The sequence below is a fragment of the Sylvia atricapilla genome, chromosome Z (genome assembly GCF_009819655.1).
Source record: "Sylvia atricapilla isolate bSylAtr1 chromosome Z, bSylAtr1.pri, whole genome shotgun sequence".
Lineage (NCBI taxonomy): Eukaryota > Metazoa > Chordata > Aves > Passeriformes > Sylviidae > Sylvia > Sylvia atricapilla.
The window spans coordinates 28,580,534-28,824,326 of NC_089174.1; the positions used below are offsets into that span (position 1 = coordinate 28,580,534).

The following is a 243,793-nucleotide window of genomic DNA, read 5'->3' on the forward strand; positions in this document are numbered from 1 at the left end:
TTTTCTATTGAAGATATAAGTATATCTGCTCCTGACAAACTGTGTCTTGATATGTTTCTATTCTCAGTCATTTCCCCACACTTCCCTGGTGTGTACATTATCAGCATGGGAATTTGGGAATCTGAATCATTTATTTCAAATATTCTGCCCTCTGTGTGAGAGATTCTTGGTACAAGTAACTGAAATCATGCAGGAGTTCAAGGAGAACTAACAGTATTAAAAAATTGTCATGACCTTTCTTAGTATCCAGTTTTTAATGGTTATCTGTGATGTTCCTCCCAATCACACACACAAAAAAACCCATCTTTTATGAAATGAAATCTATCTGGGAAATATTCAAGTGCTATGGAGAACTGCAGCAATGTTGTTTTTGACTAAAAAACCATGCATTTTATGCAAAAAACATGGGGTACTCTATCAAGTGTGTTCTTGCCTACATCATATTCATTAAATTCCCTATGCAGCTGACATCAATCAACCATGATGAGACCGATATATGTTAAAGCTTAGTGTAGGTTGATGGCTTCTGATTACAAGCAGCCTCTCTGAAATTTGACTTCTAAGGGTCCTCTACAGCAGTAATGTGAAAAAGGAAAAGAGTTCACTTTGTCCAGCTAGAGGCCACTGAGTGAAACACACTTCATGTCTCAGAGTGAGAAGAATTTCACTGCTGTGAAAATTTGTTACAGCATGCTTTTAGAGAACATCTGTCCTAACTAATCCATCTTTGCTGGCAGACTGAGAAAATCTGATGAAATGCTTTGTGTGCATGATGGCCCTCTTCAATGATATGTAGCAAAAGGAAAGGGAATTCAGTGGACTTGTCAAAAAAGAGCCAAAATAGCTGTTGTGCTTTACAGTGCAGTAGGGATAGCTGCAAGTGTTTCTCATTTACATATATCATGAAGAAACTATGGCATGGTGGACAGGTCTTGAAACATAAGAGAAGGAGCTACTGGCATTAATGTGGTTTCAGGGCTTGAGTAACCTGTGCCTTTGCAACAGCTCCATTGTGTCAGCTGTGCTATTCTCACATTCCTTTTCTAAGGCAGGGGGTTTGTATTCCTCGGTCTAATCCCCTCTATTATTTGAAACCTAGCTAACTTGTTGTCATACTGGTGATTCAGGCAGGTTGACAATGTCACCCATTGCAGCTGGAACAGGTCTTATTTTAACTTATGTTCTGACAATATTCTTGCTAACGTATTAGAACTGTCAACAGAATTCCCACCCTCTCTGCAACTCAGCAATAGTGGGTGACAGAGCACAGACATAGATTCTTTGCATATTTTGACTAGATAGACAAGTAAATATGTTCTTGACACACAACATTGTCACCATTATAGTTCAAATAGGGAACTTAGAAGAAGAGCTCTTTTTTAATAATTCCTGAATGACAACACTTAGAGAATGAGGACATGAAGCTATATATTTAAACTTCCTGTCTATAAGTGCACTGAAAAAAAAAAAAAGTATTGAGTTGCTTTTGGAAGCAAATATTCCCCAGTCCTTGGACAGTAAAAGCGGGCCAGTGCATAGTTAGACCATTTATAGTTACTATCTCCATTTTCTCCTATTCGTCTTCTTGTGTATCTCTGCCTCTCACTGAAATGTTTTTCACAAAAGTGAGGGAGCTTACAGCTTTCAGATAAAGAAAAAATTACCAAGGGAGAAAAATGATGTGACTTTTTCCTCCTGAAAAAGTGTACTAAGTCTTAGTGTATGAGCCACCTATAAACATATAACTTTTAAGGGAGAAGAGGAAAGGGAAATGGAAATGGAAAGAGAAAGGAAAATTGAAAGATGGAAGAGGAAAGAGAGAAAAGGCACAAGACCTCAGACAACAATTAGAATTACCTTAGTGTGACTTGCATGACTTGCTCTAAGGTGCTGTAAGAGCTTTTCAAGTAATGTTTCTCCAATAACCAGCAATGTACTGCAGAATCCTGGTAACATTTGGTAAAAATCAGAGAGAAAACATCTCAGTAAATGCACTTTTTAATGATGATCGCAAAGACTCCCTAAACATTGTGTTATGTTTCCTCATAATTTTTAATACAGACAAAATATGTGAGAAAAGAATTTGAGCAAGAATGAAAATAAAGGAGAAGCAGAGTGCAGAAGCCTCCTGATTAGCTGTAATCCCGAGATAAATTACAGATGTTTATGCAGGAGGTCAGTCACTACTGTACCAGAGAAGATATAAATATCTGGTTAGTCAAGCATAGCAATTGTCCTCTGAACACTTTGCGGTAGATGAAATTCACCGTTTGATAAAACTGTTTACTTAAATTCACTCAGTAGGAATAGACAAAATTTAAGTGAGGCTATATCTCACAAGGGCATAATCTATGGAAATGTATGTCACGTCCCATGAATACTAAGCAAATTCATTACAAACAGCAGTATTTCCTAAGAATCCGAAGTGATGGAACCTTTAAATTAAATTGTATCTCTTGATTTGACATTGTACTCATGTTCATCATCTCATTCTTTTTTTTTTTTTTTTTCCTTTTTTTAAGTCACCAAACCCAAGAGCTTGTCAAGATATGAAAGCACATTTGAACAGCTTGGCCCAAGAGCTAAACAGGGGGAAAGAGACAAAGGAGTCATTCTTCACATCTTGGAGCATCAAATTCTTTTTTGTAAAAAACACAGTGAAAAAGACCCTGGGATTAAGAAATACAGAACTAGATACCCATGCTAGGGCAATAGAAAGGACTAAAGGACAAAAAAAAGCAACCCAATAAAGTATTTCCCTCATCCGACAAAAAAGTGGTTTTTCCTTCAGATAAATTAGCAGCCAGAAAACAGAAAACTTAGGCAACTGACACATGACTTGTTTCATTTCTTCAGTATTATCATCGAGTCATCAGAGAAACTACAAATGATTGTTTTTACTACTGTCTCAGTATTATACAAAACCTTACCCACCTTCATCTATTAGGGTACCAGTTTGGGAAGACAGGCATCTGCCAGGGCAAGCTGGAGTTTCCTTTGGAATGGAGACCACCCCCACCCCCACCCTCCCTCTTTTTCCAATTATAAATGTGCAGTTAGACGCTTTCAGGCAAAGATTTGAGGATAGAATTAGCAAGTCTTTACTAGTATGTATAACAAAGCAAACAACAACAGCTACAGCATTAATAACAAAAGTACCAAGTTTGGTCTCCATGCCCCTGCAGGATTGTCAGAGCACCAAGCTGGAAACAGTGGAAAAGTCCTGGGCTGGTAGCTGAATGGCAGGATATTCCTGGCTAGCAGGGGCAGGGTGTCCTGGCAGGCAGGAGGTGCAGGGTCACACTGTGGCCATAAAAGAACAGTGCTGAAGAAGTCAGGACGGCATGGCAGGGCTGGCCCTGCTCCAGCAGGGCAGGCAGAGGAGTTCAGAGTTCCAGGGCAGGTGAGCAGATGATGGCAGACCTCCCAGGACTGGATCCCTCCGGTGAAAGTGAACTCCTCCTGCAGCAAGCAGCAGCCCAGTCATCCTCTCTCCCGCGAAAAACAATGCTGAATCTGCCTCAAACTCCTTCTTTTACCTGGCCATAAACTCGAGTTATCTTCCTCTCCAAGGTTTGGCCACCTCTTTGTTTTGGTCAAGTACTCTAAAGTACCAACACTTAATGTCCTCAGTAATTTACAGGGAAAATAATTCTTTTGAATTAAAAAAAGGAACAAACGTAACCCCCAACAATTAGTGACTGTCTCTTTGTGATATTGTCTTTCAAACAGTGCATTTCACTACGTGCATGACTTGCTTTTACAGTGCTCAAAATCTATAAACAGTCACCAAAAGGTAAAGGGTCCTCATTCTGCATGGCTGACAGTTCTGAGTTTACATTCTCATATTTCCAGCAGACTAATAAGAAAAGTCAATATCAACACTTTTATCTTAATAGGAAACATGCATATGGACATCTCGAGTGTCTTACACCTTTTTGAATATTACAGCCATCTGAAATACGTACTTTCAAGGAAAAAGTTCTTCTGCATCCAGCAGAATTATTGAAAAAAACTTTCACTGACAGTAAATGGCAGCCTTTATCACTATAATTGTATTTAATTATATCAGTAAATCTTTATATAGATTTCAATATTTACCCCAGTGAATACCTTCTTATCTTCATTTCTCTGTCAAAAATTAGTTTGATTGCTGCATTAAAAGTGTGGGTTTATTATCTCAATCAGTGCATAAGCACATTTTAAAGCAGAGCATCTCAATTCAGTATATGTAAATTAGAATTACTAAGGGAATCAGAGAAATTTTGTTGCCATTGTTGATGACAAGAGATATTGATGATTTTTAGCTGGTCAAAAATTAATCACAGCATTCTTATTAACCAGCAGGTCAAAGTGCATACACTTTGCATTTTTAGCATTTGAAACAGTTCTGTAAGTATTCTTCTTCTATCCAATTTTTCATATATGAAAAGCCTGAGATAATACTTGACTTTCTTTTAGTAAATGTACTTACATTTCTCACAAATGTTTCAGTATGTGTGTAACACACACAAAATTATTAACATGGTTGAGTTAAATTTCTTTGGAAATGAAAAGGAGTCATTAAAGAACAATTTTTTAATTTTGGTTTTCATTTAGCCCTCTTACAGACATGGTATCTTCCTTTTTTCACCTAACTCCCTGTGCAGTGCAGATACACAAAAGAGCACTATTTGTCATATCAAATCAGCCCCAAGGTCCACCTAAACAGCGTATGTATCCTGTTGGTGATGACTAATATTAGATGCAATAGAGAAAGTTAAGGACAAAGCTGAATAAACTATCCCTTAATCTCTCTTAATAGAGACTGACTAAAATCTTGATGATCTCTTTCAAAGTTTTGTCACCACTTTGAGGTCACTCTATGGTTCAAATAATTCATTGTCTCTTCAGAGTAAAAAAATACAAAATCATGAAAAATGTCAGTATATTTCATACTATGGGGAGATGTCAATTGAACAAACACAAGGTTTCCAATGTGTTCGGTGCAGCCAACACCTGCATTCTCCTGAGTTTGCCTTGTACCCTTCAAACACTCATGCTCATGTACTTTTGATGTGTTTTACTCTGCTACATCTTCACAGAAGAACTAATGGAATAAAAGGTGTTCAGTGCCTCATGTGACCTTTCCCTTTTGCTGTAGAAGGACTGCAGTAAACACATATTTACAGGAAGTAGGTAATGCAGTAGCAGAGCTGGGATATGTCACTGCAAGTAGAACTCTCTTCATAAAATTACTTCTCACTTTCCATTGCCCTGTGAAATGCTGCTTCAACACAGACTCTTTCTCATCAGGACTTCTCTTCTGTGGATGTGTTCTGTTCAACATGCTTTCTCAGTTTGGGCAGATGTGTGTTTTTGGCAACACTATTCATCTGTTGAAGTCCCTACATGTGGCACTGTCTGGGCTGCCTGTGCCTAACTCTGCACATAAGCTTGGATCTCTGTTGCTGGCAGAGGAAAATCTCCTTTTGGTCATATAAAGAAAGCAAAGCAAATCTTAATAGACTTAGCTGCTATTCATTTTGCATTGGCTTTTTTTTAAAGGTCTCATCCAATACCTATGTAAATCAAAAGCAATTTTTCTTCTTTGGTTATCAATAAGCATCTGGGTAAGTGCCCAATATATCTGTTCATCTTTTCTCAAAACTGTTAATTACTGTATCACAGAGAATTGAAAGCACTTAGAAACATTTTTTATAGTGCTTTATCGTTACTATCTACAGGAACGCTGCAGTGTACTTGACATGGCTTGAATAGAATGGATGGTAGAGAAGATGTTCAGCAAACCTTAGATTACTCACACCATTTCAGACAGCAAATATTCATATTCATTAAAAGAAAAATAAAGTAAAGGCACATCAATCTGATATAAGGTTTTTTAGCATTTAACATCTGGAGACATTCCAACAGTTGCATTGGCATGATTGTTGCCCATTCAAAGAAGCTGAACCTTTGAAATAGATTTTGGTCTACAATTCAGTCACAATAAGAAAAATATTTGGAAAGTTTTGATTGACAGAAGATGGCAAAGATTACTGTTTGACCAGTGACAACTATATCAACACCTTTAAAAAGTAAGCATTAAGTATCGATCAAGACTGTGATGGCAGAAAAATGTAGTATGAACAGAAGTATTAAAATTTAACTGAAAACCAGTTATATCCTCTCTTTAAAATATTTTGTGCATGCTACTCCTGAAAAGGTGCTGAAGAAGAAAATTTTCTTCTGTAGAAGAGAATTCCACAGGCACTTTTTTCAGAATAGAAGTAGCTTTTTTTTTTTCAATTAAAATCCAGGAGGATTTTAATTGAAAAAAAAGACCCAGAAGACCTGAGGAAGAAATAGGTGAAAAATGAGATTAGTTGAAATATTTCTCAAATTAGTTCATTATTTTCATTATATTATTAATTAACACATGATAGTACCTTGAAGGGATGCAGGAGAGCTAGACAGTAAGGCAAGTATCCCTATGTAAGGTGTCCCATAATGAGAGAAAAAGACCTCTGAATCTTACTTTTATCCTTCCTTCTGAAATAGGAGCTCCCCCATTTTCAAAGAAACTCAACAAATATCAGGTATTTATGGAGCCACAACTATCTCCCAAAAGTTCTTATTGATTTTTCCATATTTCTGTAGGCAAAATAATTGACTGTTCTTGTGGATCTTATGACTGTTATCTTCCTTCTCTTCCTCGACTGTCATGTCATCTTGAAATTTAACCAGAATTTGACCTTAAGTTTGTCAGCTCACTAGCCTCTGATATTTTTCTTCTCATTTAATAAACTCAATTTCAGAAGGTAAGGAAAGAACATACCTATTTCAAATCTCAGGCATTTACCAGCAGCCTTCTTTGTTTGTTAGGTAAGAGGAAATATCTCTGACACGTGTAGGACTCTTGACAATTTTTGAACTGAAAGCAACTTGACACTTGATTATATAAAAAGCAAAATAAAAGAACATTGTTACAGCCCAATGTCACTGGCTGTAATGTTTCCCTGAAATGAGTAAGAACAATGGCTGGGTGCAAAATCTATTTACACAAAATGACAACTATCTCACCAGTGCACGAACTAAGTTAGTGCCACAGCAGATTAGCCAGGGAGAGTGGATTGATGTTTGAAATGAACTCCAAGTTTCTTCTCCAGTTCACCTAAAAACAGCAAGAAAATAAGTAGTATGATGCGGTGTTTACTGCCAGAATAATCCTGAAGCTTCTTCTCATTATTATATCCTTACACTAATGGTTGTATTGGGCTTTAGCAGTAATGGAGTTGAAATTTCAAAATAAACTAAAGGGAGCACAAGTGTTGCTACTGAAACAGTGAAATGGCCATCATTTGCTCACTTTGTACCACAAACCTGTTTCTGCTGAGTGAAATCCTTGAACCAAATTGTGATTATACATAATGTTGTCTGAAGGCTTTTGGCACATAGTGCTTTTTAACTGTTTTTATTGTCAGTGTGCTAAAAAGTCCTACACAGCAACTCATGTACACAAAATTTCAAGAGGGTCTTAAATGTCTCTTATATTGAAAATATTAGCTATTACTCATAGATCACAACAGTTCCTCTTAGGTTAATCATTTCCTAGTCAACAATATCCTGTTGGTTTATACAGGAAGCCATAAAAATTTCCACTGAAGAGGTTTTCCCTTAAGAAACACGAGTACCAGAACAGCAGATGAAAGGCAAGAATTGGATTCAGTAATACTGAATTTGAAAGAATTTTCAATCTAACAAGCACTTCAACTAAATACTTGAACAAACATTTGAACAAGATCCATACCCTACCTGACAGGGGCTTCCAAATATTTCACGGAAACAGCAGAACTGCAAGTAAAATCTAACGTATCTTTGAAGCTGGTTCTACTTGGAGGACAGACTGGACTTGCAGAGCCCCCTCCCAACCCTGGCTGGCCTGTGATATCACATATCTGTTGCTTTGATCAATGAATGTCAGCTGAGAAACCAGACATCTAATTTCTAAACCCCTGAAGAATCCTTGTTTGCAAAGAGGCCTACTGCCACAGGGGAAAGGCTTACTGGTCAGAGGAAGAGGATTTACTTTTTCCTTCCAGGGCACCAATGGCACCAGACAGTCCAGGCAGAAACACATAAGAGAGGAGCAAAGTGATATCTGAGCCATTTGTTTTTCTTCCAGGACATCCAAGTATAACTTCTACCAACACTACTGAGATCTTAACAAGTACTTCTTCTCCTATATGCTAACACAGGTATTCTCTACACAGGTTTATGTTTTACCTGAGAGCAGTAGCTCCAGAAAAAATTTTCAGGAGATATTTGCTTTTACAATTCTTAATATTTTCTCAAAACACTCTGATCACTATCTCTGAGTTCCATCACACCCTCAAAGGGAAGTGAGTGCCCAAGATTCAGAGATGCTCATTGTTAAAAGGAGCAACAAATGTCAGTGGATCTGCAAAAGCTTACAGAGTTTATTAGTAAGTAACACACTTATCATAGAAATTGGTATAACTTAGACCCTGGCCTCTTATATTAGCATATGGCAATGGGTTTTGGATAAAGAGGTAGGGCAAAATGGAAGAGGGAAAGAGAAAAATAATTCAAAGAAGAGGAAGAGAAAGAAAGGAAGAAATATCAATTCAGCTGAGGGGGTATCCAGAGTACTGAGCTGTACACATGCCTGGGCTTTTTGTGGGTGCCTTTTTATACACAAGATTTTACCATCCTAGAGATATTTTCTTGCTTTGCATGCAAATAATTTACCATAAGCAGTTCATTATTCTAGACCTGTATGGAAATAGTTCATAAGGCTTTGGGAGACTTTAGAGGCTTTGATCCTCCTTAAGTGTGTCAGCCTGTGCTCAACAGCCTATTGACCTTCTTGACCTCATTCCTTCACTTGCACTGTATGTGTTCTGCTTTTGACCAGGATCCAGAACAAGGATATTGGTCCCACAAAAATGCTGCCCTACATCCATATTAGCCCTTTCTCCAGCCACATCCTGTTCTTTCTCACAAAGAGTTATTACCAACAATTCTTGCGTGGCTCCACCTCTGTCTGGCTATTGATGTTTGAGACAGACACTTTACCCCCCCCATTAACTTCAGTCTTCTACACAAGAACAGTTACCAGCTATATTAAAAAAATGTTTTCTAACAAACAGAAAATTTTTACTTAACCGCCTCTTGTGAGGATGGGTCTTGGTAGCTCAGGCCAACATTTGGTTGAAGTATATCCTTCTGCACTGGGAGTAGGTGAAGAACAACTACCTAAAGTCTGAATGACTACAATCATGATTACTGTTCATTCTCTAAGGACAGCAAGCTGACAAATATATCATGTTACACAAAACTGTAGCAAGAGCTTTATTAGACAGTTCTGCACAGGAGACAGGATGTATGAACTCTTAAATTAATGCTTAAGTTGTGAAAATGCTGCTAAAATAGATGACATCAAACTACATTAGAAAACAGCTTAAATATTTCTCTTTTTTCAATTGCCATGTTTGTGTGATATCAAGAGGATTGGTGTTGGTCTGGAAAAAAAAGTAGAAGGGAGTGGAACAAAAGAGTATTAGAGAGATCAGAAGTTTTGTGGAAGACCAAAGAAGTTGTAACAGGTAGATGTTGACTTTGTGAGGTAATGTCCTTTTGGAAGGCTTGTATTTCTTCAGCTTTTCCTGGTTTCATGACTAAGTGTAAAATTTTGTCTCTCTTTCATGAGTAAAGCAGCATATTAGAATTCATAACACTTCATATATTTTTCAGATTATTTCAGTCAATAAAATGAGATTTCTTTCACCCAGAAAAAAATGCATAGCATCCTACATATGGCAATGCTGAAAAGATTTTAAATTCTGACTCTTTAGGGACAATTTAAAGTCTATTTTCTTTCTACTGACTGTTCAGTGGGTTGGGGTTTCTTTCATTATTACTCTGTCTACATGTTTATTACACACTCCCCCTCTTTTTCTGAAAACTCTGATTGCCTTCAGCTGCTTTTTTGGTTCTCTGTATCACTTTAGTATCTCTTTAGGATTTCTGCCCATTCTTCTCTCTTTTTTCTTTGAGATAGACTTGATTCTCCTCTCTGCATTTTCCTTTTTTAAATCCTCTGTTTTTCCCTCTGTTTTCTTTCATTATATATTCTTTCCCTGTCATATGCTTACTTTACTAACACAGAAGAAAGTAATGACTCATTTATGGCTGCTGTGTCTTATAGAGTTGGGATGAGAGGTTCTGTGGTGGATTCAGGAGTTGCTACTCTCATAGAAACTACTCCCCCAGGTACAAGATCCTTTCTATGTACCCTGGGATTACCACAGGAGTCTCTTCAGGAAGTCCTTGCACAGAGGAAAAATGCCAGAGGTATAGAGCATTTTGTCTGTATATCTCTAACAACCACCATTTGAGTCAATGGTATTTGGAGTAATAAGCAATAAAAATTTCACATCGTCTATTCCCAACATGAAAAATGCCCGTGCTATCTGAAAGTATAAAGAGATAGCACAGAAAACAGCAACAGCTCAAATGCCAAAAGCCCTGTCTTCAAACAGCTCTTTCCTGCTGCTTCTCTAAAGTATGTTCCAGAGCAGAGTTGAGGGAAAGATTTGGTCACTGTTTCTCCAGCCACCAGGAGCTTTGTTGTTAACAACTATGAGCTTTAGCAAAACAAGTATTTCTGCTATTGATTTCCTTGTTCCTATCAGCAAATAACACATATGACAACAATTTGGATCCAGTCCTCTATTTGCCCCATCATCTTTATGCATTTCATTCTATCATTTTTGCTAATCATTGGTAGAATGAAGATACAGTAGAAGTCAGTGCTTCCAGAGATCAAATTTTCCATTGTTCTTTGAATAAGAGATTGCATTTGAGTACTGAGGTTTGCATAAGAATCAGTCCCTTTCTTTGTATCAAGTCAGCTATTTTCAGCTCAGAGTATCAATCTTTGATTTCTTGGTTGTAACTATGGCAATAAGATTAGATGGTATTCAGTAAAATTCATTTTGCAAATTAGCATGGGGGAGTGCACATGACTGTGATAAGAGAAAAAACGTTGTGGAATGAGATTGAAATTAAATCGGAACTCAGAATACTCCTCAAAATAATGATTCTCAAACTCATCCAGCACCATCTGGTAGTTTGTGAATGATTTACAGTTAGCCACAATAAACATGATGGGATCAATGGGCCTGATGGGGGTTGTATTTCTTACTCAAAGCCATTTTAAAAAGGCATTTTAACCCCATTTTGGGTGGATGCTGAATTCTTTGATCTGGGACTTTTGTAACAGTAGCAGTCAAATCAATTTCAAACACTTTCATTACAGCACAAATCTACAAAGCTCGTTATGGTCTGAGAATAAAAAAATAGAAGAAATACAGAAGTTGTCCTCTAGGCCTCAGGCCATGTTATAATGAGAGTAAGAATGAGCAGTAGTAGACACTATTTTGAGTTCTGCCTCTGTATTTCTGCTGCATGGTACAGTCTTGTCAGTTCACCAGAACAGCAGACCTTAATTTGCACACACTAAAGATAGCTTCCTGAAGTTTTGAATCATTTTCAACAAATCTTGGGTTTAATCATATTTCTTTTCTAATGAGTCTCCTGTCAATACCTAGCCTTTGCTGTTCTTAATTATATATGGCATCAAAGTCAGAAGGAAGGCAGCTTTAGATATGTTTTTTTTCCAGAAGTTTATCCAACATCTTTTTTATTATTATTGGTCTTTTTCGCAAGGAAACTGCTACCTTAATAAGAAAAGCATTGGAAAAAAACCATATTTTCAGGGAGCATTTTACTAACTTGTTTTTTCATTGGTTTGCTGAAAGATCATATGATCTTTATACATCTGATATTGAATTGATATTGATAGGTTTCTTTCAATCTATATTAAGAAAATACCAAATTTCCAAAAGGAAGTGGCATTTTATTTTACTGTTCCTTCTTCTTCTTCTTCAGAATACAGTTGTTTACAGCTTTTCTTGAATGTAAGCTGACATCTTAAAAGGCTGGCAGCAATCAACCCTGCAGCCCTGCACAGCAAGAGAGTAACATTGCATGAAATTTCATCTCCCAACAGAAGTTAAACTCAAACAATGTCCTTCCATGTTGCATAAGGCCTGTACTAGCTCTCCATGAAGTGAGTCGTCCTCATAGAAAATAACACATGTTCAAACTGCATAATTACAACGGGCAAAATAGAATTTTGCCTTTATGAATAATAAATATGCAGCAGCTCAAGATTCACAGTCTGTCCTGGTCACGCTACCAAATTGCATGGCCAGCATCCAGGATCGTGGGTAACAAAACCTTCTCTGGAAGAGGAGGGAAAACAACTTTCCTAGATTATAGATTATGTAGACCAATGCAGGACTATTACCTCTGTCATCTTCAGGAAAGGTCATCTTCAAGTATTTTCTCAGTGCTCACTCCCGAAGTAGCAAAGGTCTTGGAAAGACCAGTCAGCGCCTTTCAGGATAAAGCCATTACTTCCCAGTTGACCATTCTGGGCATTTCCAAAGTAAATGAGTGCTCAGCTATGTTTGCTACTGTTTCTTTTCTAATACCCTCCTCCAAAGTTATTTAATTGCAAGACCTCATTTAAAGCCAGAAACAGGGACATTAATTCAGTAAACATCATCCATTATCAAAATTCCTTTTTTTTTTCTTCTCAAGTGAAAACAAAAGCTATTTGGGTGGAAATTTACTTGCTCTCACTATCGGTTATCTGAATAATGGTTTACTATTCCAAATGAAAATAAATGGATGTTTGCATAAAAAAAGATCATAATCCATTTCCTTGCTAGCAATATGTATTCCAGTTGGTGGTATATAAAGCACCACTTGCTCTGTGGCTCAGAAATTATTGTGTTTTTTAAAAATTGTCCTTTCTGCAGGATAAAAGAGCTTCTAGAAGCACAGACAAGAACTTTCTGTCGCAGTGTTAAACCATCCATGCTTTTACATCACAGGATTCAGCAGTATGCTCAGTTTGCTGTGAATTTCTGAAACGCATCACACCATGGCACAAATCATCTTATAGAGGGTATACATTCAGACCAGTGAGCAAAGTGCAATAGGAAAAAAGAATGATAGTGCACATACGAGATTCCTAAAATCCATCTAATATGCGGTTCTCAGTAAAGAGTTTAAATGAAGCAAAACAGTCGGAAAACTGAAATCAAATACTGTAACTGAGGAGGCAGCATGACATCCATGCTAATTTCAAGAGCAAAAGGTGAAAAGATCAGTCAGGTAGGCCTGTGAGGGCTGTTCTCTTCCCATATAGGAAGAATATCAGTTGAGGACACAGCTTGTCAGGCAGAGGGCTGGGTGAGAAGGTGTGGAACCAGACGGTTTAACACATGCCAAAGTGTTGTTCAACTCTTAGCATTTATTATAAAAAAACAGATAGTCCTCCAAGGTTTAGCTTATGCCAGTTAGAAGGAGCACTCATAGGACAGGTGGGAACCAGTTAAGGACCAGTTAAGCTTTTTAAGAATAACCAGAAGGAGTATCTACTGCTACATTCATATGCAATGGAGAGGTTTTCCTTGGATTTTAGCCCTAAATCTAATTCCATATTCAGGTGCAGGAAGTGTGGCATAAAGGCATTTTATGGGTAGCACAACTCCCTGAGTAACTTATAGCAGCTGCCCAATAAATTTATTTTATTTACTTTTCCAAGCACCTGCACTTTTCCATGCAGGCCCTCCAGTTCTCCCTGTTCCAAGACAAAGAGGACAGCCTGATTTGTTTCTTTATCTGGGTTGAATAAGATGATCTGGGTTGCATGTATGCCATGAGCACTGGGAAATTGCTGACAGTCCAGTCAGAGGAGGTGAGACAACAAAAGTTTGCTCAAAAACCTATCCTGCCTGTCGTGGGAAAAGTTGCAAATCATGTGTATAAATAAAGGGAAAAGAAGACCACCTTAAAAGAAGAACTAGTTTTCAGGCATTAAACCGACCTGCAAACCTGCCTATAACATCTCTTTCCTGTCTTAGCCAATCAAGGCAATCCAGTCTTGAAATGCTATGGGACAATGAAATATATCAACAGCCTTTGTAATTGCTGACTGTGTTTCTGCTTTTAATTTGTGAATGCACTAACTGTGTTTCATAATGCCTGCCTCTGATAGCAGGAAATGCCTGAGTGTAACCAGAACCTGTGGATAAAGTTTGCTGTCCTCTTGTCCTTCACATACTGAGGACAATGCAGAAAATGAGTCATTATTTAGCTGACGATGTAGATCAGAAGTAGCTGATATTTATCTCTGATTAGAAAAGCATCACTATAATTCTTGTTACCTGAGCAACTTAAAACCTTTTCTTTAATCTGAGAGAAAGTGAGTTCTACTGTTGTACTGAGTGGAGGATATTTTTAGAGTTACTGAGTACTGTAGGGTCAGAATTTCCACCTGAAACATGCAGAATCTTTCCTGTTCTTGTGGACTAGATTGTTTTGTTTCTCTGTAGACTGTCCATCCTACTCTTTATACAATTCTTATACAATGAAAGAAATATGTGGGGGCACAGATATTGCCCCATTCTCTGTGCAGGAAGCTAACCTGCACACTTTCAACTCCTTTAAGTGGTTATTTCCAGGGTTTTAAGGCGCTATATGTTTGCGCCTTTAGTGCAGTTATGAACATCACCTGCTGAAAAAGATTTATGTAACATTACATTTTGAATTTGTTGGGAACTGAGTGGAAAGGTACAAAGGACAGTAAAAATGTCTAGATTAAAAGGAAAAAAATGCAGTAATTCTGATAAATTTTTGGTGTGGGTGAGATATTGAATTATTTTTAGCCCTTTGAATCAAGCCACAAGGAAAATTATGCAATATATTCTTTTTTGTAGGGTTTATATATTTGCTATTTATCATCAGTAGCGGTTTATTTGTCAGCAATAGAATATTCAACTAAAACAGTGAGATCCATCATCTTTTTTGATATAGCTGATACAAGGAAAATTGGTTATCTTTATCACAAAGAAACACAGGTTAATCATATGTATAATTCTTTTCTGCAGAGTCATATGGTTGTTCACCAGACTCATGAGGAAAAGAGAGATTAGATCAGCTTAATTATGCTCCACTTGTGCTTTGTAATACTAAGGGAACAGTGTTTGATTCACAGGCATGGAGAGTACACCTTCACAGACAAATCCATACCTGGAGCAGGAGGCTTTGCTTGGAGTCTACATGGCTTCTTCTTGATAAATAAGAACAACTTCTCCATTGAGGATGGAAAAAAATGTATTGAAAGGGAAATGATCTTCTAAACAAGGACTTTGAAGAGTGAAAATCCACAAGCAAGCATTGTGGAGAATTCATTGCTTATTCTTTACAGTTAAGAATGTAGAGCAAAAACTGCACTTTAACCACAATGCCCTAAACTCTTTACTAATGCAATGCTTCTACTGCTGTGACTCATTCTCAGCTTCTCACACTCTAATGATTATTAAATATATGGGTACAGTGGCTGGAACTGGAAATCTTTGCAATTTGGGAGCCATCCATGGGTCATCATGCTCAGAGAGCAACAAAAAGTAGGACCCATCCTGAGGCCAATGCCATAACTCTGCTGTCAGAGATCACATCTGTTATTACAGCAGATCTGGTACAAGTGCTCCAAATCCCCACACAATAACAAAAATCTCCTTTCTGAATACATATTACGGTGCAATCAATTCCTGTAGGAGATGCAGCACTTTAGTGTGAAGATTTCCTCATTCAATCTTTGCTTGTTTTTTCTGAGCCAGTGGAGCTGCTCTTCACTGCAGAGTGTTCCTACTGTGCCCTTTCCTGATGTAAATCACATTACACTCAGCTCCCCTCCCTGCTTGCTTGCCAAACCAACAGGAAGGCTCACACTTAATTTACAGGTATCTGCATTTGTTGACTTGTGCTATTAAGCATGTTGTCTGGCTGTTTTACTAATTGAGAGTGCAAGAAAATGAGATTGAGGAAGAAAGAAGAATGAGCTACCAAGCACAAACTGAGAAATCTCTGTCACCGACTTTCTGGAAACTTGTGGTAATTCACATGTTGTAACTCAAATGCCTGACTGCTTGATAGAAATTGGCTAATGTGTTCAGAGCTGCCAGTAAGTAGTGAGAGAATGCCAGGAGAGTAAAAAGGCAATAGGCCCTGTTTCCCTAGTGAAAGCAGCAGGGAACAAAATAGCATTAAAATAAAAACTACAACAACAACAACAACTAGAACAAAAAAGTTGTCATGGAGACTTTTCCTCAGAAAACTTTTCGCTTCTTTAGCATTGCAGTCCATCACTGGTCACAAGGCCCATGTGCCACCTAAATCCCACATAATTTTAGCGGAGGATTAAGTGCAGCTCGAGAGGGATGGATTTTTATTGCTCATGCTCTCTGCTCAGGCAAGCATTTCATTCTGGTTGAGCGACACTTGGTAACAGGTTGAACACACAGGACATCGTTCAGTTGTCACTAGAAGGAAAAACAAATTGCAGATACAGAAATTAGTTTTCATAGAGCTTGTTGATGCTGGGATTCCTGCTGCTAGTTTGTCCTACCTCTAATTGTCACAGACAGGGTAAGGTTGTATGAGCAATGTGCCTTACCAGGAAGTGCTAGATACATGTAGAAACAGTCATTAGACAGCTGCCCAGAAAAGAAGATAATTTTCTCAAAACAGAATAAGTTCAAAAGAAAACAACAGAGGAAAAAAAAATTTAAGCTACATTACATTAGCATGTATGTAATGCTGAAGAAGATCAGTAATATGTTTTATTATGGGAGTTCTCATAAGGAGCATTGTGCTGTTTTTCTATATTGCAGCTTAGACATTGTCCAAATGTAATGAATATTGGTTTTGATGAATAAAATATAGTGTCAACTGAAGGGAAAGACTAGAGTTTAAGCTTCTTAATCTAAGCTAAAGCAAAGCTATATCTGAATCCAAAAAGTTCCTATTTGAAACATTTTTTAATTCTGATTTATTGACTGACTTCTCCTCAAAAACCTTAAAATTTCACTAATTTATTCACAAATCATCTGAATTTTGCAGAAAAACAAATCACCTTTCTTTTGTTTGGAAGCCATTCTGTCTGCATTTCCCTAGGCAGTTTCTAGGGAGACAAGACTGAAATTCTGCACAATGCACCCCATTTTACTAGTGCAAGTTATGACCAGGGGTTGTGCTCCTCTGTCTCTTATAAAAACTACATACTTGAAGGAGATATTCCAGACATTAATTCCTTTTTTCTCCCTCTTCTTGAAATGCTTAGCTAAAGAACTGGCCCAAACACAGCAAAAAGGAAAAAAACTAGTTGATTATGGAAGATGTAGACACACGGAGGTAAATAGTATTGGTTTAGACAATTAGTGCACACAGAGTAGCAGACTGCACACAAAAATGTTTTTATTTACAGATAAAAAACATTATCTGTGGAAATTATCAAAGTGCATACTAACACAGATACACTGTTCATCTGACTATGAACCAAAAAAAAAAAACAAAAAAAAAACTAATTCTTTTTTTCTTACCTGTAAATATTGCTGATTTTTTTTTTTGTTTCACCCAACGCACCATATAAAGAGATTCAGAACACTAGAAAAGGCTTTGAACAGCCTTATTTAAGTTTACCATGATATTAGAGGACAGTTAGACCTCCAAAAGTCCCCTCTCATCCATATTACCCTACAATAAAAATAATTTTAATTTATTAAAAAATTACAAGCATGAGAAACACTCCCTCCCAAACACTGGCAGCAGCTGGTGGAAGGCATCACAAGTAGGCCAGCATGATACATAATATTTTTGCAACACTTCATTCTGCACAGCTGAAATTAAATATGTCTGCAAGACTTTTCAGCATTTGAAGTTTTCATGACAAGAACATGGTTATGCCTTGCCTTGCTTTTTTTGGGACTTTCAAAAGCACGTATAAAAGTTTCCCATTAACAAGTGCAGAGATCTTGAATTTCTTTTGTTTTGTGCACAAACCTGGACACAATTTATCAATGTAAAAATGATTATTCAATATAGAGGAGAAGCTAACTCCCTATGTAGTTATTCACAGAAGAGACTGTATTTCCTAGCTATGTCTCTTGGGAAAATGAATGATGCATGAAATCATAAGAAATAGTCCCTGAGATATCCCCTTTGCTATCCCCTTCATCACTCTAAGGGATTTCTGATTCAGTTCAACACAAATTCAGAGTTTTAGGTTTTCGTGATAGGAACTGAGCCTTCCATTTCTTACAATTTGCAGCATCATCATCTCCATCAGACTGTTCCCTCTTTCCATCTGAAATTACAGGCTAGTTTTAATCCAAGTTTTCATTTTTTTTAATGTAAAATATGTGGTTTTGCCAAAGGCAATGTAGCAGAAAGTGTATTTTCAATGACATTGCATTAAATAATAGTGCAATGTTTAGCCACTGCATTCATTTGTTAATTTTAACACAGTCATTGCAGGTAGCCTACTGTGACATCATCTGTAGTAACAATACTTCTTGTTTGGTTTGAAGGTTTTTAATTTTAGCAATTTCATGCCGAATTCTTGTGCATCTATTTCTTATCAGGTCCAGCTAGTTTAACTTATTGCATACAGACAAAAAACAATTAATGAATTTCCTTTGCCATTGGTTAAAAAGAGCATCCAATAACGATCCTTAATGTCCCCTCTCAGATTTGCTTCTTCTTCCATGACATGAAAAATTTCTTTAGAGGTGCCTTTGCCTTGTCTCAGACTTGTAGCAATTTATCATCAAGAACCATGGCTTCTTTAATCAGACAACTCTAATAGCTATTGGCTCTGTTACAAGCATTAGGTATATGCCTTCCATCTTAAAGTTCTTGTCCTAACATTTGCTAATTAAGAAAAAAGAAAATACAATTTCTGGAATTAAAGGGAGACTGTGTGAGAGATCTTGAGCTCACATTGAAAAAAATTTCATTTATCCAGCAAAAGGAAAGTGCATTTCTGTCCATGAATTCCTTTGGAAGTTGCTTTCATAGCGTTTATCTGAATAGCCATGAGGGAGCATCTTTACAAATCTAATATTTTTCCTTATGTTAAGATAGCTCTGGCCCAGATCAGGGACTCTTTGTACTAGTTTCTCTAAATATATGTGTAACAGACCACTTGGCAGAAATTACTATCAGGATAGGTAGTGAGAGGAAAGTGTAGGGAGAAGGACACTTCATGACTATTGCTCATGTTTTGCAAACCAAGGACTGGAAACCAGGTAGGACTGTGCTGACATTCTGCAGTGTAATACACTAGGAACAGAGTAAGATATCAGGCAAGTGGCCTGGTTCTCTGCTTCTTTGACCAGTGCCTGTTCCTCTGAAGGATAAGGTCAAGAATCTGAACATTCAGCATGCGAACAAGGATACTGGTTCTTTAGAAAATGCAGACCTTGACTGAAAAAAAAAGAGAGAGAGAGAGATGGTGAAAAGGTGAGGAAATAGTTTCACCCTTTAACTGATGATGTGTGCCCATTCACATCAGCCTGTTCTCTTTCAGCCCTTCTCTGAAGAATTATCTATGATGGGAAGGGAGCACAAATCCTATATGGAAGTCCTGCTTGATAGGTTGTATGTGAAGTACATTTCCTGCCTTTAGTCTTTCTTCAGTCAGTCCATTTTTAGTTCAACCAAATAAATAATCATCTTTCAATGGAGAGAGAGTTGGTGAAGTACAGCCTCATTATTGTTCTTACAAAGATAAGACTCAATGGACTAAAATATAAATAAGTTTTTGTTCTCTTTCACTCTGCAGTGTTCCTATTTTTGTTGAGCAGCATTTTATTTATGCAATGAACTTTCTTCTATGCTACTGACTGCTTTTGTGTTCTTTTAAAAAATTTTCCATGTTCATTTTCTCAAGATTTTCTAGCTTATTAAGGAAAGTTAGGGTACCTGATTCTTGCTCACCAGCATCACCCATTACTGCAAGAATTACAAGTCAACAAATTTTCCTGTAAATTGGGGTCTGGTGTACATAGTTTGTTATCTTTATGTATATGTGTGTTTATACAATGAAGATATAAGAAAATAAAATCAGTTGCAGACTCTGTCCACACAAAACACTTTCATATGTAATCACATATTGTCATTACACTATATTATTATTTCTGAGGCATACACAGATATGACCTTTATTATTCAAATTTCTGCTTAACATTGTTGTGCTTTTGATTCATATAAAAAGGGTATGTTTTTTCTAAAATTTGACTACTTAATAACAATAATGAATGTGAGCTTTAATCTGCATGCAGCCCTGTCCTCTCACTCCCATAATGTACTAAATTGGGATCTTTTCATGCATTGTAATTTGGGAAGTTGCTCCTGAGCAATTGCACACAGAGCTAAGCTAATCTTTCTTCCTCAGGATGGGAGATTCCTTCCTGAGGTAAAGTAGGGACTATGATTTCCTTTTCCAGGACTTTGACTGATAACAACTAACCTATTCATTAAAATGCTCTCTGAAGCTGATGCTGCCAAGGCCGGGGCTGTGTGACCTGCACTGCTCAGGCAGAGCATCCTGTGCGTAAAACTATTGTGTCCCAGGGTGTGTGTGGAGTGGCAATCTCTGTGGGTGCGTATGAGGGTGCACACAGAGAGCAAACCTCTTTCATCGAGGTTGCTGCAGACTTCCAGATGAAATAGCAAGAGGAATACAAACACTGAATTAAAGTCAGGGCATGAAAGCAGAAAATGAAGTGTTTGGGAAGAATATTGATATATAAAAATGCACTTCTTTTAACTGACACTAGTGACAAAAACACATTGACATAATTTACTGAAACAGGAAATTACGTATTCTTCTAATCTATTTATGACATTCCTGAGTAAGTTCCTTGCTGTTGTTAGATGGTCATTTATACCTGCCTGTGTTGAGTAAAAGTTTAACAAAAACTTTCTTCATTTTACCCTCTATGTTGATGCTTTCCCTTTTGCTTCTCTCATTCTGCAACAGCAGCCACGCACAATCATCTTTCCCAGAGCTGCATACTAGTTTATTTAAGTATCACACCTTCCATTCTCACTTTGATAGAGGGTAACAAATTTGTATTAATGTCATCTGAGCTGCTTTAAGAAGTGGTAAGATCATCTCCCACATCAGGCCATTGCCCGTCATCCTCCCACGCTCCCAGCCCCTAACCAGCCAGTCCCTCTCTCTGTTCAGAGAGTTGTAATTTTTCTCCCTCCTGCCACTCCTTCTTCTGCCAGGTCTGACTGGTATTGCTTCTCCAGTATTAGGCACTCTGTAATTTCAGTGCTCTGCTGTTTTACAGCCCCTTTATTTCTGACTCTCAATCCACTCTCCAGCTAATTCCAATCTCTGTGTTAAGAAAGCCTGATTCAGACTGCTCCAGTGTCCTGCCAGCTGATGTGGCATTTATATCCATGATGCAGCATTGCAGGGCATATCTGGGCATTTGCAGGGATAGCATGGGCAACATGTTTCTCTAACTCCAGAACACAGCCGCTGCCACCACCTTGGGTCCTCAGGGACAGGCTCAGAAATGGTGCAGAAAATTCAGCTGTTGTGTCAGGCTGTAGCCATGGGCTGTGGCATGCACAGCACAGGGCTGCGGCTCCCAGAAATGGCTATCATGCCCTAATGAGTCTCTCTGGAGCATGCATTGCCTCCCAAGGGCTTCTAGCGTACATTAACCATGTGATTTAAGTGACCAGCTACTCCAGTCAGCTTCTGAATTGGAAGTAAATGCTTATCATGCAGCAAGGCTAGGCCAGCCCAGGAGTTACTCTCAGGATGAATATTTTTGAGTACAGAATAAATCAAAGAACATAACAAGCTGTCTTCTGAGTTGAAACAAGCATGGAATGAAGGGCGGAGGGAGAAGAAATTTTAAAAATACCTTGTGGTAGCTTAGTCCTAACAAAGGCAGAGGGAAAAATCCTCAGGTAATCTAAGTCATTCTAATCTTACTTAGCTTAAGTCATATATTTTAAAACCAAGTGGGACTTCTACATAATATAATTTGACCTCTACTGGGACATAGGACAGGAAATTTCACTAATTCATCTCTCTTCGAAATATAGTAGTAAATATTTGTCAGAACAGACATTAATGGGTTGTTGGGTTTGATATGTTTTTTCACCTTTTCAGAAATACTTTGTAACACTGTCATGATGGAACATATATATATACACTTTTATATATAAAATGTATATGTATATATGTGTATATATACACATACACTTGTGTGTGTTTACATTCACTGTAGACATGTGGTGAGTTCTTTAATGTTATGCTTATTTAATTAGGGTCAGGAAGGGACTTTTCATCTTATTTTCAGCTGAGGTATACAAGTGTGACTGAGTGAAATTCACATATCCAATCCTTTTTTAACAGAGCCTTATTATTTCCCAATAATTCTGGCTAAACTCTCTCAGACCTCAGTGACACATGGGGTTTTCTCCAGACTGCTCTCCTTGGCAGTACCACAGAAACATGCTCTAAGTGGCTGGTGTGAACAGAATTTTAAAAATTCAGTGGTGTATCTATGAGTGCAATTGGAGAATCTGGTAAGGTACCACGGAGCAATGCTGTGTGAAAATAAGCAACACAAAGAGGGTGCCCCACATCACCAAGTCAGCACGTGATCCAAAATATAGGTGTTATTAGGTGATGTTCAATGTTGAATATTTGTTCTCTGGGTCAGTGTCGCAGTAGCCACAAGAAGTGGATATAGGCATTGGTCTGCTGCATTGCTTCTGTCAGAGAAACAGTATCTGGGGCAAACAGATGAGCTAAGGCAAAAGGGGTACAAAACTGCCTATCTTGCAGAAGGAATGTTTGATATCCAAGAGAAAATTTGGGTCTGGGATGGAGATAACTTTTCCCACAAGCAGTTTTCATGGAGTTTTGCACTGTGCACTGGTGTCTAGGAAGGTGTTGATAACACATCAGTGTGCTGGTACTGTTCAGCAGTGCTCCCACAGCACCACCCTGTCCCTTCAACATTCTGCCCTGCCACATGTAGGCTGGGAATAGGCAAAACCTTGGGAGGCGGCACAACTAGGACAGCTAACCCAAATTCATTAACAAACTATTCCATACCATATGACATCTGCCCAGATATAAAAGGTAAGAGAAAGGAGGGGGTAGGAGGGCAATTTTAATTAATATCATTTGGTGAGAGTATATTTTACTGTGCTCAGAAGATGTCACAGTCACACTTGAACCAAAAACATAAACCTAGTATTTTCATATGCATGAATGACATACTGTGAAATATCTTGTATTTTTTTATGCTAAGTGCTTGTGTACATTTATGTGGTTGCTAATTGGTATATATGACAGAACAAAGTATAATTAAAGGATTTTGTACTAACTCTTGCCATTAAAAATTGCTACAGCTGATAACCTGTTTTCTGAGTTTAGATTAATGGTGACATCTAATAGAGCTGTAACTGAGCTACAGCTAGTTATCCATGCATCATTACAGGAGTGCCCCTAGTCACACAGAAGACTGATAGAGATCAGCTTGCCATTCCTGTCCTTAGTGCCTTCTGTAACTTGGGAGGATAAAATCAATCATATGCAATTAGGCATTAATTTCCTTATTGAAAATACACTGTAAAGAAAAATATGTCCCCTGTGCACGTTAAGTACAAATAGGACAGATCATGTTCACTAGGCAAATGTTTTCATCATGTGAAAATCCTGCTAAATGTCTTAACAATTTTTAAAGGATAATTGCTTTTAAAACATTCCCTAGTAAGTGGATTCTGATTCTTCATTCATGGTCCAGTGCAAGTGAAAAATGTTATTTATCAATTTGACTAAATATTCTCCCACTGATTCTTTTTCTGTGTTCAAAATGTCTTTTAAATTGCTGCTTGTTTGTTGTAATGTTTATAAGATGCCTTTTTGCCAGCGCCCTTTTTGTTGCGTGACACTAGTCTCTCCTTAGTGACCAAGTAATCTGTTTTTTTGTTTTCATTCATGCTCTGCTGCTCCTAGACTTCTTCCTGCTATGTCTGTATGGAGGAGACAAGGGAGGAGAAAAGGATTTTTGTTCTTTTATTTTACCCTCTGTTGCATCTGGCAGGGTTCAAATTAGTCCCAATCCTGCAATCTCAGTCCAAATGCCTGATACCTGCCCTCCACCCTCAGTGATCATATTACCTGATACTTTTTGGGTTTTAGATTGCATTCCATTGAGAGAGAATTCATGTCTTTGTTCTGTACCTGGTATATATGAAAAGAATCAGCAATCATAATAATAAAAGTCCACCAAGAAATATTTGCAGAACTATAACCTTTTGAGCTACTCGGAGCGCTTTTTCACATTAATTTTACAAATATGTTTTTCTATAATTCAAGCAAGTCTTTTGTTTTCTAACCTATCCTCCAAGCCTATATATAGGATAAAAGTAAGAGCTGTGGACAAGGTCTATCAGAACAGTCATCTCTTTTTAGTGTATAAATCAGGCTTTTTAACCCACAGTGCTCAAGCAGTTTCATGAGAGTGTCACTCATGTAGTTCTTGACTTCCTCAAAACAACATGCGTTATAGAAATTTGGATTTTGATCAAGGAATTTTAGTGACAATATAAGCCACAAGAAAAAAGCTGGTATAGTTTTAACTCAAATATACAGCTAAATGAAAAAAGACACACAAGCATTCTAATGATGCACTCTAGGTGTAAGTCTACTTATATGGCTCAGAGAAGACAAGAAGAAGAAGAAACAAAATTGGCTGACACAAACATTTACTTTTGCAAATACATTATGCAAGTTATATCACATGCCTCCTTCATTTTTGGTATCATGTTGTTGAAACTCCCCAAGCAATGCTTTGAACATGTGAGGATAATTGCAAATTTGAGTAGCTTTTCTGAACATTTTAGTTAAAACTTGATAGTTCCTATAAGAATCACACTGAGTGGATATTTATAGCATTTTCACTCCTGCTGCATGCTTCCTTTCATACTTGAAAGCTTCACATCATCTTATTCAGCAGTCACAGAATAAATAGCTTAGAAAATCATAGCATTTGATTTTGCCAAAAGAGCTTGTATTTAAAAAATTGTATTACTTTTTGCTATCTTTTATATGTGATATTAATAGAATTGCAACACTTCAATTTACAATTACTAGTCAGCAGTAGCAAGATCACTTTTGTAATCTCTTTCATTTCAGTCATTTTGATTGTTTATTTGATTATCTGTCAGAAAATCAGAGATTTCAAGGGAAATAATATTCCCAGTGACACAGATGTAGTTTCCTTCAAATAACAGATCAAATTGTGTTTGCATTGACTCATGACATATGGGTTAGCTAAGAGCTAAAATGGAAAGACTGCTTTGAAGTTATGTTCTCCTTCTCAGTAATATTCTCCACAGTTTCCATGATTTCTACTCTAGACCCCCTTCGGATTCTCATTTTGGGTCAAAAGATTGGAGAAGGGGATGTATGTTACTTAGCTTCATGATTTTTTCTGAGTTTCAGTTCCCAGTGGTAAATGGGAACATTTCATTCCTCTGAGAAGTTTAGTATTTACTAGAATAGCAAACACAGCTACCTCATGGAGTTGTGAGAGCAAATGGGAGAGAGATAATGAGGCAGTGCCTCAAAATTGCCGGTGCTTTGTGCAGCCAAACTGAGGTCCAGCTTTACAGGATACTGCTCACATGAATCTCAGTACATATCACCAGTAATAAGTGCTGGATTAATGGCTCATATTCTGGAAGGAATTATCACTCAGCTACAGGGGAGTAACTGACTCTGAAACCATGATTCCCTTGCCACAGAAAACCAAGCAAAAAGTCATCAGTTCTTTATACTGAGATCACACAGTAGCACAATGGGTCTCTGGTCATCCCAGAAGCTGAAGTCATAGTCTGTTATAATCAGGGGAAGGTGTAAAATGGTACAGAGGGGCTGAGCTATAGGGGCCTGTGATTATCAGTCTAAAACAGGAGAGAATGTTTCAGCAGGGTGGGCAAAATTTTGAGGCTGTTCAGATTGTCTTGAGGGTGAGGCATAATGAAGGCTTTGAGAGGAATTCTGCCACCTCTTTCTGAAAAACACGATGAAACCATACATAGTCTTACTTCCAAATTTGTTTGTGATTATTTTGATACTAGGGAATAGTTCTCCAAGCCGCAGCACCCTGAGAGCTTTTTTCTGTTATATTTCCATGTGCTCAATATTCTTTTTTTGCTTCTGTTCCTCACACAAGAGCAGTCAATGCCAGCATTCCCAAGGACATTTTGCTACAATTCAGCAGTAGAAATTGCTGTCTATCTGTTTGTGATCCGGGCATCAGTGGATAGACACTGTATGTTCTTTTTTTTACTGCAAGCTCTCTTTACACCACGTGGAGATTTTCCCTTTTAAATGACATGAGGTACTCCACATTTCTCTTGCAACATTTCACATTCAGTAACAATATTTTTACAGGATATTACAAGGTAGAAAGCAAAGATAAATGCTTGAGACTTTGTCAGCTGACTGTGAAATGAACTTCCCTTCCCCCTCTCCAGCTGATGTACAGCATCCTGAGTGGTGGTCTGACAGCATAAACAGGAGCAAAAATTTCTCATTCACTGTCTCAGAGTTAGAGAGTAATTTCTCCTCTGCCTGCACTGCAGTGTGCTATGGAAATGCAGAGCTACAACAATGGATGATGGACAGTCCTGCTGTGCGTAACTAACAGGTGGCACACAGATTTCATTGGCCAACTGGATGTGTCTCTTCACAGGCTCTCCCCTCAGAAGCTGTCATGCACTTTCTGCTCCTCCCATCGGGGCTTTGTAAATCCACATGTAAATTGCAGGAGGAAAAGAAAGGTGACATCAAAAGATCTTCTATATAAATCGCTTCTCTCAAGTAGATTCACACAACACAGTTTCTGGAGTCACTTACAGGGGTGAAAACCGGAGTCACACTATCGATCTCTCTAAAATTGTAACTGAATTTCCACTGGTGTGACCAAAAGTCATGTTTGTTTTCTACAGAAGTCTGAGTATTTATCTTTCTTGATAAAGTGCTGAAAACCGTGGGCACAAAACTGGCAGTGTATCTTAGTTCCTAACAAAAAAGAAAGACAGGAAACGATTATGACAAATTTAGAAATTATTTTTTCCCCATGTTTGAGCGTCAAATGGGTTCTTACATCTTGAACTGTAGTGCCACAAAAGAACCAAAACCATCATAGGATTTCCTAGGTTTATAGCACACAGAGATGAGGGAGGGAAAAAGGAAACAGTTTTATTTCTTTTCTGTTTTACAGTCAGCCTGAATCCTCTCTGTGTAAAATGTTAAACTTTTTCTGACCTTTCCCACCATGAATTTAAAAAATGTCTCCTCTCTTCTCAGTCTCAGATTTATAGCAGAATACCTAATGTCTGGTTTGTGCAAACACAATTGAAAAAATAAGAATTGCTGTTAGTAATCCGTGTAATACCATGTGGGTGAATTTGGGTGAGCATGAAAGCTCCAGTGAACTGTTCACCTCTACAGTAAATGTAGCAAACAATTCCCTCTAAGTTCACAAACTGAATGCTGTTTTCCCATGAAGAAAAACTCTTTATCATTCAGCCTGAATGTGCCCATTAGGATGGCAAAGGAGTGTGGGTCTAAAAAAAACTTTCTGGCATCTGTGGGAGAGGGATTCTGCAGTTCCATGGCAGCACAGTGTCCTCTGGGCCTTGGTCTCTGGATCCTCAGTGCTCCCAAGAACTGTATCCTTTCAGCCAGAGTCATGTCTCTGCTACCTTGCTCCAAAGCCAAATAGTTTTAAATTATAAAACCTGGTGAATTGTTTCAATTTGCATCAGTGAGCCTGAGATCTGAAACTAGTCTATTGTGGACAGTCTCTCTGAAAGACTCATTTTTTTCCCTCTAAGTTTCGAGGCAGCATCTGGGCTATTGATAGCAATCTTGGAGCCAGAAGCTGTGAAACGCATCATGAAAACCAAGCTGAGAGTGCCTGAGTGAAACAATCATTGGGGACGGTTTTTAAAACTAGTGACTCAAACATCCTACCTGTTTGTTTGCATAAACACATGCCATCAGATGGATCGAGGCTAGAAGACCTTGAAGCATGAAGAGTTATCCCTAATTACAATCTTGACCTATCTAATGTAGCTGTGGATTGCCTAATTATCTACATAAATGCTTAATTACTCTCTGAATCCTACTAAGCCACTAGACTCAGTGAGACTGGTGGCAATGATTCACAGAGGTTATAACTTGCAATTAGATAGCAGTAGGGCACACTCCAGAGGAGAGGGACTGACAGCCAGCACCACATAACTCTGTTAACAAGCCAGCAGGAAATTTCTGTTTTTACTGCCAGAGAGGATAAAGGTCTGGCTTCATAATCCTTCTGGGTATTTTAACCATAGATCCTTATCTAACACAATTTCTGTATATAGCAGTCACTGTCAAGTTGCTTTGTTTTTGAAAGGTCTGCCAGTGTCAAGGTTTCATGGTCAAGAAAGGACATGCTCTTGGTTTTCCCTTCTAAATGAGTAGGAGTAAAGGGCAGAAATCTAGATTTCTTGATCAAAGGCACCTTGAACACCTTGTGTTGGGAAAGGTGCAATGATAAAGCAGAAAGGTGCAGAGATAAAGCACAGATGAGTGGATGTTTGTAAAATTAAAAAGGTACTTACTCTAAAAAAAAACAAAATATGGCTGCAATCTTTGCTTGGCTGATGCCACATTGGACAGGTGTTGCTACAAAAATGGCATAGCAGTTACTCTGATGGACAACAGGATTCCTGCAGAGGCAGCACTGGGGAATTCACAGGCAGCTAAAGCCTGGCATTGCTGCCCTTAGGAAGTCCTTGTTGCCACATCCATTTGAGGTGGTTCAGGTTTTCCTGGAGCAGAAGGTGCAGAGCTGGATCAGAATACTTTGTGTACTTGGAGGAGGTGAAGCAACACACAGCAGGCTGCTACAACTACTGTCCATTTCACCAGCCACCCAGCTCAGAGGGAGAGGGAATAAAGCCACAGTGCTTTTAGAAACGCTGTCATCATCTGGTTGATGACTGTCCACCAAAGCCTATATTCAAAGAATGATGGAATACACTCAGTTCACCTGGGAATCAGGCTTGTCACAGCTGTCTGCCTTTTAGCTTAGAGATGCTGGAACTCGCCAGGTGGATACAAACTCACTGAGGAGGAGGCAGCAACACAGCTTCCCTCCCTGGACCAATTCTCGTTACACTTCACTCTACCAGCAGCCTGATGATTGAAACCACATGCACAGCATAGCAAGGCACATCACAGTTTCATATAGAAAGGAAGCAAATCATGCTTGAATGCCTGTATTTGAACTGCCTCGTAGCTTCCTTGCTGTGCTCTCCCGTGAGCTCAGAATTGTAAAAAACTGCTACAAAAAAATTGAGCAACAGCTTTTCCCTCATTATATGAGTAAAAAAATTAAAAATAGTAGTTAAGGAAAAGCTTGTGAGAGGTAAGCATCAACACTGTGAACAGATATTTCTATGGAATAACTTTACCTTCTCCTAAATACCCTTTCTGAGCACTTGGACAGACATTGCTCTGAATGCTGTTGCAAAACAGCTTGGCTCTTGGAGCAGTTTGGTTTAGCTACTGCTTGCCATTGTCTCTAAGCCTCCTGCTGTTTTTCTAGGCCTCAGTGTAGGCCAACAGTACATTTGTTTAATTTCTAATTCTTGCACAATAAATATACAAAACAGAAATCCAGTTGTTGTACTCAAGGAAGTGAAGGGCTAGGTGTAAAAGGGTATTTCTCTGTAGGTTAATGTTCGGGTGCACTTTGCACTTCTCCTGTTCATTATTACTTCTAAAGAAATAAACCACCCACTTTTGGGGCTCGCTGCTTGAACCACTGAATAGTTCTCTCGGCAAAGTCGAGGGCTGCACTCCCCAGACCTGCCTGGCCACTCTGTGTGCAGGTTGCAGTGAGCTGCAGCATACACAACCCTGCAGGAGACAGATGGCACAACACTTAGCCACCCTCCCTCCTCAGGAACAGTCAGACAGCAGGTACTGTAACTCGGCAAAGACTCTAGGAGAGGAACAGGGAGTAAACAGGCAATTTATTTGTGCTGAGGGCCCCTGGAGGAACTGGGAACAGTAGAGCAAGCTGTTACTCTGTGTGCAGTGGCTGCTGAAGGCTTGCCACTGAACTTTCAGCTTTCAGGTTTCTCCTGGCCTTCAGTGAGGACACTGAGCTGCAGCTGTGGGCCATATACAAAGTCTGACTGCAGGGTAGGAAGATCCCTTCTCCTGCTTCCCTCTCTGATATGTATTTTTTCCCCTGGCCTTCCAAATATGAAAAACATCAGAGATACAGAGGGGCCAAACAGGGTCCCCAAGGGTGAGTGGAACACTGAACGTGAAGACAGAAGACTGGTCTCCAGAATACCTCATTAATCCATCTTTAATTGTTTCAGTTTAAAAGCTGACACAGTAGGCACCATGACTGTTCCCATGACGTTTCATCATTAGAATAAGTGCAGCTTCGGACAAGATGTGTGGAAAATTACTAAAAGAGTCAGTGATGAACTAACATATTCAAAATCTTCTCTTGTTCAAGACTCAGAATTGTTCTCCCTTGCAAATCTGTTTGAAGATCTAGCTCAAGAGCAAAGACTCTGGTGATAACGAGACATCTGACTCTAGTGGTGGGTCAAAGAACAGACTTGTTGTATCAATCTTGAATGCAGTTTTACTAGCCCATTATTTTGCTCTGGTGTTTTATCATATTGCCTGAAGGTTTGTGCCAGTTGTTCCTTGTCACTTATCAGTTTCGTGGCCTGCTGAAATGAAATGGAGAACACATGTAAAAAAATTAACAAGTGTAAAAAATGAAATGTTGAATCATTAGGCATTGCTGGAAATTTAAGGAAAAACTTTCCTAAAATGTCACTCAACACATCCAAAACTATATCAAACACTTTCTGTACTAGACAGTCAGTATCCCTCATGAAATATCGGCCTCTTCTTCCTTCATCCAAAATAGACAGAATTGTATAGATTATGAACACTTGTATAGATTAAGAAACACTTTAGACACTTGGGTTTTTTCCCAGCTGATAAAATGAAAAATTTATTCATGTGTAACAAGGAAAGAGGAACCAGGAAGACTGTATTACCTGAAGGCTATTTTAAGTTCACCTTTGTGCTACTCCTAACTGGTTAGTTAAGTTTTAGAACTCCAAAGGTTTCTAACAGTATTTGTCCTCTCAGCACCTGGATGTCTCGCAACTGTTAGTCTGGGGCATACAAACTTAGAGATGAGATTTTCAAAGCCTCAAGAAGAATTTGAATGCCCTAATTTGGTTACTTTAAGACCTACTGGTATTAAAAGATTTAGGATAAGTGTTTAAAGCCAGACACTCACAATATGTTAAATTCCATTATAATGGTAACAGCAGTGCTAAGCTTATTGAGTTGTATTTTTCTTTTCATAATCAAGATGTTTATTTAAAAACTTAATGATGGATTTGTAACTGAGATTCTCAACATGAATGCTTTTCCCTTACAGCCAGCACATCATACTTAGACACACACACATGCTCTTTGGTGTCATGGCAGCTGCTACATAAAAGGCAGTTTGCAGAGATCGCTCTCACTCCTCGAGCACGCCAAATGTGGGAGCTGCAAACATGCCAGGGAGTGGAGTGATCACTCAGAGCTTAGTGCTTACTGGCAGCACTCAAAAAACAAAAATGATATCATTATGACGGACAGTAAAAAGAGACTTCTTTACAGATCTTTTGGGCTTCATAGATTTAAGGGGTTTGGTAGGTAAATACTGAGCAGTATATAAGTGCTGAAGCACTTATCCACATTGCGGATGACTGCAAGCTTGATTACCTGAAGCTTCAGGTAACAAGTGATACCTGTATGTCTGTGATATGTATCAACTGTAATTTACTAATGAGGGATGATCTTTTACAAAACTTAACCCTTAACCTGGTTTCTCAGCTTTGCTTCTTTATCATATGGAATTAGATTCCTCTTCCTTTTATCCACACTTCAGGCTTCTTTTTGTATCTAGGAAATCAAAATCGCAGTATCACTTAAACATCTGGGAGACCATCTTATCTGAGCTCAAAGAAACTGAACATTATGAAATGCATTTTCTGCTTGGTATCTTCAATTGTGTAAGGTTTTGTACAAGTTGTATGAAATGCATTTTTCTGCTTGGTATCTTCAATTGTGTAAGGTTTTGTACAAGTTGTTATGTAAGTATGCAATGTCAATGTTCTATGACTTCAAGAAATTGGAAGGATAAATCATTTTAACCAGCATGCTCAAATTTTTTCAGGGAAACCCTTAAGGAATGGAGATGGTGAATTTGTCTTAGTGTGACATTATGATTCCATATGGATCAACCAGCAAGAATTACAGGTTCTTTTAATTCCAACACTGGTATTATCTTTGAAGAAGAACATCTTGTGGTGACGTGTTGCACTTTGTGCTGCCTGATATAAATAAATATATTAGGTTAATATGATTAAGGCTAATAAGACTCTGAATCTCATCCAGAAAATCTGTCATTAAAGCACATTTTCTACTGATGAATTAATTAGTGAAATACAAATCACCTTTTATGCGGGATGCCTGCCAAGGTTATTCCAAAAATGCCAACATCCAAGCATTTTGTCTGTGGTTGCTTCAGCTTATATATCCAAGAAGTGCGTCGAGGAACAAATATGCTGCTGATGCATGCTCTGACACTGAACTTCAGAACCCAGAGTGCATAATTTAGCACAGGGAAAGAAAAGGATAGGGTGGGTATTTACAAGCATTTTTAGCTCAGGTGCTGCTAATGCTAATGCTGTTTGCCATTCTTCCTCCCTGTATATACCTCTTTTTGGTTATATTTAGGAGTAAAAAGGGGAGGAATATTCGGCATGATTTTGTAAATAGCAAAATATAGTTATGGAAGTATTTGGGGAGCTCTAGATCATTCCGAGTTTTCTCATGAGACATTTGTGGGCAGTTCACAAACAGGTTACAAGAAAATCATAATAATCACAATTGGATTAACTTTGATTGAAATTGAGAGGCAAATCAAATTCACGCTGATGTTAACCAAAATTATTACCTGTCAGGCTTCTCCTGACATTACTCTGTCCGTGAAATAAACTGTCCAGTCATTTTTCAACAAATCTGTAGCTCTTTTTGCAGCTCAGGCAACCAGTCATGACTCCACTAAAGTCAAATTGTTGTTAAAACTGATAATACTGTTTTACTGCAATTTCTAAGTACCCTGAGATTTTCTCAGGGGGTCAGAGAGCAGGGCTAATAACAACCAGGTTGTGAGTTTGACCCCTGTGTGGGCCATTCACCTAAGAGTTGTACTTCATGTTTCTTGTGGATCTCTTCCAATCCAGAATATTCTGTGATCTGTGATTCCAATTATTTGTTTTCTGTTGATTCAGCCCAAACCTTGTACAATTTGTGTCTCTGCAAGAATGCTGAGCTCAGTTCAGCCGGGAGAGAGACTAAGCCTGACCTTACAAACTCCCATACGGCAAAAACCTGAGCTGTTAATCTACAACCACTTTCATAATACAGTTGTATGATGACCACCCTTAATTATTTTGTGGCCTCTTTTAGAACTCCCCTCTACATGGCTGGCCTGAGAAGCAAGTTTATCGTGGGATGTGAATTTACTAAGGATTACTATCCTGATTTTGTGTGGCATCATAAGAAGCTATGGAGTTTGCTCAGAGACTGATAAAATATAGTTCAGTCGACTATGGACTAGCTTAAGAAAATCTCCACAAGTCAACTTTAAAGGTTTCCTGGTAAATATGTATCAGTTTCTGTTTAATCATTTAGTCAGCTTGTTGTATGGACATGTAAAACCTTTAATCTGTTGGTATCAACCAAGTTCCATCTACATTTTTTGTCTGCTGGATATTTGCTTTTGTTTAACCTATCAAGTATGTTTAGTGGTATGGTAGAAGGGCTAAAAGAACTACAAGGGGCTTGCCATTATATACTGCAGGTCTTTTCACTTTAGTGCATTATGCAGCAGAGACTTCACTCTCTTGTTGCTTTATCTGGCATGAAAGAGCAGACACATGGCCCAGACACACCTCGAGCAGAGGTGAGATTGTGTGGGAGTGTGGCATGGACAGGAGGGTAGGCCTGCGTGTGCAAATGCTGTGCTGTGTGTGTGCCACGCATATACCATGCAGCAGTGCCAGGGAATTGTGTGCCCAGTCTGCACAGCCTCATTGCATCTCTACCACACCAGGCTGCAAAAACTGCCTTTGTTGAGGAAACAGCCACTGGCCAGCACTGTGGTCCCGTCACTAGTCCATTTGGATAGGTTTGTTCATCACTACCAGAATAGCTGCAACAGCCAAATGGTCGGGATCATAGAGTGTGCACCTGATTTGCTGTGTGTAGCTGATCCACAGGGTTGTGGAGGCACATCATCGTCAGTCAGAATGCTCTTATGGAGACAGTATGTCTTTGCAATGCCGTGTATGTAATTAATTTACACTGTAAAGCAGAGTGTGGACCAATTACTGTCACCAGATGAATGCAGTTCCTAAAATGAACCCTCTGGTTTGGTGGGGACTTTGGTCAGGGATTCACAATCTCCTTTGCATCATGTGCAACAATGTCTTTTTTGCTGTTATCTTATGGATTGCAAAGGCCAGAACTGTCTGTATACTTGAAATCCAGCATTATATTTAGCTAGGAGTTACAGAATCAGGAGCCGCTTTAAAATACATATTCAATGACAAAACATAGTTTTGCATATAATTACATATGTACTTAGTAATATATAAATGTAAATTCAGTAATTACATATGCAAATACACAGAGCTGTGATCAGCCCCGAAAGATGTCTGGAATGCGTCTGACACTAAATTGCTGGGCCAGGAAATTTTGAATTGGACTGATGTTATTATTCTTTCAATTACGTGTATAATCATTACCTGACAAATCTCATGTACAGGGTGTGTTTAACTGTGATCTCTAGCTCTTATTTACTTCCTGCTGGAAGGTTATAGCTCTCCAAAGCATTAGAAAAGTATTTATTTCAAATTCAACAATCTTTTTTAACCTTTCTCCTTTATATTTGCTAGATTTTTTGTGTAATCCTTTGTTGTTGTTGTTGTTGTTTGCATTTCTGTTTTACTTTTATAAAGCAATTACTTAGAACAAAACAAAGTCCAGAGTTTGAGGACCTGAAGACCTGTATTTAAACTTCTGTAATCAGATTTGTGGTACCTAAACAAATACCTCATCATCAAAGTTGTTGAGCACCCATAATTATCATCAACTTCACCATATATCTTGTTTCCATAAATCAAGAGCAACACAGGCTGATTTTGAAAACATGCAGACCAGTGATGGTCTGTTTATAAAAAAATGGTCTTTTGTGGCTTGTCTGTGAAATTGCTGGCAAGTTTAGAATAGAGGAATTCCTTGCTTCCAGGCCTATTGATGGTCCTTTCACTGCTATAGATGGTTACCAAAGCACGGGTAATCCTTTCATTGAAATTCAGTCTTGTTTTAACAGGAAATTCATTAGACTGCTAAGGCTTAACATAGCTCTACAGCTAGCCCATGGACCAAACTTCTTAATAATAATACAAGAATCTACAAACCCACAATCAGTCTGAGATTGATTCCTTACTAAATGACTCAGCAAATTCTTAAATATATAATTTATCATCACTGAACTGTTCTAGCAATCTGCACTATTTGCTAGTTTTCAGGAAAGACTCTTTGTATGTCAGTACTAAACAAAAGTGTAAAAAGAAAATTACTAATGAGGACTGTTACAAAACACCTACCCACTGTGTAAACTTGCAAGGAAATGCAACTGTTTTTTTAATATTTTCTCACAATTATTGAAATTGTTTTAGCTGTGGAAAGAGTTTCTGAATGGTCACAGTAGATCACCCTGAAGGTGTTACCTTCGGGTAGGTGTGCAGCTTATTATTGAGTTTTCCTCGTTCATTGTGCTAGCCTGTTCCACCACAAGCTCTCTAGACCCATCTGCATGCTGCTGTTCATTAAAGCTGTGGTCAATCAGTTCTCTGTAAGGAGAGGGTTCAAGCTTTCTTTTAGCCAAAGCTTTGCAGAAGGAGGCATGGGAGCAGAGTCAGAAAAGTTAAGATTTTCTAGCTTCCATAGCTGCTAGACATGGCAAGATGAAAGCCCGCAGAAAATACTGCCTGAGACAATTATAGAAGCTTGAGAAAGAAAAAGTATTAATTTAACACCAGGAATTCCTTTAAAAAGAGTCTTTTCCTGATAGTGTAAATTGAGGAGATAGAATCCATTAATAGATCTCTTGCTTGTGAAAAAGACATTGTATCAAGATCTTAAGCTTTATTGTGTCACTGCTTTGACAGTCTGTGATGTCTATAAGTGCTTTTCTGATATTCTCATGTATGGAATGAAGCTGACATTCATTAGCTAGCTTTTGGCTTTTGAGTTTGCTTCTAGCTTAATTAATGTATTTAGGCAGTTAGGAGCTACATTTACATGAAAATGGAAGTAGAACCAGCAGAACAACTACTGATCTTTTCTTATGTATATATAGAGATATCATTGGGAATGAACATGGTAGGTGAAAAAATCCAAGCAAAAGTGTCTATATTTAGGGTAAAATAAACAGAGCAAATACATTAAAAATGCAAGTCATTGAACTTCATTCACTTGAAGAAGAAATGTGACAATGATAGATGTTATGAGAAAGAGTTTGCTTTGTTTTGTTTTTATGCCATTTGGACTAGACATTTCAGTACTGTAATGCTTTTTTGGCTTGTAGTTAATTAGCTATGGCTGGTCTATAGATACCAAAAAACACTCTGTACAGTGTCACCATGTCATTAAAGGTAGCATAGGACCAAATCTTGCCAAAAGTCCTGGAATCAGCCTGCAAAGGCTGATACACTTTCTCAGAAAGGGATTATGTGTCAGATACAGCACAGAATTACAAAATGAAATTGCTGTGCAGGGTGCACTGTGCAGCAATATGGGAAAGGACTTGGAGCCTATGCATGATGGCGACACACTGGTTTATGTGGGTGTTTATCACTAAAAGGATTGTCAGAGCCTCTCACCAACAGGAGAAAAGAAATAGATCAGAGAGACCACACACAAACCAAGCTGGCAAAAGGAGTAGTGTCCATTTTCAAGCTTTTCTCCACATCTACTTTAGATTATTCACACACCCATTTAATTTTTTTTTTCAGCCATATATTAATGAATAATTTACTTTAATGAAGAGCTATTCGATATCTAAAAATAAGCCAAGCTTGACAACCCTAAACTAAGGGACAATACTTGGGAAGTTTTTCCAGAAAATGGGGTGTTGTATAGAATAAGGGATTTTTAATTAATTAATCTTACAACTAGGATCTGCAGACTCAAGCAATTTCACATCACAGGCTTAACCTGCTAGTCAAACAATTTTTATATTGAAATATGTATCTTGAAAGGCATAAGACATTTCTGGTTGTGTACAGATGAAATGCATCTTATCATATAAACAATTTGGAGAAGATATTCTACAAATAAAAATGAGCAAGGAGACATTTCTGGTTTGCTGATTTGTAATAAAATGATCATGAAAATTTATTCTGATTCATAAAAATGTTTGGCCCAAACTGATCCTATTCAGCCAGGTGAAGGGGAAAGTCTTTTTTGTCCTCAGAATAGAAGGGATTATTCACTTGCTGATTTATTTCATTCCTTTCTGTTTCCCCCCTTCACCTGTATTTTCTGAGGCTGAACAACACCATGCTGACTAGTGAAAGCATAAGGTTTTGCTGTGATGGTTTTGCTGCCTTGGCTGATCCCATGGATTTTTGCAGCACTGCACAGGTGAGTGTGAAGTTTCCCCTGCAGCCACCCAGCCCTTAAGGTGCTCAACGCAGCAGAGGCAGCATGAAGGTGCAGTGTCCTAGCTGCTCCTGCTCTCAAAGTTGGCTGCTTTGTGAGGACTCTCATGCCTTCACCTGCTGAGGCAGCTGTAGAAGTTCAGAAGGGACTAAACAGTCTGAGGGCAGCAGGGACTTCGGCAACTACCTCTCCTAACTGTGCAGCATAACACTTCTATTGCAAAGAGGTCTCATTTCCAGAGTATGTCTTACAACAGCCAAGATTTTGGAGTCTATCTCTTTTCCAACAAGAATAATCACTCATGATACCATATTCATATCACAAGTTTTATGACCCCTCCAGGTCATGAAACTTCAGCTGTGGTGTAAAGCTGTGAAAGTCATCTGTACAAATTGAGTTAGGAACCACTCAGGGAGACTTTGCATGATCTTCTCTCAATGTGACTCATGTCTGTGCTGCGAGGGGACCCTCAGTGAAAGAGAAAACAGCTTTGGTTTTTAGTTTCTGTGTTGAGAGTCTTGGGTGTTAAAAATACAACACAGTGGTTCCTCTACTCTGCCATCACATGACCAGAAGGTTTCAGTAAAATCTGTAAAAGGAAAAATTTAGAGACTTGTAAAAAATACTTGAAAAAATACATGAGATTGGAGAAAATGTTTGGGCTTTTTTATACAGCGGCACAGAAAATAAGATTGGGCTCATATCTCCTACCTATTTTTCAACAGCACTTGACACTTAAATATAGGTGTTTATCAGAGTTTCATAACTGATGGTAGCAGGTGAGGTGGTTTAATAATCCTAGGTGAGAAGAAAGTACTATGGCATAATGAGGATTTTTTAATACATAAATAACTGCCAGATTTATTTTCCTGCCATTTATTTAAGTGTTTCGCTAAAGTCAGGCAAATATTTTGATAACCATTAAAAATTTTGCAAATTAAACTACTGAATTCTCCTGATCTCACATAAAGTCTTCCAAAACTCAGACTAAACAAGTACAATTTCATGATTACACACATATAGATGCCACTGATGAAGTACAATGGCAGATCCCAGGAAGTGCAGATCAGTCATTCAGGTTCTTCATTTGGCAAGGCTAATGCCTTGGTCTAAAGTACAGAGAACTTTAATGCCAGCCGTTCCCCCTAGGAAAAGGCCACAAGGTCTGGTATTTGGACAGCATTTCAGCTAGGACAGTGAACTAGAACACTTTTAAAACTTGTGAAATTTTGTGTAGGTGCACAGAAAACACAGATAGATACACATTTACTGTGTTCCATGTAAATAATTACAGCAAAACCCTATCTGCTAGCTGGACAATAAAATGTAGTTTTCTTGCTTTCCCCTGAGTAAAAATGTAAAGCAATTTTTCTAAAAATTTTAATGTTCCATTAAAATCTAATGGTTTTATGGTTGAGAAAACTGGGAAAGGGTTACAGTTTCCTTAAGTCTTCAGTGGTTAATTTGTCCTGTGGGCCCCTGAAGACATCCTACCCCTTAAATTCCTGATGAGCTTATGACATCTTTATTCTGTTAGTAAAGTTTAGACCAGCACATTAGGGAACACAGCACGAACTTACTTAGGCTAATCAGGTCCTGAAATGCCCATGAACTTCCCAAAGGTACAATGAGCAGAGACTACTGTTAGTCCTTAGGATATTGCGCACAGCCTGCCAGCCATATTTTCATAAAGGTTAGGAAACAGCACTACTTGGTTGCTGTTGACTGATCTGTGCTGATGCTACCCTGTGGGCTCTCCTGGCAGCCACAGTGCTTCTGCCCATCTGCTCCCCTTCCCAGCCAGGTCTCCCCACCTGCCACTGATGGGCAGGAGGCTGGGGAAAATGCCAACCCTGGCTGGTGTGCAAAAATACAGAGAGCTACTTTAATCACCAAGCAACAACTTGTATCATGAGCTGCAGCACAGAGAGAAGGAGTGCTATCTCTGGCCCTTCTTTCTTGCAGTGGATGGCAAAAACACTAAGCCATTCATGCTCAGTGACTTGGGTAACTCGTAGGCCAGGATAACTTGTCTTAACTGAATATATTCCTGTTAGCTGTCTCCAGCTTTCTAGAAATACTCAGTAGAAAGTGCAGGTATGGTAACACGGGTGAAGGGTGAGATTGTACTTGCACAGCTCCTGTACTGCATGGCCCGTGCTGTTTCCTGCTCTTTAAGACCAAGGGAAAGACAGAGAGAAGAGGGTGGCCAGCAAAACTGAATTGTTCCGAGTGTACTTGGAAGGAATTACAAAGTGTCCAGCCAGGTCACAGATGCAGTCATAGGTGCAGCTTTTTACTGGCACATCTCTAGCAGATTACCGCACTTTCAGGAATACTTAGGTGCTGGCATGCGCCATTTGCATCTTCAGTGGGCAAAAGGGGCTAACCACACTGGAAAGATAACTTCAGTGTAAAACATGAGCTCTACAGAACTCGTCAGCCTTATCTCTGGGTTTAGGAACACTTCTGACTTAATGGAAATTTTAGCAGGTTCACCTGACTAGCTGGAACAGTTTTTCTTGATGATGATGATTGTTTTCCAGAACCAAACACAGCCCCAGCCTTTTATTCCTCATCTTTTCCTTATTATATTGGGCCCATTAAAAAGAACATTGCAGTAAGTAATGTCAGAAAAAGAGGTGAGATTTAGACACCTGAGCACTCCTATCAGCAAATAACTTCAAGCATGTTTTTAGTGCTCCACCATTGCCAGTTTACCTAGGAGCAGTTATGTCATTGTGTGATTATAAGACTCTCTTGTGGGGAAAAAAGAAGAAGAAAAAGAAGACAAGAGAGCATTTTCTGAAAAGTTTTTGCAGTTTCACCCTCAGAATTAAGACGTCTGTCTGACAAACAGAAGGATGGATCTCCTATCCCACTGATGAGCTGACCTTGTTTTCACCTCTCCTCTGTAGTTTAACATCATAAATTCATCATTATTAGCATGTAGGAGTTTAGTGTTTCCCACAGACAAGCAACAGGAGAGTTGTCTCTACGTCATTCCAGGATTTTTGCTTTCCAATTTAGTGTTGTAAGTCCAGTCATTTCTTGAGCTCAAAGCACTCCTATAGCTGTTTCCTAAGAAACTGCTTGATGAGAATGGGACAACATTTTCTGCTAAGAATGGGGTAACTCTTCCTGCTAAGTCCCCAGCTTCAAAAATTAGCTTTTAGAATTTTCCATTAAAAAGACAAAGAAGAGAAAAAATAAAGATCACCAAAACAATTACAGCAGAAAGTAATCCTCCTGCACAAGCAGCTATGGAACTTTCTGATTTTATTTTGCAACTTTGGCTCTATTAGATGGAGCTCTGAATTAACCCCTATATTGCTTGTCTGCTGTTACCATTTATTATTCATTTTGCTGTTCTGTCTGGAGGACCCAGTCAATGACTAAAGTTCTTTTGGTGAAGCCTGCATAAATCTGTGGTACAAAGACAGCCCCTACTCTGACCTCAAAAGTCTAACAATTCAGAGTTCGATCAAATACACCTTTTTCCACTTCTCTTGAGATTTTCTCCATATGTTGTCACATGTGTGCTCCTTATAATAGCTAAATAGTAACTAATAATTAAATAAGGGGTAACTACAGAAGCTCTGGTGTGTCTGCTTTAACTCTGCATCAATCCATTTAATTCATAGTTAAATTTCTTCTGCACTCACAGAATTGCAGCCATGGTACCCTGTCATGCACTTTCATACAAGCCTGCAAGAAGAGAGAGGCTCCAACACTACCTCTGTATGATAAAAAACCACAAATCTTGCATTTGAGGGTCTTTGGTCTCTCTTATATTTCTGGGTTTGTTTCTGTGTTGACTTCAAATTCTGCTATGTGTGCTGAAAAGCAGGAACTTCTCAGGCATGTACATTGTAAAAGCAGTGAAGTCTGGTCTCCATTTTTATTTTATTTGCAGAAAGAGCAAAGGTTTGGGACAAAAGAGTATTTGAAATTGCATATGACAGCTTATCATGAACACCATTGTTATCCTGTCAGAGAAAATAGTGTAACTTAATTCCAACAGAAGAGTATAAGAACTGGAGAGATTCTCGTCTAAATTATAAGGCATAGATACTGAGCAGTTATTTGGTCTACCTGATTTATTGTTGCACAACTGAGCTCAGAGTAGGTCTCAGTATTTAATCTGCAGATTAATATTTTATTCATATTTAGAAATATTCCCAAAATGATCCAAGATATTAATAGAAAGAGACTGATGCAATAAAGAAGCAAGTTGTTTTCCAAATCCCCATCACAGAAATCTACTACAGACTGACTGCAGATTACTGCAACATATGAAATAGTAATAGCTTCAGATGCCTTAGATGAAATCCACAGAACAAATCTTTATTAAAATATTTAGGTCAGAAATGTAACAAGTCGGTCCAGAGGTTTCTGAAGAAAAATGGCATGCCTATTTGAGTTTGTATGAAACTTTTATATTTGTAGTTATCCCAAAAAGAGAATCAGAAGAACTGTTCTTGCAGTGATATTCCTGGGCTGAATGATGTCCTGGGATGGCCATGAGAAGCACAGGAAGGATTACAGCCCATGTTGTACACTGCAACTTGGTTCTCTCTGTTTCACTAAATGCTGCTATTTTCTATCCCATTTTCAAAGGCAGAGGGGTGGTCATATATGCAACTGCTGTGTATATAATATCACACCAAGGCTAGGCTGAACGTGAATTCTTATGTTGGACAGTTAAGGATCCATAATTCTGAAGTACCAGTCTCTCACCTGTGTGGTTACTACTATAAATCTGTTACGTGTATACTCTTACCGTACTTGGTCCCCATATTGCTTGTGAATAGACTAGTACTCAGCTGTACCAGCTTTTCCACATTGTCTTCTCTTCTCTGCTGTTTTTTCATATTATCTTCCCTTTACTGCATGGCTTGCCCCAGGCCCTGTTAAGTGTTTTCAGTGTAAAATCCTTGCTGTGTTCTTAGGGTTGTTTATTTCTTCCTGGGCTCTTCCTGGGCTTTTCTGAGGCAAATCAAAATTTCACACCAGAACCAAAGAAAAGCAGATTTTGTGTTCTGACATCAAATGATTGTGTGCCTGCCCTGCCAAATGCTGAGCTAGTTGGCCAGGTCCCCTAAATAACAGGGGTGATAGGCATTGTTGAAGTAAGCATTGCAAGAGGAAATCCACAAGGACAAGCACAGAAGGGTGCAGAATCCACCCCATGAACGAGAGTTGCTTAAGCTGAACCAATGGCAGAAAAAGGAACTCCTCCTTCTCTGTGGGGCATAGAATGCCCTAGTGAATAGGAGGATGTGATATTTCCCTACAGACAGACTCCACACCTTCCAGGGCTTGCGGTTCATTCTTCTTGTTTTGGGTAAAGGAGTAGAATTCACTCCTTTCTTTCAGAATGTAATCACTAATAGAAGAGATGGAGGTGATTCTCCTAACTTTTTACTGGAAGTAACAGAAGTAAAAGAGGAACATGCATAATCCCTTTCTTCTCCACTTAGAAGAGAAAAAGTATTGTCCCAGAAGGTTTACCAGTTTTCTCTGAGTTGGGAGAGACAGTCTCTTCCCAGTTCATGGAAAATTAATAAAAAATATGTGACACAAGGGGTCTGAAGACAAATGTTCCTAATGGGCAACATTGAAAATATCATTTATAAAGCCTGGCTGCCCTTCTGCTGATACTTTCTCCTTCCCAGCCCTTCCACTCCCAGCAGTTTCATTTTTCTAGTCTTGGTGGAAAAGAAGTACTTAAGTTCCTCATGTATTCACAGAGATATGGTGCAGTGCCTCGTGTATCTGAAGTGCTGGAACGGAAAGATACAGGCTCTCTGGGAAGAATAAGCAGGGGAGATGAGGAGAGGGTGTCACCCTCCATGTCAGCGACTGGCTGGAGTTCTGCCTGGGGATGGATGATGTGCCAGGATAAAAGGAATGACAGGGACAGGGGACATGAATTATCTATGGGCATGTAGGAAGTACCTCATGTTCACAAGCCCTGGTCCTCATGGTGGACTTCAACCACCCTACTAGCTGTTGGAAGGACATTACAGCAGGGCATTAAGCAACCCAGGAGTTTCCTGGAATGCCTCAATGGTAATTTCCTTCTCCAAGTGATAGAGAAGCCAACAAGGAGAGGTGCTGTGCTGGACTTTGTTCTCACCAAGAAGGAGGGGCTGATGTGGAATGTGAAGCTCAAGGACACCAGCCTGGGCTGCAGGGACCATGAAGTAGTGGTGTTTTAGGGCAGTGAGGAAGGGCAAAGCAAGCCCTGGACTTCAGAGGAGATGTCTCAACCCAGAGAGATCTGTTTGGTAGAGTGCCATGGGGTAAAGCCCTGGAGGGAAAAAGACCCAGGAAAGCTGATTAATGTTCAAGGATCACCTTCTTCAGGCCAGGAGCCGCCCAGTGAACAGGAAGCCAGGTGAAAAACCTTAGGAAGTGTGCACAGATGATCATGGAGTTGCTGGATGGATTCAAACACTAAAAGGAAGCCTACAGAGACTTAGGGGAAGCACAAGTAGTAGCCTGAGGGTAATATGGAGAGATTGAATATCCAGGGATTAGATTAGGAAAGCTAAATCACTGATAGGATTAAATCTGACCATGGACATCAAGAGCAGCATGAAAAGCTTCTATAGGTACCCTGGTGATAAACAAAGACTAGGAAAAACGTGAAGGTTCTGGTTAGCCAAATCACAGCTGAGGTACTCTAGTGACGTTTTGTGCCTCAAGGTTGACCAGCAAGTTCTCTAGTCACACCATCCCAATTGCAGAAGGAAAAGGCAGGGATTGGAAGAAGGAATACCTGAGCCCACTGTAGGAGATGATCAGATACAAGAAAATCTAAGGAAACTGATAAGGGTGCACAAGTCCATGGGATCTGATTAGACAACCTCAGGTTAAGCCACTATCAATTACATTTGAGATGGCTTGGCAGTCCTGTGACTGGAAAAGAGGAAATATGACCCTGATTTTTAAGAAGATACGGGGAAATACAGGCCAGTCAGTCTGACCTCAGTGCCTAACAAGATAACGGAGCAGAAATTATGGTAAGGCAGATGAAGGAGTAAGAGCCAGCATGGCTTCACTAACGACAAACCATGCCTAACGAATTCGGTGGCCTTTTACTAGATGGTTACAGCATTGGTAGATAAGGGAAGAGCAACCACCACCATTTACCTGGACTTGTGCCAAGCATTTCACCTGTCCTGCATGACAGCCTGGGTGATGGGAAGCTTAACATGCCTTGGCAATTGTGTGCTCGCAGCAGAGAAAGCCAGCTGCATCCCGGGATCCAACAAAACAGCACCAGCCAGGCAAGGAAGGCAGTTCTTCCCTCTGCTCCCTTCTTTTGAGATCCCATCTGGAACATTGTATCCAGATGGAGCACATGGACACGCCAGAGGAAGTCCACAGGACTAATGGAACAGCTCTCCTCTGCAGAGTGCCTAGGAGAGACGGTTGTTCAGTGTGGAGAAGAGACGGTTCCAGGGAGAACTTAGAGCAGCCTTCCAGCACCCAAAGGGGCTGTAGAAAAGCTGGAGAGGGACTGCCATGTAGGGACAGAAAAAGGGGCAATGGCCTTAAACTTAAATAGGGTAGATAGATATAAGCAAGAAATTCTTTGGTGCGAGGGTGGTGAAGTACTGGAAAAGATTTTCCTGATGAGTTGTGGAAGCCCCATCCCTGGAAGTGTTCAGGCCAGGCTGAATGGGACTTGGAGTAATCTGGCCTTGTAGAAGGCATCCCTGTCCAAGGCTGGGGCTGAATTAGATAATCTCTGGGAGCCCTTCCAAAACAAACTATTCTATGGTTCTATGCTTAATGGTATCCAAATGATGGCAGTAGGAAAAACAAAGTAAAGGTCCTGTATAGAAAAATTTACTGAAAACAACTGATTACTTTGGAGAGTGAATTAATATTTTTACTGGAGTGAATTATTATTTTGACTATATTGTCAATCTTTTGCCTTTGAAAAGAATTATAAGCATGAAGCCTAAGCACTGATGAGTCATTTGTGAACAAAGATGCTTTGCAATAATACTCTGAACATGCAATTATGTGCAAATATGCACACTCCCCACAGACAATTAATCTGAGGATCAAGGGCGGTGATCACAAATTTCATTCAAGGTTGCATTCAACTTGTTTCAACCATGCTTTTCAGCACATAAATATATTGCAGGTTGCTAAGTCACAAAGTAGTGCTACTAGCAGCAAGGCACATTGTGAACATCACATAAGAAAAGGCAAAGTTGCTCCTAGAGTCACACTGACTTACATTAATAAACCTTGAAAATAAGTTTATAAACCCTAGGAAGAAGATAAATGAGAATATAAAGGCCATTAGTAGTAGTAGTAGCTGATGCTTTCCCAAGGCAGAAACTTCAAGAATTAATCCCTTCTTTAGTCCTGACTCCTTTCCACCATTCTTCTTGTCACTGATGAATTTGTTGCCATGTCTGATTTCCAAGTAGGACATCATGAAGTGTCCACTCATCCAGGAGTGCATCATGAAAGGTGAAAATATTCTTTTAGATAAAACTCAAAAAAAGAGTCACAACAACAGATAAAATAATAAGACCTCCTACTACAGCATTCAAAGTTCACTTAAAAATCTTATTACAAATTGTCCCTTACTTCTGCTCCCCTTCACTGTGTGAGTTGTTTGCAGCATGGCAAGCTTCAAAAGCTATTTTCCAGGAGCTTTGCAGCAGATGTGATAATTACAAGATGAGCCATCATATGATTCTGACATTTACCTTTTCTCTTAATTTCATTTTCACTACCTTTCTGTTAAAGACAGCATGAATTGAGGCCATCAACTGCACAAACTCTGTATCTTATGTGGCAACCAATATAAGAAAAGGCAAAATTATTTAAATTTTCTGTCAAATGGACATAAATAAAATATTTACCATGGCTTAAATAGAAGCATCTAAAGTCTGCTTTGTGGGATTTCTTTTCACCTCCTTCTAATCTGTAATTTTGGTAGTAACACTAAATTAGACTTTGTAGGAAATTTTCATGTCCAAAATTAGATCAGGTTAATAATAAGACTCTAAAGCAATTCAAGGTTGTTTCTATCCATCTTTTGCTTGGAGCTTTTAAGAAGTTCCTTCACCCAAAGAATCAGGCTCTGCGACACAATTAATTCTTACTGGGAAGAAACAAGCATGCTATGACACTTGCTAATCAGGAGGGAAAAAGGTGGGAAATAGTCACTCATCTGTTCTGAAAGAAGGATTTCTGTAGCTAAGGATTTGAATATTAATAAATAAAAACTGGAACTGACAATTGGAGTAGACAGTCTGTGGACAAAGCAGCAGATGTGGCTATTCTTTTTAGCTAAAATAGAGTATCTTGAGCAAAGGCACTGTGCTTCTCCTCCTCCCCATCCCCTGCCCCCTCGGAATATGACATATGACACACACACACACACACACACACTTATCACCAGGGAAGCAAATTTGTCGAGTGGCAGAGAAAGAGAATACAACCTGCAAAACACAGGGAGAAGTGGAGAGAAGGACATATGGTGATGTTTTGCTGTGCTTGATATTGTCTTGACATGAAAGACTACTCTGCAGGAGGATTTGCAATGCCCATCAACATGCAAAAGGCAGCTTTCAGCTAAGCAGTTCTGATAGTATTCAGCGGCTAACAGGCATGGAGAAGTGTAGGCCACCTGGGGTCATTGAATAATTAAATTCAATCCTGGTTTTCTCTCCTTCACTGTGGGGGAAAAAAAAAAAAAAAACAAACCAAGAAAGCACAACAGAAATAAAAAATAAAATAAAATTAAAATAAAATAAAATAAATAAAAAATAATAAAATAATAAATAAATAAAAATACATTAAAAATAATTTAAAATAAAATAAAAATTAAACCAATGAGCCCTGACCTCAGAAAACCAAACAAATCTGCAGGCTTTTCTCATATAATTAGTTACTTAACTTCTGTTACTACTTCTGGTTAAGCTTTTGTGCTCAAACCTAGAAGCTTTCACATCAGTTTCATATCTCTGTGTGAGATGTCATAGGATAATAAAAGACTCAGTGGCAAAACTTCAGGACATGAGGCAGGGGGAGGGGAAATTCTATTCCCACCTGAACTGTTAAAAGTACTTGCTCCAGTCACTCTTGTCGAATTATTTTGCATCAGAGCTCTTTCAGGGTTGCCAGATACTCAGCACACAGCAAACCAGGCTTCCCTGCAATCAGAACTTTAAAGGCTGCTGGACACCCTAGGTTGCAGAGCTGGGTGAGAGATTTTAATGAGCTGCACCTAAGTAAAAGCCAATATATGCTTTTTTTGTTTTAACTGTGGTGTGGCTCAGGTGGGAAGCAGATTTCAACATATGAAGGCACAAGAGCATTTGGCTTTCCAGCTAACCATTGCTTCTCATAATACTAGAATCTGAAGCCTTATTCTTGCACAATGATTTAATTATGGAATCAGGGATTTTTATGCAGATAGAATTTTGCGTATCTATATACTATTCATTCAAACTAATTCCATTAACTTTGCTTTATTGATGTAAAAAATTCAGGCCTTTGAAAGTCACAGTTCATGGAAGACTCCCTTTTTAATGTTTTTAAGTTGGATAATTATACCTTCTGAAGCTACTACTGGTAGTAGTATTTGTGCTACATCATATTACCACTTCTGTATCTTGAAAACAACTTCTAAGCACTGCCCATGAAGTGGGAGCAAGTCCCATTACTTCCATTTTACAAACTAAGAAATTGAGGCAAAATACTAAGGCTTTACTATTTTACATTTAGTATAAAACCTTAGTTGCTGAAATAGTTTAGCTTGTTTTCCTCTACTGTTTCTACTCATTCAGCTCCAAAATATCAGAATGTCTGGGAGTGAAATTTTCAAGTTAGCCAGCATTGCTAATCTTACTCAAGTTTTTGATGCATATTTCCTGATTTCAAATGTATTTTGTATTGCCTTCTACATTTATTAACCTCTAATGCGTGCAGCAGTTTCCAGCAGCAAAAGAGAAATTTCACTTCTGTATCTTCTTTGGCGTAGAAAGAACTTCTGGCTGTTACTGATCTTGCCCTGCAAATTACTGAGCCTGAGGGCCCACTCATTAATTATGTGCTGTCCTTTGCACAAATACTTATCAAAAAGACAGTTCTTGTTAGCAGGAGCTGCACTATACAATTCTGGTAGTGATTATGAGGAGCACCTCTTTTACTTTATTAAGTAATTTAATACAGCTTGAGGTCTGTGGTGTTTCTCACTGGAACCTGCAGCAGACATGCATGAGATGACATGCTCTTTAAATGCTTGAATTCTTAAGAAGCCTAAATTCACAACTTACGTGAAATAAATGTTTTCATCTTGCTCTGTATTTCTGCATTTCTCCCTTCTTTTCATATTTCATCCTAATATTGTAATACTAGATTTTGAAAGTATTCAGAGGATTGTATTAGCATGACATCTGTTTGACAAAGTAAAATGTGTTTTGCCATAATTTTTTTGCCTTGAATCAAAATCTATAGTACTTAGATGTCAGTGGCTTTCTTCAGGCATAACCTGGCAAACACCAGAGTATTTTGCTGTGGAACAGGTTGGCTAGCTTGATTGTCTAGAGCTGGTAATTCTATCTTATTTAAATGATAGTTTATTTTATGGAATACCAATATTAATGATACTTATTTCCATTTGAAAGGAACAAATTAAAGACAGATCATTTACTTAGACACATAATGTAATGGGGGGAAAGAAGGGGGAGTTTTTAGCACATAAACAACATAGGCATTTCATCATTTCATGAACTTAAAACATGCCTTTTTTTCTCCTGTTTCCCCTTCCGTGGCACTCTAGTCCTGTACCTCATGACATGACATGAGTGTGAGCTAATGCCCCATACGTTACCAGTATGCAAAAGAAAATCGAACTGTGAAATGTTACAACGAATTCCAATATAACAGATAGTACATTTCATAGTCATTTGTTTATTTCATTGTTCAAGTGAATATTTGCTGCTGGCTCAGAGAGAGTCACTCTTCAGCCAGTAGTGTCCTTTTGCAGCCTCAGACAACAAAAGCCTTCTTGGCAAGGGAGATGTATTCCACCCCTGGTGAATTGTAAACTTTTCTGCTTGTGGCGCAGCCCGTGCAGCCCAGCCCCAGGTCCCCGCTGCAGCCAGAGCACAGGGCAGAAGCTGCACAGACACACACAGCTGCAGGGAGAGCCAAGGACATCGTCTGAGGCCCAGGGTGAAGACTGAGACATTGATTAGGCACTCTGGTTTCGCTTCTATGGATCATTCACTTTTTGGTGTCTAAAATACCCCACAACCATTAACTCCCTGAGGCTGAACAGGATAGCACAAAACACATCCAGCAGCCTTTATCTACTTAAATCCTGATTAGATGTGATTTTTTGCACTCTAATTTCCTTTTGTAACCATATAAATTAGAAGTTTAATTTATTGGGAAATTATTTTTATTTCATATTAAACTGGTTGAAAATTCAGATTAGTGCTTAGATATGTGCATGAGAATTTATCTCACCACACATGAGCTTTTCTTCTTCCTTCTTTATATGCTGAAAATCTGCTGAGTGTAAAAATTCACTGTAAAAACTTTCTGAAAAGATTCAAATAGGAAGATAATGCAGAAAACGAGTCCAACAGCATATCAGTGAACTTCAATGACTGTGAGTTGAAGTATAGTGTGATATGCAGTTGCCCTAACTCTTTAACCAACTAGGAGCTGTCATATCTGCATGTCCTGTGAAATTAACTGTGAATTTTCTTGGGATTAGTTTAATTCTATGTAAATTCCATGCAAACTTCAGTTTGCAGAAGGTGGGGTTTACATCTGATACAGATCACAATTCACGAGATGAACCCTCTAGGTACAATTCTTCTTATGTCTTACGCTACAACAGCTGGGGGTAGCTTACTATGTGAGTCATCCTATTGAGATCCATGTAAATACTACCAAGTAACTCCACTACAATAGGCCTACAGATTAAACAGAAGATGCTCTTTGGTTCAATTTCACAAATAATTAAACAATAAGAAAGTGATAAGACCAAATCCACCACTCTTAGACTAGCATAGCCAGACACATACAGCTCTTTATGTCAAGAACACCAGGACCTCATGATATTAGAAAGATTACATTTTTGTTAGCCAGAAGGAAGATTGTCATTACGTATCCCATTAATTTTAAGTCACAACCTTACATGATTTCCTTACAGCTCCTTTCCTTTACAGTTCCCTTAGTAAGGCAAATGTTCTCAGAAAAGTCAGACATCAAAATAAAAGCTGGATTTTTCGAGACTATTCAGTGCTTAATACTGTTCCTGTGTAGTACCTCTGTCTGTGTTTTCACAAGAGCTCAGTATTTGATGTGATGAGGAAATGATTTTGTGAATGTTGAGCTATTTTGAAAATCCTGGCCATGAGGTAATGTTTTCAGAAATGGCAAAGACATTATTTCAGAAATTTCAGGAATTTCAGAAATTTCAGAAATTTCAGAAATTTCAGAAATATGGTCTCAAATACACAAACAGGTTCCCATGAATAAACAAATCATGATTCACCAGCATAAAAAAATGGCTGCACGAGCATTTGAGAGAACATAAGAGCCTCGGTAACCCCATTCACTGACTGGTAAAAAGAGCATATAAAAATCACAAGACATCTTCAACATTCAGAAGACTTCAACTTCTATAGAAAGCAGGAAAGTAGATATTTTTGAAAACAGGAAGAAGCTTCTTACCTACAGGTTCGTTAAAAGTTTAAAACAATTTTAAAATGTGACTCTAAAGTACTTTTGACCTATAATGGGTACATTCTTTTAGATCTCCTGCAAGTGTGTATTTGGCAGACAAGGATGAATGATTAAAAAACTTTTGGTTATTTTGATAAAATTCCTTCTTTTCTGCTTAGATGTTGTCTCCCAGGAGTTATGTTCTCAAAAGCAGGCAAATACATTTACTGATGAGTTCCATGAATATTTTTTTAATCTGTGGCCCATTCAGAAACCGGTCACTGCAAATATTAAGAAATGAAGATTTGTCATTTAGTTAGATAAATTACATGATACCATTTATTTTCATCTGAATGGGTGATTCAAATAGCTAAACTGCAACAGGAAGATTCTCAAAAGGTAGTCTGAGTGTAAAATCAGACATTTGGAACTACAAATGCAATTTAAAACTTGCCAAGAGTTATGTGTGCTGTAAGGGGCATATGTACCCACAGGAACATTTCTTTACGTTCAGCTACTTGGCTGTTATAAATCAGAGAACCTCTGTGAGAGCTGAGGTCCATATCTTTACTTCACTTTTCAGGGCTATGTAAATCGAGACAGCTTGTATTTGCATTTTCCTCAAGGTGCTATAAGGAGTGCAGTGCATGTTTTAATGGCTGGTGGGCCACACAGAAAGCAATCCACATGTATCTCTGTGACAATCTTCCTACTAAAGTAATAAATCAATAATTAAAGCTATTCCCACGTATCTTAGTTCTAGCTCTTAGACCAGTGTGGAGGCCTGAGAACAGCACTGCTTCAGAGTAGAGACAATTGATTTAAATTTTTTAAGGGCACTTTGTGGGGCATCCACACCAGGATACACCTTACTGCCTCTTGATCAGCCTCCTAATTGCCTTAACTGCTAAGAATACCTCAGGATTTCAGAAGTCTAAAGTAGGTATAAATAAAGATCATAATTTCCTCTGTGAAAAGTTAATAGAGATCCAGATTGGCCCGTGCTCTGCCAGGGCATTAGTCACTTTAAGAACTATGATAGTGCAGCTTTAGTGAGCTGCACTCCTGCGGTCTGTTTTTCTTTCCCTTAATGGAGTCAGCATACTCAGGCAGATCACACAAGATAGCGTAGACTGAGTCATGGTTCTCTTACCGTATTTGTCCATCAGCAGGTCTGCCATTTGAGGGATGACACCTCACCTTTTAGAGCTTACTCATACATTAAGGTTATGTATTAATATTTATCTCTCTTGAGAAGTCATGCATCACTTGCAACTTTCTGAGACACTTAAGAACCAACAAAGAATCCAGTATCGCCACTGTTGCTTCAGCATGTTAGACTATATAGTAAAAGGTTACCAGAGTGATCTGCTTTCTGATAAACATTGTGGCTCAGAATGGTTCAATTAGGCTGCTTAAAATGTTGACAAAACTATGCATTCTTGTATTACCTGCAAAACAATCTGCAGTATAAATTACAGTTCTGTGTTTACTATCTGGTAACATACACGTCATAGCAGAAGAAATTAGAAACAATATGTTGAGGATATACTTCAAAAAAAAGCTCCCATGCACTCCATACTTAGATGGCTGCATACACTGTGTGTTTAGCTGTATCACTGGTAAATTTACTCAGTGGGAAGAAAAAAAAAACACAACACCAAAACACTTTCTCAACAAAAATGCAGACATCACAGCTTATTTCTGAAGGCAGAAGCTTCTTACTTGTGAGAGTAATACAAGCATATCAAGCAATATGGGCAGATCTAATTTCAGCCACAGATTATTTTCAAAATTCAGCCATGGGAGGAATTTGCAACCACAATTAAAATACATGAGCAAATCAGAAAAATTGCTCCTCTGTGTGTAATTGAAGGGAAAATTAAAATAATTAGAGAAAGAGGTGTACAGAGATCTGTTCATAACTCAGCTTTTCATCCCTCAAAGCCCTTTGAAAAATGTAGCCCTAGCAGGATTTTCTGAAAATGATGACATATTGTTCCTTAAAATACACTAAACTATACTGCCTAGCATTCCACACATAAGGTAAAGGCAGGTTTGAGTGTCAATATCCTAAGACAGAAACATTGTACCTGCGAAATAAGTGATAATGTCTGTGACATGACAGCAAGAATCCAAGTGCCTGGGAGAAGTCCTATCTGTCAAGAATCTTATAGATGTAACCAGAGAGAGATAAATTCTGTGGGAGGGAGAGATATAGCTCAAGGATAGTCCAAACATTGTTGATGGCAAAATTCTAATGAGTACCTCCAAATCCTAAACAATTTTTTTCCAGCAGAATTTAGTTTTAGAATTCTGAAGTTAGTTACAGGATTATATATCTCCTAAAGAAAATGAAAAAATTAAGTGCATAAGCCTTGATGTGGATGCCTCAAGGGATAATAGGTTTCAACAGCACAGAGGATTAAGTCCTTTCTGGAGGTATCTTGCCAGGCCCATTCATTCTGTTGGCATTATTTTAAAAAACTATATAGAACTATATATAAACTAGAGCTCTCTCTTGCTCTAGTTTATGCTTCACTGAAGTTATTCCAACACAAAACTTGAATAATGTGTGAATCAGCTCTTAAGATTCCACAATGTTTTCAACTCAGTTGTGGCTGCTAAATCTTGTGGTGGCTGACACACTATTGATTTTGCCCAAACAATTCTTTTTAATTGATTTGAACTATATATATGTTTTACAGCAATTGAAGAAATAAGAATTGAATATCTAGCAGAACAATATAGTCTGTAGAACTCTAGTAATCAGGATGACAGTTTATGTGGTACATTTCTTTCTCTGTTTTTACCAGTGTATGTAAATTAATACCCTCTGCAGATTTGCTTTTACTGTGATGGATATAAGAAGTTTTAGTGATCTAATAATTCTCATGCTGCAAGGCAGTTAGATATAGCAATTGCAAATTTAACTGAAATTATATTGACAGTACCTGGAAGTTATTGATGTTGAGCACCCACGACTCCCTCTGAAATCCATACAAGGTAGGGGTGCTCATTATTTCTGAAAGTAGGCTAGTAATATATCCATGACAGACGTATATACAAGCCATGCTGTGTGCAGCAGCACTAATTAGGCCTGATTTCAGGAAGACTGTGTTCACACTTGCCTGCCCTGTGGTAACTCCCAGTCCTTCCACCATGGCCTTCTCTCACCTCTGTAACCTCAGTTCCCCCCGCTTTGTTCCTAGAGCTGCCTCAGCCCACGGTTCCACCTCTTCCTCCAGGCATCCCCTGCCCCATTCCCTCCTTCATATTTCTTGGTTCTTTCATCTAAACCTCCCCTCAGGCACCACACACTTACCTCTTACCTCCTTTCCAGTTCGTTTCTGCACAAACTGAAAAAAAAGCCTGATTCACTGTTTGCTGATGGGCCTGAAGTTATTTGACCATGTTGGCTGGCCAGCTGGCAGACAAAACGCGTCAAGTAATTATTTAATTCATGCTGAAACCCTCCTCTCATTTGCAGTATTTATTTAGCATTTTTCACTGCCTAGCTGCCAGTTTTCATGAAACCTGGGGGAACAGAATATATCTATTGAGTTGAAATAAGCCAACGGAATCAGAAGTTATTTCAGGGCAGGACAGAAAAAACAAATGGGCAAGTAATACTGTTATGCAAGTCCTACTTCCTTAGGAAGTCAGGCTAATAAAACATGCAGGCAGATGTTCATTTTATTTTTCTTCTCATGACCTTTTCTGTCTGCTCGAATCCCGGTTCCACAACTTCACCCATATTAGAAGACCTGTTTGCCCATTCAGTATCTCAGTAACACTTCAGTGTAGCCACATGTAGACATGGCCCATGGGCCCATGACCATGATCTATACCTATGAAGAGATCATAGAAGCCTCCATTTCCTTTGGACAAGCCACTGGCTTTGGACAAGCACTTTTTTGTCACAGTGACTGTGCACAGTCCTCCTTTATACTGTTAACATCTCAGAGAATAGGTACCTCATGCAGTAAAAACTTCCATTATCCTCTTCATTGATGCTACACAATTCCTGGGAATCTAATCCATTAACAATAACCTTACAGTCTTATCAGCCTCTTTGTGTTATCCTTTTATGGTGTGCTCAGAATTGCAATGGATGGATGGGGGTTTTTTTTTTGCTTCCTAGATAGAAAACTAAATATTTTTGTCACTTTCTTCTATTATAAATGCTTCATTATTTTTTTTTTCACCTCCCAACAGCTTTTGGAGGTATCCATAGAGATGTAGCATACAGACATAAACTGAACAGTGATTTTCCTCCTTGTATGGGAGTTGTGGATGTGAGATAGATGTTGATTCTCAGAATTGCCAGAGCAGTGTAGAAGCCTGTGGGAGTAGGTTGTCCAGTTGTAAACAGGGATGTTTACATGCTTGCCTAGGGCAGCTGTAGTACTATGGTTGGCACAGCAGCACTAATTTTTTTCAGGAGTAGCAAAATAGAGTTCATTGGTGGTCCTGTAGCTTTTTCCACAAAAGGAAGGACTTTTGTCCTACTGTAGACAAATTCCATATTGAGCAATCTGTGTAAAATTAATGCAATATGTTTTTCTTCTCTTCTTGCCATACAGAGGTTGAAAATTTCTTTTAGCCTCATCTAAAGCCACTGGAGGGAACTGGGTTTAGAATAGACCCTCCATGGATTAGTGCATGCCGCCCATGAGACCAGTCCTAGCTGAATACAAAACTCACAAAGAATACAGAACTCAAATATAAGCATATCCTAAATTCAGTACACATGTATTGCAAGAGGTTTTTAATTACCACAAATGGTTTTGATTGTAGCTCCCCATCACACTCAAAGTGATATCAGTACTGCCACTTCTGTTCTGCACAGACTTGCTGATCCACCAGCCCTTTCCCCACACCTAAAGGCACTGGGATGTCACATCAGCAGCCAACACAGCCAGATACTAAACCCCATACCCAGATACCAGCTCATACTAAACCCCAGCAAAGCAAAGTCCAAGTTACAGAAGAGCTGTTCGGGCGCACCTTCTCAGCAATGCCTACCTGACTTTCCAGCTTTGAGGCTGTTGTCCTGAAGGCAGATAGGTAAAGGGAAGAAACAATTCCACCTGCAAGTTCAAGGAGATGCCACCTCTGGTGCTTCATTTCTCCAGATGGGTACAGGACTCAACAGGAATGGCTGAGGGCTTGGTCCACAGCTTGAACTTCTCCCAGCCCACCAGTGAGGCATGGAATTGTTAGTTTGTCAAGTCTTCTCAGCAGTAGGGGCTAACAAAATTTTGCTGACCTGAAACTGAAAAGCAAATAGCTTCCCTGCACAGATCCTCAATTGTCCAGATTTAAGCCTTTATTCCTCTAAGAGAACTGAGAGAAGTTTTCTACCAGGTTGGATCAACTTTACCTTTCTCTGAGCTGTGAACTTGAGAAGGATTCAGCAGGGATGGCAGATCAGAAAGTCATCACTACCTCTTTCCTCCTCAATGGGCCCTGTTTCTGAAGGCTTGGCAGGCCGGTGCTTGATTCCCTCCAGTCCTGCCACTGCTAAATGTTCCCCTAAAAGGGGAAAAGAATGGCTGGTGAAGAGTGAAGCAAGCTCAGCTGTAGGGGAGCAGCCCTTTTGCTAAGGCCATTGCCTCTGCTCAGTGTGGCAGTCTCTGTGCTCAGAGCTGTCTCGCAGGGCATGTCACATCTGCACTATGTGCATAGTCCACCCGTGGTCAGCACTAGGCTGTTTCACTGGAGCTAGGCTGAGTTGCTCTTGACCAGAGAGCTGGGGCAGCAATTAAAAGAAGCTAGTGTGGAATGATGTCTCCTTCTGACACAGATATGCTTTTCCCTAATTGCTGAGGTAATAAACCAGCTTCCAGCCTGGCCCAGCACACACCCATACTGTTTCTGACCATCCTGTTCAGCCACATTCCTCTCAGAAGTACACCAAAACTTTTGGCAGGAGTGAACGGTTGTCTACTGAGTGTAGCAGAGGACCTGAGCTACTCTGCTCCTTGCAATTTCGCTTAGATAATTCTACATGTTTACATATTTGTCAGCTCTGAAGGTGGAAATAAGCACATGATTTTACACATTCAGCAAAGCCTTTAATTTGTCTGTAATGAGACAGCTCTTCAGAAAGGCAATTCAGAGTCCCGCTAGAGCACTCCTTGGAAAGATCTGCCTCTTACTTGTGAGTAGGCAAATCTGGGTCTACATGTGGGCTCCAGTAGAACTTAAAAGCTGCAACATCCATAATATTATTTCAAATAAATGTTGTATCAGACCCCAAAACTTCCTGCTGTACTTCTACAGAAAAGAAATCGAGTTCTAAACCTCAAATGGGAGTCACAGGAAGCCCAATGGATCAATAAACTCAAAGATGAGAAGTGTCTCACAGTCAGTTTAAAATTTTGGAATAAAAGCCAAGGACACCATCTTCTGTGGGCTGCCTAAACTTGTGAGGATCCCATAGTTTGGTACAGATCCTTCAAAAGATTTATTACATGATTGATAAAGGCCTGATTCTGTGTGGTGTATTGTTTTGATCCTTTATTTCTGTGTAAGCAGAATGGAGAGGATCTTCTGATATGCTGCAATTACCACTTCTGTGGAAAATCTATAGTAAAAAGCAGGCTTGCACAACCATCCTGAGAAATAAGATAGCAGAGAAAGCTGTACAGGGATACCTCTCTGTACTCGGGTATCCTGTCTCATGAACAGCACTGGGTATTACAGACATCAGTTAAAGGAGCCATGAAAGGTCCTGTAGCTAATGCTGATTTCATTTATTAATCTAAAATTAATTCTGCTTCATCCCAACTATCACTTAAGAAATTTTACACATTAAAATGAAATAGCATCATTTGACTTACATGCTTGCACAATGCATTAAAATGGAATAACAAAAAACCTTTTTGAAATAATCTGGATGATGCTGGAGTCCTCTTCCTTTCTCAGAGGTGAGTGAAATAATGGGAAAGGAAGGTGCAGGAATTTACTTCCCAGAACTTCTTTTCTTGACCACCATCTGGAGACATTTGTGACTGCACAAGGAGAAATTTTCAAGGAGGTTGACTTCTCAGCTGTGACAGTCCCACAAGCCAGAGAGGGACTCTGGGGATCCTTGAGTACACAACAAGTAGCAAAAAGTTGTGTCCTCTGAATACTTGTAAATTACTTTTATGGTGCTTTTATCTTTGCCTTTGCCCACCTACTCCCCAGGTCTCTCTAATTAACTGGAGGGCCCTGCAGCGAGGGAACACTGTCAGGACCTCCAGACTTGAGGCATGGTCTCCCTCTCCTCCAGCCATGAGAGTGAAGATGTGATGACATGCTTGGATGGAGGCCCTCTATTCATGGGTGTCGTCTCTGAAGTGTGCTGGACCACATTCCAGCCTCTCTATTTTCCTAGCTTTCTCCCATTGCAGTCCCTTTTGACACAGATGATTGTCTGCAGAGCTTGCTCCCATAATAGCTGTATCTTGACTAAAATAGTACACCCATTAATTCCCCATGCTAGAGAACTTGTACCTGCTCTTTAATGTGCACAATAATAATACAAAAGCAACCCTTCCATTAAACTAGCAACAGCCAAATGATAGCAAAGATATAAAGAAAAATGGCTTAGACTTCTAGGCTTTGCAAAAACAAATCCTTAGGGGAGGTTTAATTGCTAAATGCTCTAAAGCAGCAGTTGCACAAAAATAACAATTCAGTGAATACAGATCAGAAGAAGAAAAAAAGTAGAAGTCCATTTAACCAGTAGTAACACAAACAATAAATACTCAGTGGGACTGAAGAACTTTCATTGTGTGATATGAAAATACATCTTATTATTTTTGCTTATACTTAGTTCTTAGTAAGACCTTGTCTATCACTTGTTTATCTCTTCCCCTCTTCTTCTAAGATTTCCACAAAATAGACTGGATTTACTTAACATTTACTAATTCATTTCAGTTCTGGAAGAAAAGAAAATTCTGTCAGTTGTAATATCTTTTCAACACTTAACAACAAGCAGAGGGCCTGGAAAATATATGTTATGCAACAAGTCAACCATTTATAATATTTCAAATGTTACTTCCCTCCTGAGTTCTCTAAACAAATATGAAAGGCTGCTAAACCAGAAAGAAATCACATTCTAGCACTGAAAACACCAATGAAAAAATGCCAGTAGTAAACTAATTTTAACTCTCAGCTGCTATAACCATCAGTGGGTGAAAAGCAAATCTTTCACATGGCAAAAAACCTGGTTAAGATTCTTTCTAACCTTTTAAGCATCAAGGTCTGAAGAATGCTGTTCTTCATAGTAACCCTTTAATTCAGTCCAGTGAAACTTTTAAATGCATTCATGTTAAATGTTAGGCTTCTATTTTGCAGGAGGTGATAGGTTGTTGTTTTTTTTTTTAATATTTGTTGGAGTTTCATAGGAACCCCTAAATCTCAAGGGCATGCACAGATAAAGTGCTGCTTTCTGGCTAGCTTTGACATCAGATTTATGAAACAAGAACTGGGGGTCAGACCCACTGAAAACCTGCATTTTCTCTGAGTTTCCTCTCTGCCAAGCTCTCTGCTAAATGCAGAACTCAAAACAGACTGAAGGCTTCTTGCAGCCCTGGGGAGTTCTTGGCTGGTAGATAGAGGAGGAAGCCCAGCCTCTTTCCTCTATCTCCCAGCCAAAGTGTCAGGATTGGATGCAGATGCACTGCACCACCTTCCAAGTTCCTGCACTAACTTGGGAGTCAACGAAATTAAATTAAAAGTCAGCACAATGGGGACATGAAGTGAGGTTGCTCTGTGCTCCTGGTGCTGGTCTGACAGCCACCAGAAAGGAGAAAAACAAGGGGGCAGTCCAGCTGGGCTTGCTGAACAAATAGCTCCTCACTGCAGGACAGCAGTCTGAGAGCTGGTCAGTCACAAGCCTTTCAGCAAATTTGACTTCTGTAACACCAGGAAACTTACATATGATCTTCAGATATTCAGCCAATTCAGAGCTCAGTTTTATAGAACATGTCCAAAATTCATTCTTAGTCCAGTAGAGCTGCTGCTGGTTAATATCAGTATCAATTTGGCCTGATGCAATTTGGCTAAACTTGCTGAAATTGTGGCAAAGTATGTAAATGAGGAATGGTTTAAGTCTCTTAGCTCTTCTTTTTGATGGTTTGCTTTTTCCCTTTTGGCTCCTGCTTTCCATTTAATTATGTCAGGCTCTAAAATGCATTCTCAAAGGCAAGCCAGTATTTTGAGTAATTGCAAGGAAGGGAGGATTTCTTGTTCTACATACACATTAGCTAATTTTCTCTGGGTTCTGATAGTAACTATCAAATTCCACCACCCCACCCCCACCCTGTCTCTGGGCTGGGCTGGATTTTTTTCCCTTTGTTTTCCAATTGCGAAGCAGACATCTGGCAGCTCTCTGGTGGCAATAGCTGATACACTCACTATGCTTACTGCACTTGGCCATTTCTCCGTGGGAGGTAGGAGAAGAGGCAAAAAGAGACGTGGTTTCAGATTCAAGCCCTTATTTTTATCCTGTGTAATTCCACAGCAGGATGTTTTCTTCCTCCTACCACCCTCAGATTTGTGCTTTCTATTATCACTGTAAGACTGGACTAGCAAAAAAGACTTTCCTTGCCTTTAAGATCAGGGAAAACCTTTCCAGTTTTCCTTTCACAAATACTTTTTATTTTCTTCTCCTCCTAAACCTCAGATGAACTTTTCCTTCTCCAGCAGCCCCAGAAGCAAGGGGTACCTGAACTGATGCAGGGGGTGCTTGATTCAGCGCTGCCACCTGGCCTGCCTGATGCTTGCTGCCTTGGAGCAATCGGAGAAGTGATGTGGAGAGCACCTGCCATGCTGTTTTTCTGTGGGAAGAGTCCCCAAGAGACATATTGACATGTGGGAAGGGGAGGGAAGAAGGGAAGCAACACATGACTGTGTCTGACATAATTTGCCCTGTTTGTCCCTTGAGCTCTTGAAAGGGAATATAACGGAGCCCTCCATGACCTCAAGCTTTCACCTAAATATTTAATAATGATTTCTATTACTGTAATGTTGATTAAGACTGAGTAAATATATACGGGACATAAATTATTTCATTCTAAATCAACAGCCACATTTTTTTCCCCGGTAATGATCATCATTAGCCTGGAATGTTTCTCATGCTTATATTTTTTTAATAAATTGAAATTATTTTTATTGCAAAATAATCCCCACATACACCTGTGCAATTTTGAATATTAATTCATTCCTATTCCCATATCTGTGACAATCCTGCCTGAAGTCATTTAGGCTCATATGAGAATGATCAGACTTTATTCTTGTACAAACTATAGAGTCTTCTATGCTTTCAATACCAATGCATTTCAGCTTCAGTGCTGATGTTGACACAAAATAATTTTCAAGATATCAAGTGGTCTGTGTAAGGGCCTAATTTCATGTGAGATTTCTTTCGTTCTCCATCACAAAATATGTGTATGATAGACTAGAAATCATTTTGGCATTTGGTTCCACTGTGCTGGCTTGTATATAACCAATAACCAATAGATATCTCTTTCATGTTTGCATTTTTACCAAATTTACCCTACTGCCTTTATTCTCACTCAGTTACATTGAAAGAAACTGCTCCCTGATATTTAAGAAAAAAGGAAATACTGAATGTCATTATTAAGCAAACTTACAATTCTGCGAAAATAACAACTATGATGTGTCAGCCTCAGATAACATCAAGTAATTTTCTGAGTAATGCTGATAATCCAGCCTCAAAAATGGTATTTTTCAGTTTCTAAACAAGACATCATAATGTTTGGAGTTGTCATATGAATATGTATTATAAAACTCTAGTTCCTCAGAATGCCTGAATGTATAAATATGAAGAAGAACACAGAAAAAAATTGAAATGCTTTAAAAATAGGCTCAACTGATCAAAAACTCTGGCTAGAAATTTCTGCAACTTGTACTGGAATGTACAGTACCAATCAGCACAGGATGCTGAAGATGTGCCATTTTGGCCATGTAATCTCAGTTTGAGACTGTCAGCAGCTCTTAATATACACTATCAAAGGATCCTCCTAGAATATGTAGAACAGGCTTGGTGAGTAGAGACAGAAAAAAAAAACAACACCAAAAAAAATCTTCAGGTCACAGTTCTGGTTTCACTGCAAGTGATAGTCATTATCTTCACTGTTTGCTTTAAGCTCAGTCCCGGGCTAGGACAGTGAGGGCTGGGGAAGAAGGTTTTAAGCAGAAACCTGAACATTAGACAGAGTGAGACAGTGCAAAAATGATACTTTTATGGAGGTGTCATTTGTTGAAAATGCATTTCTGGTAAATTCTAAGGAAGGCTGATATAATACTCAGCCAGTTATTTTCAGGTTCTGCAGCAGTAGGATTGGCCTGACACTGGCCCAAGGGCAGGTTTCCACCAGCACAGGGGTTTGTTTATCCAAATCAGTGGTCTATTAGGACCATTCTAAATTTCAGAGGCTGTTAGTGCTACAACTGCAGCTCACTTATCCTGCTCCCTGCTACAAAGCTCTGTGAGGAGGTCCCTCCCCAGTGTCCTGTGTGAGGGCAGATTACCTCTTCTGTATGTGAAGGGTAGGCAAGGTTACACTTGACCTGTCTGTCTGATGTGTCACCCCCAGCACGCAGATGGGATTTGCCAAATCTAGCATCACAGTCAGCTGCAGTACACTAGCAGTGATCTGTAAGACAATTGTACTGCTTTACTTTATGGCTCTTGCATTAAGATGACTAAATTCTAGAGCATGCAAAGTGTTGTGCTGTCAGTCTTAACTCAGAGTGAGCAGTCTCAGCATATCACAGTAATCTTGATGTACTGGGTGCTGGCTCATTTTCAGAGTTTCCATTGATTCTAAAATTGCTTTGACCTACATTTGAGGGGGAGGAGGGGGCAGGGAAGGATGACAAATTGGGGAAAAAGGATTTGGCTCTCCATGTAAGCCTAAGCACCAAACAAGATACCCTCACTCTAAACAAAAAGTATAGATCAGAGTCATATCATCCTCATGCTTCAGCTGTTGTGCATCCCATACCCAGGGCTTTAAGTCATTTACAGGAGGAAGGAGTCAGTAAATTCAATTTAAAGGAAACTTTCAGTTATTTTTCTCCAGTATTGGTTTTTAAATGGATCGGTTCTGTCCCACAAAACTTCTGTCCTCAGCCTTTTTAAAAGTGATCTTCTATATGTTTCAGATTCAAGTGACTTGGTTTTTCACTTGTACAGAAGTTTATCGCATGTTAAATATTGGTTAAGTAAAAAGAAAAAAGAGACTCAGCTAGAGAGTTGTAAGCACCTATACTTTACCTCACATTTGGGACAGACAAAGTGCATGTATATGACTGGTTACTGTGACTCTGCTGATGTGCACTAATTCATTGAGTTGCAGTAAACTTAGCATATGTCTGAGCCCTGAGGGTTTGTCTACACACAAAAGTTGTGTTTAACCACACCATTAAAGTGCAACATAGCCCTCAAGGACAGATGCAATCAGTGTGGTATAAAAGTATGTAAACCCACAGAACTTGGTCCAGTAAGAGAGGAGCAGTAAGCTAAATGTACATAAAGTATCTTTTTACCTTAGTATAACATTACCTGTAGGAAAAAACACTAGTGTATCAGCACTTCATGCAATTAAGTCAGTGAAAATACTGTGCAGAAACCAGGATTGAAGTAATACAGGACCATGAAAATTATAACTGAACACATGTTTCAAATCATTCAACTTCTGTGGTGTGTGTCATTCAGCAGGGAAAAAAATCACCCACACTGCACACAGGAAAAGTGTGTGGAGTGGGAGGGAAACACACAAATGGTAAAATGCCACCAAGAGTGTAAAAGTTATTAAACCTTTCTGTTCAAGCAAGAAATTGTTCATTAAAAATTTGGGAACAGGAGAACAGGAAGGAATCTCAATCAAAAATTCAGATTAATTAAGCAGCCAATTACTAAGCTTTCTGCATTATGTTTTCATTTGGTAATTCATGACAATTAGGTGACTTTAGAAGTGGAAAGTATGACAGTAACATGAAAGCTGGCAAACAAGTTATTCTGTAGTGCATGCAGGAGCTTGATTTTTGACTTGGAACCTATATATAATGTATTCACTGTTTTAAAGAGGAGCAAGAGAAAACATGAGCCTTGCACATGCATTGGTAGATAGACCTAAAATCTAATATGAAATATCCATTATATGCTGAATATACACATAGAATGTGGTCTATGAGGAAATTGTTTGTGGTGGAGGCACTGCATTGCTCCTGGAATGGATAATAAATTACAGACCATTTCTTCTGGCATGATTTAGATTATTTATTGCAAATATCTGCCATAACATTATGTGTTGTGTGATACAAAGTGGTAAAATATGTAGGGCATACTCTTTTGTCCTCTGAGGGAAATGTGAAATCTGAATTTCAGTGTAGAAAAAGGTATCTGTCAAGGTTGGATCATCACTGTCAAATGCTGAATGACACCCTCTGTATAGAAAAAATGACCATCCTTTAGTGGTAATGCATGGTTTGTGCTGATGTACTTTCTGTTCAGTTCTATGATGTATTTATGTGTTAGAGTCTATTTAGGTTACCTGGTGAGATTTTGGTAGCAGGTGGACCACAGGGGTGTGTGAGAGACTGGAATGTTGAGGGTCAGGGATTCAGACAGTGATTTGCTGAGGCCAGGTTTGCAACCCTGAGCCAAAAGGGAGGAGGAGAGGTTTGGGGAGTGCAGTGAAACCCCTGATCTGCATGAGGACAGCCCAGGCGTGGAGGGGTGAGCCCCCACCACTGGATTACCATGACAAACCCATCTTTGCTTAACAACAAGAAGAGTTGTGAGCCAGATGGGGGGAAAATACATGGGCCCTGTGGAGATAGAATAATGCTTTTCATCGTGCCAATGTCCTCCCTTACACAAACAGGCCCATGTGTAAAACTACCTCCTGGGAGATTTATCGGGACAGTAACGTCCACACACAGGCCTGAGTGTTTTCATCCCTTCTGATGCGACAAAACTGGCTCAGCTTCACTGACGTGAGAGGCAGCTGCCATGCCTTAGGAGCTGTCATAAACCATCAAAGGCCCCCCAAGCACCCTTGGACTCGTTTCTGAGACCTTCCGCCCTAGAGGACTGTGATCCACAGTGTTGCAACAGTGTTAAACTCCCCCAAGGGAGGTACCTGTGCATTCCCACCTGAAGGTAGTGATTAACATGCTGAATTCTGTGTTTCAGGCACTTCTCCCATCCCAGAAAGATTAGGAGTGAGACCATCATGAGACCATCACTTCACCTGATGGAAATCAAAATTGAAGCAATCAAGTCTTGTCGCTGGATTCATGGGTGGTGGCTATGTACCTTTCAACTCTAACTCTTTCTTTCTGTTTCTTTTCCTTATTTATTTTCTTAAGAGTTATTTTTATACCTTCCTCTTGCTAGATTTCTATAGATAACAACCAGAATGGTTACATATCTCCTTTCCATTGGAAACAAAATTGTTCTAAAATCTGTACAAATATATTATAGATATAGATATAGATAGATATATGCATGAAAATGTCATCCATTCAGTGTCATTTCACTCTAATCCACCCCAGGAGATTTGCTAACCAGAACCCCAGGTATCCTTGCCTTCAGGGACTGGTTGTAACAAGTTAGCTTCTGTGAGAAAACACCAGAATGTGTCTCCATGGACAGAAGGAGTTCCAGATGACTCCAGGGTGGACGACCTGCTGAACAAAGGTAAGCCCACCCATGATGCTGGTCTCACCTCTGTGATAACATATGTAAGGACATGCATAACATATATAATAACATATGTAAGGACATATGTAATAACATGTAATGTGAGAGCGAAGTCCCGTAGACATCAAGGTCAGTGCAGAAGGAGCAGGAGGAGGTGATGCTGGTGCCAGAGCAGAGTATGGCACAGCACTGCCCCTGCAACCCATGGTGAAGCAGAGATCCACCTGGAGTCCCTGAAGAAACCCATGTCACAGCAGGTGGACATGCCCTGAAGGAGGCTGCAGCTCATAAAAGATTGGAGGTTTTGGCAGATGTGACTCTGCAGGGGACCCATGCTGGACCAGGCATTCCTAAATGGCTGAACACCATGGTGAGAACTCATACTGGAGAAACTCTTGAAGAACCACACCCTCTGGGAAAGACCCACTCTGGAGCATTTTGTGAAGGACTGTGTCCCATGGCAGGGACCATATGGGGAAGAGCCTGAGGAGGCACTGAGAGAGATGAAGCACTATGAGCTGACCTCAACCCCTGTTCTTCACCCTCCCACACTGCTAGAAGGGAGGAGGTAGAAAAAGCAGGGAGAAGCTGAGCCTAGGAAGAAAGGTAGGAAAAGAGTTTTGAGTTTTATTCTTATTTCTCATTATATTAGTCTGTTATAATTAATTGGTGATGTATTTCATTAATTTCTCCAAGTGGAGTCTGTTTTGCTAATGACGGTAATTAGTAAGTGCCCTTATGTCGACTCATGAGCCTTTCACCATATTTTCTCTTCCTGTCCTGTTAATGGAGAGAGAGTGATAGAGCGGACTAGAACATTAGTGGACAGCTGGCAAGCCAGGTAAGGTGAATTCATCACAGAGTGAGTAGTGTTAAAGGACATGTTCTCATATGATTTTACCTTCTCTTGCATTAACAACTATCTCAAATAGTAAAATACCACTCAAGTGTGACACAAGCAATAGAACTACACAGCTACCTCTGTAAAGAAGAATCTTCCTCTGTCAGAGTCACCAAAGGAACAGTTTTAGAACCAACTTTTTCATGGCACAAGCATCAAAATGTTGATTTCATTTTGTAAGAAGATATTTAGCTTTGTCATTATCTTTCCAAATGACAAAATTGTCTCTAATTCTTCTGTAGCAATAAATTTAGCATTATTAGAAGAATACAGATTCATACCCTGCCCCCACCCTTCTCCCCCCCGCCCACCCACCCCGCCCCCAAAAAAAAAAAAAAAAAAAAAAAAAAAAAAAAAAAAAAAAAAAATTTAAAAAAAGGCACACCAGTATCAGGACAGGCTATAGGAGCCTGTTCCCGGAACAGTGATGCACCAGTGCTTTGTGCTGATTGTGCAAATACACACATGCACTGAATCAATGGAGTGGACATTTTCCAGACATACTGCATCCAGAAATAGTTGTTTGCTGGGCATCTCATAAGGACGAAAGCAGCTACAGTAGAAAGCAGCTACAGCCAAAACCAATATTTGATTGTTACACCTGTGTGGAACAGGCAGTTCCTCTTCAGGCCCTTTATTATTTAAAGAGAAAAATATTGAGAAGAGTGTTAAATTACTGGGCATTATCTCCTATAGTGGTACTTCTCATGTCTCTGAAATTAAGAGGGACGTATCAACAAAGGCATATCTGTAGAGTTTGAAGTTTCTCTAATTCCAGCTTACTTTAAGTGTACCAAAGGCTCTCTACTTACCAAGTAAGCCCCTCAACCCCAGCCTAGCATAAAGAGGTTTTCTGGTGTTTCCTTTTGTCTCTAGCCTGTGACACTTTCTGATAATCAGGATACATGAGAAAATGGCTTTCCAGTCACCCCTTATATTTGCCTCTCACAGCCTTTAATATGCCTTCAGTACATTCCCCTGTAAGAAGAGCTGCACAGAGGGAAGTGTAGGAGATAAGTATACTGGGCATCATTCTTGCATGATCCAAGCAGCACTGAGGAGAAAGTGCTCTGAAGTTTGCAAAGTGTGCAAAGTGAGCCCAGCTTCCCTCCAAACTATCCTAGCACCTGGTGTGAATTACTTCCTAGAGGGCCACAGCCCACGTTACCCTCGCTAAACACATTGAACCAAGTATAACTCACATGAGGAAAACTGATCACATACAAACTCACACACTGGCTCATCCATGCAGTAAAATACAATAACACCATAAGTTTCAGATTTCATGAGGTAAAACATGGTTTTACCTCACCTTTTAAATAACTATACATAAAATCACCTATCACTGATGCATAATAGGCATGTTAACTCAGTCTTGTATCTTACCCATGTTTAAGTCTTATTCTTTAGCATGTGCAGATATATATGAACTTTACTTTTTTTCTTCTTTTACTGTTTTTACATCCATTTATGCCAATTGAATTCAATTCTTTAAAACAATAGCAAAAGAGCCAGCTCCATAGATCTGAATAACCTATACCCTTTAAAAATGTAATTTCACCAAACACTTGTAGTGTAAATGAACTGTTTGGTTGATTATAAACACGATTGCTGTACTATGACACACAAGATGACCACAGGCTAGCAGCTGTATCTTTCTATTTTTAGTTAATTTTCATTAAAATTTCTATGTAAAGTAGTTTTGATAAGAATAAAAAAATCATGCATTTGTGGTGCATATCCAACAATGATAACACACTGACCCCACAGCAGGGCAGGACACTTCAGCTATAAAATTGCATTTCATATGAGAGCTTTCAGAAAACACAAATTTATACAGTATGTAGAGTAACATATGGGCCAGTAATAAGTAATAAGGCCATTAGATGCAATAAATGGTATGAAACATGCAGGCATCTGGGCTGGGATCCACATTTTTGAATTACATACTTTCTGCCCCGTACATACTGCCAAGGGAGTCATAATCCCTTGGGAGGACAATCTGGACATCTTGTAAATTGAGCAAGCTCTAGCTTCCTATGCTTCAGCTCTGAGCTTGGCTTTAGCAAGCAGGTGAAACTGTACTTGTGTTTTGTTGGGAGTCAACCAGGGATGAAGATGTCCTGCCCCTCTCTGTAACTTCTTGTTTCCTAGTTCTTGCAACAGCATGGAAACTTTCTCACCGCAATACAACAGTGTCATTCCAGTGCTGAATGCCTCAGCCATCAAAGAGGTGATGTGGTGCTATGCAGAGACAGGGACCCTGTGCTTTCACCAAGCACAGAGCTCTGCTGTTGCAGCTTGCAGCCTCCTTTCTCTTGACTAAAGTCTGGAAGACAATGAGGACAATCATCATTCTTTTTTCTTGCTTTGCATACTCAGGAGTGGGAAATTACATGCAAGCTTTCTCAGGCTGTGAGAAGGACTGAACCCAAGTCTCCCACAAGTTCACTGAATGCTTTTGTTATATAGTGAGTGGTGGCTGCTCCTTTCTCTCTTGAGACAAACAAATTGACCCCATCAGCATTTAGATGAGAATCTGATCCTGACAACAAGGAGTCATGTATATTTGGAGGGTAGCACATAGGTGGAGTCACACATCGTATCAGGCAGAGACTCACAGCTCAGCAAAGGGATCTCTGAATCAAAGCTCTTTCAGGACTTTTAAGTCAAAGAAGGATATACCCAGGGCTAAAATTGAAAGACAGTAACTGTGGAGCTCAGTCTTACATTTTCATGGTGTAGTTCCATTCTAGTTATACTTTAGCTATGAAATCCCTTTATTTCGCACAGTTCATGCTTTCATCTTGACACAGATAATTGGTTCTTCCAGTTAGGATGAACTAACTGATAGAATCACTGTTTTTTTCATATATTTGACCTTTTAAAAATAAGATTTAAGAAAAGTTAAGTACAGAATATGACATGTTTTTATTAGATTTTATGTTTTATAAGCATGCTCAATCATTTCAGGAACTCCAGGACAAAAGTAACCTCTGATGTCTTGGTGATGTTGTAGACATAGCCCTTCCAAAATGGGGGATGCCCATTAAGAGCTATTCACTGAAGAAAGTGTCTGTGTCAAAACAGACACATATAGCAAAATAGCCTTTGTTCCTTAACAAAAACAAACAAACAAACAAAAACAAAAAAAGGGAGTTAAAAACTGTTCTTCATTGACAGAATTCTTAAACTGTTTCCTCAGTTTTATGCAAGTTATTATTATTTTCAGTATCTCAGTATTAAAAATTTTGCAAGCTTGAAGTAAAATGTTATATACAGTGGAAAATAGAAGCTACATGAATAATTACTAGTAGATTAAAGATAACTTACCCATGAGTACATGGTTAAAAATATAAAAGAACATGCAATTACTAGAGCTCTATTTATTAATACTTTCTGGCCAAAAAACACTTGGAAACAAATTGGCAGAAAACCAAAAACTCCCTGCAAGTGCAAGTATGAGACAACAAAATCATCACAACCTTAAGTTCATTTTAGCTGTGAATAGTTAATAAAAAAACAACCAAACCTACAAACAAACAAAAAATCCAACCCAAAATTCCTTCTTTCAACATGTTTATTCTTTCTTCATTGTATACTTTTCCCCTCACTTAAGGACAAGCATTCAAAACATCTTTATCAGCTAGATTGTTCAGGACTACTTAACGTTTTCAGAAAGAAACTCTTAGATTACACGCCAGATTCATAATTCCAAACTAGAGCTGCAATATTTAATCAACTTTTGTCACTTAAAGCAATTCCTGTCTAAAGAACCTCAAACATTATCAGTGGTTTTTGTCCAGTTTGAATCTCAGTTTTATCTGTGCTCCTATACACTTTCAAAACCTTACTACAACCAGAGGAGCAGAAAGTTAAGCCTTTCTTTCAATTTTGTGTCTTCCTTCTCTGAAGGTGCTTCAGAAGGTTTATTTATATGTTTTATATCATATGATTATAAAAATTGTCTGAGTCAGTCAGAATTTCTCACCTGTTTTCACTAAGATGGGCCAAAAGTTATCTCCTAGAGAGGTGTCTTCAGAGCAAAACAAGGATACAGTTAGTCTTCCCCTAACTGTATTCTAAATGTAATTCCTAGGTTCTCAGAATTTGCAGCTTGTAGGGTTCCTGAGTCAGAAGAGATTTTTCACACTTTTAGAAGGCTTCAGGTATTCACTTTCCATTACCTAGTTTAATTTGATAAAAATGAAATTACACGATAGGTGGGAAATGTTAGGTTTCACAGGAACCTGTGGTGAAGAATTTCCACTGTCTAATTACCTATAATGTATACAAGATCCACCTCCTCTGATTGTCCTGACTTGTCCTTTTCTGGATATTTTCTAAACCTATGGCAAATTTTCTGAAAGCAAAAGAAGATATATCCACTACAGATTTACATGATAGTAAAATTATTTTCTCTGTATCCTTTCCTAATATTTTCCAAAAGTTAGTGTGCTTTCTTAATCCCTAAGTAGATTTTGGCATTAATTTTTCTTTTATAAGACGAAGTACAAGTCCTGACTCATTACTGTCAGCACAGACTTTTTGTATTTTCCCTATGAACTCATGGGGGAAAGGACAGCAAGGCCATGTCCTGTGTGGATCAGTCTGCATTTACCTTGTTAAATTTTATCTGTAATTTTAATCCCCAAATACACAGTCCCACGAAGTTCTTCTGCAGATCTGCAGAGATAACTTCATCATCACTATCCCATGCCCCTTGGTTTTGCCATTAAAATCTGTCACCACTCTACATACCCTTGCCAAATCAGAAAAGTTTCCCAAGTCTGTGGCAGTCAGCTGTCAAGCACATCTGCACAGTCATGCAGAAAAGAGAGAAAAGCTACAGATAGAAGAGCTATAGAAGAGAACAATGAAACAGTGACAGATTTGAATTATTTGTTCATGCATTCATTGGAGACTAGATTCCAGGAAACTGACAAGAGAAAGATGAGATAAAATCACTGTTTTGGAAAAAGTCATCTCTAAGACACGGTTTTGTTCATGAAGTAAAATTCTTGCAAGGCACATCATCTGATAATATTTAATAGATTTAGGTTTTAATATAGTTTAACCAAGTCGCACTTAAATCAATTTAGAACCCCTCTAGCAGACTTAAGTAAAGAAATACATCACAAAATAGCTACTTTGTTCTTACTTTCATAGCAGAACTTCTACAGCAGATTACAGGCATTGCTACCATGCACACTTGTCTAGAGTACATAAGAACTGAGACACCTCAGCACACTGCATTGTTACCAGACATGGCACACAGACCCACAGCAGTCTTTTGGTATGCTTCATTGTGACAAGAGGCAGAAATGTTCTCTCAATTATTAATTACTTTTTATTTATTTGCCTGCTAATATGCTAACACACAGGCACTGTTGAGAAACTCTATTGTACTTACCACAGTCAGACCCTCCTTCTAGCAAACCAGAGCTAGCCTGTGAGCTGTGTGGCTTGGGTCCATAAATTCTGATGCTGCTGGACATATGGACATGACAGGGATATGTACCAGGTACAGCTGCTGCCTCTCGCTAATGCCTGGCCCCTTGAGCTTCCCAAAGGCAGCACACAGAAGGATGGCATACAAGGTACATGAGCTAAGAAATTTCCAAGCTGCATAAAAGGTCTATCAAAAAATAGTGCTGTAAAAGTGGTTTTTGGAGCAGTACCTAGCACACAACCTGCAGATAACAGCATGAGAATTGCTGCAGCAGTTGTGTTCCAGAACAACTGGTGTACACCACAGCCATTTTCTGCATCACCCCAAAGCTGTGGCACTCCAAGCAGGAAGGGACGGTAAAATACTCCAAGGCTATTTAAATTTTTTAGGAACTGTTCTGGGATACTCCTGGTTTCTGCATGTTAATGCAACCTTTTCCTGTCAGCCTGTGGGCCATATAATACATTCTGCACTGCCTTTGCAAGCATGCCAAGAACCAGCTGGTTCTGTTTTCATATTTCAGGTGGCACCTGATGTGTGGCCTGCCAAAGGCTCCTGAAAGGTTAAGCTGGGCTTTGACAAGGGAAATAACCGCATACTAATAATTCTCCCAATTTTTCTCTCCATCCACCCCCTGCTCTATTTTTAGCATTGGAATAACAACATAATTGAAATGCAAATAAATAAGACAGAAATTAGTAAAAACACCTATCTTCTTTTAGTTCTTTGAATTTCCAAATAAATGCTAGAATACTTCGTGACTTAGAAAACAGCCAGTGACTTTGGATCAACTTATGTCATGGTAATGTATGCCCACTGAAAATTAAGAAACTATTTTCTAAGGCCACCTTACTTTGCTGCTGGCTGTGCATTCTGAAGTCAACAGCACAGTTGTGCACTCTCCTACCAAATGCAGATTATTATCATTTGAAGTATAGCAGTAGACAAAACATCTTCACTAAAACCTGTTCATTGATAAGTGTCTATTCCTAAATTGCCAGAACCTTTGTTAACCCATTATGATTTTTGTCATATAAAGTTGCAGGTTGTCAGTGAAATAGAATTTGAGGGAGCTTCTTTAAACACAGTGGTCTTGGGAGCAGTGAGGAATCACAGGTGACTATGCTGAGTGCCTGAGAGGAATGCTGCCCTCTCTGTCCCCTCCCATAGTATCCCCATTGTTGATAAAGGCTGTCTTCCTTTTGTTGGTGTTAATCGTGGAGAGAAATGCACTAATTATTAACTGGTGAAAATGAGAAGGCAGTAACAAGTAATGGAAGACAGTGTTGTTTTTCATTTTGCATTGATGCCCCTCTACAGTGGCATGCATTTTTCACATTATTCTTCTCAAAGCCTTTATTGTTCTGGCTTCCTGTTACAAATCAAGCTGGTGATGGCAGGCCCATGAAATCCCATTAGCATACTGAGAGCAGTGTGTTACAGTACCAGGCAATAGAATAAATGCAGAACAATAAGTATAATAGGGAATGCATTACCCCAGAATGGAAGAGCAGCTCTGTACTGAGTGCCAGTTCTATGAAGCTGCCTTCTCCACTGCTTCAAAACAAACAAACAGCATTTTTAGGGTTCAGTTGCACTAAGTAAAATCTGGCTAGTTTAAACCAAGTAAGACAGAGATGCAAAAATATGTTATGCTATGTGTTCAGGTGCAACCATCTATCTCTCCCCATTCATCAACTCTAATTTTAATGTCTTTTGACTTCCAAATACACAAAGTTTATTATTTTTTGACATAGAGATATAACTGGGCCCTGAAAACTACTGAACTTACTTTAGAGTCTTATTCTTTGCTTGGCTGGCATCAATGGCAAGCATGTAATGGCAGCCTTCAGAAGACAGGTTGTCTTTAAAAGAACAGTGCTTGTGAAGCCTGAACTAGAAGGAAAGCTGCTGGTTTGTAGCCAGTCAAGCAACAGTCTGCTGTGGATGAGCAATACAGCTGGCACATCAGCATATACTAACACCTCAGTACTGCTGGCAGTTCTCAGGGACAGGCCTCTCCTTAGGTGGTCTTAAAGGTCTCTAAGCAAAGGTAGGTAAAGTAGGCAAATGCAAACGCCTTTGGGGAAAAAGGGACAAAGTGACCAGGATAAGGAACAACTCTGCAGAGGAATCACATTTACCTTTGCCTCAGACAAAGACTGTAAAAGCCTCTTCAAAGATGTCGATTCTCACTGCCTGTCAAATGCTGGTGTGTTCAAAGGTGGGAAATCAGCAGCTGTGTTTTTCCAGAATGAAAAGGATGGTCAATCTGAAAGACTTTTTTCTGAAGAAAAGCTGTCAAACACTTTAAAAGTGTCAACCAGACTATGTATTGGTATACTGTTTCTGATGACTAATCACTTTCTAGTTTTCAATACAGATTTTAATTCTAAAAATGAAAAGAGAGAGTTCATATTTTTTTATGGGAGTTTCTGCATTAGTAACTTGCAAAGAGATAAGAAAATGGACTATAATTTTCTCTCAGAAGTTAATTAATTTTTAAGTGAGTCTATGGCTTGGTGAGAAGATCCACAGGGTGTCTTAGACCAACAGGTCTATTGTTAGTTCTGGGGACTCCTTGGACATGAGCAAATGAGTAAAATATTAAATGAGAACAATGACGATTTCTACTCAGACAAACGTTTGCAACTTTGGTAGTATAGCTGAAATGCATTGTCACAGGTCTTAATGCTAGTTCATGTTACTTGGTATATTCTTCTGTCATTTCCTTTTTAAATTTCAAACATTAAATGGGGAAAAAAAATCCAACCTGAAAACCAAAAGAAAAGAAGAGATGGTGTGTGATATCTTTGTTTCATCTTTCCAAATAGGTTAGTCCTGCTCTGACATGAGGTAAAACATGGTCTTTGTGAATTAGGCCAAAGATGGGAATGGGCAAGGAGCGAACATCTTCAGAAGCTTAGGACAAATGTTCTGTTCAGGAGTTCAGACTGAAGTCGAACAAAGGTTTGAAGTTAAGAGAGAAAGCTGACACACAGAAATGCATCTAGACTGTTCTAGTTTCATTTAAGGTTTTATGCAGCTCTGGCTTGTCCCACAAAATGATGGTTTTATAATAAGCATGTCAAACAGCAGATACAGACCTCATTATGTGAGCAGGAAGGAACTTGTTAGGATTTCCCATCTTAGGGTTTCAAAGAAGATGCTCATTTGAGTTTTGTGTAGAAACATAGAATAGAACTTAGAAGGGACCGTTTTCATTGTCAAGTATAGGTAAGTGTGCAAGAGATTATTAAATCACATAGATCCATAAGATTTCTACTTCATCTAGCACTGCATAATACATGGCAAAGAAAAAAACTCCTCTTAAAATGGAGACCATTCAGCAAAGAGATGAAAAATGGGGTTGGCCCACAGGATGGGAGCATGTGAAATCACGGTTACCACTATATGCTGCTCTAGAATCCGTAAACTCCACTTGCTCAGCAACAACGTTTAAGAAGATTCAAAAATAGTTATCTTAGCAAACGCAGCATCTGTCCCTAACTCCAAAATAAATGCTGAAGTATTCTTAGCTATAGAAATCTACAAGACAGGAAACTCTGTCCCGTTTCATTATGATAACCACTTAATTGAGAGATGGGGGGTGTTAACAATGTTTTTCAAAGAAAAGCCTGTAGTAATTCATCCAGTGTAGAGGTATTCATATATCCATGCACAGTGTGAGAGGAATGTGCTAAAAATGTCATACCCATAGGGCAATTGATTGCACTGCCTTTGGAATTACTAGCAACTGTGTAATTGGTTTTCTCACTATATTGCTGTGTGCATGCATTAGATGCCATGAAGACCTATGAAACAGAAATTACTTCGTGTTCACCTACCTGCTTCAAACTAACACCCTTATAAGAGTCTCCTCTAACAACCTTGAAGTTGCTTCATTTCAGGAAGTGCAGTTGCAGCGCAAGGTACTGGGGGAAATGATTTATCCCTCGACTGCTTGGAAGTTCCCTTTTCACACAGTGGGCTCACAATTTCTAAATTGTTAATGGTTGTTTTGAGATGAGTCCTGGAAACATTACAGCTGCACATGAAGAAATATATGCATTTTTTCATACTAATCTTGTATTATTCAATAGTAATGAATAGCATAGAAGCTGGTCTTGAAAGTTCAGTTTCAGATTAAACTAGCCTATGAGACTGAGTGTTCATTAAAGTTTAAGATTTCAAAATATAAGTGTAGCATAAAAAATAAAATTCTTCATGTGATACACAACATCCAATGTGAGAAAACAAAAAAATATTTTAATAAAGCATATTAATTTGTAAATCTCCATAAGAAAACCTTATTACAGCTGTAATACCTTCCTCTAGTGTTAAAAGCAAACTGGATGAAAATCATCTCAGAGGTGTGTGTAAGTGTACCTTTTCCTTTGAGCAGGAGCACATTAAGTTTTATCACTGAGCTTCATTTATGACTAGTCCATAGAAGATCAGAAGATCTGAAACAGTTGAGTCATTACTCCCCTGAAAACAGATGTGATTTTCCAAAGCCTTGCTTTCCAGATGTAGTCCAACTTCTTCTCCATCAGATCTAATAACAGTACAAAATAATCTATTACTCTTTTAAAAAAAAAAATTTAAAAATAGTCTGCAAGTCGTGCTGTTAACTGCATGCACTGAGGAAACTCTGTCAACTTGCCTAGGCACCTCCTAGTGTCCTTGTCAGATTGGTGTTCTGTTGTGCAAAACCTTATCATTAAAATGCTTCCTGTCTCACCGACCATACGCTGGGATCCAGGATAGCCTTTAGAGATCTAAGATAGTCTTTAGCTGTGAAAATATAAAATGCATTCCTCAGAAAAGTCACTGAGCTCGTGCTTAAATCTGCAAAGGACTTAAGTTTACTTAAGCATTGCAGTGACTTACAGCTAACATTTGGTCATTCCTAAAATGATTGGGAAGCCCTGGCAGTACAACACAGCACTGTCAGTGTCATGTGCAAGCCCCACTGATTTTAACTGCTCAGATCTTAACCAGTGGCTTAATACAATCCAAATTGTGAGAGCACACCTTCCAGAGGGAGTGATGCAAAAGGCATGGCCATTGCATTGCCCCTAAATGTGCCAGATGATGGAGAGGATGCACCACTGTTCCTGCTGCTTATTGAAAATCTATTTCAGTTTTCATCTCAGATGGGGAAGATCCTAAACTGTATATCTGATCCCAGATCCTTCCCTCTTCTTCTGTCACCTGCCCTGGTAAGATTAGGGACTTCTTTATTCTTGGGTTTTCCCATTGTGGATCCACTTGCTGTTGAATATTTCAAAGCAAAGTGGGGACAGATAGTGAGTGTGAATGTGTCCATCTGTCATACTAAAACTAGTCCCTGTGTATTGACATCAGACATTTTATCAAATGACTCTTTAATGTAAAATACACCTTGCGGGAAGAATAAGGCAGACTGTCTGCTGTAAATTCCAATTGCAGATTTATAAGGTATGAATAACTTAAAGGAATTTGATTACAGTGACCTATATTCAGACTGTTCATTCAGTTATATCACTCCAAAAATGCACTGCAGGATGTCTAGTGCCATATGTTGCATTCCAGCATGCCAGTCGATGAGGCAGTTGGTAAGGTATTGCACTTTTAAACTGTTTCTCCTGGGAAAAAAGAAGAAAATAAGAGGAAGGAAGGAAGGAAGGAAGGAAGGAAGGAAGGAAGGAAGGAAGGAAGGAAGGAAGGAAGGAAGGAAGGAAGGAAGGAAGGAAGGAAGGAAGGAAGGAAGGAAGGAAGGAAGGAAGGAAGGAAGGAAGGAAGGAAGGAAGGAAGGAAGGAAGGAAGGAAGGAAGGAAGGAAGGAAGGAAGGAAGGAGGGAGGGAGAGAGGGAAGGAGGGAAGGAGGGAAGGATTTTCATCACCAATTTGTGAAAGTTAGGTACCAGTAACATCCTCACAGTATAGAAGTACTGTGTTAGCAGACTTACTACTGTTCTTGTAGCACAGGAAAACATTGTGTTCTTGGACTGTCTGCCGTCCCTGATAACTTTAGGTTTTAATGCAGTTTAATGTATGTTCAGTCAAAAACTAGTCCTTGTTTGACAACTGATGGTTCCTGTCTCTGATTAAAGTCCATCCATTGTGAGAGGGTGACGTGTGCTTGGTTTTGCTGAAATCATATCACTCTTTCTGTTTCTACAATGTGTGTTTGTCACAGCATTCCCTGCTTTGGGTATCTTTTTTTCCCTTTCTGTAACTGTTATGCTTTGTTTGGTTTTTTTAATTTTATCTAAAGTAAACTAGAAAATGTTGCAAAATATAAATAAAAATCTTAAGTGGAATTACATTTCAGTTAAATTTACAGGCAAGTTTGAATAATCTTTGAAACGTAGCATGAAACCCTGCTAAAATTCTGTGCAAAGCCATCAGCACTTTCAATAAAATCAGTATTGTACTAACCTGTCAGAGACCTTCACTCTGACTTTACACCAGCTAATCATCCCTGTGTTCTGCTGGCTCACAAAGGTTTCCACACCTCACCAGGGTTTTCACACCACAAGGTTTTCTCACCTGCAGAAAATGTTCACTAAATCTCACTCTAAGATCTGTAGAGATCCCCAATAAGATACATATTTTTCTAGAGCTCTTCCAGTCATTTATTGTGCCAATTCTCTCATTCCTGAGAAGTATAATTTTGGAATTGCTCCTTTATTGCCAGGAACAGATCAAAGTAATGTAAGCCCAGGCTGTGCAGAGGTTTTGGAAGAATAGCTGCAGTCCAAGAAACTCTAGGAAAAAAAATGCTGCATTCCTACTCATTGCCTTGTCCTGTCTTGTTATTACATGCCTCTCTTGCAGGGACAGCCAACATATTAGGTGGGGGAAGGCAGGAAGAGGTCATTGAGATACACTTTCACTAAGGTTAAAAAAACTCAGTTGCTTCACTGTGGATTTCTCAAGGGAAAAACGCAGATCTCCCCCCAATTGTAAATTATGTTTTTTAAGATAGAGCAATGTTTTGATGATGATTCCCAGTAATTAGAAGAAATATACAGCATGTAAGTAAAGTTAATATTTTAACCAAGTGTTTTGTTGAATAATGAAGCTTTTTGGTTTTTCGCTTAAGTAAAATGGAAAACAAACAAACAAAAAAAACCAACAAAGATTTTTTTTCTTTCTTCTGTTTGAATTTTATTCAATTTTATTTTGACTGAACAGAGAGGAAAACAATGGGGGCCTTAGAAAAGACAGTCTTATAGTTCAACTAGCACACCGAAATATTTTGCTTTTGTATGAAAACTGATGACACTAAAAGTGATTGTTAAAGAAAGGAAGTCTCACATGTCTACCAGTTGCCAGCATTTTTAGCTAAGGCAGCATTTACACTAAAATCTGTTATTTTTATTGTTATTAGCTGCCTTTCTGGGGTCCCAAGCTTTCCACAAATTTCTGTAGCTGCTTGTAGGAATCTATAGGAAATCAAAACTCAAGACATTTTGAGGAAAAAAAAATTCATATTTTTGCATATTTAGATCATATGTAAAGGTAAACAAGTCACATCATTTTATTTCTAGAACTATTCTTAATAATCCTGCATATTTAAGATGAGGAAGGCATTATAAATTAGTCCTAGACACAACATCATCATTAAGTTTAATTTTTAATAAATTCATATATTTCTCAGAAAGTGTAATCAAGCAATCTGTCTTACTTTCAACTCAGCAGATTAAAATAATCTCTCAGGGTCCTACCAAGAAAGAATTGTACAAATACTTCATCATGCATATTTACACAAAGCTTTACTAAGAGCACCTCTGAATCTACAAAGCAGCATTGCTTCACAACTCAGTTTGAAAATTTCCTTTTCCCTTCATCCAACAGTGCTGTCCTCAAAAATAATGAATGTTTTGGTCAAAGCTCCCACAGTTGTTTAAGAATACCACAAACACTTTATTACTAATTGAATAAATAGATAGCATGTGTCTTTGCTTCTGCAGCCGTTATTTATTTTATGGGCATTTTTCATCAACTTACAAACATTTTCTGTTTGAAATGCTACATAATTGAATGATCTCCATCTGGAAATTTAATACTCGGCATGAAGAAAAGGAAGTGAAAGTGAAAAAAAACCCCAAACAAAACATTTCTTTGACTCCCATGTCAGTAGTACCAATTAGCTACATGAATTTTCCATCTGCTTTCACTAAAGAATACGTGAACAGCTGCATCCTACAGGAAGATAACCTGATGCAGCCAACAGAAACTGTCGAGCACCTGGTCATTTCCTGTCACTAGCTTCACTACTGCTGATGTCAAATCACACTGGGTTTGCCAGCTAGCTTTGTACAAACTCTACTAAAAAATATTGCCACTGTTTTGTTTTCTCTTAGTGAAATCTCATTGCCTATTGACCTAAGTGGTTTGTATTTATATTTTAATTTATGTGAGTTGGATTGGATAGCAAAACACTGTATGTCTGGAAATTTATGGGCTTCACAGTTTCTAAAAAATAAGGACATCGAATTAATCCTGCAAATTAAAGAGAGATTAATGGTTTTCTTTAGCAGGTCTAATGCTGTTGTTAATTGGTAATATATATTGTGTTGGGCAGTTGCACCTAATCTATTTATTTTCCTGAAGCAATATCTATCACTTTGCCTCTGTGTTTCATAGAATATCAGGCAAACTTTCTCATTCCTCAAATTTAAAAGGAAGCACTATTTTAGACCCTCTTCCTCCCGATCACACCACCCTCCTGGAAAAAGAAAATAGCTTATTACAGAGATGGAAAACTTCAAAATGTCTGACTAGCTGATTTACAGAAATGGAAATACTGATGTTTTCAGATCTTTTCAATAAAGCACAAAGTTCCTTTCAAAATACCTGGACCTTTTGCAACTGCCTCCTGCCAAAATTCTTGAGGGAATACCTTTCTCCCTCTTCATTGTTGAAGCAATCTTCCTAATCACATGGCATTGTTCAGCTCTCTGTCTGAATCAGTGGAAGGCTTATATGGAGATAAGACCATCTGTGGTGTTAGGCAGAGAGTGAGAATACTTTCTGGAACTGTCAGGGGAACTAGATCTCTAATCTTTTTAAACTCAAGGATTGTGAACTCTGTAATTTTGACCTTTCTTATCAGGAGATTACCTAACTGTAAAAACCACCTGCCTTAATAAATTTGCTGATACCTTGCCTGGGGTTTGCAGAGCAGTGAATACAAGACCATCTTAAAGACCATCCTTTAGAATGGCTTCTAAGATCTGTATTCCTTCTAGTTCCAAATGGTCTGATAAATTATCTTTCTCCCCAGTTTCTCCAGTAATCATCTAAAACAACTGTTACTACATAGGTTCTTTTATTGTAGAGGTATGTATCCACTGAGAATGCAGCCAGGGTTTGCTAACAGAGCCGTAGCCAGAAACAGGGAGGATCCTTGAACAAACTGTGCTCTGTGAAGGCCTCTGTTTCAAGGACTGTGTCTGCGTTGTCCCCTCAAGTCATCAACAAACACAAACTGACAAAAACAGCACAACCACATCTGTGTGTGAGTCTGGGCGGGCTCTGGAGGATGGCCTTACCTGAGTGACTTGGGCATAGGTGCATCAGAGCAACCCAAAGCTTGTGTCAGGCCAGCTCACAGCGGGACATGCAGCCCAGCAGTAGCAGCCTCTTCATGCCACTTGACTGGCAGAGACAACTTTCATGCCACAAATGCATTACTGTCCCTCATTTCTATAAAAAAATTTGTGAATCTCCTCCACTCTCAAAAGAGGGAATTGAAATAAATGTCCAAGTGCTTTAGCTAATTGCAGGTGTTCATCCCATGAAAGGCACAGTGTAAGTTTCAAGCATTTCAGACACTGCGTAAGCTCTGGGTGAGTTCACACCTGTCCCTCATCTTTTTTTCTTTCACAGTTGACAGCTATGCCATTTTTTGGTCTTAGCTCAAGGAGCTAAAAAACCCAATTATTTGGATTCTTGATGATGTTTTAAGTAGAACTGAATTAAGAATGGGAAATGCATATGAGTGGTATTCTGCAAACTAAAGTCAGGATAGTGATTATTAAAATTCAGCGCTCACAAGACAACTCACAGGAAAAAGCAATTCTTTTATGGTATGTTTTTCTTGTCCTCAAAATATCCAAATATCTGTATCTAGGAAAAAGCATTGACTTTTTATTAAAATATATAACTTTTAAAGATAATACCTGAACGTAAAACTTCAGATATTTCTCAAGACATATTTTGAACCTTGAATACAAGTATGTAGATTATTAATTTTTGGATTTTGAACTACTAGGTTTTCTTGTTATGATGATTTTTTAAAATCAGAATGTAAAAACATATAATTTATGCGTACCTTCTTTCCTCATAATCCTGTCTGTCACAGATTAGCTCCATTCTGTTTGTCTCTTTCAGGCAATTGCCCTTCTCAATAACTATAACATGAAAAAATTACCCTTTAGATTTGAGAACAGAAGATCATAATAGGAGATGCTGTAATTAATTTTCAAAGCTAATATCCATAAACCAAAGATTAAGTTTCAGCATATATTCTTACTGATTATTTGGGCTATTTGGGCAAGGTTTTTCTTTGTCTCCTATTCAACACCTTCTACACTTGCCTTATGTGTATACAGGCTCCTGTTTAAAAAGATTTATAATAGGTGTGCCAATGCCTATAAAATCAGTTCCTGATATTTGGCTTTTTAAAATCTGCGTCTACTCAGTAATTTCCCAGCTCTAGCTTACCCTCCATAAACACCTCCCGAGCATCTAGTCATTATTAGTATCCCATAAAACTGTAACTCTCTTTCTAGGACCCTCTTATGATGACAAAATCTCTAATAAGGGCTCCTAGTATACCAAGCTTAATCACTATAACCCCTGCCCTAACAGCATCCCTCTACAATACACAAGGAGCTTTTTAAAAATTGTTTCAGGTTGTGCAAAGTATCCATTAGACAGATACATAAAGTAGGTAGCATATCCACACTGAATAGCAAGAAAGAATGGCACACCATGGCAAAAGCAGCTCTGCTCTTTTGGTGAGCATTTGTCCAATTGGATCATTTGGTTTTACTTACTGACTCACTGGATGAATGAAATGCTGCAGGAAATTGTGTCAGACAGAAATGATGAACAAAAATTCAGTTGCAGACAGTTACTGAAACACAAACAGGTGTATTATCCTGTAGTGCTTTATTCAGAAAACAGAAGCATAATGAACCTGTTGAAGGAAATTTATTTTAAATTCTTTTGGTGTATAGTTTCACCCATTTTGCAGTCTTTAAGTCCTACACATTTTGTCATGTAGCAAAATTTCATACTCTGAAGCATCAATCTGCTTATGTCTCTAAATACTAAGCAAAGCTCTTTAAATTCCATAATCGTCACTAGTTAAAACATATACACAAATACATGGCATCAGCCACCAATTTCTTGGGTGTTCCCACTTAAGCGTAGGGCTCCACTGGGAGAAGTGTTGGACTAATAAGGAAATATTTAATGCATTTCTTATTAAGTAGTATGCCTTTCATTTCATGCCCTGTGGTTGCTGCCAGGCTAAAGGATAGCAGCAGCAATAACACACCATTGGAGAAAGGTGGATAAGAGATGTTGTAATGTAAAATTGTGTATTCACTTGTGTGGAAATGTACCAGCAGAAAGAGAGAGCAAAGGAGAGAGAATGAGTGGGAGAATAAAGACAAAAAAAGAAGATGATGGTCATTCAAAGGGCAGGAGAAGCAGTAGTCGAAGCAAGGAAAGAGCAACTTATTAGCAGCAGACAGCTCTGAGAAGCTCCACTGGGGGATCAGAAAGTGCAGCTTCAAGGCATTGCTGTGGAAACCATTGGCTGTGGCGTCAGTTTTGATGTGATTCTGTCTGTGTCTGCTGCTGTGGCTGCTTGTGCTGCTCACATCACTCCCACGAGCCTGAAGGAGAGGGCAAGCTTTCTAGTAGCATTGGGTAGGTGTAAAAAAACCCAAAAAAACAGTCAACAGAGCAAATGGACTGGGAGGGGTAAGAAAATTTTTGCCTGTGAGGATATGTCAAGCCTATACCACTAGCAATTTGTCTTTAAATCACCAGAACAACAGCTTAAGCTCCTCCAAGCAGTAATGTGCAGTGCTGTGCAGTGCTGTGCTGTGCAGGGATTTAAAGTATCTTGAGTACACAGCCTTGTGCCAGAAATTGTCAGCATCAGTGAAAATGCGGGATGTTGGATTGCAGGATTTGTGCTAGTTCTGTGAGTAAAGCTTTATACAGGAAACTTCACAGCTTTATCATAAAGATTTCTTAAGGAAGAAGGTTAAAAGATAGTGCTCAGTAAGTAATTTCAGAAACTGCAAATCAAGAGAAAGGAGAAAGATACTCAGTGGATGTCAAATATGTTCATATCAGTCAACCAGTTTTTGATTTTTTCCCCAGTTTCAGTGATATCATTATTATATAAGCAAAACCAAACACTGTAAATTAGTTCCTCATTCTATTAATCAAAGCACTGGGACCCAATGTACGACTTTCTAGCCATGTGTAAATGACAGAAACTAAAAGAAGTTCAGTTAAATAAAGAGAGATGAAAACGTGAATAGATAGGTTTTCCATGGTTGCAATTTTCTCTTCTTGCCTTCTATACTCTTTCTTGATGCACTCATGTGTAAAATAATGCTACTACTTGAATCAGTCTTCCAAACTCTTTTCAAGTTCTACTGTGCACTCCAACCTTTCATGACAAGCACTTAAAATGTACTATGTCTCTGGACTTACTGTGAACCTCTTAAGAGATTCTTCTGGTCAGCAAACTCACTCGAAAACTTGACAATCTAGCCTTTTTTTTTTTTTTTTTAAGTTATAGAGGAGCTAATTTAAAATCACTGGAGAAATCAAATGTAGGAAATTAAAGCAGCAGATCAACAGAGGAAAGGTGAACAGAATTAAATGGTCAGTGATTTAACTAATAGTATCTCTGATCATGGATACTTGATGTGAATTTCACCCTCCTTAGTGCCAGTACTTCTGTAAGATAACTAGTGATACAATAGCATTTTAATATACATATTAGGACTAAAAATAATTTTAACAGTTTTTTAATATGACTTCATATATCTGTAGTGAAATAAGTGAATATAAGCTATATCTTTAAAGAGATTTCCATGTAACATTAATTTCTGATGTTGTTATAAATGGGCCAGGAGACCTGCTCCTTTGAAAAGCCTTTATTAGTCAGCTCTTTTAAGGGGGAACTCGAGGGGTCGCCTGCGCCGCCACTGCTCCTGTCGTTGTTCTCGATCCCATCGCCGTTCTTGTTCCGGCCACCGCTGAGGAGGTGTCAGACGAATCTGCTGCTCTCGCCGCAGCAGAGTCGGGAGTTCCAGCCTCGCAGGAATCCCCAGAAACTCAAGTGGGCTCGTGTGGTCCAGGGGTGTCACTGTTTCCCAGTATCTTTTTGGTCATGGCGAGGCGGCAGAAGCAGAATTCAGTCCTTAGGTAGCTGAGGGTCTTCTCGGTGTTGTAGTGTTCCCCTTTTATCTGGATTTTGCGCTGGGTCGCGGCTTTTGGGTCCATTTGCCGGCAACTGCACTTCGGTTTTGGAGCGGTGCACCATGGAAGTCTTTGGATTTTCCTATTAGGCAGGGCCAGCAGTTCGAGGAGCCGGCGGGAATGGCGACAGCCTAGCCCGACGGAAGGGAAGGGAACCCGGGGTTTTAGAGAGGGTATACAACTTGGAATAAGGTTTTTGAGGGTACAAACTTTGGTACAAACAGCATAATTTTCTTAACAGACAGGTTACAACTGGCATAACATTTGAAACAGTACAACTTTTTTAACAAATGACAGACTGCGTAAGAAAATGGGAATCTTTTACATTTTACTCATTTCAGATGTCATCACCAAACAAGAAGTAGACAACAACAGAACTGTCTCCAGATACAATTTTTCCCTTGAAACCAGTTAAGAGCCTATTTATCTAATCCGTAGCCCTGGCTTCATAGTTCTGAAACTAGTTACAAACTTGCTAAATTATTTTTGACTTTAAAAAAAACCAAAAATCTAAAGCTTAAGGGCCAATCTTCAAAGTAGGCTTCAAAAAAACAAGGAAGAAATACCGATGGTAACTATGCCCTTTTTCATCTCATGTTGGTGACATGGGCGCCCACATGAGATCACCTCTCTTTCCTCTCATGAGCATTTCTCATGGCATCTCTTGCAGCACACTGCTTCTGTCAACATTCCAATGTGATCCAACTCCTTGTCAGCCTTACTGCTGTCTCAGTGCGGCGGCTTCAATTGTGTCGCCTGTGGCAGAGTAGTATCACAAACTTTTCAGGCTGGGAGCAGCTCTGCCCCACGTGTCTGAGGCAGCAGCAACCTCGGCACTCCAAGCTCTGAGTCTGCTCAAAGACAGGAGAGGATGACCCCACACCTCGTCCCAGCCATCGAGCAGACCAGTCCCCAGACAGATAGATGAATGAAGCTGCTGCTGCAATGGTAGCAACGCTAAAATTCCTCCCAACAAAAGCAGACTGCACTCAGTTTGTTGCAGTTTTCCTCTCTTCACCCCTGAGCCTCCAGACCTCCTTACCCAGGCTGTAACACAGACTGTTATCCTTTAGCTGCACAGTCTCAAAACACTGTGGTTAATCATTTAACAGGTACTCCGTCCATCACCCAGAGCCAACCCCAGACCTCCAAAGTCGGTTTTCTGCAGCTCACCGGGATTATCACTCTCTTCGATCTTCCAGGGGAGCTGTTTCTGTGATTCTCACTCTAATACGTTTCAATACAGACATGTCAGGCTGGCAAAGCCCTAACACTTGATTTGTCTAAGGCAGATAAGCACTGTTTGAACAGGCATATGGGGATCTTTCACACCTAATCTTTCTGAAAATACAGAGACAAAACACTTGCACAAAGCAGGAGAAATGTAGAACTGCAGTGACTTTGTGAGTGACTGAAAAATAGCATGTCATGTGAACTTCTGTTTTTCACTCCGAGTCTGTTAAAAAGAGAGGAAAGGAATCATAAATATGCCCTCCTCTTTTACACAAGACTATATCTCAAGCCTGAGATATAGTCATGAACTATTAAATCACACACAGAGGCTTTCATAAGATACAAACTTACAACTCTCGAATGTATTTTAGGTCTTTGGTTTTGCTTTTGGGTGTGGTTTTTTTATGCCTCTGCCTACAGACTCACATATACAAACTAACCTTAATTTTTTTTTCCTTTTTGAAGAAAACAGCTATTTCTTAATTTAAAATAATTTAAGAGGAATAAAATTTTCATAGTGATTTTGTACTTGACTTTTTCAACATCTCAGCCCTGAGACAGGCACATGAAAAGATCTCCATGATGTCTTAGTATCTTCAACCTACTTCCATTTAACAACCTCGGTGAAATCCACTGAACTTAATGACATTTTAAGGTAAATTGCTATGGCATTGGACTCTTTACCTATTTCCAGGGACAGCCAAGAGTAATCTATCAACCTATGTTACACTTTGAATCTAATGGATGAAAATTGTTTAAGAGCAAACTCAGTGCCTCTGATTTTCTGCTTGCTGCAGCAACTCTATTTAATTTAAATTCTGCAGTATGTATTTTATAAGTGCCATATAATGCCAACTGAAGGTTACCACAATATAGCAGGAAAAAAGACGAGGACTACAAAGACATTGGCAGTGTATTTTAATTCAACTGAAAAAAGTGACTTCTGCTTTTATCATCCTTTGTATTTGGCAAAGGTTAGAGTTTATCTGTTTCACAGGCTGCCAGAATGCTGAGACGATCCTGCCATTGTCTCAGTGAACACTGAATTGCATATTAATTGAAGATCTAAGGCTCTACATCAAACAATCGAAGTGTAACCAAACATTGCAGAGCCGGGACAGGAATGCCTCTAGAGCTAGATTGGAATGTTTGATTTAACAAGGCCCTTTAAATGTTTCCTTCAGAAACATAGCTAAATCACTTGAAACTTTGACAGTGTTTTGCTACTAGCTGCAGCTAAAAATTATTTTCTGGAGATCAGTCCAGTATGCTTACTTTGTAGTCACATCCAATGACCAGAGCTAGGAACAACCTCAGCATGCCAATTCCTAGGGCTGCTTCAAACAACATGTCATGCAAATTAAACTCCTCATCCCTGGTAGGCCTACTGACCAGTCACACAGGTTTGTTCTCACTGCTCCCTGATGAAAGGACAAATGAGATGAGGGCCATGAGAAGGGCTGCCTCTCATCCTTCTAGGAGATATGTGAGTGTTGAGAGGGCAGAAATCAGCTGCCAAGGGGAAGGCTTGAACCAGCTGAGTCAAATTTGTGCACTGCTTGAATAAATAGGTGAATTCAGTCCACACTGTAATGCATTAAGAATTTCTATCAGACACAGAAAAACAAATCTCCTGGATATCACATAGTATTTGTACATACATAAAATAGAAGGAGGCAGACAAAACTGAGCATTTGCCCAATAAGAGACACTAATAATATAATGTGTATCACTAGAAGCGGAAAAAAGGAATAATGCCAAGGAATTTAATGGATTCAAATCCATATAAAAATTGGCCTCATAATGATTACAACATATTTGAGTTTCAGACATTGATCAAAGCTGTTTATCTGAATAGATTTATTCTTTTACAGAAACTTGCATTGGGTCTGGGCCCAGCTTTGCTATTCAGTCCTTCTTTTATAGTGCTCCTGATATAAATGACAGAATTCTAGAAATTTTATTTCTTCATGTGTGACCCCTCTCAAGTGTGATTTGTTTGTTCAAGAAAACATTGTGATTTAAATCCCCATTTAAACAATACAGATATAACTGGCAATAGTCCGTATCACTGTGGCTACTTAAGTCCCTCGCTTTATAAGAAGAGTCACAAACAGAGGCTACAATGTGGATGTGGTATCTTAATTACATGCTAGATAACAGCACCCTTTCAGGATCTGACTCCACTTAATTGTCTTCTGTGCCATTTACACAAGGTGTTTTGCTGAACAAATACCAATACACCATTTTTCTTCAATATATCTGCAATGCAAAAGGTAAATAGTGTATAGATGCAGAAGATTTGCAAGTACAAGTGATTAATGATGACCCATGTAGTTTTAATGAACGCTCTTTTAACAAGGAATGGATAATAATCTTCAGCAAGCAATAGTATAATTTTAGATATGATCCAGAAGCCCAGAAATCAGACATTTGAGTAGGAAGCAGCTTAAAGCGCTATGTATCTGCCATCATTTTAGACTCTGAATGTTGTAAACTGTAGCCAGGAAAATTTATATCCCAGGGTTGGATACCATCCAGAGAAGATCGTCAGGGTACAACAACTTCTTACCATAGCAACTTCCATCTCTAATTCATCCATACAGCTAACTCTTTCCCTCTGCCCAAACGCTGGAGATGCACTCATAGATATTTCCATTAAGTATATAGGGCACATGACCCTTAAGACTGCAAAGGATTGGTGAACTAAAAGATATTAGGGCTCTGGCCATATTTTGCAAACAGGCTGTTAAGTGACAAAGGTTTACTGAATTTTAATTTCTTTTCTTGTGGGCCTATAACTGTGGCCTATTACTATAGTCCTGCTGCTACTGAAGACAAAACAAAGAAGTCATGGGTTTGACTAGCCATTTGTTACCAAGTGTCTCCTCTATATAGTTAAACACACTAAAACCTGTGATATAAGGCACAACAATAAACATGGGGAAAAATCAGGAATTTTTCTTAAAAATCTGTGAGATAAGGGAGGTAAACTCAATGATCTGAGACCCACTCTGTATAAAACCTATACATCTTTATCCTACCACTATAGCAAAATTATTTTGACTGCTGTCTGTATTTCATCAAATTCTTCCAAATGCTGGTTAACTTCATAGTTACTATTTACAGACATTAGCATTAGACAGGCTATATGTTCTAAATAAATCACACTTAGTGCTACTGTTGAACTGTTCAGTTCCATAAACAATGTTCCATAAACAACTTGTTCTTGCAAGTGTGTGCAAGAACATCATCTCCCTACCAAAAAAAAAAAAATGTTATAATGTAAAATTTGAGTTCCTGAGATAGCAGATTGTGATTTAGCCACATGTTCAGAGGCGACTAACAAGCCCCACCCTGATTCAAGAGCAGGCTTCCCAAGTAATTCTTCCAAGACAAATTACAACTTCAAAGGCAAGAGTAGCTCCATTCACAAAATAGGTCACCTACAAGAGCTGTCAAATGGAAGAAAACATAGCAACCAAGAAGAATGGCAAAATGGAAAATATTTTTTTTTCAAAGGGTGATATGTACACTGCAAAGTCAACTGGAACATATATTAAAATCTTTTACAGAGCTTCACTTATATATTGCCACACAAAATGCAAATAAGGAAAAGACTATACTTAGTCTCCACTATAATATTTTATTCCCTCATTGACCCCTACAATAATTCAGTCATGGTATTCCAGTCACATAACTTAAATGCCATTACTGGAACCCCTCCTCCACTCATCTAAAAAAAGTGAATTGTTTAGCCAGTGTGGGGATAATCATTACACAGAAGTTCCTCTTGCACCAATCTGCATCCAATACATTAACTCTTCTTCAGAAATTGTCATTGTCCTAATAATTTGCTTGCAAAACATATTAAAACATATATTGCCTCCCATTCTTGTGTACAGCTACAAAGTGCAGATGGGGTTTTTCAAAGAAGTGACCACCCTCACTTAATTATCTGTGCAGTTACACAAGCTAAGCTAATAAGGCTAATTGAGTTTTCTAAGTCACACTGTAAACTCATCTATTGAAAGGATCAGTCTACTGATCTAAATATCTGGTAAATCTTGCCTGTCTTCTAACAACTGATGGACATAATAAATACAGCTGTCACAGATTTTTAAAAGTCCTCATTTATTGTCAGTTGCCATATGGTACTTTTTTCAATGCTTCCCTATCAAGCTTCATTAAGTGAACACAGGGCATTTCCTATAGAACATGGTCATATGGCAGTGGTTTAGGTTTGTAACAGAAACTCTTGTTTGGGAGCACAGTATATACAGTTTTCCCATCCTACATTTAAAAGGCTGAGAACTTGGATCTATTGGCTAAATGTTAGATGTGGATATCCAGGACTCACCCAGATTTTTTTTTTTCCTTTTTTCAAGCTACATATGCAGTACTAGAATACCCAGCATGCTCGTTTCATTATATTTCCTCCCAAAGAGGAACTCTAAAGACTGCCACACTTCTTTGCCTGCTGAATGCAGTGTATTTTCTCTCTTCACCAGTCATGCATACTGTGCTATGTAGAGTTTGAACTGCTAAGCAGAGTGTGATTCACTTTATGTTAAAAAAAAAAGTAGGACTCTTGTACTTCACATCAAAATCAATGAGTTTGTAACTGCTGGGACTTTTAATGATTGATAGAGCTTTGGAATAGTTTCTGTTTGGAAAAGAGAGCTTTGAACTGGTGGATGAAATACCAAGAGGAGAGACTTACATAATGGGCCCATCTCCCCTAAGCTCCTCACCAAAGAATACACAAGGAAGAAAAACAAGGAGTCCCTTGTAACTCTTGCAGTGACAAGTGCCTCATTTAATGTATTCAGTTACTTATTAGTAGGCCAATATAAATCTAGCACAACAGTGTGCGAAGTCAGCAGGGGGTCTGAATCCTGATGTTATTTCTCCCATCACTGAATAAATGATCCCAACCACCAGCTTCAGAAGCTCATCCTCATTAGTATGCATGAAATGAGTGGAATAAGCACTAAGAGATTTATATTGTTCTCTATTCAATTTAATTAATAAGAGAAGGTGCTGATTTCTGAGGAAAGAAAGAGGCAGTGTCCATAGCTTACTGTTCACCTTTCATTGTTCTTAGTGATAAAAATCTATCACAGCATGGCAGCCCTAAAAAGTACACTCATCATTTTCTAATCCTACTGACATTCATTAACCAAACCTCTTAGCAACATGCATATTATAATCTGCCACCATCACTAAGGTCACTGCAGAGTTCTCATTACAAGCCCTCTACTTATAAGGTTTTATAACTCTGATGGAAAATTTAAGGATAACCAAGGAGTACATTTTGCTGTAGTCCTGTCTACTTTTAAATTCTGGACCAACCAAAACAGAACCGCATAAATGTCAAACAAAACCAAACCAACAAAACAAACAAAAAAACCTAAGCAAAACCCTCAACTACATGTTGGTGTCAGACACTGGCCTGACAGCAATTAGTACAAGTAAAGTCATTGTGAAAACAGTGCCCAAGGGGAATGAATGATAAATTAATTTAATTAGCATGAAGTATATTGTGGAAAAAGGTCGGGTTTGTTTGTCATATCTTACACACACAAAGACGACACCAAAATCTGGATTTGAGCTTGAAAATTGCTGCCTCACTACACTGAAGTCATCTACAGTTTGGCCACTGATTCAAGTGAGACCAAGACTTGAACCAGACTTTACAGTTTAATGCCTAGGGGTCTTTTTTAGTTCTATTTTACATTTATGGCTTTCCTAGCTTTCTGTTTTCACAGAGTTAGGAGGCATGGTTATTAACTGGTTAATGTTACCAATTTGTCTTTTGAGTGATGTTGAGGTCTCATGAATGTCATCAACAAAACTCCCAAAGATTTCTCTTTAGTCCATTTCTTTTCCCCCAACACTTTAACCCACATCAAACACAGCATGTTTATAAATATACTTTGATTTTTATTTAACTGAACACCCAACTTAAAGATTTCAATTGAACACAGGCCCAAGCAAAAATTTAATACCCTAACATCAAGTTTTATTTGTGTCTTTGACATAGTGAATAAATAGATATTAAAATGCACATATGTTTTCTGATTATTTTCTGTGAACAGTAATGCATATTCCACATAGAGCTGAAAGTATAATCCAAGAAACATCCACAGGAAGTTCTTGCCAAAAGTGAGGAACAATGTTGTCTTCAGGACAGACCAAATAAAAGGAGTTAGTCACCAAGAACATTGCTATAAATTATACCCTGGGCAATAACGTGTTAATTTGTTTTCAGCTAGTGGGAGTTTCATTACTGATGGCACATAAATGTGGATGCCTGTGTTTTTTTGCATGCAAGCTGATGTTTTCCTCCACATTTCTTCTTCTTTATGCATAGTCTTGCACTTCTTCAACTATGAGGTATTCTTCATCTACTAAACTTCAACACGTGCACTAGTGAGTACACTCTAAAAGACTGGTAAAAAGTTTGGTACGGTGGTTTACAAAAAGGACAACAACGGTTTGAGTCAGAAATCAAATATGCATCTTCAAACAGTGGAAATCCTCTTTTCATGGTGAGTTAAACAGACTTCTCCCAGCAATGAGTTTCTGCATGGTCTCTTGTCCTTTTTGTTGAAACAGTGACTAATCTTCCAAATGGCTTTCACTCACTTCCTCTCAATTTTGTTGCACTAATATCAGGGCAGCAGAGTGACTGAAACTCAGTTAGGCAGGACTGGAATGTCTAGGCTGTGATTTACCTGGGAGAGTCACAGTTGGGAGCAGCAGCTAGATAATGATTGCTAGGAATGAGCAAACACAGGAAGCCTCTGCTCTCCTTCCCTTGTTCCCTCTTAATAGTGCAGGCTTCATTAGCAAATGCTTTTCAGCTCTAACAATCACCAGGAAACTCCGGACTACCACAAGGCTAGAAGGAGGGTGGAAGAGAGTGGTTGCACCTCTCATTATCCTCCTCAGACCGGCCAGAGGCTATCACATCTGCACACAGTAAGAAACACCTAACTCCTCACCTACCTGCAGGAGCTTCAGTGCAACTTCTTACTGAGTCAAACCTTTTCGAATAAAATTATTATTGGCAGAGTACAGATAATTATCTAGAAAAATACAGACTACCAAATACGTGCCTCCAGAATTCTTTATTATTACTTTCCTCCATGTAATGTAATACAGGAAAAAGCCAAAAGAGAGCTCTTTCTACACCAGTTAATGGAACTAGAGCTAGAAACACCATCTGATCTATTTTCCTCTTAGGAAAATGAATTACAGACAAGCAGACATTAGGAAAATATACATTTCTGCTCTTTTTCCTGAATAATATCTTTGCCAGACAGCATTCTCAGAAACCACTCAGGAGACCCCATCAACTCCCCACTGTAACCCATGAAAACCACAGTGTGCTACAAACTTATGGCTCATTCCATGTTTTCCATTTGAGACAAATAAATTTCTGCTGTTCTCTGTGAGAGACCAGGGACACTAAGTCAGGCTTCATGAGAGAAGGTGCACAGGAGGATGTGAGAGACATGTTTCCTTTCACCTGCTGACTTCACCTTGCTCACACCTGTGAGCCAAGAGGAGCCAAACTACACTCAGCCCACCCATTAGAGATGATGACTGTCAAGCTGCTGCCTTTCTAGACTGATCCCTTGCCCCGGAGCACTGTTATTTCTTGATTATCCCGTGTCACTTTTTCCACACGGAATTGGGTCTAAATAACTCATCAGGCTGTGTTAGGAGGTGACTGACACCGATGAAAACTGCTTTGCCAAAAGCAGGACTCAGCTTCTTCCCAAAGACTGTGTCATGTCTTTCAACATATTTTCAGTCACTCTTCTGTATCTTAGCAGGCCATAATGTGCTTGACATCAATTCCTCCTTTAGCATGTAAAAATATTCATATTGATTAAAAGCAAGTGTAAAGCTAGAGCTACTCAGTCTCTCATTTCTTGGTTTTTTTTGTTTTTTTTTTTTTTTTTTTATTCAGTAATCTTTCAGGATTGAAGGATGAAACCTTACTAAAAAGATAATTTTCAATCATCTGCTCAACAGTCAAAGTCTAACCAATCCCATTCTTCTTTCATTGTTTTATTTTATCTTGGTAATTTTTTGCTGCACATAGAGATTACTTGCTTTCCATTCTCTTTGGTCCTCTTTCTCCAGATCTCCTTCCCCCATCACTTCTCTCTAGTTTCCCTCCTTCTTGTCCACTGCACACTCACAAATCGTCTCAGCTGGAGCTATCATCCAGACTCTTCCATTTTATCCTGGCTCCTCTTTTTCCCTGTCCTCCTTCTTCCTCTTTTTAATTTGTCAGTTGCAAACCCTTTCTTCTACCCACTGTCATCAATTTGAGGGTTAAAAAAAAAAAAAAAAAAGTCAGCTGGGTAAGAGTTAATGTTATGAATTGTGTGTGTGAATTTTTGGGTAGGAGGATGGAATAAAGCCTCTTTTTTTCCCCGATACTGAAACCATTAACAGTTTCTATTTAGTAATATTGAATTGTCTGGCAATTCCATTTACTGAGTGTTCCTAAAGGCTCAGTTCCACTGAAGGGACACTGAAAGTAATGATTTTGATTTATTAAACTAACTACTTTTTATTCAGAATTGGGTTTGCTTTCAGATTGGTGCTGTAATTGTACTTAAAACATTATTATAATATTTACTTGTTTCAGTGCTGTGTTTTCAGTTATAATGATTTTACACTTAGTTACTCTACACAGATATGAAATGTTCATTGCTTTTTTGGGGAGCCTCCGTAATGTTTCACTTTAAACTCATTTACCCACAGCAAGAACACAGGCAAAGCGAAAAATAAATCTTTACTGTTTTCCTTAAGTTCTTGATCAAGCCTTATTTTAAGATGAGAACTGAGGATTTACCTAAAGAAAACTATGAATTTAACATAACTTTGGAATCAAAATACATTCTACATGTTTTCAGAGTCTTTCAAAGAGAGATACTTCTTCACTTAGTGTCCAGACAACTCAGTAGTTAGCATCAAACCTTAATCATACAGAAACAGCAGCTGAGAGAAACATTTTATTCTGTTCAATTCCTCAATGTCCTCAAAATGGGTGTGTTATAAATGATTAGAAGCCAATCCAAAATAAAAGAATTTATTTAGCAATTTTTCAAGATCAAATTAAAAAGCCACAATAAAATCGGACAACATCGATTGAATGTTGGGCGGACAGGGTAACAACAGCAAAGGTGCCACCTAACCTTGCCCATGAATGTTGGGTCTCAGCATACAGCTTTTATACAGTTTTTCTGTCCGGAGGCTAAGTCTATTGAAAGTCCCAATATTTATGCATTTCTTTATTCCCAAGTAAGGTTTTGAAAGGGTTTCCCTAAGTATGAAAAGACGCCTCAAGAGTCTTCCTGGATTCTTCCTTTGGGGTGCTGATTTGATCAGTCTCCAGGTCCTCCAGCAAGATTGATATCAGGTCTTGAGTAGCCGTGAAATGGAAGTCCATCCTTGATGAATGGGCCATCTCCAGTCCAGTCCTGCTGTTTCTGTTGCAAATTTTGTGGCTTCACAGCTGCAGGATGGGCCTTGGAATCTCGGAGATGCCCCCAAGTAGCTTTTTAATAGTCTAAGCTTTTAATACAATATTTTATATGCGAATTTATACATTACATCTATCACAGGTGCAATACCGAAGAACCATGTTGGAATAGCTGGGGGTTTGCATCTTCTAAAAGAGTGAACTAAAAACATAGCGCACAGTACTTGAAATTAAAACACCATGAAGTAAACTGAGGAGCGTGCTGTTTTCTCCCACAGCAAAACTGAGGAGAAAGAAACCTTGAAACTCTCTTCAGATGCTCTCTTTATAGTTTCTGATTAATTTTCCTCTCAGAGACTCTAACTACAAGAGACTAATGTGAGATCATCAACATCCAGTGTGTGAAGAAATTAAGTTTCCCCTTATGGAAAATCCAATAGAGTTCAATAGCAAATAATTTTTCTAGTGACTTGAACTTAAGTGCCTATGGAATACCACAGATCAGTTATAATCCTGTTGTGGAGCTTTCCAAGCTAGTTGAAAATTACCATAAAATCCCTTCCTAGTGAAATTAAAAAAAAAAAAGATCATTAGCAGGTGAAATCGTTATGGATGCACTACCATTAATAAGATTATGTTAAACAGGAGGATTTGGCCCATGTGTGTTTAGAGTAATTTGATAATGAATCACTGCAAATTTCTGTTGGTTTTAATAACTGTTAAATTCTACATCACTTTCCCATATTGATCTTACATGCTCAGTTGTTTTTTCTGTTTTTTCTACAAGGAGCCGCTCCCTTCGCCATATGGTCCAGCTCCTATCCACAGTTTTCTCTGCTTATTTCACCATCATGTAACACTCTCCTCTTCTGGGAACTAGATGACACAGTGACATGCGAATGTTGCTCACAGCGCAACATGAATTTCTGCTGATTTTTCTGGCACAGTACAGCAGGAGCTGACCAGGGCAGCCTCCTGCATAAAACATCTGCTCTGCAGCCTTGTTTGTCTTCCAAAATCCTCCACAGTTGTAAAGACCAACCTGCACAGAATTGGCACAGAGACACTCTGCGCTCCCAGCATAGGCAAAACCTTCACTGATATTTCCAGTGAATACTACAAACTACTTTGCTGAACTTTGAATACTCTGGGTGCTCCATGTTGAGCACAGCCCATGTCAACCTACAGTCATTTGAGTATCTACTTGGAAAATGCCTGAAGAAAGTGATTAAGAAAAGCAAATCCATCCAGCAATCTAAAAATGTAGTATTTCTGGCAAGGCCCTTATTTACAGAAAGAATTTTGTGAGGATTCACCAACCATCAAAAAATCACATCCACAGAGGAAACGAATTATTCCTAATCTCCTCTCATTCTACATGTTCAGAAAGAGCTGTAAAACATCTAGCATACATCCCTTTAAACTATGAGCCTGAATATGCACAAGTTAATTGGGCAAAAATTCCTATTCCCATTTTACACTAAGAATAGGGTATGGATAGATTTTTACAAGTCTTGTTTCCTTTAGCTGCACTAAGTACAGTTACAAGCTGCTAAAATAATCCCCCCACTTAAACCACATTTTCAGAGTACATTTTGATGAATTTCCATAAAGTGGTAAAAAGAAAGATCTTATTTTTCTCTGTGTAGGACTAAGTACTTTGCCAGGCATTCAATAGTCTTGTCTTGACACAAATTATATTTGCAGTTTGATGAGATTTCAGTATTGCTATGAGATTAAAGAAGTCAACACTTACTTTATATTAAGATGTGTCTGCACTCAACATTTTGTTTTTATTTGTGGTGAAATATATCTCCACAGCTAAAAGCATCTCCTCCGATGTCCAAGCAGGAAACAGGAAAAAGGAGTATAAGCCTTCATAAGATTAGAGCCTTTAAGTGCCTTGTAGACATCAAAACTATCTCATACCTTCCTTGGGGCAAAACCTCCTAGTATTTCCCAGACAGCTGTCAAAATCCTCAGCTCTGCCATTCATGTTGTTTCTTGACAATATAAAAATTCACTGCATTTAGAGCTTTTGAAGTAATAGCAAGAAAAAGCTGAACTTAATGTAACATTAACAACTGGAATCAAGGAATGTCGCATATATTGCATATGTGTTGAATGTTTTCGTGTAAGAAGGTAATGAATGGGGATGAGCTCAAAAAGGTGCCATTGCACCCCTGCAGTATTCCAGCTTCTGAAAGCTGCACCTAACAGGATGCTGCTCCTACAATCACATAGCTTTGGGAAGACAGCACAGTAGAAAATATGTATTATGCAATGTGGTGCTCAGCACACAAATTAGCATCAAATTAGTGAACTTTGCACATCCAAACAGAAAGAGGCAGCTGCTGCCAGGGAAGGAGATGCAAATGCCCTTCCCCCATACAGGCCAGGTGTCTCACAAACGTATTTCACTGGTGATTGGGAAGGAGGAGTAACATTTTCACAGGAACTAAAGTCAAATTTTTGAAAAAGACCTACCTTGCAGAGGGGTTGGAAGGAGTTGAAGAAGTTCTCTATAGGCTGTGTGAATTGTTCAGATCAGGATTTTAAAATGCACAGCTCCATGGAGACCTCACCAAGAATTCCTGACTGGAAAAACCACCACACTCTACCGCTGCAGCTGCCAGAAAGCAGACAGTGAAAAAAAAAAAAGGTCTTTTCCTAGCAATAAGGGTAATAATTCCCTTCCCCAAGCCCACGTGAGTAGCCCACAATTATTAACTAGTCTAGGCAAAACAAGTAAGGTTGTGTCTGTCTTCAGAAAATCTGACAGCATGAAAAATTGAGACTGACATTAAAGTTCCACAAAAAATAGACTAAAAAGCTTGGTGGGAGAGAAAACATGAGGAGAATAGTTCATTAGACTGAGTACAGAGTGAAAAAGGGAACAGAAAGTCAGGTAAAAACTAGGATGGGTATAAGCCATGAAGACACTTCAAAGTTTGTAAAGCAAAACAAGAAGTAACAAATGACAGAAGAGCTGGGTGTCATTTTGACAAAGGGCTAAATGAAAAAGGGCTACAGTGCATGATTTAACTGAAGTTAGGCAGCAAAGGCTTGGAAACTAAAGACAGGGAAAAACTGATGAATGAAAAACAATTTTGTAAAAAAAAAACAAACAGAATACAAAACTTTTAGTAACTGATGTCTTAACTAGTACAAGCAACTGGAAAATAGGATTTTTTACTATTGCTTCTTCCAGAACTTTCATTGCATAAAAATCTTGTCTGTATTTTTCAAAAGCCTAAATATAAGAGGGGAAATATTCTCTTTTTGATTAACGAAGAAATGCAATGGTAAAATAAACCATTCAGTATTGCAGAAATATTTGTGAAGTATCTGAAACACACATTAAAGACCAAACCTATATCTGCTTCCAGTTCAAACCCACAACAAAATTGGCAGCAGTTTCGAATACCTCAAAACATATGCAGTGATTGAACATAATATAATGTTCATATGTCAGACTTAGCTATTGTGAAATGGCTATACCCCACAAATCCTGACTATGTTCAGTCTCTGTTCTCATTTTCTGAGAGAGGAAGAAGTACCATGATATGATCAAGGGCGTCCTTGTGAAAATGGGGTTAGGGGTCTTGGCAAAATCAAGGTACATTCATCTGGTTTATCCCCCTGACACACATTCGGATACCCAGAAATTATTTGTAGCACTCGAGTTTCTCTAATTGCTTTCAGATCTCAAAGAAGTTTGTTTCACTAAAATTTATCTGTCTCCAGCAATTACTCTGTTCGGTGCAGAACTCACTTCTGGTTTAGATTTTCAGGAAAAGACAGACAGAAAGACAGACAGAAAAAAAATATATGTTAGGTCTTGGTTCCTTTGGTCATAAAATTACCCTAAGTATACATTCAGTTTTAACTGTCAGAAAGGAAAGAAGAAACTCTTTCTTGGTAAAGATGAATGTGTTCCCTTGTAATCTAACAACTAGAAATTGAATGGATGTGTGGTTTAGAACCCGAATCAAATACAGAACCAAACCAATGTCCTAGAGTACTTTCATTATCCGAAAATAAAAGGCAGAAAAAACCAGCAGTCATAAACAAGTAATTATTTTAATTTTAATGCCACACATCGTGAACTGACAGCAATTCCCCTAGCTGCACTCTGTCCTTTCACTTACCTGGTCCGGGAGGGTTGAAGAAAAAAAGAAAAAAATAAACATTTTAAAGCAATTGCACATTTAAATTAATCCCCTGGAAACAAGATACCTTCGCGCTGAAACAGCTAGAGGCTCTCTTTGCAGCTTTAACTCCAGTGAGATCTAGAGGGTAGAAATCACTGTTAAAACTCATGAGGAATCGCATACCGCCGTCGAGGAAAAGAGCATGCGGCTTTTCACCGCACCGACTTCGAGCTATTTTGCAGTGTTTACAGCTCAGCCCGCTCCGGCAGCCTGTCCGTCCCAGCCCTGGCGCTCTGAGAGGTCAGCGGGGCGGGGGAGGAGCGGCGGCCAGGCAGAGCCGCAAGCACGAGGGCGCGGAGGGCTGAGCTCAGGGCCGGCGCCGGGCTAGGGCCCCGGCAGGACGCCCGCGGGCAGCGGCCGAGCGCCTCGGCGGGCTCTGCCTGGGCGGCGGAGCGTCCGCGCTCCCGGGACGGCGTTCCCGCGGCGCCCCCTGCGCGGTGCCCGGCGCAGTCCCCGCACCGCCCCGCGGCCGGGCCGGGGGGATTACCGCCAGCGGCAGCGGCGGAGGGCCCCGGTGCGGGGGACGGGGAGAAGGGGATTAATGTATTAGCGCCGCTTGCTCCTGCTCCCGGCTGGACCGGATCCGAGACGGGGATTAGCGCAGCCAGCGACCTGCTGGCGGGACTGAGACGGTGGGAAGGGAGAAAAGGCGACAAGCGGACGGCCAGCAGCCAGCTGCAGGGGGGACGCGCCCAAGGGGGTACGGCCCGCCCCGGCCCCGTGCGCGGGGCTGCGCGGCCGCCCCGGGCTCCGCAGCGGCCCGGATCCCGCGGAGAGGCGGCCAGTCCTTCAGGAGGCTGCGGCCGGCTGCCCGTCCCGCACCGTGCTCTCGCCGCTGCCGCGGGCGTCTCCCCACCCCTCGCCGCTTCTCCGCGCACTGCCGGCGCGGAACGACCGTGATGGCTGGAGGTGGCGACAGCTCCGAGGGGACGGGCGAGGGCCGGGGCCGGCGAGTGCCCTCCGCAGACACCGGCTGCACGTAAGCCCGGTGCCGCTCGGCAGCGGCCCCGAGGTGTCTCTTGGAGCAGCGCCCCAGAAGCACGCCCGGCCGCCGCCGCCCCCGCCCGCCGGGGTCCCTTACGCCTCGCCCGGGCCCGCCCCCGCGGGGCGGGGCGGCAGCGCGCATGCCCCGCCCGTGGCGGCGGGAGGGGCGGGGCGGGGAGCGGGGCGCGCCCTCCCGTCCGCCCGCCCGCCGCGCTCCAGTCCCGGCTTTGTCTCCGCCTCCGCCGGCCGAGCCGCGTCCCGGGGACAGCGGGCGGGCGGCGGGAGACGGAGCGGCAGCGGCGGGAGAGCGGCGGGAGACAGGGAGAGGGAGAGAGAGGGGAAGACAGAGAGAGAGAGAGAGAGAGAGAGAGAGAAAGAAAGAAGCAGCGGCGGCTCCCGCGCACAGTCCAATACCCTGCAGCTCGAGGCGAGCAGCGACTACACTTTCCTGCCGTGGCACAGCGAGTGCCTCCAGCCTCGGAGTTTTCCTGAAGCAGCCGTCACATCGGGAACACTTTTGGTAGAGAGGGACCAGGAGATCCCGACATGACTTTCCTCCCGAGGCTCGACTGAAGGGGACTTACTGGAGTGGAACCGTAGTGGAATTTGGGTCTGGAGAGGAGTTGCTAACCCTTTTTTCATTTTTTTTTTTTTCTATTTTTTCCTTTTTTATATATTTTTTAATTCTTCTCGCTGATCACTCCCCTCTTCGCCCATCATTGGAAATGAACAAATTGCGTTTGCAATTCAGAAAGTAGAAATATATAATATACTATCCCCCGGGAAGCACACATGTAGTAATGACAAAGGATTGCAAAGGAGAGAGTGGGTGCAGTTTCCCAGAGAGATCCCCTAAAATGGATTACTAAATGGAACACTACATCAGCTAGTTGTCCTCTAGCTGCCCAGATACATGCACCGAAAAGGTACAGTACTCCCCTGTCCGTACCCCTACCTTATGTTTTGAGAATGCTCGGAAAGGAAGGCTCCCGGATCGCCCGGCAGGCTGGGAAGGAGCGAGGGTGGTGTGTGGTTTGAGGCGGGCTGCTGCCTTCTGTCTCGACATCGTTTGCAGCGCCTAGGGAGGAGGAGAGCCGCCCGCAAGTGCACACGCTGCCTCTGCTGTTGTCACTTTCCCGGCATCTCGTGGCTTCCTCTTTCTTTTCCCTTTTTTATTTGATCCCTTCTTTTTCTTCCTTCCCCCAATTGCCTAACACACTATCCTCCCTCCCCTAGCCGTTGGCACGGCTTGCATGCGCCGTGCTGGGGCTCCTCGCCTCCCATCCCCGAGCCCTTCCTGGCACTGGCAGGGGGTCGCGCCAGCCCGGGCACCGTGGGGAGCTGGGAAGCCGCGGGACGCCGCCGCCGGGGCCGCGGCCGAGGCCGCCGGGTGGGTACCCCGGGGCCTCCGGGCATCGTGTAGGGCTGGGTAGTGGGGTCTTTGTTACGAGAACTATGTGGGCGCTTCGTGTAAAGGCGTAACACCTCCGTCTCTGCTGTTCCCGCGGTGTAGTTGGGTTGCGGCTGATGTATTTATTTATTGTTTTTTTTCGAGGCTGGCGCTGCTTCTTGGGGGAAGCGGCCGGGAATCGAGGCAACTTCTTCCGCGGAGCAGCCCTAGGCGCAGCCGCGGGCTTTGTTAGCGATCGTGGGCTGGGGCCGCGGGCTCGCCTCCCCGCCCGCTCCCCACGGACAGTGGCCGCCTTCCCCTCCGCCCTGGCCTGGCGAAGGTGGGCCGCCAACTGCCCTCCCTCAGCCCCGCGAAGCGTGGCTCTGAGGGTAGGGATGCTCCCCGACCCTTTCTGCCGGGTGCCTCAAGCCTTTTCCCCTCCGGGCCGGTGTCTCTGCCAAGCCGCTTCTCCTCGGCTGGAGAGCGCAGGCAGACGGGCTGGGGAAGGCCAGACCCCTCCGTGGCTGCCCGGCGGGCGGGAAGCCGTGCGAGGCAGCGCAACTCTTCTCCGTCCGCCCAGCACTCGCCCTGTCGCTCCTTCAGCCTCTCTCCGCCCTCGGGCTCCGGGCCAAATGGGAGAAACAGTGGAAAAGAAAAAGTTTTTTTTAATGGCGAGTAACAGGGCTGGCCCTCCAGGAGGGGCTGGGGGCCGCGACGCGGCTCCCCGCAAACGCCCCACGCCGCCGCGGACTGCTGGGGCCAGCGGCGGGGTGCGGGGACGCCGGGCGGGGACCGGGAGCGGGGCTCCTTCGTGCCGCGGATGCTGAGGTGGGGAGGGATGCCGAAGAGCGGACAGCATGGTGCAGAGGTGAGGAAAGGATGCCGGGCAGGGAACAGGATGACGCTGAGCAGGGAAGGGATTTCACCCTGCACGCACACACCCTGTCCCCTTATCTGTACGGGCAGGGGAGGCTCCCAGCTGAGAGCAGGGTGCGTTTAGAAGGCTGCGCCTCCGTCTGCCGTGCGCTGGCGAAGCGGCGCCGAGGCACGGGGGGCGGCGGTGCGGGCTCGGGCAGCCCCTGAGGCAGCCGAGGGTCAGCACCGCCCCTCGCTCCGCCGCCAGGGAGGGCGGTGAAAAGTTTGGGTCTCCATCACGCGTGAAGTACCTTCTTCTTCTGAAGAAAGTACCTGAGGGCTCGGCCGTCCCACCTCTCCTTTCTTCGTGCCTGAGTGCCCGGCTGTCCAAGGAAGGCGTTCCCGGGAGTGGAGCGGACAGCGTGCGGATAGAGGGCTGGCGGGGGAAGCAGGGCTGAGGCTGCAGCCCTGTCAGTTGCAGTGGTCATGCCCTTCTGCCCATCGCCACCGCCTCTGTCCTGCCTGGCTCATGCCAGCGTGAATCGCGAGGCAGTAACTGCTGGGTTTCCCTTAGGCAACTGGCTTTTACTAGCCTTGGCCTCTTGTTCAGGGGATAATTTGTCCTCCTGTTCCTCTCCCGAGCCTAATTGCTGCTTTTGAAGTTTGTAAACATGCACGTTTGCGCCGACGTCTGTGCAGCACGGGTGTTTACCTGCTGCAGAAAATTATTTCACTGATAGAACAGTAAAAAATAAAGGCCTTTTATAAAAGATACTAATTCCTGGCGCTGCAAGCAAGGTGAATGCTTCATTTTCTAAAGGCGCACACACAGCATGCAGTTGTTGTAAATAACGAAGTGCTAAGTGTCCACGACCATTTTCTGTCATAGGGCTGCACGAAGTGGCTTATTATTTGATATAGATTCTGCTAACTTTTTTTGTATCATCCAGTAACGATAGAATTACTAACTTGACCTCAAAGATAGGTAGCTAAAGGTGTGATATTCCCCGCTATCTTTGCAACAATTAATTCAGTGACTGCTTTTGGTGAGCATTAATTTAAGTGTCATCCAGTAAACCATTTTCATCCAAGTATTCTTTATTGGTGATTAAATCCTTTGACATCAGTATGACAAGATCCAGTGTAGTCAGGTTCTTTTGATTCAAAATTCAGTTCTCTAAATTCATTGAGATTTTGTAGTTTTCTCTCATGGTAGGATTTTTGCAGCTGTTTCCATGTTCAGGATTTCCTTTGCCATTTTTTTCAGATCAGAAACAGAAAATGATCTTGCTGTGATTAGCTTTTTTTTTTATTATTATTTTTTATTATTTTATTTTATTTTATTTTATGAGACTGTTCTAGTGTATTGTAAGGAAATTCAGGTCTGCTCCAGCAAATCTCTTTCATCATGGAATTGCTTTGAATGTGGTTGATTCAGTAGGATGAGGAAGGTTTGTCACTATTAAAGAAGTACAGTTGCCAAGGTGTTTCACTGTCTGGGGTATCTTTTTATCTAATAGGAGCCTAGTTTTAATGTGGTAGCTTCTCATATGTTACAAGAGAACTAAAGTCAAATAATTCTTTAAAGCCAAATAATTTCATGTGCATAAAAGAGTTTATTTCTGTTCTCCACCACTGTTCACTGGAGAAAATATCTGGCATTCATGAAAGTTTAGATCAGGAGCAGCACGCAGATGAGATTTCTGCCTACATGCTAAACAAAATTTAAAATAGTAAGTAATACTGTAATGTTTATTTGCAACATTTGCTTTTCATGCACTAGGCACCACATGCTTGAAGCGCGGGTGAATGCTCTCATGGACTACAAACTAGGTAGTCACAGATGTTCTGTGTGTTCTCAATTAATCTTGAAAATTGTATATTCTTACTTAATTGCAAACCAACCTTATCAACTGAACTCATCCTACTTGAATCAAAAAATAATTGGGCACTGACATCCATGAGGAGGATGATGGCTAGTTAACATTTCCAGCTGCTTGAAGATGAAAGTGAGTATTAGCCACAGTCCTTTCTTTATGTTTGCAAATAGAAGATTGCAGATACTGGTGTTAAAGACTGAAGAAGGAGCTGGATCAGGCTAAGAATGAGGAGTTGCCTTCATTAGATTTTTGAAAGGAATTAAAAAGAAGAAGAAAAAAAAAAAAGAGAGAAAAAGTGAAGGACAGAGATCAAATTAATGACCTGTAAGAAATCCAGACTAGAATTGTTTGCATTAGAAAGGAAGTAGGTGATTGTGAACTTGCTTGTGCATGTTTTGTGAAGGGAAGGGGAAATTTGTCATCTTGTTTTGAAGAGCCATACATAAATACACATGAAAGGAGCTCACATGGTTTACAGCAGGGGAGACATAAATTGTTTTAGGATTAAATTGACCTGAGCTAATACATGTCTTGCATCCAGCTTGTTTGCAAGAATACATTGTTATACTACTGAAATAAATGTTTTGTGTATAGTACCTGATTCTTATATGCTATAGCAGAGTGCTGAAAACAAACAAGCCAGTAAATTCTGGAAAACAACACTGAAATTATATTAGATGCAGCATATGCTAGAGAAGTGAACAGAAGTTTTCACTATCCTAATGTGATACAGATGCTGCACTGTTTGACCTCCTACTATTCATTTATTGATGAAGTAAATCTTTAGTCCTCACCTTTTGCAGTCTCATTCACCCAAGTAAGCTTTGCTGACCCAGGAAAGCCTTGCCTGCCAGAGTGATTTTCTGAGAGTAAACACAGCTGCTGAAATATTACTTAAATGTAGAGGATTTTTTCTGTTTAAGCCCCAAACCGAAAATATTATTCTCTGCTGGGAATCAATACTTGCTAAGGTCCTGAAGCAATCCTGTGAATACATTTGGTCTGGACTGATCCTTGATGTTAAGTCAGACCTAGATCCACATGTGTGTCATGGAGCAAGTCACATCCAACAAATTGTGACAAGCTTTGTTTTACAGGGCAACAGAAGAATAAGAGTGATAAGCAATGCCTTTTACTGGTGACCATTTGAGCATTTTATGCTCATAAATTCTGTGTATCAGGATTGTTCTTAGGTGGGCAAAGACATTTTGGCAGTAAGAGAAAGTCAGTACCACAGAGTCTAACTGCTGATCAACAACATACAGCAACCATGAACAACGTTCTAATCCACAAATAAGCAGCTAGGGGAAAGCCTGGACCTGAGCCATACATCTCTAAAAGAATATTTTTGGATTTGACCTGTTGTACCAGTCCCCTGAGTGAGGAACAGCTTAGATGCACATAGAGTTTGTGAAGTGGACTACTTCATTTCAAGCACAAACCTGGCAGAGCAGAGTTTGTATGTCTCTATTTTCTTTATGTGCTATGTTACACATGGCCATAGAAATAACTGAGTGTTTTATGTTTCTGGAGTGTTAAGGGTGCTCTGGTTATCCATGGTGAGTGTTGCTTTGGTTTTGGGTCTTGATTGCAACATGACAATATGGCAGCACATGCCCAAGGCACAGCTTTAGGTTTTAAAGGGAAGACTGCCACCTACTGTATTATAATTTTAGGTACTGCAGCTCCTGTGCATCTTGTGGAGTTACCAAGTTTTTAATTTGCCTGTTTTGTTTTAGCTTCCAGAAGATGTGAAAGGATTCAAAATCAAATGCAGTATGGGAATGGAGGGAGAGACAAAATAGAAGAGATATACAAAATTAGGGTATTCTGGAAGGCTTGGGAGGGGTTCTTTGAAAGATGGGCATACATAGAAACAACTGCAGCTTTTGTCATATCTTATGAAGGCTGCTAGCATTGGAAATAGGGAAGGGGATAAGAGATCTAGGCTTCCACCCATAAAATAATCATGTTCTTATGCACCAGATGAACATAAATGAGGCTACCGGGTTTATGTCCTCTGAAATCTAACGTTTAACTCTGACTATAGTTTAATGAAAAGAAATAGAATTCACTTGGAAAAAAACCCCAAAACTAAACAAAAAACCCCCCAAAATTCCAAAGAAACAAACACCACCTTCCCCCACACCTCCCCCCCACCGCCGCTTTCAGAAAAGGAAGAAGATGAGAAAAACCCTGGATTAATTTTCTTGTAATTTGCTGCAAAATCTCGTGAAGTCTTTTGTGGCATATAACTGTAGTTATTTATCAGCCCAAAGGAGGGGTGCAATATTCTTGATGTGAATACAGAGTCATTTTTGTATGAAAGAAATTTTCCACCAAGCCACAGAGTGTTTCTTTAGTGGCTGAAAGAGAGATGTAAAATAAAGCAGATAAACCAGCTATTAACAGAACTGCCAGTTGCTGTATCGCTAGAGTGAAGACATATGGTAATTCACTACATTCAGTGATGACCTTTCCTTTAAAAATATTGTTAAAAATAGACACTTCTATGTAAAGTATTTATATAACATACTTGAAATTCATGTATCCTGGACTACTCCATGCCATTTTTGTTAGTGGCAGGTTTTTGGTTTGTTTTGGGTTTTTTTTTAGCTATTGACAAAACTGATACTGAAGAACTTCCCACAGCCGTACACTTTTGCAATATGCCTGCAGTTCTGAAGTTAAAGAGTTTCCAGGGGCAGGTGCACAGCATTGCTGCACCTCTGTGAGAGAGCAGCATGGGCCCTGTCCTCAGGCTGGGAAGCCTTTAGCATCATCTGCCTCATCCTTCCCAGACAGAGCCGTGCCTTAACTGCAGCATTACACCCTTTCCATGAAGCAGGAAAAAAACCACAACATTCTTGTGTTTTTAGTATCTCATTTGCCTTTAGTGAAAACTTAAGGTTTATAAAAGTGCAAAGAAATGTTTTTGTTGTTCCCTTTAACCTCAGTCTGAGAGTTGTTCCCTTTAACCTCAGTCTGAGAACACCTTGAATGAAGGCTACTCTACTAGTACTTTTACTGGGAATAATAGCAGAAATTTTATTATGTGCTTAAAAAGAAAAGGTATTCCTAATTGTCATTGATTTTGCAATGACCCTGATAGACTCAGGGACCTTCTAATAATGAAAATGTGTAGAATATATAATATATATGGTTGGGTGTTCCAGTTCCACAGATGGAAAAAATACTCTCCCATAGGAATTCCCAACACAGTGGGAAAAACTGCATCCAAGTTATATTCCTGACTGCAGCAAACATAATTCCTATTTCCCTATCTATGTCTGCTCAGTTTCACTCTGGTGTTCTATATATTGAATATTCTTCATAAGGCTTTTATACTTGAACAGAAAATTTCCAATGTTGCTTTCTTCACCATTGTTCATGAACATTTATCCAGTACTTGCTCTTGAGGCAGCCATTCATTGAAATGTTAATGAGATTTTGAACAGTTTATAGTTCCATAGGGGGTTTTTGTTTGGGGCTTTTTTGTGGGTTTTTTCTTTTTTTTATCTGCAGGAGAAAAATGTGGTTTTGTTGATGCCTTTCAAAATCTACTTTTTATTGGTAGATTGAGATGGATTCTATGCTAATTCCTCCTGCATTCCTGAATTATGGCCTAGCAAGGCACTGTCGCTGGGATCTTCATCTATTAATCATGGAAGCTGCTTTCTTATTCGGTTGCCATAGTTTCAGTGCCTCGGATAGTGTTGGGGTGCCTTGGGAAAGGCTTACGACACATTCGGACTTGCAAACCTTGCAGTTATTTTGGCAGTAGAAGAGCTCTGAAGGATCAGAACAGCATCCAACGTTATTCAGAGTTGGATTAGAAGTGGAAACTTCTGGATATGTCTCTCTGGACCTTGTTGTGTGAATGTCCAGCTGATATTTACTCCCAAGATTTGCTTTTTGCTTTGTCTTGCTGGTAAAATCATACACTTCAGAGACTAATGGCTACCTTTATCCATTGCAAGAACAAAAAAAAAGCTTTTCGTTAGTTTTCCTGATAAATGGTTGGGTAAATTAGGGCATTTAGGGTTTCCTAAGCAGTCCAGGTAGTTTGTTTTACATTCTGTTTCAACCTAGCTACATGCAGTATGATACCACGTCTGAGACTGAGTTAATGTTTATTGCTACCTTAAATTTAATGAGACAATAAGAACCTTTTTGTTAGCTGCAGAACAACTTGAATTACCAAGTAGAAAAGAGGAAATTAATTTTTTTTGGACAGAAATAAAGCTCTTTCAGTGTATGGGCAGTATTTTTCAATGATGTTTCAATATTTGTTCAGCATTAAAACATACATACTTTCAGAAATGTAGAGCTGTGAGATGTTAGAAATAGCTATTTCAAGAAAATGAATCAGAAAATGGTAAAGTAGTAAATATGTCTAACAGGAAAGTAGCTAAAAGATTGACTTGTCAATGTAGTGCTTACCATCAATTGATTTATCTGTTATGCATAATATAAAATGATGAAAAATATATTTCAGTAAGCAAAGAATGGTTTCCTTTTCCCATTGAGAAAAAAATTGTCTTCACTTCTGTGTGATCAATCAACACTTCTGTTTGACCAGATATTTAAATCCCAATTCTTCTACATTTTACAGTGTCTCCAGAATGATGTGATATCCCTCCGCTCAAAATGAAGCAGTTTTAGTCTAGCACAGAGAAACTTGCTAAGTATCTTCTGTTTACAACAATAAACAAAAAATCCAGTCTTGACTTTTCAAATCAGTCAAAGTATAATGTTAAAAGTATGTACAGTTGAGATAAAGAATTCAGTATAATTAGAATTAACCAGGAAAATAGGCACTTTTTTGCATTCATATGGTTAGTTTGCACTCAAAGATTAGTTTTAAAGCTTCAGCTTGGGACTTTACTACCCAACCTTGTCAATTTTTCAAGTGAGATCATTAAGCCTGTTATTGAGGTTGAGAACATATGCCTGTTATATGTAATCCTCAGGAGCCCTACGAATTGAACAAGTGAAGTCCAAAAATTTGATCTGAATTTTAAAGTTTCATTTGTTGGTAGATGCACACAAAATCTGTGTTTGTACTTTTAGACTTTCACATAATAGGGAGTTTTTTGTTTTATCATCTTCCGGATCTGCGTGGTATACACATATTTTGCATGAAATGAATCCCAGTCTTTTTCCTGGTAAACTCAGAAAGTGCATGCCTCTATTATACTGACAGAATAATATGCCTCTGTCATTCTGTGTTTCCCTTTGGAAGAAAGGTAGTGATTGAGTAAGAAAATTTTAACAGTGAGGAAATAACTTGGGTTAAGAGCTGTAGATGTACAAATTCTATTGTGGTTTTTTTTCCCTCAGAATTTATTATATTCCATTTAGTTTCAGTTTAGATATAGGATACCTCTGCATAGAAATTAATTTAACAGTTCTGTAAGGAACATTCGTACCTTCTTTTACACTAGTGGGATGTTTTTTGGTTTTTTTTCTCCTTGCTAATAATTTTTTGCCTCCAAGAAACAGAGAAGTGAGTTATAAGTCAATACTCAGTATAAAGCGCCAGTCTGCTTCCTGTTGGTGGATAAAAATGTATTTCTACTCAGCACCCATTAACATTCCTTTACACCGTTTAGAGTTCAATACAGAATTATTTAGGCTGGAAATGTCCTCGAAGATCATGAAGTCCAAACCTTAATCTAACACAGCTGAGTCCACCACTAATCTATGTACCTAAAGCCTACATCTATACAACTTTTATATACCTCTATGTATCTTTTAAATACCCGAGTTGGTGACTCAGCCACTTCCCCGGGAGTATTTTTCTTTCCGTTTATTTATGATTGATAATAAAAGTTCTTGTGCATCTCCAAACAGCAGAATTTTAGCACCAAATATACTAATCGTATCAAGAAAAAAAAAATTTCTGTGGAAGTCATTTTTGTGTTTGTGTCACTTAAGCAATGTCACAGCATTTGCTTTGCAAATCTCACACATGCTCAATAGTGTCTTACTACCTGAATGTTCCTGGAAGGTTGAGGCTTGTCTTGGGCTGTGTGCTTATGAAAAAACAGACAAGACTCTGCCCTTATGGAAAAACAGACAAGACTCAGCTTCAAAAGCTCCCCCCGTGCCTGCAGCTGGTCAGCGGGTGTAGGTGGAATACACCCATCCCACTGGTCCTTTGGAGCCCGTGGATGGGGAGGAATGATTGGAGGGCAGCTGGAGCCCTGGCCCGCATGCATGTGTTTGTGTGGGAATCCTGTCCCAAAACACCACAGCAAGGAAAAGGATGAGATGACACGCCTTTTCCGACAGATACTCCACACACAGGGCAGACCCTGATGTCTGTTGCCTGAAGGCAGAGGCTGAGTACCACAGGATTATCTTTCTTGAGTGGTACTTCACACCATGAGCGTGGCTAAATGCAGCCTCCTATTTGAGTCAAAAATGCCTTTTTTTAATATAGAGAGGATTAGAGGCTGTTCAACTGTAGTCTTGAACTTCGGGTCATAGTCTTTTTATTACTGCTTTTTTTATCAGAGCCCTCTAATGAAGGAAGGGCATCATGCATTAAAATCAACTTTTGAATTAAATTTTCTGTATGAACAGAACTTGGTACTATGTGTATAAACTTCTAATGGCATTCAACACATTCCACTTCTGAATAATTTGTACTCATTAATTACAAATGTACATCTTTTGCAATTACAACTTACTGATCCAAACCATATTAAATCAGAAAGTATCACAGTTAAATTGATTTTTAAAAATTTGCTCTACTCTGTTATATGAGAATGATTATGTAACATATCCTATAAGTACTGTGCAGTAGAACTTTGTTTTCTAGAAATATGTTGTCCAGAGCTTTATTTGGATTTGGGGATTTGGTTTTCTTAGGTTTTTTGTTTGTTTTTGGGAAGAAATTTAGGTGGAGAGTTATGTCAGGTTTTATGAAGAAGTAGAAGTAAGAAGACAAACTTTAAAGTAGTGATGATTTAGAATGCTTTTTTTTATCACCTAGCAAAATTATTCTTGATTTGGAACAGGAATTTGGTTTTGTTTAAAAACAAATTAATAACTAAATCCTTAAGGATCTGCTCTGGGAAAAGGAAGGATTTTTGCATGAGCTACTACACTTTTTCATAATTATCTACAAGGTGTTTCCTTTAAGTTCTGTTGTGGGGAAGTTCATAATGTTCAGAAACTGATTAACTCTATCACGAGATGCGTATATTTTAGGGTGGTGTCCGCTTTATCCTGTTTTACACATAAGACCTAGACATGCTGCCAGAACACTTCCTTTCCCAAGATAGTAGGGGAAAAAAAAAAAAAAAAAAAAGAGAAATCCTGTTCTCATTCAACAACACATGTAGTCCAAAAGGCAGATTTAGCCAACATAGAGCTTATGGCCTGAAGGTGTGAGATGAAGGCTGGTGACTGGATGATTGTAAGTTAAATGCAGTTTTGATTCGTCAAAACATTGTTAAGAGTACTACATATGTGTGTTAAAGTGTCTATCAGAGGAAAAACTTTGAAAATATAAGACAACTTGTGGAATAGTATAAGTTCTCTGACAGGTGAATTTAAATTCCTTTTTAAGGCACCTTTTTCATTTCCTATTTGGGGTTTTTGTGTTCATCTTTGTCATAATCTTTTTTGTGTAGCTGAAATCCTGAAGATAACATTCTTGGCAACAAAAGCCCAAAAAACAAAACTAAAACCAAAAACCAAAGAAATTACACCCAGCTCCAGTATTGCTTTATGTGAGAGAGGCAATTCAGCCAGGGCCTTCATGATAACATATATTGATATGGCTAAATGCTGGTGATGGAAAATGTAGATTATATAATGCCTGCTAGTGTCTGAAGTGGTCCATAAGAACATTTTCACTGAACTACTTCCAATAGCAAATCAGTTCATTTGATTCCCCTCCCCTCTCCCCCAAATGGTTAGTAATCTCTTTTAGATTGAAGCAGATAAAAGAATTCATTCTTGTCACAGTCAAAGAACTTCAGGAACCTTTAAAAACCTGGAATGTCTACACAGATGCTTAACCACTGTATTTTTAGCACTGCTCCTCACTTCCTCCTTTGTGCCAGGCTCCAACTGGCGCGACTATATACTCAAATGAGTGTCCTTAGTTCACATGGACATGTCACCAGAATCAATTACATTGCTTATGTGTATGATGAAGAGGAGCTGCGTGGAGAAAAGAAAATACACATTACAGGATCTAACTCTTGATCTGTTAGCATCAAACAGAAAAATGAGGGCACAGTTTTGCTTCAGATTGCATCTCCATGTTTATTTTACTAAGCATGGAGTTTGTCTAGAAGAACTAACCTCTGACTTGTTCATATTGGTGACATAAACCTTGCTGACTTTATTAGGAGTCGTCAATTCCTAGTTTTGGGGCTTTTTTAGGAACTTAAGTCACAAACTCAAAATATCAATAATAATAAATAAAAATATAAGAACAATCAAGAAGGCACGGGACTGCAATGGATCTATAAATTGAGTTGCTATTTTAGCTTCAAAGAGTCAAGTACTGGATTTTTTTTCAACAGTAAGCCAGCAGAGAACGTGTTAGTAGGGGGGCTGGTGTGCTACTTTGCTGCTGCAGTGCCTACTTCTAGACAGTCGTCGTATGACAGGCTGCTCTAACAACTACCCACATTTAAAAGCAGGGTTGTGTAAGAACGAACACAACACATTTACCGAAATACATCTATGGTGGGGAGAGCCTTAAATATTCCAGAGGGTGGAATACATTGAGAGAAGCTGTCGCATTTTTATTACCCTGCATGTCTTAGCTCGGAAGGAGACAAAGTAACTTTTCTTCCTGTTCCAGAGTGGCCTTATAGATTGCTACAGGCTCGAAGAGAACGAGAACATTCTCTTTTTGATGCAGTTTTTAATGGAGGAGTACAGCTGTGACTGATAGTGTAGCGGCGGGAGGAGCAGGAGAGGAGCTTGGTCACGTACACTGTTGTGCTGAATGTGAGAAGCGCCCGCGCAAGTCTCGAAGTTCGGCGGGAGCCTGCCCGGCGCTGGCTGCTGGAGCTGTCCTCCGCATGTCGCCTGCCCTCTTGTGTCGGAAGAGCTCCGTGCAGGCGGCCGGGACAGCGGGAGGGAGCGGCGGGAAGCGCGGAGCGGCGGCGGGGAATGCTGGGCAAGAGCCGTGCTCTTCAAAGGCGCTCGTCTTGCCTCTGCGTGTGCGTGTGTGTAGTCTTGCTGTTTGCAGCGTAAAAAACAGAATAGTTTCCAACTTTCTTATACAGAGACAGGAACATAAGAAAGTGGGTTAGCCAAACTGATGTGCAGAAAAGCTCTAGGAGTGAATTTGAAGCGATGGGTAGAGGCTGTAATGCATATGATTAAAGTGAAACATGCTGCCTACACAGAGAATGGCTAACAAGATTCTTTCACAGCTTTCATGTCTCAGCTCTGCTTTTACAGAAAATAAATTCATGTTTGGTTTCAGTGGGTGTGCCGTTTTGCTCAGCCCTACAGGACAGATAAGACAGTCAAACTACACAAATGCAACCGATTGAACACAAATAATACAGTTTGCACTGAGCAGAAACAACGGGTGTGCGTATTAGCGAAACGGCGTCCCAGATTAACATTTGTTTGGTCTGTCTCAAGCTTCTTTTCGCCTAGTGCTTTGATGTTCAATACTCATAGGGAAGGGAGGGTAAAAGCGGAGAGGAGAGGAGAGGAGAGGAGAGGAGAGGAGAGGAGAGGAGAGGAGAGGAGAGGAGAGGAGAGGAGAGGAGAGGAGAGGAGAGGAGAGGAGAGGAGAGGAGAGGAGAGGAGAGGAGAGGAGAGGAGAGGAGAGGAGAGGAGAGGAGAGGAGAGGAGAGGAGGGGAGGGGAGGGGAGGGGAGGGGAGGGGAGGGGGGGGGGGGGGGGGGGGGGGGAGGGGGGGGGGGGGGGGGGGGGGGGGGGGGAGGGGAGGGGAGGGGAGGGGAGGGGAGGGGAGGGGAGGGGAGGGGAGGGGAGGGGAGGGGAGGGGAGGGGAGGGGAGGGGAGGGGAGGGGAGGGGAGGGGAGGGGAGGGGAGGGGAGGGGAGGGGAGGGGAGGGGAGGGGAGGGGAGGGGAGGGGAGGGGAGGGGAGGGGAGGGGGAGGGAGATATTCCATGTCCTTTAAACATTTTTTTCCCTCCTTTTTAAACAGAAGTGTAGATACTGATACGAGCCATTTAATAGTTTCTGGCAGTAATTCTGCCACATCCCCTTGCTCATATGAAGTATATTTTCTGTAGCTTAAAAGAGTATTTAAGTACTATCTCATGTTCAAAGAGCTTCCAGAATTATCTGAAGGTTTTGCAAGATGCGGAAAAATAGACTGAAGCAGCTGTATGTTGTTACAGTGTTTAGAGAAAAAAAAAAGAAATAGTAATTCAAGTAATTATTTTAAAAGCTGTTTAAAAATCAGCTAAAAATGGGCTTTATCCATAAATCAAAAGTAATTTTAACTTTCAGTTTTCCAGTTAATTTTTTTTATTATCATTTTGTTGATAAATATTGTGCATTTATATAAGAGTTCGCCTCATGTCAGTCCCTTGTGAACTTAGGGGTTATTTCAAATAATTTTATTTGTGTTTTTCTTGAGACATTACATCTTTCAGTCTTCATTTTCATAGCAATAGTCATAGTGGATTCGGGGAAGATAAAAAATGTTGGTTTTGAAAGGTTTTTTAGTTAGACATCCAAGAGTTACTTATGCTTTAAGTACTCAAGCCTGGGTGTTCAAGACTTAACAAAAAGGGCTTGCATGTTCTGGGGTTTTGTTTGTTTATTTGGTTGGTTGGGTGTTTTTTAACTTCGTGGCAAAATATACATGGAGAAGGTTTTGTGTTTGGACTAATTCTGCTCCCAGTCCTGCTGATCTCTTCATGTCTGTGCAGGCTGAGAAATCTTGATCACGGCTGAGTGATCAAGATGCCTGTGGTCACACATGTTGGTTTGAGGCCTCTCATGTATTTAAACCTGTGTGTTGTATCCCTCTCCAGATCCATTTTGCCTGTGTACTGTGGATTTGTGTCTGGGGAAAACCTTTCTGAAAATGTAGCATGTTTGTATTTGCACCCTGCAATTGCTGTATGGACAGATGCTTGCTTCTGTCCTGAATTCACATCTTTGCTCATCACTCAGCCTATATCTCAAGCCTTAGTTCTGCAAGCCCAAAGGTGGTTTTAGGCAGAGCCTTGAGTTTGAGTAGAAAGCTGCTGTCAAGCAGCTGGCATTGTGTGTAGAAGGAAGGCAATGTGTTCACAAAAAAAGCTCTTAGTTCTTCAGTCTCATCTGATCAGGTCTCACTTTGTTTTAAAAAATATCAAGTTTTTCATGTTTCAATGTGTCATGACTAAAATGTCTAGAGACATTTTGCAGACACAACTCAAATGCATACACAAATAAATCAGGTTTGCCAAATGAATTATAAAATATTCTAGCTTTCCCTTCTTGAGTACATCATGAAGATTTTGCATGGGAAATACATTGGTGATGCATGGAAATCTTTATCTGCAACTAAAAATGCTTCCTGATTTCTTCACTCACACTCATTACCTGATGGTAAACCAAACTTTGCAGACCAGGCATTTGGTTTTTTTAGATCTCTGCTTTGTGCATGCTCATAATTTCAGAAGTCAAGTCTGGGAACCAGTTCCTCTCAGTACAAACCATAGGCTCAAGCCATCTGTCCCAAGACATCTAAAATATTCACTGCATAGCCTGGAAAGTAAGGAAGTTGGAGAGTGCACTGAATTTTGAGGACAACAAACACAACGAATGAAGAATGTGTTGTGGCACAAGTCATCCTTCCCAGAGTGCTGCCTCAGCAGCCCTGGCTCTGTAGGCAACATGCTGCCAGCTCCAGCTCAGGTCTGGCTGATTCAGACAAGGAAAAGTGCTTTCTGTAACAATGTGGTGAAGCCAGCTAGAATGAAACACAGGTGCCACTGAATGACAAGGTGGCTCATAGTTACTGTTTAGACTATTTTAAGAAATAAGTAGGATAGTCTGTAAAATCTTAAAATACACTCATGATGGATCTCCCAACAGTATACAGAGTATTTCCATCAACATCGACATTAAAAACTGAGTGAAACAGAGTCAGTGTCTTTGGCCTTATTACAGACTTGGAAAACACTAGGACATCCTAAAGTCACTGCCATCATTCTCTGCTTAAAACTCCATTGCAAATTTATCTTATAGTGTGAGATATAAGAAGATGAAACTTATTTCTGGAACATACAGGTCTGAATGGAAAAATAAGGACAAAATCTTTCCCTTAACTGCAGGAAAAATTCTCACTTTTTATCAGTTCGAATAAAGCCCTTTCCTTGAACTGAATACATCATACATAATGTATATTCTCAGCCTTAGCTCAGCAGGCAAAAGATGACAAGCTGTGTTGTGCTGCTTAAGGATATGTTGGAGGAGAATAAGTAATAGAGAATTTATCTATTTCAATATTTGTGGTGTCTTTGAAGTGCTAATAATATTTGTAAAAGTTGGTATGCCAAGTTAGCACCTGCTCTGTGAGCTTGCAAGCAATGGATAATTTGCAGATTTTTTTTCCCCCTGTGTAGTAAAACCACTAAGATGGTTCCAGTTGAGGTATCACTTTAACTTGACCACTTTGGTTTTTGGGTTTTTTATTTGTTTGGTTTGTTTTGTTTTGTGTGGGGTTTTTTTTGTTGTGGGTTTTTTTGTTTGTTTGTTGTTTTTTTGTTTTTTTTGTTTTTTTGGGTTTTTTTACTGAACCTTTGGTCAAAGTATTTTAATCATGAGAAAGTTGTTTCTGACAGATGCATCCAGTGAATTAAGTTGAAGTTATATTTATGGAGTCATACCAGTGCTTTTGTTTTGTATAAGCTCTCTAAAACATTATCTTTGAAAAAATAACATGAAGACTAAATCAACAAGAAACCCAAAAACTTTGAAGTTATAAGTGGATGCAACCATGGTACCATACTGCTCTTGCTAGCTGGTTGCTCCCAGTTTCCCCATGAATGATGGGGCAAAAACAGATATGTTTGAGTGACTTTTAAGGAATAAATGGTTATGGGAGGTACGGAAAGTAGATGGAAGGTCAAGGCTGAGAAATGGAATATTTCTCAAAAGAGATGGATTAATGGAATAAGTGTAGGTATAGTCGCACTGGTACAGAGTGATAACTGAAGTGCCAAGACAGAGGAGAGGAGGGCAGGGTGAAGATGTTTTGTGCCTTGCAAAACAGCAAGGCAAAACATCCCATCATGCCTGCTGGGATGATTCCTTTCTGATGAGCTGTCATCTTCCAAGTGTATAGGAAGCTTGATGTGGAAAAAACAGATGGGGCATGGGAGATGAAGTGACATCATTTGTCTTGCTGGCTGATTTTTTTACTCTTCACATAGAATTTGGTAGGTGAGGGAGGAAAAAGAGTCTGGATGTGATTATTCTCCATCCCCACATGTTTCTCCTTGCCCACAGAAATCTCACGAGACTCCAGCTTCTCTCACAAGCTATTGGTAGAGAAGGTTTCCATCATTGCCAAGGATTTTGAGAGATTGACTTGGAGAAGTGTTTTCTTTCTGTGGGGAAAAAAAGTTGACAATAGGAATGCAGAAGTAAGAGACATTAAAACAAGGACAGTAAGCAATTTAGTTGTACTGAGGCTTGGGCAAAGAGGTGGAACGAGGCTTCACAATTTGTGTGTTTCAAGGGAAGTTGCTTATGGGCTGTGTGATCTTCTTGCCAGGCCTGTGATGAGTTGACATGCTTCAGCCATGAGGAAAGGGCATTGACATCACCCATTGCAGCTGGCTGGTCAGCTGCCTGGAACAAGTTCATGGCTTTTGGCCAGTTTCCACTGAACTAGTAAAGCCTACTTTAAAAAAATCCCTGCACCTGGCACTCTTCAGGAAAATAGTTGGTAGAGATATTGGAGAAGAAAAAGGCTGGTGAACACAGGCGTTAAAAGCCCTAAAAGATAGATTTTGGTATATTACACCTTTTTTAAAAGTTAGCAGCATGTGTTTTTTTAAAAGAGGATTTGTGGGTGGGGAAGGGAAAGGGAGAAAGTGGTGGCTCTGAAAGCAGGTGGCCTCCAGGTCTCTGCTCAATCCAAAATTCTTCCCAAGATGAGCAGGACTTGTCTTTGTACAGACAACCAGTACCGGGCTGATCTTCACAGTGTGCGAAGAGTAATGTTGATGCAAAGATCATAATTTCAAGAAGTGACTGTGACATTGTGGCTGTAATTGCAGATGTGCCAGGAGCCATGTGAAGTTCAAAACCCCTTTTCCAACTCCAGACCTGGATGCCTACAGAGGGGAAACCTGCTGAGCAGGCTGCTCCAGAGTCAGCCAGAAGTGCGTTATGCTTGCAGGGTAGTACCAGGAGGCAGGGCAAGATGTGTAGTGACTCTGCCTGTGTCGTGACGAACGTGAGCAATCTGGTGTTTGTCACAGGTCTTAAAACTAAAACTGAGCATAAATAAAGAACCCTACTGCAAGTGAGCAGGATTTTTATAGTGGTTTCCAGGAATGAAATCAAACCTAAACTGCAAGGGAAATATTCTCTGCCATATTCAAAGTTTGTGTACAGAACATTTCAAATAAATGCTCTGTAAAAATGATTTAATTCTGCTGTGATTATGAACTTGCACAAACATGCTGTTTCACATTACTCTCTTAAATAAATTTGATTAGTAACAGCTGTGACTACATAAGTCCCCCAAATTTTATTTTCTCAATAGAAAAGGGTTGAAGAAATACTCAAATTATTGTTTTTGATGAAGATTTTATTGATATTTTAAGCTAAGATATCCTCAACAACCCAGCAAAAATAACATGTACACATTCCTCCTTGGAGAGGCTGCAATGAACTGCATTTAGTTCAGACAAATAGTCTTTTCAGTTCCTGGAGCACCCGGTGAGTATTAGCTGCTTTGTGCTGAGCAAGTACTAAAATCTAACCAAGTAATAAATGGTGCTGCTCAGTGACAAGCTGTTTAACCCATAAGCAGGCTGCTGAGGCTTCATTGTGAGCAGTTCCTTTTCACCGTGCAGACTAGGTGCAGACAGTCGTCCCCTCCTACTCACACGGATATTGCATATGTTTTCTGATGGTAGTGTTTGTTTACCACTTGTGACTGTTGGTTTGTGCACCGTGTGGTGCTCTGGGACAAGACAGCATTCCCACACTGTAGACAAGGGCTGCCTTTCCCACCCATTCCTCCTGCACACAGAAAATGTTCCCAGTTGGTGGGGCAGGGATGTGTTCTGCTGCCTGTGCTCTGTCCTGGTGAATCCAGTGCTTGGGTGCCCCCCGAAGATTCCAAATCTCACTTCTCATTACAGTGTGCTGCAGAATTATACCTACATTAGAGGACAGACATCCCTGTCCCCAGCTCTGCCATGCACTGCTCTTGCTGCCAGCACTGTCTGGCTTTCTGCATATGTGACTGCAACCTACTTCTCTGCAGTCCTTGATGTCAGCAAGGGCTACCGGCAAACTCTCCTATACAGCTCTTCTGCTAATGGGCTGGTCTGCTAATTAAATAGAAAGGCATATTTGGCAGTGTCTTTGATATTTACTCTCAGTATTGCCCTTTTGACTTGCTTAGGATTTCAGGGTGGTCTTGAGGGAAAAGATATGGTAAGCAATTGCTGAGTTTGTATTATGTTTTATCAACATTGAAATAAAGTTTGTGAAATAGTGTTTTGTTTCTTCTAAGTCAGATAATGCAATATAATTTTAAAATAATTTAAAAGGGGAAAAAAAGAAAAAAGTAAAGTTTAACCCAAACCACACTTACAACTCAGAAGAATTGAAAAAAAAAAAAGAAGTAATATGGGAAGGACCTTTTTCTAATGTTTTTGTATATGGCACTTGTGCTGAGCAACATCCACAATGAATGACAGTCACAAGTTAAATAGCATTTATTGCACACTTTCGACCACCTTACAAGTACTTCCTAATTCTTCTTCTAGATTACTTTTGACCATTTCAGTCTTTTTCAATAGCTTTAGACAGATGGTATTTTCTTTCAAGGAAAAAAAACACTGGACAAACAAACACTCCAGTCTGGGATAGGAAGGTTAACTTTTCACCCAGCAAACGAAGAGTGTCTGACCTGGATGTACATTTGCATATGGTAAAACACATATTTTTTTGCTGAGGCAGGAAATAGGTTTTAATCTGAGGTCCTATGATCTGGTAAGGTGAGAGGCAGATGGCTGGACTCCCAGGTGATTTGTGTCTGCTCACTCACTGCTCCCTATCAAGCATTAGTTCTCTACAGTATGCAGAGACAGATTTCCATACCTCCAAGGAGAAATGTGCTGTTTGCCTCCTAGCCACGTGACTTACAGACCAACAAGTATAGCATTAATGTGCCTAAAAGTGCCCCTAGACTGGGTAATTTTGAGGTTTAGAATTTTTAATTAGTTACAGATTTTTCCTTTCTTCTTCTCTTTATCCACCTCTGTAAACAGAGGCGAAGTAGCTAAAGCACCAAATTTGTATATTCACAAAAATACATAGAAAATGGCACAAAGCCATAAGACAGTTTACAGTTGTGAAATGCTACAAGTATTCAGTAATGCTTCTGTTCTTGGCTCTTTTCTGGAGGTTTGCTCATGATTGTTGCTAAAGGTGAGATAGCAGGGTAGGTGAACTGGTCACAAGGGCCAGTATCCCCATTCCACTGTTCTGCTGGTATATAAGGATTTGGGCATGTGTATTTGTCTGCTGTTCAGCTAAAGATTTACTGGTGGAGTTCTGTATGCAGATTGAATTAAAAAAATATGATGTTACTACTCTGGCTCTTTGCTGGAAACAGGCAACAAAATAATAAAGGGAAATTTCAGGTTGCCATCAGCCACCTTTGTAATACAGTAATTTCCATAGACATTCTACACAGCATAATGACTCTGGTTTCCCCGCAGTAAACTTCATGATGCTAATTTCAAGACTAAGAATTAAAGGGCTGCTGATCTAGCAATATGCAATAACAGCTGAGGGAGGAGATCCATTTGTAACCTTTTGTAAGCCCTGGTAAATGTTGCTGTGTGTGGCAACCATGGTGCATTTGCAGAGATCAGATGGAAGCAAGTGCTGCTTTGTGTCTTCTACCTTTGTGTCTTCCCTGTGAGAAAGTTTCAAATTTGGAAACTGGAATTAGGAATAAATTGCATTGAGATTATGAAAATTTGAAGACATTAAATTTGTGAAAAGTGTTGACAGGTGTGTGTATGTTACACAGGATGAGCTTTCTGTTTCTTGGTAGTTTATTAATATTCAGTGTATATGAGGACTGATCTAGATTTTGTAAAGTAAAATGGAAATGTGGCTAAATAGTTTTCTTTGTACAGCTATGCAGAAGAGGAATGTGAATTAATTAACTGAGACCTCTTTTCTACCTGTGTGTGAGAAGACAGCACAAGAGAAGGCACTGTGCCCACTGTTACTTTCATTCTGATCCATTCATGATCATGGCTTGGTGCTGACCACTAAAAATATTATCCAGTTTTTTCAAAACACAGAAAGATATTTTTTCTACATGGGGATGTAAAGAGGTTCATTATTAATTGCTTGCTCCGTATTCTTAATAGAAATACTAGGGAGTAGGTTTTATTATTTTGCTTAATAGTAAAGCTTAATACTGAAGTGAATGCCTTCCTAAGATACATTTGATAATTTTCCTCTCTTACAAATAAAGAGTTTTATTTTCTCCAGTGGTTTGCTCTGATGGTTTAGCTTCATTTGCATTTGTGGGGGCTTAAGGAAGGTGTCATGACTTTCAGAATTGCTGAATATTCAAGAAGTCTTGATGGCACTGTAAGGTGCAGGATGCCTTTGGAGGCCAGGGCGGCCCACAGACCTGTACTTTTTGCTTACAAGAATAGGCAGAAACGGCATTTTCTTTAGATGGATCCTGCAACTTCTGTTGATGCAAAATCCCCACGAACCACTGTCATCAGGTAGAATCCCATCTTGTGCTCTCGTCCCAACCTGCTCTGGCCCTTGCTGGGCACTGGGTTGCACTGGGCTCTGCCCCGGGTTAGAATAAGCCCACTTCTGTCTGCGAGAAGTGGTGCTTGGAAAGCTCATTTCTATCAGTGGTTTGAATTCCTTAACCTGAGTCTCTGATGAGTGGTGATAAAATATGTCATTAAGTCTTTTGTAACGTTCATTGGAGTGTTGTTTTTCTGGAGTCTCTGGAAATGTGAAGAGACATGGTGTCACCAAGCTTTCCTGATCAGATATTCAGATATGAAATAGAGAAGCTTGCAACATGCTCCTGAGGGACGAAAGAGTTCTGCTATTCTTGAAAAATTAATTTAATATCTTGGTTTCGGAAGCCAGAGCATTGAATAAAATACCCAATGTTATATAACCTTGTGATAAAAAATTACCAGGTTTAGCAACACTGGCACACAGGAATACTCTTCTTTAAATATATGAATATACATTGCATTAGCTGGCAAGTAATCTAGTGATTCTTAGATTATCTTCAAAAAAGTCTATGTCTTTTTCAACTGCCTCTTAGAACAAAAGACTGCTTGGTGAATAAAGATATAAAGACTTCATAAACTTTGATGTTATTGTTCATTCATTGTCAGGTATGTCAGTGTAAAAAAGGAGATATTCCCTCTGAGCAGACAGTGTGTGAAACTTATAGTGTGTCTTCAGACTCCAGGCCTGGATTTTTGCAAGTCAATCATTGAATTTAAGTCATGTTTTAAAAACCCTTATCCATATATTGGGGACTAGAAAACAAGGTCAATGTAGAGTCCATCCTGTAACTAGTTATTAAAGCAGATGGTTGCAAAATGTAAGCAGATATCTGCATCTGCTTTGCATATTTGAGTAAAAATAAAAGAAGAAAAAGCTTCTTATGTTCTGGTCTTGTAGTGAGTGTGTACTTTTGAGAAAAAAAAAAAACCTCTTAGAATAACTTCAAAAAGTCAGGAGTTCTAGGGCAGCACTAAAGAGAAATTGGGAATATCATGTTCTCATGAAATTGTTTTTTTCGACTTACTCAATTTCAATTCTATATGAATCTGCTCATATAGAATATGAGACCAGTGACATCACAGTCAGATTCTTGAAATTTTTACAAGAAATTTGTCATCAGCAGTCAGACTGTCACTGAGAAAAGAAATATCATCTGTAGGTTACTCTTTAATATCTTATAATCAGTCCTACTGTGTTTGAAAGTAGGACCCAAAGCTACTGAGTAAGGAAAAAAATAGAAAAAGTGAATAGACTGAGGATCGTTCCACAGTCGACAGCACATCTAGCAATGACACCCTAAAACAAACTTCTAAAGACCTGGGAATTGGTGCAGAAAGCTTGTCTGGTGAATGAATTTGCAGCAGCCCCGTGCCCACAGCAGCAGGGTGCTCCTGTAGTGCAAGCTGACAAGGAGCAGTATTTTTGCCCCGCTACATGTAGGCGTTGGAGTGCAGAAATAGGAGGAGCACCATCACAGAGGTTTAACAGAGGTGTGCAGTGGTTTAACAGTAGTTGCTTGGTGATTTTGTGCAGAACCTTTATGGCTCTGTCAGCGCAAAGCTCTGCCAGAGTCAAAAAGCTGCTTTTCAGAGTCTTGTAATACACTCAGTCCCTTGTTTGATGTAGGCACAACCATTTTACCTTAAACATGAAGCTTACACAAAGCCAGGCTTGTTGGTTCTATGGAATATTTCAGGAAATTAACTCATTGACTTGACTATTTCTGTAGAGAAGGAAAAAGCAATATAAAAACCTGTAAACACAGGTAATTCCTGGTAATGTTCAGGAATAAATCAAATCGATTTATCAATGTTAGCAATATTAAGTTTTTACTCACGTATTCAATAACAAGATATAGTCTCTAGGTAAAGCAGATACATTAATATGATGCTAAATATATTTCTGTTCCTTACAAGAAGACCAAATATTTTATTATTACTTGTATTGAAAAAAAACTTACCTCTTCAGTTCATGTAGAAAAAATTTTCACATCCAACCATTGTAGTATATGAACACTTTTGAAATAAAGTCACTTAGTGGGAATTAATTTCCTACTAGAATTCACTGTGGTTAGAAGGTATTATTCGACCCAGGCTCACACAGCTAATTTTTAGTGCTCTGAAACTCCTTCCTTAGAGAAGTAACTATACTGTAATTTTCAAGGTTTGACAGGAGCGGGGGAAGCTATAGACCTTGACTGCAGACTCTATAGAAGAAAGTTTCCATTGCCCATAACAGCTTGTAAGATTCCCGAGAGTGCAGAAACCCGCAGGAATCTGACACGTGGCATGACGACCCCTTAGAGAAGTCCTTGGTTATGAAAGCCTGGCTGGGGATGTGCTGTGGGAGGTGTGTGAAAACAGTGTCACAGCCTGGGGCCGGCCATACTATTCCTGGAAATCGGTAGGACACAAGGAGTTATTGTTCACAGCCTCTCTTCCTTCTTTGTTTCCCCTACAGTGGTGTTTTTGGTGAGCAATAGTTAAGGACACAACCTGACAGCTCTGTTCCAACATCAGACAGTTCTCTTTCTGAAAATAATCTCGTTGCAGCTCATCTGCAGAGGTCTGTGTCCAGTTTATCCTCAGAGCCCAGACAGCATAGAAGGGGTCTGAACCAAAAAACCTCTATGAGCTGGACAAAAGGGTGCTGTTGACTTGTAGTTCAAAAGCAGAAATAGTTCTTCGTAGTGAAACAAGAAGGGTTAAGGAAATATTTCTTAGCTTTGTTTTCTTTTTCAACTCTCTTTAATTTTAGAGCACTTTTTTACTCATTGCATGTAAGCCATACTAAACTCTCAGATTCAATTCAGAAACTAATTACGTACACTTCAGCATTTTTGCATGCCGTATGGAGTACAACACCTGCACTCCACAGGACTGAATTCGCTGCTGATAGGTCTGGAGCCATCTTCTATCAGGGTAAATAGAGACTCCAGACATGACTGGCTGGAAATGGTGGAATGAGTTACCCCTCATCAGGCAGTTGTTTGTACTGGCTCTATTCTTATCAGAGAATTCCACAAGCTACTTGAGAGAAGGAACTTTTGTTTTATTTATTCAGTGAGGTCTTGTAGCTTACAGGAAAAAAATACCAAAAATTTTGTCTGAAAGGAGCAAGAGAAACAAATAACTTGTTTGTCCAGGTGTCACACAAGTAGCTGGAAAGGAATTAGTGCAAACTTCTGCTGTCAGGATTGAAGTGGGAAGCAGGTTTATGTGTGAAGAAACAGTTCATTGTGTGTCAGAGTTCTGTGCTTTTACCTCCTCAGCTAAATTTTAAAAATAACAGGAACAGGAGAGGTGAAATATCCTGTGCTCTTACTTGAAATGCCTTTGCAGCTTTCATTATTTCCTCTAGTAATGCACAGGATATCCAGCTGATTAGTCACAGCAGGCTATGTGATCTTCACATCCACAAGAATCTTCTAGGATGTAATCTCTTCCTGAATCTGCAGAATAAACCTTTACAATTTACCAGCAATGCATATGCCAGGTTTGGAGAAACTGAGTACAGCTTGTCAGGGAATGAGGATCTCATTGGTTAGGATGGAGTCTCACCATCATTTTTCCTAACAGGCTTTTCCACGTCTCTTATCTTTTCGGGGCTCTTATTTTCCATGTATCTTTTTTCTTATATCTCCACTTCTCTATGTCATGTGTCTGTTCTCGAGGACATAGATAGGTAAGACTTGTTATTTACAACTAGGTTTTAGTTGAAGTGCCTTGACCCCATGTGAATGATCTTACTCTGAAGGATTCTTATCACAGCTTAACTGTGCATGCTTTGGAAGATCTGTATGTTTTAAGAATTACCATTGAATTTACATCTTGCTTCAATTTCCTTTTCTCCGTATCTCAGTACAAGGTCCTAATATTTACTGCAGTTCAACCCAATCCTTTCTTCCTCTAAAGGTTTCATATTTCAAGCCTTCTTCTTCCCCCTTTGTAATTGCAACTGCCTTTCTCTCTACATCTTGATTGCAGTGGTGCTGCCTTCTTCTTCTTCTTCTTCTTCTTCTTCTTCTTCTTCTTCTTCTTCTTCTTCTTCTTCTTCTTCTTCTTCTTCTTCTTCTTCTTCTTCTTTTCTTCTTCTTCTTCTTCTTCTACTTCTTCTTCTTCTTCTTCTTCTCTTTTTTGTTTAATGTCTGACTCTTTACTTCTTGATTATTTGCCCTTGTCTTCTAGCATGTGATAACAAGTTTGGAGGTCAGATCTTCAGGCTCTTTGAGAGCCTGAAAAATGGGTCTTTTAGGAAAACCTGAGCCCCTGAGTATAGGACATACCAAAGAACATAATTTATTTGCTGATCCCTATATTATATTAATAAACATATTTTCTTTGAAAACAGTAAGTCCAGCATAGAAATGAAGCATTATCTATGTAAACATGAATAAAATGTGGATGGGATTCAGAATTTTAGCTGGACTTCCCGTTACAGCTTGTTCTTAATTTTTCCCAGCACCAGCAGCTACGACTAAACCAAAAATTTGCTGTTACATTGAACCAAAATACCTATGTTCATTTTTCTGTATTATTGAAAATAATTTGATAATTCACCTGCTAGTACAAAAATAATCATCACTAGCAGAGCTGTTTCATTAGTTATAGGCTTTTAAATTATGCTTATTCTTGCAGCAGAAGAAAATGTTAGCGATGGTGTGTGCTTAGAAATTAGTTTCAGAGGAACTAGTCATCTGTAAATCTGACTACATGATTAGCTGCAAAGCTTGCATCTTTTTCAGCTTTTGTTTAGGTTATGAGCTTTATGTACAAAATAGGCAGAAATATCCAGCAGCATATCCTCATCTTAAAAGAATGGGTGCTTTGCTGTTCTTCATCTTAATGAAAGATGGGTGCTTTCCTGTTGGCGTCAGTTATGAGTGTGAGCCTCACAGCAAGACACCAATACTTATTCTTGTGAGGTCAGTGGGAAAACTCTCACTAACTGTGATTTTGTTCCAGGTTCTTGCCAGACTGTTCTCAGCATGTAGATCTATCTGGGGGTGAAACAGCAGGGGCACTTCATTACTCGCTGTCTGTGCTCCCAGACCTCTGAACTGGCAGCAGATAGAACTGCTTCTGATGCAGATCCATCTCTTCTGGCTCGCATCTGGATCAAGGTTGCCTTCTCCCTGCTCTGAAAGCTGGAATTCAGAAGTACCAGTGCACACATCAGTTGCATGTATCTAAGAGCAGTATGTACTGTTTCCTGGTTTGGAAAGCCTGTAGTAGTTTAAACATTTTTATATTAACTCTGGTATGTTTATAGCTTGCAATTTCTTCTGTTGATTTTAATGATGGACAGACAAAGGTGACAGCAGAGATGGAGGTAACCCTTCAATCAAAAACAAGTTCTCAAAAGGGAAAGAGAAATTGAGGATGAGAAAAACTGGAAGAGTCTGATGTCCTTTGATGTCCCAGGTTCAGCTTGCAAGTGGAACCCAGAAACAGTCCAGCTGGAATCCCTCGTGACAGGGGTTGTTTCAGTACATTAACAAGGACTGTATCCAAGATACAGTTGCTCAGGTCTGGCCAGAAAAAAATAACCAGCACACCCTCTCATACTCTAAAGTTGCACCAGTCACAGCTGGCACACTTTCAAATCTGTCATCACCCTCATTGCCTTCAAAAGGACTTTCTGCTAAAAGGTGAGGCATATGCTTTTTCCCTTATTTCATCTGCACAACTTTTTAATCTTCAGATAAATAAAAGTGCCACATAGGGTCAAACATAGGTCTCTAGTCTCAGTGCTAGGATCTATGGACACTCAGATTCATCAGCTTGTTTTAACATGTGGATTATTCATCACAAGTTGAGTCAACAAATGTGAGGGCAGAAAGTCTTGAGAAGGGAGCCTTTTAACTGGACAAGTGAGCTTTTGGAGAAGCAAAGAATGAAGTAGAAATCCTTTCAGAAAAAAAAGAGAAAAAAAAAGTGAAATTAAGGTATTCTGAAAGTTCTTTGATGTGGGAAATGTCATGACCTTCATGACTCTTGAAAGAAAGAATTCTTCATACATGTTCTCCTTAGCTATTTTTAAATTGAGCTTTTCAATTCATTCAGCAAAGAGGAAAATAGCAAATAAATTGGAGTGTGCAGGCAATAGACAATATGCATTAAATATGTCATTTATTATTTCAGGGATAAAGGCCACAGCTGGCTTGACAAAACACCATGTTGTTAAGCACTGCAATGGCTAAAAATATATGGTTTCTAATGGGAACCATGGAGTTTCACTGTCCATTGAATTCTAGTAAAAAGCATGTCACTTATTTCATTCTCACAGCAGAGGAAGTCAGGAATTATACCATTGAAGCCAATACCATTGTTTAGTCTGAATCAACCTCGTGGCAGTTGGGAAAGAATCTTTTAATTCAGTTTGAAGAACCTAATATGGAATTTTGCTTCAGAGGATAATTTAAACAGAGAGAGTTCCTACAAAATTTTCGCTATTGCTAGCCATGGTATCCTTTGCTGGTATTAGTGGGCTGCTCTCTTTTTGGTAAACTGAAGCTCAAAGTCCTTTGTTTTGTTCTGCTAAAAGGAGCACCATGTCAGTGAACAAATGTCAGTGAGGGCTGAGGTTGTCCTCTGAGTCTCTGGGCCACCAAAGGCATTTTCTGCATTCTACCAGAGTAGGGTTTGTTGCTCATTTTTGAATGGTCTCTTTGAGATTGCAGAGATTTTATGAAACCTGGAAGAGTGAAACAACTCATTGAAATGAGAGAGCACTAAATTTGTAGTGGGAGTTGCAGAAAGCGAAAAAACCCAAACAAACAAAAAAAAGTGAACAAGGATATGATACAGCGACACAAAAGAATTCCTGTGTGGATAATTCTATCTTTTTTATGGCTTACAGAATTCAGAGCTTTTCCTGTCCTAGATTTCCAGCCACATGTAAGATAGTAGCAAGTGTGCTAGAATTACTACAGCGTTTGAACTTGTAATGACAATAACTTGTTAAGTGCTGGAAGACAAAAGTTACGTGGGTGGAGTATAATATTCAGGATATAGTAATTAACCCCTTCCTGTCTATGTCCATAGGAATCTCCTTTCTGGCAGTTACTTCCACTATACTTTTAGTATATATTGCTGTATAATATGTGCATTGCATGATTTGTGTGATCATACAGTATGTGATCATACAAATTACTTATTCAGACCATCATGGCTTTGTAATGAAATCTCTCTGCAGTTGTTCCTTTTCTTCTCAAAATGGACACCTTGTGTTTGTAAGACTGATAGATAGGACTGCATTGTCTGGTTTCACTTCCAACAAGTTCATGCTTTTTAAACTCAGCTAATTTCAGTTAATTGGTAGTTTGCTTCACCTGGGCCAGCATGTAATTCAAACTTTCCTCTACTGCTGGGTTTTTTTCTCACTACATCCTCCCTGCACCTGCCCCCACCCCCAGATCTCTGCAAGAGTACACAGGGATGTTCAGCCTTCAGTCCATATGGCACAGAAGCAATTGTTGACCTTCAAGCACTTTGTCATCTTTTAGAGAGCTCTGTAAAGAGTTTTAGCAGCAGAGATGAGGGAGCTGAATTTTTATGTTGCTGTCAGTATAGCATATTTCAATTCCTGCAGTTTACACTCAAAAGTTTGACTCAACTTGGCTAGTAGAAATATATTTGCAAAGAGGTTTTTGGCCTCAATTCAGAGGCAGGACACTAAACTGTAGCCCAAGGGCTAAGAGAGATTAAAATTGAGCAGGCTAAATATAGAATTGTGCCAACTAGGAAAAGGGAGAATTCCTAAGGCACAATTACATTATCATACACTTACCTGGCATCCTTTATTTGATTATCTTTAAGTACATTTCAGGAATTAATGGAAGCTGATAACTTCCTTGCAAAGCATGTACCATATTGCAACACTGATTTGTAAATATATGAATTTACAATGAATGTGAATCTTCTGCAATCCTGGAATTCTCAGCGAAGCCATGAATATTCTTAAGTGAGATTGGGAAGAGGAAGGCAAAGATGAGCTAATGTACTAGTGGACTGGTGGCTAACAGTGAATCTCCCATGTATTGCTCAGCCTTAGCTTGGCACATGTATCTGGCATCCCTCTCCTGGGTAAAAGTTGGCTTTGAATGTTAAGAGAAGAATGTTAAAAAACTCCCTTCCCACTACCAAAAAAAAACCCAAAAAACAAACACCAACAAAACAAAACAAAAAACCCAAGCAAAACCAAAACAAATAACAACAAAAACACAAACAAAAAGTTTTGAAACTTTTCACGCTTAGTATTTATTTTTGGTGCTAGCTTTGCACTTTGAAGAGCCACTCCCGTTCTGGTCTGCTTTTTCCGTCTGATACTTTATTTTGTTCTGCTTCTTGTTCCTCAAGGGCAATTCTAATTAGTCAGCAGTGGCTTAACTGTCTGCTAACAAAGGTTTTGACTCAGCAATTTTAAGGGAATTTCGCCTATCACTTATTTGGTGATGATTTATTCTTTGGGGAGAAAAAATTGGGAAGTGGTAAAAATCACACATTTCCCAACCTTTAAAAAATAGATCACCAATTGGTGACAGCTTTGCATCTCCTGTGTTTGTCCTGTTGGGGAGCACTGGTAGGAGAAAAACACTCCACTTAGCACCACATCATGAAACTCAGGTTTGAGTTACACTGTGACTAAATCTTGTCAGTATACTCTATGATCCTTGTATGCCAAAATACATACCTTTTAATTGACATGAAAGCAGCTTCTGCCTTGGTATTTAGCACATAACACAACTTCTAGTGCAGGCTTGGTTTCCAGAACAGAGCACATTCTTTTCTACCATGCATATTAATGCATTGTCCTTCTTCCATCTCCTAATAGCCCGTGAGATTTGAACTTGGAGTCAGCAAAGTAGGGGCTTTGTGAAGCACAAAAGAACACCAGGTTTTTATCACACCATGCCTGTAAAAAGAGCTGTTCAACCATTCAGTTGCGGCTGCTATTGTGCAGCTGTTCTGCTGCTGCTGAGAACATCTTGCTGTCGACACTGAAGTCGTACCTGCAGGAAACACTGACACATTGAGCTTTTCGGGAGAAGCCGGGCTTGGGGATCTGCCAGCTCCCTTTGTGGAGAGCGGAGGTATTTTCTCTGCCTGTACCTTTCCCATTACAATATATCTAAATACGTAACTAATTTTGTCTGCTTACCAGCAACTGTTCTGCAATTTTTGCATTGTGACTCTTTTCCCAACATGATGAAAGTCCATGTTTCTTGTCTTCCAAAACCACCTTTTCAAAGCTGGCAGGGAGGCTTGCCGTGGGCAATGTGCTGTCTGGATCACTGGCGGGGTGGGTGGGTCTCTCACACAATGGCTCTTTCTTCGCTGAGCTGATGGCCAGTATCTGGTCAGCTTCATCTATTTAAAGTCAGCCAAGCTGAGATCGAAGTTCTAGTCGAGGTGGTGCTTTTTTTGCTTGTGAGTTACAGGAAATTAAACAGTTTCAAATTAAGCACAAACAACTCCCGTCAGGACAGGGTCAAGGAAGTGTTTGAAATTCACAAGAGAGGGGGTCAGAGATAAGCTTAGCCTCGTTCATCCTCCATCTCTAAATTTGTCTCTGTTCAACTAAGGGTAAAATTTTCACAGTAGTTCAGAGCTAAAAGCCTTCTTAGTAATTAATGCAAAAGGCTGTGTTTTTAGCCTGACATCCTAAAGAAACAAGGCTGGTGTGATCTCATTGTCTGTGTATAGATGGTTGTCAGCTCCCAGTAACTTGTGATTTTTTTGGGTTGACTTAGCTCAGCCTGCAAGATAGTAATTTTCCAAGGCCTCTCCGGAAATCCGGCAAGCCGGCGAAAGAGTGATTTCCAAGAGGCAAAGCTTATGTGGCTATCTGGCCTTTTAAAGACATCAGCATCAGAACACAAGTAAGAACTTGTTTAGCAGTAACGTTTCCATATAAATAATCAGAGCGTTTCCACTCTAAGGCTGTGTGAGGCTGAATTTGGTATGTTGCATTTCACGATGCCCAACACACCCTATAACATAAACTCACAGTCTAGCTAGTGCACAATATTAATTTCATAAGGTCTGACTTTCTGGCTACACTCCCATTGACTCTATTAAATTAAATGGCAGTTTTGTCTGCCTGTGTTTTGCAGGATCCAGACCCACAGTTTGGGTATTTTTAATAGTTTGAAGGTGTAAGAGTGCACAGCTCCTGATCTTTGCCCTGTGGGATATTAACTTTTGTGCCTTCTTTTGGAGGTACAGCCCCATTAGAATATGACATGATTTTTTTTTAAAAAAGCATGGAAATTAATGAATGACTGCATTCAAGCAAGCAATGAGCTTGCTATGTATAGCTGGTATGTTTGATATGTATAGCTGGTATGTATGAATGAGTTTGAACAGTATAGCTGGTATGTTAAGTGACATACCTCTATCAAAGGGTTTAAATGTTCTTGCCTAAATATCTGTGCTTTGTTTTTTGGTTCAGGTTTTTGCGGGGTCAAGGGGGTTATTTCGTTTTTGAGAATAAAAATTTTGAATTCTCTATATTTCAAACTGGATCTTTTAAATCTTGTTACAAACTCTATTGACAGCTAAACTGAACTCTCATTTTTAAAATTAACCTTTTTTTTCACTCTCTAACAATGTAGACAATATTTTAAACCCTTCAAAGTGCAAATTCAGGCTGAAAAATGGAGCACTGTACGTCCCCTTCCCAGTTGGAGTTGATTTAAGGTCTGGGATTGCCAAATTCAGATCCGATACAAATTGCAACAGCTGAGTTACACTTTTTAAATCAACCATTAAGATGAGGGTTTTATAATGGTTTCATGGGAAGCATGCTTTGCAGCTGTATGAAAATAGAGCTCTGTTCCAGTTAGATTCATCTACCCTATTCTCATGAGGCAGGTTAGGTACATATTGTGTTGGGCTTTCTGTATTTATCCAGTTTCTCTCTTATTTCTTGTGGGTTCCCTTCACTCTGCCTGTCCTCCTCCCCCACTTCTGCCCTTTTCATCTTGCTCTTCTTCTGTTGGACCTTGAGGCTTATTGCACCTTGAGAATTCTTTTCTTCCTCCTTGTGGGCCATTTGTCAGTCCACTCCAAGGAAGCTGCTGACTGAGGTACATGATAGTGCTCTCCAGGAGGATGTTTTCCTGTGTTTTTATAACAAGTGCCAGTGCTACAGGCAACAGACAGGATTACTATATAAATCAAGGCACACATGCACAGGGAGCAGGTCCCAGACACCAAATCCTTCATCTCTGAAACATAAGGGCAGTTCTCATGCATAGGCAAAATTCCCCTGGCTCAGTTAGTCTCCAGGTTTTTTGGTGTAGATCTCACAAGAGTGTTACTGTTGTTTGGTGGACCACATATTCTCACCCATGATCTAAATACTGCTTTCCCTTTCCTTTGCAATTAAATTGCGTCTCTGAGACAAATACTCATTGCTTCCTCAGAATGTCAGATAAACTGGACTCAAGAGTGCATTTAAGAAAGTTTTAAATGAATTTTAATGTACTTAGATGGCTTGTGATCAGCAAGATGCTGACAGAAGTGTTGGGCAGTTGCATTTTTTCCTGTAGGAAGATACAGAACACAAACCATGAACCTGTGTTTTGATGTAACTATCATATTCATACCTATGCAACATTCCTGTGAGCCAACTGCTGGGGAGGCAATATCATTGCCTCTTGTGCCACATGGCATCAGTCAATACTGATGTACTCTACTGAAGTAGAGACTTCCCTCTGTCCTTTTCTCTCTTTGAATACTTCTATGAGTTTAGGAGTTGTGTTAATAAAGAAACAAAAATATCACACACCTGAGAGACCAAACTTCCAGGCACAGACTACAAATGAAAATGAGTGTAATACACAAAAACAGCCTTAACAATGTGTTTTCTTACTTCTTTTATTCCTTCTATCCAGCTGTTGTCGTTTTCTTATTTCCATTTGCTTAGGAATCCTCTGAGTTTTCTCCCTTTTTTCTCCTTTTACCAATAATTGCAGTCTTTCATTTCTAGAGATCACTTTACACACACATGCATGAGGTCCTTTTGCCTCAGTCTTTTTACAGCTATATTAATTTTGAAAGACCCTTCTCCATATTTTTTGCTTTCTCCCACTTGTCATTTATCTCCCTACATGTGCAGATGCCACAACTCTTCCTCCTTAGCCTGCTTCACCTGCCTGAACTTCCAGCTGCCAATTTTCTCAGTCTTTGTTATCTTCTCAGTGCCTGTGCTCAGATCTGCTTCCTTTTTTCCCCCACTTTTCTGTTGCTCTTCCCCATTCCTTTCCTAGGTTCTTCCATTCACCACAGGTAAATAGAACTGTACTTTCAGCCACTTATATTCTTCAATGTGGGGAATTTCTGTACAAATCTGAGAGTAGGATTTCATCTCAAGTCTAAAATACATTTTGATTGCTGTTGTGGTGATTCATGACTCATTCTCACTCACACTGGGCCTGCTCCTAGTGTTTGGCTGGGAGTCCTTACAAAACCCTGGCACTGGAGGATGTAGGGTATTGTTCCTTCCACCACTGGATGTTACTGGATGAGGACTGCCTTGAAGGCATTATAGTATGAGAAAATACTAAGACAGCAGCCACACAGCAGTGGGGTGTGGGGAGATACAGCCAGCATCAGCACAAAGGGATTTTGAGACACTGCATCATCTTTTCGCATTTACATAATATGTTCAAGTACATTCCAAGCCCTCTGTGTCATACTTCACAGTCTTCAGTTTCCTCAGGGCCTAAAACACAGCTCCTGTAGGAACACAGCTTTAATGTTATCTCTCACTGTACCTATCAGTTGATACTACACTGACTCTTACAAATGCCGTAATACCTGCTTCTGCAACTGCTCCCTTTAGTGAAGTCAATGGGATTTCTATAGGCAGAATGAATGCCAAACTCCACTACTTTAGACTGTAAAAGCTTCCCAGGAGTAAGGAGCACATCTCTCTGTGCCTGTGCAGTGCCAAGCACACAGCTGGTGCTCAATGAATAATATATGTATGGGCTTGCTAGGAGTGACTGTTCATCTAGTGCAGCAGAGGTGAAGCATCTTTTGTAGCAAGAGGCAATGCATTATCCTTTTTACTGGTCTATTTTATAATTTAGGCTTTAAATGGTGAAAGTGAATTAGCCAACTAGTTCAGAGGGAGCTCATTTACACCGCCTTCACACAACATGCCCCATGTTTCAGATGACAGGAAGGATAGCTAGTTCTCTACAGCTGAATGTGTAGTGATTAAACTGTCTGGGCACCAGCAGTAGGCAGCCATTGAACAGATCATTATTAAGATGGCTATAATTACAGAGTCAAAGCAGCCCCTTGAAGCACACTGGTAATCTGCCTTGAAAACTGGAGACACAAAGGCATATCTCATTTTTATGTTGAGGCCCAAGCTGTGTAAAGTAGCTGCAGATTTTTATGTTACATAACTCGTCTTAAGCTTTTAACTGCTTCTGCCTGCACTTTGGAGGCTGGTCTGGACGAGGGGGATCTGAGATAGAAATAAATGCTGGGTAAAGACTTACTGAAAAAAAAAAAAGAAGTGTAGCTATGACACCTCCACAAGAGCTCTCATGGTATTGCTTTAGTCATTAGCTGAGTGGATACTTGAGCTTAATCAGTATCAAAGGGACATACACAAAGTCATCTATTTCATTAAGCTAATTTGTATTACTCGGCTTACTGAGAATCAAATTTTCATGTGTTGTCCATCTTGCTGTCAGCAAAATAAGGGGAGGGGGAGGAGTAAGTGATAAGCAATTCAAGACTGAGGTGTAGTGGGTGTTTATTCCTTCTTTCAGAGATACCTGCTAGTCTCTCAGAAGCCTTCATTGCTTTTGGATACCAAAAATACTGACTAGTAGATTTTATAAAGTTTAATTTTAGTCATTCTTACCTAGAAATGAAGCTTTCAGAGTTTTACTAAGTGTGAGATCCCTGAAGCAGTGAATAGTTAGGCTTTTAACTGCTGCTGTTTTGAAGAAGTAAGGTAAGTGTTGGTTTGGGAGGTGGTGATGGGAGGATTAGTTAGCTAAAAAAAGGCCTTTGCCCTCCTCTTGTCCCCAAGAGACATCAGTGAAGTGTTCCTCCTGAAGCTTCACACAACATTGCAGTCCCAAGGGACTTGCTGCTGCCATTTATATTGTACCAGATCTGCCTGTGGCTTTAGCAGAGTGCTGCAATATGCTGAGATGGCTGTTCTTGTTCTGTTTTGTCCCTGGTGCGCATGACACTCTCCTCCTTCAGTACTAATTCTTTCTTTCTTTCTTTCTTTCTTCATTTCTTTCTTTCTTACTTCCTTTTTTACTTTCTTTCTTCCTGTCTTTCTTTCTTCCTGTCTTTCTTTCTTACAATCTGTCTTTCTTTATTTCTTTCTTTCTTTCTTTCTTTCTTTCTTTATTTCTTTCTTTCTTTCTTCATTCCTTCCTTCCTTCCTTCCTTCCTTCCTTCCTTCCTTCCTTTCTTTCTTCCTTCCTTCCTTCCTTCCTTCCTTCCTTCCTTCCTTCCTTCCTTCCTTCCTTCCTTCCTCTCTCTTTTACTCTCCTTCTTTCTTTCTCTTTCTCTTTCTCTTTCTCTTTCTCTTTCTCTTTCTCTTTCTCTTTCTCTTTCTCTTTCTCTTTCTCTTTCTCTTTCTCTTTCTCTTTCTCTTTCTCTTTCTCTTTCTCTTTCTTCTCTTGCTCTTTCTCTTTCTTTCTCTCTCCCTCTGTGTCTCTCTCTCTTTCTCCCTCTCTTTCTGAGAAGTAATGTTTCCTATCTTCCATCTCATTACACTGGAATTTAAACCTAATTACTGTCAAATGAAACTGTATTCTTTTAGTTATATAATCTGGTAGCTACACATTAAACCTTCAGTTCGTCTAAGAGGTTATGACTGAGGTTTGCTTTTAAGTGTGAATTTGTTGTGGTGGTTAGATGATTCTGTTTAAGTTCAGGTGTTTGAGTTTAGAAATCAAACATAATTTAACTTGATTGATTGGACAGAATGATGGAAATCTTTCATAAGGTAACTTAAATATGTGGGTTATCATTCTTGGTGTTGAAACTAGACAGAGGAGTGAATTCTGTAGTATGTTCCCAGATCCAGCACAAGGTTTCCCAAACATTAGGGTTTCTAAAATCTGCTGATTAGGAAAAAGATTCAGTAACAACTCCTTTGTTATCTGTGTGACTTTTCTAAGTATAACTAGAAAAAATGTCTCTCTGACAGACTAGTTGGTAAGGATGGAAAAACTAAAAAAAAAAAAAAAAGGCTGACTTTGAGTTGAATATTTTCAGTGAGATGAATCACCATGTTTGTGCTCGTTGAAGAGAAAAACTGTGCTCCAAAGCCATATCCCCACCAAAACTGCAAGCAATAGCTCCTCCATCCTGCGGACTGCATCTCATCTGTGTGCATGTGTGCATGATTCAGTTTTTAAGGACTTGGTACAGGTCAGAAGTTGAATGCATTCATTTGAGCCCAAAATGTTGATGTGAGAAGTTTGGGGTGTTGGAATTCAGTTATGGATACTGTTATGCTGTAGAAATCCTGTCAGTATTTTTGCAGTTCAGTAACTAAAATATTTGCTTAGAGAAAAACTGAAGCCAAAGAAGAATTACATATTTGAATCAGGCGAACTGCAGCTGGAAACAGCTTTTCAGATACCGTAAAAATTTTTTTAAAACCTTCTTTATCCACACATGTGTGTGTTGTCTATGTCAACAACTTCTCAAGACAAGGCCTTTTTAAATAAAAATTGCACAGCACCTAGCATTCTTAAAATAAAACACGAGTTGAGGAAAGAATAACCAAAAGAAGCTCCAGTACAGTAATGTCTGCTGATGGTGTTCCTTTTTTTCTTTCTATTGGTAGCGCTGTTTTAATCCCAAGCAGTATTTTGCCATATGGGTTGTACCCAAAACTTTATTTTTTCAACAGAGGCAGATAAAAAGTAATTTACAGTCCTATGGTTTATAGGAGGGTCCATCCAGCAATAGAAATTATAACATTGACAGAGTTGTTTATTGCACAATTTTGTTCAGCTGATGCAGGATACTGCTGGGCTGTAGATGATGTGTGATTGGCTTGTGACAAAGTAGCAATCAATAATCAAATCACTATTGTAGGAAAATGTCAATTCATCTATCTATTGTATAGATAGACCAATTTCCAGGGTCAAAGAGAAAAAATTCTAAGAAGGAAGGGCATAAGTCTTCTTGCTTCTGAGCAAGCCCAAAGGAGAGGTTTCTTATCCTTGCGCTGCAAACTGTGCTACCTCAGATGCCATATCTGATTTTGCTAATTAGAGCTGCTTTATTTCAGGCTTGTCATAAAAGAGAGTATACCTTTTGTCTATGTTTGCATTATAAATACCTTGAAAGCAGCATATTGGAAATGATAGGGTTTTTTTAGTTTATGCATGTGAATTTACACAGTCTAATTAATCCTACTTGTGAACTGGGCAGGGAGACCCTACAAGGGACTCATTGCTTGGAATTTTTGCCCTAATATGTTTGACTTTGTGTACTTCTGTGCCTGCAGCGCAAGAGAAGAAATTGAAGTTTAAGTTGTGCTGAAAAGATTTTTGTCCTTATTCTGTCCTCAGTCAGGCAAAATTCTTCTGGATGACTGTGTTCCATCCCTGGGGAACACACAATAGGGCAACACAGTTTGTTCCAGGCTGAGGGGAAGAGTTATCTTTGGCAGGTCAAAGGAAAGGAGAGTACCTAGTTCTGCTGACTGAGAAAGAGCATGGGAGTCAATCTGTCTCCATGACAGAAAAAGAAAGAACGTGCCTGGTGGACTCCAGGAGGAAGTTTGCTCTCCATCTTCTTCATTGTCCAGCATCTCTGTGAAAGCAACCACATCTCCCTATCCTGTGTTTTCTGTGTAATACCTGCCTTCAGAGCTTACCAACATTCAGCTAAGAGAAACTAAGTCACAAATCAGCTTAATTAAAATGTACATTAAAAGATATATTCCAAGTTTAGTCATCCTTTGAACATCAAGTGCTAGATTTTTATTTATGGGAAGCACAAGCAATCTACTTTAAGCTGTCCAAAAAAGGAGGGAAGATGCCATCTGTCCCCATGAGCCTGCAACAGAAATAATGTTCTCAGCTTTTGGGGAACGTACGGGTGTATGTGAAGAAGGGGAGTAATCTGTTCTGGTATTAGGAAAGCCAAATCTGTTCTTGCGTGAGGAAAGCCAAGTCCTTTTACGAGAAAGAAAGACCCTACATGTCAGTGCTGGGAAGGGAAGGGATTGTGGAGGGCTCTTTGGGATTCAGAAAGGGAGCATACAAGCATTCTTCACAGTGTTTATCACAGAGGCATCAAGAGTTTTTCATCTCACAAACCAGTCCCATTCTTTGTAAACGCACTTTATTGTGGAGCATTGCCAATTTGCGACTTTATCTTGCTAGTTGTAGGTTTCTGTTGCCTCTCCTGTCTACATGCTCCTCCATGCAGATTGTTTCTTCCTGCCTGGGACAGTAAGTAATACTTACAGCATCCCAGGGAAAAAAAGGCATGATAATTTTCTGAGAGAAAAAAATTGCTTTCTAGCTCTACATGGGGGAGTGATGCTATGGTAGACATTGGTGTATAATGAGGTAAATTATCAATGAATTCACAGCTTTTCACCTCTGTGCTTTAAACATGTGAGAACACACTCAATATTCATGTGTTGGGGTTTTTTCAAATAATTTTTTCTTCGGTGTGGTCTCAGAGTGCTGTTTTTTCTGTGGCTGGACTTTTTCTGATTTTATATGCAGGAAGTGTAGCTTGCTGGTAAGTGAACTCAGTAAAAGTCTTTCTCCTTACTGAAAGTTTTGTCAAAGCGTTTAGAAACTCTGGTCTCTCTCCACAAGGTACCTCTATGGCTGATGTTTAGGAAAAGCTGGTACTAACAACCCTGAAGTGTCAGGGTCCTTCAGGGCTTCCAGAAAAGATCTTGTAGGTTAAGTGCTTTCTTTCAAAGATATATTTTTCCATCAGAAGAGGGCAAGTGCCTGAAAATGTACTCTTCAGATCTCTTTGTTGCAGGAAGATATTGAGAGAAGACTTCCCAAAACTCCGTTGTTATTATTGAGCCATCCTAGTACACTTTTTGGGCATTATTGTTGATGTTGTTCAGGATACCAGAAGTTATTAATATATATGGTCATAGGCACTGCAAAATTGACTTTTTCACAAGCATATGTTGAATATAGGAGCACTCATGCAAAGGATCTCTTATACTTCAAGCTGGTCTACTGATGTTTATCACAGAAAAATAATTCTGTTTTGGATCACTCACAGGAAAATTTTAATGAAAAGAAATAAAGTAAAACATGATCAGGACTATCTGCTTTGCTTTCTCTAGGAGAGTAATAATGAAAACCTAAAGAAGAATTTCTTCTTTTAAAAAAATATATGTAACCTCAAATTCTACAGGGAATTTGGATGTGGTTGTTTCCATTTCCTAACATTAGATAGGAGGCTTTGCCCAAAACCCATATAAAGTTAGCAGAATTTAACTGAGTCTTCATCCAAGTATGTGTACTTTTATGTGAAAGTGAAAGTGTTAAATATATACAATGCTTTATAACTGGAAGGCTTATAAATAGGTAAAGCAGCCTCATGCATGAGCTGATGCAGGTGGTACAAGCTGTAAAACAGCTACAAGTGTTCTGAAGTTCAGCAGGAATCAGTGCTCCATAATCTAGATTTTCGCTGGTGCAAACAAAAACAAGCCAATGCCCTTTAGTTGTAACTGCTGTGTGCTGCGTGTGCAGAGTCTCTGTTCTGTGACTGTGCAGGGAAGCACAGCCTGTGAGGCATGGACCATGCTTGTGGGTATGGGGGGGAAGACAGATTGGAGTCCAGCTGAGAATGTTGCAGCTCAATGCCCACTTGGATCTCATCAGTCTTTTCTAGTGAGTTCAGCACAGTCCGTGTATACCGCCTTAAGTCTCACTGAAAAGTTATTTGATTCTCTGGGATAACATCTTTTTTCCTTTTGAATGCTGGCAGGAATTTGGGTCTTGGCTGTAGATCCGCTCCTGGCAGCTGATCAGTTCAATGTCCACATCATGGAGGCCAACCTACTCTCATGGAGAGGAAACTCTCTCTGCAGCATTTGATATAAATCACATAAGCAGCAAAACTGCAGAGTAAGAAACAACAGCAGCAGTTCATCAGCTATGGAGTCACCTTTCTTGTTCCTGCGCAGGAATTTCAGTTCTGTTGGGCAACCTAGGAAGGATTCCTTTGGGGTTAAAAAAATCACCTGGCAGACTTCTTAAAAACCCTTAACTGTGTGTTACTACTCATGAAGCAATTTTGCTGAATTCACTTAGATGCAGTCAGCTAATGAATCATTGCTTTTCCTGTGTCACCCACCATTACAGACTGAAGTTGCAGGGCGTGAGGAAGGAGGAGGTTTGGGAGCGGGTCCTTGGTTGTCTGAAAAAGCCTTGGTATTTTGGTTAGAGTCAAGCTTTCATCAGTGAACCGAGAGCAAAGGTCTTCCCATCCTGATGCTGATGGAAATCTGTCTGTTACACACAGACAGATTTTTTCAGCTCAAAAAAAAAATTAAAATAATTAAAATTATTATTTGAAGTATTAGAAGTGTTTCAGTTTCAGTTATTACCTGAGTGCTAGTGCCATGAAAATAGCTTCTGTTCTCATTATTTGTTGTTGGAACCTGAATGCATGCAATCACTCCTAAAATAGCCATAGAAAGCACAAGCAATATAGAAACATCTTTGTCTTGCTTCGGGGCTTTGGGCTGCATAGCTGAGCCCACCCTGATGTGGGACCTGGAAACAGGCTGCAGTCTCATCTGAGTGACAGTCTGGATGGTCCTTTGCAAAACCCTGCACGTGGTATCGAAAAGGCAGAGGTTATTTCATGCAAAAAAGGAGAATGACATTGCCTTGCTCCAGCAATAAGCCAGAGAATGGATTAGAAGCTTTTCCTATCAACAAGGAAGCTCATCCATCATGCCCCATTCAGACAGTCATACTCAGTGGGCTTGTTCTGTCTTGCTACACTGAACTTTTTCTCCAAAGCTTGTCCGAAGCAGCAAAGCAAATAATAACAGAGCTACTGCTTTTGTAACTTGTATACAGGCATTTGTGAATGCTGCTTTGACTTCCTTTTCTATGCTGCTGTGAAAAACGAGATTCACTTTTTGGTAGATTTTAAGAAATAGGCTTTAATAAAAAGATAAGACAATTAGGAGATAAGGAAAAAAAAAAGCAAAGTACAGCCGGCCGGGTGACTTGGCATTTAGCCAAGTCCACAAATTGCCTATTTCACGGCTTTCTTTAAATACCCTTTCTGTTGTATCAGTCTGTTGAATATTCATATTTTTCCATAAACTAGTTTCCATATTCCAGGGACTGTTTTGCATGGCCCCTCCTTGGGTCCGCCTTTTTAGAGCATGCGTGTTTCTTGGCTGTGTCTTCATTATCACCTCCAGATTGGGCCTCGGTCCGTGCTTTCTTCAGATGGAAGATGCTGATAGTTGGTGTATCAATAGCAGGGTTCCCCCTACATGTTCACTGGATGTTATCCCAGCCAAACAGACAGTTCAAGCACACCACATCACTGCTACCACTATGCCAAATCCTCTCCACTAACAGCAGAAAATAAAAACCTACATCCTTACCACAAAGCCATCAATCATATAGCACACATCCTGCGAAAAGCCAACTTTATAATACCCATTTGTAACACTGCTCTAATTCTCTCATGCTATGCTAAGAAGCAGGTGTGAACAAATGTGTAAGGATGTTTGTATTCTTCAGTATGTGGGTGAATATGTGTCAGTAGTGTATTTCTGTGGTGCAGGGACTCATCTTACTCTAATTATGATATATTTTCTTACTTTTTCTCTCCTACACCACCTTAATTTTAAGTTTGCCTATGCAATCACATCAGATATTTGATGTTTCCTTTCAATAACAGACCATCAACAATTAAAATTATCTTCAACTATTCTAATAGTTACAGGAATTGTGATTTTTCTATTCAGAGGTTTATTGATTGTATCTGCATATAGCATTTTCCCTTAAAGTACACTGAATTACAATAATTAACCGTATGTCCAGGTTAACATACAGTACCCTTTGTCAGAGCACTATCCTGGAAATAATGTATTTCTTAGGTGTCTGTTGACTTCTTGCTATGCCTTCTGTCTTCCTCATAACTCTGAATTGGACTGAAGAAGAGAGTGGAAAATATGTCATGTTGGCATATTGAGGTGATCTCTTTACCCAAATGGCATTCTTGAGGATAGGGTACTTTCTAGTATTAACTTATCCATAAATCTGCTTGGATTTTATATGATTTAAAATTTGGGAATTTATTGGGCATGAATCTAGACAGAACAAAGCTCAGTCTGCCACTTGCAATTAGCAATTACTAGCAAGCTGCAGGTGCTAGATTGTTGTAAGCATTGTGCTCATCTCAGAGCGAAAGCAAACTACATAATTTTTCTGTCTCAAAGTCAGATTTATTCTATTCCTTTAAAGCTTCCAGAAATACCAGCAAAAAAAACATTGGCTATAAAAAGTAATCATTAAAGATAAAGATCTATGAAATTGCTCTAAAGTTTTAACAGAAAAACTTTTCCTGTGATCTGAGCCTTTTAAATTTGGGTGAATATCTGTCACTGTATAGGCACACAGCAGCAGATGTTTGTCTGAGGGAGAGATATTTCAGAGGTGGTGCTGAGACGCAAAGTTTTCAGTTACTTTTTGTTTTCTTAGTACTGGTAGTATTCTGGTTTTTCCTTCTACCTGTGTCTATCCATGGCTATTTTAGCATTTTCCCTTAGGTATTACATTTGTTTTGTGGACATTTGTTTTTCATTTTGGACATTTTGAGTTTTTGTACTATCTATGCTTTTCTTTAATACTTTTCTGTAAGGTATAAAGAAACTTGACATAACTAATTCATAAACGAATTAGGGGCTAAAATTATAAATATATATAGAGAACTTTTTTCTTATCTGCATTTTTTTTTAATCTCAGGGAGAAACACAATTTTCTTGAAGACTTTGCCAGGTTTCCAGAAGAATTAACCTTTCCCTTTTTTGTGCCTAATGTAACTCGTATTGCTTGACCACACTGTGTCCTTGAGTATCCTGACCCAGAATAGGATGCTGAGATTTGGCCTGAGTTTTCCTGCCATGACTAAACGGTTGCAGTGTGGAACAACTGGTGAACTCTGCAGTGGTGACTGTCACTTTGAGGTAATGTGTTGTCCACTGCTGGAGTAATTTTTATGTGAATAGTAATGTTCTTGAGTATTTGAAGTGCTACAGTAGATCTCATTCATGTTTTAGGGTAGGTATGCAGTTTTATGAGATGTCAAACCACTTTGTGACAAAACTGATTGGTTGCCATTTGAAAAAATAACCTGACAAAATTTGCAGTTTCTCTCCAGGTAAATCAAGGCAGGTTCATTAATTGATTTTTGCATAAGTGGATTTAGGAGCAGAACTGGCCAAATTGCACAACAGCTAAGCAGTGTGCTCTGATTAACAGCTGACTTAAATGTGATGATTTGCATTTCCCTGCTCTTTCATCACATGGATACTACAATTTCAAGTGAATGGCACAAGTGTCTTGAAGAGTACAGCTGTGGAATCAAATTTAAGGGCTTGAGTGTTTCTTGCATTAACAAAAAGTAAGGGAGAGTTATTTGTGATTACACCAAACTTTAAAATGGAGATATTAAAATCACAGAATCACAAAACTGTTTAGGTTGGAAGGGACCTTAAAGATTATCTACTTTCAACACCCTTGCAAGGACACCTTCTGCAAGACCAGATTGCTCAAAGGACCATCCAACCTGACGCTGGGCACACCCAGCAATGGAACCTCCACAATTTCTTTGGGCAACTTATTCCAGTGCCTCAGCACCCTCCCAGTCTGAAGCCATTTCCCCTTGTCCTTTCTTGCAACATTCATGTGGCAGCTGTGACAACTCCTGGAGGGCTGTGTCTAACTTCTAATTTGTGACATTTGTAAATGTTGTTTGTGAAAACATACCAGACTTGGTGTTTTACCTTTGCTGTCCAAAAGGAGAAGAAAACAAAGGAAGGACACATTTCTCTTCCATTATATCTTTGGGTCACCTGCAGCTATATAATTTTTATTTCATCTATCAGATGAGAGAATAGAAAGTCATTGACTGGCACTGATATTTCCCAGGCAAGGTGAGTGTTGGAGAGAGTAATGGTGATGCTGGTAGTGTGTCTGTTTTCTATTAAGCATGCCGAGATGAAACAGCAAAGTATATATTAGAGATATATACTTAGAGAACACTTAAAGGTGCTCTCTCCTTTCAAAAGGCTGTGATTGCTACATTTAGCTCTCAAGTTGATTTGGAATCTTGACAGAGTTTTGCTGCAGTCCCACAAATAATCAATAGAGTTATTTTTATCTCTTAAATGAGTGAGACTTCTAAAAATAAGAAAGACATCTTTGTAATGACTGACCAAGCTGTTCCAGAGTTAGGTCCAGTGCTCTGTATCATTGGGGGTGTTGAGTGAAAGAACTTATTTGGGCATTGCCTTTGTTCCATCCTGCAAGTTTATAACCCCAAATAAAATTGCAAATGTTTCTGGCAGTCATCCCCCAGGCACAGATGGCTTTCCTCCCAGTTTTGGCAAGCTTGATTTCAGTTTAAAACTGAGCAATATTAGAAAGTGAAATATTGCATGGTATAATATCACTACCACCACCATCAACATCATGACAAATGGAGCATTTGTTATTTCAGAGCCATGTGAGAGAGCTAGTGCCACTGCTTAAGCCCTTCCTTTAATACCTGTAACTGTGCTGCTGCTGGTGATGCACAGACAGATGCATCTTGTGAAAGCAGATGCTTTAGCAAGGAACTGTGGCCATTTTCTCATTTGCGTTGGCCCTATATTTCAATGCAAATATCACTGAACAGGTGGCTGATGAGGCCCCTGTGGACTGTTTACAGTAAAGGTTACAACCAGAATCAATAGGCCTGAGATGCTTCTAATTCCATCTGGGAGATGTTCATCTTCCTTCTGACTGTTTCCCCTCTGAACAGCAGCATCCTGCTAGCACTGCAGTCATCAGAAATGTCTCACTCAGGTTAGAAGAGAGTTTCTTCTGTTTAGGCCTCCATTTGTTCTTTACATTTTCTTTTTGTGCTGCACTGGAGGGAGCAGCACTGTGGATCTTGACAGAACAGGTTGCCAGCATTAAGCATGCTGAGTTTTGCCTACTGACTTGACACCTGCTACTCCTGTTCGACAGGCTGAGGCTCATCACTGCTGCCTGGGCGTTGTCCAGATCTTTTCAGTTTATCGCTTACTGGGGCAGGAGGTAGTGATGTCACATATCATAGGTGACATTATTGTGCAAAGTATAGCCTTGTAAGGGTGCAAATGAGGGGAAAGGAAAGTTGGTATAGACTCTGGTTTGCATAAATCTGGACAAAATAAGCAATTACCCCAGAAACTTGCAGGAAAATACTTTGTATTTGGGCAGAAAATTTATTTTAGATGCATTTTTGCAAGTCTTTGTGAGAAAATCTGCATGGCCCATGTATCTGTATTTCATTAAACTAGTAATTAAGTTAAGTTCTTATTCTTAGTTATGAAGTATTATTCTTTTCAATGAAGGTAGGTACTGTTACTTACTATATGAGGCAAAATCACTCTTACTGGTGTCTTTCCCTTGGGCCTATCGTCATGCCTGGCGTGCAGCCCACAGCAGCTGGGCAATGAGTAAGCAGTACTGAATCCAATTAAAATGCTAGTAAAGCATGTATAGCAGAGGGCACCCATGCAGTCCTCTTATAGTCAAAGAGAACTTTTTCATATGCACAAATGAGAGTGGGGTTTCATATACATAACTTACAGTCCACAGTGTTGCCAGACAGGTGCGGACTTCCCCTGGCCACTGCCCCTCTCCCCTCATCAGTGTTAAGGAGCAACTCCTTTTTACCATGGGATCTGAAGTAGTATAGGTGATTACCCCAATGTGTTCATGCACCAGTCTCTCTGGCATAAAGGCCAGATACCTGGAGTGCAATAGTACTTTTTTGGCCACCTGAAATGTGTGGCCAGCTGTAGAGACAACAGGAGCAGAACAGGAGACTAATGATGAATGATGGCTGCACCATCAGTCACGAGGGTATGTTGGAAGTTGGTAGTGATGATGGGCACAGAGCTGGCACTGAGTCCCTGTAGCCACCTGCGCCACCATTCAGGTGAATGAGCGGCAATTGGTAGAGAAAGGACAGCATGGGTGAAAAAGCTGTCCATCCCAGACATTGCCCTGCCACTGCCAATTCAGTTCCATTGTCTGACACTTCATGCTGCTCTTGCTGATAGCCACTTGTGTCTCCTCTCCCTTGAGCTTCCCAAGCACCCGCTGAGCTTCTGTTCACTCACATCTGTCTGATCCGCTTGGCACCACCCAGAGCAGGCATTTTGCACGGGCCCTTCTGCTGCCTGGTGCAGCCATGCAAAGTGGCCGAGGAGCAGCTAGCACACCACACAGGCAGGCATAGACAAAAGATGCTTTCCTGAACGGCTCTACTATGCCAGCCTAACATTCCTCATTCTCTGGGAGCTGCAGCCTTCAGGTTGTATTCCTCTCTTTTGTTTTTGTTGTTGCATTGTTCCCAATTCCTTCCTCTGATTTGCACGAAACTCTTATCTTTCACTTTCTACAAATTGTGAATTTTAAAGGGTAAAGAACAGTGATAGTATTTTCCACTCAAAGATTTCCAAAGCAAAATTAGTCAAATTTAAATTTAGCCAAACGAGTTCAAGGAGGTTGAAGGCAATTGTTGAAGAGTTGAACAGTTGAAGGCTAATCTGTACAGGGAACAGCAGGCAGGTTGGCCAGCTGGTTTCTGTGCTCTTCCTTCAGCACAGCAGGGCAAAGCTTGCTCTGTGAGTCACTTTTGATGAGACACTGGAGTAAGACTTTGGCTCCTAAATCACCTCTATGCCTTTAAAGCTCTTACCACAAAAGAATCTCCAATCTTTTAACCTCTATTATGAACTTCAAATCAATTTCTTCCCTGCTTTTTAATGGTACTTTTGCTTTTGTTGATTGTGATTCTAAGGGCTATTTGCAGAGTATTTCCAGGACCAGTTCGTGTACGCTGCATCTTTCTCTGTTGTGCATTTATCCTTATCCAGTATTTCGAATTCGTCTGGCTTTACTTTTATTTTCCTCAGTGTTTGGTCAAATGTTATTCCTTCTTGCTGGACTGTCTTTTTGAAGACTAAATTATTTCTACATATTTGTAGAAATGAAAGGATTTGTTGAAGACAATCACAGGCTTTTAGGGCCAGTAGGTTTTCTGGACTTGTTTCATGCATAACACAGACCATGGAATTTTTTTCCGGTGATTCTTGCATTAAGCTTAGTAATTTGTGGAGCGAAGTGCAGCTGTTGTATATGAACACAGCTCATCATGGTAGAAAGAAGTTTTGTAATAAATGAATATAACAAGATCTATTCATTACAGAGCAGTCTTACTGTGCCATGGGAAAATTCTGACATGGTTGCATACTTGGATTTTTCTTGGAGTTACGCTGGGATTAGCTAAATGTACAGTGAGGTTGAAGCAACAAGATGGGAGATTTTCTAACACAGAAGAGCATCCCTTTCAGTAGAGATGAGCTTTTGCAGTCATTGTTGTTGCTGTTGAATTTGTTCTCAGGCTCAAATCTGCCCTCACACTTTTATGGAGTTTACCAGGAAGTTCACTTTTCTGTTTAGATTTTTCACTGGATTTGTGTAGCCCTTCTGGAACAAACAAGCTGTAGATAAAATAACCTGCCTACTAGGGCGCTGTGGCAGGGGCCATGTAATCCTTTCCTTAGCCAAGCAGATATTCTGTATGCATTTCCACCCAGACTGTTGTAAATGCTAAAAATATCAGACAGAAAAAAGCAAAGCCCATCATGGTGGCTTCTTGTTGGTTTGAATAGCTATGGATAGCCATTGTGGAAGGAACTTGACGCAGCAAAATTAGACTTTTCTCCTTATTTTAAAATAATCATTGCTTTCTTTGCTTCAGAAACTCCTTCATGCCAACAGCATGAATTTTTCAAAAATAAATGATCCTGTGTCAAGCGTGTATATATGGTTAGTTTTGTATAAGCATAGGTATAGGTATAGGTATAGGTATAGGTATAGGTATAGGTATAGGTATAGGTATACATAGACTTTGACTCAGTAAAAATAATAGTAACTGCAACTTTATTATACTGGTATCCAAACATCCTACTTAGAATGATCCATCTTTGGGCTGAAGTGTACAAACAGAGAAAGGCAAAACTTTGATTTTTATATACATTAAGAGATCATGTGGTTTGTTTATAATTAATTATAATACGACAAAAAGGAGGGAATATGTCAGTGGCCAGAAGAAGATGCATTGCATAGGTATTTGAAACATCAGCTTCAGAAAGAAGAATCAGAGCACCAATGTATGTTCCAAAAAAATCATGTATTCCTTGGTTTAGGAATGCAAAAAGATTATTTGTGGGGTTTTTAGAAGCTTGGAAGAAACTAATCTACTCTGCCAATTTGATGGCTACAAATTACTGGATTAGACACAAATTATAAAACATGCTCTTAAATATTTGCAGGGCTGTATTTTAATAGCATGCTTGATAATGAAAGACCACCAAGACTCACGCTTCTTGTCACAGGAGCTTCCTCCAACAAGAGTAACAATGAAAACCAGGAGAACTGGAGTTCTCAAAACCAGTTCTCTCTCAACCAGTATGTCTTAGTGCAGGCCAGATTAAATTGCAGTTCAGATCTCTGCATGAATGATGGAGAGCTCTTCATTGATGTTTGAAAAACTTTCGTTTTGAGACAGTGCCTGTATTCACTTGGCATCACTGTCTAACTACTTGTCTTCATCAGACACAGTGTTCACAAGCGCTTTTGATTAAAAGTAGTTTCAGCACAGTTGCAAGTGAGAACATTTGCATCAATCCCAGGGGCCTAAGCACACTGAAAATTGTACTAAAAATAAGTGTGACCTTCTTGAATCAGCGCTTTTCTGAAATTCCACTGAAACAGTACAGCTCTTTCTGCCATTGTAAGAACTGCAAAAGTGACAATATGTTTGAATAATTACCTCTGAAAAAAAAGCTGCTTTTGGATTCAATTTAGTCCTCCTCAGTGTTAATTTATTGGCACAGATGCTGATACACGTGTAGTCCACTTGAATTATTGACATGTCAAAGTAGATATTTTGCATACGCATTTTGTGAGTTTGAATGACTTTGTTGGCATCAAAGCAACAGAGAATTTTGCTTTTTTCCTCTCTTCTCCCTCTTTTCTTCCTCAAAAGAATCCCCTTAAGAAGAGAGAATTTCATATGCTTATAAACCTACTAATCTATGTCAATTCATTTGTCGGTTTAGTTTTTTCCCTAGGTAAAAGAAAGCAGATCTGGCCCAATAGCATGTACATGAAATCACAAAGTAAACTTGCTGGCATTGTTCGTTTTCCTGGAATCCATCTCCTGCACAAATTTGCACAAAGCAGTTCACATTGAGTCTGCATGAGCAGTGGAGGCTGATGGTGCAGAATCACCCATGGGACAAGTTTTTCAGTCTCTAAGGGGAGTGGCAGAGCTGTGTCTGCAGCACTGTGGTGCTTTCCTCGCAGCATACAAGTTGTTAGGTAGTGGATTTTGTGATGATGGGGAGTAACAGAAAGCAGCTATTCTTATGCTCTGGAGTCTCACTGTGAGCCAAGTGGTCTGGATTGTTAGCCTGCAGACTGATACTGTGGATTAATACAGTTTAGGTGGAAAAATTGGATTGCTTCCTAAGTTCCTCCCGTTAAACTGTTGTTCTTCAAGTACATTTCAGAAAAGATTTGTGCATTGGATTGTAGCAATTTCAAGGAGAAAGTAATTTCAATCAATTTATGTAGTAAGGCATTTTGTTTTGTCATTTTGCAGTGTATTTACAAAGGCAAAATTTTTAAACCAGCAAAGTGACGTTTTGCAAAATTGCAGAGAGATAAAGGAATTAACCCCTTCGATGTGTATATATTGCTTTTAAAATGAAATCTTTAGAGGGAAACTGTTTTTGCAAGCATGCTATTTACTTCTGCTGCTTATTTCTTCTTTGGGCATTCCAAAGGTCCCCAAATGACAACAAATAGAAAGAAACTAGCTCTACCCCAGAGAGCTAACAGTCAAGAGAAAATGATAGAGTTGACTAAAAAGATAAATGGAGGAAATGCATAATGAAAGTGTCTGCAGGCAGATACAGCTGTGTCAGTAATCACACAGAACTATTGGCTTAGCCAGTGCTAGATTGAAATACTTCTATTGGGGCTTGTATGTACTATCTTCTAGTATGCATTCTCCTGTAAGTTAAAATGGACAGATGGTGTCTGCATTGCATTGCATTTATTCTTGCTTTTTTTATCCTCTGCCATACATCTGAAACTTTGTTCAGTTAAGGTGCCAGTCACTGCCTTATTTTTGGGGGGTTTTTTCCCTAATCTTGGTCTAGCTTGGTCTCTCAGTTATTTTGTTCATAGAAATAGTGAATCAGCCAAAATTCCAATTTGTGTGTTGAAATAATAGTAGACCAACACTAAGAGTGTAATAAATCAGTAGTTCTTATGTACTCTGTCACTGTGTAACAGATCCCCACACTCCACACCATTTATAGCAACTGAAATTTTATTTGAAAGCAAATATCTGAGGAGGTAAAATAATTATTGGGACATTTTTCTATTGGTTAAAAAATTAGGAATCCAACATTTTAAACTTGCTAATGCTTTTTTTGGCATCAAGAAAGGAGATACAGGTATCTAATATTAAATAATAGTGCAGAAGGACGAGTTAGCACTTTGTTTGCCAAATTAAGTTTCAAAGACTATGTAGGTTATGAAGTTTGACTTTCTGCCCATAAATCTTGAATGACTGAGAGACTGCTGTAAAATATCTTTGTTCAAAAGGAATCTTTGGCAGGCAGCATCAAAGGTTTGAAACTCTGGAAGGGATGAAAAGAAAACCCCACTTTTGCACTGATTTCCCCTACAGATCAATGTCTCTGTGAAATTTGCCTGGGAATTATGCAGTATTTACTGTATTATGTGCTGGTTTTTTTCACTGTATCCAAAGGCCCCAGTGATTCCTTTTATCTCAAAGATTTAGGGATATTTTTGTACGTGAAATCTGAATGAATGAATGAATGTGTCAGTGGAACACAAGGAAAAAATATATTGGATTCAGACAGTTCTTCCTTATTTTATCACAAGTTGGAGTATTGGTTTTACAACACCCAAATTTATGGGTATAAATTTTTATGGTAAAGCCCAATGACATGTTCTGAATTCTCTGTCAAACTCTCTCAGTGTTTCTTCACTTGATTCACAATTCTGCTGGGTATGAATCAGTCCTGCAGAATAACTCTTAATCTCTTTTTAACCAGAATAATATAGTGTGGGTTTGGGTTGTTTATTTATTTATTTATGGTGTGTGTCATCATGTCATCCTCTAATTATGTAAATCAAAAAAGGAGAAAATAAAATATTTCTTGGAAAACTCTCGTCATCTGTCGATCAGTGCAGGAGATGAAGCATCTTTATTGCATAAAAACATCAAAAGAAGAAAATTTTTTGTAACAGACAGGTCCTTAAGTCTGTCCTCAAGCAAGATGTGGCCCTGCAGGGGCATGGACTGAAGAAAAACTGGCTTTGCAGGGCAGTATTTTCTTAGAAACACAGCACGCCTCCTCAGGTACAGTGAGAGGCTTGAGGAGAAAAGCTCCCTCTGCTTTCCACAGACTCTTTAAAGCTCTGACCCAACAGAAGGTGCTCAAACTCTTGCTTTTCTTCCACAGGGTGAAGTGAAGAATTGAAGCCTCACAGCTGAACTACTATGAGGTCAGAAGCCTTGCTGCTATATTTCACACTGCTACACTTTGCTGGGGCTGGTTTCCCAGAAGATTCTGAGCCTATCAGTATTTCGCATGGCAACTGTAAGTATAAGGGTCCAGAGGACTTAATTTAGTATTGATCAGGGGACTTCAAATCAACACTACTTAAATACAGTTGCAGTGGATAAAGTTGTTTTTTCTTGATTTCTCCCATATCCACCAATTTACATTCTCAGGTACTACTATAGGAAAATGATTTTTTCACATGGTCTTAATATTTGTTAATCTAATAAAAATAATTGAACTTACTTCTTTAAGCTCAGATGGATTCTGCTTGAGCATTAGACATTTTTTTCCTAAGATGGAATTGTAGCTAAAAACCAAATCAAGACAAAGACTTTTTCTATGACAGAAGGTCTCTCTTTTCCTACCAGTAGAGATTGGCAAACTCTCCAAAGTCTAGTGTAACACAAACAGCTGCATATTGAGATCTGCTGGCTAAACAGCTGGGGTGCTTTCTATGCATTTTACTGTGGACTTCAGGCCTGACTTAACTGATTTTTTCACATTTGCTTGAACTCAATTGTGATAATGGCAAAGAAAATTCTTCCAAGTCCCAAAGGTTCAGATTTTTATAAGGAAATTTTTAGCATCTGAGCCTCTAAAAGTGTGTCAGTGAATAGCATGTCAGCCAAGAGCAGGCTTGTGTTCGATTATTTTTTGTTCAGGAATTTGGTTTTGAAATTTTACATGTTTACTGTACTTAGGAATGGCCTTAATGCCAATAAACTTGTCTGTCCTGTGTAACACCAGTCTGAAAGACAAGACTTCAGGGCACATCTGATATGCTGCAAATGCTAATAGACCTCTGGGATACAACAACAGGGAAGGCCTGCTCTGAAGCAAATGCAGGTGAAGCATGGCTAGTGTGGCTACTGGATCTTCAGCACTAACATTTTCACCCTCCAGAAGGGCAATGCTAATCATTCTTGAAAAATTTGCCAGGCTTGATCCTTTTGGAGAAATAGAACATGGGATATTTTTTCCTCTGCAGCATGGCATGCTGAAGTAAACATGAATTCCCCTAGTTTGTTCTAGATCCATAAGTTACAGAGGAAACACTACTGAACAGAAAACAGCCTGATAATAAAAGTTGGCATTTTGCATATAGGGCATGGTCAGAAGGATTAAGCTTCTGAATGTGGATCCTGTCTGGTGTCTTAATTTATTTCTTCAGGAGTTCTCAGTACCTGGTTTGGAAAGAAGTTCATTTTTCTATCCAATTTTATCACCAGACTTTCTGGCACATGACACTTAGAAATGCTTTCCTGAAGCCATGCCGTGAACCACTATTTGACCAACCTTTACAGGTACAATGCTTTTAGAAGACAATGGCTGAAAATACTAAAGCAGTAGATGAGTTTCTGAAGAAATAGATTCCCACAAAGAGCTGCAGTTTTCTGAGAAAACATATTAATGGGGAAAAGGCATAGCTAGATGCTAGTCAGCTCTGTATAGCATTAATTTGCAACACGTCTGCAGTGATAACACTAATCAGAGGATTATCCTTCTCCTGTCTTCTGTCATTTTATTTACTTCATTAGCTGCTTGTTTGTATACCTGGATGTCATGATCATATGACATGCATGAATGTGAAGTAGTTCTTGATCAGAAGTGTTCACTGGTGTAATAGGTTGTACTGAGGAGCAATACTGAGGGTTTTACTGAAGAGCAGTATTCTGAGGAGCAGTGGAACACACTGTGTGTGCTGAATTCTCACCCCCAAAAAATAATGGAAATAGACAATAATGCTCCTGCTGACTGGTAGAACTGGGGAAAGATGACTTGTTGATAGCACAAGCTCAGTACAGGGATTCCAATCAGCTGTCCAGTTGCCAGAAGGACTGGAGTATCAGACTGGTTGCCAAAATAATGTGCAGTGATTTTCATTTCATAAAGTTTAAGTGATGATTTCCCACTGATGCATTAAGTTTTAGCTTTCATCTTTTTCAGATTCTGTGCTGCCTAGGGGTGTAGTTCTGAGCCTCATGTTAAATGCCAGTAAGCTCTCTTCACAGAGTTGATAGACAAAACAAATCCTTTTCCTGCTGGAGACCAAGGAAAGTACAACTTTCAGGCCCAAAAGCATAAAAGGTGGACTGAAGAGAGAAAACAAGAAGAATGGGACTTCATAACCTGAAGCTGTAATTGGACAATTAAACCTAATATGCAAATGAACCAAAACTTATGAAAGTGTGAGACCTCATGACTGGTCGTCCATTTTGTGATCATTTTGGGTCACGTTGGGTGTACCTCTGGCCAGGCTCTTGTCCTGCTCAAAGTGTACCTTTAAAGGCCTTTTAATAAATACCTACTTTGTTATTTTAGCTCTGTCTAGTCTCTGTTCCAGGTCAGCCTTCTCAGGGCATCACCACCATTTCTCAGAAATCCTGCAGCTGTTCCATGACAGCAGTTGAATCCTGTACAAAACCCAGGGAACTGGCAGTTTAAACCAATGAGAGCCAAGCCTTTTGCTTTAGCCACTACCAATCCAGTCATTGTGGTGATTGATAGGCCACTGTGGAACAGCTTTGTTCTGATAAGACATGCTTTGGCAGCCAGGAGCAAGCATTTAAGTTCTGCAAGCAGTGAAAGAAAAAGTGCCGTGTACCTGTGTGCCAAGAGGTCCAGAACACCTTTTTGCTTAAAAAAAATCACGGTTTGTAGATTGTCTTCTATAGATGTGGTGACTTTCTCCTTTGCAGCTGCAGAGACTGTAACTTGGAGGAATTCTCCAGCTCTCTGTGCTCATGGCTTCTAGCCCCAGACTGTGCTTCCAGGACAGAACAGAAACCACTGGTTTTGACTATGGCTGGGCCCCATGGTGCTTCATGTCAGCCCCATTTCAGTTTGTTATTCTCTTTTGATCCTGTTGATTTTTTTTTTCCTTCCTACAGATACAAGACAGTATCCGGTGTTTGTGGGTCACAAACCTGGGCGGAACACCACACAGAGGCACCGGCTCGATGTCCAGCTTGTCATGGTCATGAACAGGACCCTCTATGTTGCTGCTAGGTCAGTAGCCTCCTGCTTCACCACTCCTCTCTTACTGCATTAAAAGAGGAAGGAGAAGATAAGGAATATTCTGAATTCTTCTCTGGTGGACACAGTATTTTTAGGATTGTCTCGCACTCAGAGAGAGCTTTGCAGCCTGTTAGTAAGACATATTAGGACTCTTCCTAGACAATTAACTTAAGTTTTCTTACACCTGTGCTTTAGGACTAGATGCCTGTGCCTTCCTCTGAGACCTGCAAGAGGGAAGTTGCCAGAAAAATAATTTAGTTCCACGGAGTAGCAATTCTATCCTCATTGTTTTATTCCACTTGTGCTCACCAATAATGAGCACAAATTTTAGAGAATAATTCTTCTGTGCACAAATGTATTTTATGATAAGAGTTATTAGAACGTAATTTTGCTGATTTAGGAATGGTTTTGGTATCTTAAGACAAAAAAAGAACCAAACCTGCTACCTCATGGTTAATTGAATTTAGTGTCTTGACTTTATTGGAGAGCTATACTGTGCAGACATGAGCATGTCTTTTTATAAAAATTGCACTCCTTCAGTTTGCCTAGCTCAGCTTGCACTATCAGCCTCAGTGGGGCTACACCCATTACACAGCTGCCAACCTGACAGAGATCTGATATTAACACTTCATCTCCCTACCTGTTATTAGCAAATAAGATTGATGATCTTAGAGTGGGAATTGCATGAGATGCAGAATGAGTGCAAGATGGGTCCAGATTAGCAAGGGTGGGTAGTCCAGTTTAGGAGCTCTTGGACCCAGATCCTATTTGGGACCTCCCTGCAAGCTGCCTCTCAAGTAGTAGCTTGTTTCCTGCCTGTTTTCTGGTCCTCCATTGGATAAAATACACACCTTTCAGCATGTGCCACATAAAACCAGGCCGTTGCTGCAGATGGGAGAAGTGGTGGGTGGGATAGCCAAGAGTGAAGGGGAACAGCTGCTGAACAGGCAGCCTCTCACCACCAGCCCAGTCTGAGAAGCCCTTGGCAGCCTCTGGGAGCTGCCTGGCTTTCTTCTCAAACAGCCACTCCCCATCTCCTGGGTGGTCGGATGTGTCCTGTGGGGGAAAGCTGCCTGTGGATCTCCGTGCAGCTCCACCTAATTGGTAATTGCGTTACACCATCACGGTCACTGAGTGCCATTTCCAGAGTCATGTCCCTGGCTCTAGAAGAGCACACCTGTTTCCTTACCCAGCCATCACAGCTGCTCTGGCTAATTGCAGCTTCCTCAGGCTCCTTGCATACCCCACACTGCAGGGGTCTGGGTGGCAGGGCTCAGGGCTCTCAGAGCAAGTCCCTGCATTGAGTCCAGGCAGAGAACAAGTATCCTCAAGTATCCTTCCACAGGAGCTGCGGTGGCAGTGGTCATAGGGCACAAGGAGAGGTCAGCCCTGTGGCAAGTGGCAAAGCCCTGTGCTTTGGCTGAGTTCCAAGACTGGTATTTTTGCTGTGTTTAGTGGGATAATGAGTGGGGCAGGGCAGAGGGTTGAATAGGTTTGAAAGGAGGCAGGATTTCCTCCTTTTCATGAATGAGCTCCCTTTGCTTTCCTTATTTGTTTTCCCTGAAATTAGGAAATTATTTGCAGTGAGATGGTGGTAAATCCTCTTTGCAGATTTTGCTTTGCTGTTTTCATAATTTGTTCCCAGGTTGAGATTGACGCAGTTAGGCTGTCTCAGTGCCCAAATAATTGGCCTTACAACAGGAAAACCTGGAGAACAGTTTTGGGATATGAAACCACTGTGTGCACAAATTATATGAAGAATGCTAATATTTGGGGCATAACATGTATTATTATGTGAATATGTATTCTTCCTTATTTGTATAAAACAACTTGCTACAATGAGAGTGCTTATAATAGTCCTAGGATCTTGTGACCTACAAATAAGAATAAAGGCCTGGTCTGTTTTGTACTTAGGCATGAAAAAAATCTTCTTACACTTTTTTTCCTTCAGTAACTCAAAACCTCTTTGACATATTCTTTCCCTCCTCCATGTTACTGAATAAAGTCCCTCCTGGGCTGACAAGACTATGTATGTGATACAAGTTGAAATTCAGAGGTAATTTTTATCTGTAAGTAACAAACTTCAGAAAATGAGTCATCCTTCAGTATCTAGTGTGAATGAAAGTTTGTAATTCAAATTCTGCATTTCCTTCAAAGGCAGTAGTAAATCTAGAGATTGGAGGCAAATTTGTACACAAGCAAATGTGTTTGCCAAAGAGTTTTGTAACACAATTCATTGAAAACTGTAGCTAAATAAAGCTTTGGGCTATTATATGAGATGTTGCTTTCATGCTTTTTTAATATATTGAAATACAGTGATCCTAAGTTTATGTTTCACCTTATTATCTGAGAAACAATCCAAAGAAATGGTTAAATATAGTTGGGGTGTTTTTTAATTAGGGCTGTTGTATTTAGGTTGGGGATGTTTTGTTTGCTTGTTCTGGAAAAAACAGTGTTGACTTTACTTTTGCAAACAGTTTCAGCACACCAGAAAGGCTAACTCAGATTTGAGAACTGCTTACATTTTATTAATGAGCAACTGGCATAGAACAAAATTTCTGTCAGTCTGCTATTTATTTTGTCGTATGGGATACATGCCTCCTGTATTAGCTATTACCAAATAAACTTTTGTGTCACTTCACAAAGGCATTATTTCGTGTTATCAGGCAGAAATATACAGACAGTATAAATCAGAATAACTCAGCCAAAGGCCATAACGCTTTACCGTCTGACTATCTGGCTTACGGTCTGCAAAGAACCAGTTCTGTCATCTTTTTTCTGGTGGGAAGGGTACTCCTTCTTCGCCATCTCTCTGTCTCACTCGCCTACACCAAGGCACACACACCCTCTTCTAAGTTTGCTGTGTCTCCTCCTCCCATTGTCTCATGCAGTGGCAGCTTTTGTTCACATTATCTGCCACCCCTCGTGTGTGAACAAACAGGCTAGGAGCAGGGCATGGGATGGCTCCCTCCTCATTTGCAGTTACATTTTTCCAAACTGTGCTCGAGTGCCAAGGGTCGTGCACAGCCAGTGGCATTATTTAAATTCCCTTCCTTGACAAGATTATGCCATGGCAACAAAACTGTTCTGCTGACTGGAGGTGGGAAAAACGGAAGCTCTAGGATTAAGTAAATTTGTGTTAGAATAACTTAATTAGCAGTAAACTGTACACATACCACAGCTTGTAGATAGTAGGAGTTGGGCAGCAGTGGGAAAAGGAGGACAAGGACAATCCCACGTTTTCTGTAATTAGGGAGCCCTCCCCCAAATCTGACAGCTCTTTCACTCTCTACTGACACTGTCAGCAACTGTGTTTCTTCTGTGGCATGAGAAAATTATATGTAATTTTCCTGATGCTAACCATCTTTTCAATAATCCCGTAACTTAGCATCTGAATTTTATTTGAATTGTTCCTTGAACCAGAAAATAAGTCCTCTTACTTTGTTTAAAGACTGCTTTATTGAGAGCAGAACTGAACAATTCGGCTCTTTCTGAGTACCACTGCTGTATTTTCTGTCTTGTTGATAATGAAAAAATTGTAACCTCTGGAAAGTGAGGCTGATGAGTAAAATAAAGAGCTGTGCTGGAAGAAGGGTTTTAGAGGTCCATCCACAACTCATTTGCAATTCAAGAGATTTTTTTCCCCCCACTTTTATATAGCAGGAGTGACAGCAATAAAGAGTAATGCACATAAAAAGGGAACCATGACGTAATCTATGAGACTGATATTGTGCTAATAGGTAATTTTGTTCCAGAACCAACCCTGACCACTGCTCTGTCACTGAAGTCAGGCAAATAATAAACTGAGGTATTAAACCAATCTTGGAAGTAAATGGCAGGTCTGGTTTTAGAGTCTGGAGGGGAAGAAGACCCATCAGCTCCTTGATTTAGCATCTTACAAAGCAAACAGCCTCAAGCTCCATAGGAGACAAATTTTAAAAGCCAGTTCCTTACCACAATGTGCCTCTTTTCTCCATCTGAGAGAAGTGTTATTTCTCTTTTAGCAGTACTGTGTGTTTGCCTTACTTAAAGAGACTAGCACTATTTCCCTGAAACCAAATGAAAATGAAACTAACCTTGACAGCAGGGATTTCTGAAATGGAAAGAGCCTATGTTTTGCTTTCAGCAGACCCCTCCAATGCTGTAGATCGTACCAGCTGCGCAGCTTTCTGCATGTTGAAAAAAACCAATTTTATTTCAAGGAAAAATGAGATCTCAGTCCCAGTTTGATATACTGGCTACTACAGCATTGAGGGTTGGTGGGTTTTTCAACTTTTGGGTTCTATACAGAGCTGTCCCTATTCTCAGCTTACATGGAAGAGAATGTCTAAAAACATCTCTTCACCTGAGTAGCTGTGTCTGGTTCCTCTTTCTAAGAAGAGATTGGTGGCTAACTGTAGACAGGGACAGGATCTCAGGAAAATAGGAAAGTAAAAGCAAGGAAAAAAGTGTGAAATATTTTCAGAGAAATATTTTACAGTTTCGTTTGGCCAGCATTGTGTAAAGAGAATGATTTCTTGGAACATTTTTGTGTCAGCCTTTTGTCTACCATATTGTCAGTCAAATTATAACAACTAAGGTTAGGAGGGGAGGGGAGGGGAGGGGAGGGGAGGGGAGGGGAGGGGAGGGGAGGGGAGGGGAGGGGAGGGGAGGGGAGGGGAGGGGAGGGGAGGGGAGGGGAGGGGAGGGGAGGGGAGGGGAGGGGAGGGGAGGGGAGGGGAGGGGAGGGGAGGGGAGGGGAGAGGAGAGGAGAGGAGAGGAGAGGAGGAGAGGAGAGGAGAGGAGAGGAGAGGAGAGGAGAGGAGAGGAGAGGAGAGGAGAGGAGAGGAGAGGAGAGGAGGAGGAGAGGAGAGGAGAGGAGAGGAGAGGAGAGGAGAGGAGAGGAGAGGAGAGGAGAGGAGAGGAGGAGAGGAGAGGAGAGGAGAGGAGAGGAGAGGAGAGGAGAGGAGAGGAGAGGAGAGGAGAGGAGAGGAGAGGAGAGGAGAGGAGAGGAGAGGAGAGGAGAGGAGAGGAGAGGAGAGGAGAGGAGAGGAGAGGAGAGGAGAGAGGCTAAATATGGCACAGTGACTTCTAGCTCAGGAATCTGTCAGAGGGTGTCTAAAAGCTATTGCAGCTGATTTCAGGATACAGAAAAACATCTGCATTGTGGCATCTGCTGTAGGACTGATAGAGTAGAAATCATGTGAGACTCATCTACTTTCCCAAATCTCATTTGTTCAAATGAGGGCTTTTGGGAAAGAATCTTACTTTGAACTTTTTTAGCACTTTTATTTTTTTCTTTTAATGGGTAGGCAAACAATTAATATGTGAAAATGCTTTTGTGGGAGAAGCAGGAGATGCTGCCAGTAATGTTTCCTGGTAAGACCTCTGATTTTTTTTTTTTAATAGTTTATGGATTACCTTGTGATAGATAGCTCTGTTATAGAAAATGAATGATCTGACTACTCCACTTGACTTCATATTCATGTGCTTTTCTTTACAGAGACCATATTTATACTGTTGATATGGACACATCACATACAGAAGAAATTTATTTTAGCAAAGTGAGTAGCTTTTATCATCACCCAGAAACCAAGGACATTAGAATAAGCTTGAAATAAATAGGATGATGACACTGTTTAAAAGAACTTGCCAGCACTGCTGTAAAACGGTAATAAGCAAGTAAGATGTCATCACTAATCATATTTGGAGAGAGCTGGAATAGCAATACTGTCTTCTGTGGATTTCTGATAAGTGGTTTAGCTGGGCTGATAAGCAGTCTGTACTGAAATATAGTGAGGTCCCTGATGGAACTTCTGTCAAACATCTATTCACCTATATGCAGTAGTTTTCTACAATAGCTATACTATTCCCAGTTAAGTCTCCTAAAACTATCATCCTAAGTAAGTTGCATATTTTCACGTGCACAAATTTTTTTTGACTAGTGCAAGAACTGACTAAATAAAATCTTACTATAACATCATTTTACAGATGTATTCACCTTACCTCCATGAAAAGTTGCATTCAAAAGATGAAAAGCTTTATCTGCATTACTACATTGTATATTAAGATGAATACACTGAAAATAAGCTCCCTTCAGCTTCTTTGCCTTGCATTCATACTGTGTAACCTATGTTAAACACAGCTTTGGTCCAACAGAAAGCACACAGGTTTGGGCATTGGATGAGTTCCACTGGAGGAGGGGACAGTGCTTCATTATAACTATGAATGGTGCTGAATATGAACTTCTTTACACATTAAAGAGTGAGGGCACAAGCTTATAATGGAAATAAATATTCATTGTTATTCTATCAGCTTGGACCCCTCCATGAATGCACAGTGCCTCAGTTTACTGATCAGAAGCACTTCTGGAACTATCACGGCCAACAGTGTTTAAGGTGATGCCATCTTAGGCTGTGTGATTTTAAACAAAGTTTTATTGTAATTAATGAGCCTTCCACATTTGACCATTTTTGAAACTCAGCTCAAAAAAACAAAATCAAACAAACAAACAAACAAACAAACTGGCTGGGATTTACCTGTAAATCTTCTGGAGGAAGAATGTTAACAGATAAAGTCAGCAGTGTCTTGACAGGAGGAAAACTCTTTGAGCTTGTTAGGTGAATTGAAGTGGTAAGAATTACTTGACTTTATTTCTTTCCAGATCAAAATGTTGTCTTTCAGAATGCATATTTCACTTAGAATCCAGTGCAGGTTCATAGTCCATAAATGGCAATTCTGATTTGTAGAGCAATATCAATTTAAAGAACAGCTAGTACTTCTAACTAAAGAATAGATTTTTCAAAGTTGACCTATTGTTGAATTCTGTTAATTTAGGCTTTAAAGACAGAGGTATGGGTTTCCAGTCTGTGGAATTGGAGACAAACCAAAGTTAAATGAATGCTCCACATCACTAAACCTTCATTGTTGTGGTGAATTAATCATGGAGAAACAGTGCAGAAAACTTTCAATAAATGTATGTTCAAAAGCTAGTCTCCCCTAAAGGACATCTACTTTTGAAATCAAAAGTAAAAAACCTTTGAGTTCTAATTGATTTCTTTCTTTGTCTTTACAGAAATTGACATGGAAATCCAGACAAGCTGATGTAGACACATGCAGAATGAAGGGGAAACATAAGGTAGGCAATTTTCATCTCTTCTGCAACTGCCACTTTAGTTCAGTTGCATCACTATTATCTCAGACTGCTGTCTGTGATGTGGATCTTGCCATTCACTTCTTACCAGTAATTGCTTTTTCCATCAACTTACTGAAGGCTTTAATTTGCAAAAATAGTTCACTTTAAATGTGATAAAATATTACAACAGAGGCCACAGCAATATCCTGAAATACTTTAGGCATTGAGCAGGTCATAATGCTGAGTGTACTGATTTTGTTACCATTGCTTCAAAAGCTGAGTGCTGCTGTCCATCCCCCTGTGGGAGTTTTCTAAGTTCAGGTAAAGCATCAGAAAACAGGAATGTGGGGCTGTAGAAGGACTGTTTCTCACACCAGTTTCACCATCCTGTAACTGATGATTGGCACAAGTAGTATCATAATTAGCTGCAGGCTCTTTGATTCTTTACATCTATTTCCCCTTCTAGTTTCTGATGCTTCATGCCAGTACATTGTAATGGTGATGTCACTGCCTGACAGCTGCACAGGTGACAAGATCAGATTTTTTGCTCTTCAGGAAAGCAGTTTTCAAACAAAATTCACCTTTGTCAACAACAGCAAACTAGGAGCTATAATGTGAATGATGTATCTTCAGTTCTTTGTAACTTTTAAACCACTAGAATATAAATTAATTATGATTTGCTCATTGTCAGTTAAACATAGACAAAATGAGGCCAGAGTATCACAGTGGGTACCAGCGAATTTAATTTTAAACCTGACAATGAAATATCACTGCTTAAAATTAAAAACAGACGCTCAAAATGCAATAGTTGAAATAGTTTTTATTATTTTTCTTCAGGATGAATGTCATAACTTTATTAAGGTTCTCCTAAAAAGAAATGAGGATACACTGTTTATCTGTGGAACAAATGCATTCAACCCTTCTTGCAGAAACTACAAGGTATGTAATCTGTTTGTGGAATTTCACTTATGCCATGTATTTTGGTTGGATTTATTGTGACTATGTTGGCAGCAGCATGATGTTGTCATTCAGTTGTGCACTCTGAAACATTTGTCCTGACTTGTTTCGCTACTACTGAGTTCAATGTTGATTGGATTTCTGAGAAAATCTCAGACTGAATGCCAAGTTCTTTGCAACTCCTGCACATCAAGCGTATAGCCACTTTGCATTGCCCTCCATAGATGTAAGAATCCTTCAGATCTCTGCTTGGGGATGTAGTCACTCCTCAGAAAATTCTTCAGCTTGTCACTGACACTCACATCAAGTCATAGACTAATATTGGGGGTTACTTCTGAGTAGCATGTTTTAAAATTCCTGTTGTGTTGTTCTCAGTCACAACCAGTTTTCAAGATGTTTGAGGGCATAGCAAAAAACCCCTGAATTTCCTGTGAGCTCCCCAGACAGGGACACTGTGGAGATCCTATGGCAATGTATGCTGTGGAAGTGAAGGAACAGTAAATCTCCACAAGGAAGAGTACAGCAGCACAGTGATGTATTTCTCACTTGCTGGGGTTCTGCAAAGCCAAAAGAGCAGCATAGGAGCTCTGCTGGTACATGCATACTTAACAATAATGCCCTGAAGCCAATTTATTGCTTTGGCGTAGTGTATCCCAGTAGTCTCCATTCCAATAGAACCCATTTATTGAAATATTTCCCATTTTCTTAGGCTTTCACTATTATATTTTGATACAACTCCCAACGGTGGATGTCTCTGGAGGAGCTTTGAAATGAATTTATTTAGGCATTTTACATCCAGACTCTGCTTTTCTAGGCAGTGTTATGTCCCACAGGTCATTCATCATCTTTTTTTCTGGAGAAATAAAATTCAGTTTTACCAATGCTAGTCCTGACAAAATCACAAGTGTCATTCAGGTTTTGGGTTCACAGTTAGTGTAAAAAAGCAGAATAAAGATGTTAACATCCAGGAAAACTACTTCCCTAGTGGTATTCACTGTGACTGCTGCTTTTCCTTGATTTTTGTGCAATGACGCTTTACGTCATTTAGCCACTATAATGGCTGCAGTTTAGAAAACACAGGAGGGAAGTGCAGGGTAGTATTTTCTTCCAGTCTGTGGAGGAAGAACCAAATTTGAGTAATTATACAAGGCTGTGTCATGGTAACATGCTAGCTGCTCTGTTAACAGCTGTTTCTTTTATTCCTTCTTTCCTTGCCTGCTCCTAGTATGCAACAAAGCTTCTTGATCTCAGGGCTGTTTTTAGTCTTCTAGTAGAGTTTGTAATTTTTTATCTCTAAATGCCACAAATGAGGCTAACGAATCTCTGCCAGTCTCCTTGTGTGGAAGTTGTCTTTTATATACAATTACAGATTTCTTTGGCATTGTGATGTGAGGCATATAAATGGCCTCCTCACCCTTACTCCAAGAGTTTTCACCCCTCCCCAATGCAGAGCTGGATAGTGATTCCACTGTCAGTCTTCAGAAGGCCTCTGGAACACCTGCCCTGGCCTTTCATCCATGTATTCATTTATTATACAGAAAGAGAACTAAACATGTGCCAAACAGAAAGCAGGGCTGTCCATCAAGCATGCCAGTGGTTGTGAGGATGAGCCCAGGGTGTGGAGCTTGGTGCAGGAATAGTTTCTCAGGACTCTTAACTCATTTCCTCTCACTATTACGTGAAATGCTTTTCAGTCTTTGAGTAAACACAACTAACTCCCCTCAGAGTGGATTTTGACAGGAAGGGTACATGACAGAAAACAAATTATCACAAATCATCCACCAAAGGATTTGAAAGTTGTAACATACAAAATAAAAGTTGGTTTAAGTTGACAGTGCTGTGTGGGTTATGTTTCATGCTCTGTGAATCTTTACTGTATGTGATCTGTACTGTATGAGCTGGACAAGTTGCCTGAATATACTACAAAGGTTCTTATTCCCAAAATACAGTAGTATAAACATCTTAAAGAGGTAAGAGTTGTACGAGTCTCCCTTAGCTCACCAAACCTTCTTGAACTTCATGTAAAGTCAATCTGTATATTTGTGTTATTATCAGTGCCCAGGGTGAATATATTTCCCATGAGTTGCATATAAGCCTCAGAATTTACAATCCTTGCACAGATTAATTCTTGCCTGATGGTAAGAGGATTCTCTGTGACAGAGACTCAACTGGTATAGTAAAACTTGAAGAGCATCTTTCTGAATATGCAAATCAAGGAAGAGAGCACCACTGTTGAGACTAGAGCAGAAGGATCTCTGGACTTGGAGGAGAAAAATGCACACAGAAATAATTGTCCTAGTGTTGTTTCTTGTGAATGCTGTGGTTTGCAGTCTTTTCTGTGCATAAGAGTGCTTTTGTTGGGTCACTGTTGAGGATAAATTTTGGAGCTTTGCCAGAACCACAGACCACATAGCCTGCTTCAGTTCAAAACAAAACTTGTATGCAGATAAAATATAGGCTGAAGATTTTTGTAAAATGTGTCAGATTTTTGTAGAATGTGTAACATGCTAAATGATTAGCTCCAAAAGAGCTAAATGGTTAGCTCCAAAAGAATGCCTGGCTTACCAGACATACATCTTTCAGACTTATTTTATTTAATACCATGATTTTTGTCAAGTTTTTACTCAATAGTCAGGAGTAGAGTTTGAGAAAGGGCTTTGTCCTCTGCCCAGGAAAGAAGAAACACTATCATAAGCATCATCCTGGGTAAGAAGTTTTGTTTCCTTGTTTCCCTTCCTGAGGAGCTCCCTTTGATTTTTCAGATGGATACCTTGGACTATCTGGAAGAGGAATTCAGTGGAATGGCCAGATGCCCCTATGATGCAAAGCATGCCAATGTTGCGTTGTTTGCAGGTAAAAGGACAGAGATAAACTTTTTACTTTCTGTCCTTGCTTGAGCCCAGAATGCTTAAATCTAAAAGGTGTCAAGAGGAGTGAACAATGACTAAAAAAAGAGGGCATAAGGAAATCCTTAGCAAAAAAACCCTTTCCCTTCTGTGGAATTAGCGTCACTGTCATCAACATTGCATGATCAGTTTCCTGGGTCAATATTTCAGTATTTCCTGTATTCTTTACAATATAGCCAGTGTGAGGCACCATTTCAGGCTGCATCCAGCTTCTGTGAACATGAAAGGAAGTCAAGGCTTGTGGAAGCTTTTATAAGGATTAAGCAGGATATGGTCTTTAACAACTCTAAGCCTAAGCTAACATTCATAATAAAAGGAAGTTAGGGAAAATGCTGTGGCATGCCCTTTTCAAGATCTAGAAGGAAAGGGAAGGTGATTTTTTTTAAGCTAAAAACATCTTAATATTGTCTTACCAGCTGCTGTAGACAAGAAGTGTATTGGTTAGTGGTAATTTATGCTGCATGCAGCAGAATAGTATTAACTTTGATTTCTACTACAGTAGTTAGAAAAAGTGAGATCTTATAAATGGGGTTAATTTTGGCTGCTGATTGTGCAGTATTTTTGTATATCTCTTAGGAATTCCTGATTAAAATATTTCTTTATTGTATTTCTCTTAGTGCAAACCCTGCTGATCTTTTCTTAGATCTGGCTGTTAGATAGGTGTTGAAAATAATAAAGACATCTTCCATAACAATATGAGTCTTGTTCAGCAGGTGAGATGCTATAAAACAGAGGCTGGGTGCTCACATGGAAATAACTGAGCTATTCCTCTGAAGATTTAAGAATGTGCAAGCATTTCAGCCATTCTCAAACGAGTTTATAGCCAAAGGGCTCTATTAAGCACTACTATGTTTGAGGCACCATCACCTGCCTCACAAAGGAGGGATTTTATAACCTGTTTCTTTATTTTCTTTTTTTTTTTCCTCTCTTTATAGTGCAAATAAATGGGATATTTTGTTTCAAGAATAGTGATGGTGATAGTGGTAGTATATGATTTCTTAATTACAGTCACAGGCAGGAATATACAGTAGAAATTCTCTAATTGTAGCGAGTAATTCATTAAGCATGGAAAGAGAGAAACTCCTTCAGAGAACCATTTCTCCCATGTATCTCAGACTCCCTATCCTTAGTGCAGTCTGAATGATCTTTCAGAGGGTGTTTCTCAGTGTATTGCCCAAGAAAGAGTTTATGACCAGCTTATTGTAAACTTTGACTTTGCATGCAGATGGAGTTCAGAAAGATGACTCCAAATTTGTCACTGAAGAAATCCTTGCATTATTTGAAAATCAGGAGAATATTTATAGAAATGATCATACTCCTTCATGGTGATTCAGAATAAATTTGATACAGTTCAAATAAATATTTGTAGAATATGTCCCATAAATCTGCTAGCTTCAGAAAATCACTGTTACATATGTCTTGCATATTGATACTCATGCTAACTTTTCAGAGTGGAATGAAAAGCAGTTTCAGAAGAGTTTAGGGCACTAATACAGGTCATCTGAGTTTGTTGGATGCAGTTACATGAAGTCTTCTTGCACTTGTAGCTATTACAGTTGATATATGCAAATTGTAGCTGGTCACAGGAACATGGCAGGAAAAAAAATAATTGTGTGGTTTTATTAACATGAGTTCAGACATCCATATCTAAACAATTGAGCTTTTTATTCTATTTTAAACTTGGTGGGGGACGACATGACATGTTGTAATTATTTTTTCTGTTTTGCTAAGAAAAAAATGATCATTCTTAAGTAGCCAAATAAGGATAAGAATTGTATGAGTCAGAAAAAAAGGAAGGGCTTCTTTGTCTTGGGGTGGAACTTCATAGGTTTAATTTATGACCATTGCTCCTCGTCCATTGCAGGGCACCACTGAAAACAGTCAAGCACCATCCTCTTGGCAACTGCCTTCAAGATAATTGTATGCATTAATGAGATTCCCTCTCAGTCTTAAATTAAATGTCTGAAAGTTTAAGGAAGAGAGCTTGATCAACAGAAGCCTCTCTGCTTGGTCCTGGGAATGTCCTCAGTGCTGATGCCTTCAAGGCACCAGCATAATCTCCTTCAAAGGACATGCAGACAATTCTGATTTTTAGGCAGACACAATAGAAATACAATTTTGTGGGTTCATCCTGTACCAATGCTTGTGCCTCTAGCATACATCATGTTCTGAGATCTATCTCACACATGAAAACAGTCCAGTATAATTATTCTGCAAAACAGAATAGACAACAAATAAAATTTTAAAATGCTGCTGAAGCTTGTGCTTTTATGTCCATATAGTTTTGTATGTTTTGGTTGTCTTTGGGGTGCCATTTTGTAGGCTCTTTCTTATCGCTTATCCTCCATTCTTTAGGAGAGAGGAATGCGTAATTCATATGGGAAATGTCTAAAATGCATGCTAGAAGAGAAATATTGATGGGTAATCTTCCTCCATCTCTTTTCATTCCTGTTTCGGCAGGGCTCCCAGCATGCTATTTAATTTTTTGTTAGTGATCTTTGGCAGAGCAGAAGTGCTCTCAAGGGGAGAAATTTTCATAAGTGTCAATTAGCTGACAGTCTTCAAGCCCTGTCTGGTTTGCACTCCCAGTTAAAACTAACTGCTCTGTTATATTTGATTTGCTGACATACCTAGGCAGAATTTCTGAGCATTGAACTAGTGACTTGTGACTGGATGAGGTAGTTCAGTATGACATACCTAAATTGAAAAAGAATAATTATTCTGTAAGGTTATTTTCTTCCACAGCATCCCTCTGAAATTACCATTTTGCAAAGTGGTGACTTGTTTGTTCAGTCCTTTTCCATTTGCCTAGCTGGATTTTTTCCTTCCTTCACTGTTCCTAGGGAGACTGTGATGGTTTTGTTTCCCCTTCTCATCTGACTGATGAGAGAAGAAGCAGCTGTATTATTTCTAATGCTCCTCCTCCGTTGTTTCTTCTTTCCTTCTTCCCTAGAGGGAAAGCTGTATTCTGCCACAGTGACCGACTTCCTTGCAATAGATGCAGTCATATACCGGAGCCTTGGAGACAGCCCAACTCTGCGGACAGTTAAACATGACTCGAAGTGGTTGAAAGGTAGATAAACAAACAAGGCAAAAAAAGCAGCATCTCTGATGAGAGTCTTGGATTTCTGACAGACCTCTTTGTAATTTCATTTCACCAATGCTTTCTGGCAGAAAGGAGGAAGTAGATTACATCTCTTGCTTACTCTGATCTATTTATCTCTTTCTCTCTTCTCCTGACCCCAAGTTACTGGATTTGACAGAAGCTGTGAGCTTGGTAGATCAGAATATGTATTCCAGTGAGCTTTCCAAGCTGAAATCCACTAGTTTATGTCTGTTGGATGGAAAAGTTGGAGCTTATCCAGGGCTCTGTGTGCTTGGGCTGTGTTTGAAAATATTCCTGTGACAGCACTGTTAGGTAACAATCAAGGCTTTATGAAGTATAGAGGGTTTGTCCTCTAATGTTAAGATTCGTTAGTGAAACTAAAATTATGGGAATATTGCACAAAGCCTTTCTGTTACACTTCTTAAGGACTGTATTGCTGCCATTGGATTAGGCAATTTTTGTGCTCTAAATGCCCTCATTGTTAAGGATGGTGCTGTTTAGCTTCATGTAGGTGTTAAGAATTATTAGCATTTGGAGTTATTTTAACAGAGAACAAAGCCATAGTTTCAAGTCTTTTTCTGCATGCAGAAATGTTTTGCCAGGTGTCAACTTTAGCTGTCCCACTTTGCTTGCTGCTACAGACACGTGTGGGCAGAAACAGTTACGTGGTTTGCTATTCCCTCGACTCACAGCCTGCATGTCATAAAGAGCACTGCTTGGACCCCTTAGGCATACAGTTATAAATGCCTGTTTACCTTTCCTCTTGCTCTGTGCAGGGCAGACATATTAGTGGCAAAGACTTAACTACTCTGCAGTGATGCTGCACAGACTTGTTCCCACCTCTCCTGTCCCTACACAGTGATTCTTCTGCAGTGATTTCTTGGTTCTGAAAACTGACTAAGTTTGTCAAACACAGACATTTCATCTCTGGATGTTAAGTGTGAATGTATTTGGCTTCTCTTTGCATTCTGTATCCTGTACATGGTGCCTAAAACAGGTGTCTTGGGTTGCTGTTTTTTTTCTAGAACCGTACTTTGTTCAGGCAGTTGACTATGGCAATTACATATACTTCTTCTTCCGGGAAATAGCAGTGGAGTACAACAGCATGGGAAAGGTAAGGGCAAAAACATTGCCTTGAATGACTTTGTCATATTCAGGAGGAGGAAAACTTACGCTATTCCTGGACCAATGCTGTTATGAGTGACCTTGAAATGAGAGCCATAAATCATGATGACAAGGTCAGCATTTTGAGAAGATTCCTATTGCTCGAGCCAAAAGGTTGGCTGGAGTGAAATATTACACTGTCCTGAAAGGAAAACGTGTGGTTTCTTAGAGTGATGGCGTATGCTAGAGCATCTTTTCCGAAATGATAAAAAGCACAAGGCTAATGTAGTTAGTTCAACATAGTAGGTAGTTGTTAAAAATGGATTCCAAAGAAGGAAGAAATTTTTCTGTAAGAAACATGAATTAGAGTGCTGAGTAAACAGGGGTAGGAATTTTGTGCTCTACCATACTGCAAAGAATAATTAAACACTTTCTGCATTTTTTGCTAATTTCACAATAGCTTTCTGACTAAGCAGTCAGAAAAGCTGACCAAGGCTGCAAAGGTGGAGAGGCGGAATAAAAGCCCAGCAAGATTTGCATCGTTTTTAAGTGCTGAAAACACAAGAATCAGAGCAGCAGTGTGGGATGCAGGGATTGTGATTATGAAATGTGCTTTTGTTTGGGGAAATAGAAAGCTAAGCAGTCTGTATGGAAATGAGTTTTATATGGGTTGAGAACAGATCTCCTGAAGGATTTATGGCTGTATAGTAAACGCCACATCCTTATCTTTCATAGCACACTGTTCCAAAGCTTAATTTTTCTCTGTTTCTTATTTGTCACAGATTATAGAAAAGTGGTGTTAAATTAAGCACCTTGCTGTGTTATTCCAAATGTTTTAAAAGAAGTATTCCAACAAAGTCTCTAGGTCAAGCAAACATTTAATTTGCTCCATTATTTTTGCTCTGTTCCTTCCAGGTAGTTTTCCCAAGGGTGGCGCAGGTTTGTAAAAATGACATGGGAGGATCTCAGAGAGTGCTGGAAAAACAGTGGACTTCCTTTCTCAAGGCTCGGTTGAACTGCTCAGTTCCTGGCGACTCACACTTTTACTTTAACATTCTGCAGTCAGTTACAGATGTTATCCATTTCAATGGCCGGGATGTTGTTTTAGCAACATTCTCCACTCCATATAATAGGTAATAGTCACAATAACCTCTTACCTTCTATTTCCTCCATGTTTTGCTTTCCACTAGTGTTCCTTTTTACTTTATGCAAGCACAAGAAATGATTGCTTATACAACATAATTATTATGTACCCTGTGCTTACCGATAGTTTGTGGGACACTGGTATTGCTTACTTCATACCTGATGACTTAGGCTGACTTTCAGTCATTTATTGTCTGGACATATTCCTCGGACATACTTTTCTTTACATGGGAATTGTTCACACCAGCCACTGGGAAGTGTTGCAGCATGTAATTTGCAGAATATCGTTCCAAAGAGAAAATACATCTTTTTTTTTCCTCACAAAGAAAAGACTGTGTCTGTCCTGTTTATAGCTAAACCTCCAAGAACCATGTTATCTCCTTCCCTTTGTTATATGCATCCCTGGTGACTCTTGCATTGATCTTTGACCCCACATTGACCCTACTGCCCCCTGACTCTCCTGGGATAACCAAGGTCTTGCTGGCTGGGAAGGAGGGTCCCCAGAAAACCTATATCATGTTTCTCATGGTTATCCAAAAGCATCCGTTCATCTGCAGAGATTTTATTAGTGTGACATATAATGTTTCTCTTAGTTATTAGAAGAGTAACTGAATCGTATTATTGAGAACTCCCAGAGAAGTTTAAAAAAAAGTAGCTTTCTAATTAAAAAATACATCGCAGCTTCACGGAGTAATGTTTGAGCTGAAAGAGGAATTTTATTGATGAAATTCATTTAGTTTTGCCATACCCTTGCCACCCCTTGTCAAAGCCTGACCTCAGTGAGGTCATTCACAGAACTGACTTCAAATGAGAGTAAGCCTGGGCCTGTAATGTATAATCAGTGCTTTTGACATCAAAACAATAGGAACGGCAATGGAATAATTATGCCACCAATAGGGAATACAAGCTTAAATTTAGACAATCTCTTTTCATGCAATCTGGCTTAATAAAAACAGGTGAACAAATAGAGATTCAACATCAGAAAATAGATTGTATCTTGCAATTATCTCAAAAGTGAGATTGTCTTCCCCCTCTGTTAGTATTTCCTGTGGTGTGTCATGAATAATTCTTTTCCTTAAGTCTTGCATTTTAAAATCTAAGTACTTGGTGTAAAAAGCAAAATGCTATTTTACAGGCCACAGGTTTTGCCAGACATGAAAGATGCCAGGAAGACATACATCCTTGGGGACATCTTGTTAGCAGACCTGGCAGCCAGGAGGGCCAGCACATCCTGGGGGGCATCAGGCACAGCATTGCCAGCCAGGCAAGGGAGGGGATTGTCCTGCTCTGCTCTGGGGCAGCCTCAGCTCAAATGCTGGGGGCAGTTGTGGGTGCCACAATATTAGAAGGATCTAAAGGTATTAGAGACCATCCAAAGGAGAGATACAAAGATGGTGAAGGACTTCAGGGGAGGCTGTATGAGGAGTGAGTGAGGCCCACTTGGCTCATTCAGCCTGGAGAAGAGGAGACAGAGGGAAAACCTCACACCAGTTCAGAGCTTCCTCATGAGGTGAAAAGGAGGGGCAAACATCAATCTCTGCTCTCTAGTGACCTCTAAGAGGACTCAAGGAAGCTGAGTCATAAAGGTTTAGGTTGGATATTAGAAAAAATAGGTTCTTCACCCAGAGGGTGGTTGGGCACTGGAACAGGCTCCCCAGGGAAGTGGTCACAGGTTACCAAGCCTGACTGACATCAAGGACCATCTGAACAATGCTCTCGGGCATGTGGTATGACACTTTGTGTGTCCTGTGCAGGAGGAGTTGGACTTCAAGGATCCTTGTGAGTCACTTCCAGTTCAGGGTATTTTGTGATTCTGTAGTTCTATGAAACCTACTTCTGACATAAACACATCTCTCATTCCTCCTCCACTGAAGAAAAGTTGTGACAAATACCTTTGGTCTCTAAAATAAAGTTTCCTTCTAGACTGAAGTGGAAGAGTTTCCTCAGTCTAATCAGAGGTCACTCAGGTAGAAGTTAGAATTGAGGTGTAGTCCAGTAGTTCAGAGGTAGCTTAGACCCCCTTGGCTGTGACCCAGAGTGCTCCATCCTTACCACTGCATGATACTACAGACCTGCAGTCTGCCACCTACAGATTAAAAGATGCTGCAGTCCTGTCAGCACAGCAATGCCTCCATCCACCTGTTGTTGTGTGTTGAGCATGAGTCTCAGTACTTGTAGTTGTGTGTAACAAACCTCGAGATTTTATGGGTTTTTTTTCTTTAGGACTTACTTCAGCAATGTGCAAAATATTCTATCTGAAGTGGGTCTTGAGCTGTCTTTTAAGATGAGGTCCTCTGTGTGGCCAAATACACCCCTGAACATGTCTTACATTAACTTATATATGACTGCCTCCATTTAAAACTGCTGTGTAGTATCACATTAATATAGAGCTTTGAAGTTTCCTTCCGTATAAAAAGACAAATATGTGGAGATCAAAGTAAGACTGTTGTTGTTTTTCTTGAGTAAAAAACATTTTGAAAATTTTTACTACTCCAAAGGTTGTTTTTCCATTAGTTTATATATCTTTAGGACTTTAGCTTCATCCTCTGTAGTATTAAAGTTCCTACATTTTATTTTTTGATCTATAATAACCTACTAGCTAAGAGCAGGATTGAAAGCCTCAGCCAGATGGGTTCATGCTATTTGCCTAATAAAATCAAGTAGCGGAAGTCAGACACAAATACAGAAGTTCATGTACAAAAAAAAGAAAGGAGGATAAAAGAATATTTCATCCTTCCAGTGACTGATTATGGTAAACCCATAAGCCTTTCAGAAAGTAGGTAAGAATATAACTATGTTTGGACAATGCTATGGTGCAGTTGCATGCAAGTATTCAAAAAGTTGAAATTTGCAATGCTATGATCTTAAAATAATATCAAATTTGCTTCTGTTAGCTCTTTACATTTCATTGAGTAGAGCAAATTCCTGAACATAGTTGACTCCTTGTCAGCAGGAACATTTTGTGGATATCAGGCTGTGGGAGCATGAAAAGATTAAACATAAAAGCTAGGTAAATGGCACATTGCAACACACTTCCAGTTTGACTAGGACCAAGTTCTGAACTGTCTGCTATGTGTTTTTTGAGGCACGGCAGGGACTACAAGAGTTGGTACTGAGAGATGTTATGACTTAGTAGACCTTAGATTTCCAAATAATTCTGAATGAGACTGGCATTGCCTCTCATGCATTGCCAGTGATAGCCAGAGTTTCACTGATTCTCTCCCTTCTTCAAGATTATTGCTATTCTTTCTGTAGAGGCTTTGAAATAAATTGTCTTGGCAGGAGCTGATTGATATTTGGTTTTTTCCAAGGGTCTGGCTTTTCCTGTCAGTACCGGATTCAGAGTTCAGGGTTGAGTAACCTGGGGCAGGAACACTTCTACAGAGCATATTTTTTTCTCAAGGTTTTATGCATAACTGCAGGATGAGTAACAATTTCTGTGAAATGTCACTTTGCAGCATCCCTGGCTCTGCAGTCTGTGCCTATGACATGCTTGACATTGCAAATGTATTTACTGGGAGATTCAAAGAACAAAAGTCTCCAGACTCCACGTGGACACCAGTTCCTGATGAGCGAGTGCCCAAGCCCAGGTATGTTTCATGTATTGTTCTGTTCCTTCATGCAAGCTCCAGAGGCTTTTTGATAATTTGAACAGCCATGTAAAGTGCAGATACAATTATACATGTTGCAACAGTAAAGCAGAAGTTGAGTTGAATTTGGATCTAAACTATACAATTGACATTTTTCCACTTAAATAAGATTCATGTAACATGTATCAGGCCAGCATCAGATCCATTTGGTCAGAATAATCACTTGAGTGGTGTGAATTACACCGTTTTTGCAAATAGGTTCATTAATAGATATATCTCATTACAAAGCCTGCACCAGTTCTGCAGTTTGCTCTTCTATGATTAACATTCAGTTTAAGTGCCACAGTGGATGATTTATGGAAAGTAAAAAAGAGTATTCTACTAAACTGGAGATTCCATTTACCTCATTCCTCCTATGAGTTGTTTTCCCCACTTCCACATGTTTGCACACATCTCCTCTACTGCATTCTTCATATTTCTTAGAAGTACTATTTCATACAAGTTGCTGTTGACAGACACTTGTTAACGCATTTACACCAATAGCATTTTGCTCTGAGATATTGAGATGCATATAGATAAATCAAATTCATTTATCTAACTTAACCTTTACCACTTTATTACATGTTTTACATTGCTTATGATTTCTTAAATAGTTTCAAAAGAAAAAAAAATCTGAAGTACTCTGAGCAGTGTTGGACACCACAATACAAGAAGAATACAGAGCTGTTAGGAGCTTCTAAAGGAGAGATACAAAGATGGTGAAGAGCTTAGAGGGAAAGCCATGTGAGGAGCAGCTGAGGCCACTTGGCCTGTCTGGAGAAGAGGAGACTGAGGGGAGACTTCATCATAATCTACAACTTCCTCATGAGGGGAAGAGGAAGGGCAGACACTTATCACTTCTCTGTGGTGACCAGTGACAGGGCCCAAAGGAATGGGCTGAAGTTGTGTCAGTGGGGGTTTAGTTTGGACATTAGGAAAAGATCCTTCATCCAGGGAAGAGGCTGGGCACTGGAGCAGGCTCCCCAGGGAAGTGGTCACACCATCAATCTGATAGAGCTCAACAGGCTTTTGGACAACACTCTCATGATACATGGTGTGATTCTTGGAGTGTTCTGTGTGGGGCCAGCTGGACTGTGGTGGTCCTTGAGGGTCGGTTCCATCTCAGGGATATTCTATGAGTCTGTGAAGCTCCGTGGTGGACACTGAGCTTCTGCCAGATCCAAATTTGGCCCATCATGTTTTGAATTTTCCAAGTGTAATATTACTGTGCTGTCTTTATTCTCAAATTGTTACTCAAGAGAAGAGCCTGTAGGTAACTGGGAAATCTGGTAAATTCTGTGGCTATTTTCATATTCTGAGCCACAGTAATGCAGCTTCTAGCAGTGTTGCAGGATTTTCTTCTCCATTTTGCAGTGTTTCAAACAACTTACTGACACAGTGGTCTGCCTTGGGAGGCAGACCATTGAAGTGCAAGGCTTCAGAAGAAAAGGGTTATTTATTTGGACTTTACTGAGACATACTGGCAGGGAAGGGGAAAAGAAGAAGGAGAAATCTCTTTCAGTGGGAAAGAAGAAGAGAAGGTTGCGTTACAAGTTTGGGATGAGGCAATAGCAGGCTAACTGTTATGGTGAAGATGGGACAATATTGCTCTTTCTGAACCTGAAGGAGATAATGTGAAGTGAGTTGTGAACAGTGTTTCACATAATGTTTGGCAATCAATCTGCTTAATAGAAATAATCGTTACTTCTATATCATGTTAAAGTACACGACAAGAACCTTTGAAATATGGTCATTTATATGAGGGTGCCTCAGTATGATGCAGAAACATTACTGCCCCCATTGATCCTAACAGGTCTCAGAAATCTACCACAGCCCTTCAGGGGTGTCACTTCCTTGTTTGGCCAGACAGCAGGGTATGCTTGGATTTGTGCTTAAACCAGTTGAGATTAAAAAAGGATTAATCCAATCATGCTATTAGGATTTAGGAGTAAATAGGCCTCCAGATTAGATACACACCAGGGTGCCAGAAGGTGCAGGCTGCTCCCTCGAGTTCTCTGGGAATGTTGCCTCATGGGTCAGTGCCTCTGCAAGGACCCAGGAAACCAGTCATGCCCTTGATTTTTCCTTCTCTCTATCTGTTGCTAGCTCTACATGCAATTACAAGACAACTGAAGTATTTTGGGTATGAAGAGGCAAGAGCACTTATTGTCTGCATGTAATGTTCCTTGCTCAGCTCTTGTGGGATCAGACTTGTTGGCAGAGCTAGTCCCTTCGAGTCCTATGCTATCTTCCCCCATCAGATTTATTTACCTGATTTTTGAATATTTATCTAAATCTGAGCAACACAGATAGGACCAGTCCTGTATTTTGTTCAAGTTGGCATTACTATTGATGTCAATGCCTTTACCCACATCAGATGTAGCAGAGGGGATGAAAATTGGATGATGCAATGTATTTATGAGTAAATGGTCTATCTTTCATCTTTCTATCTTACACTGGCTCAAAGGTTTGAAGAATCATAATGCTGTAGAAAATGGGATCGAATTAGCCTTTCATTGAAGAAAATTACTTACACAATATTAACTAAGCAAAACATTTTGCTGCTTCTTTGAGAGATGGCCTGTCCAGGAAAGAAGATTGCTCTACCTCTTAGAAGCAGGTAGATTAGAAATAGTGTGAGCAGATTTACGTTTAAGTTGCCAAAGAATGACAGATATTTTTTCAGTGAAAATTCTCAATGACCTACCATTCTTAAATCATTCTTAAATCATCCAAATTGAACAACGGGTAAAACCAGTGTTTACATGGATGCTATTCAGTTATAGTCTGTTTTCAGTTATAGTTATAGAAATAGTTATAGTCTATTTCTATATAGTCAGCTATAGTCAATTTTCTATCAGAGGTAACTAAAAGTGGTATTCTTTCATACCTGTTAAAAAAAATTAACTTCCTTCTGTGTTACAGGGACTGCTTTTTCCAGGAGAGAGCAGTCAACTAGTCAAATTACAGATCAGAAAACACCTGTGCCATTGGGAAGCATCAAGCCAAATGCACACATACTGTGATTACATTTCATATGAGTGGATTAATTACAAACTCTGTGTGTAGCACTCCTGATGAAAAAATGACTTTGTGCTTGTAAGTGACACATTAAGTCCTTTTGAATGGAGAACAGGGCAGGCTTCCCTTGAGGGGCTGAACACCACACTTCTCGATCCTCCTCTAAATTAAACTCCTGTAAAGCACATCAGATTTCAGTGAGAGCTTCATCACAAAAGAAAACTTGCCCTCAATGTTAAATAAGTTTTCTGGCTTTGCTCTCTTCTTTTATATAGGCCTGGTTGCTGTGCTGGCTCTGCATCATTAGAAAAATATGTAACGTCTAATGAGTTCCCAGATGATACTCTAAACTTCATCAAAACACATCCTCTGATGGATGAGGCTGTACCTTCCATTGTCAACAGACCGTGGTTCCTGAGAACGATGGTCAGGTACGTACACCATGTGAACTCCTGCCCACATCGTAGCTGTCATGTTGTGCTAAGAGCCTTGCTTCAAATACCCCCAACCCCACCAGTGTCCTCAGTGTCCTGGGCATGAATCCTGCTAGGAATGTTGGCAGAGCTCAGCAGATGCTGCGGAACTCCCTGAGCAGCTTTCAAGACAGGAAAGACCTCAGTCTTTTCTAACCATGTTGTGCTTAAGCCGGATGTTGTAGGAAATGCTGTGCAGGGAAGGTTCACTCACCTTTTGGCTTGTGGGTCAATGTTTGAGATGGCTCTGTAAAAGCTTCAAGCAACGATCAGCAGACAACTCAGGAATATGTACACAGGATAAAAAAATGTCTGCCAGAATATGTTCACAGGATATGTAGATGTCTGTCAGTTTATGTACTGGTAAACTTTAATGTCTGCAGAAGCATATAGGCAGAAATAATTGCATAATTTGCATCCTTTCTATAACAACAAGAAAATAAATAATGACAGATTTGAACAAAAACTCATAAATCACTAAGTGTTAAATACACCATCCACTTCCTATCAAAATACATTCCCACTCTCTGCTGTGGTCATTATACTACTTATCTACCCTCCAGCAGTGAACAGAATAATGTGACTAACTTTTGTCATACTTTCCTCTCCTCCTCTGAACAAAGGTGTTATGTTGGATGCAGCTGTGGAAGGGTCTGACTTAATTATAGTAATGTATCTTCTGTCAGGTTTTTCTCTTAGGTTCTGTACCTCCAATCAAAGACCAGAGCATCAGGCACCACAGAGTGCTTCCCTTTGATAGGCAGTACAATCTAACTGGCACCAAACCACAAATATACTTGTTTTCAATAAATAGTGTCATTCTAAGATTTGGTATCACCTCAGTGCTGAACTTGGGTGGCAGTTGTGTGATTAATTTTAGTGAGGTAAAATTGTGTTCAGTGTCTCACTATTGCACTGACAGAGCTTTTCATGGCAAAAAACGTTGAACCTAGTTCAGCTGCTTTTAATGTGACAGAGCTTGAAATTTTTAAATACTTCACTCTCCTGATTCTCTATCCCTGTGTGAAGAAATCAGCAGGCTTTTAAAAGGATAATTCCTAAATGCCCTCAGACTCCTAGCACCCCTTCAGCTTCTGAACTTCTAGACACTTCTGAACTTCTGGACACTTCTGCTGGCTATTGAATATGTGCGAATGCAAACACATGAAAATTCCCCAGCGTCTGGGGAGCCAAATTGGTACAGTCTGTGTTGATTTATACTCAGGTAGGAAAACTGCTTAAATGTGTTTTATGGTTCCTAGATGTCTACCATACAATTATCTGACATGAAGAAATTGATTAAATGAATGGCAATTCTGTGATTATCTCTGTGATTTATACATGAAAATGCTCTGTTATTTTAGATATCGCCTGACCAAAATTGCAGTTGACTCTGCTGCTGGGCCGTATCAGAACTACACCGTGGTTTTCTTGGGTTCAGAGAAGGGAATCATCCTGAAGTTCTTGGCACGTACAGGAAGCACTGGTTTCCTAAATGACAGCCTTTTCCTGGAGGAGATCAATGTTTACAATCCTGAAAAGTGTGTATCTGATTCTTTGTACTCATGTGTGGATGACTTTGAACTTCTGATTTCCCAGAGAATAATTTGTCCCATAGAAACAGAAGTGGTTAGAGAAGCCAAGTTTTTTGAGTAATTTTAAACTCTTTAGGGAGGGGATGTCTGCTTATCAGTCGCTACATTGCAATAAGATTTTTTTTATTCAGTATGTGTAGAAAATAGCCCATCCTATGCAGCAGCTGATGGATAATTAAAAGTGAAGTTCTGGAAAGGAAGATTAATTTTCTATAATCCTATAAAAAAACCTGTTTCCTCTCCAAATAACTCAACAAGCAGCAAGCTGCTCTCCAAGGGAAATTTTCCACATTTCAGTCTTCCTCAAATATGCCTAAGGGGGCTTTGAAGTGAGCCATAATCATGCAGAAATTTCAGCTACTTTCAGTGCTGGAGAAGAAACATTGAAATGAAGGGCCATCAGAAGCTTGTCTGGTGTGCTGTCGCTCTCCAGTTCATAACTAAGTCATGCATTTTTAATACTTGCATCTATGTCTATCAGTATTTTTAGTGGCTATTGTGTGTTCTTTTTCCTTGACTAGTTCAATTCTGCCTTTCTTATGGATTTTTGGTGGAAGTTTTTGTGATTTTTTTTTCCCAGCCTGAGGGAGAGTTAAGGTTTCCCCTGGTTTCCCAGCAGGGCCCACTTGTGACCACAACTCACTTTTATCCAAATCAGGTGCAGCTACGATGGCATGGAGGACAAGCGGATCATGGGAATGCAGCTTGACAAGCCCAGCAGTGCCCTGTACGTCGCCTTTTCCACCTGTGTCATCAAGGTTCCCCTGGGACGCTGTGAGCGTCATGGCCAATGCAAAAAGTACGTATTGTGTGGCGGCTGTCAGTGCCTGTGCAGTGGGGGAGCTGGAGCACTCATGAATGCCACCCTGTGCTCTTCTCTCCCAAGGGCCTGCATAGCATCCAGAGACCCGTACTGCGGATGGGTGAAGGAGAGTGGGCTGTGCACGCAGCTGGTCCTTGGCTCCAAGTGAGTAAGGGCTCTGGCTGGATGGGCCGTGAAGCTCTGGCAGTGGTGCCAGGCAGTCTTGGGCAAAGCTATTTGAAACATGAGGCTTTTAGAGGGGGAAAAATGTGGGAAGTGTTTGTTTCTACCTTATTTGCATTCACCTCTGAAATGTCTCACAAATTTTTTTGATGTGAACAGTCAGCTGATTGGTAACTGCTGAAAGAGGAGGAAGAAGAAAATGAAAGAGCTGTATTAACGTCTGCGTATTATTGAAAGGAGTGAATTGGATGGATATGTCTGGACCAGCTTACACTGGAGCCATCACAGCTGATTAAAGAGGCAATAGAATCCAAATTAAATTACTGAAGTAATTTGTCCACTGAAAACAAAACCAGTCCTTCTAATTTACTGTGCATTACTAAGAGGAATAACAGAGCAGAGTAAGGGCTTAAAACAGATTTAGAGAAGTGCTGGATCTCCCCTTGCTTAACAGTAGAATTTAATTATTTTATGATAATGAAAGTCTGTGAAGGTTACAGGGAGCAAACCCGCTTCAGACCTCGCATTTCTTGGCCGCTTTCTGAAACACCACATGACTGCCCACTCTGAGCTATACAGCTGTACTCCCTCATGGAAGTAGTGGAAGTGTAGCACAGACATCACAGAGCCTTGACAGCCCTACATTTGATGCCACTTAACCCTGCTTCTCTACAGGTCCTCGGTATATAATGGACAAGTTACAATTCCTATGTTTCTGTCTTGTTCTTAATTTTCTGATTTTCCCCATCTGCTGGGGATGCTGTTGCTGTGTCTGTATTCACTTGACTACAAAAGTGTGAGCTGGTTTTATTTGACATTTGGTAGGATAATGTTAAAATTCACCTGCGTCCATATCGGGTTTTTCATCACTCCAAAAGTGCTTGAGACTTCTTCAACTTCCATGGCAAGTTGTAGGGCACTTCTGTACCTCACTTTTTGAAGTAGCTCCCACTTTCATCAATAGATCCATCAAGAGAGAGGCTATGCAGCTTGCAGTGATGAAGTCCAAAAGTGAGCAAGGCAGCTCATGTTCTAACCAGTACTTAGGAAGGGGGTCCAAATCAGCTGTGAAGATACCAGGTGAATTTCTAAGCTAACCAACAGGAGGCAGACATTTTAGGCACCCTCCTGGAATAGGTGACAGTGGAGCAGGTGTTTTAAGAACAGAGTTAGAATGAGTTGTCAGCAAGGGTAATTATGCCTCAAGGGCAGGATCCTAATATAGACAAGGGCTTGAGGCATAATCTTCTTGTATTTGGAAGTTTTCCAAGGTTCTTGTCATTCACCTTTGACCATACAGGTAATTGGAAGAACACGTTCAATAGCTATCCAAAATCACAGAGAGAGGCTGGGAGCATAAGCTGAGCACATCAGCTAGAAAAGCATGTGAGTGCTTGTCAGTAGAGCCCTCTGAGTTAAAGGGAATACCTTTCTGTGGGATGGACCTTTTGTGGGATGAACCTTATGCCTTGCAGCCTCATCAGGTGCTGTACCTGAGTGATTGCTGAAAAGCAGGTTTCTTCCTCAAGCACAGTACCTGTCCAATGTGTTGGCTTCCTTCTCACACCAAAGTGCCAGTGCACTCAATCTATTCTGTGCACAGGTTAATGCAGGGTTACAGTTGATTATATGATCAAATGTTATATAATAACATCATATATTTAACAGTTTAAAAAATGCAGGTATTTTCTTCCCTTGGTAACGAGGCATGTAGTGGATTTTTAAAAGTAATAATACAAAGACAAAGCATCTTTAGAAGTCAAGAAATCTTAAGCAACAATGAATAGCTCCAATGTGTATGTTGTTGGTTTTCAGCCTTTTTGTGGAATTTCCAAAGAAATAGCCAGTTTCACAGCAGGATTTTATTTCAGTTGAGCATGTGATAATTTCTTTCTGGTTATGCCTATGACTGCTGTTATTCATACTGTTTTGTTTCTTTCTATTATTTAGACTGGCATTTGAGCAGGACATAGAACGTGGCAATACAGATGGCCTGGGTGACTGCCAAAGTAAGCAAAACTTTTACCTCTGTTTACCATGTGTCACAGTATCCTTCTGAATGCCTCAAATCACCATTACCTGTCAGGCATTCTTTTGTAGAAACAAAAGCCACAATAGGGGCAGCATTGTAGCTAATAATGCAGGTTCAAAAGAAGAACTGTTGTTTAAATGTGTTGGAGGAAAATAGCCCAGTTTATGTGATTTATATGAATCCTGGACTTCAGAGTGGTTGCATAATGAGAAAAGCTCAGCTATAGAGGATATTGATTACAGCAATGCCATAATGAAATGGGGTCATTGTCTTTATTAGCCCTGGTGGCTTGGTTGTTTGTGTAAATGTACAGAAGTGGCTTGGTTTCTTGGTGTAGTCTGTGACTTGGACTACATTCCCATGCAGCATAGTGACACAGTGAAATATGTCTTCAGTTTTGGATCTGGATCAAGAAATGACAACTGCTTAGTTTGTGAATCTTAGGGAATTTTACTTGCAGTCTGGAGAACTTCACTGTATTAAGGGTCAGGTACTATTGGCACTGCCTAAGAGATTTTAATGGTAAACCTTAATTACTGACAACATTAGCTGGAAACTTAAACAGAGTCTTTAAACATTTACAGTTTTGTACTGAAATGCTTATAAGTGCATAGCTTGCACTTACATGCTGATTTCTGAGTCTTCAGGAATACCAACATCTGTGTTCAGGACAGCTCTTGTTCCAAATGTTCTCACTAAGGTTGGTTTGATTCTGAGCTTCAAATATTATTTAAAAACCTTGTGAAATCAAGATTCATGTTCTTTTCAGTGTAATTCGCACTGATGCAATAAAACTGAAGAAGCTGAGGAATCAATGTACAGTTGAGTACAGAGAAAGTTATTACTTCTGCAATATGGAGAAAAATAACAGAGGGCTAGACTGTGCCATGGGACACAGTGCTGGCCAACTGCTCTGGAGAAAGTCAGAGCCTTCTCATGCCTTGTACATCCGTATTCAAGAGCCATTAATTACTCTGATCATTGTGCTTGAAGGAGTACAAGGATTTCTGTCCTGAGATAAGGTAGTATAGACTGTTGCAAAGGTTTTTGAAGGAGATGTACACATAGGCCTCCCCTCTGTTCCCCTGTAAAATGGGTTAGCACTGAAATCAGGCCAGTTCACAGCTGGTGTATCTTTGCCCTTTTCAGCCAGTTCTGCTCTCCTTGGGCAAATGTGTTATGCAGGAGTGGGCTGTACCTGATATCAGTTATATGTAAAAGGGGGGCAGGAAATTACTCAGGAACAGCACACTGTGCTCATGGAGAGAGATCTACAAATCCCATACCCTGCTTAAATCCCTCTTTAGCCTTGAATAATGGATTGAACCTTGACACTGCACAGAGGTATATTTTATTTCCTGCTAACACAGCTGATTTTACTACTTCATGTGATCTTGAGTCACCTGAGTTTTGTCCTCATTAACTCACATTGCTGGCTCCATCCCCTGCAATGCCTTGCCTTAGACTAGGATTTGCAAAGAAACTAGGGAGGATATTGGCCCTCCAGCTTTGGTACCTTGTGTGCAGAGAGGGTGATGAGTGCTTTCAAACACAGACATTGTTTTGGGGTTTGTCCAAATATTAGTTTTGCCTGGGTCCTTACTGTGCAAATCACATGCTTACAAATATCAGCTGAAACATTAGCAGTTATTAGCAGCAAACTACTTAAAAGAAAAACAAGATAGAAATAATAATTTTTTCCCCTGTTATTTGTCTTTCAGATTCCTTCGTAGCCCTGAATGGTAAGGAAGTTCTTAGTTTCAATATTTACTGACATCAAATCTATTTTGGAGGAATCGCTTTTTACTAAGCTTTTTAATATTTTCATACTTCTGTTATATTTAATGTTTTTTCCCAATTTATTTTGTTCATAGACATTTCAACTGCTTCACCTGATCATGAAATGTCTTACTACACAGTGTATGGTCAGTTTATGAGTGTTTTTTTTAATTCTCCCCAAATCTTTGTGTTAGCTAGTAGCTCCTGTACTCAAATAGTTGTTACCCTATTTTACCTGTTTTGTCTTGGTTTTGAGGGCCCGATTCACTAATCACAACTAGGATTAAGTCACACCTCTTGATTTTCAATCCCTCTTTTCTTGTCTTCTCTCAAAAGTGTCTACATTGAAATAAAGTCAGATATGGCCTGTTTTAATGACATGTCAGCAGACATGATTAAGAGCACGCTTCATCTGAACACTCAAAGAAATACTTGGGTACAGCAATGCATCTTATCTGTTCACCAGGACAAACAAGGACAAGCTCACAACCCACTTATGAGCTGTCAAGACTGGTGCCATTACTGCTACAGCAACCATTCAGAGATACTTTAGGGAAAGCAGAACTACCCCTGGGTTGCAGAAAGATCTCTCATAAGGAAAATTAGCCTTTTACCCATGTGGTTTGAGACTGGATTATGCCTCAATTCCTAAAGGTTCTTGTCACTTCTAGGGTGAGCCATTTATGATGTCCATTCAAATTTACATAGCTAATTAAATGACCTGAATGAAGAGGATAATTTCTGCAAGCCTAGAGTAGCAGGTTCCCCTGAGGCAGATGTTAATCTGTCCTCATAGTGCTTTCTTCCACTTTGTTCTGCATATTTGGAAGTTGATTATGCTGGTTCTTGAAGTGAAGAGTGTCTTCATGAGGAGTCACTGCAGAATAAATAATCACCTTAAATTCAAGCCCAGATATATATTGCAATAGCTTTTCTTATAGACATCCTGAACAAAGACAAGTACTCATAATCTAAGAAGATGCATGTTATTGCTGCCAGTGAAGTCAATGGCAAAATTCCATGTGGGGTGTGAGCTTCCTTATGAAGTTGCTTTCAGGCTGTACAAGACTAGCAATTCATTAAGGCTAGATCAAATTCTCTGTACATTTGGCTGAACACAGCAAGAGGTAGGTTAATGTGAAACTGTGATGAACTTTTAACTGATCCTTTCATCTCGTGCCTGCAGACTATGTACCAGTGACAGGCCAGTACAGCAGAATATAAATAACTGGAGGCACAGTAATGCTGCTCAACATTTATAAAAATAAAATCAAATTCCCCCTACTGTTTATTACTAGGAAATGAAAAATGTGCAGGTGAAACTTATTTGAAAGTATGGTAATGAAAACATGTGAAGGGAATGTACAAAATTGAAGGCAAGTTGAGACTTTCTAACACATGGAAGACTCACTGTTTCATCTGCATATAGAGTTTATACTTTCTTTCAATTATACTTCCAATTGTGAAATTGCTGTATTTCTAATGCAAAGAGCAATAATTCAAGAAGCGTAATAATAAAATCCGTATTGCTGAATGTAAAGATAAAGTGAGTTGCTTTGGGCATAGTTCTGATATGCCAGAAATGTTCTAGATTTCTTGCTTTGAAGTTAATTCCATAGTCTGCAAAGTTCTAGCTGTGGAACTGTGGTTCTAGATCCTGCCAGCTAGAATATCAGTAGGTACTTTAGTAAAAAATTATATTTTAGTCTGACCAAGAAAGCAGAATAGTGTTTTAAGTGAACAGCAGAATGAAAAAAAGCTGAAGTCCAGGAGAGTACAGTTAACAGAGTACATTTTACTGTCCAGGTGTGTAAAGCCCAAAAACAGACTCCATAAATGACCTCAGCTTTTAAAGTAGGACTTTACAGGCAGGTGCAACAGAGAAAGGCTGACCCAGCATTAACATGGGTTCCTGTTTATGTCCTGTCTTTTACAGCTTATTTCGTTTACCCCTCTTGGGTATATCCTGATAACATGTTCTCTATACAAGTCATCTCCTCTTTTTATTGGTTTAGTTAAAATATCTATTTTGATATTTTTGGAGTTGGGCTTTTTTTTCCCCTACCACTAGTCAACTCTATTGATCTTCTACTCAGGGGTGCAGAAATTTTAGGGTGAGGTGGTAAACCAGTCTCGGTAAACATGGTCATGTTTGCCAGCTGTACTGACTGATCTGAGTAATTTTGTATCTTGAAAAAAAAAATTATGAATTATCTATTTTGATGTTACTGAGTGCAGTTTAATGCAAAGGTAAATGGTATGTTGTAATAGATTAAGGCTCAGAACACTGGTAGCAGAATATAAGCCAGGTGAATGCTTAGTGGGTTAAATATACCTAAAGTCATCTGAATCTCCAAAAAAAGTCATAAGGCCTGATTGTCTTCATTTATATATTCCACTATAAAGCATCCTCCTTCAACAGCCTTACTGCTAGTCTGTACCAGTGTGAATGAAAGGAGAACCAAGCCCTTAATCTTTGTATTCTCAGCACCAACCTCCTCCTGAGTTTGGCACATGGACTCTCTTCCTAAGGCAGTCTCACGTGATCAGTTGCAAACAAGTAAAGTGCAGAGTCCAAGGAGGTGACTCAAGTGACACCCAAGGAGAGGATAGCAGACTGAAGGTCTGGATGTAGAAAGTCAGTGAGAAATTATGCAGGAGCCACATATTTAAACAAGGAGATTAAGCTAAATCACTCTGCAAAAGGTCTAGGCAGCTTCAATTACCTTTGGAAACATCAACTCTTAGTGAATTGGGCCCTTATATTACCCCCTAGCCGTAGGCCTTTCTCCTTCTATAGTATTGATTTAACTTTCCCTCTAATTGTCGAATTAGGTTGCTATAGCTGTTAATAGGATAGTGTGCAGATATCTTAACCTCTGAGATTCTAATGGCTTGTGCATATTAGACCAACTATCAAGTACTGATCGTATTGAATCTCTGTCTTTGTTTTAAACCTGAAAAAAAAACCTCTTTACAAGTGCACTTCGGAGCAAGCTATAGTTACAGAAGTGCAGCCTTTTTGAATCATTATCTGTGCTCGTAGGCACTAAGTGCTTTTACTCTGCCTCTGTTACTTGATTACAGCACTCCAAAAGTTTTTGAAAATAATGGAAGCATCTAAACCAGATTTTTTAAAAATGTGTCTATTTGATTTTTACATGTTTTCTTTAAACAAAGATATTTGAAAAACAGTATGTGTACAGTTATTGGGATACTTTTTTTTAAAACAAAGGCAGAATTGGTTTTTCAGTTGTTTTTGTATTAACCATTATTAACCCAGAGGTACTGGCAACATCTCAGATGTGATAAAGCCTTGTTAAATTTCAACAAAGCTTATTTGCAAGTCAGAGTGGTAAAAAATGGTATAATGGGAAAAAAGGCCCACTACATGTTGCAAACTATTAAGTGCATTGTAAAGGCTTGATAATGGCTTTGTGTGAGAGGGCCAGGACTGGGTTGCCTGCCACTTCAGTCTTTTCTTTGTTTATGAGAGAAACTTAAGTAGCTCATACATTTGTGGTGCCCCTCTACTCAGAGGTGAAATTCACCCAATGGGACTGTCTGTTCAAGCACTTACAGGACACTGTGATACTGCCTACAGGAGCAGTATCACCACCTGGTAGTGTTTGCAAAATACAGCTCTGACACAACTGGGACAGGCTATTAAGGTTTAATCTGCTCCTGCCCTGCTTCCTCAAAATCAAACAGAGGAAAGTTTGTCTTGATTAGCAGTGTAAGCTTGCTTTTCACTATGTATGAAACTAATGCCTTAGTAACAGAGACAATATACTGATTCCTTGCATTTGTGCAGAACTCCTCTCTACTTAGTGACCACCTGGTACACATTAGTATCTTCACAAAGCCTTAGCTTTCCATTACCAGGAAGTTCTCTGTGTATTGGCAATATGTGGCTCAAGAATTTTTTTTCCCCCAGAAAATGTGTCCCTTAGGCATATATTTCCTCTAGATTTCTGTATTATAAAATGTTTTCCTTTAACCATACTTATAGCTTTTCCTTAGAATTCCTCCTTTAAGCACACTTAAAAGTGCAAGTGTCTGGAAAGAGATATAGGCATATAAATACATATCAAACACAAGCATAAAATATGATTGCTACTTGGCAAGATTTTCTTATATTTTACCTCCCTATCAAACAATGAGTAATTGCTTTCTTATGTTGAGTGCAGCATTATGTGTCAGCTGATCAAATACTGTGCACATAATTGTTGTTGCTGAATGGGATATAAACTTGAAGACTGGACCCCATGAATGCTTGCACTATGGTTTAATCCTTAGGGAAAAGAAAACATGAAAATTCCATTATTTCCATTTTCTAGCCTCTTCTTTGCACTATTATTCATCTTGTTCCTTGGAGATGAGCACAGGAGTTGACAAGCATAAAATAGTGTTGGAGCAAATGCTTTCAGGATCCAGCATATTCTTGCTCCAAGAGGGTGTGTGTTTTCAGTGGCTGGACCTCTACCTGTCCCTTTGGACACAATGGCTGCTGTGGAGCAGGCACATTGGAGTTCAAATGGAATCCTCTATCTGTGTATTACCAACACTCCCAGCCATGTTGGGGCTTATGGAAACCTTTTAAAAGAGGATAACATTTGGCTTCTCTTTTCTATTTGGGCGACATTCAAAACTCTGTCTTAACAAAATACATGTTTAATTTGCTGTTTTAAAAAAGATGGCTGGGAGAAAACACACTTTCCACCATGAGAGGGTAAAAAACAATCCAACTGCTTTTGTTAGTATAAAACCTCCAGACTGACATCCAGAGCTAAATTGTGTTAACAATTACCTGTAGCTGAAGCTTGGCTTCATGGTGATAACATTGTAAATTTAACCAATTTTCCCTTCTAAGTATACAAGTTAAAGGACTTTTTTGTGGTCACATCCTATGCAAAACACAGTCCAAAGTGCTCCCTTATATAATTCAATTCAGTAAATTAAAAAGGCTCCTCAAAAACTTACAGGGGAGCACAGACTTATTTTTACTGTGAAGTCATTAATATTCATATTAATATTAATATTCAACAGGACTTCCTTAAATCATAACAGCATCTTAATAGAAGTTACAGCATTTTGCTAACTTCATCAGTGGTTCAACACCATGAAATTGGTAAAAGCATGAATGAAAATATGAAAGCATAAAATGAAGCATGTGGGTGCATATAAAAGCTTGGGGACACTGGTGGCCAACACTTAGATTTTTGATTGTTGGAGTAGAATTGAGAATCTCGGTTCATCATGTCTGTCTAGACTTCTAGGGAGAGCTGGGTCTGTAGGGCTTTAGGAGCCATTTAAAATAGCTTTTTTGAGATGCAGCTTTCAGAAGCTTTATGCTTACCCAGGAACTGTTTTAAACAAACTACAGAAGCATAGGCTCTACCTGCCCAGCTCTGTGCCTTCTCTGTGAGGCTCCAATTTCAGCTCCATGTGTTGATCTGTCTCTGCCCCAGTGAGACTCAAATTATTTTTCTGAGCAGTGTAGCAGGATCAAGAAAAGGACATGGGAGAGGGTCCCTATTAGGGCAGCCTGCAGCCTGGTGGTTGAACTCCTCTCCAAGTGAGATTCATCTAAAGAAGGAAAATTAATTTGCCAGGCTGTTCTAAAGGGGACAGGAGAAAAGAGGGCTATTGTTCGTCTGTCTAGCATTATCTGATGAAAAATGTTATATTCCATTCTGTCTGTGAATAATCGAATTCTGTTAGTTTGTGTTTGAACATGTGTCAAAAATCCTTTTTGTAATGGGCTCTTTATGAAGAATAGGTAAGGGGATATAGTTAATCCACATCAAACTAAGGAGGCCCAGAACTCCTTGAGTCCTGATGAAAATAACTTACTTTTCACATGTGCCAAAAGGCAACTTTCAGAATGGTTTTGAGGTTAAAATGTTGTGGTGTGGATGGCAGTTGTTGCCCCCTCCCCAAAGCAGCTGAGCGTCTGGGAAGTCCATTTCCAGACTGGAAGCTGTCTTTCAGAGACAGTAGTCTCCAAGCATCCCAAGCATTTTAGATGCTGATGTACTTTCCAGATCCAGCTGCAAAGAGTGTATGAGTGTACAAGCATGCCACTGTCCCATCCAAACCACCTTCCAAATTGTGCTGTATTTCCAGTGGAGCAAGTTCTGTGAATGTGCTCTTTGTTGCGGTGTATAAGATATGCGAAAAGTAGATCAGTCTTGTTTGGGGCAACAGTAACAATGTCTGGAGCATTTGTAATAGAAAAAAGGCATGTGAGACCTCAGTGTCAGCTGCTGCTGGGGTCACAGGTTCTTGGGCAGATCTATGCGGTGAGGCAGTGTCTGCACTGTCACTCTGAGCAGAAATGGTGTTCAGTCTTGTGCTTATTTCCGAGCCATTTTGGACCATCAGCTCAGACAGGACCAATAGAGATGGTGCAAGCCTGTGCAAGTGGCTGGCCGAGGACATTTCCCATCTGGAGACGAATGCTGCAGTGTGAGCACACTGGTATTAGGCAGTCCTTCATCCCTCTGGGGGCATGAGGTAGAGTGCCTCATGATGTCACCATTTTGTAGTTCTTCTGGCATTTGCATTCAGCTTCAGCCATTTTGGATATTGTTCTGTTTTAAATTGATTTTTTATTTGCTTTGTGGCTGAACCAGTATCAGACAGCATGGGCTGACACTTCAGGTTCAGTCAGGCATGTGTCGTGAACCCAGTCAAAGGATGCTTGACTCAGATGCAGTGTGCTTACCCTCTTTCGTATGCATTTAACTCTGTTGAGAAGCACAGAACTGTCAGCTCAGTGGCAGCACCTTTCAGCAACCTGATCTGGAAGGTTCTAATCACCTCTTCCTTTGGAGTCATGTTTTGAAGGACTTTTAAAACACTGCTCAGCCTAAGACATTCACCCGTCACGGAAGCAAAGCAGTGCGTACATCCCTGAGCATGGGGAAGTGGCATGGTAAGCTACTAATGAGACTTGTCTTCCCTACCTGTATTTATAATGTGAACAGGACACTCCAGTTCCCTAGTCCCAAGCACCACCACTTCTGACTCTCGCGCTCGACAGGGTTATGATGCTAGGGGACGCATGCTGAATTGGAAGGATCCGCTTGGTTCATCTGAAAATACAGATCCATATGTGGCAGTTTCATCCCATAATCATCAAGACAAGAAGGGTAAGGCCTTGGAAATGACATCCTGTGGTGAGGAGGGAGGGGGAGGAGGACTAAAGTGTAACTGCTTCCAGCTGGCTCAGAGTAACATGTAATGAAACTCCTGTGCTATAATGAAAAGCTTATCCTAAAGTCTGAAACTAAATAGCCGGTCTTAGACTCAGTCCTAGATAATTCACTGCCTGAGGAAACCACACAAAACAAACAGAAGTGTATGCCTTTATAGAGTTTTGTGCATGTGTACGGGAAGGAGGGAAATGGGTGATTTAACTTTCTTTAAATTCGATCTGCCCTGTTCTCTGACAAAGCAAGATCCATTGCTTCCTATCGTTCTTAAGGATGCATTTTTATATTGCCTTTCTCTGAATTCCCAAGGCAGCACAACAGTTCTCAGCAAATTTCACATTTCCATCCCTCAACCACCATAGAATTATAGAATCATGAAGTGCTTTGATTTGGAAGAAACCTTAAAAAATCATCTTGTTCCAACCTCCCCTGCCATGACCAGGAATACTTTTCATTTGACCATGTTGTTCCAAGCCCCATTCAACCTGGCCTTGAACAGTTTCAGGAATTGACCATCAACAACTTCTCTGGGCAACCTTGTTGCACTGCTTCACTACCCACCCTCAGAGAAAAGAAGCTCTTCCTCATATCTAATTTAAACCTTCCACCTTTCAGTTTGAAGCCGTTTGCCTTGTCTTGTCGCTACATGCGCTTGTAAAACGTCCCTGTCCAGCTCTTATATATCCCCCTCTAGGTACTGGAGGTCTGCTATAACATCTTCCCAGAACCTTCTCTGCCTCATCCCAAACAACCCTAGCTCTATCAGCCGGTCTTCATAAGAGCAGTTTTCTAGCCCTCTGATCATCCTTGTGACCCTGTCTTTACTGTGCTGGGGACACCAGAGCTGGGCACAGCACTCCAGGTGCGGTCTCACATGAGCAGAGCAGAGGGACAGAATCCTCTTCCTCACCCTGCTGGCCACGCTGCTTTGGATGCAGCCCAGTATACTTTCGGCTTTCTGGGCTGTGAGTTGTCCTGACTCAGGTACTTTGCACTTGGCCTTGTTAAACTTCCAGGTTCACATGGGCCTACTTCTCAATCTTGTCCAAGTCCCTTTGGATGACATCCTGTCCTTCACATGCATCAGTCACACCACACAGCTTGATGTCATCTGCAAACTTGCTGAAGGCTCACTTAATGCCACTACGTCATTGATGAAGACATTGGTCCCAAAATTAACCCCTGAAGGACACCCATTGTCACTGATCTCCATTCAGACCTCAAGCCATTGAGCACTGTCCTCTGAATAAGGCTGTCCAGTGAATTCCTTATCCATTAAATTGTCCACCCATCAAGTCCATCTCTCTCCAACTAGAGAGAGAGATGTTGTGGGAGACCATGTCAAAGGCCTTACAAAAGTCCAGGTAAATTACTTATGTAGCTCTTTCCTTGTCCATTGATAGAGTCTCTCCATCAGGTTGGTCAGGCAGCACTTTCCTTTGCTGTAGCCATGGTGGCTATCTCAAACACCTCCCTGTGCCTAAGTAGAGCTTCTAGGAAGATCTGCTTCATGATCTGCCTAGGCAGAGATAATGGGACTGACAAGTTGATAGTTCCCAGGGTCCTTCTTTCTACTCTTTTTAAAGATAGGTACAATATTTCCATTTTTCCAGTTACCTGACCTACACTTTTAAAAAATCATGGACAGTGGCTTGGTAATTAAATCAGCTAATTCCTGGGACTCTGGCATACATCTCATAACATTCCATAGACTAAGGTATGTTTAGGTTCTTCAAGTGATCCTAAACTTGATTTTGTCTTACAGTGGGAGGGACTTTGCTCCCCCAGGCCTGTCTTGTGGACCAAACATTAGAGATGTGTGGGAAGAGAGGTTGCAAGAGAAGACTGAGGCAAGATTGTTGTTGTGTGCCTTGGCCTTCTCCTCATGCCAGACTTACTTACCAGATGAAGCACACCTTCAACCTTCTTTTTCCTGCTTACATACCTGTAGAAGTCCTTCATGTTGTTCTTGGCATCCCTTGCCTAGTTCAGCTCCAACACACCTTGACCTTCCTAATCCAATCCGTACACAACCAGACTGTGTTCCTATACTCTTTCCATGGTACTTGTCCCTTCTTCCACCACCTGGGCATTTCATTTTTGCCCTTTAGTTTAGCTACCAAGTTCCAATACAGCTATCAGGTCTCTTGTCTTTCTTGTCCAATTTCTTTCACCTGGGTTTTGCTAACTTTTCCCTCTTAGGAGATATGCTTAAAGATCTGCCGGCTCTGCTCTGCTCCCTTGTCCTTGAGGGCAGTTTCCCAGGGGGTCCTACTGACTTCCTTGAAGAGCTGAAAATTTGCTCTTCTAAAATGCAGGGTCCTGGCTTTGCTCTTTGATTGTGGACTCCACCAGTTCATGATCACTGCAGCCCTGGCTGCTACCACTCATGACACCACCATCTGCTTGAGCTGGTGACCATCAGGTCCAGTATCCCAATACAAATAAGGAAAGCCTGTTCAAGTTTAACCATTGAAGTTAAACTGGGATTAGTCCTAGTCACTGGGTCTCAGTCCCACTTGTCTTCAGTGAGACCTGAGCAGAAAATACTTTTTAGAGTGTTGTCATTAATGTACATTAAATGATGCATAAATGACTGCTCATGGAGAGGTTCCATGTCTTGTTTTTCACACACCAAAAGGTTGGGATATATGTGTCATTTCACAGTGCTCAAGCAGTGAAATGTATTCAGGGTCTAATACAAATCCTGTCCTTTGGCCTTCACTCCCCCTTTGCCATATATATAGAGAATTAGGCAGAGAATGGCCAAAATTTGCTGCTTGAACATAGAGAAGAACCTTTTCTCTTATGTAGAAATGGTGGTGCCCCTCATTGCATCTTGACCTTCGTCATTTTTTCAGCTCCTTTCAATCTATATCACAGATACTTTAAAATGGCTCCTTTTAAACAGGGGAGTTAGGTTCAAATATCTCCACTGCCTAGAGTGATCTGAATCCTTGTTATTCTTCTCCAGGGTGTTTTTAGATCTCTTCTTTCAATCTCTGTTCTGTTGAAGATGTTTTTCTCTGTGTGGACTAATTAAGTACTTAGTGTGTCAGAAGGAAGATGAGTATGAGCAAAACTCACTTGCTGAGTGGTTAGGGCACTCACCAGGGGCAAGAACATATGAGTTCTGTTCTTTCTGCTATGAATACTTGATATAAAACACTTAAAATATTAATTGAAATGTGGATTCCAGTCTCTATTGTTCATGCATTTTATATGAAAAACTCATTAGACAAAAGCATCAGCTGTTCCTAGAGAAGCTACTGGCATGCCAGACTTGATGCATTGCATTGTTTGCCAAAACTAGTAGGTTACTAGTTTCCCCTATTCTTTCCCCTTCATGTGACCCACTGAATCTTGATTTCTCTGCATTAGTTGTGGAGGCTTTCAGCAGGGAGTGATGAGCACATCACAGAACAGTCTTCAGCAGAGCAACATGAACAGCTGCTGGTGGTCTGGACCCAGACTGTGACCTCAGTTCCTGTTATTCATAACAGCCCCAGACACATGATGCCTCCCATAGTCCAGAGATATCCAGGGTTTCTCACTGAACTCCCCAGGACTGACCTCAAAGAGCCTTAACAGTCCCTTACCATAAAGGCAATAGGCATCACCTGGCTGGCCCTGCAGACACAAAGCCTGAAGCACTTTTCCAGTTGAGGATGTCAGTCAAATTAGGCAGGAGATACAGTAAAATTCCTTGAGATATCATGGAAAATATTAATCTAGTAGCCTTGGTTTTTAGGCTTGTTGGCAGGAAACTGAATATGAAGATTTAAATTCCCACAGGCAGAAGGTGTAAACTTGTCCCCCACCTCCCAGCTAATTAGCTCCTCCTACAGAAAAAGGAAAAAACTATCCCTCTTCAAACAATTTATTTGTAGAGCTTAATCCTGTAGATATTCTGGGAAAAAAACCTGCAAAATCTAAACCAAAAAAGTTGATTTCTAGAACCTAATAAATCTTACATGTGTGTTAAGCACAGAACCTCTTCGCACTGTGCAGACCCGGGGGCTGCTGAGCCTTAGCAGACGAAGAATTTCAGGTGGCTGCAATACTCAAAACCATAATTTCAGGTGCAAGAGAGTGACCATACTGAAGATGAAACCTCACACTCCCAATTCCAGTTTAAGCTCAGTTTGAGATATCATGTTCATTTTTTAATTCCTCATCCCTTGCTCTTCAATTGTAGAAAGGCAATTGAGCAAAAGGGTATTACTTACATAGCAGAGGAAGGGCAGGTAGACTGGCATGCCTTCCTTAAGATGGCATGTGATTTACCTAGCACTCCTTTTTCCTCTCAGCAATGTCAATGATAATGCTGACAGCCCAAAAATGAGGCTCTTTTCTTTCTTTGTCCAACCTGTTGGTAACACTTGTTATACAAAATACTTCAGGCAAGAGGACATTTCTTAGAAAATCCAGTGCTCCGACTTCCGAAAATAAGTGGTATCTTTCTCTTGTCCACCAAGGAAGGAAGGAAGAAGGGAATCCTTGAACACAACTCGTCTGCTGCTTCCAGGCAAGGGAGTGGTGTCAGAAACCACCAAGAGTGGAAGATCTGTCCCTTTATGTACCCAGAGGAATGCAGAGATGTGCATGCATTCTAATAGCACTGTTTATTATGTGTGGGTCCCCACTTCACAAATCTTCTGAAAAGCAATGCCTAATAAATGGAAAACTATCTCTTAAAAGCATTTTGTATGCCACTAGCAGCTTTCAGAAGAGCATGCAGTGAAAATATTAATAAATGTATAGCTGTTAGATTCTAATCATTTTCGCTTCAATTCACTACTGATGAAGTGGCTTATATTCAATACTTTCCTCCCCAGGGAGTGATGGCTACCAAAGAGCCTTATAAGCACTTGACAGGGTCATTTATATATAATGCATTCTTTGGTGCCTAATAATGAATATTGACAAAGCTGGAAGCAGTCTACACCCATCCAAACAATGGCGGCAGAGATGACTGCATGGTTGTTTACCATTACCATCCACTTGTGTGTTGTCACTCTTTGCCTTGCCCAGTCAGAGCCACTTGGCTCCAAAATTCTATTGAGTTGTTGTTTCAAAAGGGCAAAGGAAAGAGTTCTGACACAAAATTAAATCAAGAAATTTTACACTTACAATCCTTTTACCAAGATTTTGTTTCCACTTTTGCTGTGATTTCTTTTGCTTTCACACATTCACAAAGAAATTTTTTTTTTTTATATTTCCTCCTTATTTTGCAAGGTGCTTTGTGTTTTCCTTCATTGGTTGTGTCTATTCCTTTGAGCAGTGTTTTCTTTCTTTTTCTGTGCTCACAAATGGCTCCTTACTGACTTTACTAATTGTATAGAATCCATTTGCTGTTTTCTTTACTGAAACAGGGTTGCTTTGATGATGTCACATCCATCCATATGCTTCACTCTTAATTCAGTGCAGGCATCTTGGGGAATATCTGTGGGGGTGTGAAGACCGGGTTCTTAAAGGAGTTGACTCATGGGAATGTGACATTTGTGTGCCACAGCTTTAGTAGCTAAATATACTCTAGGACTTTGTTTCTGAGCTACATCATATTTCTTGCCAAGATGAAAATATTGTGCGTTGCTATACCATTGGCATTTTCATTTTCGCCATTAAGGAATCTGCCCTTTGTATTGCAGGGAGGGAAAAAACCCACAAAAAAACCCAAAAAACAACAACAACAAAAACCACACAAAAAAAAAAAAAGAAAGAACAGCACATGTTCTAGAGTATGTTTATGTTTTGTTTTCTTTCTTGCTGTGTTTTTAGTGTTAATTTAATTGTGTGTTTCTCACCTTTGTTGAAACAATTTCCGTAACCTTGCTACCTAACCTTCCCCCCTGCTGCCATTGTACTTGGTGTTCCTCCCTCCACAACAGGAGTCATGCAGCTCCTCCTGTGGAGCACTCCAAGGCTTTACCCTCCACATCCCAGTAGTACCGTTGTGCTGCGCCCCTCTGTAGTCATCCTACTAACGAAGGGGGGAGTAGAGATGTACAGCTCCTTGACAGGCCTCCATGAAGAAAGCAAAGTGATTTTCTTCAAGCATAGCTGGACCTGTCCCTCACTACCCTGCTGCCCTTCTCTGCTGCCTCCTGTCCTTCCTGCCTCCATTCAGAAATGCCTCATGCTCTTCTAGTACTGAGTTTGTTAGTCCAAATGTAGCCAATAGCTCAGTTTTCTCACTCATCTCCTAATTGCCTGAAATCTGTGACTTTTAATCCCTGTTTTGATAAATTGGTTGAAAATCCAGGTTATTATTTTGTGGTTTTGCTACAGCTTCTTCTTCACAGCATTTGGGTGGAAGTGGCTGAGCTGGGCAGTGAACAGCAAAAGTGTAGTGGTTAGCAGTCTTTAATGTTTGTATTCCTACTTGGCTCAGCAATCCTTAGATGAAGATTGTGAGGTGGTATCTCCTTTCCTTAGCAAGCCTTTTGTTGATACCCATGTAACAAAGGTAAAAAGCTGATTAGCAGTGGGATATGATGAACGCAGTTTACAGAGTTAAGAGTTGCTGGTTTATTTGGATATCAAGAGTGCTCCTTTAGAGACAGTATCTGGTAGTACCTATTATTTTATGGATTATAAAGTCCATATGATTATTATTATTATTATTATTAGCAGCTGCAGCTCCTCCCCTGGTATGTCATTAGCAATAGTCAACTCCTCTGTTTGGAGAGAGCTGTGCGCTTGTGGAGCCCAAGAGCTGTTCCTTTCAAAGCCTACCTCCAGAAGATATTTCATATTATACACAAGTGGCAGTGTTACTAAATTTTACTGTGATTATCACTACCTGAACCATTTGCCAAGTACTGACAATGCTTATCTCCAGAGAGTTTGCAAATGTTCAGGCAGATTCTGCTGCAGTGAGACAAAATTATAAGAAACTTCAGGTACAGTTGTGATAAAGATGTAAAATGTAAGTAAAGATATAAAAGATGTGAATGTAAAGTGCTGATATAACAAGATACTTTATAGTATGAGTGGGAAAAAAAGATCTGTGGCAAAACAAAACTTCAGACTTTATTTTTTTGGTGTGAATTAAACAATTAATATTCATCACAGGAGAGCTGAGTTTTGCAACAAGAAGTACATTTTGCAGAGTATGTTTTTACACAAAAAATTTCTATATGCTAATATGTACAAGGATTTAAAAGATTCAAAGCAGTTTCTGTATCAGAGAAAATAGGACTGTTATGTTGTTGACATTATGTAATACATCAGATGAGGAACTGAGGAATTAAAGTGGCACAAAAATTGAAAAAAATTAGGTTTTGAGTCAGTGTTTGCAGGTCTGAGTGGAAGGGCTTGGACTCTCAATGTGTCAAGGTGAAGCAAATATTCAGTATTTCATCAGTATCATCATTCTGACACTGTCAGAAAGAACTGATTGATCTTAAAATAAGTGTAAGGCTAGTGGGAGGAGTTGCACCATAGGTAGTTCTGCCTGGATGGGATTGGGAACAGAGTATTCACCCAAAGCATGTGCATCTGGGGGGAAACCATCCAAACACAGCTATTCTTTCCCCTATCTTAAACCATTGTATGCACAAACATAAAACAATTACAAGCACTTTGCAGATCACAGAGTTTGAAGTGCTGAGGAAACAATGAAGATTGAATCAGACCAGAACCTTCCTTTACTGTACTTCTAAGTTTTCTGCCCAGAGTTTAGTAAAAGAATGCAGTGACAAAGGGAGTAGAGAATTTGCTCTGATTCTATCTATGATTCTGTAGCATGTGGCTGAGATTTGGGGTAAGAGGTGTGGTTACTCAAAGCTGTAGTGGTTCACAAAGTTATTTTATCTAGACAAGACAACACATGGTTTAGTCCATTTAAACTGGTATAGAGCCACATCTAGATTAAAATATACTGACTTTTCTCATTAGGATGAAAACAGAGGTTGGTTGGATGAGTCTGTGCTAAACAAAGTATAGATTTTTTTCTGATATGTTCTTAAGTAAATTAGCATCAGCTTATTGTAAACATCCGTGTTTCCAGAGGGAGGCCTTATTTATATACCAATTGCTTGGGTGAAGTTGAGTATACATAAATATATATTTGCCTAAAATACCTCTAATGAGTAACTTGACCAGGAACTGGATGTCTCATAAGCTACTGCCAGCATACCTACTGTGGAACACTGTTTCAGCACTGTATCTGATAAACACCTGAAAGCCACTGTTAGCATTTGAATGCGACCAAATTTCCCAGTATAGTTTTTAGTGGCCAGATACCTGAGTAAGTAGACCAGGCCTATAACTCACAAACATGCCAGAAGATTGATGATCTCACCACACTGGAATCATTGGTATCCTGTGATATGCACCAGGAAGGCTGTGCAGTCAGGATTAAGGGAATACACCAGACTTGTCCAGTGAAATGACACTGATCCTTCTACTCTTCTGTCTTGCGTGTATGAACTGTCTGCTCCCACGGCTAGAGACACCTAATCATCTCAGATTACGTCCTCAAGTTCAAGCAGTGACAGTAGTAGTACAGTAGATGCTAATTAATAAAATGGAAATTGTATATAAAATTCATAAAAGAAGAATGCTGAAAGGATGTTTCTGACAGCAGACTTTCTTCAGACCTGTTTTTATAATGTTTTAGTAAGTTTTTCTGAGAACAAGAATTAAGAGACGGAGCAGAGACAAGGCATTCAGAAAAGATGTCAGGAGCTAAATCCCTGAGCAGAGCCACATCTTTAAGCCAATTTTAGTCAAACACGGGGTTATAATATAGTATGGGACAGTAATTTAGTGTGCTTTCTCTGTGACTAAGTCTGCATTTCAAACCTTGTGTAAAGAAAGCTCCAGCTCATTTAGTCACAGATTTTCTATAGTAGCCATCTGAAAGTGTAAGGAAAGGAACAGATTTAACTGCAAAAGACAGGCAAGGATGAGGAACTCAATATAATGGTGGGGTATATTCCAGCACACAACAACTGCCTGTACCACACTTAAAAAATGCCTGTACTTTAGCACTGACTCTCAGCATTTTCAGAATTCAAAACATTTCTGCATTTCACTAACAGTACAGATTTCAGATTTAACTAGGAGAACTGGAAACACTGAGTGGAAAGATTAGAACCAAGCAGTGGAAAAAAAAAATTGCAACATTGGTAACAGAAGAGGTTGTATTGATGTACAATCTCTGGATATGAAAACAGAGCTTCTCTGCTCCCACATTAGTAGATCCTACAAATAAAAAAATGGCAAAGTTTAAAATAGATATTGTCAAATGTGGCTTCTGGAAACAGCAGGCGTCCTTGACCCGTAATTGTCCACCTGCATAGATTTCAAGTCAGGCTATCCATTTCCAGGCTGCAATGAACTGTAGAGGCTTGTCTTACTAGAAGAGGGAAAAACTGTCATTGCCCCAGGACCCTGATGTGCTTTTTCAATAACAGAGGCCATATCTAATTTGTCAAGGCAGCTGCTCAGGGTTAAGGGCACTAGAGCTACTGTGTGATGGACCAGATCTCCAGCTGCACTCATCCTCTGTCACCCGGTCAGGATCACTCAGTGGAGGAGCACAGACTGCCTCATGCTCTGGTTTGACCTTTGTAGTACTGACATATTTATCAAGAGTTGAGAATTCACTGTAGGGTGTGCTTGCTCCACAGAGTCTCTACTCTGTCTAGAAATAGCAAGGCATAACTGGTGGACGGGATGTTGAGTAATACTCAGTTGCATTTTTGTTTATGTTGATTATAAGGAGATATTGTGCCATGTAAAGATGCTGAACTGGGAGGACAGTCTAGACCCTTAAACAAGAGATTTCTGAAACTGCTTTGAAATTCAAAGGGATTTAATAGCAGAAAATTGAGTAGCTTAAAGACATTTAAAGCATCTTTTAGTTTTGTTAATGCCAGTGTACAACTAAACCGTCAATATACTGTTAAAAATATTTGAATAATTCATTTTTCTCATATAGGATATGCCTAGTTTCAATGGCTGTATTAATTAATAGTTCAGATGTGATGTAGTAATTTTAAAATTATCTAAACATTGACAGTCCTGGTTCAGAGCATTTTGAATATGGTCTGTAAACCATCAACTGTCTAATCACGTGCACCATAAAAAACCACCACCTACATTTTTCTCATATGCATTTACTTCTAGTTAATGGTTATCAGCACCTCTTTAATTATATAGGAAGGATCCCAAATAACTCTTCCATTTTTATTTGTTTTCTTTGACAGTATAAAAGGCACACTTAATTCTTTGTGTCAGCATGGGCTGCTGCTTACTGTTCAACAGCATGTAGTTAATTAAAAAATGAAAAACCAGGAGAGGGCATAATTTAGGTTTTGCAATCTCAGTTTTATTGAACATTAAATACAGATAACAAATGTCATTGTGTTTGGAAAGCAGCAGTTCCTCTGAATTTCCTTCATTTAGTCAGGTGTTTAGGCAGGTGTTTCTTCGAATCCTGTAACAGTCATTTAGTGAGGCACTGTAGTCTCTGCTATGCAGTTACCATTGCTACTACTTTTGCTAGTCTTTAATCATGTATTCTGAGATTGTGCCAGTGGCTGAGAGAGAGGATAGGGCACAGATATGTTGTTATTCCTGTGTTACAAAAATGTCTCTTAAGGGCAATTTATTGAGAAGTTTTGAAGCAGATAGTGCAAATATACCATTGTATAAAAAATGTGCATCCTAACATCCCTGTGAGGGAAAAGAAAAAGAGTTTCGCTGGCAAAGATGTATTTTTTATTTTTTTTTTTAATCTCAATGCCTCATGCCCTGAAGAGACTTGTGATGGTTAGGCAAATAAATACACAAACAACTCTGTGTACATTGAGCACTGGTGTTCTTAAGCCACCTGCTGATAGTCTGATAGCTCTCCCTGCCCCAGCAGAGCAGAATAAATCAGGGTCCCTGCTCAGGTAGATTTTAACACCTCCATTGACATTAGAAGGGCTTAAGGCAGTTTATAGAGTAATTGCTCAGGGAGCATTAAGAAGCATTTCTGGCACAGCTATACTATACAGTAAACATTTGGAAATGGATAACAGCATATTCATCACCAACTCTGTGTTGGCCAGAATATTAAACTGTTATTCTTCTACCAGCAACCAAAGATTGCTTATTTCTGTGAAATAAAATCTCAGCTGAAGAGGTAACGATACCATTGGCACAACTGGGCATAAACTAGACAGTTCTTTCATATGCCCATCAAGGATTTTTTTAATTGGAAAATAACACCAGCTGCATGCTGTCAGTAGTATGCCATCTTGTTCTTGTTCCATCCCATCTTACCCACAATTGTGATAGAAAATAAAAGAGCAGCTGTTATATTTTTTAAAGTAGGTTAGGGGGAAGCAGGCACATTTTTGAAGCCCTATGAAGCTACTGCTATCCACCACCATGTCCCTGTAGAAAGAAACAGAGGGGTATTTTTGAAGAGCCTGAAAGATCTGCAGTTGCTGAACAAACAGTACAGCACAGACAGGGAATTGAGCATGTGCAGAAACAACAAAATCCTTCATTAAAATAATTCAGAAAGTCTTTTAAGAAGCATGTACATTCTACATGTTTTCTTACTCTTTGAATCAGTAAATTCTTATTTTTAAATGAATACTGAGTTCCTGTTTGCAAACAAGCAGGGTGAGTGGAACAGAAACCACAGTGTTGGGCAGACACTGGATACGACTAATTTTTAAGCATGCTTACAGAAGTGGCCTTACCAAGTGGTTCAGAAAAGGCCATTGGTAGTGACTTTGAGCCCGTGGTCAGCGCTGGAGAAATTTAATTCTGCTACCAGTTCATAGCTCCCATCAAACTGCTCAGCAATTCTCCATGCGCATTCATTGCTGAATGAGTCCCAATCAGATCCTCTCAAAGGAGGTCACAGTGCAGAAGTTTCCTCTGTCCCTTCTTCTGCCTGCTGTCCACACTGAACCCCCTGCATTCACTACAGCCTGTGCAGAGATTTGTGTAATCATGGCTCATAACAAGAAACATAAAGAGCACTGCTCTTTTTTTGCACAGCTTTTATCTCTACAAACCAGGAGTCTCTACTCATATTCAGTGTCTTAAAAGAAGTCTTACAGTTTTGCAGCACTTTATGTTTTTTGTCTAAATATGACCAGCAACAGGCAATGTCCTGAGGCAGTCATCCAGTAAGACTTCTGTGTACGCAGGATTTTTTTCATATCTCAGTGTGTACTTCACACTGATTGAACTAAACCACTAATATCAAATCAGCAGCTAGTTTCATATACCCAGCATCAGGACCTGGAAAGACAATACAGTTTATCTCTACTTGCTCATGGCATGACAACTTGATAACATCAGCAGTGCTTCCATGAAAGATTTGATCTCACCTACACTGTGTTATATGTCACTGAGTGAAAAGAGATTGTGATTAAAATTGATAGGATTCCAATGGTAGGAAAATAAATTAGGCTTTAACCTTTTATATGGAAGTTTATCTGCAGATCAGTAAACGTCTTGAGAGCTAGTCTAAAAATGTGAAAAAACCGTCATGTTCCATATTGCAGGAACTACCTTCATGTTGACTAACTAGATGTGTAAGCTCCCTGGTTTTCCTGCAGCACTGGAAAATCCTGGGTTAAAGCAAGAGCATGAGCAGGAACTGGACAAGTGACTACAGTAAATCCAGAAAAGTAAATTTTACCCAGTAGCAGAACTGATTGCAAGGCTAGGGGAGCTGTTATTTGCAGCAACACTGCTGTTTTGTGAGATGCTTGGTAAAGCAGACAGGCATGTCTTCCTGACCTGCTGCTGGACAATCGAGAGGGTATCTTCATGAGATGTGAAGGTATGTTGAAGAGAACTCTTGGCTTCCCACACTACTCTGGTTATTTTACTGCTGGACTGAGGACAGCTCTGCTGGAGCTAGGGCAGGTACCTACTTGCCAGCATACATCCTCTGAAATGAAGCTACAGGTTCCCCTCATCCAGGGAAGCAGACAGGCCATAGTAATTGCTGAGCATCTTAAAAATTTACACAGGAAATATCAATGAAATTATGGCAACAAAGTATAAAAGTACACACAGCGTCTGCAAGGTAGGGAGGTGCTAAAAAGAGTTAGGTTTGATAAAAGAAGAGAACTATAAATAAGACAGAAAAATGCATGAAAGAAGGTACCACTGGAGATAAAAATTAAGTAAGTGGGACCATAGCAGTATCTGGGCACAAGGTCCATAAAGGCAATGCTGTCTTTTACCTCAGGATATGGCTGGAGTAACTATGTTTGTTTTGTTGCATATGGATATGAATTAATGTAACAGAGAAAAGAAAGGTTCTGATACTTATACTTGAAGAGTAGTGAGATACTGAAGAAGAACTAGCAGTAAAATTGGTCTTGCTGACTGTTACAGCTTGTGTTTCAAACTCATCACAATCGCTCAGTCACTTAACGTATTCAAAGGCAGGTGAGGCAATGGTACTGCAGTACAAAGGGAAGTGGTAAACCTAATATAAGACATGTATACTGTTTTTTTGCATTAGCATTTTTGCATTTACTGTTTTCATTAGCAGCCCTGCAAATCTTTCTGGAAGAAGCAGTCTTCTCAGTAACCCTGGCAGGAGCATGTTTTAATTCTTATGTCCAGGCTTTTGACTATACCTGCTGTGTTCATGAGTGTAGGAGAAATGAAGAGCTAATCTACAGTGTTTGCTTTCTGCCCTGCATTATACAGTGATGGCATTTTAATGACAGGAGAGGTTTCATCCTTTCTCTGTGTAAAGGCAGAGCTAACAAGGGATCCAGCCACGTTCCTGGCATGCAGCAGCAGCCCACCTGTGAGCAGAAGGATTGTCCCTAAGAAATACAGTCTATATGTATGAATAAACACTGTTGGTTCAGTCACACAGTAATTCAACAATTTAGTTATAATTTCCAGGAGCCTTGTGGAATAGGAAATATAGGGTACTGTCTCACTATTTGTCTTTGAATGTTTAATAGATGACTCCTTTGTTAGTTCAGCTGTGATGTGTTCAGTTGCACTATTAGCTCAAAATTAGCATTTACATCTTTATATTTTTAAAAAACAGAGCTGATGAGGAAGCATTTTTTGCTTTTAGATTACATGTGGTGCTTGAAATTTAACCTGAATCCTACCAGAAGGCTGCTTTGAGATTCAGCCTGCTAAGCAGAGCTGCTTATGTTGACATTCTGCAAACTTCACTTTTCCCTGTTGTGCAGAAAGGCCATAGTTCAAAATAGGATGTATAAAAGGAGAGGAAAAGCCACAGAATATCTCACTGACAGCTCCTTTTTCATTGACACTATTCATAAAACTTCTTCCAGAAAGGCACTGGGCTGCTCAGAATACATAATGCCTGCAATCAGGAAAAAAAAAAAAAAAAACAAAAAAAAAAGGAAAAAACTCCAACCAACCAACCAACCAAAAAAAACCAGAAACACCCAACACTTGTTCCATGCCATTAGAGGAGCTCCATGCAGTGAAATGGGAACTGTGAAGATGAGAGATTCACTTTGCAGGCTTCACAACTACTTCTCTGGAGCACTGAAATCATGCATATTTGGCCAAACATATGTAAATCTATTTTAACCCAGCTGTGAAAGATCCCCTGAAGTAAGCTAAAAAAGAGCAGCTGTATATGTTTAAGTTTATCCCAGGCATACTAGAAAGGTCTCAGAATGTGCACTGAGCTTTTTTAATGTCATTAGAAGAAATGCTGCAGACTTTAAAGGAAACTTGTGTTTTAAAATGCAAAACAGCATAAAGTTTGTCTGCTGAGACAAGTTACAAAATAATTAATTTTCTTTGACATTTGGATTTTATACATCTTGCTTTTAACTACTGTGAATGCCTATGTTTTATGGGCTTTCATTAAAGCAACCTAATATGTCTGCTTATTCCCCATCATGCAGAGGCATCTAAAATTATCGTCGCTCACCTGGAAAGGGTGAGAGGTGAAGGAAAGTACTGAAATCAGGAAACCTCAAATTGATCAACCACTGCATACTACCTGCCAGTGGGAGAAAGATTGTCAAATGCTTTCTAGTACAAGAGCTGGCCCTGAGTTTAGCCTCTGGGGCAAACAAAATTGGGCTGGCTTCAGGACTGTAATGACTTTCATTATATTATTTATGCAGAAGGTTGTGTCAAGCAAACTTTCTCCCATACCTGCAAGCTTGATAAACTGGTTCATTTACAGATATACTGCTTAGAAGTAACACAATTTAAAAAGGAGTAAGAGCTTGCTATTCTAGTCTTTTTCAGGTCTTGTATCCCCTTCACTCCACTGGGGGTGGAAATTGTCTGAGCATGAATTTTCTGGTTCAAGTTTTATGATTTCCATCTATAATAATCCCTTGTTTCAAAATTCACAAGTGTGAATTCACAAGGCCATGGTGTAAGTTTCGTATGGCCACTGCAGCATGAAGAAAAGTTAGACTGCAGGCTCATAATCAAACTAAAACCAGGTAATTGAAATCCATTCTTAAAATATTGCTTCAAGAGTCACAGGTTATATCATATGGACATGTTGATTTCCCCTACTTTTGTAAGTTACCATCTTTTTTCTACAGAGAGTAGTTGGCAGTCATTCATGGAAAGTGGGGAGAAATACAATGATAAACCAGCTTAAAGGAGAAATTAAACCACTGTTAAAGATCAGTTGATAAACCTGCCTTGGAGGGATTGTTTCTGAAAACCCTAACAGAGGCCACTAGAGCTGATCAGATTGCTTAGGTAGTTTTCAAAGCTTTGTTGCAGGTTACTTCAGTCACCTTATTTATTGATTTTGTTTTTATGGCTCTGAAGTATGATTTCTTCTCATACCTCCAATGATCCCCATGCTTCTTGTAACTGAAGATTTCTTCATTAACAAATTCACTCTCTTTCCAACTTCATGCACCCACTTTTTCTTTGCTGGATACCTCAGACTACTAGTTTAGGCAACTGGCTTTGGGAGCCCTAGGATTGAGTATGAGAGAAGATTCATTGCTTTTCTCAACACAGTCATGCAAAACTTAAGAGTTGCAGACCTTTACAAGTCAACTATACAGCTTTACTGAGAGAGAAGGTGGGGGAAAGCATCTTCCAGCACCTTTAACTATGAATGGTTGGGCTGGGTTTCTTTCTAGCTGGAGACACCAGGAGTCCAGAAAAATGGGTACTGGGTAGTATTGCACTGAGTCAGCACAATGAGTCCTGGCAGCCAGAACACAGATGAAGAAAAAGCTCTCTTACTGTTTTCAACAAAGCTATTCCATTAAACTGGCAAACACCAAGCTGTTGGGATAAATAATGTGGTTGGTTTTATGAGATCTTTAAATTATTCCTGCAGGGACACATGAGATAAGATCTCAGAAGTGCATGGCAGACTTTGGTCATTCCTCTGTTTTTCTGTCGCTGAAATCTCAGGGTTTGGTCTGAATTTGTCTAGGATTTTTTTATTTTGTTGGTTTCTGGAAGGTTTTTTTAAATTATTATTGCTAGTTTAAAAATATGAAGGAAGTCTGTTAATTCCTTCAGGGATTTTCCCATCTGAAATAATCTTTTAGCAACATGAGACTACCTGTAAACGTATTTCTAACACCTGGACACACATGTTGAAAACCTATTAAGTGGTATTTTAAAAAGATACTCTGAAGCCCATAGAAACCTTCATTCATAATGAGTTTTTTACCAGTGTTTCTTGCAAGCCTAAGGTGAGGGAGATGTACATCCTACAGAGAAGCTTGCACTGAAGAATGAAATTAACTGCTGAGTTTTCTCTTTAAAAAACAACAGTAAAGAAAATGTTGTGTCTTTCTGGAACAATGGCTTGTTCAGTGGAAAGTCTCAAGTGAATTTGTAGCTGTTGGAGATGGACATGGGCTTATTCCCATTTAACACAGCAATGACACACCTTGACTGCTCTTAATATGTGTTCTGGAGATAAGTATTACCTTATTTCCTGATAGTTATTCCCTCGTTTCCCTTCCAAAACATCATGTTTCATTTCCCACTTGGGTGTTTCAAGTTTCATGTGTGTCACCAGTTTGGATTATCACTTTACCAACTGCTGCAGGCAACTTTGGAAAGACAGTTGACAGCTCCTGTGGATCTGATCACAGATCAGTTGTGGTGCAAGTGGCATGTGGTCTTCTCATTGCCCACCTCTGCCAGCCATAAACCATTTCTTTGTCTCTACGCTGCAGCAAACTGCAGTGCTCAGACTGAAAGGTGTTATTTTTCAGGACAGGTAGCTGTTATTTACACATGGAAACTTGTAGTGGCAGACCAGGAATCACTATATGTCCTGTGAACTATCCTTACCAGCTTCAGCCTGGCTGTGGAGGAAGGCAGCATCCAAACTCTTGTATCACTAAAACAGCTTCTCATCAAGCTACTCAATCTGGGAAGTAATTTGCAGTTTATTTCCATTTATTGATTAGTTGTGAGCATTATAAGCTGGAATTTCAGTTTGTACTCACTATAAAGCATACACCAGAACTCAGACTGAAAGGAATGTGACTGTGGGGCTTTTCTTGATGTCCTGCCATTTGTGTCACACAGGGATCACAGGTGAAACAAGGAAATTTAGGCTTCATATTTCTTTTCATGCTGTACATGCTAAAAGGATGGAGAGCTTTTGCTGAGAGTCGAAGTCTCCTTTCTGCAGATGCCTGTTAATTGCTGTTCTCCTGAGACAGACACCTTACTTCAGATCTCCTTCCAGGGAGACCTTTGATCAGCACTTTTCAGATGCAGCTTTTAAGCAGGTTTTAGCTCACTTTCATTTACTTCTGAGAAGATAAGTCAAAGGCTATCATACTTACTCCTTCCGCACAAAAAGTAAGTCATTTATCCTGCCAAGCAAGGAAGTTTGTCTGGTTTAATGTAATTTACCACTGGTAAATTTTCCTTGCTCTTTTTTTTTTTCCTTTTTAATTACTTTATTCTTTGGGTGCTCATAAAATTGATTGTTTTATTACTTGTTCTAATGTCATCTCCATTTGAGAGATTGCATGGGCAAGTCTGTGTTGGGTCCTCCCTTTGGCCATTCTCAAAGGCACATAATATATTTGTCCTTTTCCAGAGCTCTTTATGCTTGTACTTCCTCCAGCATTGTCCAAGGTACATACAATATCTACAAATTGCTTTGGCTATCTCCTTAAGCTGTTGGGGGCAAATCCCTTAACACAGTTTAAAAATGCTATTATCTAAGTAGGTTTACCTCTTTTCTCTATCATGGTCAACACTTACTCCCTAACTTTGTTACATTTCTGATTACAGATCTGAGTGGGGATTTTTGTTGAAAACAGTAGCAGGAAAAGGAGCAAATAGTTCAGTCTCCATGTCTTCCCTTATCTACCCTCCTTTAATGAAGTTTTTTGTGTTGATATTCATTATTCTTATTCAGTAATGCTCATGCCATGTATTCTTTAGAATTAGGAACTTAATCCCTTTGTGATTATTACATTTCTGCCCTTAGAATTTCTTTCCTACTAGAATTAGAAGGAGTCAAGCATCTCCAGAATAGCTTCATCAGCAATTTTATACAGTAATCTTTTCAGCACTCTGCACATCTTGCTTTCTAATTTAGGTTTTTTAAGCATCTGTACTGTCCAAAACCTTGAATAATTTTGTTCATTGGTGAAAAGAAGGAGCCTCACTTTCCTGCTTATGATAATCTGGCATACAGAAGATCTATATCTTTGCATAACCCCTGGTCTTTTCTATATTATTTATACCCAGAGACATTCCACAAGTCTGCTTTTCCCATCTTCCATAAAAACAGTGTATGCATTATTGACACAAAATGTCGTATCTCCTTGCCTATTCCCCAAGTACCTTTAGCTAGATCAATGCTCTGCTCATGGGACTTATACATGTCCCAGTTCATTTCAGAGTTGAATCATTTTGAAGGTCTGGAAACATTTTTCTGAATGTCTTCTTAACCAACTGGCCAGCCCAAACTGTGTACCTTACCTAGAAGCTCTACTGGAAGCAGGAATTAATTATGCATAGCAGAATAACACAATACCATATCAGGTCTTCCCTCTCATTAGATGAGTAAAAAGAGGTGATTTTGCATGTTCCAGACTCTTACAGTGCAGGGTATACTGACTGAGAAAATGAATGGCAATGTTAGGAGATGCAGACAAAAGGACATGGGATGAAATTACAGAAAGTTAATAGAGGCAGAAGGATCAGGTTGTCTATGGGAATCAGAATAGCCATGGAAAAGGGAAGAATATCAGGTGACTAGACTGGCTCTTTTAGTAGCCAGAAATAATATTGCATCACATGTAGGAAGTGAGTAGTACCCTGAACTTGTAAGCCCAGCTGTGATTTGTAAGGGAGAGAGCTTGACTTAAAAGGAAGAATCCATGGAGGTCAGTGAATGTTTGTGGCATTAGTGACACAACATGTAAGATCTGATCCTTGAGGATGCAAATATTTGATATCTATTTCTTTGTAACATTTTCAGGTTTACTTTTATTTTTACTACCATGCATCTCTGGAGTAAAATGTTAATAAAGATAATTCTGTCAAAACTACCCCTCTCAAAAGAATAGTTTGTTGTTATCCAAAGTGATAGATCTCAATACACTAGAGAAAATAGTCAGGGGTATGGATTCAGACCACATAAAATGAAATAAGCAATGTCTTTTCACTTTTGCAAATTATATATTACAAACAGGAAAGTGCTAGACATTACAGTTTTAAACTATTTAATATAGAATAGAAGTGCTACTATTAAAAAAGAGATACATAATATGGGGATACCTGTATCAGACATATTTTATGTCTGATATAGGTATCCCCATTTTTTTTCTATGCAACCAGTCCAGTCAGTTTTCCAGCACATGATGTCTTAAAAGTACGTCAGATAATAAGTAGCTGTAAGATTTTTTAATAGCAGGTATTTCCTCAAAGCTGGGAGTCTGAACACTTTGCTTGTCTTTCAAAAATGTAGATCCTACATTTTTCTGATTATTTTCGTCATTCATTTTCATTCCTTGAAAAATGAGTGCAAATGAAGGATGCTGAACTTGCCATGTGGACTGTGCTGTTCTTTAAGTATTGCAGGATAAGTAAAAGCACACAGAATGCAATTTGTAAAGTGTCATGAACAGTTAGCCTCAAACTTGACATGGTTGGGATGCACACTTCCTTAGCCAACCCACACTGTACAGGCAGTGACTGCTGATGTTAAGGTTTGACATGTTGATGAACAACAACTGCAATTATCCACCTATACTGTGTTAAATTACTGACCACCCCCTCCTCCCCCCTTCCTATGGTCATACCAGTAGGATACTGAGCATTTCTCCTACTTTTTTATTACTTAGTTTTATCTATTCAATGGACATCGATGCAGGGTCAAGTTTTGCCCAGGTTAGTGGGATTGTTTGCATGACTAATGACACACAGAAGTGATCCCTGATAAAAAATAAACTATATCATTAAACTGATTTTTTTCCAAGAGAAGATCTGCCTTGCCTAGATCAAAGCCACTAATGTTAAATATCCTTTAGTGTAGGAAACATAACAAACATCAGCAAGGTTTGAGTTCAAGAGGAAATAGCTGGAATCAGGATGTTTTAAGACAGTCATAAATTTCTGCATATAAAACACCTGCAGTGTGCACAACATCGTTTCAGCTACTCCTTTCATGAACACAAAGGATCATGCAGTCTAGACTGTGTAGTAATTTTGTAATGTGAGTGCTAATGTTTTGATATCTGCTGGTAACCTAAAGCTGAAGATTTTACCTTGCCTTTTTATGCAGTGATGCAGGTTTGTGCTTAAGGCTATCACTTGCAGAATAAGTGTTAGCCTAAAGCAAAAAACTGAGAGTGCAGAGCTTGAAGTTTCCCTCAGCCAGTAAGAAATTTAAGGCATGGACATGAGTTTTAAGGTATACCCCTTGCATCCCATCACCAGATACCTGAGAGATAGAACAACATTTTCTCCTCCACTCCCAACCATGAGGAAGTTTAAGCCAGCAATGAGATCTCCTCTAAGCTGAACAAACCAAGTATTTTAAGCCACTCCTCATCAATGATGCCCTGTAGTCTTTTCACCATTTTTATTGTACTCCTCTAGACACATTCCAAAACTTTTTATATGGTTGGCCTGTTTTTTCCACCAGGGCACATGGCTGAGTCATATTGAGCTTACCATCAACCAAAAATGCCATTTCCCTTCCCACAGGGCTGCACTCCACCCTCTTGCTCCCAGTCTGTACATAAAAGAATAGTAGAATGATAGCATCAGAGAACAGTTTAGGTTGGAGAAGACTTCTGAGATCATCAACCTTCAACAGAGCACCACCATGATCTCTTTTAAACCATGTCTCCAGGGGGCACATTAACATGCTTTTTGAACACTTTCAGAGATGATAATTCTACCACTTCCATAGACAGCTTGTTTCAATGACTGACCATCCTTTCAGTGAAGAATATTAAGTTAGTAAAATATTACTTCCTTGTCATGAATCCATGCTAGCTTTGATTGTAGGTGCTCACACCCTTAGGTAGGTACTGAGCAGGGATTTTGAGTTTCTTCCATGCAAAAGATATTGGATAAGTGCTCAAAGGGACATGCCTGAGAAGTTTGTGCACAGAAATCCATTAAATTAAGGCAAATTTTTAAGGCAAAGCTTTTCTTAACTTCGTGACCATTTCTCCCTTCCATTTAAGACTCTGTATCTGATTCTCTGGTTAATCACTGCAAACAGTTTTACAAGTGTAAATAAATTTAGCCACAAAATGCTGAAGAGTCTAGCATGTAAATATCAGCAGGTAACCAACACCTTTGCAGTGAAATATAGTTCCTGCTGACTGTGCTGTAACCACTAGACTGTGCTTCTACCTGGAGCAATTTTGTACGTGAATTTAAATTCAAGAACTAGGTTTTACTGCCGCTTATTAAGTGCTGATGATAAAGAATAGAAGAATCTGCTTCTGAAGGAGCTTCTGGGCTTTTAAAGAGGGCTCTCTTAGAAACACTTAATTTGAAGATAGTTTCTAATTCTATGTTGTTTTCTGAGTTTTACTTTCCTGTCCTTACATTTTACTATTCGGACATTTATATGAATGCCAGATCTTATTTTCTTAAGCGGTCATCTGCTCTTGATATTTATTCTCCTTGTGAAATCATAATCCATTGTATTGTCACAGCACAATAATTTCTGTGGCACCCAGCTGTGGTGTCACATGCAGGTGCTTATGATTTCAAGAACTGTTTTGCTTTTAAATATAAAGTTCATCTCTTGTATGCAAATATCCCTTGTCCACCTAAACGCTGCAATTAACTTGGGACAGGAAAATGGGAACAATACTAGATCTATCCAGAATACTAATCAAAGGCTTCTGTGAGATAGTGGCAACTTTTTAATATTCTTTTGACATAGTTTGCTGAGGAGCATTTTGGTTCTAATTCTGTATTATAATTACCTTCTGTGCCAAAAACATGAAAAGACCTTATTTTGGAAGTTGATTAACAATGTGAAAGTTTTGTATCTTCATAAAGTCTCAGGAGAGCCTTGGCATTGTATTTTCTGCCTTGCTGTCTCTCCTGTAAAAGGACAACTATTACATTTCTTTTGAGTATGTGGAAGTTTTCATCCCCTGGCACTTGGGCCCTCTCTGGAAGAAGAGGTGGGAGAGATGTTCCTTCAGTACCTTGTCAAACTGTGGCTGCTCTTTGTAAACAGTAAGAATAAAACCAGAAATGGAAAAAAGCCACGAAATCACAGTCTTTTTGTTTGTGTTTCATTAGTGCTGCTGGCTTGGTGCCCATACCAGGGGGGAGGAAAAAAAAAAAAAAAAAAAAAAAACCAACACAAAAACACCGTTATTTGGAAATTCAGTGTATTTATTAGTGCTGCATTAGGGACTTCAGCTGGAGGAGGTGCATGCTGCCAAAGATACCTCCCCAGACAGGAGGTGCTTGGATGGCCAAGTAGGATTTGACAGTCACCTCAGATCACAGGATGAGGCACTAGGTCAGGCCTTTTAGAACAGAAAGCAAAGGCTTCAGCAGGGAGATAAACTTATTCATATGTTCAGAAAAGAGAGAATTTTTAAAATTAAAATAGCAAGAGCAGTCATCTAGAAGGCTAAATAAATTTCAACACTGTGCTTTGTCTTCCATAGTTAGTCAAGCATCCTTGTGGAGCTCAGGCATGTGACACTGACTTATAAAACACATGACAAAGAAAACAGAACGAAGAGCAGAGAAAGAAGCCTTACACAATGTGCGATACCCTTCTCTGATATTCACTACGATTCTATCTCCTCTCCTCCTTTTAAAGGCTTTTGAACGTGAATGACTTACCATAGTAAAAATAAGATAGTAATGGCCAAGGAGAGATCAGAAAGAGGAAGGTGAGGAAGGAGCAGTATGCCAGAGGAGAGCTAATAGATCTCCTGAAGTCAGTGTGAATTTCCCAGGACCAGGATTTCAAAACAATTGTACTTGTCTTGCAAGTAAATTCCCTTTCCCCTCCTGAACTTAGTAGTCTTCAGCTCCAGATCTGAAAGCTGTAGGGAAAGCTGAAGGCTGCACATGGATGATGTAGCTGGCAGATAGACTATGTCTCCAAAACTGAGCAAGCTGATAAACAAAATCACCCTGCAAAACACAAAGCAACCTCCTAGGGGCATGCCTCTGAATGAAATAGTTAATGACAAGTAGCCTCCCCCACCTCCCCGCTCCTCCTTTGTCCTTAGTTTGTTTAACCTCTGTATGCTGTCTATTGCAGGAGTGATTCGAGAGAGTTACCTGAAAGGTCATGATCAGCTGGTGCCAATCACCCTGTTGGCCATTGCTGTTATTCTTGCTTTTGTCATGGGGGCTGTCTTTTCGGGAATCGTGGTGTACTGCATCTGTGACCACCGCCGCAGAGACATGGCTGCTGTGCAGAGGAAGGAGAAGGAGCTCACCCACTCCCGCCGTGGCTCCATGAGCAGTGTTTCCAAACTCAGTGGTCTCTTTGGGGATGCTCAGTCCAAGGAGCCAAAGCCTGAAGCTATCCTCACGCCTCTGATGCACAATGGCAAGCTGGCTACCCCAGGCAGCACTGCCAAGATGCTAATCAAAGCTGACCAGCACCATCTGGACCTGGCTGCCCTGCCAACCCCTGAGTCCACCCCAACCCTGCAACAGAAGAGAAAGCCCAGCCGAGGCAGTAGGGAATGGGAGAGAAACCAGAACCTCATCAATGCCTGCACAAAAGATATCCCCTCGATGGCCTCACCAGTGATCCCAACTGACCTGCCGCTCAGAGCTTCTCCCAGCCACATCCCGAGTGTTGTGGTCCTGCCCATAGCCCAGCAAGGCTACCAGCACGAGTATGTTGACCAGACAAAAATGAGTGATGGGGCTCAGATGTCTGTAGAGGACCAGAACGCCACCCTTGAGTACAAAACTATCAAGGACCACCTCAGCGGCAAAAGCCCCAGCCATGGAGTTAACCTGGTGGAAAATCTTGACAGCATGCCACCAAAAGTCCCCCAGCGGGAGGCATCCCTGGGGCCCCCAGGAGCCTCACTGTCACAGAGCGGGCTGGGCAAGCGGATGGAGATGCACTCCTCTGCTTACAACGTGGACTACAAGAGAAGCTACCCCACAAACTCACTCACGAGAAGTCATCAGGCATCAACCCTCAAAAGAAACAACACTAACTCCTCCAACTCGTCCCACCTGTCCCGCAATCAGAGCTTCGGCCGGGGCGACAACCCGCCGCCGGCCCCGCAGCGAGTGGACTCCATACAGGTCCACGCTGCTCGGGCACAGGCTGTGACTGTATCCCGACAGCCAAGCCTCACGGCCTACAACTCACTGACGAGGTCAGGCTTGAAACGCACACCCTCGCTAAAGCCAGATGTACCTCCTAAACCTTCCTTTGCTCCGCTTTCCACATCCATGAAGCCCAACGATGCATGTACATATTCAGAGGGGGAGGGGGAGCAGGAGGAGGGATGGCAATTAAGCAGAACTTGCCCTTGAAAGCCAGTGTTCTGCCACTGTTATGACTCACTCCTCTGAGAAGACGGTTGTTGCAAGCTGAAGATATTTTGGATTTCTGCTCTCTGGGAAAAGTGGAATATTTTTTTAAACCTGAGCCATATGACCCATGGTTGAAGGTTTGCAATTGCAGGATTCACCCCTACAACCTGCCAGTTCTTTGTTCAAAAGACTAACCCTCCATCAAAAACATTGAGCCAAAAGCACACAGGTGAAAATGACTGTGACATTTCACCCCCTTGCCCCTAACTGCACAGCGCATTCCTGAACTGGGAAAGAGTGCTCTGAAAAGAAAAACAAATGTAAAAAACACACAAATGTAAAAAAAAAATTAAAAAATAAAAAAAAATTAAAAAAAAAAGAAGGAAAAATATCATTTGATAAAGCTAACTCTGACTTAACAATGGCAGAAGTTTACCACTAGCAGGTACTGTGAAATTATGCCCTTCAGTGTTACAGCCATTTGGTCATAGCAGTTAAATGCCGGCTTGGGCAAACTATGTCATAGATTTCTGCTACCCTTCTCTTTTAATGAATAACATGTGACTCTTAACACAAGTAACTCTTCTTATTTATTGTTCAACTTTTGTTTTTCCTAAGAACTGACCTGCATTATCATCCTGTGAGAAGCTTTTCAGAGAAGTACCTTGAAAGTTATACCTATTTAACGTGAAACCCATTAACTGGAGTAATTAGAACTCATTTATTTTTCCAAGAAATTCACTGAGTTAGATAAGTTGGAGCTGGATTTCTGAACTTTGTGCCTGGACTGCCTGGTTAGCTGAAAAAAAAAAGGGGATATCTATTTAAGTCTCTCAGCTAATTAGATGCCTGGGCCTCTGACCTAAGACAGCAACAAATACCGCAAGTTCATAACTCCTAAAGCAGCTGCAAGAGAAACTTAAAAGCTGCACATCTGTGCACCATTGCTATCAACATGGCTTTGTCAGTAGCTAATACTTTCTGTGAAGGCACCAGCTTGTGATGTGCCATCTCATTTCACCTTGCATGTGAGACGGCAAACAAAATCCTCAAACAGTGTGAACTAGCTAATATGCCGGCTGTTACCATGCATAAATTATGGTCTTATCACACGGGTTTTTCGTGGGAATATATCTGTGAATAGCCTGTTTTCTTCCACATGTAAATTTGTGCCTTACACCCTCAGTTGTGTATATTTGTGAGCTGTAGTATGTAAAACCTTTTTCTTTTTCCCCTTTGAGTAATGCAAATATTTATTGTTCCTTCCTCCTTCAAGCCCCTTCAGAAACTGGAGTAAAGACATTGAAAGAAGAATGTGGTGGTTATTTTCATAACCCCACATCCCTAAAGAAATTAGGGTAGCACCATACCCTCCAAATTTGACTATCTAGCTGTGCCAAGTCCTCTCTCAAAACCACCCACAAGTGGTGAATGCTCCCAAGGCACCATGCTGGGGGTTCTGCCTTCCCCCACCTCCTGCTCCCCCTTTACAGCATGTCAGCATGGAGATCATGGAGATCATTCTCACTGGCAGCAGGAAAATGACTACCACCCTTGTCAATGGAGCTGGTACATCCCCTGACTGGGGACAGCACTGGTGAGAGGGGCCAAGACCTGCAGAAAGCCCAGCCACACATCCTGCAGCATGCAGGGCACATGGAGCTAGGACAGGCAGGCAGGCACCTGCTGTAGCTACCTGCTGCTCCAGAAGGATGCTGCATATACTTCTTTGGGGAAAAATGTGGGTTGTTATTTTCTTTTTTCTTTTGTTTCTTTTGTGTGACTGTGCATGTTGCTAGTGTGGGAGTGTGTGCGTGCACAGGTGTGTGTGTGTGTGTGCGTGCGCGCGCAGGTGTGTAAGTTCCTTTCCAGTCTTTCAGTTTATGCAAAAACGTAGCTGTGTTTTTTATCTGTTACAATAACTGTGTCAACATACTGTAGAAAAATGATGGGGATCGCTTCTAAGCCTTTTATATATATATATATATATATATCTCTACTGAACAGTATGTTTGAGTAAGGTGGTTGTTTCTGTTTCAATTTGTTTTTTAAAATTTTATACTTCCATTTGTTTTTCAGGGTTTTGGTTTTGTTTGTGAATGATTGAAAAGACAGATTTTAAGTCCACTAGCTTATAGATGGTATATATAAGGTCTGGATGGTCTACACCAAAGTGTGTAACAAGGGTGCTTGTATGTTCTTTCATTTCATCATGGCTTCTTTTATGAAACAGTTTTGTTCACCCGTAGTGAACTATGCAGACTGGAGTAGATAGATCTGTATCCAAAGCAATGTTGTTGTTTTAATAAAAACAAACTGAAAACCCTTTGAAAGCAGTAGGTAGCAAGGTAATTTTTTTAAAAAAGAACCAACTCAAAACCTTTTCACCACAACACCTTTTTGCCATGCTCCAACCAAGCTCCTGAAGTAGGGTTCCCTTGATAATATCCTTCAAAACATTCTCCCAAAACACAGAGATGGATAATCATGGCAACAGCTTGTGCAGTGATCTGCCTTCACAATATACACCGCAGTTACTGGGTTGACCTTGAAATGTTTATTTTGTATTTAGTGGGTCTTATGTTTTCATCTTTTCCCAACCCCAGTTCCCTTCCACCCTCTGTTTTGAGGGTTCATGAACCTATGTGTGCCTTTGCTTTCCACCCTTGCTATACACTGGTAGATGCAACAAATTCAGACTCTCATTTGTAAGGTTGTAAAGTATTGTGATGTCACCAGTTTCCCTTCATTTCCACATCCCCCTAACATATGATTCACAACTTAATGTCGGTTGTAAAAGAAAAAAAAGGCAGGAAAGGAAAAGAAAAAGGAAGAGAGATGGGAAATAAAAGCTCTTGATTACATATGGTAATAAAAACAGACTGTTCTACCTTGGTTTTTGTTTCTCTTTTTTGGTTCTCTTGTTTCTAGGTGATTTATCCTTTTCCTTTAAAAAAAACAAATGCAATGATGATCATTTAGATCAGGTTACAATGAGGAAGAAATTTGTTACTTTTTCAAGAAGTACAGAAGATGGACTTTAGTGTAAGGTGCTGGTAAATAATTAAAAATTAAATCACACTTTTGCTCTCCCTCTATTCATATTTTGCATTTTGCTCTTATAATCTTGTTCATCATCAAGTATTTATGAGACTTAATAGTTTAAAAGAGCAAGGCTGGGATTTAAGAACATGTGGTCCACCAAAACAGACCATCATACAGATGTGACTTCATCTCCAGATTTTGCATATTAATAATAGAATACCCTGTATTTTCTTTTAGCAGGCATAAATCTGTTGTGCTTCACAGGTCTGATTTAGAGGATATTGTCTGAGACTTATTCTGCAAGAAAACAGTAGTGAAGAGATAATGGCAAATGAGTGTAAAAGTCCTGAGAGTCATTAAAACATACCTGAGTTCTTCACCTTGATTTTGTGTAAATGGGATCACTTATGCATAGCCATAACTACAGTACAAATAAACATTGGTTATGCCCATTACTTAGAGGATTAGTGGACTTGTTTTGTGAAAGGAGTAGGCATTGTGAAATGAACTCCCAATAAATACAAGGGATCTAATCCAGTAATTTACCCTTCAGATCATATTTGGGCTTTTCTGCCCTGCCAGTACACTCTATTCAGGACCTATTGCCTTCAAGATATGTGACATTTTTGTGACACACAAATGCAGAGCATTGCAGACATTTTTCAGTGCCTTTCCCGCATACTTGCCTGTTTTTTTCTCAGTGCAGGCTCCCTTCAAGCAGGGCACATTGGCATGCAGATGTGTGGTGTGCACACAGGGAGGATATCTGCCAGGACTGAGACATGCCCCAAGTGATGCTGAGGGACTCTCCAGCCTGGGAACTGAGGGCACCACACAGTTACACAGTACTCCACTCTCTGCTGCATTTGACCAGTATGCTCCCTGCATTTGACCAGTATGCTCCCATGAGCTGCAGCAAATGGGAAAGCAAAAGCTCTCCAGGTGCATAGGGACCCAGAGTTGTTTGCAGTCCTGCAGCCAAACCTTTGTGAAATTCCTTTGTCTATAATTGTTTGAAGTGCTTTGGTATAAACAGCATCTACAGAAACTATTCAAAGATTAATATACCTCCATTTTAAAATTAACATAAATGTTCCTCCATAAGCAAGGACAAACTCGGAGAAAAGGGACCAGTAATGCCCACTAGTGGTGCTGGGTGTCTCATTTTGCACAGCTCCTCCATCTCTTGCCAGTGAACATCCATTTAAAACATAGGCATGAAGGAGGGAAGGCAAGAAAGTGCCCTGATGCACAAGCCATTTGGGGTCTGTAACTGCTCTGCTCATGCATCCAAAACCTGCTGCCAAAGGGAATGTTTGTACTTAGCCCCTTAAAGCACATTGCAGCACTTCCTCAAAGGTGCACTTCAAGATGGCATCTACAGATCCTATGACAGAGACCTACCTTACCTTCTGCTGGCAGGAAGGGTCGGGAGAAGAACTGAAGGAAGCACATTGGCCCAGTGGGGTCTTGGCCAGCCATGCAGAGAGTAGTCACCCACAGCAGCACTCTGCCAAGGAATGGTTCCTCCACTGAGAACACACAGCTCTCCACCCAGAAGAGGCAGTGACACTGTGGTGGCTTTTGACAGGGAGGAGGCCACTGAGCTACTCAGTGTCTATTTGAATCATGAGATCTGTCCCCTACAGGGGCTGCTGGTGCCACACTGCAGAAGCTCCCTGGGGCTGAACAGGACAAACAAGAAAGCCAAGAGAAAGCAAGGATGCTTTGAGCACTTCACTCAAGTTAGTGTCATCTTATTCATCGTATTAATGGTACTCACACTGACCTCATTTAACGTGTCATCGAGGATGCACGGAAGTTCCCTTCCAATCAGCATTAATTTGCATACATATTTTTACACAAAATGGAACCCAGCTGAACAACTCAAAACAATTCTGTAAATAAATCCTGGTCCACTGCCCAGTTCTTCCCCTCTCCCTTCAACAGACATGCATTTCAAGCCACGTTAGAGTGTAGTTTCAAAGATAACTACAAGTCCTGTCCCACTGTAGCTTCTACATCAGGGAATATTTTGCACCTGAAAGCTCCCCATGTGAAAAAAGATGAGGAAATTGGGTCAAGCATGTGCAGTTCAGGGGACTTTGCTGCCAGCAGGAAGGCCATACACACAGCTGGTTTTCATGGGAAGGGTTGCCAGAATAAAGTGCCGTAACAGTAACGCATCAGCACTAACAGTAACACATGGTCCAGATGATGGCCGAACTAATTTCAGGGATGCAATTCCAATAATTCCTCTGCCACAGAATTAGCAGTCTGCTCTCTCTCTCTGGATTAGGCACATATTTTTTGCTCCATAAAGCTTGTTTTTAAAGCTTGTTTAAAGCAATGTGGAGGACCTCAAGTGGTAGTCTTATCCACCCCACTGCACTGAGGCAGGATCAAGCAAACCTAACCCATTCGTGATGACTGATTGTCTTACAAGGATACTCTGAGCAGTGAAAGTAACCCAAGGGATCAACATCAAGAATTTCAGAGTGTCTAAAAAAAATAATAAGCTAAGAAAGTGACTTGGACTGGCTTAGTTAGGGCCAGTTTTCTATTTATCCAATTAAAGTTAATTTCCCAGAAGTATGGCACCTGCTCCAATGAACAAGTGTTAGAGACACATTGTGTGTAATATTCCTATGCTTCCTGCTGATGCATGTGTCTGCTAATGAGCCTCTAAGCAGCCGTTTTATTACTTTTTTCCGTTTCTTTTAGAAAGTGGGTATACTTTTCAGAATAAGTAGTAAGTCCAGCTTCACGTGCCTTGTGCAGAACACTGACATGTTAGACATCTTTGTATAAATAGAAACAGGTAAATAGTCATATATCCCCTGACTGTAATTTAAACAGTGTAAGTCAGTAGGGAAAGGCTATAATTGGAGTCAGAGTAAGTGAGGTGAAAATTGCTAGGTGGCAGTACCATCTGCATCTTTTTTTAATTAGCCAAGTTTATTGTCAGAATATAAAACTTTCTGCTACTCAAGTCCCTGGCTTATTTCAGACATCAGTCCAAAGTGATTGCCACATGTCTGGGTAAGCACAATTACTGATCAGCAAAGGAGAATTATCCTCCCCACTGATCTGACTAACAGTAACTGTGTCTACAAGTAGGGACAAAAATATGACTAACCAAGATCATTGTCACATCTGCTTAGTGTTTCATGACAAACTCTATTAAGGGTAGCAGAACCACTGTTAATTCAATTAGATCAGTGTTTTCCTTTGCTGGCCATGATGCGTTTGGAAGACCAGCAACTGTATGCAGAGCGTGGCAGGCAGCCCACCGCAAGGAATAATAGCACCATAAATAATATATTAAGACGAAGACAAATCTAGAATGCTGCAGTCAGAGCACATCAGCCTTATAGATGAATCCTGCAATATCACAGGGAGGTGGGGGAGGAGAACAGTAGCTATGACAGGAAATTATAGCTACTGTAAATGACGGGGACTACAGGAGGGAACAAAACTCATTAGGTCAGCTCTTTAAGCAAAGTGCTGGGGAAGCACAGGACAGCCTGCTGGCAGCCAAGGAGGCCCTGTGAGCCCTCACATTTATCCCCCTTAAAATGAAATAGCAGATGTCAAGCGCTGGGTTTAAAGGCAGATGATAAATAACGGAAGATACCTGGCAAAGACCTCAGTGGAAACCCACCCCTTTCTCTGGCTTGCCTAGTATCCAGGGCTTTCACCCTTCCTGCAGAGTGGCACTGGGATGGGCGCACCTTCCAGGCTGCCGCTCCTACACAGCAAACCCCAGCAGCTTGCAGGGCCTGCAGGAGCGGCAGGCACAGGCAGCTCAGGGCAGACGAGCCCTTTGTTCCCTGCGATATGGCTGGATCCGGGCTGTCCTGTGTCCCGCCCGGACAAAGCAGAGCTCCGCGGCTGCGGAAATCCTGCCCGGGCCTCTGCCGTGTTCGCAGGAAAAGAAACCAAAACGTGCTCGGGATTCAGCGAACATGCCAGTAAAAAGGAGCTGATAACAGCTTCCTAACGCAAAATCTGCCTTTTTTGGGGGGTTTCTTCGTGGGGTTTTTCGGGTGTTTTTTTTTGGGGGGGGGGGGGGGGGGTGTGTTTGGGTTTGGGGGGGGGGGGGTTTGGGTTTTTTTCTGGTTTGGTTTGGTTTGGTGGTTGGTTGGGGTTTTTTTGTTGTTGTTGTTGTTGTTTGTTTTTTTTTTTTTTTTTTTTGTTAATGTATCTACACAGCCTTGCTGCTAGAGAAAGGCACTCATGTCATTAAAAAAAAAAAAAAAAAAAAAAAAAAGACAACTAGAATATTTTGCTCCTCTGACTTTTGGAAATTATTATTTAATCTTATCAATTCTCAACAAATACAATCTAAAGTATCCAGACTGCTAATAGAAATATTACTTTTGATGGTGCAGCAAACTGCAGATTGAGCTTTTTAAAAATGCTGCATAAATTGTGAAGCAACATTTATGGTGGTTCAAACAATTTTGCAAAGAGCGGGAGACAAAGAGTTCCTTTTACACTAAAATGGTTTCCTAGGAAACACTGCAAATTGTAACATGATATCTCTTTGTGTAAGTTCAAGGACTTATGCGCGTTAGTGTGTGTTTCTCCTGACCCTTTTTTTCCTTTTTTCTTTTCTTGGTGTGGTGTATGGTATTGCTGGCCAATTTTACTTTTTGATGGTAGCACAAGAACAAAATAGGTCTGTTCCACAGCAACCCACAGTCTGAAGGACATTTTCCTCTTTGATAATCAAATCTCTTCTCTAAACAGAAAAGAAAAATGTTGATAGAAACCAAATCTTTTCATCTGTAGAACTGCGGTTTCACAATAATGAAAAAACAATGACTGAAAATGCCCAGAGACAAATTTCAGATTTCAGATAGTCCTCATGGCTGACCCAGTGTATTTTCTCATCTGTGTGGAGCCTACAGTACACAAAAACTAATAAAGACATAAACATAAACTTATGGGATTAAATCAGATATCAACGGCCTGCAAAGCTATCCAAAGCTATTCAGAGATCTCTACATCTGTCTGATCTTCCTTAATTAAAGGCTAATAACCCACCTGTCTGAGACAAGCACTTTGCTCCTCCCTATGTGCAAGCAGTGTGTCCCCAGAAATGCAGAATTCCTAACTGGGACAAGTCAGCTGTTTATCCAAAGAGGTAACTGTCTGAATTTACCTGGCTGCATGCCATTTCATTAGTTGTCCTACTCTTATGGATGCTAATAGTGATGTATTATGAGGTGCACTTCCTGTACATAATAAAGACTGCAGAAATATTGTTGTATAAAACACTTTGCCCCAGCCAAAGCTATTCTCAAGACCTCAATATGCTGAAGTCCTTAGCTAGACAATACATGACCCTATGCAGTGCTGCTCCTGTGTCTGTCATCCTCCCAGCTGCAGCCTGGGCACTCAGACCCGTGCAATTCTGCCAAAAACTATGTCCAATTACAAAAGCATACTGGCCCAAGTGCAGAAGCATTACAGCGCTACATATAAGGCAGCAGTTCCAGAGAGACAGGGCCAAAGATCCTGCATGGATCAAAGCAAAACCACCCCATTTCTTGCAGGATATTTTACAAGCAGTTGCTTTGCAACAGACTATCAATAAATAAAATTTTTGAATAGGCCTGGGGACATGACTTAGGTCTTAGGACTCCTTTTGCCTAGTTTGGAGAAAGGACAAACAGGTGTTTTAGAAATAGTTGCACTGAATTTAAGCCAAGTGTCATTCATAGGCAGCACTGGTTGCTCCTGTCAATCTCAGCCAGCAAATTTCCCTGAGTTAAGCAGACTTCCTCTTCGGAAATCACACATCCAGTGCACTGATCCTTATTGCTGCCTCCCCACTCCAGTTGCTCAATTTTACTACCTTGTTGCAGAGCATGGTCCTTTGTTTCTCAAGCAGAGTCTGGGACAGTGGTAAGATGGAGTGTGCAAGTTGTGGTTTTGTCTCTGGTCCTGGGAAAGGCCTCTGGAGAATTTCTGTTCTGCAGGTAACTGACAAATGGGAGAAAACTCACAGAACAGAGCCCTGAGAGTTTAGCTCATGTTTATAAGCACAGGATAATTCAAGTAGCAGATGACCTAAGAGCTGACATCTACTCTTGGTGCAGAAATGTGAACTTTGGTGAACTACTGAATTTTTCAGGTAGTGGAGAGAGCAGCATTTGGATCCAGATGTGCGTTCTGGAAGAGCCGGAGTGCATTACTGCTGGCAACACAGATGCTGACCCAGGGAAATATTTTACTTGAAACACAATTTCATCCAGTGAGCTCCCTGTTCTAAAACTGGGACAGAATGACAGGTTTTCTGGGCAGGGGCCCTCCTGAAGAAACCACATTGCCAACCACATTAAGAATGGTGCTGAACTTCTTCCAAACTAAACCAGGCCACACAGCCATTGATACTCCATAAGAACAACTGCCCTCCAAGCCAGTAAATCTAAAGGAATTACCTGACAGAGCTGAACAGGCATAATGCTGTACCATGCCTGTGAAGGTAAATTGCAGACTCACGACCTGCTTCCCCTCTCCTTGTTCATGTCCCAGTAACTGGTGCATGTACTGGTTACTCCATGTGGACCCAAAAGCTGTGCTTGTGTTGGAAGCACCAAGGGCAAAGGAACAGGGCTAGGCTGATGCAGCCTGTAACACTGTTTTGTTCATCCTCTGCTGTACTGACTCTATTGTACTAATAGGATTAAAATGCAGTTAACTGAGATTTCACGTTTGAGATCAGCAGGTAATTAAGCCCACATTGATGCACTACAGTTATATAAACACTTTCTGAATAGAAATGCATCCCACTTACTTAGTGTCCTAAACACTTTACTCAAAGTGGCCAGTTACTAAAGATTTAAATAATTGACATCTACATTTAAATAGCTCTCCTTCAGTGTAACTTGTGTGTTTAAATATTTCCTGACTGTAGTACACCTGTATTCAGTGTTTAAAACCCTACCCAGACAAACACATTTATTGATCTAAGTCACACCAAATATTACTCAGTGAAGGGAAATTTGATTTTCAGGAAGGGGCTTTCTGAAATGGAGGAGTCTTGAGCTGAACAGTCTGCAATTTTGGTTCTAACTCCCAGTGTAACCAGCTCAACAGAGAGATTGTTTTGATGGTCCAGTCTCACCCATAGTAACAGCAGATCCAAGATCTCGATACACAGAATATTAAATGCATTAGGCTGATGGACAGAAAACTGAATAGTCTCCAGAGTATTTGCTTTTAACTGCATATGCCATTTTGTATAACAAGTGCAACTCTATAGTAGATTTTTTTTTCTCATCTTATTTTTTAATGAAAATACAAAAAACAAGTCTACCTGAACTATTAGCTCTAATGCTGGGAAGAATTTTACTTAGAATTGGTCTAAAAGCAGTAAAAACTAATTTTCCACCTTTGGATTCTATGACTATGTCATATAAGAAAAGGACAAACTCTTCCCTGACCTAGAAAATTATGAATATGGCCCTTCCTCACTGCTTTAATGATGGAAATTAAAAGCTGCCCTATTAGCTCAGATCATTGAGGCAGTTCTTTAGATGGATTTGGCATGTCTGTGGAACTTTCTCCACATGAGAAGGGGAACCCCTGAGAGTCACTGCCTTTCCTGTGGCTTGGCACTGCAAAACACAAGTGCTTGAGAACTGCAGGAAGGGGTATGGCTTACATACCATATGGGTATCAGCCTCTTGCAAGGATGCTCCCAGTGGCCTGTGGTGGTCTTTGCTCCCTTCCAGTGCAAAAGTCTGCCTTCATCCATAGATCATCCACAGATCATTTGAGTTGGAGAACACTGGGAACCTTCATGTATTTCAACAAGGGTTTGATTCAGGCTGCTCCTTTTTTTAATCCTTCTTTTTTCTCTCCTTTCCCTCTTATCTTGCTACCGGCCCTGCTGGGACTACTTTGTTGCAGGAGAATAGGCTGGATGACACATTTTATGAGCAGGCAAAGTGAGGACTGAAGCCATTTTGTCCCAGGCTACCTGCAAACCAGCAGCAGGGACAAGGGCAGTCACAAGGTCCCAGGTCACTGTCACATACGTTTTGCTCTGAACTGCCCAGCGTGAGTGGCAGGTTTGAGGAAAGGCACAACTCCAAAAGAGAGTCTCGTGGCAGAAACAGAGAATCAAAGGATAGGGGGCTGAGCAGAAAAGAATTCTCTTTTGTGAAAAAATTACAAACAAGCTAGGCACATGGATATTCCTGTTTCAAGCAAAAAGAACCAGGAACAAAATTGAACCTTCCCATAGCATGGAAGAAGAATAAGAAGAGGAGCTGCTGGTGTGAGAGGAGGAAGGAAAGCAGACTGCTGCCCCAGGAGCTGAGGGTCTCAGGTCATCTGTTTAAGGGAGAGGTTCACAGAAGCCCCCAGTTTCCACATGCAGCTACAGGCTGGGTTTGAGCTGACCCACCACTTTATACCAGCCACCCTTTCCCCACAGCTCCTGCCCTGCCCTTGACACTGCCTGGATGCTCGCAGGTCATCATGCTGCCAAGGCACAGCCAGGCAAATGGGATGCCTCCAGCATCAAGGCACTTCTGCTTTCAGAAACCCTCCTGTGGCAAACTGACCATAAAACTCCAGCTTTACTAATAGATAGATAGGTAGATGGATGGATGGATGGACTGATAGGTTAAAATATGTGCAAAAATATAGATAAAAATATTAATGTGGTTTACATATATGATATATAAATATATTAAAATTATATTAAATATATTTTTGTCTATTAAAAATACTCCTCTTGAGATTACATGCCAAGCTAACTGCTAATATTCAGTTCATTGTTGAGTAACTTGTAGCTTGTACACAGCAGGGGGGGCCTGCAAAGCTACCCCAGTGCACTACATCCTGGCTATGGTGTATGTGAGGAGGGAACTCCTTCTCCAAGAGGAGGCATTGCTGCTTGGGTGAGGCACAGCAAGGTGCCCAGTAGTCTCAGAGACCTCACCTGTTCCTCAGAAATTAAGTATGAAGGGCACAGTCATGGGAGGATGCAATGTCAGGGGTTGGAGGACTTGCAGCAGTAGGCTCTTCAGTGTAAGACAGGCATAGATGGTGTTAGAAAATCTGCTACCTTCCCACAAAAAGAATAACCTTATGAGACTAGATTTGGGTAATTTAAGAGAGATGGTGTGGTTTCACTCATGCAGCTAATTAAAGGTTACCTCACTGAAAGGAAAAATAATAATGTAATATTTAGAACAATAAAAATGATGACTGATTTGTTTCCAAATTGTGCCAAAGACAAACAATCCACAGAGCCTGAGAAGATTTTTCCCCTACTCCTCTGCGGAATGAGGACTGCAGACAACCAGCTGCCTCCTGCCCAGTGGGCTGATGCTGGCCAGAAGCAATTAAACACTCGATTTTAATGGGGCCTCAGTAAAGATACATCTCTGATCAGTCATCAACTCTACTGTGGCAGTCAAAGCAGCTTGATGTTCTTCACTTAACCTTCTTCTTCATTTATTTGTGGAGGGTTTGTATGTGTTTGTTTTTATTTTAAGTGGAAGTTAGTTCCAGGGCTACTACCTACAACTTTTTCAGCTGCTATCCCTTTCCCAGGTCTGTTCTGTGCTCCTGGCTAGAGAATGGAGGGAAGGTCGAGCAGAATGGGGCCCTGAAGTCCACAGCATGACTGGCATGATGCACATGTCAATGCCTTTCTTTTCCTGCTCTCTTTTCCTGTCATGTGTGCCCCTCAGCACAGGGGAGGATGGTGCTTGCCATCCCTGACCAGCTCTGCCAAAGAAGCCTGGAAGGTCTTCAATCCCAGTAACTTGGTGTTGAACCACATCCTTTTGCTCCTTCCTTTTGTCTCAGGATGTTCTCAGGCCCTTCTGTGACCATGGCTGTGCCAGAGAGGAAGCACTGGAGAGTTGAAACATCCCCCCAACACAGGTTAGCCAAACTCTTCTGAGCAGCAGCACAGACTGGCAGTGATAAACTCAGGTCCCTAGACCACATAATGAGGTGAACATTTTTTAACATATATTTGTGCATATTACATAAACTAGATGTATTCACAGGCTTACAGGACAGCTGAGGATGGAAGGCACCTGCACGTGCCATCCCATTCAACTCCCCTGCCCAAGCAGTGTCTGCTAGACTTGGCTGCCCAGGACCACATCCACTTGTGTTTTAAGTATTTCCAAGGGTGGTGATACCACAGACTGTTTCACTGACTTATTCCAGCATTACATTGCCTCCATAGTAAAAAATAGTTTTTCTTATGTTTTAGCTGAATTTCCTGTATTTCATTGTGCACTTGTCCTGTCACTGCATATCATTGAAAAGAGCCTGGCTCCCTACCATCAGGTATTTGTGTATTTTTACGTGTTTTTTTCAATATCCTACATGTTTAAAGGAAAAATGAAAGTAGACTTCTGTAACTAAAACAAGAATTGAGCCAAATAACACATAAAGAAAGAGAGCAAACTGCCAGGAAAGCAGAAGTGGAATGCAAAGCTACATGGTAAAATACATAGTAAGCTTGTCTGTCTGCATATAAGATCATCAATATTTGTCGTCAGATGCCACCAAACTTATTCAGATCATGTATTTGCATATGTCCCAAAGTGTGTGTTTAAGCCAGTGTGAAAAGGACTTTCACTGGCCTAACACCACATTATTGCCCCTCTACATTCCAAAAGCTTGCACTGCTGCAAAGCATATCTGAAACTTCAAAATGAGAAGGTGTTAGAGGCTCTCAGACGGGGCAGAGAGGACCTGCCTCAGCGTGGCTGCACTTCCACGGCAGCACCAGTTAAAACACCCACTTGGCCAAGGCCAGTGTTCCTGCTGGACAAAGCCTGGTGATGCATAAACAGCAGCAAACAGCCTCTTGCAGTGGAAAATACTGGACAGCCCTAAGCACAAGTGCACATTTACCCACATCCTACAGTGCCATTAATGCAGGAAATGTTACTGCAATTAAAACCCATGCATTTTCCAAGAAACCACAGCTAACCCAGCCATTTAGAATAGCATATCAGAATGAGATGTGTGTGGTAAGTACTGGTGAATAACAATGGTTTTAATGGTAAATTCTTCATGTAACATTCTATTTTGAAAGGCTTTGTACATTAAGGAATTTTTCCTCTCAATAGTTCAATTTAATTTCTTAGTTTTCATTTAATTCAGTGTGGAGTAGCAGTATGCACAAGCCAGAATCAGGTGCTTTTATTGTCCTCTGGGTAAAGGATTGCAGTAAAATTATCACAAAATCTCACTGAATGCCATTTTGATATTTGGACCTTTTTTGGACCCACCTTCATAGCTACATTGAGCACATTACCACTTGATGAACTTCTGGTGTATTTACCATCAGCTAAAGAACATTTCTGTGGGATATAGCAACAGCAAATGTGACCAGCCCTTCTAGGTAGTGGACACTGCTGGACAGTACCATGCTCTGAGTCTCAGATTTCTCCTCTCAGGGGTTCTTTACACCTTATTAAAACCTAAATTGTCATAAATGGAAAGGGCTTTTGGAAAGTTTATCTGAAAAACCTCATATACTATCTAATCTAATCTAATCTAATCTAATCTGAGTATACTTTGGATGATGGAGAGAAATAATATCATCTATAAAACTAAATGAAACTCTAGAGGTTATAGTGGCTCCTGAAATTATGGTGGCTCTGATTTTCATGGTCATCCATTACTTAGTTTGCATTTGGGGGAAGAATGCTTTACAGACAAAAATTTATATATTGGTAACATGTGAAAGAAAAATATTTTTGGGTGAGCCTAATCACAGAGGCTTTGGGTTGCTGCTTTATACAGAGGTGTAGCCCCTTCAGCTGGTAGGATACTGAGCAGGAGGACAAATATCCACCATGTGTGAGAGGCCTTAAAAACACTGTGGATAATAAATGCTAGTCAAGCAGGTATTTTTTAAAAGTATAAAATAATTTTTCTGCCTAAAGCTTTTTATTTCCTCAAAAAGTTTTCAAGGTAGAGATGGAAATTAAGATTTCTATTTTTATGTCCCACTTTCTTATAGGTTCTCTCTTTTTTTGGTTGTAGATAAAACAATACATTCTTTTAGGAATGCAGTTTCTACCTCTTTATGAACATGCAAAATTGCCTGATTATAATAAGACATGGTTCTGTTTATATCATATATTGACATCTCTGAAGTCTTTTAAGAACCAAGAATGAAAGGTGCTATCAAGTACCAAATACATCCCAAATTATTAAATATTTCTTCAAAATCTGCTTGCTCAGTCTGAATTTTATCAGCTGATGCCAGATTTTAAAATGAGCTATACAAAAGGCCTTTATGAAACCTTATGCAGGATCAGGCAGAATCAAAATTATTTAGAATATGTGCTGTTTTCTGCAAGGAATTGAACATTTTGAGTGGAGAGGAGGAGAGGGGAGGGTAAGGAGAGGGGAGGGAGAGGAGAGATTATTTTGCAATTACTCTATTTGAGTCTGTGTCTCTCCCTGCCAGGCAGGGTTCCTGAAGGCAGCAAGGTTAAGAGCAAGCACCAGCCATGTGCAGCCTGCTCTGCTACTATGAAGAGTCGTGCCTGGGTAATGCAAATTATGCTGCTGCTGCTGGGCATTTAAGATCTATATGAACAAGCTGTCAGTCCAATATCTAAAACTTATTCAGTTATTCAAACTAATTCAATTTCATCACCTAGCTCTGACACCCATGGCACTTGCTGCAGACTGTTTTAATGGGAAGTGATGTGTAAGTGCAAACACCTGGGAGGCAGACGGCAGGGGGATTTTTCTGATACAACAGTCATCACCATGGTTGTTAACAGCAGTGGCATTTATGTGATCCTAATTATTCTGTAAGTATAATACAGACAAGGAGGCCTCACACTGCTCTTCCTGCACTGCTCTCACACTGTCTGCAGGCTTCCTGTGCAGACCATTGTGACTTTTAGCAGACCTGATACAACCACTTGCCATATTTCTATTTACATGTTTTTCTGAGAGTCTTAAGGACATGGAAAAAAAGTCTGGCCTTGAGACCAAGTTGTGGTTTATACTAAGATTCCCACCTCTAATGTCCTTCCAACCCAGGCCATTCTACCATTCAATGATTTTCAATCACTAAATTCTAGGCACAGATGTTTTAGTTCCAAAACAATATTACATTAATTGTGCATGAAGACAAATTACACACTGGATCTCTGGTAGATCCTAAAGCCTGCTGAATAATGAGGCTAGATCCAGCAGGGTTCTCATAGGACTGAGTCTTGGGCCAATCTTATTTAGTATGTTTTCAATCAGTATTCCAAAAGATGACATGAAATTTTCAACAAGATGCATGAAGATGCTGTACTGGTCATCCAGCACTGAACAGTGAGCAGGACAGGATTGTGGCTGCCAAATAAAGTGAGCTGAATGCCACATGCCAGTGATTTTTTGGAGTTTGCAGGGACCTACCACCCTAACTGTGTAATTCAGGTGGGGTGCAGGGTTGGCTCCCACATGCTATATGGGTTCAGTCTGCACCTCAGCTTGAAGGGAGATGGTGAGAGCCATGTCTCCGTAGAGAAAACATAGAGGTGGATGTCATGGTCAGTGCATGCAGAAGAGGAAGTGGAGTGGGTTTTGACCTTGTCGAAGGGCTCAGTCCAGCTACCAGGGATGTCATAGCAGTGTCCCAACACCTCTGCACCCAGCAAAGCCTGGACTGCTTGTTATTTGGCTGCTGACATGTGGCCTTAGGGGTGTGAGGTGGATCAGCCTCCCTACACCTTCCTTCATCTGAAGGAAGAGCAGGGAGGCCACCAGACAACTTAATAGTCTCTGATTTACCAGGGGCCACACTGAGATCATCTAATGATCAAGAATTAAAATGTGCATGGCTCTGCTGAGATGCTGTAGCTTGTATCAAAACTGCACCCACCAAGGTCAGAAATCCAAGGAGGTGGAAGGCAAAGCAGAGATAAGTGATTTAGTTCAATGCCATTAGTGATTTAGTTTAGTGCTATTCTGTTAGTAAGTTTGTTAGCAGCAAAGTCAAAAGCAGCACCTGCTTTCCCTGCTCCCAGCCTTACCTCCAAGCTGGTTCTTGGCAGCTGTGGCACTGAACAAAAAACCAACTTTTGATGGAGTTTATGCGATCAAGCTGTGTTTTTTTTTAAATATAGTGGTAATTTTCAGCAACTCGTAAAGCAATTCTTCATTTGCAAGACACAATTACCTTTGTCATTAAAAGGGTTGTAATTGACATTTTTTTTTTTTATGATGATTTATTTATGGAAAACTTTACATTTGAAGCTTCTTCAACCATACAAGCTAGTTGTGCCAGCTCATGTAAAACAAGGCAGAGACTCAGCCTTCTTCTTTGGACGGGAGGACTCCTCAAAAACCAGAAAGCTGCAGCACCAGTCCTCAGCTGCAGCAGCAGTGCCTGCCAAAAGGACTGAGAGTGTACTAGGTCATTTCAGACCCAAAGGAATTATCTTATTCATGTTCCTCCTTCCCAAAACATGCAGCTGAAAAAAAACTCCAAAAACTAAAAGGAAAAGTACCATCCTTTAAAAGGCATTTTTGACAGCACTGATTAACAGGTCAGTCTTGGACTTGTTTCATCACAAGAAAACAAGGCATTAATGGCACAATAATGCAAACACAAGTTTGCTCTGCTTTCATCACACAGAAAAATTGTTTCCTTCAGAGTAAACCCTGCCAAGAGGATCCCAGAGTGAGACAGGCATGCCCTTCTGACAGACCAAACATTTTGTGGGGTGGACAAGCAACAACATATGTCAGAACAGTAGGCAAAAGTGCTCTTGGCTATAGCTTGTAACATGCATGAGTATAAAATGTTATTATGGTCAAAAGAATAAATACTTCAGATCTCTTGACAGGAATTTTCCTTGTGAAAAATTGCTTTCTTTTGGCTTTTGTTTTGCATGTCAAATAAACCAGTTATCAGAACAGAAAAAACATTCCTACTGTTTTCAAATCAATATTATTTTCACTTACTATTAACATCTTGTGCAAAAAACCCCAAAAAAACCCTATAAACTTGACTGTGAGCCTTATTCCTTCTACTTTTCAGAGGTAAAATACATAAATATCTAAATACACTTTGATTCCTTTTCCAGACTTGCTGAAAACAGTACAATTGATGTCAATTCTGATATCATTTTCTCACATTAATGGACTTTGTTTGCCTAGGTCTTTTTGAATGATTGTGTTCATGCTGTGCTGGTTGTGACTGAGGTAGAGTTAGTTTTCTTCACAAGTGGCTGGTGTGGGCCATATTTTGGATTTGTGCTGAACACAGGGTTGATAACACAGAGATGTTTTTGTTAATGTTGAGCTGGGCTTACACAGAGCCAAGGTGTTTTCTGCTTTTGTATTTCCACCCTGGTGAGGGAGCTGGGGGTGCCAGCTGGAGTTTGGGAGGAGACACAGCCAGGACAGGTGAGCCCAGCTGACCAAAGGGATATTCCAGATCATCTGGCATCATGGTCACTACACACAGAGGGGGCGTAGAAGGAAGAAGGGGGAAGAACATTTAAAGTGATGGTGTTTATCTTCCTACGTCAATGTTACTGTGATGGACCACCACTCTCCTGGAGATGGCTGAACAATTCCCTGCCCTTTGGGAAGCAGTAAATTAATTCCTTGCTTTGCTTTGTTTTTGTGAGCAGCCTTTGCTTTCCTTATTAAAGTGTTTTTATCTCAGCCCATGAGTTTTCTAAGCTTTTAGCCCTCTGATTCTCTTTGTGATGCTGCTGGTGGGGGAGTGAATGAGCAGCTGTGTGGTGCTTGGCTGCTGGCTAGGGTTAAACCTCAACACAATATTCTTGCAATAGCAAGAATAAGCAACAGCAAATAATTATCTTATTATTACTTAACATTTAAATTGCAGTAGGGCATGAAGGACCTTATAACACAAACCTCAGCCCCTGAGAAATGCAAAGCATACAAACCATGGATGATTCCTAGCACATGAACCCTTGAGAATGCCACAGTGAAGTGGAAGCTACCCAGGCAGAGGAGGATGGGGCCCTAACAGTCTGGTTCCTCTTTTTCTTTCCATGCCTTTACACATTGGGAGCAAATACCTATAACCCGATTATTCCAGGGACAGATATGAGGAACATAAAGCACTATGGCTTTTTGCCCCTAGCCAGCCCACAGAGATGCCCCTAGCCAGCCCACAGAGATGGCCCACAGAGAATTTAGACAGAGTGCTATACACTGGTGCAAGGCAAATTAAGTACAGTAGAACCAAACTCCAAACAATAATCTTTCTTTATTAGTATGTTTATAGCTCAGGAGAAAAATCCAAGGTGTGGGTTTTAGGCTATTTTGGGGCATGAACACAAAAAGCAAATTGTGAACACATCTGGTTTTGCCTGCTCTCTCAGTAACAGAGGAATATGGACAGGGATAGCTGGTAACAGCCAAGCTCCACTTGCAATGGCAGCAGGTCACACTCACATGATACTTTACAGAGAGGGCAAGGTCTGGTGCTAGCTGTAAATGGGGAGAGCAGAGTGTGGGAAGCAATTCAATTGATAGGCAAGGACCCAAAAGGTCATGTAATAGGGTTCAAAGTCTGTTTAACCATGCACAGCCGAGCTGGGATCTTTCCCTAATAAAACATGAGATAGGTGAGGCGCAGTTCTCTGCATCAGATCACTCTGCATGGGCTAAATCATTGGAAAAGCAAAGCCCTGCTCACAGCAGCCGTGCAGTTAATTGTGCATCCCTGCACTGCCCACCCCCCCACCCCCCACCCCCCTATCTCACATCCTCCCATCTCCATCCCACAGGCTGGGCGTCAGGGAGAGAGCAGGCACAGACAGCTGTGGCCAGACCAATGAGAAAATATGGGGATTTACATGGTTCTTGTAACCGGATCTCTCATTCCCAGAGGGTCTGAATGCATTTTGCTGTGTTCTTTTTGCCACCTGCCTGGACAGGAGCCCGTGCCCTCCTTGCAGGAGGGAAGCACTTTGTGTGGCTGCTTTGTGAAGGCAGAAGCCGGGGGGCTGCAAAGCAGCTGAGCTCATGAGAAGGCTCATCATCTGTCTTTTGGGGTGAATTAGTGTGAGGAGAAAAAACTCTGAGTGCGAGGAGGAAAAACAAAGCAGAAGATGGCCAGAAAGAGGATGTCTAAGCACACAGTGGTGGCAGTGCTCAAAGCCCCATGGCACCAGCAGTGGCTCCTACAAAGTGCCAGGATGCCATCCTCTCCTGTTCTTGGGAACCCAAGAACAGAGCACAGGTCAAGAGAAAAATACCCTGCCTAAACTAGACTGTCTCTCCCTCCCTTCTGGCTGGGAAGTTCCAAAGCATTTTTCAACCATTTGGAGTGATTATTTAAAGCATAAAATACCTGAGGGACTGCAGGCTTGGGAGAACAGAAAGCACTTGTCTAAGCTTATTTCAGGAAAAATAATACATTTCCTGCACAGTTAAATGTGAATGCAGAAAGTTTTAACCTATAAAAGCACATAAACAAACCATGCAACCAGAGCAATTCAAAGATTTCTCATGTACTTAGAAGCAGAAAGATATGACAGCAAAAACCTAGGGGATGGAGAGCTTTAAAAAGGCATATTTTATACAATCTTTAACCTAGTTCTGAAATACTTCAGCCCACATTCAGCTAAAAGTTCAGGAAAGAAAAAAAGTACTAATTCCTTTGAAAACTTCCATGAAACAACCCTACTTGTATTCACAAATATCTTGAAATAGCTCTTTGTTAAAGAGACTTTCCTGTTAGACTAATGCTATGTATAAGAGAGGAATTATCCACCCTTTTGTTTTATAAAACAGGCTATTTGCCAAATGCTGTTCCATTTAGCAGGCTTAATTTTATTTAATCATATGATTTTATTTGTGTTTTCCGATTGCTTCAAATAAGCCTTAGGTAACCTAGATATTTTTTAAAATAGAACAGTCATTATTTGACCTGTAGAAATTGCTTTCTTCTGTCTTTCGCAGTTCCACATATGGTTCAGGATTCACGTGCATGATTTGTGTGAATGCATAGCTACTCCTAACGTTGGCTTGAGTGTTCCCCTGTCTCTGCAACTTGAGCTGCTGCAGTCACCTGATAAGCTGTTAGAAACCAGGGCAAAGAGACCAGGGTGAGCAATGTTCTTTTGCAGACCACTCCCAGCAGTAAGACTGCACCTTGGAGGAAGGAGAGGCTCAGCAGGGGAAGGTTTTCTGCCCTACATTGCATCTTTTTTATATCCCGCTCTGCACTGAAGTCTCTTCTGCTCCTTCCCCTGGATGGATGGTGTAGTGGGTTGACTCCTTGCAGCCTGGCTGCAGCCCAGGACTCCAGTCAGTTTTGATCCTCTGTAGCCTAAAGGAGAAACCCTAGTAACCAGTAAAATCCCTCTGGAGCACAAGTTCCTTAATGAAGATTAAGTATATTTACATGCCTGATTGAATCCCCATCTCTTTCAAATCTGAACTGAAAACACGTATTCTCACTCAGATATTATTTACTGTCGTGATTTACAACTGCATTGTTGGACAGTACAGAAACCTGTAATTATAGTTTGCACAGAAGATTATACATAAAGTAAATTAGAAGTATATACGTCACCCTAGAGGACTATATTAAGGATGAGCACATAAAATATAGTCCCAAATGTACTATACTGCCAACTCTCCTGGGGTATCCTTCATCCTTGGTCAGGACCAACATCTTGGGCTCCAGAGAATATGTGGGCTTGGTGAGCATATCCCAGAGGTGCAAAAGTCTGGGGCCAGGCTTGAGAGGTAACTGACCTGCCTACAGGTAGGAGTACCATCTTTTGGTTTTCCACCAGAAGGACGCTGTTGGGACCATACTCCCTCTTTGTCCTTATGCAGGACTGAGCACAGGTAAGCATGAACAATGTGCTATACAGCTGAAGAGCAGTTGAATTAGACCTTCAGCAAGCACAGGAGATGAAATATTAACAGGAAAAAAGTGGGTTTATAATTAAAGAGAAAGGTGGAGTGGCTAAATATCCAGATACTCTGCTTCCCTTAGGGTTATACTTCATGAATATTCCATTCTCATAGTAATTCGGTCTGTGAAATGTCTATAAACATTTATTGTATGCCAGAAACCATAGCTTCCCAATTCAGCCTGCAGAAGTTCAGATATATCTAACCCTCTGATAACCAGCAACAGCTGCAAATAGCCTAACATAAGATAATCAAAGGGTTTCTCTCCTTGTGATAGCCAGTCACTTCATGATCCTTTTAACAGACTGACTCATAACAACAGCTTTTGAGTCCAGGAGATGCTACCCCATTACAGGGCCAGTAAGAAACTGAAAGGCAGGGTGATGGTGGAGAGGGAGCTGGAGGCAGGACACAGCCAAAGCCTGCCACCGTCTTTTTAAACTGATGACAGAATCTGCTGAGCTCGCAGAGGCTGGCAGGGCCCAGCAGGATGTGCTGCCCCGAGTGTGCATTAGCTAATTCAGACAGCATAATTTGGCACACCTCTGCTGCCTTCAGCAATGCTCCATCAGCCTACACCCACTCAGCCTCTTGGACCTGAGTCTAAAAAGTATATATTACACCCACCTTTGATAGTTCTGGGAACAAAATACTGTAAAGTGCATTGCTGGAACCAAATCTGCCTCAGCAGGAGACTGGAGTGGAAAACCTAAGATTTCTTTCTGTCTCTGATAACTACTCTCACTCACAAACACAGTAACATACCAGCAAATGCTTTTTGCATACCTATGCATTTCTCTGAAGGACAGAAACGTTTCACAATTCATTTCTATTGCTGCTATTCATTATGCTGCTCAATTACATTAAGTGCCCTTATTATTTATTTACAAAGGGTTAGTAACGCTGTACTTTTTACCTGACCTATATACTAAGCCTGGAGGCAACGAACACTTTTCTGCATTCATCTCTTGCTTGAAGCAGTTTTCAATAGCCTTTGTTTCCCAGAAAGCATCAGGTCGGCTGAGTTTTAGAGGGAAGCATGACTTTCAGTTGAGCCCAGAGCCTGGAAGGCCTGGTGTTTTCCTGACTTATCTCGCTTTATTCTGTACATTTCTGCCGGTGAAGACAGGAAACCCTGGCCTGTATTCCCAGCAATGGCATGCATTAACTGGGGAATGTGACCTTCAAGGTATCCACAGAGGACAATAGGCTGTGAGGGGTGCTGTGTGCCAGGGCCGCCTCTGGTAGATGCCTCCCTGATAACACCAGTGGGAGACCCCACTAGCCCTCTGAACTGGGAGTTCACTGGAATGGAATGGAATGTGGTTCTTCCAATCCCTGTGTGGTTTACAGAACCATAGAACATGTAAGGTTGGAAGGGACCACTCTGAGTCATCTAGTCCAACCACCCTGCTCAACAAGGGTCATCCCAGAGCACATGGCACAGGTTTGTGTCTAGGCAGTTCTTGAGTATATCCGGTGAGGAAAATTCCACAGCCTCTCTGGGCAATGTGTTCCAGTATGTGGTCACTT

General features: G+C 40.1%; 1 protein-coding gene across 2 annotated transcripts; it reads left to right on the forward strand.

The window, feature by feature from the left end:
- Window positions 1-102,537: 102,537 nt before the first annotated feature.
- SEMA6A (semaphorin 6A) lies at window positions 102,538-220,664 on the forward strand. Of its 2 annotated transcripts, XM_066339940.1 has the most exons (19): window positions 102,538-103,061; window positions 155,127-155,264; window positions 158,120-158,237; window positions 163,729-163,789; window positions 165,301-165,363; window positions 166,198-166,299; window positions 169,080-169,170; window positions 172,177-172,296; window positions 173,355-173,443; window positions 174,349-174,566; window positions 178,035-178,166; window positions 181,502-181,657; window positions 183,064-183,240; window positions 183,953-184,093; window positions 184,181-184,261; window positions 186,230-186,288; window positions 188,033-188,053; window positions 195,083-195,247; window positions 219,039-220,664. In XM_066339940.1, exons 2-19 carry the CDS (start codon window positions 155,165-155,167, stop codon window positions 220,283-220,285), a joined length of 3,141 nt encoding a protein of 1,046 aa, XP_066196037.1. In that variant the 5' UTR covers window positions 102,538-103,061; window positions 155,127-155,164; the 3' UTR covers window positions 220,286-220,664. The 2 variants fall into 2 exon arrangements, with proteins under 2 accessions (XP_066196037.1, XP_066196038.1); XM_066339941.1 differs by lacking the exon at window positions 195,083-195,247.
- Window positions 220,665-243,793: the final 23,129 nt, after the last annotated feature.

Coding starts and splice junctions, on each gene's coding strand:
- SEMA6A (XM_066339940.1), top strand. CDS start 155,165: ATGAGGTCAGAAGCCTTGCTGCTATATTTCACACTGCTACACTTTGCT. Junction 158,238..163,728: donor ACCCTCTATGTTGCTGCTAG/GTCAGTAGCCTC, acceptor TTTTCTTTACAG/AGACCATATTTATACTGTTG. Junction 184,094..184,180: donor CGTCATGGCCAATGCAAAAA/GTACGTATTGTG, acceptor TTCTCTCCCAAG/GGCCTGCATAGCATCCAGAG.